General features: G+C 54.9%; 56 protein-coding genes and 3 non-coding genes across 59 annotated transcripts; 33 read left to right on the top strand and 26 right to left on the bottom strand.

Moving 5' to 3' along the window:
* Nucleotides 1-27: 27 nt before the first annotated feature.
* Nucleotides 28-1,068, top strand: COL26b_008223 (uncharacterized protein; the record flags this gene model as incomplete). The annotated part of the gene is made up of 3 exons (XM_053180987.1): nt 28-513; nt 534-755; nt 901-1,068. The coding sequence occupies 3 exons, from the start codon at nt 28-30 to the stop codon at nt 1,066-1,068; spliced, it is 876 nt and encodes a 291-aa protein (XP_053035123.1).
* Nucleotides 1,069-1,728: 660 nt separating this feature from the next.
* COL26b_008222 (uncharacterized protein) lies at nt 1,729-3,740 on the bottom strand (the record flags this gene model as incomplete). Its single annotated transcript, XM_053180986.1, has 5 exons — nt 1,729-1,943; nt 2,198-2,880; nt 3,048-3,408; nt 3,467-3,540; nt 3,598-3,740. The coding sequence occupies 5 exons, from the start codon at nt 3,738-3,740 to the stop codon at nt 1,729-1,731; spliced, it is 1,476 nt and encodes a 491-aa protein (XP_053035122.1).
* A 6,499-nt stretch (nt 3,741-10,239) lies between these two features.
* COL26b_008221 (uncharacterized protein) lies at nt 10,240-13,209 on the top strand (the record flags this gene model as incomplete). The annotated part of the gene is made up of 3 exons (XM_053180985.1): nt 10,240-11,931; nt 11,987-12,111; nt 12,162-13,209. 3 exons carry the CDS (start codon nt 10,240-10,242, stop codon nt 13,207-13,209), a joined length of 2,865 nt encoding a protein of 954 aa, XP_053035121.1.
* Nucleotides 13,210-16,914: 3,705 nt separating this feature from the next.
* COL26b_008220 (uncharacterized protein) lies at nt 16,915-18,129 on the top strand (the record flags this gene model as incomplete). The annotated part of the gene is made up of 2 exons (XM_053180984.1): nt 16,915-17,151; nt 17,206-18,129. The coding sequence occupies 2 exons, from the start codon at nt 16,915-16,917 to the stop codon at nt 18,127-18,129; spliced, it is 1,161 nt and encodes a 386-aa protein (XP_053035120.1).
* A 338-nt stretch (nt 18,130-18,467) lies between these two features.
* BEA3 (ABC transporter bea3) lies at nt 18,468-22,795 on the bottom strand (the record flags this gene model as incomplete). Its single annotated transcript, XM_053180983.1, has 7 exons — nt 18,468-18,494; nt 18,547-20,760; nt 20,821-21,541; nt 21,597-21,691; nt 21,742-22,123; nt 22,202-22,475; nt 22,531-22,795. The coding sequence occupies 7 exons, from the start codon at nt 22,793-22,795 to the stop codon at nt 18,468-18,470; spliced, it is 3,978 nt and encodes a 1,325-aa protein (XP_053035119.1).
* Nucleotides 22,796-25,075: 2,280 nt separating this feature from the next.
* HTS1 (Cytoplasmic and mitochondrial histidine tRNA synthetase) lies at nt 25,076-27,124 on the top strand (the record flags this gene model as incomplete). The annotated part of the gene is made up of 6 exons (XM_053180982.1): nt 25,076-25,127; nt 25,200-25,324; nt 25,446-25,603; nt 25,660-26,352; nt 26,417-26,471; nt 26,525-27,124. The coding sequence occupies 6 exons, from the start codon at nt 25,076-25,078 to the stop codon at nt 27,122-27,124; spliced, it is 1,683 nt and encodes a 560-aa protein (XP_053035118.1).
* Nucleotides 27,125-34,316: 7,192 nt separating this feature from the next.
* COL26b_008217 (uncharacterized protein) lies at nt 34,317-35,467 on the top strand (the record flags this gene model as incomplete). Its single annotated transcript, XM_053180981.1, has 2 exons — nt 34,317-34,517; nt 34,580-35,467. 2 exons carry the CDS (start codon nt 34,317-34,319, stop codon nt 35,465-35,467), a joined length of 1,089 nt encoding a protein of 362 aa, XP_053035117.1.
* A 1,081-nt stretch (nt 35,468-36,548) lies between these two features.
* Nucleotides 36,549-37,956, bottom strand: COL26b_008216 (uncharacterized protein; the record flags this gene model as incomplete). The annotated part of the gene is made up of 5 exons (XM_053180980.1): nt 36,549-36,932; nt 36,991-37,376; nt 37,430-37,586; nt 37,649-37,856; nt 37,913-37,956. 5 exons carry the CDS (start codon nt 37,954-37,956, stop codon nt 36,549-36,551), a joined length of 1,179 nt encoding a protein of 392 aa, XP_053035116.1.
* A 2,962-nt stretch (nt 37,957-40,918) lies between these two features.
* Nucleotides 40,919-41,539, top strand: COL26b_008215 (uncharacterized protein; the record flags this gene model as incomplete). Its single annotated transcript, XM_053180979.1, has 3 exons — nt 40,919-40,966; nt 41,059-41,209; nt 41,271-41,539. 3 exons carry the CDS (start codon nt 40,919-40,921, stop codon nt 41,537-41,539), a joined length of 468 nt encoding a protein of 155 aa, XP_053035115.1.
* Nucleotides 41,540-42,362: 823 nt separating this feature from the next.
* On the top strand, nt 42,363-44,627 carry COL26b_008214 (uncharacterized protein; the record flags this gene model as incomplete). Its single annotated transcript, XM_053180978.1, has 4 exons — nt 42,363-42,440; nt 42,507-42,702; nt 42,857-44,443; nt 44,506-44,627. 4 exons carry the CDS (start codon nt 42,363-42,365, stop codon nt 44,625-44,627), a joined length of 1,983 nt encoding a protein of 660 aa, XP_053035114.1.
* Nucleotides 44,628-46,489: 1,862 nt separating this feature from the next.
* Nucleotides 46,490-48,793, top strand: COL26b_008213 (uncharacterized protein; the record flags this gene model as incomplete). The annotated part of the gene is made up of 1 exon (XM_053180977.1): nt 46,490-48,793. One exon carries the CDS (start codon nt 46,490-46,492, stop codon nt 48,791-48,793), a length of 2,304 nt encoding a protein of 767 aa, XP_053035113.1.
* Nucleotides 48,794-49,298: 505 nt separating this feature from the next.
* On the bottom strand, nt 49,299-50,534 carry COL26b_008212 (uncharacterized protein; the record flags this gene model as incomplete). Its single annotated transcript, XM_053180976.1, has 4 exons — nt 49,299-49,427; nt 49,486-49,619; nt 49,676-50,268; nt 50,479-50,534. 4 exons carry the CDS (start codon nt 50,532-50,534, stop codon nt 49,299-49,301), a joined length of 912 nt encoding a protein of 303 aa, XP_053035112.1.
* A 671-nt stretch (nt 50,535-51,205) lies between these two features.
* On the top strand, nt 51,206-54,247 carry COL26b_008211 (uncharacterized protein; the record flags this gene model as incomplete). Its single annotated transcript, XM_053180975.1, has 4 exons — nt 51,206-51,254; nt 51,459-51,682; nt 51,740-54,055; nt 54,110-54,247. The coding sequence occupies 4 exons, from the start codon at nt 51,206-51,208 to the stop codon at nt 54,245-54,247; spliced, it is 2,727 nt and encodes a 908-aa protein (XP_053035111.1).
* Nucleotides 54,248-54,962: 715 nt separating this feature from the next.
* On the bottom strand, nt 54,963-55,044 carry COL26b_008210. Its single transcript has one exon. It is a non-coding gene; the product is annotated as a tRNA-Ser (tRNA).
* Nucleotides 55,045-55,433: 389 nt separating this feature from the next.
* Nucleotides 55,434-56,593, bottom strand: COL26b_008209 (uncharacterized protein; the record flags this gene model as incomplete). The annotated part of the gene is made up of 2 exons (XM_053180974.1): nt 55,434-56,437; nt 56,500-56,593. The coding sequence occupies 2 exons, from the start codon at nt 56,591-56,593 to the stop codon at nt 55,434-55,436; spliced, it is 1,098 nt and encodes a 365-aa protein (XP_053035110.1).
* A 1,902-nt stretch (nt 56,594-58,495) lies between these two features.
* COL26b_008208 (uncharacterized protein) lies at nt 58,496-60,355 on the top strand (the record flags this gene model as incomplete). Its single annotated transcript, XM_053180973.1, has 4 exons — nt 58,496-58,726; nt 58,786-58,819; nt 58,873-60,032; nt 60,101-60,355. The coding sequence occupies 4 exons, from the start codon at nt 58,496-58,498 to the stop codon at nt 60,353-60,355; spliced, it is 1,680 nt and encodes a 559-aa protein (XP_053035109.1).
* A 679-nt stretch (nt 60,356-61,034) lies between these two features.
* COL26b_008207 (uncharacterized protein) lies at nt 61,035-62,803 on the bottom strand (the record flags this gene model as incomplete). Its single annotated transcript, XM_053180972.1, has 3 exons — nt 61,035-61,959; nt 62,014-62,521; nt 62,632-62,803. 3 exons carry the CDS (start codon nt 62,801-62,803, stop codon nt 61,035-61,037), a joined length of 1,605 nt encoding a protein of 534 aa, XP_053035108.1.
* A 2,499-nt stretch (nt 62,804-65,302) lies between these two features.
* COL26b_008206 (uncharacterized protein) lies at nt 65,303-67,187 on the bottom strand (the record flags this gene model as incomplete). The annotated part of the gene is made up of 3 exons (XM_053180971.1): nt 65,303-65,731; nt 65,787-66,992; nt 67,041-67,187. 3 exons carry the CDS (start codon nt 67,185-67,187, stop codon nt 65,303-65,305), a joined length of 1,782 nt encoding a protein of 593 aa, XP_053035107.1.
* A 2,752-nt stretch (nt 67,188-69,939) lies between these two features.
* Nucleotides 69,940-71,508, top strand: COL26b_008205 (uncharacterized protein; the record flags this gene model as incomplete). Its single annotated transcript, XM_053180970.1, has 2 exons — nt 69,940-70,319; nt 70,374-71,508. The coding sequence occupies 2 exons, from the start codon at nt 69,940-69,942 to the stop codon at nt 71,506-71,508; spliced, it is 1,515 nt and encodes a 504-aa protein (XP_053035106.1).
* A 926-nt stretch (nt 71,509-72,434) lies between these two features.
* COL26b_008204 (uncharacterized protein) lies at nt 72,435-74,432 on the top strand (the record flags this gene model as incomplete). Its single annotated transcript, XM_053180969.1, has 3 exons — nt 72,435-72,917; nt 72,971-73,612; nt 73,668-74,432. The coding sequence occupies 3 exons, from the start codon at nt 72,435-72,437 to the stop codon at nt 74,430-74,432; spliced, it is 1,890 nt and encodes a 629-aa protein (XP_053035105.1).
* Nucleotides 74,433-74,863: 431 nt separating this feature from the next.
* Nucleotides 74,864-78,299, bottom strand: COL26b_008203 (uncharacterized protein; the record flags this gene model as incomplete). Its single annotated transcript, XM_053180968.1, has 3 exons — nt 74,864-76,313; nt 76,364-77,553; nt 77,604-78,299. The coding sequence occupies 3 exons, from the start codon at nt 78,297-78,299 to the stop codon at nt 74,864-74,866; spliced, it is 3,336 nt and encodes a 1,111-aa protein (XP_053035104.1).
* Nucleotides 78,300-79,793: 1,494 nt separating this feature from the next.
* COL26b_008202 (uncharacterized protein) lies at nt 79,794-81,724 on the bottom strand (the record flags this gene model as incomplete). Its single annotated transcript, XM_053180967.1, has 6 exons — nt 79,794-79,909; nt 79,964-80,903; nt 80,960-81,304; nt 81,370-81,390; nt 81,443-81,515; nt 81,699-81,724. The coding sequence occupies 6 exons, from the start codon at nt 81,722-81,724 to the stop codon at nt 79,794-79,796; spliced, it is 1,521 nt and encodes a 506-aa protein (XP_053035103.1).
* Nucleotides 81,725-85,488: 3,764 nt separating this feature from the next.
* On the top strand, nt 85,489-86,304 carry RPL35B (60S ribosomal protein L35B; the record flags this gene model as incomplete). The annotated part of the gene is made up of 5 exons (XM_053180966.1): nt 85,489-85,513; nt 85,703-85,712; nt 85,885-85,980; nt 86,040-86,140; nt 86,207-86,304. 5 exons carry the CDS (start codon nt 85,489-85,491, stop codon nt 86,302-86,304), a joined length of 330 nt encoding a protein of 109 aa, XP_053035102.1.
* Nucleotides 86,305-97,735: 11,431 nt separating this feature from the next.
* On the top strand, nt 97,736-99,271 carry COL26b_008200 (uncharacterized protein; the record flags this gene model as incomplete). Its single annotated transcript, XM_053180965.1, has 4 exons — nt 97,736-98,111; nt 98,175-98,255; nt 98,317-98,424; nt 98,601-99,271. 4 exons carry the CDS (start codon nt 97,736-97,738, stop codon nt 99,269-99,271), a joined length of 1,236 nt encoding a protein of 411 aa, XP_053035101.1.
* A 612-nt stretch (nt 99,272-99,883) lies between these two features.
* Nucleotides 99,884-100,282, bottom strand: VMA21 (vacuolar ATPase assembly integral membrane protein vma21; the record flags this gene model as incomplete). The annotated part of the gene is made up of 2 exons (XM_053180964.1): nt 99,884-100,017; nt 100,078-100,282. The coding sequence occupies 2 exons, from the start codon at nt 100,280-100,282 to the stop codon at nt 99,884-99,886; spliced, it is 339 nt and encodes a 112-aa protein (XP_053035100.1).
* A 709-nt stretch (nt 100,283-100,991) lies between these two features.
* On the top strand, nt 100,992-104,066 carry COL26b_008198 (uncharacterized protein; the record flags this gene model as incomplete). Its single annotated transcript, XM_053180963.1, has 1 exon — nt 100,992-104,066. The coding sequence occupies one exon, from the start codon at nt 100,992-100,994 to the stop codon at nt 104,064-104,066; it is 3,075 nt and encodes a 1,024-aa protein (XP_053035099.1).
* Nucleotides 104,067-104,997: 931 nt separating this feature from the next.
* Nucleotides 104,998-106,335, bottom strand: COL26b_008197 (uncharacterized protein; the record flags this gene model as incomplete). Its single annotated transcript, XM_053180962.1, has 4 exons — nt 104,998-105,069; nt 105,131-105,488; nt 105,564-105,994; nt 106,051-106,335. The coding sequence occupies 4 exons, from the start codon at nt 106,333-106,335 to the stop codon at nt 104,998-105,000; spliced, it is 1,146 nt and encodes a 381-aa protein (XP_053035098.1).
* Nucleotides 106,336-107,858: 1,523 nt separating this feature from the next.
* On the top strand, nt 107,859-108,457 carry COL26b_008196 (uncharacterized protein; the record flags this gene model as incomplete). Its single annotated transcript, XM_053180961.1, has 2 exons — nt 107,859-107,954; nt 108,038-108,457. 2 exons carry the CDS (start codon nt 107,859-107,861, stop codon nt 108,455-108,457), a joined length of 516 nt encoding a protein of 171 aa, XP_053035097.1.
* A 472-nt stretch (nt 108,458-108,929) lies between these two features.
* On the bottom strand, nt 108,930-109,586 carry COL26b_008195 (uncharacterized protein; the record flags this gene model as incomplete). The annotated part of the gene is made up of 2 exons (XM_053180960.1): nt 108,930-109,463; nt 109,533-109,586. The coding sequence occupies 2 exons, from the start codon at nt 109,584-109,586 to the stop codon at nt 108,930-108,932; spliced, it is 588 nt and encodes a 195-aa protein (XP_053035096.1).
* Nucleotides 109,587-112,236: 2,650 nt separating this feature from the next.
* Nucleotides 112,237-113,652, bottom strand: COL26b_008194 (uncharacterized protein; the record flags this gene model as incomplete). The annotated part of the gene is made up of 3 exons (XM_053180959.1): nt 112,237-112,861; nt 112,965-113,265; nt 113,451-113,652. 3 exons carry the CDS (start codon nt 113,650-113,652, stop codon nt 112,237-112,239), a joined length of 1,128 nt encoding a protein of 375 aa, XP_053035095.1.
* Nucleotides 113,653-118,978: 5,326 nt separating this feature from the next.
* CAP2 (F-actin-capping protein subunit beta) lies at nt 118,979-119,955 on the bottom strand (the record flags this gene model as incomplete). Its single annotated transcript, XM_053180958.1, has 3 exons — nt 118,979-119,370; nt 119,438-119,865; nt 119,924-119,955. The coding sequence occupies 3 exons, from the start codon at nt 119,953-119,955 to the stop codon at nt 118,979-118,981; spliced, it is 852 nt and encodes a 283-aa protein (XP_053035094.1).
* A 904-nt stretch (nt 119,956-120,859) lies between these two features.
* COL26b_008192 (uncharacterized protein) lies at nt 120,860-122,403 on the bottom strand (the record flags this gene model as incomplete). The annotated part of the gene is made up of 4 exons (XM_053180957.1): nt 120,860-121,504; nt 121,559-121,689; nt 121,743-122,054; nt 122,112-122,403. 4 exons carry the CDS (start codon nt 122,401-122,403, stop codon nt 120,860-120,862), a joined length of 1,380 nt encoding a protein of 459 aa, XP_053035093.1.
* Nucleotides 122,404-123,164: 761 nt separating this feature from the next.
* ATG22 (Autophagy- protein 22) lies at nt 123,165-125,424 on the bottom strand (the record flags this gene model as incomplete). The annotated part of the gene is made up of 3 exons (XM_053180956.1): nt 123,165-124,065; nt 124,159-124,936; nt 125,133-125,424. The coding sequence occupies 3 exons, from the start codon at nt 125,422-125,424 to the stop codon at nt 123,165-123,167; spliced, it is 1,971 nt and encodes a 656-aa protein (XP_053035092.1).
* A 3,071-nt stretch (nt 125,425-128,495) lies between these two features.
* Nucleotides 128,496-128,587, top strand: COL26b_008190. The gene has a single exon. It is a non-coding gene; the product is annotated as a tRNA-Ser (tRNA).
* Nucleotides 128,588-129,674: 1,087 nt separating this feature from the next.
* COL26b_008189 (uncharacterized protein) lies at nt 129,675-130,231 on the bottom strand (the record flags this gene model as incomplete). The annotated part of the gene is made up of 2 exons (XM_053180955.1): nt 129,675-129,928; nt 130,093-130,231. 2 exons carry the CDS (start codon nt 130,229-130,231, stop codon nt 129,675-129,677), a joined length of 393 nt encoding a protein of 130 aa, XP_053035091.1.
* Nucleotides 130,232-131,642: 1,411 nt separating this feature from the next.
* On the top strand, nt 131,643-133,339 carry COL26b_008188 (uncharacterized protein; the record flags this gene model as incomplete). Its single annotated transcript, XM_053180954.1, has 2 exons — nt 131,643-132,067; nt 132,130-133,339. The coding sequence occupies 2 exons, from the start codon at nt 131,643-131,645 to the stop codon at nt 133,337-133,339; spliced, it is 1,635 nt and encodes a 544-aa protein (XP_053035090.1).
* Nucleotides 133,340-140,711: 7,372 nt separating this feature from the next.
* COL26b_008187 (uncharacterized protein) lies at nt 140,712-143,198 on the top strand (the record flags this gene model as incomplete). The annotated part of the gene is made up of 3 exons (XM_053180953.1): nt 140,712-140,750; nt 140,865-141,014; nt 141,324-143,198. 3 exons carry the CDS (start codon nt 140,712-140,714, stop codon nt 143,196-143,198), a joined length of 2,064 nt encoding a protein of 687 aa, XP_053035089.1.
* A 606-nt stretch (nt 143,199-143,804) lies between these two features.
* Nucleotides 143,805-144,285, bottom strand: COL26b_008186 (uncharacterized protein; the record flags this gene model as incomplete). Its single annotated transcript, XM_053180952.1, has 4 exons — nt 143,805-143,848; nt 143,933-144,040; nt 144,136-144,195; nt 144,258-144,285. 4 exons carry the CDS (start codon nt 144,283-144,285, stop codon nt 143,805-143,807), a joined length of 240 nt encoding a protein of 79 aa, XP_053035088.1.
* A 678-nt stretch (nt 144,286-144,963) lies between these two features.
* On the top strand, nt 144,964-146,831 carry COL26b_008185 (uncharacterized protein; the record flags this gene model as incomplete). The annotated part of the gene is made up of 3 exons (XM_053180951.1): nt 144,964-144,976; nt 145,050-145,499; nt 145,555-146,831. The coding sequence occupies 3 exons, from the start codon at nt 144,964-144,966 to the stop codon at nt 146,829-146,831; spliced, it is 1,740 nt and encodes a 579-aa protein (XP_053035087.1).
* A 795-nt stretch (nt 146,832-147,626) lies between these two features.
* COL26b_008184 (uncharacterized protein) lies at nt 147,627-152,664 on the bottom strand (the record flags this gene model as incomplete). Its single annotated transcript, XM_053180950.1, has 2 exons — nt 147,627-147,821; nt 147,877-152,664. 2 exons carry the CDS (start codon nt 152,662-152,664, stop codon nt 147,627-147,629), a joined length of 4,983 nt encoding a protein of 1,660 aa, XP_053035086.1.
* Nucleotides 152,665-160,668: 8,004 nt separating this feature from the next.
* COL26b_008183 (uncharacterized protein) lies at nt 160,669-162,030 on the bottom strand (the record flags this gene model as incomplete). Its single annotated transcript, XM_053180949.1, has 6 exons — nt 160,669-160,890; nt 160,962-161,510; nt 161,572-161,659; nt 161,715-161,781; nt 161,840-161,862; nt 161,933-162,030. The coding sequence occupies 6 exons, from the start codon at nt 162,028-162,030 to the stop codon at nt 160,669-160,671; spliced, it is 1,047 nt and encodes a 348-aa protein (XP_053035085.1).
* Nucleotides 162,031-164,418: 2,388 nt separating this feature from the next.
* Nucleotides 164,419-166,408, top strand: COL26b_008182 (uncharacterized protein; the record flags this gene model as incomplete). The annotated part of the gene is made up of 4 exons (XM_053180948.1): nt 164,419-164,655; nt 164,773-165,443; nt 165,498-165,836; nt 165,898-166,408. The coding sequence occupies 4 exons, from the start codon at nt 164,419-164,421 to the stop codon at nt 166,406-166,408; spliced, it is 1,758 nt and encodes a 585-aa protein (XP_053035084.1).
* A 450-nt stretch (nt 166,409-166,858) lies between these two features.
* COL26b_008181 (uncharacterized protein) lies at nt 166,859-168,212 on the bottom strand (the record flags this gene model as incomplete). The annotated part of the gene is made up of 5 exons (XM_053180947.1): nt 166,859-167,163; nt 167,224-167,428; nt 167,537-167,773; nt 167,824-167,918; nt 167,996-168,212. 5 exons carry the CDS (start codon nt 168,210-168,212, stop codon nt 166,859-166,861), a joined length of 1,059 nt encoding a protein of 352 aa, XP_053035083.1.
* Nucleotides 168,213-169,443: 1,231 nt separating this feature from the next.
* COL26b_008180 (uncharacterized protein) lies at nt 169,444-171,238 on the top strand (the record flags this gene model as incomplete). Its single annotated transcript, XM_053180946.1, has 4 exons — nt 169,444-169,785; nt 169,845-170,022; nt 170,085-170,317; nt 170,378-171,238. 4 exons carry the CDS (start codon nt 169,444-169,446, stop codon nt 171,236-171,238), a joined length of 1,614 nt encoding a protein of 537 aa, XP_053035082.1.
* Nucleotides 171,239-172,302: 1,064 nt separating this feature from the next.
* On the top strand, nt 172,303-174,534 carry COL26b_008179 (uncharacterized protein; the record flags this gene model as incomplete). Its single annotated transcript, XM_053180945.1, has 3 exons — nt 172,303-173,198; nt 173,261-173,762; nt 173,824-174,534. The coding sequence occupies 3 exons, from the start codon at nt 172,303-172,305 to the stop codon at nt 174,532-174,534; spliced, it is 2,109 nt and encodes a 702-aa protein (XP_053035081.1).
* Nucleotides 174,535-175,139: 605 nt separating this feature from the next.
* Nucleotides 175,140-176,783, bottom strand: COL26b_008178 (uncharacterized protein; the record flags this gene model as incomplete). Its single annotated transcript, XM_053180944.1, has 2 exons — nt 175,140-176,161; nt 176,213-176,783. The coding sequence occupies 2 exons, from the start codon at nt 176,781-176,783 to the stop codon at nt 175,140-175,142; spliced, it is 1,593 nt and encodes a 530-aa protein (XP_053035080.1).
* An 800-nt stretch (nt 176,784-177,583) lies between these two features.
* COL26b_008177 (uncharacterized protein) lies at nt 177,584-178,983 on the top strand (the record flags this gene model as incomplete). The annotated part of the gene is made up of 3 exons (XM_053180943.1): nt 177,584-177,622; nt 177,684-177,743; nt 177,793-178,983. 3 exons carry the CDS (start codon nt 177,584-177,586, stop codon nt 178,981-178,983), a joined length of 1,290 nt encoding a protein of 429 aa, XP_053035079.1.
* A 554-nt stretch (nt 178,984-179,537) lies between these two features.
* On the top strand, nt 179,538-179,941 carry RPS28 (40S ribosomal protein S28; the record flags this gene model as incomplete). Its single annotated transcript, XM_053180942.1, has 3 exons — nt 179,538-179,598; nt 179,704-179,787; nt 179,880-179,941. The coding sequence occupies 3 exons, from the start codon at nt 179,538-179,540 to the stop codon at nt 179,939-179,941; spliced, it is 207 nt and encodes a 68-aa protein (XP_053035078.1).
* Nucleotides 179,942-180,288: 347 nt separating this feature from the next.
* On the top strand, nt 180,289-181,059 carry COL26b_008175 (uncharacterized protein; the record flags this gene model as incomplete). Its single annotated transcript, XM_053180941.1, has 3 exons — nt 180,289-180,439; nt 180,537-180,563; nt 180,755-181,059. 3 exons carry the CDS (start codon nt 180,289-180,291, stop codon nt 181,057-181,059), a joined length of 483 nt encoding a protein of 160 aa, XP_053035077.1.
* Nucleotides 181,060-185,427: 4,368 nt separating this feature from the next.
* COL26b_008174 (uncharacterized protein) lies at nt 185,428-187,365 on the top strand (the record flags this gene model as incomplete). Its single annotated transcript, XM_053180940.1, has 7 exons — nt 185,428-185,603; nt 185,662-185,787; nt 185,856-185,941; nt 185,992-186,249; nt 186,302-186,579; nt 186,650-187,108; nt 187,177-187,365. 7 exons carry the CDS (start codon nt 185,428-185,430, stop codon nt 187,363-187,365), a joined length of 1,572 nt encoding a protein of 523 aa, XP_053035076.1.
* A 4,783-nt stretch (nt 187,366-192,148) lies between these two features.
* Nucleotides 192,149-193,286, top strand: COL26b_008173 (uncharacterized protein; the record flags this gene model as incomplete). The annotated part of the gene is made up of 6 exons (XM_053180939.1): nt 192,149-192,163; nt 192,217-192,456; nt 192,516-192,551; nt 192,603-192,947; nt 192,997-193,097; nt 193,154-193,286. 6 exons carry the CDS (start codon nt 192,149-192,151, stop codon nt 193,284-193,286), a joined length of 870 nt encoding a protein of 289 aa, XP_053035075.1.
* A 562-nt stretch (nt 193,287-193,848) lies between these two features.
* COL26b_008172 lies at nt 193,849-193,936 on the top strand. The gene has a single exon. It is a non-coding gene; the product is annotated as a tRNA-Gly (tRNA).
* Nucleotides 193,937-194,857: 921 nt separating this feature from the next.
* On the top strand, nt 194,858-197,167 carry COL26b_008171 (uncharacterized protein; the record flags this gene model as incomplete). The annotated part of the gene is made up of 2 exons (XM_053180938.1): nt 194,858-195,600; nt 195,718-197,167. The coding sequence occupies 2 exons, from the start codon at nt 194,858-194,860 to the stop codon at nt 197,165-197,167; spliced, it is 2,193 nt and encodes a 730-aa protein (XP_053035074.1).
* Nucleotides 197,168-200,005: 2,838 nt separating this feature from the next.
* COL26b_008170 (uncharacterized protein) lies at nt 200,006-200,883 on the bottom strand (the record flags this gene model as incomplete). The annotated part of the gene is made up of 2 exons (XM_053180937.1): nt 200,006-200,269; nt 200,326-200,883. 2 exons carry the CDS (start codon nt 200,881-200,883, stop codon nt 200,006-200,008), a joined length of 822 nt encoding a protein of 273 aa, XP_053035073.1.
* Nucleotides 200,884-202,397: 1,514 nt separating this feature from the next.
* Nucleotides 202,398-204,256, top strand: COL26b_008169 (uncharacterized protein; the record flags this gene model as incomplete). Its single annotated transcript, XM_053180936.1, has 2 exons — nt 202,398-202,653; nt 202,719-204,256. The coding sequence occupies 2 exons, from the start codon at nt 202,398-202,400 to the stop codon at nt 204,254-204,256; spliced, it is 1,794 nt and encodes a 597-aa protein (XP_053035072.1).
* Nucleotides 204,257-204,544: 288 nt separating this feature from the next.
* On the bottom strand, nt 204,545-207,478 carry COL26b_008168 (uncharacterized protein; the record flags this gene model as incomplete). The annotated part of the gene is made up of 2 exons (XM_053180935.1): nt 204,545-207,404; nt 207,462-207,478. The coding sequence occupies 2 exons, from the start codon at nt 207,476-207,478 to the stop codon at nt 204,545-204,547; spliced, it is 2,877 nt and encodes a 958-aa protein (XP_053035071.1).
* A 329-nt stretch (nt 207,479-207,807) lies between these two features.
* On the top strand, nt 207,808-208,971 carry COL26b_008167 (uncharacterized protein; the record flags this gene model as incomplete). The annotated part of the gene is made up of 5 exons (XM_053180934.1): nt 207,808-207,869; nt 207,926-208,167; nt 208,218-208,640; nt 208,687-208,836; nt 208,889-208,971. The coding sequence occupies 5 exons, from the start codon at nt 207,808-207,810 to the stop codon at nt 208,969-208,971; spliced, it is 960 nt and encodes a 319-aa protein (XP_053035070.1).
* A 4,454-nt stretch (nt 208,972-213,425) lies between these two features.
* COL26b_008166 (uncharacterized protein) lies at nt 213,426-217,114 on the top strand (the record flags this gene model as incomplete). The annotated part of the gene is made up of 2 exons (XM_053180933.1): nt 213,426-216,828; nt 216,882-217,114. 2 exons carry the CDS (start codon nt 213,426-213,428, stop codon nt 217,112-217,114), a joined length of 3,636 nt encoding a protein of 1,211 aa, XP_053035069.1.
* Nucleotides 217,115-228,886: 11,772 nt separating this feature from the next.
* COL26b_008165 (uncharacterized protein) lies at nt 228,887-230,101 on the bottom strand (the record flags this gene model as incomplete). The annotated part of the gene is made up of 2 exons (XM_053180932.1): nt 228,887-229,014; nt 229,075-230,101. 2 exons carry the CDS (start codon nt 230,099-230,101, stop codon nt 228,887-228,889), a joined length of 1,155 nt encoding a protein of 384 aa, XP_053035068.1.
* Between the last annotated feature and the right edge of the window lie 1,463 nt (nt 230,102-231,564).

Raw genomic sequence — 231,564 nt, 5'->3', positions numbered from 1 at the left:
AACCCCCCCCCCCCCCCCCCGCAGAACATGGCCCCGATCCCCTCCGCCCTCATCACGGCCGGCAGCGCAGGCCTCGGCGCCGCAACAGCCCGGCTCTTCGCCCGGAACGGCTACAACGTCGTCGTGAACTACGCCAACAACGCCGAGCGCGCGGAGTCCCTCGTGCGGGACCTCCGCGCCTCCTCCCCGCTCGCCGCGGACCAGCAGCGCTTCGCGGCCATCAAGGCGGACCTCTCGCGCAAAGACGACCTGGCCGAGCTCGTCCGCGGCGCCGTCGCAGCGCTCGGCGGCCGCCTCGACGTGCTCTTCAGCAACGGCGGCTGGACCCGCATCAGGAACCTCCAGGACCTGGACGAGAACGTCGACGAGGAAGACTGGGACCGCTGCTTCAACATGAACGTCAAGTCGCACCTGTTCCTGATGCACGCCGCCCGCCCGCACCTCGACGAGGCCGAGGGCGCCTTCATCACCACGGCGTCTCTGGCCGGCGTCAAGGTCAGCGGGAGCTCAATGGTACGTTGATCACCTATCAGCGGTTTCCTCCCCTAAGTCCCCGCTGCTGGGCCGTCTTTCCCGCCCAAGGTGGTCACAGAGCGGAGCGGAGAATGGATGCGATGGGCAGGGCCACTGTTCTAAGACGTAAACAGGCCTACGCCGTGACGAAAGCAGCGCAAATTCACCTCGTCAAGGCCCTAGCAATGGCGGCGGGACCCAGGATAAGGGTCAACAGCGTCTCACCCGGCCTCCTCTTGACGGTAAGTCCATCATCAAAGACACCACCACCACCAACACCACATCCATCCATTAGACCCGCGTCCGCGTGCCTACCCCCACCCTCTGCCCATTTCCCGAAAGACACATCGGCTCACTTTTGGCGGTGCCGCGCCGGCGACATGACAGGACTGGGGCCTGCAGTTCTCCGAGGAGCAGCGGGAGGCGATGCGCGAGAAGACGAGGCTCAAGAGACTGCCCACCGTCGACGACGTCGCGGACCAGGTGCTGTGCTTCGCCAAGAGCAGGAGCGTCACCGGCGCCAATGTGGTTATCGACGGGGGCTTGAGCCTCTGAATGGGCGCAGGACTATGGGAGATGATGGGGAGGGGCAGGCAGATGGAACAGACGTTGTATCCGTAGGGTCTGGTCAGTGACTGGCTGGTTAGTGGTGACACGGACGCGGGATGGATCTCCAGGCAGCAGCAGCAACAAGCACTTGTTGGCCCCCTTACAGACGCAGTAGCAGGCAGGGTGAGCAAGTTAAGGCCAAGGGCAGGAAAAAAATCAAGCCAGAAACCATGAATACGGAATGATGGCCAGGTTCTAGTGCCAAGGGTCCAAGGTTGGACCGGGGCAGATGCGAGCAGTTCGCGCACTCAGACTCGCAGAGAAGCGCTCGGATTGGCCCCCACCCACCCTTACCTACTGATGCGGCCTAGGTATGTGGCCTGCGTAGTCTCGGGTAGGGGTCTTCCTCCCACATCCCGAACCCGAAAGCCACGAACGAAGGGGGTTATCAAAAGGGTAAAATAGCAAGGCGGCGAAGTTTAAAGAAGAGCTCAAAACCGCTGTGTTTCTTGAGAATATCCAGTCATCCAAGTGCCGAAACGCCGTTTCCCTCCCTTTTCCCTGCCATGCGTGGTTGTGTCGTATGCGTCGCGCGTGTGGTTACAAACAGTTGGTACAAACAACTACCTCCTCGACATCTTCATGCACACCACTTCTTCGAATCACTCACTCGCCGACCTCCCTGTCCTCGCTCCAATGGATATACGAGACGATCCGCCATTTCCACGACTCATGTCGTATTGCCTTCCCCCATACGAACATCGGCACCCACATGATCAGGACGGCAGTCGCGATTCCCGCCATCGCCCCGAACGCATTCACGTACCCGGCCTGCTCGATCCATGTGTTTGTGTAGAAGGAGAGCAGGAAGCCGAAAAGTGCTACGAAACAGACCGACAAGTCAGCTTTTACCGCACGAACATTGGACGAAACAGGACAAGCATGGGATGCCGGCACACTCACACTTAAACCCCATTACCGACAGCGTCACCTCCCCGGTTATAGGTCGGTACGCATCAATGACATACACAGTTGCGATGTTGGTGCCCTGGGAAATGGAAAACGTCACTAGGGAAGAGAGGGTGTCAGAAAACGGCAGAGCAACCAGGACATGCGGAGCCGGGAAAGAGCTTACAGAGTCCCAGGCCAAGGGTGGGACAGATCCAGTGCAGTTGGTTCGCGATTCCCACGCCGTACAGGATAAGGGCCAGAGGCGTCGATATCATGGAGATGACCATGGCAGGAAGCCGCATTTCCGGATCCCTGATGCCGCCATTGCGTAACGTGAACCAGTCGGCGACCTTGTCGCCAAGGTGCCCACCCGCTGGGATACCGGCCGCGGCCCCAATGATGCCGGCGATGAAACACAGCCCGATCTGCCAAGCATCGAAGCCGTAGGCGGTGTTGAAGGCAGAAGCGATATTCGAAGACACGGCGACGAGGAAACCAACAGTCACGGCTTGCACCAACGCCGCCCACAGCACAGGCGGGAGAATGATCAGACCCAGAGGCCGGAGAGACAGCTTCAGCAGGCTCTCTCGCGTCAAAGTTTTGTGGAAGATTTTCAGGGACGACGGGTAAGAGTTCTTTCTCGAGCTTGGGAGAGCGTTTTCTGCGTAGCGGGGAGCGAGTTCGCTCTCTGAGCCCACCGAACCAGGCTTGTTGGCGTCGATGGATGCCATTCGGTTCCAGTTGCTCGCCTCGTCTCGCTCGTAGGCCGTCTCGGGGAAGGTGAAGAACGCAAGCGCGAGAACGACGCCGATTAAGGCCGCAGAAACCTCGTAAATCACTCTCCAATCATGGTTGATGGTGATGAGACTGTCAAAAGCCACTCGTCAGACAAAGTCGAAAGCACTGCAGATCCTGAAGCGAACTTACCCTGAAATCACCAGTCCAAACCCAACTCCTGCGGAGAGGAAAGAGGTATACAAGCTTTGGGGTCGTTAGCCGGATACTGATCAACACCAGCCGGACTCTATACTTACGCCATGATGGTCCCTCTTTCGTGCAGAAAGAAGACATCGGCGATGGAAATTGGGGCAATGGTCTCTGCTGCACCAGCACCGAAACCCATCAAGATCCGCCCAGCGAGAAAGCCGGCGTACGAGTGTTCAAAGATGAGCCATATCGTGCAAACAAAGTAGATCGTGTAGCTGGCAACATAGACTGGGCGCCGGCCAAACTTGTTGGCCATGGGCACCCAGAAGAAGTTGCCAACCCCCTGAAGCAGTGCGGTTGTCGTGAAGAAGTACGCCGTCTGGGAGATGGAGTACGACAGAACCGCATTATCCGTGGCCGCAGCCGGATAGAACTCCAGCGCCGTCTCCAGAAGAGCTATCGACGGGCCTATCACGAAGTTGTCAGAGACGATGCCTCGTGTATATGGCTGCGTCTGCCGACTTACCCGCTGCAAGAAAATTGCACATCATCATGGCCACGCAGATCAACCCCGCCATGTAGTATTTGTACCATTGTGGCCTAGATGGGTCAGCCAAAGGCCCCTGGTTTTCACGATCCGAATACCCGGAAACCTACCAATTCAAAGGGTCATTTGGGTCTGTGGAAGGTTTGGGGATCAAGATGATCTCGTTCGTAGCCTCGTCCCTCAGACGGACATTTCCCAACGTCCTTACTGGTGCCTCCTCCGGAACTGCATGTCTTGCGACGTGATCATCCATTGCTGGGCTCTGCTGTGTGTGTGTCTGTGTGCGCCGCGAGTTGCAAAGCGGTTGGAGCCGCCCTCGTTGGAGGGTCCCCGAGGGAGGATATGGAGACCTGAGGGAGTTGCGACGCTCTTTGCAGACGGAAGAGTCGGGTAGTGTCTGAAGACTGCCCGCGGGAAGTCGGGGAGTAGTAAAGAAGTGGCTACTCCCCGGCTCAAGGGACGGCCGCGATCGATGAAACAATCGAAGCCTGAGCTATCTGCCGTGTCGATCGTTCAACGTTGTTGCATCAAAGGGAGGTCTAGACGGAGGCGCGTGGCTCTACTGGCACCCTGCGCAGACACACACAAACGGCATAGGTTTAAGCTTTGCCTTGTCGGTGGAATATTGATTGGGTTCTGTGGGGAAACAGGGTCCGGAAAATGGCCGCCAGACGCGGTGATTCGCAGAGTTGCCGTGAGGATTGGTGACGGGTGATGTGTGAGGAGAAGGACGGCAACGAGATGGTGTCGACGAAACCAGAGGGGATTCGAGGACGAGCAAAAGGGCCACCCAAGGCTACCTACCTTGAATGTTGATGCAATATCTCAATGTGACGTCGCAGCCCAATAGAATTGAAAATATTATCCAGTGACACCTGGGATGAGTAGTGAGAGGGCTACAAGGACTATGGATGGGATATCTCCAGGATGGATGGGGATAGGTGACGGGCCTAAGCAGGAGATTGGCAGGCTCAAACCCTGCTCACCGATGCAGCTCACTAGATGAGGGAAAGACTTGGCGAAGCATGGGAAAAGGGAAAGACAGGGATTTAGACGCAGCGGCCACTGTCTTATCCGCGACTAAGGGGTTTTCGAGTTTAGGGGGCAAGTTCCACCAACAAGCCTTTCGCCAAGACATTGGACATGGTTGAGCGAAACATGACCAGAAGAAAACCAATCGGTGGGTTCTGTAGGAAGCACTAGCGTGGGAACCAGAACGGATGTCCTGGAGCATGAGCAGCAGTAGTGGCAGCAGGTGAAAAAGGACAGATGACAGACGTCGTCTCGAACTCTCGCTCCGAGATGAGATGGGATGGAGGTGACGCTGTCTCTCCCTCAGGTTCTCGGGCTTTTGTTCTCTTTGAGGGAAAGGCGGCGGCGGCTTGCTAGCCGAGGATCGATGATTCAAGATGGGGACTCCCTCGTGTCTCCCCGAACAGGCCCCGCCGCCACGATTGCACGCGTAAGATATCGGACTTTGAACAGGTCCAAGCCTTGCTGCAAGAGCCTCAAAGAGAGGAGAACTCGGTGGTGCATGAACCACGCACAGGACACAAGGTGCCGTTTTCGGCCATGTCCTCCGGTCGACTTGTGGCCTGGCAGCAATGTGACAGAAAAGGCTGTACATAGGGAGCACCGCGTTGTGTGTGCGCAGCAGCAAAGTGTGGCTGGTGCTCGATATGGGGTAGGAAAAGCAAAAAATTTGGCAGCACTGCGCCTAGCCAGAGTAACCCCGGCATGTCTCGCCTAAGGAGACGCGCAACGCGCTCTCCACGCATGGTTGTGAGTTCTGAGGTTGAAGGGGTATGGCATGCATGTTGCCGTGGACACACACTAGCAGACTAGAGAAGGTCAATAGTCCACACAAACAGAGATGGGACGAATGCTGATCCTGATCATGGTTTCTCAACCAGCAGCGCCAGCGGAGAACGAGCATTGGAGGCCGCTTCCAGGGCCGCCGGGTGGTTCCTGACTGTTGGAGAAGGTGGAACGGATGACTGCAGCTTGGCTTTCGTCCCAAGTTGCAGTGCAGAAGAGTACGGAGTACTACAGCGGTAAGTACGTAGGTAGCACGGCCTACGTGCATTTGGCCATGCATGATGCCGCGGAGACCGCCGTCCCTGAGATATGCACCGCGTCGACGACATGCAGCGCCGTTATCTCGTCACCTGTGGGCCGAGGGCGAGACCTGAAGAAGACGCGCAGACGAGGCCATCCTCCCGCCCTGGCCGTTCATGCCATCCATTCAGAAGGATTCTGACATGTGTCGACATATTGGACGACAGACAAGGAACGGAATTCGAGGCCCGAGAGTGGCCCGGGGATGGTGATGAACTCTCTTGAGTGGTGTCGTTCTCAGTCGTGGCCCTCCGCGGAGCTGAGAGTAAGGAGTGTTTCAAGTGACGTTTCCCGGATCTCTGGTGCAGCGGGTAGAGAAGAAGCTTCATCATTCAAGGTTGATTGAGTGGGCATGCGAGGTTTCTGTTTCTAAATTTCGATGCTCGGTTATGGACGCCGGCGTCTCGAAACAAAGTAGACTCGTCATGGTGCTATATCGAATGGAGCGATTCTGAAGAGAGGACGCGTCTGCTCTTGTTCAGCTTGCCCCAGATGTGGCCGATGGCCCCGTCAGGTAAGGCAGAATTCAAGCTTCGTGCCACGGCTCCATGGCCGGTGGAAAGATTAGGGTTGCCGGGATGGGTTTGACGAAACTAAAACGGGGGGTGGCCGCTTTCGTCATCTGCGACCAGCCAAGCAGAGGCCGCAGAGCAGAGCAGAGCAGCAAATGCCGCCCGCCTGTCATCTGAAGTTCCCGACTTGAGGTTGTCTGATCTGGCGCGGCGGCGCGCCAATGGCAGCTGAGAGCCGAGGGAGGGACTTGGGTCGAGTTGTGAGGATTCCGCCGCGGTGCGGGTGTTGGTGGAGGAGACGACGTGGAATCAGAGATGCAGCAATCAGATAGATGCAGGGTGAAAGATGAAGGCGGGGCGCCAAGCTCACGCTACGTGAGAAGCTCACACTAAGGCAGGAAGAAAGGGTACTTGCGGCCAGTAGGGAGCGGAAGTACCACCGCGCTACTCCACGTGCGGGAAAGCACCTTGACGGCGGATACCGCGCCTCAAAGACGCGCTGCGTAAGTCTCCTAGAGAAGGGTTCCATCATCAGAGATTTAGTGGACGACGTCCCATCAATAGCGGCTTAGTACACTGAAAATGATGTACCTCTGTACCGCGGATGGTAGCTAATCACACCTCACATATGGGTCCCTCATCGGAGGGTCCCATCGCACCATTCCTCTTCGGGATTTCCGGCCAGGCCCTGGGATGGCACGGATATGAGAGCCTACGTAACGCTCTTTTCCCTTTTTCTCTGGGTCTGAGGGACTGAATGGATGCTGGCACTGGCTGGCCTTGTTCACATCCATTTCTGATAACGCTGCAACGCGTGTGTTTCTTTCCCCATCAAACACGTCTTCACGGGGGATACCTGGATACCTTGACACCTTGACACCTTGACACCTTCCAAATGGACGTCGCTTGCCTGATGTCCACCCTGACGTCCACCACGAGGCTCACCTGCTCACAATTCCCAATGCTTCTTGCTCGCCGTCCGACTCTCGAGCGCCTTGCGCGTGGGGATTTGCCGGGGAGGGCTGCGAGGGACCCTGGATCATCACTAGCCATGTTCCCCGTTGGCTTGCAGTAGCGTACTTTGTACGCTACACGCTTCCAGTCGCTGCACTGCGCTTGCTCACCTTCCAGGATCACCAGACTGTTTCTTCTCAGGTTCCTCCTCCGTCGCCGGCCGGCGGAGAGGACCTTTCCGCTACTCGATTCTGAACATCCACACTCAAATTTGTTTGTCTGGGTCAAGATGCCTTTCGCAAGTGTCGAGGACCCCGTCCCGCCCGCCAAAGTGCGGCGGTGAATCGGACACAAGGCAATTGGCGCCGTGGCTTGCCGTATTGGCGCGCGTCCACGAGGGGCCACGAGTCAAGCATGTCGACTCAATTGACTTTTGCCGCAGTGCTCAGTGATCACTACCTTAAGGAACCTTACACGTGTAGCCGAGCAAACATGCGGCAGGCAGGGTCCTTTGACGAGATGACAGCACTTTGCCTGAGACTTCCTGGCATTCCAGCAACAAGAGACGGACCATCGCATCGACCATGGACCTTGAGATGGGTTAGAGTTGACATCCGCTGCCGCCGGCTCCAAGACTGGCTCGACTTGGCTACAGCCGCTCAAACACCATTGGAGGGACCTTCAGGTTTCGTCCACGGGGCGGGCATCACTAAGCGGCCGGCCTCCACGCCTTCCATGGGACATGGCTGGTCTGCGGAGGTCTACGGATAGTGGTCAAGGTTGAAGAGTCAAGGGTGCCTGCCGCTTCGGGCGATTTGCAGATTATCCGATTTGCTCCAATATGGATGGATACTGAGGTGCATCCATCCGTCCTCCACATGGGCAGCGATTGACACTTCGGATTCCTGACCTGTCCGGACTCTTGTCGACATGGCGATCGAGCGTCGAGCCTTGAGCCTCGGGGGGGCCTGCCTCGGGTCCTGTCCTGAGCTGCCATCAAGCGAGCTGCGCTGCGCTGCGAGCTGCCGGGTCGTCTGATGGTGATGGTGATGATGACGAGGATTGTCGTCGGCCCTTTCAGCCTCACAAGTGCGTCAAGATCGACAGGTGGTGTGCTGAAGTTCAGGTCCAGGCACGCACACACGCTGTCCATATATGCTGGACCCTGCCTAGTGACCGACGGGCTGAAGTTCACTGGCATGGGGGGGACGAGGACAGACAGATTCATCGGATCGTGGCCGTGCGCGTGTGCGTGCAAATCAAGATGAAGATGAAGAAAGAAGACACAAGAAACAGCAGCCAGGCAGTCCAACGATGCGATGCGGAAAAGCCGCGACGTCGACGTCGTCTCAGTGCTCGGCCGTTGAAGGATCCTTGCGACGCCTCGCCGGGATCTGGGTCCCATTCTCCAGTCGCCCTGCATAACTCCAGACCTGGTCGTTCCACCAAATGCAACCAACGACCGAGTTTTGGGTTTCGAAGCTCTGGCAGCTTGAGCCTTACCCTTTTGAGGAGCAGCGCCGGGCAGAGGATGACGAGGCCACCCCCGATCGCTGTCCTGTGGTCTCTCTTGCGCCGTGCGCCGGGCGGCTTAGTAGCGCATGTAGGGGCGGCCCTCGCAGAAAGACGCTGTTTGTCCGTCATGGCAATATACTCACCACCGGCGGTCGACGTACTTTGATGTGGCGCTGAGAATAATACCCAGAGTATCGTGATTTGCCTGACGCGGCACCTCACCACCCTCTCTAGGTTTCCAGGTTGCTCTCTATTTTGTTTCTATGGCCTTTTTGCCTTTTCTGGTCCCGCTTCGAGCCGCAGCTGCTCTTCTCTCGTCTGGCAACTTGCCTTGCCTTGCCCTGTCCTGCCTTGTCTTCCTTACCTGGGACCTTGGACCCTCGCCATAGTGCCAGTGCCGCCGTCAAACCCACGTCTGCGTTGCTCATGCGCCTCGTTGAGTGTCCGCACTTGCATCTCCATCTTCACACCCCCAGGGCATTTTCCCAAGTCCCAATCTCAAAGTACGTACCCTGTTTTTTTTTAGAGAAAGGTTTCCCGCCTAATTGTTCCTTTCTTTCTTCCCAGTCCCTCCCCTACGCTCCCCATACCTTTAAGGTACGGTACCTACCTACCTTACATCTCTATCTGCCTTACATTACATTACCTTGCCTTACATACCTTACCTGTCTTTGACATACCTTAACTCTCAGTCTCCAGTTCCAGTTCCAGTCTGAGAGTCAGAGAGCCACGAGTCGAGTCCGGTCCAGTCCAGTCGAAGGTCGGTTACTTTTGCCTCTCACCTTTGCCTCGCTATATCTTTCCACGCCTTACCTAAAGGTACAACACCTCCCCTACCTCCCCCTACCTACCTACCTACCTGCCTACCTACCTTGCCTTACCTTGCCTTACCTTGCCCGGGCATACCTTTGCCTTTAAGGTCTCCGTCCAATACACATACAGCTCCTCCCCAGACCAGATCAGACTGGCAGCCACCAACCAGCCCAAGGACGTAGCTGAACTGACCTAAGCTAAAGAAGGGATCAAGCCCACCCATACCTTACCTTAAGGTGCCTCCGACTACCAACTATCTTACACACCTACCGCACACGCCCCGAACATCAGGTCCTCTTCTGGCCTTGCAGTTCTTGGCTGCAGCCCGCCCGATTCGCGCCGCTGCTGCTGTTGTGCACCTACCGGTACTGGGCTGTCTTTGCACTGCACTGCACTGCACAGCGCTACCCTTGGCTCTCTCTCATTTTCCTCCCATCTCCTCTCCCGACTTCCTCCCACATCGGATCTGGATCTGTCCATCCTAAGGCCAGGTCGCAGAACTTTTTCTCCTGCTCCCGCAATACTTTGCTTTTCCCCCTTTGTCATCTCGCTGCCGACTCTTCCGCCCGTACGGCAGCCACCCAACTCCCGTCCTCATCCCCCCCCCCCCCCCCCCCCGAACCGCGTATTTTTACCGCTCCCGCTCCGTCCGGCGCCGTTGGCCAACATTGCGGCCAATAGCCGGACCCGCTCCGACGTCACTACCTTAATATCTTCCTCTGCTGGACCACCACCACCACCACCACCACCACCACCACTACCACTGCTGGTGTACCCTCGAACTGCAGAGCCGACCTCCCGGTACCGACGAGCAACGAGTTTGCGTTGCTGATTCCCCGGATGAATTCCTCCAACAATCTACCGTTGGCCTCGGGGCCGTCACCGTCGGCTACCATTGTTGTCTCAGCTCCAACTTTCGCTCCGAATCCGAATGCTCCCTCGCAGTCTGTCTCGCCGTCCCCTGGACCGGCCGCCCAACAAAACCAGCAGCAGCCTCCGTATCCCACTTCCGCCCCGGCCAACCAGAGCCACGCCGCGACAGCCAGCCTTTATCAGTGTGCCCATTGCCAGCGACGGTATTCTCGCCCCGAGCATCTCGCCAGACACATCCAGACTCACACTCTCGGCAAGCGTTTCGCCTGTCAAATATGCGGCAAAGCATTCGCCCGCCAGGATCTTCTGAAGCGCCATGTCACTAACCACGAGAACGACAATGACCCCAACAAGAAGAGACGCCGGACCGACACCTCGCCTGGTGCTGGTCGCGTATCCCACGCCTGCCGCCCTTGCGCTACCGCTCGTGTCAAGTGCGAAGAGGTCAAGCCTTGCACCCGCTGTCGCAATCGCAACCTCAACTGCGAGTACTCCTCAACCGAAGCAGGCTCTGCAGCCGCCATGCACCTCCTCCACCTGTCCGGAAACCCCAACAACACCACAACCTCCACCCCTGGCTCGCTAGCCACGTCCCCGTCCCAGTCCGCATACGACAGCAGCCCCTCCGCCGCGTACCAGCAGCCTCCCCAGCACCATGCCGGTCTACCAATGAACATGAACGGCCAAATTGCCTCGGGGCAGCACATCAAGGCAGAAGGCGGTCAATTGCCGACCCCGGATAACGGCATGGAACCTATGCCGAACGCTATGCCCGTCAATTACGAGATCGGCGCACAAGGTGTCGATATGGCTATGCCCTTTTCCGATTTTCTGCAGAACGTCATATACGAGCCGGGCATGGAAGCGTCGAGAATGGCCGAAGCGCAAGGTCTCGCCGTCTTGGACTTTTGCGACAACTCGAATCTGGAGCTGAACGAGGTGGACTTCGGGCTTCTCGATCACTGGAACATGGATCACATGAACCCTGGCTCAAACCAGAGCTTTACGCCGCGCACCGATGACTCCGTCGACCTGGTTCAGATGCGACAGACACTCGTCAAGGTCTGGACCGACTCTCCGTGGCAATGGGCGCCCAACAACAAGGACTCTGGATATGTCGAGCATGGCAACTTTTCCGTACCATCGGGCGACACCACCAGCGCGGCCTTCCAGCAGAGCCGCAGCAAGCACCCGAGGATCGTCAAGGACAAGCTGGACCAATCTGGCCGGGATCAGATCTTGGCCATCGTTCTGCAGACTTGCAAGAACGACGCGATCATGACGCGAGTCGCGTCCTCGTTCCCGTCGCTCGAGGTCATGGACAGCCTGATTCACATCTACCTGGCTTCGCACTTTTGTCAAACGTCTCAATGGATTCACCACGGCTCATTTTCCATGAACGCACAATGGCCGGAGTGGCTTGCGGTCGCAGCTTCAGCTGGAGCTACTCTTACTCCCGTGCAAACCTTGCGCAAGTTTGGGTTCGCTCTCCAGGAGGCGGTCCGTGTCACCATCCCGGCAAGGTTCGAGGATGCCAACACCACGATCAAGAACCTGGGTCTGGTCCAGACGTTGATCTTGGGTCAGGACATTGGTCTCTGGAGTGGCAACCGACGCAAGATGGAGATCGCCGAGTGTCACCTCATGATCCCAATCACTGTAAGTAATGTGCTCGGCTTCTCCGTCCAGGATAGGGTTGCTAATGCGCCAACAGATGATGAGGTATCGGGGCAAGTTCCAACGAGCATCGTACCCCCTTGTCGAAGTCAATATGTCCGATGAAGGCGAGGTTTTGGAGAGGAAATGGAGGGCCTGGTGCGAGCGTGAGTCGTGGAAGAGGTAAGCATGCTCCTTTCCAACCCGGGATACCCTTGCGCTAACATATTTAGACTACTTTTCCACTGCTTTGTGCGAGACGCTCAGACCTCCATGACAACCCTCACCAACCCATCGATGTCGTACTCGGAGCTCACTCTTCCCCTCCCGGAGGCTAAGGAGATGTGGTTTGCGAAAACGGCAGCGGAATGGAAGATGCATTACTTGGAAAAAACTGCCGGGCAAAGCAAACGGCCCCCATCGATCGGCGACCTATTCCGGGATATCAACCTCCTGGCGACCAACCGCCAACGCCTTGATTTGCAATTTGCAATCTCTATTTACCTGCACGGCTATTGGGCACTCATTCTCGAGTACCTCCAGCTCTGTTCCGTCTTGCGTACCCGGACTTGGCTGAACAACACTGGGGGCCATTCGGAGGAGGTGCTGCGCTCGAGACATGCCGAGCTCTGCAAGGACCTGCAGGGCTTCCTGCATGTCAGCACGGACTGGCACGAGATGCTTTCAACGCAGGAGAGCTTGGTTCTGCACCTCCTGATGATGAATCTGCACTTGTCACTAAACGACTTGCAGCTGTTCTCTGGCAAGGAGGGCGAGGACCAGGCTCGTCGCGTTTTTGGCGACCTTCGCGAGTGGTCGCAAAGCGCCGAAGCTCGCCAGTCTCTGTGGCACGCTGGCCAGATCTTGCGCCAAGCCAAGATGTTCCCTCCAGGCCATCTGAAGGACTTTTACGCTGTAGCCGTACACCACGCGTCTCTGGCGATTTGGACGTACGGAGTTGTGACCAAGGCGGTGGGCAACAAGCCGACGCCACAGACCGGATACGAACAGGAGAACGTCTTCCTCGACGGCACTGAGTCGACCGTTGTACACCGCTTTATCGGCTTCAACCAAGGTCGTCCAGTAATTTTAGGACCCATGAGCAGAGCAGGCGCAACCGAGGCTTCGGTCGACGACCCCAAGGCCTGCATGGAAATCGCCCACGAGATCCTCCGGGCCAACTTCAGAGACTCGACGGACACACATCCGCCGATTGTTGAGAATCTTTGTCTTCTGATCAAGCAGCTAGGGCACGCTGCTTGGGCTGTTGGCATGTCATGACATCTTGCTTGTTTACGAATATCATAACTACCACTTATTGTCTTTTTTACCTTCTTCCTTTTTACATCAATTGGCGGAGTCTAGAGCGGGCGGGCGGATGGATGGATACCCATGTACCAAAAAGCAATCCTTTGGCGTATTTGGATAGGGTTATGTGCTTCGTGATGAGAAGCTCACCCATCGAGTTGCATCAGTCTCAATTGACGACTTCATGACCGAATACTCTACTCCTATTGGAGGGCCCCCCTTTTGACATGTGTGACGTTGTTTCAACCCTCTCAGCAACTTTCAGTTTCTTCTGAACATTATGCTTAGTGCTCAGACGGGCCCTTTCCCCCCCTACCAAAGACCAAAAAAAAACCCTCGCAATACTGCACCTGCAACCGCATGAGGCAGAAGTCAATCGGACCCTCCGAACTCGTCTGGTTGGCTTTGAAACTGCTCGGACTAGCCCCACGAAAGACCTGCATATGAAGTCCAAGGGCATCCCAACTATATGAATGGATTCAGACGGAAGACCCCGTTCACCGACGTTAGCGAAGGCAGACTGTCCAACTCTGTACCGCAGGGGCCTACGCGGACTGCTCCGCTTAGGGGGCTTGCCTGCTTGTTCGCTGCGTAAAGGCATTCGTATACTCAGTACAGAGAGTGTTGTAAGGCAGGCTTTAGACTCGCCGGGATAGCCGGTTACGCAACCACACGCTCCATTATGATGGGCAACTTGCTTGCACCGCCTCCCCTAACAACTCGCCCTATAGGGCTCTTAACGGTGTGGGTGGTATGTGTGTCTGTGTGTGTTGTACTAAGTAAAAAAAAAAACGCGCCTGCCAACACGTGTGCTCCTACGTAAAAGAAGGAGATCCCAGCTCGTTGCTGCCCATATGCCGCGAGTCATATTCCCCCCTCCCCGGGATCAGAGCTCTTATCGGATGTGTGCTATTAGTTAGGCGTTGTCGGGTTGATGAAACAGCGAGAGAGGTAGAGACACAGAGGCAGAGACACACACAGAGAGGAGAGAGACAGAGACTGAGGGGGGTTAACCCATCCATCGGATCGGATCGGGTCGGGAAGAATGGGGAAGAAGAATGGGGATTTCTCTCAACTCTCTCTGCGACTGTATGCTCATAGGGTGAGCAGAGGTTTTGCAATTGAGTTTTGAGTTTTTTTTGTTCTAAAACCCCCCCGGCGCGGCGCGGCAGGAGTTGCACTCAGACGAACCCCCAGCGGCCGCCGCGACGAGGAGAGGACCCGAAACCGAAGCAGTCAATGCCTGTAGCTGGTTTTAGTAGCTGGTTTTACACTACTACGCTGTGTTCTTGCTGTTGTTTTTAAACACCGCAATATGGTCTCCTTCGCTAGTCTAGCTATTTCTCCGGCTTGGCAAGAAAAGCGCGCTGAGAGGGCATCTCGAACCGAAGCTGGGTTTCAAATTGCATCATAGGCCGTCTTTAAGCTGTAAGCTCTATTCCCTACCCTCTCCTCCCCTCCCGTTTCGAGGAGAGGGCTGTGAGCTTAACGATAACGGAGGAAAAAAAAAAAAAAAAAAAAGGGGGGGTTGCAGCTCTGTCCCTACTCTCTAGGTGTGATGTCAGATGCCAATTCTTAATTGTATCTACCGCCGGTCCTTGCGCGCGCGCGATGCTCTATTGGTGGCCGCGGACATGATTAAGTCCGCATAGATTGTGTCCACTGCCAAGGTCACGGTAGACTTTCCTAACCATTTTTTTTTACTTCTCGGGGAAAACTTTCCAATCATGGCAGATTCAAAAAGAAAAAGAATCTACAGCCCGCAGTACAGATCTGGTGCCCGCAGATGACCGACTGCGATCTGTGGGAAAGAGGAATAGGGGGATCGGGTCGGGTATCGTCCTTCCGGCCTTGGAAGGTCGGAAATGTGCGCTGATCATCTTTGTTCATGCAGCATGTATGTGTTCGTCTTGTCCGGACCCCCTGAGACCCCTGACGCAAGGACGTGCAAAAAAAAAACCAAAAAAAATAAAATAAAAAAATCCATGGAGTTCTGGAAGATCGCCGTTCTTGTTCTTGGGTCGCGTGTCATGATTCGCGCCGGGATAATCTATGTGAGTTTTATTTTTCCGGATCATCCAAGGCGCCCCCAAACTTTGTGCTGTCAGTGAGTGGGAGCCGGGTGCTAAAAAATCTACAGAAGACTGGCTACTACGCCTGATTCAGAGCCAAGACCCTATGTCGTCTCGACTGAATCGGACCCATTGTCCAAATTTCGGGGCTGCACGTGTGCTTCGCCTCGCCCAGTTTCTTTCACATGATGGTATGGTCAGGGAACCAGGAAAGTGAAAGGGGCAGGATTTTAGCCGCCATCGCCAAGGGGACAGATCCTAACACCATGATATCAAAGGTGTCCACTGACAACGGTGCCGGCAGCCGTACACGGTACGCCCGCGCAGATGCATCGTGCCTTGGAACGCGGAGCATGCCCCGAGATTCGAAAAGATTGTAGTCGGAAGCTGTGCCGATGCTGTTACGACCAAGGAACGAAATTTGAGACTCCATGGCGTCGCTCGTGCCGGTGGGAGGATCCAGCAAAGTAATCACGGGCAGTCCGGACACACTTATATCAGTTGCTCAGGGTTAGGGTTGCCAAAGGTCAAGAGAGCCGTGACATCCGACGTACTCGGAGATGAATTTTCCGTGGTTTCCGGGAAAATCCGGCCGCTCTATCCACTGCATCGTGATCAGGCCTGCGTTGTGCCTGCGTGCTCAATTATTCCTGTCGGAGACGATAGTAGCAATGACGACGACGACGACGACGACGACGACGACGACGACGATAGAAACCAAAACCGATAGAAATGACGACAATAGAAGTAATAATAATAGAAGCGACGACGATAAAAACGACGACGACGACGGTAAGGTAGAAAACAGCCACAGGAAAAGTAGTCAACATAGCGTAGGGAAAAATAGGCGGTCTCATGTGCAGTCATCTCATCTTCTCTAGAACGCCTGCATTTGATCCGGCCAAATGTGACATCAACCAGCACGAGCTGCACGGGGAAGCTTTCACGTGGACGGATCAAACCGGACAAGCCCATCTCAAAATCACAAAGTGAAGCCATCGCGATCTGAGGCTGCAGCTTGGGGGCCGGATTCTTGAAAGTTTAAACAGACAAAAGTTCGTCCCAAAGGTAGGCAGTTCCTGCCGAACCCGTTCGTTACCTGTCACCCGGTATTTGTCCTGCGGTGTGCTCCACTTTTGACCGGGAGAGGCCGATCCACCAGTCGCCGCCACGTGGGGCATCTGATAGGGATATCGTGCCTGCCTGAAAGTGAAGGGACCCTCCAAGATGTCCAGCTTCTTCATTGGGCGGTCGCACCATCCAGAGGCCCGCTGATGCCGTCGTTGGACGCGAACCAACGCGGCTCCGAGGAGAACGTCATCCGCTGGTTTCGCAGCGTTCGCATTCACCTGGTCGGCAGCTCACACGTGAATGTGCTGCGTATACTGCCTTGTGCAGCGCGTGTGTAACGATTCACGACCCAAGGGAGGAAATTTGCGAGGGTCGCGATAAGGGTGCAAACTGCCTCCGAGCCTTCGACGTTCACGTCCCACTTTCCCCCGTCCCGGCCCGAGTCATCCGGAGCAGCTCGATCGTGAACATATCTCGCGTCTTCATCAACGAGAAGTAACTGCTGCCAGGAAGAAGGAGAGAAAACACGATCACGATGGACCGCATCCTCCTCAGCTCGCCCGTCGAGCCTCGCACGGTGGCCGTTGTCGCCATGACGGTCGTCGCAACCATCTCCCTCCTCTCCCTCGCCCGACTGGGCCTGTACGTGAAATGGAGCTCCTCGATTCCCAGCCCTCTCAAGACCAAGATCCCGGAGCTCACGAGCGAGGAGATCAAGAGACTTCACTATCGCCCTGACCACTTCCCGGGTGCCCGTGACGTTGAGACGCCGGTAAGTACCTCTCTGATATCTCCGCGAGGATAAGAAGACTAACGAACCCTTAAGTACGGCTGCATGCGTGTGTATGAATGGGGCTCAACCACCGGCCCCAAAGTCATTCTCATCCACGGCATCAGCACATCCTGCATGACCCTCGGCCTCATCGCCCACGCCCTCGTCGCCCGCGGCTGCCGCGTGATGCTCTTCGACCTCTTCGGCCGCGGCTTTTCCGACGGCGTCGGCGACCTCCCCCACGACACCCGCCTGTACACAACCCAGGTCCTCCTCGCCCTCGCCTCCTCCCCTCTGGCCTGGTCCGGCCAGAACTCCATCAGAGTCATCGGCTACTCCCTCGGCGGCGCCGTCGCCGCAGCCTTCGCGGCCGCCTTCCCCGACATGGTCGAGAGCCTCGTCCTACTCGCGCCGGCCGGCATCATCCGCGCGGCCAACTTCGGACACCTGGCGCGGCTCACGTTCCAGTCGGGCATCATCCCCGACCGGATCCTCGCCTCCATCACGGAGAGCAGGCTGAAGAAGCCCCTGGCCCCGAAGCGGTCCAACGTCGTGGAGGACGAGGACGACCCGGCGGAGAAGCTCGTCGACGTCGCCGCCGCCGAGGCGTCCTCTCCTGACGGCGGCGACCTCCCCGTCGAGCAGGTCGTGCGTCAGTACATCTCCTGGATGGTCGTGAATCACCGCGGCATGGTCCCCGCGTTCATGAGCTGCGTCAAGCACGGCATCCTGACGGACCTGCACGACACGTGGCGCGCCCTGGGGAGGAGGAAGAAGGGCACCACGGCCGTCTTGATCGGCCGGGCGGACGAGGTCATCTTCGCGGAGCATTACACCGAGGACGGGCTGCCGCTGCTGGGCGGCGAGGAGAATGTGCACTGGAAGGTCATCCCTGGCGGGCACGATTTTGTTATGACCAAGAAGGATTTGATCATGCGCGAGCTCGATGAGTTCTGGGGTATGAAGGTGCAGGCGTAGAATTAACGATACCCAACTAGAGGCATGGAGCACACGATAGACACGGGATGCAATTTTGTGGCGGCTGTTTGGCTGCGGATTCGTTGACGTTGCACTTCCTTCAAGCAGCGGCACTCGATAGGTATTATTCACGAATCGGAATTACTAACAGTAGTAGTGGCAGTCTGCTTCGTTGCAACTCTGCCGCATATTATTTGTTGATCTTGATCTAATGTGTGAGGTTTTTGAAAAGTGCAACGGGTGTCTACATGAGAAGCGAGGGGTATTCTGTCCTGACATCAAATACTCAAACACGCAAAAGCCCACCATCCATCCGCCGAGTGGACAATTTCGCAACTCTAGCGATCGAGCGCCTGGCTGTGACACTATGTATTTTGTCAGTACAAATCTTGAATGGTTCGAGAGTAATAAACTTACCATGTGCCAGTAAACACCCTTCTTCTTCAACAGCTCCGAATGGCTGCCTTTCTCCAGCAGTCTTCCCTCGCCAAGCACGAAGATGATGTCCGCGTTTTGAACAGTCGCCAGGCGATGTGCGACAACGACCATGGTACGTCCTTTTCCAGCCCGTTCAAACGCAGCTTGGACACTCTTTTCGCTCTCGGAGTCCAGAGAGCTGGTTGCTTCATCGAGAAGGAGGATGTTCGGGTTCCTGATCAGTGCGCGGGCAATGGCCACACGTTGCTTCTGGCCACCGGAGAGTGAAACACCCTTACTGCCAATGTTCGTGTTGTAACCCTCTGGGAGGGATACGATGAACTCGTGGATTGAAGCATCGCAGCAGACCTGGTGTAGACGCTCATCGGTGACGGAGTTCTCATCCACGCCTAGCAGGATGTTCTCTCTGATTGTTCCTTGGAAAAGTGTCGGCTCCTGGGCAACCAACGACAGGTTCTTGCGGTACTCGTAGACATTGATATCCTTGATGTCTTTGCCGTTGCACAGAATGGCGCCCTTTTCAACGTCGTAGAAGCGTTCCATGAGAGAGATGATACTCGTCTTGCCACATCCAGAGGCACCAACAAGCGCAGCAAACTGCCCCTTCTCAATAGTCAAGTTGAGTCCCTTGAAAACCGACACATTTCGCGTCGGGTACTTGAAGTGAACATTCTGCAACTCGATTCGGACGCCGCCTTCCGTATCCGGGATCTGCTCAGTCACTGGAATAATGTCCTTGTTCCTCGAGTCACGCATGTTGATGATGCGGTTGGATGCCCCAGTGACTTGCGCCGCGTTGGGTCCGAAGCTGAGACCTTGGCCGGCAGCTTCAGCTCCTTGGATCACAGCCATGAAGCAGACGAAGAAGTTCTGCGGGCTGTACTCGCCGGAGGCCAACAAGCGGCTGCCATACCAGAAGATGAGAGCTTGGCAAGCCATCGAAATCGAATCCGAGAAGCCGAAGACAGCACTGGTCCACCTCGCTTTTCGGAAAGCGTGGCTGACATGATCCTTGAGGAGCTTCTCGTAGCGAGTACATGTGACGCCCTCCAAAGTCAGGGCAGAAACAGTTCTGAATGCCCCAATGGATTCCGAGGCAAACTTGGAACTCTCCGCGAAAACAGCGGCATTCATCTTGTCGAACTCGATCTCGTACTTGAACCGAAAGTAGCCTCCCGTTAATCCAATCGGCATGGTAACGCATAGAGCCACCAGGGCCAGTTTCCAACCAAAAGCAAACGCAATGCTGATGGCTCCGACAATGTTCAAGATTGCCACGTACACCATCGCCATGTTGAGGCCCAAAAGCTCTTCGAGCTGCTTTGGATCTCCAGCGACTCGAGCTGTCAAGCTGCCGTGTGCGTTCTCCTCTTCGTCGTAGAAAGATGTCCGTTGGAACAGGATCGCCTCAAAATACTGCTGCCGATATGTGGCACAAATGAAATGAGCCAAATGGGTCGCGACGAAGCCCATGAAGAAGTACGACAGACCAACTCCGATCGCCAAAATAACCCACATGAGTGACCAAAAGTTGCTGTCGCTGCGAATCTTATCAGGGCCGTTATCCGGATTGAAGACGACGATGACTTTGGCGAAAAGCCATGCCTGCAACGGAGTGCCAGCTGCAGCACAACCCGCGAAAACCACAGTCAGAATACAGAGGAGCCAACGACTTCTCTGCTCATAGAGTAGTCTGCCAAAGCTCTGGAACAGGTTGCGGTTGACAACCTGCGTCTTCTGTCGTATGCTGTCTGCCTCGGATCGCGCAGCGCTCTTTTCGCGGTCGAGGATTGCTCCCAAGTCCTCTTCCTTGTTGTCTGAGTCGCTGTCTTCCGTTTGGTCACCGAGCGAAAGTTGCTGAGCGTGCACAAGACCATAGTATACGCCTTCGTCGTTTTCCAAAAGACTTTCGTGTGTGCCTTGTTCAACAACTTTTCCTTTCTTGAGGACTACGATCCGATCGGCCTGCTTAATGGTAGACAGACGGTGGGCAATCGTGATAGTTGTACGATTCTGGGATATCTTATTGAGGGCAGCTTGGACGATTCTCTCGCTTCGGACGTCGATGGCGCTGGTGGCTTCGTCCAGAATAACAATTTTCGGTTTTCTGACGATGCTTCGGGCAATGGCGATGCGCTGACGCTGGCCGCCGGACAATTTTGCGCCACTGTCGCCGACTTGGGTGTCGTATCCCTAGATTAAAGTCAGTATGTTGGGCCGTCGAAAGGAGTACAGATAAGAAGAAGCACTCACATCTGGCAGACGATCGATGAATTCGTCGGCAAAGGACTCCTGGCAAGCTTCCTTGACGAGTTCTCGCTTCTTTTCCTCGGTTTCGTGTTCCCACTGAGAGCCAATAAGTCCATAGGCGACGTTGTTGAAAATGGTGTCGTTGAACAGGAATGGTTCCTGCTGGACCAAGCCGATCTGCGAACGCCACCACTTGACATCAATATCGTCAAGAGCGTGTCCGGATGTCGAGATTGAACCGGCGAGCTCAACGTGTGGACCGGTCTCCTCCGGCTCGGGCTTGCTCTCTTCATCGTCCGACTCTTCCTTGCCCTTCTTCTTGTTCTTCTTCTTCTCGGCCTCCTTCTTCTTGTCTTTCTCGATCGTCTTGGCGATGACATATTGATCCTGCAACGTGTACCATCGCTCGATAAGGCCCACGATGGTGCTCTTGCCCGAGCCAGAAGGTCCAACGATAGCTGTGACCTTGCCGGACTCGATTGTCAGGTTTAGACTATCCAAAACCTTGACGTGGGGTCTGCTCGGGTACGCGAAGGTGACGTCTTCGAAGACAATGTTGTCGTTGGCCGATACATGAGGTTCTTTCAATTCTCCCGTGGTGGGGGCGGGAGCATCGATGACAGTGAGGAACTCGCATGCAGCTACCATTGCCTTGCCGATAGCAAGCAACGGGGTGCTGATTCGCTCGAGAGACATGACCACAAGCATGACGGACATGAGCACACTACATTGAAGGTTAGCACGAGGCGACTGGCCGTCTCCTGAGAACCTGCACTTACATGATGACTTCGCCTACTCCATCGACTCGACCGTCAACCCAAGAATGAGTGCCGTACCAGAACGCAAGGCCAAACGCGGAGAACAAAGCAAAGAACTAGAAAGAGTCAGCCTTCAATTCGACTTATACGCAGTAGATTGACGCACGATAAGGCCAAACTGGAGGGCCAGTAGAGGGGCTGTGAATTGACCCTTCCGTTTCGCCTGCTCGACAAAAACTGCGTAACGGGCAGCAATACGATCTTCCGCGCCGCACGCAGTGACCATTCGAATACTGGAAAACGCTTCACTAGCGACAGCAGATGCCTTGCCCTCTGCTTTGGTCATTTCAGAATGACCCTTGATGATGAAAGGCAGAAGGGCTCCCAGAACGACCAGAATGAACAAGATGCAAGAGGCGGTAACCAGTGTCAAAGCCCAGTTATAGGTAAATGCGATAACGATGGCGGCGGTGATGGTGCCGTTGAACTCGAGGAAGACTCCAAGCTTTTCGGAGATACCAATCTGAAGAGTGTTTGCAGTGGACGTGCTATGGAGGTTATGTTAGCTTGGCCCTCCGTTTTCCGGGTGCAGCACCCCGCTACCAAGAGGACTGGGGCTCACTAACATGGTGCTCGATGCCATGCCTGGTGGCATTGAATCAAGGACGTGAATTGTTTGGCCAAATAGTCGTTGCAGGTAGTGGAGGCGGATTGCAGACGACAACCGGATTCCTATCATTCGAAAGGCAAACTTGTTGGTATAGTTGAGAGCGAAACGGGCGAGGAAGAGAATGAATAAGTACAGCGCCTGGCGGTCTGCGGTCTTCCTGAAGTCGTTCCGTGCGGCCTCGTTTTCTGCTGAAAATGCATTGAAGTCGTTTACAAGCTGTCCAAAGATGACTGTGTGCTGCATTAGAGACCAGAAAGAAAGGATTATGGTGAAAGCACATCTTACTATTCATCAGAGGCAGCGTGATCCCGGCGGCGATGGAAGCCAAGCCGCCGACGATGTACGCCAAGATGTCCCATTTCGTGGCGTATGTAAAGACGCGGGCGTAGTCTTTGAAAGCAGGTTCTCTCTCAGGTCTAACCTTGGGTTCGGGCCTTGGTTCTGTATCGTTGCTTTTGGCAGATTGGTCGAAATCCTTCTTTTCGTCCACGACGGCCACGACGGGCGGAATACTGTCCGGCTGGGCGGTATCCTTATTGATAGCTTCCATGCTAGGCTAAATTCGTCGGGCAATTCAAATTGACATGTTCTTCGACGAAGAAGAAGTCGAATAGAAGGAGAGAACCAGGATCGGTATGCCTATGGTTGAAATGTGAAAGAAGGAAAGAATTCGCTGATTGGGTGAAAGCGAGCTATACGCGTAAAGCAATTGGCCGGTACCTAGGGTCAAAGAGCGTAAAGGGAGAAGGAGCCGAGAGCTGGGATGCGAGAATGGTCGAGGGGAGGAGGATTAAAAACAACAAGACGTCGTCGGTAGAAGATGACACCACAACTTCGCGGAACTCATGTTCGATTTTTGACGACCAGGCTTGGCTGCCACGAGTCCATTACATGTATTATTCGTTCCTTCTCATTCTCAGTCTCCCGCAGTAACTCGTAAAACTGCACGTCTCGTAAAACATCCCGAAGCGGTTAAGGCCAATCAGGATGCCTTGAAATGGCAACGCTGTAGGGATGCCGGCCGGGGGCCAACGGTAGTGGAGGGATCCTGGAAGTCAGCCGGACCCATATTTGACCCGTCCAGGAATGGCCCAAATGGACGGACGGGCGGTGCACGCGCCAACGACTGCCGCGCTAGGGGTTCGCCCGAGTTTAATTGGAGTCTCCTTCGTCCTCCGCAACGAAGGGACTTTGTCGCGTGGATGGAAGCGTTACATGCCTCCCACCAGTTTTGCATCATGGCATGGGCAGCGGAGCAGCGGACTTCACCAGATTCCAGATCTACGAAGAAGACGCCTTGCGGACTTTGCATCTACAAAACCAATCATGCGAAAAGTAGGTCTGGAGGTGGAGGCTGCAATCAGGCTTACGACCAAACCTCAGAACGGCGTCATTTCAGCCTGTGTTCAGCGCTTCCAACACACCACTTCCAGCGGCGATGTATCTCACTGCAACAATTCATGTCGCTAGTGCTCCAGGCAGGTGCAGGTTTACTTTGTTTATCTGGGATGAAGACAAGCCTCATGTCTCGCAGCTGCTTAGCGTCGTAAATCCACCTTAGCGTCGTAAAACATGTTGCTCGAAGTTTTACGGGCCGTGCGCACTCCATGCTTCATGGCCACCCAAGCCACCTCAGTTCCTCTTCCGAAATCAATGTAAGGACGCTGAAGTGGCCACATGTCATCGAATAACACCACGTACAATTGGTGCCTCAGTGACTCATCTCCGCCGCTGGCGGTGCTCGATCATCTTGAATCAGCTTGCACGTGGTTTGTGACGAATTTGACTGCTGCTGCCTGATCTGCCTGCTGGGCGTTCAGTGTTGGCATGAAATGTGTCTTACTGTTGCAGACTCTGACGACTGAACGACTCCGATTCCAGCCGCTCGGGAGGCGCTAATCTGACCCCGAACCCCATAGGTAGACACCGAGATGCGGCCCCGCTAAATCTGTCCGGTTCCCCATCTTACCGCGTGGTGTTCTTCCCATGTCGGGTTCGGACTGCTCAAGAACACCGACTGATCCCGACAAGAAACGGCCAAATGTGGGCACACCCGAATACTCGTACCGACACCACCCATTGTAGTAGTCCTAGAAGGACTCACTGTAGGACTAGAGAGTTCAGGGCTGAACCTTAACCACGACAACATGCGGCTGTAGCTTTCTTCAGTCGATGATCTATGAAATGAACATTATCGTACATCTCGTCTCTGTCGATGGAAAGCAAACCAAAAGGAGCAATTGTACCCGACAAGTTTAGAATCTCACTGCGACGAATGAGAGCAAGAGTTCCGCACCGTCCCAAACGTACCGCAGTACACTCTTTACCGCAGCACTTGATGAACAGTTCCTGTGGTTTGTTCAGACGAAGAATCACCCACCATGGCACCTGCCGAAGAATGTCCGATTGCTTGCAGCCTTATCAGATTGACAGGGATCTGCCATCACTTGCAGGACACATCATTGGGCAACCCACAAGTGGGCATATCCCAGTCCACTCACAGCCTTGCATGCATTTTTGACCTCACAAACCCCCCCAAAACTCGTCGCAAGTCATTCGGCCCCTCCAAAACTTGCGATTGAGTCACCAACACGATCCCTGGGCCGCTTTCCTTTTAAGACGGTTCCCCTTTTGCGCAACGCTCGAGAAAGCCAGGTGAATGAAGATCCAGCTGCAAATTTTCTCGAGGTCTGCCAGACCGGTCCGCCGACTGACTCTTCTTTCTAAAAACCCGTTTTCAACCCCTCTTTTGCCCGCGGGCCGCCCCATTCGTCGCGACTTTTCCTCCTCCGTACCCGTCTACCAAAACGAAGACCACCAATTGCCCGACATGGCGCCCAAATCCAAGTTTGAGCTCAAGACCCCGAAGGGCACCAAGGATTGTTAGTCGATACCGCTGTCGCCTTCGCGCCGCCAATCGTACGACCCGGACTAATATTTTGTGTTGATTCAAGGGTTCGGCAAGGACATGATCATTCGCGAGAAGATCTTCTCGCAATTGAAGGATGTCTTCCAAAAACACGGTGGAATGGAGCTTGATACCCCTGTTTTTGAGTTGAAGGAGATTCTTTCAGGCAAGGTACGACCCGACCTTCGCATACTCCCCTCCCCCCACCACGGAGGGTATATGCGAACCCCGCGATCCACTTCCTCCGAACACCCGGGGCCGATCTTGATACTAAACAATACTTCTCCTATAGTACGGTGAAGACTCGAAGCTCATCTACGACCTGGCCGACCAAGGTGGCGAGATTACCTCCCTGCGATACGATTTGACCGTCCCCTTCGCACGATGGCTCGCCATGAACAAGGACATCCAGAGCGTCAAGCGCTACCACATCTCGAAGGTCTACCGTCGGTACGAACTACCCAGGCTATGATCAATTCTGTTGGCAACAGGCTAACCCATAACAGTGATCAGCCCGCCATGAACAAGGGCCGCATGCGCGAATTCTACCAGTGCGATTTCGATATTGCTGGCACCTACGATTCGATGCTCCCCGACGCCGAGATTATTCGCATTGTCGTCGAAGTCTTTGAAGGCCTTGGTTGGAACGGAAACTACACCATCAAGCTCAACCACCGCAAGATCCTTGACGGTATTTTCGAGGTCTGCGGTGTTCCCGAGGACAAGATCAGGACGATATCTTCCGCCGTCGACAAGCTCGACAAGCTGCCTTGGGCGGACGTGCGCAAGGAGATGACTGAAGAGAAGGGTCTCGACGGAGAAGTCGCCGACAAGATTGGCGAGTGGGTTGTTCTCAAGGGCAAGCAGGATCTGCTCAGGAAACTGCAGCGCGACGATAAGCTGTCTGCGAATGCCTCTATGAAGGCCGGCATGTCCGACTTGGAGATGCTCTTCAACTACCTCGAGGCTTTCGGTGCTCTGGACAGAGTGTCATTCGATCTCTCTCTGGCTCGTGGTCTTGACTACTACACGGGTGTCATCTACGAGGTCGTCACAGAAGGGTCTGCGCCCGCCGCCACGCCTGGCGCGGACGACACAACAGTCAAGTCCAAGAAGAAAAGCAAGAGCAAGGATAAGGACGATGAAGATCGCTCAGATGATCCCAGCGTCGGTGTTGGCAGTGTTGCTGCCGGCGGTCGGTACGTTTTTCAAGGTTCTCCTTTGCATCTTGCATCTTGCAGCATGCAGCTAACGGCTCGACAGCTATGACAACCTCGTGGGCATGTTCTCCGGAAAGACCCAGATTCCGTGCGTCGGAGTAAGCACGTCTTGTTCTAGAAGCACACTGCATGATCACTGACATTGTTCTAGGTTTCCTTCGGCATTGAGAGAATCTTCAGCATTACCAAGGCCCGCATGCAGGCCGAAAGCGAGGCCCCCCAAAGCACCGTGGACGTCTTCGTCATGTCTCTGGGTTCCAAGGCCGGTCTGATTAAGGAGCGCCTCGAAGTCTGCTCCAAGTTGTGGGATGCTGGCATCAAGGCCGAGTTCCTTTACAAGGTTAAGCCCAAGTTGCCCAATCAGTTCAAGGCTGCTGAGGCCAACGCGACGCCGTTCGCTGTCATCCTTGGAGACGAGGAGGTTCAGAAGGGCGTTGTCAAGATCAAGGAGTTGGGTCTTCCTGAAGGCCACCCCCAGAAGGATGGCGAGCTCGTCGACATGGCGGCGCTCGTTCCCGAGGTGCAGAAGCGCCTGCAGAGGAAGCGCGAGTTGGACAACCTCGCCCGGGGAGCTGAAGGTCTGAGAGTTGTTGGAGGACTCAAGGGTGAGGCTGTCAAGAGCGCTTCGGCATCTGAGGTTGGCACTACTGTCGAGAAGCCGGCCGAAGCTGTCACAGAGGAAGCGAAGCCCGAGGAGGCGAAGCCCGCAGAGGCGGAATCAACGGAAGAGAAGCCGGCACGGAGCGCATGAATGATGGCATTATCAGCGAGTTAGCAAGTAAAATAAGATAGAAATCTCTTCGATGACTGGCATCGCCAGAACTCCCGTCTTCCGCTACACTACATGTCTTGTGCTTCCAAGGTCTACGTCGTGAATGAGCCAGTACTGGCCTTCCTATAAAAGGGTAACAACACAGGTGAGACCGACCAACCCTTCAATTAGCAGGAGTTATCTCTCGGGAAAGGAACTGCCAATGCCAACAAAACTCGTTCACTGGAAAATTTCCGATCTATCGACTGGAGCGTTAGTGCTGCAACAGCCGTGGCTCTGAACTTCTGTTATGCCAGAAATGCTGCCATGATGCACATCCCGTCACTCGTCCTGTCATCCTCAGCTGTTGCTTCTGATCTTGAACTACAATCCATCGCTTCCCATAACGGAGTTAACATAGGAGATGTTGCTGATTCTGGTGTTATTTTCGGGAGACCGTCTATCTTTCCTGCACTAGATTGACTACTTGTCCTGTAGCAATAGACTCTGCCTCGCCGTCTTCTTCGTCTTCTTCGTCTTCTTCGTCTATACTATTATTATATCCAATATTGTCGTCATCAATTAGAGTTGTACAGTTTACAGGAAATATAACCGCGCAGACATTGGAACATTAGGCGGTCTCATTCTGTCCCTCGAACAACTCCCGCCCAAACCAAGCAATAGCAGATACCAAATAGCCTCCGTCAACTAGGCCACCTTTGGGACGCACATCTCGTTGCTCACCCGGTCACTCATCAAGGTAGGATTTCAACACTAAGGGGCCCTATCTCTACGTACTCTCAACTAACAGAAAACATCGGCAGCCAACTTGAAGCTCGCTTGCATGCACGATACCGCTCTTCCACTCTAGCATGGCAGTCTGGCATGCCTCATACGCAACATGCTGGCCAGAATATTAGCGAAACCCATCTAGCGACGAAATACCCCACGGTAACATCGAACGGGGGTCCGGGACAAGTCGCCTTGCGAAACACGCACTCGCCCACCCACCGGCTCCGGACTTGGGAGCGTTACGCCATCATGGACAGTTCCACCCCGCGGCCCCGGTCCGGGGTGGGAACGCTGTTTCGACTTTACTATCTCGTTCCTTGCTGGTGTTGCAAGGGCACAGCGTCGAGGTCGCCGATAATCAACACGCACATGCACATCCAACCCAGGCGAAGGAGAACCCGCGAGGAGCCGTCTCTTATCAAGCTTTTCTATTTGGCCGCGACTAGCATTTAGCATCTTCAGGTGAATCGTCCAGAAAGATCCGCGAAGATCGCCCAGGTCCTGAAGAGGGACTTGCATCGATCAGGGAGCTGCTTCTATACCGCACTGGGGTCCAGCTTGCGAGGGAAAAAACGTCGATGCTCTCGGACAAGTTCACGTCAACGCGTCGGATGGCACGCATCTAAGACGGCACGGGGAAGGGGGGATAGTCCGACGGTTCAAGCCCGTCGCTGTCGGCACCCTGGTCTAATCACCGTCACATCATGTCAACAGTGGCGTTTGTAGTTTCTTTGACCACCACGTGGGGGGAGGGAAGGAGGGAACGGTAACAACGACGAGAGACAATGGTGCAAGCAAAAGCACGCCAGCCCCGAACCAACCAACACAAGTCCCCTATTTCCCTCTCACATCATCAAGCCCAAGCTGTCTAGCTCCGAACGTAACGACGGGATTGTCAGGCACACGAGGGGCGGGCACTGGGACGACGCTCTGGTCGTCGCACCAAGGAGCCGCTAGTCTCTCAAGTCCCCAATCCAATGGGGTCGCGACGCGACGAAGCCTCGGCTTGCTCAGGCTATCTGTTTTTTTTCTCACCTCTCGTCGCCCGTTGCGTCTGAGAGCTAGAGGAAGCAGGACTTGATGCGGGAGATTGGATGTACGCGTTTTTAGACAACTAGTTCGTTCACCCACAAAAAGCTGATCGCGCGTCGTGGTTGATGAAAAGGATCTGAGATTGGCAGGACGAGAAAAGAAACACGTCGAGGCCGAGGTGGTGGAGATTGAGATCACCAGAGATTAGGTTGTTGGTGCTGTGTGTGGGTGCATCGCGCAAGAAATGTCATCATGCTATCTCTTGCCTCTCGAAGTTATCGTCTCTGTCGCATTTTCGAGTCTCTCTTTTACCCCTCATCCAAACCCTGGCCCCAACACTGGTGATAAGCAAATCTGTGGAGAGCAACGAGGGCCCGTTGCAACGTCCCCGGCTTGAACCCGTGATCCCCGCGACAGGGTGTTGGAGCCAGGATTGGGAGGATAAGAGCAGGAACTATTGCTTGGGTTGGAAGGTATTTGCCAGCCTCGTTCAAGCGCATCACAAAAGCAGAAATGATCGATAGCAAAGCCTTGCAGTTGAAGAGTAGATCGACGACGCACGAATGGACTGATTGATGGGTGAAGGATGGGTGATGTGGTGTGGTTTCCGTGGGCTACTACTGCACGACGAACCGAGCCTAGGTGCATCAACAAGCGGTCTGAACTTTTCTTCTCTGGGGTTGTCTGCTGTTAGTTCTTTTTGTCCGTTGTCGTAACGTTGCTGGCGCTTCTTGCTGTCTTGCCCCAGACATTCTAGACGCATTTATTTCGTGTCCTGTCTGATAGTTCGACTTGCTGGCGTCTGCACATGATGCATCACGAATACGTATATGCCAGTCTCAGGCACTCGAGGCTGCCGTCTGATGTGCGAAGCTTTCGCTCATTGGAGCCAAGCTTCTCGAAGAACTCAGGTCTGGCGTTTTACCTTACGGTGAGGAAGCTTAGTGCGAAAGGAAAAGCAGGTACGCGGGGCACAGACCTCGGGAGTGCAGCTGGAGTGCAGCTGAGTGCGACTGTGATTTGAGTGATTGGAGGCTGTGAGGTGCATGCCGTCTGGAGTTTTCTTGCTGTCTGGAGATCTGTGCGGAAGAAGCTTACAGCTTGACGGCGTCGCCCTTTGGTGTGGGATGTTTCGTTTCAGTCCGTTTTCGATGATCCGGAGTCCGTGAGGTGAAGCGTGGGAAAGAACCGAACGCAGAGGCCGTCTTTTGGTCACCCTTCGGATAGGTTTGGCGGCTCTCAGACACACACCCCCTTCCTTGCCCGACTGGCGTTTTGTTTGTTTGTCTGAGGTGCGAAGCTACGAGCGTTGATTGTACGTGTTCCGGACGGCAGGCAGTGGGAGGGGTGATGGGTTGACAGGGGGTCCCGAGGCAGAGGCTCGAACACGACTGCGTGCTCTGCAGCATGTGGATGTATTTGTGTCTCTGGTTGCGCGAGGCGAGAGGCACAGCACGGTGGTTGGTTTGCGGTCCGGTGGGAGTCAACCAACGTCCGCTTGCTTGTTCCAAACGGGGCCTCGTGCGATTTTACCCGTTTGCTTGCTTTTTCTCGCCCAAGTCCCGGCACCAGAGACAGCGGATGAAGCAAGGTTGCGCTGTCACTTCTTTTTCTGTGCGTTGTGGAAATTCAGATCCGTGTGGCAGTTGTTCCATGGAATCTTCTCCGACGAAGCCTCGGCGTCGGCCCCCCAGCGCTGTTTTCCTCGGTGCTGTTTGCGAGTCTTTGCTTGAAGCTAGAGATGAGGGTTATCCGCTTGCCGATAAGTGAATAGTGATATTCATATCGAGGTTACCATGTGACTGGGCGTGGAGAAGATGGCATACGGGGCGGCGAGAGCTGTCAGGCAGTTTGTCTGCTGTGTGTTATATGTCTCAAGCGGAGACAATATGGTCACTGGGGCAGCGTTTTTCATGCAGAGCTGGGCACAGTGGGCAGCAGCAGGGCTTGTCAGCATGGTCTCGATGCTCATGGTCCAATGCCGTTCCGTACCAAAAGATTGCGCGCGAATCCGGTCCCCCGGTGTGATTGATTACTGACTGGGTGATGTGATGAGAGGGGAAGGTAAGGAAGGAGATCGCAGGCTAAGAGGCTGCTGTGTACGTACTGAGTATGGATATGCAGTAGCTACGCAGTAGGTTGCCAGATGCCAGGTCGAACGTCCCAAGTCGAAGGAACCGTCGGGCCTGCGGGCAAGGGTTCTCAGGTGTGGCCTGGGAGATGCAGGAACTTCAGGAAGGTAGACAAGCAGCTGTGATTGCCAATTGGTGCGAGTGGGCTGGGAAAGCTGTCATTCCGTGTCATGACCCTTGCGTGGTGGTGGGAAATGGGCAACGTTCTGCAAGGGCCAATTTTTGACCCATGGCCCTCCAGGGACAAAACACGATGCGGTGGCTGTGGGATGAGGAGAACGAGGCAGGCGAGCCTGGCGAGATTTCCAGAAGGCCCGGCAGCAGGGGGGTTTCTTCGAGGATTCGAGTCTCTGGAGGAGGCTGGCCCTTCTTGGGAAGTTGGGAGAGTGGGAGACGCGGTGTTGGAAAGTGAAGGTCGCCCGAGGAAGGGAACCGTCATGGAGATCCGATGCAGGGGGTGGAATTGGCCTGTCGTTCGGTAGGTAGCCGGGTGCTGGTTTCCGGACTGCACCTCACTTCCAGGTTCCATCCATTGCAAGTTGGGAAGTTGCGAGTTGTGTTGCGGACAGTGCAATCCGTGCGTGACAAGAGCAAGAGCTGCCAGTCCCGCTGCCGGTCCGTTGTCGACGGTCGTATCCGTGTGCCGGCCCGTCTTGTCTGTCAAACGGCCCAGGCCTTTTTCATCCTCACTTTTCTTCTCCTTCTTCTTGTCGTGCTGCTTCCACGGACAGTTGTTGGCTTCCAGACGTGTCTTCCGTTCCCTTTCCATCAAGCAAGGGTTTCGTGTCTAGGAACGGTTTTGCTTCATTCTGTTCCTTTCCCCCCACGGGCACAACCCACCACTTCCTGGTGTGCCGTGCGGCTGCGATTGCATCAGGATGCATCATCCCTCTTGCAAAATGACAAGAGATCAAGTTATCAACTGAAAATTGACGGCGCGCGAATCATCTCCGTCCGTCCCGTGCATCCACAACGGCACCGCAAATCGCGCCGCGTCTCTTCCCACTTCCCCTCCATTTCCCAAAAAACCTGACTCTCCATCCCTGCTTGGGTATCGTGTTCTCGGGTTGCAATAGTCCCAGCACCAAAGCACCGCCCCGCCCATCCGCGTTGGCTTGGACCCTCTCTGACCCGTCCGCTTTGCACTGTTCAGGACTAGGGCCGTTGCCGCGAACTCGACCACCACGGAGCCACTCGCCCACGAATTGCCCTCATTTTGGGGCCGCACGCACGACGAGAGCACCTTGGGAGTAAGGGCCTTCCTAGCACTTGCCTAGCCTTCCTAGGGGAACCATTCCTTGCTCTCCTAGTCTCGTTGCCAACATTGCCTCCTCTGCATAGTATGCTTACCAGCACGGCACTACGCGTACGTAGCCAGGTACGCCCAACAGCGAAGAGTACACGCAGACAACACGCACGCTGATGCTACCCTCATATGTAATGGATGTATTCATAGCAAGCAAGGTGGACGGCATGCGCATTCATGGTGGATAGCACCAACGACGACAAGCCCAGGGCCAAGGCTAACGCAAGGGTCGACAATCTGGCGCCGCCGTCCGGGTGCCAGGGGAACACACGCGAAATGGAGACGACATATGCAGGTCCTGGTCAATCACTCAATCAGAGCAGCATGCATCCAACACTGCACAATACGTGAGAGGAAGAAAATCTCCTTGCGCAAGGCCAATGGCCACGCCTGAAGCTTGTTCCCCTTTTCTCCCTAGTCCGTTGTCGATGCGCAAACATGCTACCGGGCCACTGGGCAAACTCGACCAAAGCTCGAGCTCATCTCAGGGCCGAGAATCATCCCCCCCCCTGACCTCTACTTGAATACCGCCCTCCCCCCAACGAGGTACCCTCCGGGCTTGTTCCTGAGAGCTTCTTTCGCCTGTTCCCCAACCTCGTGTGTCGTTTCTTCTTGTGTTTCTCGCATCGTCTCGGGCCCGTTGTTGTATCCGCTCCGCCATCGTAGCCGCAAACCCACGGTGCCATACACAACAGTCAACACTCTCACTCACACCCACGCTCACTACATCAAGGCTTAATCACACCCAGCCTGCCACGTCGCCGCCGCTTCCTTTCCTCGGTCTGTTCGGTGTGTCTTCCGTCGTCATAATACAGAGCATCCCCGTCCCGCCCGGGTCTCACCTCCTGCGTCCGCCTGTCTCGGTCCTCAGCCGCCACCACTCCACCGCGTAACCGGACAATCCCTACGTCCAGACAGCTCTCAGAGAGTCGATCAGCTTTGCCCTGCTTCTGTCTCTTCGCCATCCAGCCAGCCTCACACAGCCTCTCTCTCTCTCTCTCTCTCTCTCTCCATCTTCGAGTCCTCTGTCGTGCTACCGCAACCCCGGCTTTTGTTACCTAGTCACGTCATTGTTTTCCAAGTTCATCCTAATAAGCTACCAAACCACACTCAACACGCACCACCACCAAGCTGTCGTTCTCCCGCGAAAGACCCTGACGTTGGAAACACCTCCAAAACCCAGCCCGTCTAATAAACTCAGTACCACTCTCGAAGGACTCCTGACGCAAACCCCAGCGGGAGATCATTCTCGGTGCATAGACCAAGCATCCCGCACGCGACCTTTGGAAAAAGTTCAGACGACTTGAGACTGTTCCCGAGTCCCGGTACACCACCCGTTACGCATTTTGGGGGGCACTTACCCACTTACACCGAAAAGCGAGTCATCGTCCTTCGATAAGGCCTGGACTCTTCCATTTCAGCTACCTATTAACCGGTGGTCATCGCGCCGCTCGCGATTCCTCGCTATCAACTCTGGAGGACCCTTCCATCTCGGCTGTCTCGATAGTTTGACCCTTTTGGACGACAAGTGACACTAGCACTATCAACCTCGTCCAACAACACGGCTACCTGCCATTGGGTCATATCAACGTCGGTCCAACGCTATCGAACTTGGACGGCGACGAAAGTCTACGAGCCCGGTACTACAATTGGCCCAGTCTCACATCGGACGAAAAGGTGGCGAGCTGAGTTAAGCCTGTTCTCCTGAAAGTTCAGCAGCCGGCAGAGAGAAGGAAAAAAAACTCTTTTTCAGCAAACACACAGTCTAATTATATCGATCACGATGGGCGGTTTAATACCTTTGCTCCTCAAGCCCGTAGCTGCCGGCTCCCGAGGCAGTGTTATCTTCCCCGCGAACAACACCATCCTCAGCAGCACAACTCCGTCGACCGCCCCCACGCCACAGGCCACGGCAACAACACCAAACACGATGCTGAGCTCCGTTGGACCCTCGAAGTCGCGCATGTCAAGGCGGTCGCTGTCACAGGCGCCGGTGTCCCTCCCGGTCCTGCCGTACACATCTGCCGAGTGGAGCAAGGCCGTCTCCGACGTCAAGAGACAGTATCTCAACCGCAAGTACCGCCCGTGCTCGATGCGATGCTGTGAGATTCTCGACAACCTCAAGGACACCGTAAGTGACAAGCATTCGTCTGAACATGAGATGCCGATCAGTCACGCTAACTATGCCGCCAGGGCAACATTGAGCCTGCGTATCTCATCTACCTGCACTTCTACGCCGCCAGCTCCTTCGAGATGCTCTCCCGTCCCCTAGGCGGCACGTCGCCTTACAAGACGAGACTCCTTCAGCAGGCCCGCGAGCACTACACCAAGGCCTCCGACCTTTCCAGGGCCGCGGACGAGACCATGTCCCGCTCCTCCCGCCCATCCTCGGCAGCAACCTCCAGCATGCACTCCCCCTCCAGCTCCATCTCCTCCCGCGCCTCATCCCGCACGTGGACGAACTCGACCGCCTTCTCCTCGCCCACGCCCTCTGTCTGCTCCGTCGAGGACGCCGTCAACAAGCTCTCCCAGGCCACGACGCCCCCGCAAAAGAAGCGCGTCACCTTCCTCGACTTCCCCGAGGAGCCCATGATCCGCCCGGACTCGCCCACCCTCGGCTTCGACGACTTCCTCTCCGCGCCCATGGAGCCCGAGCCGCGCTACCTCCCCGTCCTCCCCGAGGAGCCGGAACCCGCCGACGAGCAGCAGCAGCAGCAGCCCGATGAGCAGTTCCCCAAGCCCCCGACGCCGGAGCCCCTGACCGAGGACTGCGACGCCTTCGACTTCCTGCGCGAGCGCTCCGTCCACCGCTACTGCGGCCTCCTCTCCAGCCTGCGCTCCCAGATCTCGATCCACATCGCCGGCGTCGAGGAGCAGCTCGCCGCCCCGCCGCCCCAGGACGCTGCTCCCCCCTCTTCATTGCCCGTCAGGGCCGCCACCCCTGAACTCAACGACGAGCTGCGCAGCCTGGACATCAAGGCCCGCATCGAGAAGCTGCGCCAGAACAACTGGCAACGCCGCCGCTTCGATGTCGGCCGCTACGAGGCGCTGCGCGAGAGCGCCCTCGCCGAGCTGGAGTAAACGCCCTTCCGCCTTTATTCATTCCACGTTATGCAATGTTTTCCATTTCTGTCCAAATGATACCACCACCATCCAATCTTTTTTCCAATTTCTATTGATTATTTTCTCCACTGTACCATAATTCTATTTTCGAGCGATGTATCATCCATCCAGGTCTCACCCTCACAAAAGCATCTAGGAAGGAGTCGGGTTTCCGGAGGGACGGCGGCTTACAAAAAAGGAAAACCAAAAATGGCCGGAGGAACAACATTCTTTTCTTCTCATCCATCTCTACCGGTGTTTTTTTTTTTTTTTTTTTTTTTTTTTTAACTCTGGCGTACGTTGCATTGTATAGGCAGGCAAGGATCCGGCGCTGTGGCTAGAATTGCTGCTTCCCTCTCAGCAGTTCCATGCTGTTTTCCCTATTTTCTGTTTTTATCTTCCAGATATCCTTGTACAAACACCATACCGACGACTTGTTACGATCAACCAACCACCATACTTACTAGGTAGTCACCAGAGTTGGGCCTGAAAATGGGCTCCTCTGTCTTCAAGCAGTAGCTAGCAATGCCAACTTGCACAGTTAATCTTGAATATCTCACTGTCCCCCTCGTAATCATGTGAAGTATCAATTCGATGACGAGCTACCCGAAACGTGAGAGTGTCGTCCAAAAGCTGGAGCTTGGACTCACGCTCAGACGCTGTCATCTAAAGAGCTGCATCGGATGCTTTATGCCACGGAATCTTCTGTGCAGTTACGGCGTAGAATCTTTGTATAATTCCGCTGGTAGAAAATCGCAATAAGTAGACTGCTATCAACCAAATGATGTCTCGCTGCTTTTCATGTCCTCCCTGCCTCCTCCAGCAAAGAACGGAAAATCAAAGACGACTCAGATCTGGACTCTGCCCGGCCTGAAATGAACGGTGCGCGCGTACAAAAATAGCGCAACAAGACGAAGCAAACAAGAGCCTCGAAGCCGCTGTCGAACCGCCGTCAGACGGCTCGCTGTCTCAACCCAACCCGTGGTATCATCTTGGGTGCTCTACAGACCCATCCTCCTTTGCCCCCAACCAAGGGAAGTGCAGGGGCGGCCGGTGCATCTTAACCCTGGAAACTGCGTCTCCTGTGCTCCTTCTCCGCCTCCTCCTTCACCTTGAGGGTATCCTGCTGCTGCTTCATCTCGCGGACCTTGGCCAAGACAACCTCACGGAAAATGGCAGTCTTGATTGTCCTGGACAAGTTGCGCTTGTCGCCGCCTTCTGTGTGGTGACCCTTGGCCTGATCAGCGGCGCTGACGGCGTCGACCGGGAAATCAGAGTCATCCTTGTCGTCTTCCTGAGTCTTGAGCAACTCAATCCTGTTCGCGAGCTTGACCATCTCGACACCACGACGAAGCCTGGCCTTGGCCATGTAAGCCTTGATCTCAGGCAGCAAGTTGTGGTCGGTGGCGTTCTCTCCGCTGAGCCAGGGGTGACGCAGAGCCTCCTATGTTTCCTGTCAGTTTCTTCCGCCTCTGGGCGAGAGGACTTCAGTTGCCACATACCTCACTGGACCAACGCTTCACTGGCTCGGGCTGCAGCAGATGCAGGATGAAATCCTTGGCATCATCACTCACGTCTTTCCAGTATCGCTCGTGGAAGACCACTTGGGCGTTGCTGCATTCGTCGATGAGGTCCTGGAGGTTCTCAGACCTGAACGGCGAGTAACCGCAGAGAAGGGTGTATGTGATGACACCCATAGACCACATATCGACGGGCTTGCCATGACCCTTCTTCAGCATGACTTCGGGGGCGGCGTAGCCGAAGGAGCCAGCCATTGTCGTGAGGACTTCGTCCTTGCGGTCGAGCATCTTAGCGATGCCGAAATCGGCAAGAACGAGATCGGACTCAATGTCTCTGGTCAGGTAAAGCAGGTTCTCAGGTTTCAAGTCTGTCTCTTATGTTAGCCCAGCGAATGTCGCATAGCGGAGGAGTAAAGCCGACCTCTGTGAACGACGTTGTTCTGGTGCAGATAGTTGACGGCCTCAAGGACCTGTTTGATGGTCTGCGACGCATCCTTTTCCGTGAACTTTCCCTGCTCGCAAATACGGTCGAAAAGCTCTCCGCCAGTAGCCAATTCGGTTACGATGTAGTACTTGTCCTGCAGGGTATTGTCAGAGTCGAGTGTCCAGTACTGACACAGCGAGGCGCGGGGCTGCTTACACGCGACTCGAACCAGTCGACAAACTTGACGATGTGGGGGTGCTTGAGACGCTGGAGCATGTCGAGCTCATCGTACACCATTCTCTCATTGCCCTTGACGTTCTTCTTCAAGATGATCTTGACGGCGCACTTGCCGGTGGGACCGTCTGCCTCACGGACGATACCGTAGGTACCGGCACCAAGGGTGCGGCCGAAGCGATATTTCGCCCTGTGAAGGACGTTAGGATGTGGGTATACGGAGGGAATCGATTGACGGAATCGCACTTCTTATCATAGCTTTCAGGCTGACCCTGAAGTCTACTGAGCATGTTCGAGACTGGTATGCATTCAAAGGTCAGAATCGCTGGTCATTTGGGCCACATGTCTGACGCAATCTGCGTGCGACAATCTGTGGGAGAGCAGGCTTGGAGGGGCGCTCAAGGCGATCAGATCGTCCTGTCGCAGCCTGCCTCAAGCGGGCATGGAATAGCAGGACTCACAACTCATCTTGGGCGAAGATTGCGGGCAGGAACTAGTGGGAACAGTGATCGGTCGGTCGGACGAGACGCGGGGACGATAGGAGTGCTTCGAAGATGGCAGAGTTGAGCGGCGAGGAGACGGGTTAAAACAGGCGCTTCTGGGAGAGACCCTCGAGGCTGACAGAAAGAAGGAGGAAAATCGAGTAACCGTCGGATCAGGCTCGAACCCTACGCTGGCCAGAGGAGTAGACGAGATGCTGGATGGAGAACTTGGCTGGAGGGAAGGGGGGCGAGGGTGCCGTTGCCTGGTATTGGTGGTGCTGGTAGCTCCTGGGCTGAGGGGTGAAGTGGGGTAGTAGCGCGGGAAGTAAAAAGCAGTGGAGGATGTGATGGAGTGAGCTTCACAGGCCAGAAAAAAACAGCGGTCCTTGGGGGTCCCTTTCACCCTAAGAAACCGGTAGATACTAGGGTACGGGTATGGCAGGTAGGCAATCCTCGTTGATAAGATAGATGCTTCTCTGCTGGGCAGCAAAGGCGTGGGATGATGGTTTCACTGGCTGAGTAGCCAAGCCCGCAGTAAGAACTGAGACATCTCCTTTTGAGTAGGCTCTGAGTCTGGAGGCAGCCATACGGCACTTCAATCACCACATCACACAGGTTCATCGCAAGTGAAGGAGCAATTAGCAGCCAGGGGTCACGGCAAGACGGATGGAGTGAGCCTTGTGGGCTGGTGAGAATTAGAAGGATGCTCAGCCGCACAAGATGAGGGGCAGGAGGAGGGAAGCACGGACTTGGCCGTGATGAGCGGATTGCCTACAGGCGACAGGAAACTTGGCCAGGCCAGGCCTGCCTGCACATTTGACGGGGTCCTTGTGGGCCTTCGTATGCTGAACGAGAGTGGCCGGGTCGCCTTGAGGAGTTCGGGAGAGAAAACCACCACAGAGGGACACTGGATGGTGGTGTATTGTGGCTGGGGAGGCCGCTCTTCGCCCAATGACATTTCACAGCCACAGCAGTGAAGGACCATCCGACGGAGGAGGTGCCGTATGGGTCGTAAGGCTGGAAGCTAGCCCCATCGAGGCAATAAGAGTAAGATGGACTTTTCAGCAATGACATCTTTGGATGAAGGCAAGCAAGAGTCACCATCGGGCTCCCTCCATGATGTGAATCACACATCCACCAGCTCTGGACTGTGAGCCAGAGCCTACAGTGTCGTCCAAACAACTCCAGCCAGCAAAGCCACACAGCGACCCAGGTATCGCGTCTGATCATGAGGCCGATTCTCCTCCCCGCAGGTTGGCCATATGTCTGTCGACTTCATCAAGAATGGAAGGCTGCCTAGGTGCTAGGCAAGCTCCCCGTTGCAATCTGCATCTCAATCTGTGTTTCGGCCCCCACACGCGGGAAGTGCTGGCCGCAAAGGCGCTATGCCTCCCATGCCGAGTCATACTTTACCGAAGGCTCTTTCGCAGCTTCGCAGAAGTGTGTTGGGTACTTCAGCGCAAAGTCACCCGCCCTTTGACTTTTCGTCGACGGAGGTGCAAGACAAAACACTTGCTCTGTGCGAAAGGGACGTCCCGCCAGTTTAACTTGACGATGCTGGTTGCTCGCCTCTTCGTCACATGTTTATTTGGCCCAGGTCCCCTGCTTGAGCATGTGCGTGACGTAATAAGACGAATGGACTGAGTCTGTTACAAACATGAGGTATCTCTATGATGGACTCTATCCGTCGTCTGCCAGAGCATGCGTGGGTAAATTGTCAGACGGACGGCGGGTCATGAAGCATGTTGCATAGGTGTGTATGTTGTTCAGACACCTCGTTCTCTTACGATGAGGGTTCAAAGAACAGAAACGGTCGCTACACGCGAGCGCTTCCGCTCAAATGAATGTTTCGACTCATGGGCACTCGACGCGGCGATCAGATGCACAGCTCCAGAGTTGGCCCGGTGGTTTGGAGATGTTTGGAACTGAATTGGTTTGGCCACTGACGGAGCAGCACTGTCAATGACTCCACCCGGAGCGTGGGTGTGCACCAGTGCTACCCAGCAATGAATGAAGTGTCCGGGGAGTGGGGTGCTGTCCGCGCATCGGTCGACATGCATGAACAGTGATGCAGCCGCCGACCTTCTCCGCTAGCTGGATGGATGTAGCAAACACAAGCAAATAACTTACCAAGGTAGCCAGCGAATTGACTCTGCCCGCAGCGTCAACAAACGACTCTCAGACCTCGAGGGCTGCTACAGGTAGCTTACTTACCTAGGCAGTCTTAGGTAAGTGCCGTCTCCATTTCCTTCTACTCTAAACGCGCCTGCCCTTCCATCCTTGCCGCACATGGCATGTACATCGGCTGGCGGAACTCGGCCGACCCCAAAGCCTCAGCACTTTGACGTTCTGTGTTAATCCCACTTCACTTCATCTTCTTCCTCTCGCTCGACTGGCTCTGTTGTCGAACTACTTCACACTTGCACTCCTCAAGACGGCTCCGAATCCAGGGCCAGACCTGACCAACCTGTCCCAGTTCGGGTCGGTGCAGCCCGCATTCCCGCACTCACTTTTTCGGAGGTGCTACCTAGGTCGTCTCTCTTTTTTGCTGTTCTCGGCGGGAAACACCGAAATCGTGGGGTCCAACTGGGCAGCCCCTCCAACAAGCCCTCCAGCGGCCAGCATCCAACCCGTGCCCGTCGCGCTGTCGACTGCCACTCTTCCGTCGCCTGGCGCCGTCACCTTTTCTCTCTCGGACACTGCTTTGATTCGCCTTCCTTCCTTCGCGACATTCTGGTCTGCCCTGGTTTCGTCGGCTTTGCGCTTCAAAATGGCCTCAAGCTTTGCATCCAAGCGACTGGCTAAAGAGCTTTCCAAGGTTGGTTTCCTATCGAAGCACCACGATCCAACCTTGGGCTTCTTTTCAGCTGCTTGCGCCGTGCGAATGAATTCGGCTGACATTTATTACAGCTCAATACCGGTCTACCGCCTGGCATCGACCTCATATCCGCCGACAACTTCGAGGAGTGGCACATGGATATTAGGGTCCTCGACGACAATCCACTGTATCTCAACGAGGTCTACAGACTCAAGTTTAAATTCTCCCAACAGTATCCTATTGGTATGCGCCCTTCGTGCGCCCTTGCCTTGTTTCAAGGTGGCCTAGCTGACCAACTCCTCAGAACCTCCGGAGGTCACGTTCGTGAAAACAACCGAGCGACCGATCCCAATGCATCCCCACATATATTCCAACGGCATTATCTGCCTGGACCTTCTCGGAAACCAGGGCTGGAGTCCCGTACAAAACGTAGAGAGTGTCTGCATGAGCATACAAAGCATGTTGACCGGAAACGAGAAGAATGAGCGACCCGCTGGTGATGACGAGTTCGTGCGGAGCAACCGCCTCCGACCAAGAGACATTGACTTCTACTACCATGACAACACCGTTTGATGAACGATGGCGTCTTGTGTAGTGGAGTCTTACGGCGTTTGGATTTGGCTTGGGATATCTGGGACGGCTGATTGACTGTTTGGGTCGGTCGTCTGCGCGAAGTAGAAGAAATATACCAGCGTGGTGTTTGGCCTTCTTCAATCTTCATGGAGCGCCATCAGAGCGGGAGAGGGCGAAAGAGGGCACTCGGAAATATTACTCGCAAAGACAGAGCGGGAGTAGCACATGGCGCCCGCGATGATATGTCGCGGTTTGGACAGCAGTAGGTTAGCCATTCAAGCGGAATGGGCCTCTACTGTGATTTACACATGAGATGGCGGGTTTTCCCCGTAGAGAATAAAGAAGCAATAGGAAAAGCCATACAGGATACAAGCAGGTCTCCTCTGCTTGCAGCTTGCTGCACCTTGTTCAAAATGCAACTGGGGATCTGTGATCGCCGTCGTTTTTGCATTTCCACTTGAGACGAGGCACCCGACCCCAAGGGCGGGCCTCAAAGGTACCTCAGGCCTTTACCTCGCTGTGGCTGCCCCGCTAGAACACTTCGATAAGCCCGCACTGAACGGGTGCATCTTGAGACCCGATAGCGCAACATGGGCAATCATGCGCCGCAGTTGCCTCCTGAAGCCCCGCTGACGCAACACGATGAGTTACGTGGATGCCCCGTGCTGCTCAGCCCACGTCCGATCTATCTAATCTCGTGCCGGTACAGCTCCAGAGCTCGCTACCCGCCTAGCTTCTTCTCCGGCAACACTTCACTCAGCGAGCAGCGGTCAGTCTGCAGCTGCCACCAACAACCAGCTCCCAAACGCATGGAGAGCTCAAAATGGCCCCTCGAGCTAGCTTCAATACGGATCAGATAAAGGACAAAGCTAGAAAGGACCTCCTTTACCTGCTCGAGGCTGTAAGTAAGGCATTTCAGAGCGCTTGATTGCATGCCGTCTCCGAGCTAACCCGCCGACGCAACCAGGTCCGTGGAAAGAAGAACCTCATCCTTGAGCGCAGCTTAGCCGGCCCCATCGGCACTATTGTGAAGGTCGCAACGCTTCAGGAGTACGGCGTCGACAAGTTCTTTTTCCTTGAGAACCAGAACGCCGACACCAGTCAGCGAAATGTCATCTTCATAGCTCGCGGCGAATGCGCCCGTCATGCGCAAACGATAGCAGGTTAGCGAATCCCACGCTCCGTTACCATACCATACACAGAAAGTCACTGTATCAAGCACGATATCTCTCGTCGTAACCGATCAAGGGTCGACCTTCACTTGCCAAACTCATGTCTCGGCTGGCAGTCGCTGCAGTTGTACTGACATCCTGACAGAGCAGATCCGACGGCTACAACGTGAAAGTCAGACTGGCCACGACTTTCACATTTTCTGGGTGCCCCGACGGACGCTCGTATCAGATAAACTTCTCGAAGAAGCCGGCGTCCTTGGAGATGTCAACATCTCGGAGCTCCCCCTCTACTTCTTCCCGCTGGAGAAAGACGTTCTCTCACTAGAACTAGACGACTCGTTCCGCGATCTCTACCTGTCGAAAGATGTCACCCCATCATTCCTCCTCGCCAAGGCTCTGATGGAAATCCAACAGAATCATGGCTTGTTCCCGCGTATAATTGGTAAAGGCGATAACGCGAAACGAGTAGCCGAGCTCCTCGCTCGCATGCGACAAGAAATCCTCGCCGGCGAAGACGCGAGCGAAGCGACGAGAGCCGGCCTCACACCGAGCACCTTGACCGAAAGCGTTATCATCATCGACCGCGAGGTTGACTTTGTTACTCCTCTCCTCACCCAACTGACATACGAGGGACTCATTGACGAAGTGTTCGGCATTCAAAACAACCAGGCCGAGGTCGATACTACCGTAGTTGGCGCCCCATCGCAGTCATCAACGGCCAGCGCTCAAGCGAGGAAACGTAAAATCCTGCTGGATTCCTCCGACAAGCTCTACGAACAGCTCCGGGACACCAACTTCGCAATTGTTGGAAGCCTGTTGAACAAGGTTGCTCGCCGACTGCAAAACCTGCAAAAGGACTACGAGGGACGAAACAGTCAAAAGTCTATTGCCGAGCTGAAAGACTTCGTCAGCAAACTGCCTGGCTACCAGGCCGAGCAACAGAGCTTGAGGATTCACACGGGCTTAGCAGAGGAAATTATCAAGTACACAAGAACAGACCAGTTCAAAGGCCTGCTGGAGGCCCAACAGAACCTAGCTGCTGGAGCGGATCCATCCACTCAGTTCGAGGCCATAGAAGAGCTGATCGCACGCGACACACCCTTGCCGGAGGTTTTGCGGCTGCTTTGCATCTATTCATGTATATCTGGCGGAATCAAGCCCAAGGAATTCGACCAGTTCCGGCGCCTGATTCTGGAAGGATACGGGTATCAGCACATCTTGACCCTAAACAACTTGGAGAAGCTCCAATTGTTCTTGTCACGCTCGTCGCCATTGGCAGAGATGATTCCAATGACTGGAGCGACAGGCAGCAACACAGGAACGAAGACCAACTACGCTTATCTTCGGAAGCTCCTGCGACTCATTGTTGACGAAGTCAAGGAAGACGACCCGAACGATATCGCTTATGTGTACAGCGGGTACGCACCGCTCTCGGTTCGACTCGTCCAATGCGTCCTGCAAAAGCAGTACCTGCTCCAAGTCACCCGAGGAAACGGCGCAAGCGGTGCAACAGGATCATCTGCTGCACAAGGCTGGCATGGGTTCGATGAAGCCGTGAAGCATGTGCGCGGGCAGACGTTTTATGAACTGCAAAAGGGCGAAGAAAAGGCCGTCAAGGCTCGCGCGCTCCTCTCCGGAGGAACCGAGAAGCAGACGGTATTTGTGGTGTTCGTTGGAGGCATCACCTTTACAGAGATCGCTGCTCTGCGGTTCATTGCGAAGCAGGAAGAAGGTATGTGCCATGCCGAGTCCACTCTCTAATTGAGTCGCAAACTAACTTGAGTGTGAACGCAGCACGAAGGAACATCGTCATCTGCACGACGTCGATCATTAGCGGAGACCGAATGATGGACGCGGCCATCGAGAAGGAATCGTTTGCTAGAGACAACGTCAAACCTGCCAGTCCGAGCCAGTGAGGCGGACCAGCTACACAGAGGCCCCCAGCCTTTGGGAGTTACAGTCTGAAGCGGGCAACGGCGCTTTATGGCAACACCTGACAGGTGGGAGGTAGCATTGCAAATTAATTAATGAGAAATTTCCATGTGAAGATATGTTGAAGAAGTTCATGAATTTAGACCGCTCCTACTCTTGATGTCATGCAATGACGGGCTCCCGCTTTGTGCATTCACAGGGGCGGGTGGCTCGTGAGGAGCGGGCAGCTGCGACCGAGTCAGGACGGTCACGTGGCTGCCATCGAAACATTGTGGGGCGAACCTCCCCGTCGCTGGCGCTTTACCTCAGTATTCGGGTGCGGGAACCGACACTCTCTCACGCTGCAACTCATGTATCTGACGAGTGCGCCCTCATGCATAAAGCCTTGTCTCCTTCAACAGTGTTGTCTAGAACAATAGATCAGTCCCATGCACCTCACGTGGGAGTCCTACGACTCGACATACCCAGTATCGGGACGAATCAATTCAACATCAGGGACAGTGCGGCCGGGGTGGTGGCGTCTCCGCAGTCAAGGTCGGTACCTCAGATATTGTCTCCTCTTATATCGGCTGCTGGCAGGTATGAGAACTCAAATCAGCTAACAATTTTCAATTAGAACGACTATCCAGGTGCACCTGAGAGACCGTATCATGGTGTCGACTTAGAACTAAACTGTCACATCAACCCCGAACGGGACCACAGGCCGAGCAAGCAATTTCTCATCGCTGACGACTCGCCTCCATTCATACATATCAACTCCTCATCCCCGAGTCCAGTTCGAGTCGACGATCGAAACATGAGAACAAGTTTGCGACCTCGTGTTAAGCAGGCATCTGGATTTGGAAAGGGATCATTGATGGCTTTCTCGAGCCAGGACTCACACATATCAGACTTGCCGCCTTCAAGGGCCAATGCTCCCTTAGATCGTATATCGGCAAAGAACCTTTCAGACTCAACTTCGTCTTCATCAAGCCGTCTATCTTCAGAGGCCGTGTCAGAAATTGCCCCAGAAATCGTAGTCTGGACGGAAGACATGGACCTCGATGACACGAGCCAAGACGAGGCAGAGCCCTCGCCTACGTTCGAGTCCAATCATGAGTAGGTGGATTTTTGTTCTCCTTCTTGACCGACATGCTTAGCGGTGCGTGGTCTGAGCCAAGCGTCGGGTCGCTGACGTACAGACAGGACACCAATGGAAGATGATGCCACGTCAGATACCCATCAATTACAACTACCCGAAGTCCCTCATGAGTCGTTCGAGTCGCCCACTGAGAATCTCTCTGATAGGCAATCGGAGCTATCGTCGGCGCCACCGTCCGTTTCTAGTAAGGCAACAACCCCAGTAGACCTCGACGGGCCTCCAGAACAATCTCTACCATCGACAGAGATTGAAACCCCTCCCGTTCGGGAAACTCCGCGACGGTCGTTCGATGTCAAACCAAGATCGTCTGTCCCATCAAACCTCTCAGCCTATGAATACGCGACCTTATGCATCGAGGCAGCCGAATCCTCACGGCTAAATCCTTACGCTCTGCATGAGGAGGAATATCAGATGCTGCGGCAACATATTAGTCACGTTCAAGTGACAACGTACCTCAACATCAGAAACGGCATTCTTCGACTATGGTACAGTAACCCACGGGTTGCAGTAACGAGGAATGAGGCAGTTGGATGCGCTAGCGCCCGATGGTTTAACGCGGCAAGCGTCTGTTACGACTGGCTTTTGCGACGAGGCTACATCAACTTCGGATGCGTTGAGTTCCCGGAGACGAAAAAAGACGATGAGCAAATGACTGACGCAGAATATCGCCCGAAGAGAAGGAGAATAGTCGTAATTGGAGCTGGCATGTCAGGCTTAGGGTGCGCAAGGCATCTGGATGGCCTCGTCCAACAGTATTCGGAACAATTTGGTGCCCTGGGAGAAGCACCTCCAGAAATCATCGTCCTCGAAGGTCGCGGCCGTATTGGTGGGAGAGTCTATTCGAGGGAATTCAAGTCGAAGCCGAAGACTCCGCTTCCTGATTTCGTTGACAAGAGACATACTGCTGAGATGGGCGGTATGATCATCACAGGATTCCATCGTGGCAATCCAATGAACATTCTTGTACGCGGCCAACTGAGCCTGCCTTACCGTGCCTTGCGATCAGCGACAACCATTTACGACTCGAACGGCAAGCCCGTAGACCATACGAGGGATACTCTAGTTGAGGAGCTGTACAATGACTGTCTAGACCGCGTGAGCGAGTTCAAATGGAAAACGCAACCCTCGAAACGCATCGAGGGCAATCGGGACGCGGTCAATGAGGGGCGGGATGCCAACAGTGATGGGCACAGGACAATCGCTCAAGCTGAGGAAGAAGCTGCGGCTCTCCCACACGCCCCTCCCGTGTCTCAGCAGAATGTGCCTGAGAGAGTCAACATGGTGCCCGTATCCTCTGATAAGCTGACTGGGCGCGTCCATACCCAGCCTGGAACACCGGGAATCCTCAAAGCAGGCGAGAAGGCAAAGGCCATGGGGTGGACTCTCAAGAACGGGTTATCAAATGAGGCCAACATCGATCTCGGCAATGCTACTCGCATGCCCGACGCGACGCTTGGCACAATATTTGACGAAGCTGTTGTTCAGTATCGCAACATCATTGATCTGACATCACAGGACCACCGCTTGCTTAATTGGCATGTCGCCAACCTCGAATACAGCAATGCTACGGACATGTACCATCTTAGTCTGGGTGGCTGGGACATTGATGCTGGTAATGAGTTTGAAGGCGATCATACGATGATCGTGGGTGGATATCAGAGCGTTCCCCGGGGCCTCCTGCATTGTCCTACGCCTCTGGACGTTCGTACTAGGTCGCCCGTTGACAAGATTGTCTACAGCCTTGAGGAGAATGGTCGTGCGAATGTTCACTGCGAAGATGGAGAAACCGTGGAGGCTGACTACGTTATCTCGACCATACCTCTGGGTGTCCTAAAGCAGGGCAACGTCACCTTTGAACCGCCTTTGCCAGAATGGAAGAGCGAAGCCATCAATCGCATTGGGTACGGCGTGTTAAACAAAGTGGTCCTGGTTTACGAAGAACCATTCTGGGATACCCAGAGACACATCTTTGGCGTTTTGCGAGATGCAACGAACCGTCACAGCGTCAATCAGCGCGACTACAACTCACAGCGTGGACGCATGTTCCAGTGGTTCAATGTAACCCAGACAACGGGCCTCCCCTGTCTTGTTGCGTTGATGGCGGGCGAGGCTGGCTTTGACACCCAATACAATAGCAATGACAACCTCATTGCTGAGGCGACGGGAGTTCTGCGGAGCATCTTTGGTGCCAAGGTGCCTCACCCCGTCGAAGCCATTGTCACAAGATGGTCAGCGGATAGGTTTGCCCGAGGAAGCTACTCCTCAGCAGGTCCGGATATGCAACCGGGAGATTACGACGCCATGGCTCGTCCCATGGGCAATTTATTCTTCGCTGGAGAGCACACGATAGGAACACATCCAGCCACCGTTCATGGAGCCTACCTATCCGGTCTGCGAGCCGCGTCCGAGGCCCTGGAGTCGATGCTTGGGCCAATTGACGTGCCAACGCCCTTAGTTCTTTCCAAGGAAAGCATCTCAAATAAACGAAAGGAGATGGACAGGCCCAAGGACCCCGAAGAAGCCCACAGAGAAGCCTACGAGCTCGCCACCTGGGAGTACATCAGGTCTCAGATTGGCGAACGGCCCGAGCAACCCCGCAAAGCAGCGGCGAACGCTTATGTGCTCTTTAGCAAGGCCATATTCGAAATTGCGCGGCAAAAGTGCGATGCCGAGCGATCCCACAAGAAGAAGGCTGCTCCGAATGAAGTGCGGACCATGACTTCCAAGATGTGGAAGGCTACTCCCCTTGAGGAGAGAAAGCCATTTGAGGATAAAGCCACTGAAATGAAGGCGGAATATGCAGACGCTGTCAAAGTATACGAGGAGAAGTCGGCGCAGTGGGAAAAGGATTACGTCGAGCACGAGAAGACATATCACGCGGAGCACCCTTTCCTACCCTTGCACCAGGCCAATGGAGATGAGTCCAACAGAGAGGGAAGCGCGAATAAGTATCGCCGAACCAAGCATGTCAGCTATGCCGAAAGTGACGGCAGCGATATGGAGTTCTGATTGCGGAGCTGGCGCATTGGCCTGTGTATTTCACTGCGAAAGCATGGGACAGGCTCAGGTGCTAGAGGCGAATTGCTCGGGCGGGCTACGGTGCTTTTTTGTTTTCGGTTTTCTGTTTTCTTGCGAAACGGGTGCATGGCAGTATGCATCCTAGGGTTCGTGGTTATCCGGCGTTGAGAGGGAAATCATGCATACCCAGTGTTTCTTCACTTTGGCCTACTCCGCATCGAGGGAGACGGGGTTATTCATACAATAGTAATTAGCCCTTGTAAATTATTCCCCCGTCGTACATAGCAATCAACTGCATCATGAGCACGATCGTGGAACGGGGCGTGAAGTGTTTTTGAAACAGCAGGTGAAAGAATTCCCATCCATGTTCTAGATCAGGATGTATTCGCGAGGATTTGTTACACTGACGAGGGCAATAGCCGCCCTAGGTAGCTTGATACAAAGGGAAGAGAGGTAGGAGTCATCTCTATCTGATGTTTTTTTCGCTTCCAACAGTTTACATGTCCGCGGAGGCAGTGGCACCAGTGATAATCTCGACCAGCTCTCCGGTAATGACGGCTTGACGGGTACGGTTGAAGAGAATCTGGTACTTGCTGATCATGTCACCAGCGTTCTTGGAGGCGTTCTGTGTGTAGTGTCAGTGAGCTGCAGGGATGCGATGAGGGGCTGGATATATGACGTACGTCCATGGCGTTGCGACGGGCAGAGATCTCGCAGGCGTGACCCTCAGCCAGAGCCCAGTAGATGGAGTTGGCAAGAGCGTACTCGCGGAGGTTGGGGATGAGCTCCTCGTCGACCTCAAAGGCGGAGAAGTTGGCTACGGGACGGTCAGGTTGCTATTACATCACGGTACTAAGTGGTCGGGAGGCATACGGGAAGAGAGGATGGCCTCCTCGGAAAATGCCTCAACAACGGTGGGCTCGTACGCCGTGGCGTTAAGGAACTTGTTGTAGAGGATCTTGATGGAGGAGTAGTCGCCCTCGAGCTGGACGACCTGGTCGGCGATGGCCTGGGCATCGGCGAAGGTGGGGACGTCCTTGCCGACGCCGGCGAAGCTGAGCTGGATGTCCTTGGAGTTGGTGCGCTGGAGCTGGGACTTGCACTTCTCGCCGAGGATGACGAGGTCGGCAGTGGCACCCTTCTCGAGGAACTCGCGGCGGATGTAGCGGGACAGACCGGAGTGAATACCACCACAGAGACCCTTGTCGGAGGAGCAGACGATGATGAGCTCCTTCTTGCCGTCACCCTCGAGGGGCTTGGTCTCGGCAGAGTCGAAGACCTGGTTCGAGGTCGATCCGTAGACACGGGAGTCGGTCATGGCCCTCTGAGCGCGGTTGAGCTTGGTGGAGGCGACGATCTTCATGGTCTTGGTAATCTTCTCGATGTTGCGGATGGACTTGAGGCGGCCTTCGATCTCACGCAGGGTCGCGAAGGTGGCAGCGGTGCTGGGCGCGCTGGCCGTGACTCTAGATGAGCGAAACCGCAATCAGCAATTAAACTTTCTCTCTCCATTTTATTCTTTCGCAATCGGGGTATCGGTCGCAAGAATTTCGTTTTCGATGCCGCGTGTCCTCCTCGATCGATGGTTGGTCGTCGTCGAAACCGAAAAAACCACAACCCCTTCGTTTCCCTTCCTCCGATTTTCCGAGCTCAACAAAGTGTGGATTCCGACTTACCGCGAGGGAGCCGCAGCCGCAGCTCGCAGAGCTGGTCTCGCCGCCCGGGAAAGCATTGTGAATGTTGGAGATTAAGGAGATCGAGGCTCTGCCGTTGTGGAGATCAATTGATCACGACCGCTTTCGAGACCAATTGATGTTGCTGGCGGTGCGTCGGGGATGCGAGATTGGTAGTTCGAGCAGTTTTCCTGTCCCGAGCATTCTTCGCACCCGGCTCTCTCCACTCCACGGTTGTTCGGTTGCCGGTTAAACTCTGGCGCCGCTCAGCCACATTGGATTGGATTGACTGAAAGTGGAGGTGTCCTGTCCCAGCCGGGTTCCATCTCCCAGCCACATCGTCGGTCTTTCCCTTTTTCCCATACCTTACTTAACTAGGTAGTCGTAAGCAACTAACCAGATCCTTCCTTTTACCGGGTTTTCCAAAACTCTCGCTGGAAGGTGCCGTAGAACCATTCCCACCCTCCAAGTCTCTCTCTTTCCCTCGATCCCTCGTGAAAAATTCGACCTCCCGCGCCTTCCTCAATTGACAGACGTGGGCCATCCCCTGCGTCTTATTTAGCTCGTGGCGGCCATTCATTCCATCCGTCTTTTGCCTCTACATCTACGCGATTCTCCCGCGCGGATCGGCTTCTACAACTTTTTCCGCTCCACAAGGCCCCGGTTTTGGACTTTGCGATTCAGATCTTACTTAACCGTCCATAAACGTCGCGAACCGAGAGCTTTAACTATGAGCAGCTCCGACGACGACATGCCTCTTGCGAGGTCCAAAGGACAAGGTAAGTGCGCTAAGTGATTTAGACTCGTCTTTTTGCGCTTTCGGACGCCTCACCCTTCGCGCCTTGCCGTCCTTTGACGTGTCACTTTTTTTTTTCACTCGTCGCCTGCCCAGCGCCAGCCTCAGCCTGACTCGTCGCGTCCCCCAACTCGGCTTCGGCAACTCGAGAAACCTTAGCCTTTTTTTCTAACTTCATCGTTCACAGTCTCCTCCGCCAAAATCTCAAAAGCCGTTGACAGAGACATGGATCGCACCGCATCCAAAGCTAGGGCTGCCCCGCCCGGTCTCTCCATTCGAAATGGTCCCGTCGACGACGAGATGGACGTCGATGGCCCTTCCACCAACGGATCGAAGCGAAAGTCACGGTCGTCATTGCCCAAGATCAACTACAAGGATGAATCCGAAGAAAGCGACGACGATGTTCCCATGGTAGGTTACACATGGCAGGCAACAGGTGGCGGAGTCCGAGGCTGACACCAGATTCAGGCCAAGCGACAAAAGACAAAGCAGAAGCCAGTGGACTCGGATTCCGACGATGAACCTCTCACGGCAAGAAGAGGCAAGAACCTGCCTCCTTCCTACAAGGAGACAGCCTTGCCAGACTCATCCGACGACGACCAGCCCCTAGGTGCCAAGCTTGCGAAGAAGAAGGCCGATATCGAGAAGGCAGCCGCGAAAGAGGCTCGCAACATTCGTGCCAACGAGTCCAAGACAAAGAAGGCAACCCCGAAGAAGGCCATCAAGGATGAGTCTGACGATGAGCCTCTCGCAAAGTCAGCCACGAAGAAGCGTCAATCGAACGGTGCTGCTAAGAAGACCAATGGCATCAAGGCCGAGTCCGATTCCGATGAGCCCATCGCAGCCAAGGGCAAGAAGGCCGCAGCTAAACCGGCGGCCAAGGGCAAGGCTGCTGCACCTGCGAAGGGCAAGGCGGCTGCAAAGGCCAAGCAGGAAAGTGAGGCACCCGAGGACGAGGAGGGAGAGGAGTACGAGTGGTGGAATGCGCCAAAGAAAGAGGATGACAGCCAGAAATGGACGACTCTTGAACACAACGGCGTTCTTTTCCCACCCGAATATCAGGCACTTCCCAAGAACGTCAAGCTGCACTATGACGGCAAGCCAGTCAACCTGCCCATCGAAGCCGAGGAGGTTGCCTGGTATTTCGGCTCTATGCTCTCATCGAAGCACAACGTTGAGAACCCGGTTTTCCAGAAGAACTTTTTCGAAGACTTCAAGCAGGTTCTGAAGGAGTCCGGTAAGCCTGCAACGGACAAGCAGGGCAACAAGGTCGACATCAAGGATTTCTCCAAGATGGATTTCAACGCGATGTTTCAGTACTCTGAGCAACAAAGTGCGGCTCGGAAAAACCGAACTGCTGCGGAGAAGAAGGCTGCGAAGGCCGAGAAGGACGAATTAGAAGAGCCTTTCATGTACTGCAAGTGGGATGGACGCAAGGAGAAGGTTGGAAACTTCCGTGTCGAACCCCCCAGTCTTTTCCGTGGCCGTGGAGAGCATCCGAAGACCGGAAAGTTCAAGAGGAGAGTGTATCCCGAGCAGGTCACCATCAATATTGGCAAGGATGCCAAGGTCCCGGAAGCTCCCAAGGGCCACAAGTGGAAGGCCGTCGTTCACGACAATAAGGCCACCTGGCTGGCAATGTGGCAGGAAAACATCAACGGCGCGTACAAGTACGTCATGCTTGGTGCTGCCAGCGCCATCAAGGGCCAGAGCGATATGAAGAAGTTCGAGAAGGCTCGTGAGCTGAAAAAGCACATCGACAGAATTCGCAGAGACTACACCAGAGACCTGAAGAGCGAGGTAATGGCTGACCGTCAGAGGGCTACGGCCGTTTATCTGATCGACAAGTTTGCTCTCAGAGCAGGTAACGAGAAGGACTCTGAAAATGAGGCCGAGACCGTCGGTTGCTGCTCTCTCAAGTACGAGCACATCACCCTGCGGGAGCCCAATACTGTGATTTTCGATTTCCTCGGAAAGGACAGTATTCGATTCTACGATGAGGTCACGGTCGAGAAGCAAGTCTTCAAGAACCTCAAGCTCTTCAAGAAGGCCCCCAAGGCTGACGGCGACGACATTTTCGACCGCCTGACGACAACTCAGCTCAACAACCACCTGAAGAACTACATGCCCGGTCTCACGGCGAAGGTCTTCCGTACCTACAACGCCTCCTTCACCATGTCAACTCTCTTGAAGAAGCTCAAGGTCGAGAACCTGACGATCCCCGAGAAGGTCAAGCTTTACAACGACTGCAACCGTGAGGTCGCCATTCTTTGCAACCACAAGCGCACTGTTGGTGCTGCTCATGAAGCTCAGATGGAGAAGCTTGGCGATCGCATCAAGGGTCTTCGTTACCAGCAATGGCGCACGAAGCTGATGATGCTGGATGTCGAGCCCAAGACTAAGAAGAAGAAGGGTGCTGACTTCTTTGCTCGACCCGAGGAGCTGGATGATGAGTGGGTTTTGGAGCACCAGAAGTTCCTGGTGGAAGAGCAGCGCACAAAGATCACCAAGAAATTCCAGAAGGACAACGAGAAGCGTGCTGCTGATGGCGAGAAGCCTTTCCCCGAGAAGGAGCTTAAGGAGCGCCTCAAGGCTGCCGACGAGCTTGCCGCCAAGTTCAAGAAGGAGAACAAGTCGAAGAAGGTTGAGGCTGAGGGCCGCAGTCCTACAGTCGAGAAGCTCGATGAGCAAGTTAAGAAGATCGATGAGAGGATCAAAGCCTTGGAGCTCCAAGCTGCCGACCGCGACGGCAACAAGGAGGTTGCTCTGAGCACCAGTAAGATCGTAAGTTGTTTGCACGACTTGGAAAGGAGGTCCAATCGCTAACATAATGCGCAGAACTACATCGACCCTCGTCTCACTGTGGTCTTCTCCAAGAAGTTCGATGTGCCCATTGAGAAGTTCTTCTCCAAGACGCTTCGTGAGAAGTTCAGCTGGGCCATCAAGTCTGTCGAAGACGAGGACTGGGAGTTCTGATCTTTCTGCCGCGACGCTCAAGTGGGAAATTTTCAACCACCCGAGGCAGAATCTTTTGTATTTGTTTGTACCAAAAGCATTTCATTTTAGCATTTCGACACCGGGCACCAGAGTCCACAAAAGTCCGAAACAGGGCAACAGACGCCACGGATTTCTTTAGGCGTTGGGCTTTCGGGGAGGCAGGAGAGCATATACCGGAGGGATGGCACAGTGATGCAACGCATGCATACAGCGAGAGACGACCGCAAGAGTTATACGGAGCCATTGCTCAAGACACGGTGGCTTGGAGACCGCCGTCCGCTCATTCTTGCTATAGAGCCAGATACACCCACAGCGAGCTAGATTACTCCAGTAGCTAATTAAACTTACCAATTCAATAATGCAGAGTTTCGCTTATGTGGTTGTCGTCTGCTCGGCCTGTATTCAGAAATTCAGCCCTTTATCGTCGAGAAGGTCCCGCCTCGTTTTCTCTTGTTGTTGCAGTCAATTGGTTATGAAACTACTCTTCAACTGAGGACGATAAAGACGACACCGACGGTAGTGACGATAGCAAAGTATGGCTACCCTCAAGGCCAATACGAGAGCACATGGCAACAGTATTACATTCCCAGCTTCAAGTAGTAGTGAGCGGATTCACATTTGTGAACAGGCCAAAAGTTCTGGCAAACCTATTCATGCCAAAAGGGATCCTGAGATGTAAAAATCAAAGGGTCAACGACGTTGGCCTGATTCGAACAGACGCTCCCGAAGGAACAAGATTTCTAGTCTTGCGCATTAGACCACTCTGCCACAACGCCGCTTGTGGCATTTGGGCCACTAATTGAGTATTGAGAAACTCACACCGTGCCCCACCATTTGGCACGCCCACCTGCGCTCACAGTTTCCATTGCAGGTCATGGTATTCACCCCTTCGAAGCAGTGGTGGTGGTCTTGTCGCCAATTGATTCATTGGTTGTGTATATTACACTGCGTCTATCATCATATGTACATCCAACCTTCTGTTGTATCTCGTTTCGTCCGTGACGACCCAATGCAAAAACGCCGTAGTATGCGACCTCCCAGGTTGGGCCTTTTGCGCCCGTATTCTAGATATTTATGTCTCCCAAGCCCTCGTGCGTAGGTATCCATTACAGTTCATTAAAAAAACAAATGTTCGACGCGCCTCCTGCGGGTGGTGTCATGAACTTCACCGCCCAATGAGAGCGACAACACCAAGAACAAACGACGCCAACACCATAAGCTGCGGCCGCACTGAGTTACCGGTATCGGGTACAATCTTGCCCTCCGAGGTCATGCGCCATCCGTCAGGAACCGAACCACCCGTAGGCCTCGCGCTCGCAACCCAAGGCCAACCGGTCTGCGTCAGCGTGGCGGACGCGTCGGCGCCGATGCCGCCAACGGGGACCGTCGGGGAGGAGCCCGTCTCGGCGGCGGCGCTGGCGGTGATTGTGAGGGTGCTCGCGCCGTTCAGGTTCCCATTGACCTGGCCGTCGACGGCCTGGATGGAGCCCCAGTTGCCCGAGGTGTCGGTGTACTTGTACTCCTTGCCGGTGGAGTAGTCCGTGATGGAGATGTCCTTGACGACCATGTGGAAAGGGCCCTTGGTGAAGTCCGTCGGGCCGCGCGCCCAGTCGATGGTGCCGGCGGCGTTGGCGGGGTCGCCGCCGGACCAGGCGCCGAACTTGACCTGCATGGGCGACTGGGGGTACTGGTTCGTGTCGGCCTCGGCCTCGGTGAGGGTGCGGACGACGGTGCCGTCGACAGTGAAGACGATGCGCTCCGAGGTCCAGTCGATGACGTACTTGATGAACTTTTCCTGGTTGTTGTCCGTCTTGTGAAACTGGCCGCGGTTGTAGGTCGTCACGTCGCCCTTGCCGAAGTAGTTGGACTGCACCTCGGTCGGGTCCGCGCCGAGCCACTCCAGGTCGATCTCGTCGAGGGTGTCGGACTGCAGGACGAGCGAGGAGACGATTCCCGCGCCGGTGGCGGCCTTGAGGGTGATTTCGACGCGGCCGAACATGATGTAGAAGAGGGACATGAGCTGGGGTGCTTGTCCGGAGGCGGCGACCGTGAAGGTAACGCCGTCGGAGCCGTAGGTCGGGTTTCCGGACGAGGCGAAAGAGTTGACGGCCCCTTGTGTGAAGTCGACGTGGATGGCCATGCCGAGGGCCGTATCAGCGGGACATGATGCTTGAGGGAAACGTTAGATTGGGTGACTTTGAGGCGTTTTCTTGTGGGACAACTTGACTTACTTGACTGGAGGGGGTTGCACGACGAATATGTCTGGGCTGATGTTGTCGCCAGCACCGCCGTTGCGGCTGCTGCTACTCTTCCTGAGAAGAGCATTGTGTAGAAATGTGTGAGGTGTCACAGAACCGCGTCTGTTCCCAGCGAGGAGAGAAGCTTCCTTGAGGCGAGAAGGAAACAAAGAAGCTCCCTCACTCTGTCACTTGAAGAGATTCTCTCGAGTTGAACCACCGACAGAATGGATGCCCAGCCAAGACGTTAGGAGGAATTGGCGACGTCACAGGGAAGGCGGGCCAGGATCCGTGTAAGCCCGTGACACGTCGGACTCGGTTGGTACGACGGTGAAGAGTACGGTATGAATGGACGGGCGGAAAAGCAAAAGGAGCAGCAGCACATGTACGTGTGCATGCCGCGATGGAACGGGCAGCGGTGAATGGGTTATATGGGCGACATGGTCTTCAACACCTGTCCAGCCACTGGCAGGTGCAGTAGCGTCATCAGGCCGTGCAAGGCTCTTTGCTTTTGCGCCCAACCCATGTCGACGTAGCATATGTGTGCCATGGCCGGTGGGGGTGGGATTGTCCGAGATTGAAGGACGCGAAGGGTGAAAAAATCAAGATCTTGGCTTGTTATTCACTCTGGCAGGACGTAGGCCGTTTGAATGGCCTTGTTCCTCGGGGCCCTTGGGGCGCGAGGATGGGTATTGTTTGCGCCCATGTTCGTTGTCTGGTTAACTCGGATTGGCTCCCCGGGAGAGAAAAGTTGCGACGAGGGGGTTGGGAGGGGCGGTGATTGGTTGGATGGGTGGCATAAATCGGGTGGCTGGTGAAGACGGGTGGCTGGGGCCGCGCAAAATCCTTGGCGCTGGACCCGTCGACTCGGTGCGATGGACCCTGCCCTGCCTGCCCTGTTCCAATAGACGGGGACCCGAAGGGATGCCATCGACTTCTGAGATCCTCTTTGCGTCTCGACTGGGTGGTGCCAGTGTCCGGGGTTCATGACGCGTGCGTACGTCGATGGAGATGTGTCTCGGACAGGAGCACACGCGGCTACTGGTGACAATTCGTCGACAGTGCCGGGAGCCGATGATAGGTATGGTTTTTTGTCAAGATGCTGGCAGGTTGGGTCCTGTGAACCTGACAGCAGCCGCAGGCCCCCTTTGAGATTTGTAAACCTGAGCCGGTACGACTTGCGACGAAGCCAAGTGAGTTTACGCAAATAGATAAGGCCATGACTGTTTTTGAGAATCTCTTCTGTAGCTTTGACCGCCGCCAGTTCAAGCGCAAACGTCAAAGCCGCTAGCGCCTCGTTAGTTGACGTTACTCCAGGTTTACAACCTCCGCTTACATAGTATATTCATCAGTCTTCGGATCTGGCTGTCCCTGCCATCAGCTTCAGGTGAGTGGGTGCCGACACAAGCGGTCCGGATGGAGCCCGGCAAACAAACCTTCAAGCAAGGCCCACCCGGAGCCGAACAGCCGGACATTGACCACCTTTGTCCCCCGACCTCCACCTCCGGCATCGCCCAATCCTTCCCGCAGAGTTAGTGGTCTCCTCGACCTCTCACGCGCCCAAATGTCCCCAATTAGCAACCCCCTCACAGGCGGGCGGCGGTCAGGGACCCCTAATTACCTAAAAATTACCGGCGAATAGTAGCACAATGCGGGGGCATGGGTAGCTGCGGGTAGCTGCGGGCTGCCCCACCAACTGTCATCACCCGCTCATTGCTGAGTGTCAGAAACGCCTTATGCTCCTTTATCTCGACAGCTACGGATAACACACGACCGTCACACCCTCTTCCTAATCGTGGCATTGATTCTCTTGAGACATGCCAACACATCTTGGAACTTACCAAACTTTCATAAACACAATTGCTCGAAATTGAAAATCACCATGTACTCCAGGGCCGCCCGCCGAGGCCTCAATGGCTCCCTTTCACGGGCCTCACGTCCCTTATCAGCCTCCCCGTCATCTCAACTTACAGACCTCCGGCTCCGGAGCATGGCCCCTGTTGCTGCCCCCGTGACACACGTCTCCTCCTCTCGACGGCCTTTCAACTCGAAATCTGGCGATAGGTCAGTCGCAGATGCAGTCCCGGTCGAGAGGCAAGCCCATTTTGAGAAGCGCCAGGAGCCTTCGCCCTTCGATGGCGTCCGGGAACGGAGGCGCAAGGCCGGCAAGCTGATAGCAGGCGTCGCCGCGGCTTCGGATAGTGACATGTTCAAGGCACCTGTATTGCAAACCTCCTGTCCCAATCTCACATTCAAGCGTAATACTGACCTTATTCGCAGGCGGTGGGCAAACCCAAAGCAAAGAGATGGGATAGTGAGCACTACCTCCCTTGCCCACAGTGAGCCCCTCACTCACAACCTCTCCAGGTCACCTCTCAGCAGAGTCTCTATCACGGCACCCCTGCTCCCTGAAGCAGGCGGCCCGCCACCTCAAGAAGCCGGGCCTCATCTCCCTCGGCGGCGGCCTGCCGTCGAGCGCCTACTTCCCCATCGCCGAGCTCTCCCTCCGCGTCCCCACGGCCCCGCACTTCTCCGAGGCGGAGACCATCTCCTCGGGCCAGGTCCTCACCGTCGGCAAGTACGACACCCGCGACCCGGAGAAGGACGCCGAGTACGACCTCTCCATCGCGCTCAACTACACCCAGTCCACCGGCTCCGCGCAGATGATGCGCTTCGTCACTGAGCACACCGAGCTCGTGTACAACCCGCCCTACGCCGACTGGCAGTGCTGCCAGACCGTCGGCAGCACCGGCGCCCTCGAGCAGACGCTGCGCATGTTCTGCGACAAGGACCGGAACGACAGCGTCCTGACCGAGGAGTACAGCTTCTCCACCGCCCTCGAGACCATCGCCCCGCTCGGCGTCAAGGCCGTCGGCGTGCCCATCGACGCGGAGGGCCTCCTCCCGGAGGCCATGGACGAGATCCTCACGAACTGGGACCCGGCCGCCCGCGACGGCCGCAGGAAACCGCACCTGCTCTACACCGTGCCTTCAGGCCAGAACCCCACCGGCGCGACGCAGTCCGCCGCCCGCCGCAAGGCCATCTACGCCGTCGCCCAGAAGCACGACATCTACATCATCGAGGACGAGCCGTACTACTTCCTCCAGATGCAGCCCTACACCGGCCCCGATGCCCCCGCGGCCCCGCCCCCGGCGTCCGTCGACGAGTTCCTCAAGACCCTCATCCCGTCCCTGCTGAGCATGGACACCGACGGCCGCGTGCTGCGCATGGATTCCTTCTCCAAGGTCCTCGTGCCCGGGTCGCGGCTCGGATGGGTGACGGCGTCGGCCCAGGTCATCGAGCGCTACATCCGCCACGCCGAGGTCGCGAACCAGGGCCCCGCGGGCCTCTCGCAGATTGCGGTCTGGAAGCTTCTCGACGATACCTGGGGCCACGAGGGATATCTGCAGTGGCTGATGAACCTGCGCATGGAGTACACCAAGCGCCGCGACTGGCTGCTCGCCGCGTGCGAGAAGCACCTGCCAAAGGACGTCGTCAGCTGGACGCCGCCTGCCGCCGGCATGTTTGTGAGTTACCTTTCCCCTGCCCCTGTGTGAAGATTCGCAGAGAACAAGAAGCTGACTCCGATCTGTAGTTGTGGCTTACGGTAGACCAATCCCGTCACCCCGACGTCTCCTCGCGCCCTCTCCTTGAGATCGAGGAGGAGATCTTCGACTCTTGCATCGACAAGGGTGTCCTCTGCGCCAGAGGCTCCTGGTTCCGCACCGAGCAGGACACGCCGTTGAAGGACCTCTTCTTCCGCGCCACGTTCGCCTCGGCCAGCGAGGAGGACATGGACAAGGCTATCCAGCGTCTGGGCGCCGCCATCCGGGAGAGTTTCCGTCTTTGAAGCGTTTTGTTTCCTTCTTTGAAGCGTTTTGTTTCCTCATTGCACTTTGCGGTTTGACTTAGGTTTGGATTTTCAAAGCATACGGCTGAGTAGATGAGCATTTGGGTTTTGCATAGGCACGGACGGGTTATGAACACTGTATCCAGCGGTGTGACGGTCGGCAGTAAAGTTGGTCGAGGATGGGTAGCATGAGACACGCAGATGGTAGCAGACTAAGAGAGAATGTCAACGAGAGGACCATTCCCTCGTCAAGCATATATACAACGACCGATTCTTCCGCTATTCCTCTGCGAAGTGCGCGCCGCCCCAAGGAAAATTCCCGCCGTACTAATGCCAAGGCATCCTAATCACAGTACGCTTCCCAACACCTATTCGAGTAAGGCTGCCTGATATGCAGTCAGCCCATGGGAAGTAGGCCAATCATTGTGCCTCCCATATCTCCCCGCTATACCAATCAGGCTACCCAAACGACACCATCCTGTTCGTTTGGTTGCCAAGCACGCTGACCCCTTGGCGCGAGGGTTCTGCTTCACGGCCATGATAAGGCTACGCTTATTTCAACCTCTCGCCCATCCTATCCTGGATCTGCCCATTTCTTATTACACCACGTAAAATAATAGATCGTGAGACCCGTCCTTCCAATAAGTCCTCCCGTGCTTCCGATTCATCTACCCACACCTTACTCGTTCTTGCCCTTGTAGAAAGCGACCTTGACTCCTTCGCCAGGCTGAAGCACAATCTCCGCCTTCAGTAGGGGCTTCCCGCCATCGATCTCGTCCATGAAGCTCTCCACACGCTCGAATCTCTGGAACAGCCTGCACAGGGTGTACCCCATCTCCGTCAACGCAAACTGCTGCCCGATGCAGATTCTCGGCCCGCCGTTGAAGGGAACGTATGTCCACGGCTTCGGCTGCCAGTGATACCACCGCTCAGGCGAGAACTCGTTCGGGTGCGCAAACTTCTCGGAGACTGGCGGGTACAGGTCCTCGCGTCGCTGCATCAGCAACGTCGAGTATCCGATCGGCGTGTCCTTGCACACGGCCAGCGGCAAGGTACCGTCCGGTCCGCCGCCGACAGGCAGCGTCGTGTCCTTGAGCGCCAGGCGCACGTTGAAGGGGACCACGGGATACAGACGCAGCGTCTCGTTCATGACGTTCTGCAGGTACTTCATGCTCTTCAGGTCGGCGTACGTCGGCTCGCGGTTGAGCCCGACCTGCTCAATGATCTCAGCCCGTAGCTTGCGTACGACCTCCGGGTGACGGCCCAGCTCGTAGATTGTCCACGACAACGTTGAGGCAGTGGTGTCGCGGCCGGCGAGCAAGACGGCGACGAGCTGGTCGCGAAGGACGGTGCGGTCGCGGGTGAAGCTGGCGAGTTCGTGGAGGAAGGTGTACCCCTGGTCGGATTTCGACTTGGAGGCGAGCTCCTCGGGGGAGAGGCGCAGCGCGCGCTCGATGAACTTGTTGACGAAGCCGTTGATCACCTTGAGACCCGCGCGGAAGGTGAAGAGGGGGACGAAAGGCTTGAGTTTGGCGGCGCGAGCGAGGATGTTCTGGACTCGCTGGACTTCGTTGAAGGCCTCAGCGAACTCTTGCTTGATGGTCCTGGACTGGTGTAAGTCTTTGGGCAGTCAATAAGCTAATAATGCAGGAACCTACGTGAGAGACTTGACATCCTCGCCCAACAGGAAGTCCGTTGCTACGTCGAGGGTGTAGCGGAAGAACAGTTCCGAAATGTCCATCACCTTTCCATCGGCATCCATGTTGACCACCTGGTCCTCGCCGTCGAGAGCCCCGCCGTTGGCGATGGTCTTGAACAGCGTCTGGATGTGCGCTTCGAAGCATTGCAAGTCGCTAACGCGGTCCTTTACGAACTGCGGGCGGATGAGCTGTCTACTGGCGTGCCACTGGTCGCCGTCGGTGGTGAAGATGCTGTCGCCCAAGAACTCGTGCCACTCCCGGTGGAACGGCTCGCCCTTGCCGTAGTCGGAGAACTGCGTCGCGAGAATGGCCTTGATGTTCTCCGGCTCGGCGGTGAAGACGATGCGCAAGCCCAGGATTCTCTTCTCACCAGTCCATCCCTTGACCTTGGAGAGCATGTCCAGCCAAAAGTCGACGTTTTTGTGCGACATGGCGCCGCGAACGGCCTTGAAAACGAAGTCGATGCCTGGGAAGTGTCAGTGTCATCGACCTTTTCTTGGCAGGCTGAATGCCATCCTCAACCTTGTATCTCGTTGCTGAACATCCCGAACGGGCGTAACAGAAAAGAGTACCTACCACCGGGGAGATGGGCATTGAGCGACTGTCCGCGCGTGCCGGGCGCCAGACGGCGGAGGCGTATGGACTCATCGAAGCGTTTGACGGCGACCCATAACCACCATGCTACAACGGCAAAGACGATGACGGATTTGACGGTGATGTACTCGAGCACTACCTCGACCAAGCCCATGATGACAGGCGGATAGTACCAAATCTCTAGGATGTATGGTTTGGCGGCGAACTAGGCTGATATCGAGAAACAGAGTCTCATCCACGGACGAAATGGGACCGTGTGGTGTCTCGGAAGGAATCAAGCAACGGCGTCTGTAAGCTGACTGTGAAGAATGGTACGGGAGAAGATGTGCTGCAGTCTGCTCAGCGCTGTGAAAGGCAACAAAAAGAGTCAGGCCGCCCGAGTGAATTGAGAATAAGAAAATTGGGTATATGATATCACGAGGGACGGGAACGGAATCGGGATGAATTTCCAGGCCGCACAGGAAGGGGGGATAGAGACAAAAGGGAAAACGTCTGATATATGGGCGCAAGCTAAGAGGATCAACGGCAGAGGGTAGGTGTGTATCGAATAAGCTAAAAAGCTGAAATGCAAGCAGCCCAGCAGGTCCAGAGACTTACCTTATTCGATCCCCGCTTGAGGCCTGGTCCCTGTTCCGCACTTGGAGTTCGGTTGCGTTATCCTCGGAACGCGGGTAGAGACGCTACCAAAGCAGGACAGGGCAGGGCACTTCTGCTAGGTAAATGAAGGGCAGATTATTGGTCTTTTGTGTTGTTGTAGACTTGAAGAATGGGCCCAGAAGAGGACCCAGAAGCAGCTATCCATCGCTCGGCGGGCAGCTAGAGCTACCTTGGAGCAATTGGAAATCGAATCATGGGGTGCCCACCCACCGTCGTTGTCCGTCCGCCGAAACACTTGCCCTTCTGCGTGTTAGCGGCCGTGTGAAGCCACATGGCAGGGTAGGTACCTGGGCCACCACTGCGTCTCTGCTTTTGTTCTCCCTCGCGTCTCGTCTTGCCCATGTGTTCTGCTCCCCTTTGCGCCGACGCTGTGCGCTGAATGTATCACGGGGTGGGTAGAATTGGTGGTGCGTCCGCTCTGCACGTACATTGCATCGCCTTGCCCTGTCTTGTGCTGATCTGCACGGCATACTTACATGCGAGGCGGTGTACTTTTCCCTGACGCTACCGTAGACCACGCGCGAGACAGCGGTGGCCGCTTAGTTACACAAGGGCTCTGTTTCGTCAGTGAAGATATCACACTGGGCAGTGTGTTCCCGACGTCCGTATCCCTGGGAATGGTCTCAGAGAGGCGGTACCGAGGACGACATTGCGGAGAGGGAAAGGACCCCGGGTAGACGTCAACGCCGTCGGGGACGGAGTTGGAGAGTGATTGGAGGACTGGAGAGCCGCGGGGAGCCGTTCTCCTAGGGCTTGACCTTGTTCGCAAAGGAACCCCTCCAATGTGATAACGCATGTCTTGTCGTGTTTGCTCGTCTGGGCGCCAGAATCAAGCGACGCCGGGCCAGCAAACGGGCAAAACGGCCAATGAAGCAGCAGCGAGAAACGCGAGGGGGTTGCAAGGTCTGCAAGGTACATGCCTTTGCCGAGGTGCAACGAGTTGTGTCGACGGGCATGTGGTGGGCTTTACGAACGAACCTTCCAAGCAGTTGCAGATGGGATGCTCTTTTGCAACAGAACGAGACAAGTAATTGGACGGAAGGCGAGCTGGAAACCAAAGATCCAATTCGAAGCTTCGGTTCTGGGGTGGCAGAGATGGACAGTGCGCGTACTGTCATTCACTACGTCTGGTCAATTCGTTAAAGGCATCTTCCCACCGACACTGGAGGCTTGGAGACTGAGGTGGCCCGAGAGAGACAGCGCCTAAGGCATCGCAATGACAAGACTCAGCACTCTTATTAGCGGTATCCACACAGTACGAATAATCTGCCACCTCCACGATCTGAATACCCAGAAAGGGAATTTTGCTGCCGCCCACCCTGGTTCCCCCGCAATTGAAGCTCTGCCCTCCCCCGCTAGCAGCTCCGCCCCTCCCGGCCGGGTTGACGCCTCCGACCCATCCGCACCTACGGCGATGCGTGCGCCGCACTGCAGCATATCACTGCCGGACCATGTCGAAACAACTCGTCGTCTAAAACTGTTCGGGATTGGAGTCAAGAGATTCAGTCCGCCATGTTCACAGCTTGAAGCTTCCTCATCACCGTGCATCGTTCTTCCTGTGGACCCTTTCTTCGGGGCATGTACCTTGCTGTCGATCCGCTCGCACGAGACCCTTCTTGCACAACTCATGAGTCCAGCGCATCCTCCGAATGCGTTTTGACGGCATCGTTCTTCCGCGCGGCAACGTCCCGCAGGACCTCCGGACGAACCTTTGATCCGACGAGCAACGGGCAACGGGCAACGGGAGACGGGAGACGGGAGACGGGGGCGGCGCGAGTCACACTGGAGGGACCGCCTCTACAACGTTCCGCATCGAATGCTGATTAAGACTGCCAATATCTATCCTCTAGCGCCAACTCTGTTCGGTCATGAAAATGTATTTTCATTGGCCAGCGAGGTCGTAACGCGGCCTGCACTCTAGGTTCATGTCAAGACTAGGGTCGTGACTGTTGTGCAACTCGTCCGTGGAGTCAGTAAGCATCAGGCTCCAGACCCCTCATGCAATGGTGTAGGCGCATTCCGTTGCGTTTCCTTGAGTGCAGAATGTCATCTGCACCGGTTCCGACCTGACCCCGCGAGCAACCATTCGCTCTCTGAACTCGGCCAGCCTCGGTGCCGCGTCGTACTGGCTTCTGTTCTGCCCCGAGGCATCCTGCCGGCCTGACCACAGAACCTCTCCAGCCGCGCTGGCCCTGGGCCATAGAATGCCGTCGATGCTGACGGAATCGATCGACTCGCTCCACGCTGCCACCTCACCACCGAGCACCAACTTGGCCTGCGCTTCCGTCAGGTTCGCTCTGGGATCGTGTGAGTAGGCAAGTCGCCATCCCTTTGCCGGCGTGCACCAGTCGTTGAATGGGTAGAACTGCTCGAAAGCTGCCCCGTTATCAAAGTTCATCCAGTGGCCTCGCCCGCAGTCAAGATACTGTCAAGGTCAGTCAACAGTCCTTCAGTTGGCACTAAGACGGAATGAAACTTACCCAGAGGTTGTAGTTGCTGTCAATCACCTTGTGGCCCTGGCTCGTGAGGTTCTTTACAGCATCATTTCCCAGCCATGATTGGATGACTACGTCGTCGCCCAGAGTGATGTTCCATTCGAGCGCCATCTCCTCCCAAACGAACGGAACGAGGCCGTGCTTGCGAATTCGGGCGTGGTTCTTGTCCATGAACTTCTGCAAGAGCGGCTGCAGGATCTCGGTCGAGTTGGACTTGACACCGTCGTCCAGCATTGAATCATTCTTGTTCAACTCATCGCCCCCGGTATGGAAGTAGGCTGAGTACGGGTTTACTCTCGGCAGGAGGTCGTCAAACAGCTTGTCCAGGAAATCATCCACACGGGAGTCGTTCATCTTGAAAGCGCCACAAGGCGGCTCCAAGCACCACCACTGGTACGGCTTCTCGTTGTAAGCCACGATGAGCTCCGGGTATGCGAAAGATACTGAGCCAATGTGTCCGGGCATGTCGATCTCGATGATGGGCTCGATTCCGCGGTGAACTGCGTACTCTTGAATCTTCGCCAGGTCCGCGGGGGTATATGAGAGACCCTTTTGGTAAGCACCTTTGGCGGACAGATCAGGCATCGCTGGGATGTCAAGTGGCCACGACTGTGAATCTGTGATGTGGATGTGAATGCGGTTGAGTTTGTTCCACGACATGGCGTCAATGACTCTCAAAACGTCCTCCACAGGATACCAGTTTCGAGCCACATCGATAAGAATTCCACGATGAGAGTAGACCGGTTCATCCTCGACGGAGATTGGCGCCAATGGAGTGTACCATGAAGTCCCGGAAGTGTGCTTGTAGAAAAGCTGCGAAAAGGTCTCGAGACCTCTAAGTACGCCGATCGAAGACTTGGCCTCGATGGTAGCCGCGCCGTCTTCCGTGATGTTGAGTGAGTACGACTCGTCGACCTCGCCGGCGAGAGGCTTGAATGCGCTCGCCTTGTCCTCGCCCGTTTGTGTGATCTTCAACGACGTAACCGCTTTCTTGTCCGCCGCATTGACATCGGGCTCGAATTGGCTATTCTTGGGGTGGAACTTCCATGGAACAAAGTTTTGCTGGAAAATTGCACCCATGGCCCGCGAAACGCCGCCTTGGACAATATCCTTGCTGTTGAAGGTCGAACCTGGGGCTGGGCTGTACCCGTAAGTGTAGGGAAGCTGCATGTTAAACAATTTCTCAGTATCCTGTGCTTTGTAATGGGAAGCAGAATTAGAACAAGGAAGCCAGCGTACAGATCCCCCATTGTATGTGATTTCCAGCGTTTGGCTGATGAACAGGGCATTCGAGCCGGTCGAGAGTTTCTTGGGTGCTGGCCAGACACTGGCGCTGACCTGGCTGAAGGCGAGAGATAGGGATACGAGGACGAGTGGGGGTAACATGATGGGCAGTGGGAATGAAAAGGGCGGGCAATGGTGGATATTAACGACAGAAAGAACCCCGGATAATCCGTTTATTGACCACCAGACTCTGGGTCAGAGCTGGTGTTTATAAAAACCCGTTGCACGAAGCAAAACTTGGCCCAGACCCTTTGGAGGTACGCTTCTTAGCCACCCACACAGCAGGCTGCGTCTCGTGCAACCTTGAGGTGCGGTGACCAAGAACCAGACGAAAAAGAAGATGGTCTGCGCCTCGTAGCTGGACAGAAATGCAGGCTGAGGCAAGACTGGTGGTTGGGAGCAAAACCAGACGAGCGGTAGCGTACTGTGATAGGCCGATTGGGGTTCACGTCGCAACGTTACGTCAAAGTTCAAGGTCGACTCCGGTCCGCTCGACAACCAGCGCTACTGCTGATGACGGAGGGGCTGAGAGCTTTTGTACGGGATCCTCGAGGATGGGGCCAGTCTGACGGGTGCTGAAAAAAGAAAATCGACAGTCCCTAGCAGGCAGACAAGAGGGTCTTATATCAGGCAAGGGCTGCAATCTGCAGGGCCGGGTAGGACGAATGGTACGATGCAATATGCTGATCTATCCCAGCGTCCGGCCGTGGTGATCCAGGACAGCCGGCTGGGGCGTGATTCGTTGTTTCCTCCGATGTACAAGGGGCATGCCTTCATCAGACTTCGAGGCACAGGGCGAACTGCAAAGTCATCGGCTGTGCGTGGACGCCAATGCCACGCCAGAGACTGACCGGTGGAGCAGAAAGCCGAAAAGTGCGAACTGCGGTCTGCGGGCTGGCGGTGGCCGGCGTTGGTTGATGTTCTGCAGGTGCGGAGACGTCAAAGAGCGTGTCTACTTAGTTGCATAGGTTAATCAAAAAGACACGATAAGTGATGAGCGACTAGAGGCAATGTGGTAGATGACAGAAAGTAGAGACGGCGGCCTGAGCTCTGGCGTTGGCGGCTTGGTACATGGAGCAGGACTATTGTGAGCAGCCATTGGGATCTTCATCCCATCTCGGAGGGGCGATGCAGGACGACAAGACAGGCAGAGAGGGGAAGAGCAAGGGAGCACCCACGCACCTCCCTCAGCAGTGAGGAGAAGAGAAGGCGGTGTTGGAAAATGGCGGCCAACCAAGAAACCAAGCAACCAAGAAACCAACGGGCAAAAGCGCAGCCAGCCGGCGTGGCGGCAGGGGGCGGGGAAACGGCACTACCGCTAGGGGGGCCAATCCAACTCTAATTGCCGGCCAATAAGTAGAAGGCCCGACGTGCAGGAGCTTCCTCCCGGCTCTGAAGAGAGGCAGAGGCAGAGGCAGATGCAGAGGCGGTCATGCATGAGGTGAGGTGAGGTGAGGTGAGGTAAGAGCGAAGAAGATGGCAGAGCAGCGCAGGGCAGACTCGCTTTCGCACCGCTCTCCGACAGTAGTTCTTCGGCACGGCGCTGAAGCTTCCCTCCTCGGAAGAAACACTGCAGGCAATGCAATGCAGGCACGCGAATCAGTTCGACGGCGAGGATAAAGTCCGACATTGGTGCTGGGCATTGTGGTCATTCGACACTTCGTAGCAACCATCCAAGAACACAAGATGGGCGGCCAAGCAAGAGGGTGACAGCCTGCATACAGGCATCGAGGATCTGCAACGTAAGACTCTTATCTCTCCTGATAGGTCAGCCTCAACAGTCTGCGCGAGTGTCGTCAGTGTATGCGCAAGATGGCCCTATCTATCTTGCCAGCCAGAGTTGGGACCTCAGCTGCAGCATGTCTCATCCAGTGCCTGCGCTGTAACATTTCATTGACAACGGTGAGGGTTGGCTTCTAGTTCGAGACGCTGGCCAACAATAGCTACAGTTGCTGAACAGGTGAGCTCGAAACTGACACCAGGTAAGACAAAAGACATCTAGACGCAGGTCGCAACTCGGGGCCTCAGGAAATAGCTAGAACGTGCCGACAAAGCATTTCGTGTTCGTAGGTTTTCGCCTGCAGGTCCCAAACACACCGCATATGGATTTGTCCACACCGTACAGTGGTCCCTAGCCCACGGAGAGAAAGGCCCTTCTTTGAGCCCTTAAAACCGCAACTTCCTTGAGTTCCCTGAGGCTGAAAACGGGTTTGTTGAAGCCTGGGAGAGCCGACTCTTTGCTTTGAAGAAGGATTTGTGGCTTTGTATGAGAGTCGAAGAACATGCGAGAATGTGGTTGAGCAAAGTGCCATTGCTTGGGAGACAGGCTGAGTGATTCATTCGCTGCTTACCTGAGGCACCTGAGGTAGGTACCTGCCTGTGCCTGCCTACCTCTGGAGCGAACCGTTGCGCTGATTAATGGGAAGTGGATCGCCACTTCACTCCCAGACCTCCGTCACCGCCAAAGGTCATTTATGAGTCACGTGCCTTGTTCTTCGGGTCTGTGCTCCTAACCAGTCAACCGCGAAAAACCTGGACTCTGACTTTGGAGCACCAGTTCACTACCTATCTCCAATCATCCATTCTTTTGTTGCGCCCAAAACCCTGCAACAACCTCAACACCTCTGCGGATTGCCGGCCTCTTATATACCCTTACCTCGGGCCTGAAGTTGCACTCGCGATCCCATCGTCCCTGCACCGAACTACCGCCTGGCGCTTCGTTGACGATTCCTACTGCTTGCCAACAACGCGTCTCTTGCCCTCTCTCGGTAGTCGCCCTTCAGATTCCCACATACCAAACCGCGACCGCATTCGAATCTCAACGCGACCCACGCCTCGTCGGCGATTTTCCAAAATGACGGTACAAGTCGTCCTCAACACCCCGCTGGCTGATGCGCTGAGCGCCGCCATTCAACCGAAGCTTGTCGAGGCTGGTTGGGCTTCCGACGACGCTGCGCTGGCCGAGTACATTATCCTCATGCTCGTCAACGGTCGCACGCAGGAGCAGATTGCTCACGAACTCGCGACCGATCTCCTTGGCCTCGATCCCGATGATCCCGCCTGCACCGATTTTGCGAGATGGCTATTTCAACAAGCAGAGTCACTTGACGCACAGCTGAATGGCAACCACACACAACAGGGTGGCGATGCCATGGCTGGCATGGGCGACCAGAATGTCGCGTCCGGCGAGATGGATACCGACATGGGTGCAGGCGATGCTAACGAATTTAACGCGTATGCCTCCCGTTCCCGTCAATATACCCGACTCCCGTCACTAACAGGATGCAGTCCTACTGGTCCCCGCTCAATGCGCAACGGCCCCAACGCCCGTGGAGGCGGACGCGAAAAGCGTATGCTTGGTCACATGTCAAAGGCCATGGACAGATCAACCGACTCAGTTCTCCACCGGACCCGCGGCAACGACAGAATCAACTCCCATGCTCGTGGCCCCCCTACGGGACCGCGAGGCGGCATGGGACGAGGTGGCCGGAACATGAACGGACGCGGGGTTAACATCCAGGCTGGTCTGAACGCGATGGCGGGAATGAACGGCCAGCAAGTACCACCTGGCATGAATGGCATGAACGGTGCCTGGGGAATGCCTCCTGGTATGCCCGGACAGCAGCCTACCCAGATGGATCTCATGGCGATGATGGAGCAACAAGCACAGATGATGAGCCAGCTTCAACAACAACTCATGAACCAATCTGGCGGCCGTGGCGGACGTCGTGATCGTGGCGGAAAGTCCCTGTTCGACCGGACCCAGAATCGCAACAACTTCAGGAACCGTCAAGGCAACGATAAGTCAGAGTCGGGAATGGCAGAGGGAGGGGCCGAGGGTGAGGATATGGAAATGGGACAATCGAAACGCGAGCCGCTCAACCCGGATGAGACGGTGTGCAAGTACAACCTTCACTGCACCAACAGGGAGTGCAAGTTCGCACACCAGTCTCCTGCGGCGCCACCTGGTACCACTGTCGACCTTAATGATGTCTGCACCTTTGGCGCTGCATGCAAGAACCGCAAGTGTGTCGGTCGCCATCCTTCACCCGCCACGAAACTTGCGCACCAGGGCGAGCAAGACTGCAAATTCTTCCCCAACTGCACAAACCCAAGGTGTCCTTTCAGGCATCCCGACATGCCTCTCTGCCGAAATGGCGCCGGCTGCACCACTGCGGGTTGCAAATTTACACATGTTAAGATCAAGTGTCGATTCAACCCTTGCAAGAACCCTCACTGCGTCTACACCCACGACGAAGGACAGCAAGGGGTCTTTAAGGACAAGGTCTGGACCGCGGAGGGCAACAGCCATGTCAGCGACCGTCAGTTCGTAGATGGCCAGGCTGAGACTGAGGTGATACTTCCCGAATCAGAGAACGCCGTCGGCCAAGAGCAAGGCAACGTTCAGGAGGTCATCAGTTAGAGGCTGTGTGAGGAGAGCCGATTCCGTGGTCCGGAACAGTGGGTAGGATGATTCGAAGCGGGTGGAAGGGAGAGGTCAGTCCCTCGAGACTGGCAAAGCGGGTATCTACAAAAAGAGGCCTTGGCTGGCCCGGAAAGGAGCAGCGACTTCTTGTATGATAATTGGACGATGATGTATGGCCAGAGCGGCAGGGCACAATCGGCAATCGGCGTTGCGGGTGCGATTATTCACATGTTCGTGTATAGAGATGGCTTTGGGCAAGCCGAATTACGTTCCAGCGGCCACCAAAATTGTGGTTGCTAGCAGCGTTGGGGCAAGTAATGCATTCGTTATGAGGCCTCACAGTCAGTCTTGAAATGCTTCGTGTTTTGTGTCCATGTCAACGGAGTTCTCTCCGATGTCCAGACCTCTTGTTCTTTCGGGTCTCGGGCGGGGCTTCATTCAGCCTTTGACGCGGACCACCTATTATGGCTGCGCATTTATGTAGCCACTTCATTTCCTTTGGGCTCGTTTATATCTTTGCTCTCGTCGTCCTTTTCGCCTCTCATGGTGATTTCCGCCGCCATATCTAACTATTGTGCCATTTTAAGCGCTAAGTGCCTAATACTTTGAACAGAGAAAATATAGTCTCGTAAACATAAGAAAGTTAGAGAGCGCCCTTCAATGAGATCGACAAAACCATAAAATATCCGATCAAGAAACTGACAGGATGCTAAAATCCATTCGTAAGGTGATGTTTGTGAAAGTGGCGGGTCCATGGAGCCCCTGGAGCTTCCCGGTCCCTAGCTCCGGAGCTGTGCGGTTAGCTGCAAGACCCCTGCCAAAATACTTTCTGTGTCGTGACGCCACTTTGTAACCAACAGCTTCCTCCCGCCAGCACTTTTTCTCTTTCCCTCTCTCATTTGTCCGAGCCATTGCCCCCCTCAATGGTCTCCAGAAGAGCCGATAATGCTTTCATGGCTCTATTAAGATCTTACCATTCTCAGCGCTTCTGCCGAGCGGCGCTCAGCGCCCGCAATGGCATCGCAAGGCCCCCGCGATTTTCGACGAGTGCTCTCCTCTCCGCTGCAAAGCCGGCCGACGCAAAGACGAAGGAGCAGAATAAGCCCGCATATGACGCCCGAAACGCTGTTCGCAACAGAATGGGTGTTCCGCAGGAAGTTGCCATCATCGGCTCTGGAATCACCGGCCTGACGACGGCACATTACCTCGCGAAATGGCTCCCGGAGACATCCCGCATCACCATCTACGACGCGGCGAACCGCACCGGCGGATGGATCAATACACAAACGCTCGACGTCAACGTAGACGGAAAAGGAGGCAAGGTGCGCTTCGAGCGTGGCCCGAGAACGCTGCGTGGCATGGGAAGGGACATATGGAAATTCGACGATCTCGTGTTCTGGGACCTCGTTTGTCACCCTTGCCCTGAGAAGTTGTCGCCAGCGCTGACCATGGCATGAAGCTCAGAGACCTAGAAATGGTTGAGTCATACCGTTCGAAGCTGCCGCTCAGTCGTTACATCTACTACGACGAACGACTGGTCAGCATGAGCCTGCAGGGCTACTGGAACGAGCCAATCTATAGCAGTGTCTTTAGCGGCGCCTTCCCAGGCTTTATCACCGCCATCAAACGACGTCTAAAGGCCCGCAAGGAACCACACCCTTCCGATATGTCTGTCGCCGAATTCGTTAAATTCGCCACGGGCAAGCCGCAGCTGGTGGACAACTTGGTATCAGCCATGATCCACGGCATATGGGGTGGCGACGCTGACAAGATCAGCATGCGCAGCTTCATGCCTGCCCAGTGGTGGAAGTTTTTCTACGAGCCCTCCAAAACCAGTTCGGACGAACATGCTCGAGAAAACCACAACCGCGTGTTGATGCCTCGCCAAGAGATGCATATTTTGCATACATTAGGTGCGGATGAACAGTTGAGATACTTCGTCGATTACACAAAGAAAGACGCTTTTGTGTATTTCAAGGACGGCTTGAGCAGCTTGCCAGATACGATCGAGAAAAAGCTTAGGTCCAGGAGCAACGTCACTTTCAAGTTGGGCGAGCCGGTCGTTGACCTTCGGTATAATGAAAGGCGTGACAAGGCTGCAGTAAGTGCCTCATCATCCCGACGAACTCCCGCAACAAACCCTCTGACACAGCCAGATCCTTACCAAGAAGTCTGGGGACTTTGCCTTTTACGACAAGGTCATTTCCACGACGACAAGCAACACCCTCTACAACATGACTTCCGGCGCGCTGCCCTCCCTTAAAGACTCGCCAAACGTCTCCATCATGGCCGTGAACCTGTGGTACCCCCAGCCAAGGCTGAACAAAAAACACCGCGGCGTTGGATACCTGGTCCCCCGCTCCGAGGAAAACAACCCCGAAGGCGTCCTCGGCGTCTTCTTCGACTCGGACGTTCTCGATGCGGCCCCGGCCCCAGGCGAACCCGAAGGCACCAAGCTCTTCGTCCTCCTGGGCGGCCACTACTGGAACGACAAGGCCCCTCCGACGACGGAAGAGGGCATCGAGATGGCCAAGTCCGTCCTCGAACGCCAGCTCGGCATCCCCGCCTCCACGCCCTGCTTCGCCATGGCGCACTTCGCAAAGGACTGCATCCCGCAGCACCACGTCGGTCACTGGCAGCGCATGGACCGCGCGAGCAGCGAGATCGAGTATGCCTTCAACCGCCGCGTCGCCGTCGCCGGCGGCTCGTACGGCCCCATCGGCGTTATGGGCGGCATGCGCGCCGGCTATGATTTGGCGTCGCACATTGCGCGTGTGTCCCTGGACCACGTGGGCGAGACGGGCCTGGGAGCGTACCAGGAACGCAAGCCTGAATTCTTCCTCTTCCACCGGGAGATGCTGCACAGGATCGGTCGCAATATTGCACGCGAAGCTTCGTGGTTTTACAGACAGTTTGGATAGAACCCCTCTATGCGCATACATAATCTAGACAGCAGTATTTTGGACTTTAAACAAGGCACTCCCGTCCTTGGGCGTGGCGTTCGACCTGTCCGTAGCTACGGACGTCAGGAGCATCACACCTGGTTGTAAATTATCTTGATAGATTTGGATCAATGGTGGCATGTGTACGTCAAAGTCAATAAGTTTACAAATTTTATTGGAGGTATCGATGCGACCGTCTATTTCGGTCGAGTCCGGCCGGCGTGCTACTCTTGAGGGCACGATAAGCCGCTGAATGCCATCACCTTCGCTATCCACGTTGCGTATACCCCGGGCCCCTTGGTATCACGATATGAATGGATGATGACTCTTGAAGAAAAGGAAGTAAAAAAAGAAGAAAAGGTATTTGAGACAGCAACCATGACACAGCAAACCCGTGCTGGCGTCCCATCTTAGTCGAGTACCAACGGCGCTTGCTTACTACCTGAGGTCCTGTTGCTCCCCTGACTGACGCTTGTAGGCTGCGTGCCGAATGATTGGTTTGCCGAAAAGGTCTGCCTGAATTGTGTCGCGGCGCCGTCCGATGATGGTGGCCCGTTGCCGCCCGTCGCGGCGTGGGTGCGGACTGCGTCGTCGAGTTTTGTAAGCAGATCCATGATGCTTGGCCCAGGCCTGGATGCCGCCGCGGTGGTGAGTCCCCTCCAGCCATCTCCGTGGGACTCCCAGATGCCCTTGAGAAGTTTGTTAAACTCCTCGTCGGGGCCGAAAGACTCGCCTCCCGTCACCCGCTGGACGTGGAACCACGACTCGTGGCGTCTTATCTTGCTTCTTACGTCAACGGAGAGCACCCGCGACTGCCCTGAAGGGCTTGTTAGTGTGTAGCGAATGGCAACCCAGTCAACGGCTCTTGGGAACACCTCGACGCGCCCTTGATTTGTAGATTCGAGAGCCTCCCACTTGGACTCGATGCTCTCAACCGTTTTCAGCACCGGTAACATTAACGGCATGTAGATAATGAGGGCTTTAAGCCCAGCCTGGGTGTTGACCATCGTTGTGAACAAGTCCAGCATTCGCAAATGCGGATTGCCCCTTTCTAAAGATATCCGGATATCGCTCCGGGCTAGGTCAAGAGTTGCCCGCCAACGGCGAGGCTTTGCTGTCGCGTCGCTCTCTCCCGGCATTGCGACATCGCCGTATGTGAAGATGACTTGGCGAAGACTCATTCTCTCGCATTTGAGAGAACCTCTTGCCTTGCTAATGGCTTCGAGGAAGCCAACGAGCCTGTCTATGGATTTGACGTGGCTTGTAAGAATGTCGAGGATAGGGTGTCCGACCGTCTGTCGAATGCGGAAGATAAATTCGCCCTTTCGAGGGCTGAAAGAAACGTCCCGATCAATCCGCCCCTTAAGCAGCGTGAACTTAGACCTGTCCTTCACCCTGATTATCGCGTCCACTACGGTGTTGATCTTGCAGTTGTCAATCACATCCACCGGTGAGGCACCCTTGTCATCTTTCCCGAGAGCCGCAGGAACCTGAGGTTGAAGCCCCTTGAACTTGATCTCGACATGGTTCTGGGCCCATGAGGGAGCGTATTTGTCTGATTCATCCGATGCGTCGTTGGCGCCGGAATGCCCACCGAGATGGCTGTGGCGTAGAATTTGTGACAGCTTGAGAAGAATTGATGGCATACGGACTTGTTGAGGCAAAGAATAGTTGGTCGATTCCCTCATCACATACTTGATCCTATTAGTATGCAAGTTTTGCAAATCGGTGACATGGCTAATCGTGCCAGTAACGAAGGTGGTCAGGTTGCTCCAGAATGAGTCGTCCAAGTCGGGTTGTCCATGGTTTAGTCGCAGTCGACAAGAAAACTTGATCGGGCGTGCTGGCGTGTTGCGGTCGCTATTCGAGTTAGCGTTTCACACTTCAAGTACGCGGCGGATCAGACTTACGTTTGTATCAACCACCACTCATCACCAGCAAGGCTCAAAGAGGCCATGACGTGCCAGTCCTCATCCAAACTTTGACGCTGCAAGAAGACGGTCTGGAATGCCTCCCTAGTCCGAATAAGTTGCTTGATATCTTCGTTTGAGAGTGGACTCTTGCAGGTCTTCCATCCAACGCTTCGCCCCCGGCGGTTGAACTCCTCCATAACGTAACCCCACCTGATGCTTTCGAGACAGACCACACCATCTTCTGCTGGATCCTTTTGGCCGTAGTTAAGCCGTGTCTCACCACTGAGTGTGTATTTGGTGTGAGGTTGAATTGCCGCGAAGCCAGTTACTGGTTCTACGACCAAGATAACATTTTCTCGTGGGCTCAGTTGCATGCTCAAGAACGATTCCACCGGCTCCTTCTTCGAGACCTTCAATGTCATCGATGATTCCCGGTTCGCGAAACGAGGGTATGACAGCAACTTGGAGTGAATCGATGAGAGAATATGCTCCACGTGCCTGGCGACCGCCGTCTTGAGCAGATCTTCTGCACAGAGGGTGTCGACATCAAACGGTAATAGAACGTCTTTGACCTCTTTGTTGTCCCGGTACCACCGCGCAACTAATCGACTCGACTGTTTCGGATCTAATTGGCCGTTTGTTTTCTTCGCACTGTTGACGGCTACCATGACCCAGCTCTTGGGCCCGTTTGGTCCGTATCTTGTGGTCCAGTACTGCAGGGCCAAAGCTCGGTTCAGGGGTTCCACCATTAAGGTTCCTGTCCACGTGCTTCGGCTCAGTTCGAGTGCCTGTCGCTTGAGCTCATTGATCTTGTGCGTGAGGACGAATTCGTGCAGGAACCTGTAGCAGCCTTCCAAACCGTCCTTGCCAAGGATTTCGTTGACTTGGCCTTCCAGGAATGATACCAGCCCATCAGACAGCTTTTTCGCAGACGGAGAGAATGCGAACCGAAAGTCGATGAACCAGAATTGCTTGGTGAAGTCCTCATCGGCAATGGTCAAATCTACCTCAAATTCGCCTTTAACCTTGAAAGTCACTCTGCCGGAGTGTATGCTGTAGGTCTTGAACTGATGCGGAATCTTGTCATAGTCATCCAGATTCAGGCGTAAAGAAAGCATGGTGTTCAGATCATCAATCCACTTCAACTGCTCCTCTGGTGTGAGAGGCGGCGGAGGTATGTACCCAGGCTACAAGTTGATGTCAGTGGGAGTACTCGCGTTTATAGTGGAAAGCTTACCTCTGGGACCCACGATGCCTCGCCAGTAGTGAGGACTTGCAAAGCGGTCTTCAAATCAGGATTCGGTAGTCTCGCGCCGTTGAGCCCTCTCTTGAGATCTATGAGCAGGTCTTGTGCATAGTCGTACAGCATCCTCTTAGAATCGATATGCGCCTTGATATCAATGAGCTTGCTGACAGCCTCTGCGTTCCTGCTCCAGTCCGTTATGACGAGAGCCTTGACCCATTTAGCGTGCGCATCTTGCGCAAACTTAAGCATCAACATCTTCTTTCGTTTGTTTCCTTCCGACATGTCGTCCGGTGCTTCATTGCCTTGGGGTGTGTTTCCGTTGACCGCCGGCGGTGCCCATTTTACGGCCGCCATCTCCATAATAACTTTCTGCAGGTCTTCGTGGGTTCGTTGCGCGAGTCGAGAAACAATCATGGACAGCGGTATGTACCCCTGGGTGATGTGCACGATCTCTTCGGGAAGGTCGTTCATTCTCGATTTTGGCTGCAAAGTTAGACCGGTGTTCATCTGCGATTGCTGCTTGCCTGAGTCGGCTGGCACCCCGTTCGCCAAATTGCTAGAGGCCTCGACGGGCGCCTTGCCCTTGTTCGGCGAGGGCTGACCGTCCATCGGTGTACCGTTGATGCCGTTCATTTTCAGATTCCTATCGTGGTTCGAATGTGTTCCATTCTGCCCTCCATTCTCCATGTTGACAACACCAGGCATCGGGGGAAGGCCTTTCCCTACGTCGCTGGCTGCCTCACGACCGTCCCCCTGAGAGTGGGATGCAGGACGCTTCGTGAACAACGTAGAATAACTTTGGTTCCGGTGGGCAGGTCGCCGCGAACAAGCGACCAAGTGACGTGAAAGACTGATCCCTCTCCACGGTGATTGTGAGATGGGACTCAATCATCGGCGCCAGATGCGCAAACAAGCAGCGTGGCGCAATCGCATCAACGAAGGGCACAGGTTCGGTAACCACGACGCGCTTCGAGAGGGAGTTCGATAGGAGACGGAAAGATCAATTCCGTAGAGGCAGGGGTGGTGTCGTGGAAACGCGATGAGGCAGCGTGATCTGGGGGGAAAGTCCCGGCAGCAATCGACGATCGGAGAGTCGCGGTTTCGGCGTCGCAGTGATGCTCGTGCGGAAGGCTGCGATCAATTCATGGGTCGGATTTCGATGTGTGCGGATATCGCAAAGCCGTGGTTGTCGGGTGCGCCGAGGAAACCGGCACTTGGTGATCGGCCGGCGGACAAATGGTGAGGGTGGTGCTGCGATGGAAGGAGAGTGCAACCAGCCAGAACAGCAAGGCAGGAGGTCTAGGTGCAGCCGAGCCTTGCTCTTTTTTCTCAGGCAACACCGACCTGGCCTGGCCAACCAGCCGACCTACGGTCCTTTCCTTTGCCTTACCTTATGTAACGTAGGACCTGACTCAGCAGTCTCCATTCGGGTACGTACCAGCTGTCTCTTTAATCTAGTGGTACCCTACAAGAGCGAGCTTCCTAGTCTCAGTCTTCGACTTTGTTTCCCAGCATGCCACAGGCCACGACCTCATGCGGCCAGCCGTCGCCATGAGCGAAGCGTCAAGAGACGACATGACCGATGCCTTCGACTAGATTCTGTACAATGGGTCGGAGGATACGTGGACTGGCGACGCCGGATGCATATGCTGCAGAAACCGGCTAAGTTCGTCGAGCTGCCCCAAATAATGACGTTTCTGTTAGCGTTTGGAACCCCCAATGACTCGCTGGTCTTCCAAACTGGAGCTTCCTTCTCACTGCCCGAGGTGTCAAGTCAAGAATCACACTGTTATTCGGCGCATTCCTCCCTCATATGGGCTGCAACTCAGCGAACGTCAGCGGTTAAACGTGGGAAACGTAAATCTCATTGATTTTCTATCCTTCCTAACACGGCCAAGCAAAGCGAAGAAATTCCATCTTCCAACCAGTGCCCACCCTTAGGGTGTTCCCTCTGGCTTCCCTTGTTTATGTCTTCTTGGTGAATCTATGCCCTCCCTTCGATGGATATAATACGTTGCGCTCGCGTCTAAGGCGGCGCTGGGGATATCGCGGATGCAGTGGCCGAGGCGTGCGTTCTTTTGGAATTGGTGGTAAGATAGGGGTTGCTCAGCTGCTCAAAGACATCATTTAGAATCAATTCTTCTTCTATGTAAATAGCTACGCTAATGCGCGCGACATGACTTACAACTTGTTGGGAGCCTGAGCCGAGGTAGTGGGCCACTGGTAGCCAGCCGCATCACTGAACTTGTAGCCGTAAGAAGAGGTGAAGTCATCCAGCACAGCAGGGCCGCGGGAACCTGCAAGCATATTAGCAACAAAGCCAGGATGTGATTAACAGCACAAAGACTCACCATAGGGGTACTCCATGGGGATGATCTCCTTGTTGTCGTCAAGGTAGTGCAGAAGAGGAGTGAAGATTCTCCAGCTGGCGTCAAGCTCGTCGTCACGGACGAAGTTGGAGTGGTCGCCCTTGAGGCAGTCCAGGATGAGAGACTCGTAGGCCTCGGGGATCTTCAGGTCGGAGAAACGGCGGCGGTAGGTAAGGTCGAGCTCGGTGACGACAGTCTGCATGCTCAGGCCGGGCAGCTTGGAGTTCATCTTGACGTAGACACTCTCGTTGGGCTGAATGCGCATGACAAGCTCGTTTCTGGGAATGTCCTTAAAGATACCAGAGGTGACGTCCTTGAATTGGATGCGGATCTCGGTCTTCTGCTCGTTGAGGGCCTTTCCGGCCTTCATGATGAAGGGGACACCATCCCAGCGCTCGTTCTTGATGTAGGCAACCATGGCGCAGAAGGTCGGGCATCTAGAGTCCTTGGGGACAGTGTCGTCCTCCTTGTACGAGGGCTTGCTGCCGTCCAGGGACTTTCCGTACTGGCCAATGATGACATTCTTGGGCTCAATCGCGGGCATGGCACGGAGGACGCGGACCTTCTCGTCACGGATGTCCTCAGAGGCGAAAGAAATGGGGCGCTCCATGGCGAGCAGGGTCAGGACCTGGAGCAAGTGGTTCTGCATGACATCGCGGATGATGCCAAACTCGTCAAAGTAACCGCCACGGCCCTCGGTACCGAAGGGCTCCTTGAAGGAGATCTGGACGTTGTCGATGTTCTGTCTGTTCCAGGTAGAGCCAAAGAAAGAGTTACCGAAGCGGAGAATGAGAATGTTCTTGACCATCTCCTTGCCGAGGTAGTGGTCAATGCGGAAGAGCTCATCCTCCTTCCAGTCGGGCTCCAGCGACTTCTGAAGCTCGCGAGAGCTGGCAAGGTCCTTACCGAAGGGCTTCTCGATCTGTTGTGCGCTCGTGTCAGTGAATCTGAGCCCATTGGGGACATCAATCAACATACAACGACGCGGGCAATGCCCTTGGTAGGGTAGCAGCACTTCTTCAAGTGCTGAGAGACAATGGTGAAGACACTGGGGGGCAGAGCCATGTAAAACAGACGGTGGGTCTCGGGCTTGCCAGCCTCGAGCTCCTCAAGGTGTGCGTTCAGGTTCAGGAAAGAGTCATCCCGGTCGTACTGGCCGGAAACATAGGTGCAGAGGCTGCAGAAGTCGTTGAGTTGCTGCTCAATCTCCTTTGTGGGGGTCTTCATGTAGGATCTGATGCGGCGGATGTACTCCTCGTGGTCCATCTTTGTGCGCGCATATCCGACGATCTTGATGTCCTTGGGAAGGAACTGGTTTCGGTACTATTTACGCCAGTCAGTTCGCCGAGCTCGCAGCATCGCAACGCGCGGGTCCGAGAAGCTCATACCAGACCGAACAGAGCAGGGTACTACAGAAATGGTCAGCTAATTTTCACGTCACAAGGAGCTGTGGCTGCGTACGGTCTTCTTCTTCGCCAGATCTCCGGAAGCACCGAGAACAACAATGACGGTGTTCTCCTTCAGCTCCATGGAACTGTGAGCGCCCACGAGTTAGCAAATAGTCCGAGGTCCGAAAAATCCATGCTGCACCAATTGCGATCATCCGCTCAACGTTGGCGGTGGTATCGAATCCCGCTCGCGATGCCGAGTTCGAGTCCGGAGTCGCCAGAGCGAGAGAGAGCGCAGCTTGGTGGGGTTGGAAGGCGGGGTGACATACGCTGCGGCGGAGCTAAGGTCGGCCATGGTGACGATGTCGGCGGTGAAGCGGCGCGACTGTGTGAAGATTGTGAGAGAGGAGGATAGGAAAGAAGGGTAAGAACAGGTCTCTACAGACGGAAACCAAAGTTAGCAAGCAAAAAGCCAGAAGAGGGAGTTGGGAAGGTTTTGGAAAGAGATACAGAGCGGGATCCGGGACGGATGGATTGGGGTATTTAGTAATGACGAAGCACAGATGAAGGTAGGGGTGCGCCGTGAGAGGTATGGGTACGGGCGTGGATGGGGGAGGAAGGAGGTGTCCAGGGTTGGAGGAAGGTATACCTACAGACAAGACGCGCAGAAAGCTAAAAGATACTTGGCTCGAGGGCAGGTCGAGGTACCGCTTTTAGTGCTCTCAGGCGGGGGCTATCAGCACAAAGCGAGGGCAAGGGGGAGCTTACTCACAACCGAAGGGTGTGTTTTGCTGCTCTTCTAGCGCGTCATGTACTGTACTTGTGTACTTGCTGTAAGTCCCGCACCGCCGCGCTCGCCTTTAGGCACCTCGGGGCGAATCAGTCAGTGGGTAAGCTTCCCTTGATAGGTAAGTGGGTAGGTGGGAGAAAGCAGGTCGACGATGGTAGCACAGGCTGCTATTTTGCTTTTCTATTTATTTTCCTTGTGCTGCTCTCCTGTATCCGGACACTTCATTCACTGGGCCGGGAGGCTCACATCTGGGCGCACGGTGACGGAGCCTACATACCGAACCGTGGGCTCTCTGGGGAGTTTTTCCAGTGAATTTCGGCCATTGTTTGCGAGGCCACGCCCATCGTTGCAGTCTCCGGGCCTTTTCACCTAGACTTGGACCTGACACTGGAACTTGGACAGGGTTGATGTCAATGGAGGGGAAAAAAGGAGGGGCAGTCTTCGGTGTTGTCGATAAAATGTTGAGCGCTGCCGGAGATTCTAACTGTCTGTCGGTCTTAAGCCCGCCGCCCATCAGCACCAGATCCAGAGCAGCCCTCAATATCCGTCCCGTCCTGTGCTGTCCTCCAAGTCAAGTCAGAGCTTCCTGGCACAGCTCCAGCTCGCACAGAGTCAGTCAATCCGCATTGATTCGTCCGGCGCTGACGGCATGGGCCTCGGTAGTGGGCAATTGGGTTGGACAAGACAAAGCAACCCTTCGTCACTAACTTGTAATCAGCCTGGTCCGCCGTAAGACCTACACTCCCCGCCGGATCAGATGGAAGCCATGCGGAAGTCGACTGTGCGAATCTCACACATGGCGGTGCGGATGTCTTAGACGGACTGCATCGTCACTTGGGGTAAATGGGAGGGAACTCTCACGCAAACGTCGATCAACTCCCACTGCTGCCGCTCACTCGTCCCAAATCCCAACTTACCCATCCGCAGGAGAAAAGCCAAGTCATATACTCAAGATGCATGTAGGTATGTACTGTACTTCTGCACCTGCTCATGGCAGGATAGACCCCGGCCTGGGAACGACACCTAAGCAAGATCAGGTACCTTGACTGAAGAGAAGCTAAGGTGCCTTCATCTGCAAGCTGCAGCAGAATTGTTGGACTAACCTGGCTGTCAGAGCGCGCGTCGGAGCTCCAATGAGAAAAAAAAACATCAGAGGAAGGGGGGAAACAAAAAATAGAGCTGGAGCCCTGTCGAACATCAGCCCAAGACAAGACACAGGCTCCAAACTGCACACGCAGCCTGCCAGAGACGTGCGGATTCGCGCCCCTGGGACCACGGTCCATGGTCCACGGCAAGCAAACGTGCTTTCCCATATGACCTCAAAGGCCCTCACATTTTCAGGCGGGCGGGTAGCAAGGGCCCAAAAAGGGTCCAACGCCAAAACGCCAACATCAGCAACTCTTCCTTGGCCTGGGCTCCATGCTCCAGTCTCCGGCTCCAGCTGCTGCGGCGGTACTCCCAGACTCTCGTCTCCATCTTTCCAAACGCCGGACACCACCGAGCCTCCCGATCGGACTTTGGCTTTGGGAGATGTGATCGGCCTGGGGCCTTGGACCTTCGCTGCTGCGAACTCGCGATGAGAAGCGAGGCAAGCCGTGGGAGCCGTGGGTCTTGGTCTTGGTCTTCAGCCAGCCTGTGTGAAACGGTGCTCCGTAGCAACAGACAGCTTGTCACCCTGACTCCGACCTGGACTGTCGGGCCCAGTTCCATTGGAGTCATATCTGTCGGGTCTGCAGGGCGGATATGCGCCGTCCCCTGTTGCCCTGTGTTGAGGAACATTTCCTTCCCTTCTCTGCTCTGCACGTTTCTCCCCCCATCAACTCCGTTGTTGTCACCGCGGGGGGCGTTTTGGCAAGGCTCCATGGGATACAAAAAGATCCATCTCATGCCGGTCCGGCCAATGCAACTGTGGCATGAACCTCTGCTGCAGTCTGCTGGAAATCGGCAGAGTTTGTGACCAGAAATTGCCGCAATGCCCACCCGTCGAGGCGTTCCAATCGGTGCAGTCATTGCAGCGAGCGGCAAGCCCAACGGCCATTTGTTCCTACGGCCGCCAACTAAGAGGCAGTACTTCACAACTCCGGAGTCGCTCTTCAAGGGTCCCCACGGATCGGTCCTTCTTCACCCAGGCTCTCAACCCACGCTCCGATGCTTACAAAAGACGTCCGACCATGGACCTTTTTTATTTTATTTTTTGACGAGCTTGACGAAGGGTGGGAAAAGGCCATGAGACATTTCCCAGCCCATCTCCCCTCGCAACACCCCTCCATCCTCTGCGTCTTGTCGCTTCTTCCAAACAACCCGTTCCTGTTCAGGAAATCCCGCGAGATTTTAGGTCTTTGGTGTCACTTGGGACGCCGGACCGCCAACACAGCCGGCCCTGCAACTGTCTCACAACTCCGCGGGTTGGGTTCGGCGTCCAAGCTCTCTCGGCCACCCTGAAAGATTCTGGAACTCCGGTTCAGCCGCATAAGTGTTTCCGAGTTTGCGGTTCTCTGCTGTAAGACGCGTAGGTAATCTTGATCTTGCTTCAAAGACTCTTGCAACTCTATCACCAGAAAGTTGCAGTTGTTGGTTTGCCAGTGGATGCCATAGGTGAGGCTCAGCGGTCGGCGGCATATCCGCAGGCGAGGTCTCTTGGTAATGATGCAGATATTTGTCATTGACGGACTTTCTCTCTGTCGGCCAAGGTGCTTTATCCGTCAGGGGTGCAAAACTTCGGGCGAATAAAGGTGCGAGTGGTGACGGTGTGGGCTTGCTGGCGGCAGACGTGCGCCCACGCGAGGACCAGGTCAGGTCCGGTCGGCAACGCCTCTGACCCCGAAGCGACCGAGACCCTCAAGTCCACGATGGTCGCCGTGTTCGGTGTGGTGGGCGCGGAATCGCGGAACGCGAACAGTGAAAGCACGGCACCTGCATCGGAGGACAGGAACACTAATCCACAATTCTCAGGTAAGCAGGCGCGGGCACGGGCGCAACTCTCAGCTGTGGAAAACGCTCCCTGCCCAGCCACATGCGGCGCACCCCAGATGGGCCCCCCACCTGCGATAGTGCTGATAAGATGTGGCTTGCCTCGTCCGCGTCCTGGCCGCCAGTGGATCCTTCCTGGAGTAGGGCTCGCTAAATAGATACGTACCAATCAGAGCCTGGCTGCATGCTCCCTCGAAATTTTCAAAATTATTCGTGTGTGAGCCCACCTGACCGAAACCACCAAACACCATCCGACCATCGACGACGGAGTATTAGTCTTTTCGCCCAAAGACAATCCTCAGCCTTTTCCTTTCTCGAGTCCCTTTTGGTTGGAGCGAGGAAATACTAACACCGTCAAAATGCCTTCGGAAGCCGGTCACAGATGTGAGTTGAATGCCCTCGCCCCTCGTCCCGCACGCTGCTTCCGCGATTTCGATATCGAGCGAACTCGCGATCTGCCTGGGTGACATCGCGACGATGTCGGCCTGGTAGTATCACAGCGCTCGAACGGAGCCGCACTGCCTTTGCGCGTGTTGTTTCTACATGAACCAGTGCTGACTAGAAACTTTGCAGTATACGTCAAGTAAGTTGAATCCCAATCGAAATCCCACATCGCCGACGATACCGACTTCGCAACCATGGACAATGCGACGAGCCGCCAAGCATCTCGAGAGACACCACTCCCACGCGAACCGAAATCATGCTGCGAAGACTTGCAATCTCATGTGAACAGTCGACTAACGATGCCTTCTCAGGGGACGTCACCTCAGCTACCAGCGTAGCAGACACGTCACCCACCCCAAGACGAGTCTGATCAAGATTGAGGGTGTTGACGACACCAACGCCGCCAAGTACGTTCGCCTGCGCCTGCAGTACGCCGCCTCGCAATCAGTCGCTAACGAGGACACAGCTTCTACCTCGGCAAGAAGGTCGCCTACGTCTACAAGGCCTCCAAGGAGATCCGTGGCACCAAGATCCGCGTCATCTGGGGCAAGGTCACCCGCCCTCACGGTAAATACAGATCTGCCCTCGAATCCCCCCTCACAATCGAGCCTCCGGTCTAACACAAGCAAACAGGCAACTCCGGTGTCGTCCGCGCCAAGTTCACCAACCCCCTCCCCACCCGCTCTTTCGGCGCCTCTGTCCGCGTCATGCTTTACCCCTCGTCGATTTAAACGGCCCCCATCGGATGGAGTTGGTAGTGAGGATGGATTCTGAATTGGTTGCATCGGTCCAGGCAAGGACAAGAGCATAGCACCTTGCTTGCTAAAAAAGGCATCAAATCAAACTCGTCAAACCACCAAAATGAGGCGAAACGCACAACCCGCGGGTCCAAAACCCCCCTCGCCCACCCCCCTTTTTTTCGAGACACATGGGGATGATTCTGCGTGACTTGAAAAGCCGGTCAAGGAGAGTCGTGTTTTATTCTTTCGCGGGAAACGATGACGAGTAGCTTCATGTCAGGGGGCTCGAGGACGGGAAAAGAACACAAAAAAATCAAACATACTTGATTTTTGCTTGGCCGGCTACACATACGCGATACGATGAACGGTAGATCGGGCGGCATTAATGTCAGGGTGTTTAAAAAGACATGGCTCAGCGACGGTATTCAATGGTTTTTGAACAATCTCCATTCGACGTTCCCCGGAGTGAGGAGCACGCAGCTCTCCGAAAAACGATAGTCCCATGCTGCGTGCGGATATCCAGCGTTGCCTCTCTCCCGTCCTTTCCCAGGCCGTGCTCCGGAAATGCCGCCCGTTTCTCGTATGTCACTGTGATGTGAGGATCAGCGTGAGATGTGCTCTATGAGAATCGAGAATCTGCAACTGGAATTTTGATGTGCTTAAATGATCTTAGGGCCTTGCCATGTGGGTTTATATCATGTGTGGTAAATCCGGGGAAGTCTGCCCTTTCCTCAAGGGTGCAACCAACATCACTGCTTCCTTCGCACAAGTAAAACGGACAAGTCCATGCTCGCGAGGCCCCACGTATATCAGCCATCCCACGAGACCTCACATCTCCCTCTTCGGCCCATGGGCTCTTTCAACCTTCAGTCCTTCGCAGTGTCTTCCACTCAAGCATATGATAGACGCGCATGAGGAGCGCCCGAGGAGGGCTGGTGACGTCAGGGTTGTGCTTGTGAAGCGGAGCCCGGGGGCCGGCCCCCTTTCCGGAACGGGATCCCGTCTTGCTCCGCCTCGCTCCGTTGAAGATCATCCAGGTCGGCTTTATCGACCGGGTTTAGAATCTAACCATGCCCTGTTTTGTCTCTGAGATCTCGGATCGCTGCAGATGGCAGGTGACCCAAGTATCTATTTGACATACGAAGGCAGACCAACACCACAGGCATCAGGACGGAGGCGAGGAACCTTCGTTGGTCTGAAGGCTTTACCACGAAGTCGGCGCGGCAGGTTCCAGGCTCGGCAGTTAGTTCATCAAACGCTTCTATTCTAGCACTCTTGAAAGTTTGGCGCGACGGTTCTGATGATAGGCGGCGAATTCCCTGTCGACACCACGGTGTTGGCGCGCAGCTCATACCCATGTAAACTACGAGGAACCATACTCACATGTTCTCAAACTCTCCCCATTCTCCGATGGAAATAAACCGTTTCTGGACCATATCCTTGACCTTGTCTTTTTGGTCGTCCCAGTGTGGCTTGAAGTAATTGCTCAAATTCAAGTCCCTGTGATTCGCAACCTGACGACAGCTCACTGGATTGCGTCTCCTACCAGAATATACCCGATAGCGTACCCAAATCTACGTTATCCTAAACCACTTTTGACATGATCTCATCGACCTTCAGTCACACGCTGGCGAAACGCCAACCATTGCGGGCTCATGTCACCTTGCAAGGTTTTCCATAAAATCGGCGCAAAGACGAGACTACTTCGTATTCATAAGAAGTCTAGAGTGACATAGGAGAAACAATGTCATGGTCGGTGTCTTCCTCCAAGGCGTAAGATGACATGAGCCTAAGCTGGACACTGAATTATGCCATCTCTTTCCAGTACCGTAGACTATATTTTGGTGCTGATGTTTTGAACGACGTCTTGGGAACTGCTCGTTTCCAGTCAGAAGAGCATTTTGAGGAAATCAGCATATTGACCTGTCCTTCTTGGCTATACCCTGCTCTTGTAGGCAAAAGCGAACATTTCCTGCCGCGTTCAACTTGGTGTCCCACGAAAAGACGCATGTTTGTTTGTTACCCGATATACGGGATCACCAAGGTGCGATGCATCCGGTTCATACCACTTAGGTCCAGCACGATGAGCTACATCCCTTGAATGTCTATTTCAAAGGTTATATTGTGCCTTTGAAACGAATGTTGAAAAGTTTCTGTTGCTATGTCGGTGTCGCTGTGCCTGGGTAGAAGTCCCTCCGCCGCCAGGAGCTTAACGTGAGAGCCCCATGCGCGAGATACTGTCTATTTCTCGCGCCTTCTGATGTATTGCATCGCCGCAGACGAGGCCTGATAGTGCCGTCTAAGTGGCGTGATAGGTCATTCAAAGGATAGCAGTAAACGTCAGGAATGGTGACAAAATCTGATGAACTCGAAATTTCTAGTGCCGACTCCAACGTCCAACCTAGAACTTGTGGTCTGCTAGCTACTGATCAGTCTGAATCGGTGACTTTCAGTTGACAGCATTCACCAAGTTGGCCACTGAGACGGTCTCTTCCACGCTGCGCTGTTAGTATAAATTTACTTGGTACGACACCTCCAGACGGACAGTCCACCTTTATGTGTGGCGTTATGATGTTCCTTTTGCTACTTTCCATGAGGGCAGTTATGTCAGGCGTTTTATCAAGGGCCAAGAGGGCGGATATGGAGACGTAATCTGATATGAATTTACCGTGTGTGCAAATCCCACTTCAATCGAAGTCTTCCATCATCGCAAACCAACCCTGGCCTAATGATATCACACTTCCTCAGTTCCTGGGTGAAGTAACCGTTTTAACTACATTACCACGAGGTACTTTGTGCAGGAACCGCCTGGTCTTTTACCTATCTGCGCGACTACGTTTCCTGTACGTACTCAACTGATAGAATTGAGGTTGATGTTAGCATACACATCGGTAATGCAGACGACGACGACGACGACGGTATCAAAGAAGAGTACATATCAGCCCACAGGAAAAGCAGTCGTCCCAGCATAGGAGATATACCTGGTCTCTTTGTTCAGACTCTTCCTCCTCACCTCGTCGCGGGGCTCATATTAACCATGTGGAACGGACGTCAAGTACCGGCCTGGATGAGCGCTCTGCAGCTGGTGTACGTTTTCTTGTGACTCCAAGTCCTGAGCCAGTCCTGGCCCATGATTCAACAAATAAACGTGGCATCGTTGCAACCTCTTAGTCTGAGACGGCCGTTCTGAAAACCACTTCCTAGTCACCGATCAAAGAGAGTCTTCGTATGATATTCGAACAACGTCGGATTCTGAATGTCTGCAATAACCATGTTCTGGCGGCCACGCCTTCACTTTCCCCTATTTGCTCCCGTGCCTGCCCAGCAAAGGAGACATTCAGTTGCCGGCTTCTCGTAAACATTGTAGATACTACCCAAACGAACGACCTCCCAATCGGAATTCACGGAGAGGAACAACACAAGCATATTCCAGAGCATGAAGTCCAACAACGACAATAGCCAGGGTCAAGCAGCCGAGGCTGCCGAAGCATACGCCGCAGTACGATTGTCTCGGATAAAAACCACTTCTGGAGAGATCGACATCTGAAGAACGAAAAGGGTCCTGTTCCTCGGCATGTCGAATTGGCCCAACGGAAGCAAAGGGCGGGATCAGAAGTGGTCATTACAAGTTTGAGCAGACCGGAGCTACAGTCAGGCTCCCCATCCTCGTGTGGTTGCCCGGCCTGTCTCTGAAATGTTGAAGCCGGCCTGCCCTTAGTGAGCATGCGCTTTCATAATGTGACGCAACGATTGGAAGAACACAGAGACTATTTGCATGTCAGAACGACATAGATGTTATCACTCGGTGACGTGCCCGACGTTGAACCGGGAGTGTCACTGCAGGTTGAGGCAATGAAACGCAAGTCAATATATCTCTATGCCACATGGCTATAGACAAAGACTCCATGCATGCGGTTCGACGTTTTAAAGTTGGACAAAACAGCAAGTAGACATTGCTCGACAATGGAATTGTCAAATCAACACCATTGATTCCACCATCCGATGGACACACATCACTCCAATAGCTCACTGTCCGCCATACCACCTTGTTTATGGAGCACATGGACGAAAGAACTTCAAGTTGCGGAACACATCCGAGGCAGATTGTAAGCACCAGCAACAAAAACCATAAGATCATCACAAAACCGGCGAACAGACACATCAAAGATGGGTCGAATACATCTCGATCCCGGGCCTCTGAAGCTTCACTCGCGATATACTTCTCGGAGGAGTTCGCTTTCGGCTGCAACTCCGAACAATCTGCAACAACCTACATCATCCTTCCCCAGGAACATACCACTACTTTACTCAGTAGAGCGAGAAGACAAAGTCGTCCGACGAACAGCCACAATGATGGTCAAAACTCAGTCTCTAGTCAGGACAAGTTACAGACAGCACCATCAGACCAACTCAATTCATCACCCAAGCGAGAGTCCACGTGAGTTCAGCAAGGCGGAAGTAAGGCGAGCGCAAAACGACCGAGGAACAAAAACAACAGGAGAAAAAAAAACCATCAAAAACATATGCCCCTGGTACACCCCCGAAAGCCGTTAGTTGAACGCGTCGCGTTCTACAACACACGTCAACGAAAAAAAAAAAAAGTCCGACAAGAGGGCAGCGGGAATGGAATTATTCTGAAGGGTTCTGGTGTCAGAGCCCTCGGGGTCAGCGGTCTGAGGACGGACCCGGCTGGTAAGGTTTTCCTGGCCAGAAGCGCCCCAACTGACAAAGTGCTGGGTTTCAGGAAGGCCTCGAGAAGCAGCAGAAAGGGCAGGGGAAGGAAAAAAGATAGGATAAAAAAGGTCCGGCGGGATGTCCTTGGCTGGGAAAGGTCGGACGGGATGCCAAGGTTTTGGTTTCTGGCTCCGTCTGTGGGTGCCCCCGGTCTGCTCCTGTCCTCCTGTTGCCCCCACCAAACGCGCGACGCAGCCACTAGGTTTTCTCTGGGCTGGGACGGAGGTCAACTACCGCCCGCCACTGGCGCCTGGAGGTATGATCGAGATCGGTCTTTTGCCGGCTGTGCGTGTGGAGGAGGAGCAAAAATCAGGCGAACAGGATGGGGAGTTGCCAAAGTCAATTCGTGCTCGGTGGTGCAATCGCTGAAGTATCAGCTTGTTAGTACCGCCGGAAGCGCAATGGAAGACCAGCCGTGGAAATGGACGTGGCAGGACACACAAGTATGAAGTTGCGGTTGGGAATTCCTAGCACACGGCGACGGATGGGCGACGGTGCGAGTTGCAGATGGGACAGCAACCAATCGGTGAAGAAGCCCGGGGCTAACCTGCAAATAGCGAAGGCGTTGCCAACCACGATGCCCGTGGTGCTCGAAACAGGTTGAGGTGCATCTTCAGGGATGTGGAGGGCAACGGAAGCAGACCCGTCCCGATCTTCTGTGATGGGGTGCAAAAAAGGCCGAACTTGCATCCTCCAAGACCGACGGAATCTTGATAAAGGCTAGCAGAGCTTGCGCGGTGCCTGGCCATTGGTCCCGCGGATGGCGGGAGGGGCAGCTCGCTCGAAGTCCGTCGTCCAGCCTACTGATAGATTGTGCGTCTTTAGAGATGGACGTACTCGTTGTGAGGTCTCTCAGCGATTGCGTGAGCATCTCGTACAGCTCCCAACGTCCTAGTAGCCGGAAGCACCGGCCGTGCCAGCAAGGTAACATGCCATTGGCTCCCTTTTGATGGGCTTGGCACACCCTCACTGCAAACTGATGGAAGACTACCCACCTCAGTGTGGTGGTGCACCTCAGCTTCGTTTGGGCTGGTTGCCTGGCGGAAGCAAGACTGACGTCGAAGAGACAACCTCGAATATCTGAGCTCGGCTGATTTGGACGTTGGAGAATGTTATCGAGGCATCATCAGCGTATTTCGATGGTTGGCAGGCCCCGTTCTATTTTGGTTTCCAGGTTGTCAGGAAAACCTTAGTGGGTTGGGGGTTGGTTGGTGGCAGGGCTGATCAATGGAAACATGGAGAGAGGATTGACGAGAAGCTCGGGCCTCCAACACCCTGCTGATGGAGTACTTGCGTTGCAACCCAAGTTACCTTACAGAAAGACAATGTACATCGCCACTGAAGCTACTCCGTAGAATGAGTGTTCACGTTCTTTTCCTTGCTGGTTGTGAAAGGCTGGTGAGAGACCAAACGTGAAGAGGAGGGAACTGAGAGACGGGAGTGTCACGTCCACAGACGAGATGGCGTTTTGGAGTCCTGCCTTGACTGGCCGCAAGTGCACGACATGACTTGTGTACAGACGGAAGAGGGCCCAGAGAATACTCATGGAAAGTGCAGAGAAAAACTTAACATCTGATCTAGACGGCGTCGACCCGGGATCCTTGGCTAGATACTGAGGACCACAGAGCAGATGCAACTGATGTTACGGGCTGGACTTCAGTGTTGTGGAACTGAGGGCACGGATTTGAGAGCGCTGGCTAGACGGGCGCGCGGAACACCATGTGGAGAATCTTTGGCTGTACCGGAGTCTCGCAAGTATCTGCTGTACGCGCGCATCTTCTCAAGTAGGCTTTCGATCCGCGTCATGACTGCAGCTCCAATTGAGGCGCAGCCCGACGAGGCAATATGGAACCTGCGGGTGTTGACGACAACTGAACTCACGCTTCATGCGGCGGTCTGGCGGCAGCCAAGTTGAAAATTCGGGCGCGCAGGTGCAGGTGGGACTTGCCAAATCGCCGCGCTGTTGTGGCCCAGCCTTCGTATGACTGCTGAACACGAAGCCCACGTCCACGATCTACAAGGGTGGTAGTCGGTATTACCCAAGACTCATTGCCCAGCCTGGTCTAGGGACAGACAACATGAGGAGGAGGAGGAAGAGGCGGTGGGACGGGCATTATCCTCGCAAGCCCGAGGCGTCTGATCCAAGTGTTTGCGCGTGTCTCGGGCTAAGGGTCCATTTGGCGCGATGCCGTTCGTTCCTGATGGCATATTGAAGACGGCTATCAGACGAAAGATGTTGTCTGAATGTGTTTGGGGCGACGTGCCCAAACATGCCAAAGCATGAGTCGCAGATGGAGTCGTCGACGAATATGCAGAACCGCTGCTGTCGCTGGAGGTCGGGGAAGGTTGTCGTTCTGTTGACTGCCTGCTTGGATGATGCAAAAGCAGTCAAGTTTCAGGCCGAGGTGTTGTACAGTTGTCCCGACGCACATCTCTCATGCGGCTACATCCCACGTACATGGCTGACCAGTCTGCGTGGTCTTTTGGAGAGGGAACCAGGTCGCGAGGTACATGGCTGACACGGGTATCGAAGTAAGATCGAAGTAAAGCCAGAGATCAAGGCGCGGCGGAATGGAAGAGACGACGCCCGATCAGCCGGTACTCTAGACACGGCGGCCAAGTACGCTGTGGCATGTAGCGAATACCCTGAGCTGAGGTTATCTCGCCGTGTCTCGTTTCGCCGTGGCCGATGTCTTGCCCAAACCTCACGTCGTGTGGTGGGCAACAGTGGCAGTGGTGGCTGATCGGTTCTTGTCGTCGGCGGGACTAACGCTAAGGTTTCTAGGCGGATGGAACCTCGACCTCGTAAACTGCTGGATTGGTGGGTGGGATGGTCGATGAGGGGCGAAACGCGTAATGGACTGGACGGCTGAGGAATGTAGTTTCCTCCGCCAACAGCTCAAGCTTGGGCTTTTGCGAGTTCCCCTCCCCCTCTTTCCAGCGACTTTGAGCGTGTTTGACGGGCATACGCGCACACTCAGAGCCGGCCTCATCGTAGCGCAGGGTAAGTACTTTTGGCTTTTCAGGTACCAGGCACGTTTCCCCAATGGTGTGAACGTCTGTCTGCGTGAGGTGGGAGCCTGTAAGCAAGGCAAGGTTGTGGGAGGGAGGCTTGTTCGAAGGTGTGGTTGTTGGGACGGAATGCAAGGCCAGGCCCTTCACTTGCTTTCCCTTGCTTTCCCTTGCTCCGGATGCCTTTAGCTTCCTGCTGGGCCGGCTGTGCAAGTCGGACTGGCGAGCTTCCAGAAATGCCGATGCCCATTGTACATCGTGGATGGGACTTGAGAACATTCGAGTACAGAGCGTCTTCTGATCACGGAGAAGGGGATGAGGGACTTGTGCCCGGTGTGCCGGTGACCTGGCAATCCCCAAGTTCCGTCGGGTTCCGTGACCTGTCATTCGATGGAAGGCCCGGTAATTGAGGCCAGGGTGAGACGAGACTGGTTGGCCAGCTCCATCCAACCTTGGAGTAGATACCTCGGGCGTCGTACGTTGTTGTTAGTTTTAGTCGTGTCAGTATCCTCCCTTGGGTGCTGATGATGGACGGGAAGGGTTGGTTGTCGTGGTCGTGGTTGTGTATTAGCAAGGCAAGGCCAATCAACCACGGAGAGGAAGGACCTCAGATCCCCGAATCTCCAAGGGAAGCCAATACCTACCTACCGTAAGTTGCTCGGAAGTATCCCAGGTGGCAGCTGTACTTCGTGCATGCCTATGCCTGCCATGACAGGCCATGCCTTAACTGCTTCTGGTGATGCAGTTGTCACCGTCACCACACACACCATCTTCTCTCGCTGTCTGCTCAGCCCTCGACCAGTCGCATATAGTTCGATGTCGCCGGCTGTTCGTTGACTGGTCAGTTTTTCGCAGGCTCGTATAGATACCCAAGGCCTCCTGCCACGTTTTGATGTATCTTTGGGACTCTTTTTATGCTTTCGGCTCTGCTTTACCAGTCGAGGTCTCACATCTCTGCACATACACGCCATTCATTGCAGCCGGTCAGTCACACACTCACACCTTGCCCTCACTTACACCCACCCGCCCTTAGCCATCAGAGCAGCACTCGGAGCAGAGCACGCGGGGCACCTCTGGCAGTGTGCGTCAAAACCACCACAACTCGCTGTTGTGCCGACTGTCAATTTCCCTTCCTCGCCCTCGTGTGCTTCTGCAGTCTGTTGCTTTTCGTAGCCGCAGTTGCCCGTCTCGTTTCTCTTATCGCCCCTTCATTCGGCCATCGTGACGTGGTCTCGGACACTATTGACGCCGTTGAATTTCCAGAGCGCACCATCATAGAAAACCAATTTAACCAGCAAAGCGTCGCCAGGGCCTGGACCCAGCGAGCCAGAAAGCCAACAACCGATCATCATCGACGGTCGGGATAATAACGTACGTGGAAGGCGACAGGAGAATCGACAGCAGCTAGGGAGAAGAGTTGAATTGGAAATAAGGTGCGCACAGAGGAGGGAATTTCTTTTTGGCTCATCCCCCGTCATCATCTGCAAGCAAGCTGCGGACGGCGGCAGCACCAGGCCGTGCCACAGTGCCGTGCGCTGCAGCGACAGCGATTCCGACGGCGACGTGGGATGAAAGAGAAATTTGATTCAGCTGGTACATATTGATCCAATGCAAGTCTGGGCTGGTTGCTAACGCTGGGGCTCCTGGGCAGAAGTCCGAATTACCTACCGACTGCAGCAAGGAGCAGCCATCCGATCCATATTATTCTGATTCCGCAATTCCACATCAGACACCACCCACTCGCTCACTCAACCCAAGACCGGTATCAAGACGCCCTACCCTACGCCAAGCGCCGAAAGGGAAGAGGGAGACCACCTGGACATTTGAGTGTGAGGCAAAAGGAAGATTCGGGTTGTCAAATTATCAGGTCTGAGCGACGGCACGAGAGGCTCTGAAACACGCGACGATTACAGCGGCTTGACGTCAGCCATTGTGGCCATCGACAAACCGATTACAGCAGGGGGCGTTTCTGGACATTGAGCCACTCACTCGCCCATTGATTTGCCCATTGCTTTAGCCCGGTGGTCTGCATTGGCATTGTCATTGCCCATCCGCTGGAGCATCGGTTTTCTGGGTCCGCCGCCCACAAATACCTTCCTTCCACCACGCACGCCCACCCCAAGCAACCACGCCTGAGAACGCGCGACGTCGCATTCGATCACCGATCACCCCCGGCCATCAAACAGGCTACCCAGTTTACTTGCCCATCATTACGAAACCGACAAACAGCACTGCCGGCCTTCTTCAACGGATCGTCGAAAATAGACTGCAGTGCAGACCGACCTTGACTTAAATCCAGCTAAGGTCCTGCACAATCATCGGTGAACGGCAGAGAAAAAAAAGAAAGACAGCGACTGCTGCTACCAGTGACTGCATCGGCGAATTGCTGCACTGAATCGACGCGGGCAGAAAAAAAAAAAAAACACCAGACGGAGCAGAAACCGGCAAATCGCATCACCAAGACATTCGCGGACAATCAGGAGGCGCCTACCGTCCGAGTAGACCCAGTGAACAGGGCCCAGTTCAGTGTGCGAGCGAGCGCCCCCAGCCTCTCACCCCAAATCTCCATCGAAAGGGAAAAAAAAAAGAGGCGGCGCTTAGCCGTTTGCGGACCACGTCCTTCCCTGCAACATCCCCCAAAGGCGGCGCACCCCAGCGCAGCAGGAGCAGCATCCCGGCGTCGCTCGCCCGAAGTTGCCCCCATCAGAATCCATCAGACTCTCAGACTCCCGCCTTTCTGTTGCAGCTTGCAGCATCCCGTCGCCAAACATCAGCCAGTAAATTCCCTACAGGCACAGGTACAGATAGGTACGTATCTCTCACCTAACCCTGCCCACCAGCCTCAATCCTCACCCTCCCCGTCGCCGTCACCGTTTTCCCACCTCACCGCGCCCACCCACGCGTGTGGGTGTCATCGCACTACCCCGTTGCAGGTCGGTATTGGAGCTTTGCTGGTGGTAGTGCCGGTGGTGGTGGTTGCCCGGCCGTTCGTTCCTGCTCGGCACACCAGTACAGGCTGCTGCTGCTTCTGCTTCTGCTTCTGCTTCTGCTTCTGCTTCTGCTTCCCGCGACTAAGAAGGGCCTGTACCTTGCCAACTTTACCTTTGCCAGCTCGCCTTCCCCCAGCCACATACGAGACACTATCTTCCCTGCTTTTCTGCCTCCTTGCGACACCTCTCCGAAGGAAAAAAAAAAAAAGGGAGGACACACATCTGCACAAATCCTCACCACGCTTCTTTCCTGCTTCCTGCTCTCGTTCTCCCATCACAATCACATCTCCATCAGTGGAACAGTGGAAACAGCCCGGTTCTACGGGTACACTACCTGCTGCTAGTCCTGCATCCCCTCCCCCCCCCCCCCCCCCCCCCCCCCTCCTCCCCCGGCAGCTTGCCGGAAACACCACACGCACCCCTTCTGCCCCTTCTATCGGTCCACATTGCACTGCTCCATATCACGCCTCCCCCTGGGAACACTACCTAGGCTGCTTCGCTAGCGAGCTCCTGGGAACCGCCCGCCCACTCTTCCCCTTGCTGACCCGCGATAAGGCACGCAATAGCTCCATCAAACGTCCTTGCTCGCCGAGACCCAGGCCCGCTGCCCACTGCCACTGCGCCCACCGCCCGTCACCGAGCGAGACAGATCAATTAAAACTAGTACCCTCCCCCGGCCGCCCATCATGGCAGAGCATCATCCACTTCCCGCCCTGCCTCCTCAGCAGCAGCAGCATCACCAGCCGAACCAGCAGCAGTACTACTCCCAAGAGCCCGACGAGTATCAAGCACCGTCTCAGTTCCCCCCCTACCAACAGCAGTACGACCAGCCTCAGCGCCCGCAGCCGCCCCCGATTCCCCAGTCCCAGAGCCACTCTTCTCAGAATCAGCAGAGGCGCTCCCGATCAAGGCCCAGGACTTTCAGCTTCCAGTCCAACAAATCCCACAAGAGCTCTGGAAGCAGCCACAAGATCGACTTTCACGAAACACCCGAAGAGAAGGAAGCAAAGAGATTACATACCAAGGCAGATCCTACCGTCGCTATGAGCGAGGCCGAGCCTTGTAAGTCGCCTCGACATGCGTTGGTCGTTGGTCAAGGCGCATACACTAACACACTATGAACAGCTGCCGTCCAGGCTATGGAACAGACTTCTCTCGCCCCTCTTCGCGCAATACAACACAAGGATGGTCTCGGCAATCCCATTGGTACGTTATAGCGAAACCTGCAAAATGTCGGTGGTGAGTGTGGGCTGATTCTTTAATGCAGCCGAGCCTGACCGGTCCAACCCTACCCGCAGCCGCTGGGAGCGACCGCTAGACACCATTCGCAGCTTCGAGGCCGCGATTGATGGAGGTTACCGTGACAGGGACCGTCGTAAGTCTTATATTCGTTCAGGCATGTCTACTTCATCCCCCTGGAGACCCGTTGCGTCTAACACTTTTCGCGTAGACACAGAGTCGATCGCGACATGGAACCGCCGAAGCAGCTACTATGCTAGTAAGTCTTGCAATCAACTAACGGAGTAGGCGACATCGCTAACCCCCAACCAGCCAGTGGACCTCGCTACCCCCAGGACAGCTACTATGGCAGTCGCCCTGCTTCATACCGACCCGAGAGCAGCCAATTTGGCATGGGCAACAACCGACAGAGCTACTACGATAATTACCAGCATGGAGGAGGCTATCACAACGGAAACGATATGCCTTATCGCCAGAGAGTACCGCGAACGCAAACAGAACCGCACATGAGTGGCTATGGGAGAGGCGACCAGAATATTTACCCCCTGCCCAACAAGGACCGCTCATACGAAACGGTAACGTCTGCGGCTGGAAGTGGAAGCTCGGGCGAGCACGCGGGATACCACACAGATCCGACCAGCAGCGACAACAGTTCTGTCGAGCGTGTTCCGCCCCCTAAGAAAGCGCCCGCGAACGACTACGGAATCGGCTTCAGCCAGCCAATGACATCCGAGCCACCCTCTTTCAACTTCGAGAACGGCGGACCGAGCAACCAGCAGCATCAGCAGCATCAGCAGCAACAACCGATCAACATCAAGACTGGTCCACGAGTGTCCGGAAACTCGAATGTGCTGCGAAGGCCGGTGGCAGCCCCGCAGCAAATGCAGCAACCGCCGAAACAGCAACAGCAGCAGCAGCAGCAACGGCCCGAGCCTGCCAAGAGGAAGAGCTGGTTTTCCCGCAGGTTCAGCAAGTCATCTTGAGGGGCGCAAGGCATGAGATATGAGACGGTTTCAGTTTTTTTTTGTCGATACCCCCATTTTTTCTACCTACGAGGCGGGAGGCGGCATGGCACCTCGGCCGGAGATCAGCGTAGCATACTTGGGGCTGGCCCGGTGACGGCGAATTGCCATTTCGCTTCGAGGCGGTCCTCGTGATCATGGATGGGCTGGGTTGCCCGCGGACAGGTTGAACAACCAGGTGACATCTGGTTCTATTCAAAAAGACGGTTTAATGTTGTTGGATGACGGTACATGCATACGATTCGTACGATATTGAGATTATGAAAAACCATCTCAGAAACAGATGGTCGGGTCACGGCACAGTCCCCAGCGGCTATAAACAGCCTACGGTTACGCAGCTGGAGACTTGAGGCCGGTAATCGCTTCTTACTTGTCCTAATGGGACGGAACGGCTTGCTTGCAGATCCGCAGAAGTAGGAAGGAACCGCAAAATAGATTTGCAATTACTCGCTTGAGAAACAAACCGTATCTCGGAACATGTGCCTGGCGTAGGCGTGGTGCATCTCGGCATGAAGAGTTGCATTCCATGTGGTCATTTATAAAGTGAGACAACAGCCCATGCAAACGCGGCCTCTAGCGATCCTTTTTCGCCTCCTTCCAGTCGCCAAGCTGATCACTCTGGTCTTCCTTCATAGCAACGATGACATACGTGATCAGGACGACGTTGGCTACGACGGCGGCGAGACCTCCAGCGAAAGTCGAGTTGCCTGGGTTTGTTTGTCAGCATTTCCGAATCTCGTCGACTCGATCCATGGATTAGAACCCACCCTTGAAGAGAAAATCGACCGTCGCGAAATAAGTTCCGATGGGCATCACAATCATTGCGAGCGTGAATCCGAGAAGCTTCATGATGACATCCGTCGGCACGGCCGGGGTGATGTTGGACTTCTCGCCGGCGGCAGGGCTGGCGCCAACACGATCATCCTTCTCTAGGATGGTCTTTTCTGAAGCCACGATGCGTCGGGTAGCCATTGTGTTGTCGGAATGCCGCAGCTTGGGGCTGACTGAGTGAACAGCAGATGTGTCCCAATTATTGCACTGATATAACGGTCAGCGTGGTGATCGCAGGAAAAAAAATGAAGAGTATGACTCACACTGAAGGTGCTGGACAGAGACGATGAGTATGATGGACAGTCTCGTTATTGCTGGACGTTGGAGCTGTCGTCAATCGCAAGTCCCACCTCTTCAAGGAAGGTATGTTAGCTCACCAGATTGAGGCGTGAAGTCAAAAGACAGCAGGTACCGTTGGAGTTGACACTGTGCCGCACGGCTTTTTAATTGATGACGCGAGCCACGTGCTTACGCGCTACGGTCTCTTCTGACCGCGTCTCTCCGGTCTGCCGTGTCAACGGACGGGGGGGATCTGCCCCAGAAAAATCCCACCTAGGCCCTGCGTCGAGCCGCCATCTCCTCAAATCTCGACCGCTCCTACCAAAAAACGCCAGCAATCCCAAATTGCCAGGCCCGTCGCTCTTTCCTCGCGATCTTTGCCGGCTCAGCTCCAACAGTTTCGCCCACTTTGCGATTATAGAGTCGGTTTTCACATCCAGGAAGCGCCTGTTGAGATCTCTTTATTATTTCCCACGACACCAGCCCCCCGCTTTGTTGATCGGCCATTGTTCTCTTCTTCAACAAACCAATCTCTGTTTTCCTCTGCTGGCCACAGCAGTTTACGCCAGCCATGCCCATTCCTTGGGATCTCAGCTCTTCGCCTCCGGCGGCGGAAGAGTCTACATACAAGCGCTCAGCGCCATCTTCTAAGGCTCAACACCACAGTAGCGATGCCGACGAGCTCGCGGAGACGATTCCCTGCTCCCCTTTTCAGACACAAGCGACACAGATCATCAAGCGCAATTCACAAGCCACGCAACCGACACAACCGTTAGCACTGCAGGACCCGTTCTCGTCTCCCTCGTCGCGATCGGTGATTGAGGTTCCTGCCTCCTCGCCCTTCCAATCGAAGCCTCCGAAGCCGGCCGTAGTATCGAGCTACTTCAATCGCCTCGTGCCTGCTGGGGCCCGCTTTCAGTCTCCGGCGACAGCAAAGACCCTCAAGAGACCCGCCGAGGAGCCCGTCGTGGTTGATGATTCTTCAGACGAGGAGAGCGATAGCAAGCGCAGGGGAGATATCAGCCGGACTTCCTTCAACAAGCACGTTTCGTCTTTTCAATATGTTCCGGTCGATGAGCTCCAGGATAAGATCGAGCAGGTTGCCAACGTCGTGGGCCGTACCCTACCGACATACTGCTTTAAGGAGGCATTGGGTGCTTGTAACAACAGCGTTTCTGATGCCATTGAGTATCTGCTTGATGGCAAGCATCTCAAGAGCAAGCACAACAGCTTTGTGAGCTCTACGAAGCCGAATGTCCCAACCAAGTCCCGACTCCTCGGGCGTCACACGCCGAATCTGCCTACTCCATCACGGAGCACCACCCCTTCGCCACCGAAGCAGAAGCGACGTCGATTGATGCAAGGTCGCCGGCCTGGCAGATCTCCTGTCTCGTCCCAACAGACCCCGCAGCGGCCGCGAGACGATAATGACGGCGTGGATGAGCTTGCGGAAGACAGGGTTGACGAGCCGATTGTCATTCCCGACGATGGAGATGACGACGATTTCGACAATGAGGACGACATGAACGATGCGGTCAAGGGTAGCTTGGAGGATAAGGCTCTTCAAGTTATCAACACCAGCACGATGGAGGACTTGTCCGCCATGACGAACATTAAGCAAGACGAGCTCAAGATCATTGAAAGCAAGAGACCTTTCGACAGCATCGGCGAGGTCCAAGCCGTCACCCTCTCCAAGAAAGCAGGGGCCCGGGGTCGCAAGTCGCCCAAGGTTGCTGTCGGAGAGACTCTGGTGGATGCCATCATGGAATTCACACAGAGCGTCAACGCCATTGATGAGGTGGTTGCCGAGTGCGACAAGAAGGCCAGCCGGGTGAAGCAGGAGATGAGCTCGTGGGACCTTGATTTCAAAGGACAGAAGCGCAGCACTCAAACTAGTGGCGATCTGCCTCCGACGCCGTCGAGCTTTCGGGGACAGAAATTTTCGGACCCTCCGATTCCTTCCCAACCAAAGTACATGGACGGACACTGCACTATGCGACCTTTCCAGTTGTTTGGACTCAATTGGATGTCGCTTTTGCACAAGAACGGCTATGGATGTATTCTGGCTGACGAAATGGGCCTTGGGAAGACGTGCCAGGTCATCTCTTTGATATGTCATCTCGTCGAGGACTTCGAAAAGAACGGCAAAGGAGAGAGACCGTGGCCCAATTTGGTTGTTGTGCCGCCTTCCACCTTCTCCAACTGGAAAGTTGAGTTTGAACGCTTCGCACCGGACCTCTCGGTACTCTCCTACCAGGGCTCTCAGGCTCAACGGAGAGAGGCTGCGGACGAGATGCTTGAAGATCCTGAAGCGTACCACGTTGTCTTGACAACATACACGCAAGTCGGGTCAGAGGAGGACCTGGAGGCTATGCGCGAGCTCGCCCCGGCTACCGCCATCTTTGACGAAGGCCACAAGATGAAGAACCCCAAGACCAAGATCTACAGGGATTTGATCAGGATCAAGGCTGGGTGGCGAATGCTGCTTACCGGCACGCCCGTCCAGAACAACTTGATGGAGATGCTGTCGCTGCTGAACTTCATCGACCCAGAACAGTTCAAGAGCCGCATGGATCAGCTGCAGTATATGTTCAGCCAGAAGGTGACCATCCGCGATGTCAACAATGGCGCCTTCCTCTATGGTGAACGTGTGAGCCGCGCGCGCACGATTCTTGAACCTTTCATCCTGCAACGACGCAAGCAACAAGTCCTTTCCGACATGCCGGCAAAGATTTGCAATGTCGCATACTGCGATTTGGCGCCATCGCAAAAGGAGTTGTACGAGGAGTACGAACGCCTTTTCAAGTCGGGGCCAGTCAAGAAGATAAATGTCGGGCGTCAGAGCGATCAGAACAACAGCTGGATGCAGCTTCGTAAAGCTGCCATTCATCCCCAGCTTTTCCGCCGCTACTTTGATGACAAGAAGGTCGAGAAGATGGCGAATATCTTGATGAAGAAAGTACCGCAATCGGAACTGCAGCAACCCCGGATTGATCATCTGATTGGGGAGTTGCAGAACTGCTCTGACTTTGAGTTGCATCTATGGTGCCGCGACTACGATTGCATCAGCCATCTTGACGTTCCCGAAGGTTCATGGATGGAGAGTGGCAAGGTCACCAAGATGCTGGAGCTTATACACCAGTACCGGGAAAACGGCGACCGCGTGCTCGTGTTCAGCAAGTTCGCCAAGGTTATCGAGATCTTGCGGGAGGTGCTCGCTACGGACGGCATCCGGCATTGTGTTCTCTATGGCCAGACGGAGGTGGCTGAACGCCAGAGCTTGATCGACGAGTTCAACAACGACACCGACATCACCGCCTTCTTGCTCACCACCGGCGCAGGCGGCACGGGCATCAACCTGACGTCGGCAAACAAGATTATCATTTTTGACCAGTCAGACAACCCGCAAGACGACATTCAGGCGGAGAACCGGGCTCATCGTCTGGGCCAGACCCGTGACGTCGAAGTCATTCGCCTCCTAACCTCTCGCACCATAGAGGAGCTCATTTACAAGGCTTGCCAGAAGAAGATCGAGCTAGCCGAGAAGGTGACGGGTGCCGTGGACGAGGTCGCCGGCAAGGCGGCAGAGGAGAATCTGGAGAAGGAGGTACGCAAGATGATGACAGAGCAGCTCACTCCGTCATGATTGGTATGATTTCTTACGCGTGGCGTTGCTGGTGAGCCTCAGAGCTTTCTGCACCCACGAATGCCTATGATCAGCCTGTCTATCAAGGACGTGTTTTGACTTTTTGGCGGCGCGATACCACAACATTGAGAGCAAGGAACACTATCTTGTATTAATTCATGAAGAGCGACTACACGAGCATGCGTGCTAGTATTTAAAGGGGACGACGGCATGGTACGGCGGGAGTACTGTGGGAACAAGACAAAAGGAAAGGGTCATCAGCTTTCTTGCATTCTCCGTTGGAAACGGGTCTAGAAGTGCCGCAGAAAGTGGCTGCATATAGAGAACCATCAGACTTAGATGAGGTATCAAACGAGAAGACAAGCCTCAGAGGCATGGTTAGTGATCCTATCACCACATACCTCGCTGGTGTGACTTGCTATTACAGAACTTTGAACAATTGTGTAGTGAGAGGAGACGTGTCTCCCATCCACATCGATTGAGACATCTGCACAACTATGTTTTCTGTGCACTTGATGCTCCTAGTTTTGAGGCTTTCTTTGCTCGAGGACGACTATAGATTATAGTGTTATAGACGACAATGGTGGACAAAGGCGACGATAGCGAGCACACAAGACAGTGTAGTTGCTCTAGCATAATAAAAGTAGGTGGCACCTGTCTATTCATGCCAATTAATGTCTGAAAACAGAGGTATCGTCGTCATGTGTTCAACTCTGGAGGCTTGTTACAACCACCACATTCACGAGAACCCTCAAGGGTCGATAATACGACGACATTTCATTAGGTTTCGATTCGGCGAAGGAAACAAACTCATGGTACAGGTTGTCGAAACGAGCAAACACCGCAAACCCACACCGCACCTCTTCTCTCATCACCCCAATATGCAGCCAGGGGCCGGTCGTGTTTCTGAATGTCCTCTTTCTAATCCCGTCTATTTAAGCTTCTCCTCGGGAGGCGCCGCGCCTCCGGTCGTCGGAAGACCCATGAAGATCTTGAAGTAGTCCTTTACCACATTGGTCAGTCGCTGGCATCACAAGTTATAAGTTGGACGAAAGGAAACTCACGTAAATCATCCACTGGAGACCGGTCAGGGTACCAATCATGACAATACGGACGGGCAGGCCGTTCCAGAGGCCGCCGAAGCCAATGTCCTTGTAGATGCGTCCCATGGCGGCGCCAAAGGCCTCGCCCTGCTGGCGGTTCGCGTTGAGCTTGCTGACCATGACGTCGGCCGGGTGCGAGACGATGGCGCAGAGGATTCCGGCGAGGTAGCCGCCGACGAAGGAGACGCCCGTCTGGGCGGCCTTGCTGTAGTCCTTCTTCTCGCCGGGCAGGCGGGCGTAGATCATCTCGACGATGGTCTCGAACGAGGCGAACTTCATCATGGTGTAGGGGATCTGGCGACCCCACAGAGGGTAGAGACTGCATTTGGCCCCCGTACGTTAGTTTCCCAACGTTCTTTTACACATAAGTTAAACATATGTTGGTATGGCTTACCCCTTGTACAGACCACCCCAGCCCTCCTTCGCAGTCACCTTGCTGATGCCGTCGAGGGTGCCCTTGTACGGCGAGGGGATGCCGCCCTGCATGCGGACCTTGACAGCCTCAAAGGGGCAGAGGGCGATGTCGGCGAGGAACTCGGCGGAGGCGGAGGCGGCCAGGTAGACACCGGTCTTGTACTTTGCGGCGTTCTCGGCGCCCACGAGCTCCGAGTATTCGTGCTTGAAGACCTCGTAGAAGCCGTACTTGAACGCCCCCTGCGCCGAGTAGCCCCAGAAGGTCGGGCCCCAGCCGGTCATGATGCCGCGGAAGCCCTCCTTGCGGAAGATCATGCCCCATGCCTGGAAGTTGCCCTTGTACAGCTTGGAGTCGATCTGGCGGCGGACCTTGACGAGGTCCAGCGGCGTCACGGCCGTGTGGGTGAGGCCCTGTAAGACTCTTTAGCTTCCGGGTGTTGCTGCTATGGTGGGTCGATTTCACTTACACAAGCCAGCAGCCCGCCCACCGTGCAGGCAGCATAATACTTGGCAGAGTACAGCTCAATGTGGCCCGCCTTGGCCTGGGCCTTTGCGCTGGCCTTTTCAAACTCGGCCGTCGCCTCGGCGCTCAGCTTCTGGGCCTTGCCCTTGACGTCGTCGACAGTGGAGAATGCGCCGTACAGCTCCGGACGAGCCTGGTAGCGGGTGGGCCTCGCCTTCGGGGCCGAGCCCGGGACTGGGGAGGCGAAGCAGCCCTTGAGGGTATCTTGTCTGGGGTAGAGAAACGACATGGCTGTGCGGATTGGGCTTGTATAATCTGTCGCAAGGTCAGCTTCTGGGTTGTCGCGGAGGTTGTTTAGCTATGCGGTCAACTCTCAAGGCAGCGGGCGGGGGCAATTGACTTGATAGGGGATGGCTAGAGTGATGAAAGTAGCATTCAGAAGGGATGACGAAATGAGGAAAGGATGACGATACCACCAGCAGCTCCAGGGAAAAGTGTCAATGAGCGCAGCTTGAATAAAGCGGAATCGGGGAACAAGAACAGCGCCGACCACCGCAATGCTAATGCTCTAATCAAAGTAGGCAGTATAAGCTTGCCCGAGCTGCGATGCTCTCGAGACCGAAGCTGAACGACGATGAAGCTTCGTTCATCCCAGACAAGAGAAAGACGTCGTCCGCGTCCCAAAGAGACAAGCACCAAAGTCACGCGACACGCGACCGCTTGCGGCGACGAGGAGGGAATGCATCGCAAAAGTCAAAAAAGCTACCACTTACACCGATGAAGCCCTCAATAGCTCTGGAATGGAGGGGCGCTATGGCGATAAAGAATGGAAGGAAGGAGAACCGAATGCTCCGAACGAAACACGCATGGGAAGGATGAGGTAAGGCGAGATGAATCCAGAGAAGAGCAGGTTTATTAGATAACTCGATCGGTTGGTCGCACACACACACACATTACCCGGGGAAGGACATGAAGGGGCAGGATTGGTCGGGTTGAGCCGGCCAAGCCATCTACATGTCGTCGGTACATGGCCTCCTCTCGCTGGGGAAAGCTCTTGCAAGCTTGTACACGTCTTGCTAGTTTAGCTTGGGTGAGTACCCCAAGGCCTGGTGAGCTGCCAGTCGATCAACGCTGAATTGCTCGGGAGTAGCAGTGACATCACAGCGGGAGAGCTCGGGGGCCCGATAAGGAGCTTGCCTTATCGGTACCCGTCTCAAAGCCCGCTTATTGCCGATAAGGCCGGATATTGCGGGTGAGTACAATCGCGAAGGGCGCGAGATGGAGACACCTGAATCTGCGGTCAATTTCTTCGTGGTCAACTGCTCTTCAGATTCTGCAGCTGAAACCGACTTGCCTGCCCGAACCCATGGTGCTCGCCCGCTGTCATTTCCTCAAAGCGGGCAATTGAATTCTGAAGCTCACCACCCCCGGGCTTGCTGCAACACCCTTCTCCATCCCATCATGTCACTGATACTGGGAATCCACAGGCCGTCACCCCGCTGTGGAACCCCCACCTCGGTGAACCAGGCCAGCCTCCGGGCGGTCAGAGACTCAGCGAAACCTTAACAGTGAGCGCGCATGGCGCAGGGGGGTCCGAAAAAGCAAGCAAAAAAGTCTTACCCCACTGTTCGTAACCGCCGCCGACCGACGTAGTGCTTGAGCTGAAGACACTACACACCTCATCCCTCCGAAATCTTTCAGCCCTGTCGACACCGCCCCTCCAGAACCCCGCGATTGTTTGACAGCCTTACGACAAGCCCGCGACATCTTGGCCTCGTTGAAGAAACCCTCGGTAGTTGAAAATTCACAATCATGGCCGCCCTGGCTTCCAACCCCGCGGCCGCCGCGCCGACGAGCGAATCTTCCTCTTCCCCCTACGTCTCAAAATGGTCCTCCCGCTACCGCGGTGTACGTTTCCTCCCCTCCCCTTCTAAACCCACGATGACTCCGTTTCCGAAACCTCCAGTACTGACACGCGCGGGCCCAACTAGGCAACGGTAGAAGACCTCGACCCCCCGGCCGCCCTCTCCCTGACCCCCAACGACCCCATCTCCGGCGCCCTCCTCGCCGCCTTCGAGCGCGACTACACCCACCTGACCGTCGTCGACGCCCACCGCGCCCTCGTCGGCTACCTCGCCATCCCTCACCTGCAGGCCCTCCTCGACGCCGGCAAGGTCACCCCCGCCGATCCGCTGTCCAAGGCCATGGTCCGCTTCCAGCGCAAGGGCCGCAAGTACCGCGTCATCACGATGCAGACACCCCTCGAGGAGCTCGAGGCCTTCTTCGAGGGCGACGGTGTGGAGGGTCGCAAGAGCCACTTTGCGGTCATCACGGATGAGAAGAGGCGGTTCGTGCTGGGTGTTGCGACGGTGCAGGATCTGGAGGAGTTTGTCAAGAGGAGGCCGGCTTAAAGGGGGACGTCTGGTGTTCTGATGAAGAGAGAGCGTCAGAGAGAGAGCAAGACGAAATGGGCTACATCGCAAACGGTGTGTTGGCAGGCCTCAGTGTCAGGCTACGATGGTTATGGTAGACGGCTGGCTGCATCGACTCGGGAGTTGGCGGTTCGGCATGAACCGGGGAAAGCATTGGGACCACAGCTGGGAGGCAGGCAGACGATTCAACACAGTTCTGTCGTCGCGACGTTGTTTTACACATATATACGATTCAATCACATGCTAAGATCAAAGAAATGTTCAATGACGGGCGTAGTCGTTGTTGTATTCATGCTCTCAGGTTTTCTCGTAGGGGTTTCCGTACCCAACGTCTCTGCTGCGTGATCAATATTACCTCTGGCGTGTATTGTCTTCCGATCCCGTCTTGCTATCCATGCGCTCAAATAAGTACCAGGATATCCAACGCCCCATTATCCGTATTGCGCGGCACCTAAGGAAGCCAATCGTACACGAGACGGATCTCAACTCTCTTGCCGCCCTTCTGAACGAGGACGTTGCGCGCATAGCGACGCTGGCCGTCGATGGTCTGGAATCCCCAGATCTGAGTGGCGGTCCAGCCGTTGTCGATGCTCTCCACAAGGCTGTAGATGTGGCTCTTGCCGTCAGGGCCGGTGGCCTCGGCCTCACCCTCGAGCCAAGGACCCTTCTTGAGAAATTCGTCCTCAACCTCCTCTGCAGACATCCACTTGCTCTGGCCGCGCACTGAGCCGAACATCCAGTCAGAGTGCTCGCGCCACTCCATGTCAAGGCAACGGTTCTCCGTGGTGCCCTTGAGGCCGGCGGTAGCGAACTGGTCAATGTCGATGTGGGTGACGGGCTCGGTGCCGCTGCCGGGGGGAGAGGGGGGAGCCGAGTACTGCTTCACGTGGAGGGTGACGGTAGCCATGCCAACGGCCTTGCGGACCATCCAGCTGATGCCCTGGAGGGCGAGGGCGGGCTCGGGAGAGTCAGAGAGGGTCTTGTTCTGTTTGCGCGGCGGGTGGTTAGCTGGGCGTCGCAGATACTAAGATTGTAGAGGCGCCGGGCGACGTACCATGACCCACTTGCCGGAGAGGTCGGCGATGGTCTTGTCCGCGGGGGCCGCCATAGTGTATGCTTGCTGCGCGTGAAGCTGCGGTGAGGTGTGTGGTAGATGATTGTTGGTGATGTTGTAGTGGGGTGAAGACAAGCTGCGGTGAGCTGTCTGAAGTGGTATGGAGTGGGTTTTGTAGAGAGCTACAAACGGATTTCAGACGGTCTTCGGTGGTAGATATAAGGTCCGCCAAGGTGAATTGACGTCGTGGCCAAGCATTCACCCAAAAGAGTCGAGAGAGGCCAGGCGCAAACCTAAGGTAGGCATAAAACAACATGGAATTTATCTTAAGTCGGGACGGAAAGCGCCACCGGGCTTTATACGCAATGGAGGACAGCCAGGTACCGACGCCATTCGGCAGGCACCTCCTTCCCGACGTTCATTGGATTCAGGTACAGGCGGTTCATGACTGGCACTCAAGGGGACGAATGGCAAGCGGGGCGGGGCACCGCTCCGGAGGGGATGGGGTCCTTGCTTGGCTGTCTCTCTCGCTGGGTGGGCGCGCTCGTGAGCCGACGACCCCTCCACATTCACATGAAGCTTTTCTTCGCAGACAGCCTGCCTCGCCCAGCAAAAGTTGCAACAGCAACACTGGATTGGCCCGAGGTTCGTTTCGCACTCGCACCGCGCCTCGACGCCCACCCCTGGGAACGTTCCATTGCGTTTTTCCATGATCCATGCCCGCGCCCCCAAATTCAGTCCCAAGACCCTCTGTGCAGTGAGATCATGACCGAAAGAATCCGTCTAACTGGCCAATACCTCACGGGCTATCCAATACACGTGTGCGTTTATAGCGTCAGACCGTTCTCTGGTGGGCTCTGGTTTCCTCTCCGATTCGCAACTTGACTCGACAACATAGTTACAAATTGTCTTCATTATACCGGCGGGCTTGGTTTATGACCTGTCCAGATCTGCGCAAACAAAATAAACCCCATGATCACAGATTACAACCCCCAAGTTCGAATTCGGTCGCCCAGCCCGTTGCAAGTTGCGGGGGAACGTCGCAACCCGAAGTCCCCGACAACCATCTAAACCCCCCAAGCGGACGACGCTCGGCCGTGCGCCCATCACAACCTGGACCAACGTTTCCCAAACAGGCAGCCGAGACATGCAGACGATTGGGGAACAGACGTCAAGTTCCGAGGCTGAGGCGGCCGTGCGGACATGCGAAGACCACCAACGGTCGTCTCTTTTCGCTTCTGATGCAGCCAGCAGTCAGACAGAAATCAGAGGACAGGCTACCCGTCAATCTAAAGCAAGGCACGCACGTCGCATCGCATCACTCTTCACCTAAGCTTCTCACTTCTCACTGCACATCTGTAGAGACGCATATGCGCGCACACCCTCATCCTGCCCATCTTCCAATGACAGACGACCTACCACGAACCTCGCCCCCTCTCCCCGTCCCGTCTCCCTTACTCTGGCCAGCCAGCGGGAGCTCGGCAAGCCCATCAGCAGAGTTTCCCATCAATCTCGCACGCTGTACGACGGAAAGGTGCAGCGCAGAACACAGACAGATGCAGCAGCTTGGCTTCAATGGGACGGGGCGAGCTGGATGCTTTTTTCAGCTGCGCCTCGGCACATCCCACTCGAGCCTTACCTCGACTACTACTTCCATTCGCCCATAGGGTATATCGCACTAAATAAGCCCGTAGAGACCATCTGGAACTCATTCGTAGCCGCAGTTCGCAAGTGCTACGTCTCTGCTCCCCCATCGCCCCTCGCTCATCTGCACAACGTCGAACCGTCCCCTCGCCTCCGCGGTCAGCTTCGTACAACGAAAGAGAGCCTCTTCCCACGGCCCAATGCATCGGTCTAGTTACACAGCAGACATTGACAGCTCGTACAGCTCCAGCCGGCCTCGTTCGTGTCGCGTAGTAGGCCCAACCGAGTCGAGCTAGCGAGCTGTCTTGGGTTCGTCACGGGTGACGAATTAGATCGTACCTCGAAAAAGACGTCACAAAGCAAAACCCGCCTTCCAAAAAAGAGGTGTCAAAGGAAACCCATCAAGACTCGACCGAACCGATCCAGTCCGCCTCCGATCGCCCGCCTTCCCGTCTCCTTCCCCCATGTATGTGCCTGACTCCGGCGTCCAAAAAGCCGAGGGACGAGCTTCGAGAAGCACAAAGCTTCTTTATTGCAGCGGGGCCAAGCTCCAACTCCAAATAGGTAGGTAGCTGCCAAGGCAGGAGCATCCCAGCTCGAGTAGTCACAGAGGAAGCTGTCTGCAACGCACCAAGGGAAGGCCCTATGGTGAGCTCCAGATGTTTCAAGACGACCCCGGCAGGCATCCCCTGTCTCTGCCCAATCTGGAGCTTCCGCAGCCCAATTATTCTCATACACACTCACACTCTCACTACAGACAGCACCACTTTGGGGTCTCTTGGATTTTTTGGCCTAACTTTATTGAAGATTACGACCCTCAGAAATATGCCAATGTACATGGCCGGAGCAGCAGAAGAGGAATAAAAGGAAAAGGATATCTTGGTGTTACAATGCCCCGGCTCCCCGCCACTGGCTCCGGGATGCTTCTCGCAAACAAAGGAGCTCAAACAAACGATCCAACTGATATCATGACGCTCCGGCGCGCCGCGGCCCTAAATCTTCGAACCCGGTCGCAAGGTTTAACTCACCCGCACGCTTTTTATGCTTCTAGATCGTTCCGTTACGGCCACCAGTTCATCTTTTTGTAGCTCTCAATCACCTCCTCGATCAGCTCCTTGGTAAGTTTCGGCTTCTCGTACTTGAAACCAACGACGTTTTCCAGGCGGCTGCCGTCCATGCTTAGATCCGTGTCCTTGAGAAGCTCCTTCTCCATAAATGGCGTTAGGGGTCCCGGTCGTGCAATGCCCGCCTTCTCGAGCAGCTCGGCCCACGGGCCCATGAGATCGTCGTTGATGTCGTCGACAACGTTGTCCATGTTGAGGCGTGCAAAGGTGCTGATCAGCTGCCCCTGGAATCCCGTCTGAATCTTGAAGACGTCGCCAATGATCTCGGCCATGACACCCTGCGTGGTCACACCCTTGTCGACAACGTTGAATGTAGGCACCTTGCCCATAGACTTGTCGTCCCATTTGCTCTTTCCGGCGTCGTACCACGTGGTGATGTCCCAGAGCGCTCGCACAGCGTCCGAAATGTGCACCGTGTTTTGACGGAGGCCCTTGTCCCACAGCCACTTCATTTCGTCCTCAAGGTACTGGTAGACACGAGCCATACACAGTGCTGTAGCGACCCATTGCGAGGCATAGGGACCGTAGACGTGTGCTAACCGAACGATAATCAGGTTCAGACTACAAAAAAGGGGTTGAGTCAGCTTCACGAGACATGGAGACGTATGCCGAGATGGCAAATAATAGCTTCCAAGAGGGGCTGGCAAGGCGGCGTTGAACATACCCTTCCATCTTTGCCAGTTCCTCCTCAGCCTGGAGCTTGTAGACAGCAATCTTGCTCCAGGGCTTGATCTTGTCGCCCTCCTTGCTCGGTGAGGAGTCGGCCTTGTAGACCATGCCGGTGCTGAGCTCAACGAAGGCCTTCACCTTGCGCTTGGCGGCCTCCTTGCCGAGGGCAACAGACAGGCCAAGGGATCGCAACTTGTAAACCTCATCCTCTTGAGAATATCTCGTCTCACCGCCGCAATTGAAGACGTAGTCCCACTGTTTGCCGTCGGGCCGGTCGAATATCTTTGCTAGGGCTTCTGCACGAGGGTAAGGAAAAAAGCAAAAAGTTAGCCAAGAAGCGGGATTACAGTGGGTTCTCTGGGGGCGGCAGCAGATGGAAGGTGTCGGCGAGAGGCGAGAGGAAGACAGTACAAGACAGTCGTAGCATAGAAAGGAGGTGGTCTCTGGGGTTCGGTTCGTGGGATTTGTACGGGTGACTTACGTTCTCTGCTTGCATCTGCCTGCATGAACTTGCTGCCGGCGCAGGCGTCTTGGAACTCCGGGGCGAGCCATGCCAGTTGGGGCAGGGCCTTGTCGACGACGCGGACGTCTGATGCGAGATTGTTCTCGTGGATGTAGAGGGCCAGGAAGCGGCCAATGTAGCCCAGCCCCCCGATGATCAGGACTGAGGGTTTCTCGGCCATGTTGAGGAGGGGATGCTTTGGCGAGAGGGGGGAATTCGAGGGTGCGTTATTGCGAGAGTGTGTCGTCCAGGAGGAAAGGATGTGTCAAGCGCAAGTTCAACCGGTTGGGCAGAGGGGTTCGAGGTAGCGATTGTGGTGGTGCGGTGCACTGGGCACAGAGCGGTAGACCTAACGGGCAGCGGCGGCGGCGGCGGCGGCGGCGGCGGTCGCGGTAGTGGTGGGTTGGGTAGTGAGAGTGGGTGGTGGACGGCGGGGTTGACGTCTGTCCAAGTCCCAAGTTCAGGTCAGGTCGAGTTAGGGGTGATGTGCCCTGGCCCCTGGGAGCAAATGCAGCACCAGGATTGCGCGAGTTTAGTGTAGACTACGGTCCAGTACAGTGCAGTAGCAGAGCGGGATGGACGCGGGCGAAGCTCGGCAGGGGGGGAGGGAACTAGCCGGGACGGAGAGGACGGGTCGAGATGGAGGAGGGGGAGGGCAACGGTGCCTTTAAGTTCGAAATGCTGTGCCGTGCAACGAGAGGTGTTGAAGGGGAGGGGGGAGGCCGGAAGGGAGAGGAATAAGAAAGATATGCTTGTTGTGGTGGGTGTATGTAATCTATATACGTATGTATGTATTGTGTGTTGTGTGTTTGGTTTGGATTGTGTGCGTGTACGTGGTGCGTGTGTGTGAGTGGTGTCTTCTAGTGCAAAAGGTTGATGTTTGGTTGGTTCCGTCTGATGATATTAGAAACGACTTAAGTCGAGGTAACGTGCGCACGCAGAAAAGGCGAATAAAAAATTGCTACTTGAGACGACAGGTTGGTTCACCGCACAATTGGCTGGCTCTCACACTCTTCCCCTTTTTCGCCCACTCGTAGGTTAGTATCAGGAAAAGGAGGACCAAATTTTTAAGCGGAAATATGCAGTACGGAGCATCTCGCAGGAGAGAGAAAAAAAACCGAGGAGAAAAAAAAAAAAAAAAAAAGGACGAAACAGAACGGCCCTCGAGCAAGCGTCTCCTCCAATATGGTGCTGTCATTCAAAACGGGGGGGCCAGATGGATAATGGAGAACGGGGACCGTGGGATGGCTGCAAAGCGGGACGAGAGGGAACGGAGGAGACAAAATAATCTCAGGAACAAGCACTAATACCACAACCTGTGACTTTGCGGGACGGGATTGTCAGCCACGGCCATGCAACAGCAATGCGCCAGAAGATGGCCGGGTGGAGCTTTATGCACCTCCTTCTTTCTCTTTGACATTGGGATATTGCACACTCGAACTGCCTGCCTCCCATTCTCTTCCAATGTCTCGAATGGGGGGCTAAAACTGTGAGTGAGCTGCGCAATAAGACTGTTTGTTTGTCTGTCTGGCTTCAGGTACAGTACGAGTCGAGCGAGGTCGTGTCGACTCTGTTTACACTTTACATAGCTGCACCTATGTTCCCTACCTCAGCTCGGGATAGCTCTCCCACAACCTCCCCTCTACACTAACCAAGACCCCAAAAGTAACCTCTCCAGGAAATGAGAGACGCAGGGGAATGACGGTCACATTTTGCGCTTCCACACCGCCGGTACCAATGACGATGAAGGTTTTCAACCGGACACGCCAATTTGCCTCCTCGCCTCTTTGCCCTCTGGTCTCACCTATCCGTACCGCCGTAGCGGAACTCTTTTCACGGAGACTCGACTCCAAAACTCGTGGCCGCCAGGACAGGGAAGGAGCAACCTGAGAGCAGGAGGGGAGGAGCAAGCTGCGGCTGCGGTGGTCCCTACTCCCCCCCAATGAGAAAGGGCACCAAAACAGGTCGTACCTCCTGCTAATAAATTTACAGGGCTCGTGCTCCTTCGAAACCCCACATCGCTGCAGCAGCATCTCTCCCCCGGCCCACTCCTTGGCGTCCAGCCCACGCAAACTCACCAAGGCATTTCCCTTCCTCGACCAGCATCCACCGCCAACTGATCACGGGGCCGGCCACGCTGATCGACGAACAGCCGTGAATCAACGGATGGAACGTGTGCGTCAGGCGCCCAGAGCGCTGACTACCCGACCATGGCCTACCTTCGCCGTACACTACGAATATCCGAAGAGTACACTGCAACACCTTGGGAAGGGGAGTTGGGGCCAAGGGCCAAGGCCCATGGATGACGGATCGCAAACCCCGTCCGTCTCTTGCCCTTGTCGTTACTTTTCTCCGGCTATTGGCTTTCCATCGAATCCCACAGTGACACAGACAACAGAGACATTGATGCCATTTTCGACAAACGAATGCAAGGTACGCACACGTCTGCCTCTCATACCCTTACTCGGACTCCGTACCTTACCTAGCACTCTCAACTGGCAGAGCGAGCCACTCCCTACCCAGGCCAGTTCCAACAATGTCTCTCCCCAGTTCCGGAACACCTCTCATGCCGAACCAGGTCTCTCTCAACACATGCCTGGTTGATTGATTGCCTTCGCGTCCGGTGTCACCCACAGACTCCAACGTGGGCGACAAAAAGAGAAAGGCCGACAAAGAAAGGCCCCCATCATGGCCGGCTCACCATACCCTTATTCCCGGTCTTGCATTCGCACTTCCCGGCCGGCATCTCCGTCCTGGCTCCTCAATACCGCTGTGTCACCCGGCCCGGACAGGGAGACGGCAACCAGTTCTCAAGGCCGTGTCACTTCAAATCTTGTCTCACAACCAGCCTCGATTTCGGGTGACACACCCATCATGTCGGGATCAGACCACGAAATGAACTATGCATCCTAAACACCACGGCCGTCGACGGGAGCACGAGCTTTCTCTCCTGTCGTTGCCCTCTCATCCCAAGCCGCCGGCTAGCGCCAGCGGCGCGAGATGTCCATCCCATGGATCCCGCCCTGTTCCCGCTCAGGGGCCTCCCATGATGAGCTTCTCAGATGCGCGCCTTCTTGTAGGCCAGGACGCCGCCTTTCAACCTAAAAAGGGGGCCGACACACGCGCGCCGGCACGCTCCCACTGGCGGGTTCGGCCTCGGCCTCGGGCTTGCCCTTTTGACTTTCTATTCTCCCTGCATCCTGCATGCGGGGTCCTGGAGAGACGATCGGCTGCGCGTTCTAGAAGTCTTCCGGGATCTGTTCTGCAACGAATCTCGTATGCTTTCTTTTGCCGACTCGGCGACGTGTGCAGTCCATCCCGGTAGTCTTTTTATCTATTGCGACGGACCCTGGGTGATTTTAAAAAAGAGATCGGCGGTTGAGACACAGACAGTGCGCTCACCCCAACTATCAGCCCTCTCGTTTTCACCAAAAATAAAACAGAAACAGAGCCAAAGCCAGCGCCTACACGTTGAAGCTAACACGCATTCGGCCCAAGATCCAGAGCCGACTGACTATTGATCGAGCAAAATTTCCGATGTCAATCACAACCAAAGACCCACTCAGCCAAACAGATCTGCTCTTCAACTCGCTGCAGCAACCCTCGACTTAATCAACTCTGCGCGGACAGCGGGCCGAATGCCTCGCATGTCCCCGCCTACAATGAACACTTGCCAGCACTCCAACGCCTCAACCGCCAGAGTAGGTAGCATCAAGGTTTGTTGGGCATCAGCTGTTGACTGCAACACAACTGCGACATATTAATCAATATACCCTCCAAGTCGGCTAGTACTACGAGGCCTAGCATTGAACTACTTCTTGAGCTTCAGAACAACAAACAGCCGACAGAGGATGATACCTGTTGGTCAGACTTTCCAACAGATCTACAGTTGACTCGGTCATGGCATAAGGTTACCCACATAGTCACCATTCACTATGTTCCATCGTTTGGTCAACCTTTTCGTTGTAATTCTCGCTTTTGGACATACCAATCCCCGTCTTGGACTCGGCAATCTCGCAATGGCCGCTGTTCTCATCCCAGCCGCGCCTTGAGGATGTGTGCGCGGAATGAATACTGGATATACCCGAAGCAGGGGGGTTGGCTCAACCTTACGTATGGCACTTCTGACTTGCGTTGATGATGTGCAGCGGCTCACTAGCCAAGTCTTGCTCCATAAAGAACGAGTAATGGGCAGTTCGGTTGTGCTACGATGAGGCTACCGGGCTATTACAATTCCGTTCTTCCCCTAGAAATCCGCGGTAATCTTGGCTGTTTTCAGACCAAACAATTTAGGTTAATGACTGCTGCTTCTATAAGTATGCAAGTGCCGCCGCGATGACGTGTTCACACACACGCGCGTGCGAAAACGAGGCTGTCGTCTGAGTTGAAACTTGCGGCGCGCCCAAGTTCAAAAAGTAAACAACCGGTATCCCCCAATTTGGGACAATGCGGTTGCGAGGTTTATCTTGAGTCTCTTGCAAGATCAAACCTCTTCGGAAGATTGTCAGTTGAATGAATGAGATGGAAACCAGAAAAGGTCTTAGCGCATAGTCAGTTCTCTACTAGGTATTGCGACAACTTCGTCTGTAGGGATATTGTTCTTATCGAGTACGCAAGTTCCACTTCCAACTTTCAACGACTCAATTCCGCAGGTCGGCCAGGGCGAGCTTGACTCGGCAACCTGCCCCCTCCCTCTGCAAAGCACAGGGAAAAAGTACCTGTTAGCGAGATGAAGTTGGAACATACATCATTGAGAGAGGAGAGGAACCTCTCGCCTTCCAGATCGGGAAGGTGACGCTACGGGAAGAGCCTCACGGAGAACTGGAGGCCAATCGCTTTGGATCCAGAAAGGACCTCCTCCACCGCGATGGAAAAAGGCCTCCACCGCGATTTTTTTTAATCTAGCTGGTGGGCATCACACCGCTCTCACCGGGGCTGGGGCCTGGGCCTGGGCCTGGGCCTGGAATAGATGAGAGACCGCGATTCAACGAGTTGCACGACATGTCATTTCCACCTGGCTTTACCTCTTTGAGTTGTCCAAGTTGGGTTTTGGTGCTTTTTTGACCCAGACTGTGAAAGACGAGAAGGGGAAACAAGTTGCAAGACAAGAAACAAGCTTCCCAGGAACACGGGACGACATCCCAAATTGAAAAGTTACACGGAGTGCTTCTCAGCCACTCGTCAGCTTTGATATTGCCCCTGGCCCAGACGCGCATCCCTCTCTGGTCCTGCGAGGCAATGACGCTCCCTACTCCAAAGAGGACATGGGCCAAGACAAGGCGGGCAAGCCCTCATCTATCTGGGACCCCACGATCCCGACGCCTCGATGCACGAAGAGATCTGATCTAAGACAAGGGGGGGAGCAGGCGGCTTGAAACAGTACGACCCGATCTCTCGATAATCACCATGTCCAGCCGTAACACCATAATCTTTTTTTTTATCATTCCTCTCTGATAACTTCCGAAACAACGCACACAGCGCAACAATGCTTGCATCTAAGAATCAGATCACCTCTGCATGCTGCCAATGATCTCCCTCTGCGCCGCGCGGTCCCTCGCCCCCTCGCTAAGGCTGCCGATGCTCCGCAGGTCGCCGACGACGTCCTTGGCCTTGCCAAAGTAGACCTCCTGCAGCAGGTTGCGCATCTTGAGTTCCATATCCTCAACCAGGCGGCCGACGTTGGCAATGTGGCTTTCGTCGCCATCAACCGGCAGCTCCTGCTCCACCTGTCTCGTCATGTTGCCGCTCAGGTCCATGTCGCCCAGAGAGGCTGCCGAAGTCGACAGGGAGAGGATCACGGTCGAGGTAAGCTTGTACTGTGTGGTGCGGCCACGTTCGATGGCCTCGAAGACGTGGATCGAGTCCCAGACACCCTCGGCACTGCCACCAGGTGTCGCGGCTGTTGCAATGTCAGCGCTTTTTCACGTAGTGTCTTCATGGCCGGGCCCAGCAGGGCAGAGACGTACACTTCTTGAGCAGAACAACGCCGGCAAATCCATCGTCCAGGTTCCAGAAGTAGACACTGCTCACACCGCCCTCGTAGTAGAGATCCCGGTAGACGTCAAACGCCTCGTTGGCCTTGATCTCCATCTTGCGGACACGCTCGCTAGGGATAGCACCCTCGCCAGCACCCTCGCTGCCACCTGCACCGACACCACCGACGCCGCTCTCATCCAGAGGCGGGTCGAATTGGTTGCTCCATGGCGAGCGGTAGCTGTCGCCGTCACGGTTGTAGTCGCAAAGGAGGTAGTCGCGGCCCGTCTGCTTGCACCGCTTGACGGTCAGGGGCTGATCGACGGATGAGAGTAGGTCCTCGGTCAGATCTGGGGCGAGGGAGATGATGGCATTGAGGTGGTCGGTCGTGTGTTTCGGGTTCAGACGGCGGAGGAGGTCGCTGGAGGCGGGCTCGGGTTAGTGACATTGGAGACGATGGGTTGGGGGCCGGTGCTTACAGCGCCGAGTCGAAAGGGTCGACGGCGGCCATTGTGGCGCTGTGTGTGTATATATGTCTGGATCGGCGAGGCGAGAGTTTTCAGAAGCTTCGGCGGTGATGGGATGCGTTGTCGATGGATTGGATGTTCGAGGGGTGGGAGTGTTAGCGGAACGGACCCGGCGGGGTAGGGCGGTCATCAGCAGCCCCTGGGGAAGAACCCCACCACTCAATGTGAGCTCTCAAAGCACCGACCAGTTCCTTAGGGTAGTGGTGAGGTACGGAGCTACCATCAAGCGGCACGTCATGGCAGGACCAACACAGCTTGCCAGAGCAACCCGTACCGCAAAGCATGCATGTTGTTCGTGGCACCTCGCATCGTGAATTTTACAATATTTAAAGCGTCCTTTGTATTCATTCGTCCCCAAACAAAAAGCGCTCGTCGATATTCGACTTAGGAAAGAAACATAGACCAAACCATGTAAGCTCTAGGAAACTGCTCGTAGACTCTGTCTCCAGACTGCCATTCTGCTGGCCTTGCGCTCCTTTTCGTCCCCTTTTTTTGGACTCAACCTCCTCACTAGATCTACTACCTAACATGTTCTTTCCAACCTCACTATTGCGAAAAATCCGTATTCGCCAACGCCTCGCGAAGATAAATAGAGGCCCAACCACACCAAAGTAACCTGTCTCGCACCAGTCGCTCTCTTTCCCGCGCCCCCCTATGCGTGGCTCCCTTCAAACCAGCCTTTCTCATTACTTGAAAGGCTGTCCTGGTCATGTTCGAATCGTAACAGCTAAGAGTACTGCAGGGCCCATTGGAGAATGCCGGTTACGCAGTGCTTGCTGGAATAAATATAGCGAGAAGTAAAGTTGGGAACCCCACAGTCGCGTCCAAAAAGAAAATGTTGCCCTCGGTCAGGGCTCAAGAGTTGCCGGGCCGTTCGTAGCCACTTGTTCAGCTGATTTCAACGCTGCAAACGACGCAGAGCAATGGCTCCGTCCACACCTTGTCGCCTTCGGTGACGTTCTCGCGAAGGTCCCTGATCTCAATCTTCGGGGGGTTCATGTCCATCAAAATCTTCGCCTCAAAGAGCCCTTCGTAGGCCTTCGTGTCTGATGCCGCAATTCTCTTCTTCCCGGATCTAGCCTTTCGGGACGCCAAAGGGGCTTCGAGCGCAGAAGGCGTGGCGGGAGTCGTGGGGTGTTGCGAGACACGCTCGTCCTGAATGGCAGGGGTACCCTCGGTGACTGACTGGCCGTTCGGCTCTTCGGGAGCGTCGCTAGGCTTTGCATCGATTGTTTGCTTGACTTCGGCACCGCTTTCCGTGGGGCTCAGGGGAATGTTGACGCCATCGTCCATCTTCTTCTCCTCCTTCACTTCTTTCTCGATGTCGCTCTCCGCAACGGAAGCAGTTCCTTCGGTCGGGGGCTTTGCGGCGAAGTGGGGCTTGTCCCTGCCCAGTCGTTCGTACGTTCGCGTCAGGGCATCCTCCCGAAGGCAATGCTCGTGCAGCCACTTGCCGCACTCCTTGTTGGAGCATCCGATCAGGGTCTTGTCCGGGTTCGCAGGTTGTCGGCATTTGCAGGTACGTTCAACGGACTGCGCAAAGTTAGTTTTGCTGTGATCAGCGCAACGATGCGATCATATACCTACAGAAAGTTGTTGGGTTCGACAGTCAAAGGCCTGGCGCCAGTAAAGGGCCTCCTGTATTTCGTCATCGTTTTCCTCTATCCATTGCTTGACATTCGCAGGGAGCGTCACGCTGACAACGTTGATGATGTCCACTACTTCAAATCAGCACCCACACCACGGCTTCATCCCAATGCATGCGACTTACTGTGATTGGAGGCAATCAACTCGTTGTGACCATGGTACGGCTGGCGACCACCGGTATACTTCTTTCCCTCCATGGTTCCTTCAGGAAGCTCCTCCGGCCAGTACATCCAGTAAATTCGTGCATAGACGTGGTGCTCGTCGCTGGCGCGAATCTCCAAAATACGTGCCACCCAGTCATCCTCGGACTTTGATCTCTTGAAAGCCTTTTCGGCATCGCCGTCAGCAGATCCATCTACCGCAGCCTTCTGGCGCTGGACAGTTTGGTCGTTTGCGACGTAGATGAAACCCTCGCTGAAGTACTTTGTCCCGTTGACTGCGCCCGTCAGTGTGAGCGCACGACCATCACAGGGAGCGAACAGTGGAAACTTACGAACAAAGCTGTTGTACCTGGTCATTTCCAACCACTTCTTCTGAGGAACAACGTTGTACTCCAGGTCCAGAACGTCATTAGCGCTCTTGCCATTGAAGTCGCCGGACGGGGAGAAGGGAGAGAGTTGCTTCGAGCTCTTCTTGGCGTCATCCTCGTCTGGCTCCTGCTTCCTTCTCTTTTTGGATTTCTTTTGTGCCTTGGTGTCGGGTTCGGCGTAGGTGATGCTGAAGGGGCACTCGGCCTTGTTTTCCTCGACCTCGGCGCGAGGACGTTTGCGCGCGGAGGACGACATGGTGCAGGTCCGAGGTCGCAAACCGGACTTGGGTTCGGGTATCGCGCAGAGATGATGAGCGGCGTCGGATAGCGTGGTTCGAAGATATTTGAAACGATTGAAACGGTGATAGATGGTCGATGAGTTGTCGCGACGGAAGGAAAGGAGGACGGGGTGGCTGGAAGAAAATGGGTCGCCTGTTGACCGGGGTAGATGAGGCCGAGTGGCAAGCGCGCCGTCCCGGTCGAGCTTGCGAAGACACTATGACAAGTGTACGATGGCTCTGGCAGGCCTGGAGATGATACAGGCCAGGTATCAACGACCAATGATGGCCACGATGCGCAAAGTTGGAAAAATCGCAGGTCGAGGACAGGAGCTGGCGATCCGGGTCGAGGAACGGCGCGTCGAGTAGGTAATCACAGCCACCTGAGATTTTCTGAAGGCGCATCACGTGATCTCTTCGGAGTTAGCAGCACTGCCTCGCGTAAGCACATACAATTGCAACATGGCATCCGCCATTGACAATTCTCCGCTGAATGCGCCGGCAAAAGTCAATGCACCTTCTGGTATTATTTCTCTTACACTTGATTCGCTGTGAGGGCGCAAACAATACAGCGCCGCCAACGACAAGGCGACACCATCAAAGGTCATGAAACGCTGTGTTGAATCATATCTACCCTAGGCGTATGCACTTTTCTGAACCGCAAGCCAGAAACCGAATGAAGGATAACAAACATGGCTGGCAGCCATCATAACGCCGTGCTATGCAATGCGCCCGTATGCTACCGTCTGGTCCGATCATGCTCATCTTCCTCTTCATCATCGTATGCGCTGAGAATGGGCCGGTCCTCGCTCTCAGTCTCACTTTCAACTCCTCTGTGCTGGCTCTCAAACCCCTCGATCGTCTCCGCAAGCCTTTCGCCCTCACGCTTGCCTCTCTCCACGTTGACGCTCCAGATGAGGGGCGCCGGAATTGCTACCAGAGCCGCCAAAAACCAGAACGCTGGTCGGATGTCTCCTGATCCATCAATGATGGCTCCCACGATCGCCGGCCCAAACACACTCGAGCCCTTGTCCGTGATGGCGTATAAAGCATAGAAAGCCGCTTCGGAACCGGGAGGAATAAGCTCGCCGTAGACTGATCTGCAAAAGCTCGACACGCCTGCTAGCACAAGCCCATACACCGCGGCCAAGGGATACATCTCCCAAGGCTGTTGCAGTCCGCCCACGCCCCAGTTCCGCACAAACGGAATGTAGCCGAGAAGTCCGTAAATCGGAATGAGCTCGAAGAGGCCGATGCAGACCAAAATCGTCTGGTGGGGCTTGAGATTGAGCTTGCGCGAGATGAAGGCCCAACTAAATGCTCCGATGACCCCGAACGTAGTGGATATAACATTGATCATCCCCAATGCCCAAGGCTTCATGTGAAGCTGGGTCTTGGCGAAGAGAATCGCTGTGGATGACGTCGTTGCCACGGCATCTGAGAGGAAGAACCAGGCAACGATGAACAGCATGATGTCCCTGAGGCGTCGAGCAAGCTGAACTGTCCTGAAGAGAGAGCTCCAGGCGTTCTTGGTGTAGCTCAACCAAGCACGAGCGCCCTTACCCGAGCCGGAGTCGATGGGCATTGGTGGGCCCGGTCTCGGGCGCAGCCACATGGCGGCCGGAATAGTAAATATTGTCCTGTTCGTTGAAAGTCAGCTCCGGTTATACACAACATATGATCAGGGCCAACAATGCGGACGATAAAGACAACAGAGACGAGATGTTACATACCACCAGGCACCAACAACAAAAAGCACAACCCTTTGCGACCATGTCGAGTTCTGCATCGCAATCAGAATGACAATAGCGACGCATTGCACAAACAATCCGGCAATGTAACCGGTTCCGATGCCCTTGGAAGATATCTGGGTTGAAAGGTGAAGCTCCACCGAGGTGATTTCCTCATGAGTAGCTTTCCTTACTAGAGGATGACCATGATGAGCATTCTCTCCAAGCAATGCGGTGGTGGAGTCTTCTACATCGCCAACAGCCGAATCTTCATCGATGGGAGTGCCATTCAAAGGCTGCGACTCCATGTCCGAGTTACCGAGATCTGGTGTGTGCACCGTCGCGGACGCCAAAACCTCGGGATGGTATCGCACGAGAAGAGGGAGGAATGAGTTCAGAAGTACGAATGATGCGCCAAAAGATGCGTTTGAAATGATGGCCAGCAACGCGCCGAGTATGTATATGCTCTTGTTGACGAAGATGTATGCCATAACTGAGAAGCTACCGACCCACGCGAAGGTGAGCAAGAGCTTCTTCCTCGAGTCGCCATGGTCGGCAGCGCTGCTGATACTCACGACCAGGAGAGCCTGGATCAAGACGCTGATTGAGAAGGTGTACATGGCGAAGCTCGCGGTGTTGATTTCCATCCCGAGCACATAGACGATACATTGTCCATCGGCCTTGTTCTTGGAATCGCTCGTGCCACAAGGGGTCGTTCGGTCCGACAATAGGACGCCATTTTCGCGAGCGAGTGTCTCGAGGAGAATCGGGATGAATGAGCCTGTGAATCAGGTCTTGTCAGCACCAGCAACGTCAGAGTCAGGTGTTGGAGGGGCGCATTGATGTAGACATGTTTCCGTGTCTTCCGTCGGGGAAGCGACAGTGTTATTACGAGCTGGTTGAACATACCGATGGCTGAGAAATGTCAGTTCGTGAACATGGTCAGATGCAAGGCGGGGAGGATAGCTATTGCTTACCACAAATAACATAGGTTTCGGCAGCAAAGGCGTAGGCGTACCAGCCGTTTAGCTCCTTCTGGCTGGTGGGACGGGTATCTTCACCCTGATATCGGCCTTGGCCATGGAAGAAGCCATCACTGCTGCTTCCAGGACTCATCCTGTCGTAGTCTGAGTCGCTGTCGGAACGTTCGTCGTCAGCCTCAAAGTCGGAGGTGAAGGAGCGAAAGGAGCGTTTGGACAAGGTCGAGAGGCGCGACCATAACCTTGGTGCAGGCGGCGGGCGAGCGTGTTCCTCATGCCTGGGAGCCATGGGTGACAAGCAATCAAGCAGCACAGCACAGCACTGACACGGGCGGCTAGGCTTAACTTTACTGGATGGAGCAGCTGACTTGGCGGGCTGTCTCACTCCGGTCGCAGCACGCAACCTCCAGGGCTGAACTTCCGTCCGAGTTTAGGCTGCAGAGGCAACCAGGAACAGCCAAATCTCCAGGTTCCCGCGCCAGGTACCTTGCCAAGGTGGGCAGACAGCGGAATGCACGGCGAGCAATGCGGATAGATTGGGGGTTGGGGTTGGCGAATGCAGGTTGGACTAGGTACCTAGCACTGGGGGCGTCGCAACAGTGCTAGGCACCACCACTTTGAGCTTGACCGATGGACTGCTGTCCTGCTGAGAGGTGTCGAGGGGGGCGCCTTCGCTGCTGTGGGCGGACCACTCGGCGTATTTCCAGTAGCTGCACGGCACCTCACCGGCCAAGTTCTGACTGGAGGCTGCCGTCGGGGGAAGCGAGTGCTGCTGAAGATGTTCCAATAGAAGTCGAGGACGGGCGGCAGGTCGGATGTTGTCGTTGTCTTTGCCTTCAGTGGGGTGTCTCGCAAAGGAAGCCTGCCGAAAAGGGCATGTGGACTGGACTGGTTTCGAGGAAAACCGGAGATGGGAGGGTGTTGGCTTTAGGAATCGTGCAACGAAGCTGACAGGTGACTGTTAGGTGACAGACCGAAGGTGCGGGTGACGACGACGCAATGAATTCCTTGCGGACAGCAACATGAGGCCACCGCGACTGCGACAATGGTTATCTGGATCGAATCCTGGAAGAAGGAGGGAAAAAGACAGAAGCAAGAAAAGAGAAGGTCGGAGGAAAAGTAGGTCAAGGAGTCGTCGGGCAGGTTGAAGAGACCCGACTGTGGGCCGGCGCGGTTGGTTATATGGCGGCCAAAGGAAGGAACCACACCGCGTGAGGCAAAGGCCAGCTCCAAGGTGACAACGTCAATGTCAATCCATGGTCTTCCCCGGAGTGGACGACCAGACTTCTCCATGCCTTCTCCGACTTTCCAGGCCTGCCGTACGAATACGCTTGCGTTGTTGCAAGTTATTAGCCCAAGCCAACTAGGTGCTGCAGTAAGCTTGAGCCAAGGCCACCACCTCTTTCTTTCCACCTCCACAACCTTCTCTACCTTACCTTACTTGTACTGTCCGTCCCATTCATCGCCTTTCCACCTTCCTTCCATCACGCCGTCCTTCCCCGAACCTAGCTGCCCCCTGGTCGCATTGAAAACGCCTTTGCCCAATCTCCTAGACATGCGACCGCAGATATTGTTGTGCTTTCCAATGCATCATCGCCGATGAATGGTGTCCTTCATGTTTCTAGCGCCGCTGCCACGCTTCAAGCATGCGGCGCTATGAGGCAATGAGCTCCAGTCATCGTCAGAAGGTACGCGGTGCCGACAGCCATCGTGAGACGAACCGGGGGCCTCATTCGTCCGATATTCCAAGCTCAGCGTGCGTCGATGGATATGCGTTGCACTCGATTTTGGATTGGGCATTGGCCGCCGCTCGCCTGCATCTACCTGCACCATACTTTCCCATCCATCTCAACCCTGGTTTAGCACTTTGCCATTGACACCACCCTCACCGCAAGAGGGCGAACTGATGAACATTGGCCACACTTTTATCTCCCCTCGTACAGCGTTTTCTCTCATCCCGCAAATCTTTCGTTGTATCTACGCATCAGATAGTAGCTTACCCGCTGTGAAGGCATCGAAAACCCTCTCATGATGAACAAGAAGCCCTGCACAATTAGAAAAACCTGCTCTGGCATGACCAAGGAGCGGCGAAATCGCAACTGATCAAGTAGTCGTCTCTTGGCAAAGAGCCGCTGCCGCCTTGGGAGGGGCTAGCTTCGCTGCTGATTGAGATGGACCTCTACCTACAGTTATCTGACTCAGTATGACTTTGCTGTTGTTCTAACATTCTCTGATGTTGGTATGCCCACAGCACCATATTTCACTACATCGAAAACTATGCGATCTGAACTCTGCCTTGCATCCTGCCCTCTAGGCTCTGGCAACACTGCGGCAAAGTTTCGTGACGATCCGAACCGTACTGGGGCTTGCGGGGGTGGACATTCTGCAAGTGCCTTCGCGATCTGCGCGCCCTCTTGACTTCGCTGCCCACCACACTTCAACTCCCGTTGGACCCTGAAGGACGATCACCGGCTTGCGAGCTGGTTGGCGTTAAGACTACTTAGCGCAAATCGCGCGCAAACCAAGAAAACTATTTTGTAATCCCTCGCAGCTTGAACATGGTTTTGCCTGTCACACTACAGTCAGATCCGAAATACTGCTTATTTGTGCCATGACCTTTTCGTACAATTCCATGTCCGCCCAAAGCCAAAGATGGGACCACTTTCCGGACTTCACCGCCTCAACTTTTAAAGTTACCCGGGGAAGGGTCTGTCGTCGCCAGGACCCAGAAATACCCTGGTGCCTCTCCGCAATGAGATGAAACGGGCCGACGTTGGGTCTGAACTCTGAAGCTTCCATTTCTCTGTTCAATAATGTTGTCGCAGAGACAAAGCCGACATAACGAGCGCTGGCCATGTGCCAAAACAACAGTTTCCGGTCTGTTGGATCGACTAAACTCTAGTTCGCTCGTGAAGTTGCAAGCTTGACAGTTTCAACGACGCCGACAAAGTCCGATTCTCTCGCTCTGAGACTTTCATGTTCTGCTAAGCATGACCGGATTACATCATCAATCGGCTCTGCGGACCTGCGACAGGATCGGTGTGCACGGACCATATCGTCGGCGCCGATGTTCCCCACATCCCGGATATCATCGGAACTCTCAGTGCAGCATTTGCAGGATACACGCAGGAAATCCAAAAGTTGAACGAATTGTGAACATTGCAACGCATGGATGTTTTTAAACGAATCTGAAAGCTCTCTTCTAAATTGAATTAACACGTTTGAGATGCGGCTTGTTACGGCAACATACGTGGGGACCTCAAAGCGCGCCGCCGCCACACACGAATACGAAGGATGGCACAACACCACATTCCACCCACCCCTAGGGTATTATTTCACAATAAGATCAATCAAACACGTGGCGAAGTGTCCGAGTGGTTAAGGAGTTTGACTCGAATAAATGTTGGAATCAAATGGCTTCGGCCGCGCAAGTTCGAATCTTGTCTTCGTCGATGTCTTTATTTTTGCCCTTTTTTTCGCATTATGCGTCTGTCATGTTGTGCGGTGTTGACTTAACCGAGAGCACATACAAAGCACAGATAGAGTTCGTTCATCTGATGCTGCTTCTGTCCGTATCTTCTTTCGTTCAAAGCATATCCCTGCAGAGCGTCAAGTCGGATATACACCAGATACCGCAACTCTCCGTTCACAGTTGTGTTTTGAATTGAGACCGCCTGATTCCTCTATTGGCGCAGCTACATTCCCTGTGCACAAAACGACTTATGGATTTCTACATTGCTTGAATTGAACTTTTGTGGCTGATCTCGGTGACCTTGTGAGACGAGGCTAATACAGCTGCTGGTATCTTGACGTGTTTTTCTCTTCTCGAACACCCAATACAAACAAGTTGTATTTGGATAGTGTTTTTTTATCCGGGTCAAAAGAGAGCAAGAAAGACTGGGTAAACCAGAAGAGGCCCTGTGTTTCCCCTGTGCTAGAGCGACTATCTGTTGAGGATATTCACTATATATTACTGTCGTCGTCTTCATCGTCGCCGTCGTTGTTATTATCTTCGTCTTCGTCATCGTCATCGCCTATATGACTTTTATCATTCCTCGCATGTTTGTCCCTACTGTCGTACTCGATTCATGAAGAAAGGGGGGATGTTTGCGATATTAAGGAGATGTGCTGATTAGATCTAGAGGACAAATTGTACGCGCTTTCTTGGTCACTGTTTCAGTTGCTGATGTTGAACTTGATTTTCGCAACAGAAATTGCGACATTGACCCGGATTTTGCTGATTGACTCATTACAAAAGCCCGCAATTGAGAAATTTGATGCCACGGTAAATTGAGCCAGCAGCAGGATATCATTCAAAGTTCTCAAGAGGAAGCATATCTATGAAAATGGGGATATCGTGAAGGGTAGGTATGTTAACAACTTCCAACCAAAAGCCACCCATACGCACAGCACACAACAACAGTCTGGTGCCAATCCAGGCATCCCGCCACCACATTAAACATCCACATCATTCTGTCAGCCATGCATTCTTTTCGCATCATTTTCAATCTGCACCCGCTCACGCCATGCCAGAAAATTTTACTTCTTGTGGAAAGGAGCAAGGATCTTGGCCTTGAGCTTGTCGGCGACGCTGACGCCAGCAGTGCCGTCGGCGCGGGCCTGGGCGGCGGCCTTCTTCTCGTGGTCGATCGACTTGTGCGCGTTGCCAGCGCCGCCGCGGCCGCCGTGGTAGTCCTGGTTCTCGGTCGAGGGGCGGTAGGCCTCCTCGGGGACGAGGTCCTTGTCGGAGCGTGGGGCGGGCGCAGAGCCTGCGTCGCCAATGTTGCCGGCACCTGTGATTTGCATACAGTCAGTCGATGAGCGGCGTTTCTCAAGAGGGCGACTTTGCGACGCAATTACAAAGGCGGTGGGGTGAGGGTCGGCTTCGTGAGCTCATCGCGCCGATGCCGCAGGGGGCTGGGGGTGACGCTGATAAGAAAACGGATGTCTTATGTACCTCCTCTGCCTGCGCTGTAGGCTCCGTGGCCCTGGGAACCCTCAGGACCGGTCCTCACGACTTCGCCATCGACGTACTGGGTGTCGTCGGGGTTGATGTTTCCAGCTCCGCCGCGTCCGTGGGATACTTCGGCCGTCATTGTGAATGGGTTTGTTGTAGAGCGATAAATGTGGTGTGATAGTTGTCTTTCGGGGGTACTTGGTCTTGGCAGGTGAGTCTGCGATGCTTGGGATGAAGAAATCTTGTCTAAAAAAGAAAGTTGGAGCGACGGCTCGATATTTTATTCTGCAGGATCACAAGCTTTGGACCAGGGGACAGGAGGAAAACAGGTACGTCAGTAATATTATATATAGATAAGGCATCGGTTCCTGGCAGCTCGTCGTCACATCATAAGATAGAGACAGACTGAGAGAAAGAGTACAAAGTACCTACATCGGATCACCTACTACTATCAGTGACTCCAGACCCCCAAGCTAAGGTTATCTCGAGGCGGCGCACGCCTGCAGTCGACTGCGGGATGTCTTAGCGTCTTGGCCCCTGGCACTTTGCGAGTGGGAGGCACCGTTTCCATGTTTCTGTCCCTTCTTCATCCTTTCCATCGGGCACATCAGCCTTCAGCCATGCATGGCACGCACGCACACTCACTGGCCGCGTCCCGCGGCGGGACAGTACTTGCACATGTGCTGAGCACCACACAGACACCGACCAACGGTTCAGATGGCAGCTCAGCGAATGACAGTCGGCCCCTGCCCTGATAAACCCTGGTTTACGTACCTGAATTTCGTGAGAGCTCCGGAGACCATCCCGCATCGAACGTGTCTTGCCCAGCCCTTCGGTATTGTGTAAAGCACAGACGCAAGCTAGTACCTTCGCGAAGGATGCTGCTGCTGCCACCTTATCTCGACGCCAGCAAGCAAGCGGTGATTCGAACTCTATGGAAAGCTCTACCCTCGAACTCATCATGAGCCCGTTCGCACTTCCCATCCTTGGCGAACTTTACGCTCGGGAAAGAGGTCTGATGATCAACCTTGAAGGAAAGCAGGGATACCGCCTGTTTTCTCCAGAGCAATGTCGTCATATGAGGCATCCCACAATTCGACTTTCGCATCCTATGTCTCCAACAACACTATGTGCGATGTCTTTCCAACTTTCACACGTTAATAGAACTCAGCACCAGCTTGACTTCCCCGTGTGGTCGGTCTCATTCGGCCAACTCACCCGCTCGCTGGGTTGTCCAGCAATGGCGAACCAGCTACAGCATTAAGAGGCGTCGAGCAACAGGCGTCGAGTGAGCACCGAGAGTGACGTTCCACTCAAGCTATCCCGTCAGCCAAGACCAACGAATGGGATCACATAGCCCGTATTTCTGATGGTCGCCCCGGCGCGCGCATGTCAGCTTGGGACATGCAACCTTCCATTGGCCACGATACAGCAGGCAGAATGAGGGGTGAAAGGAGAGATCGCCGTATATCAACGCCGGAACGACCGCATCGCCAAGTCGACCCCATCTCGGAAACCTGCCAAACTACACCTTCTTGTCTCTCATCAGCATGGAGATCTTAGGCACAGTCACTTCGGTATTTGAACTCTGCAGGATCACGAAGGACTTGCTTGAGACGTTCGCCAATGCGGGGCAGGATGTCACCCAGCTCAAGTACGAGCGCAACTTGACCGAGCTGCTCTGCGTAACTTTACAGGCGCTCATTGACAAGGATCCGAATATGCAGCATCGTGCGAATGGCAATAAAGCTTTGCTGATGAAGAGTTTCAGGGATACTATGGAGGGCATCAAATCGACGCTGAAACTCTTGGAGAAGAAGCTCAGAAAACTCAGCGTCAACGCAGACGACAACATTATCGCAAAAACGCGGCTTGGAATTTATTGGGTGCTCAATGAAGGAAATTTTAAGGACCTACTTGAGAGCCTCAGGAATCAGAGATTAATGATGAACTCTTTTGTCGGCTTGTACAATGCGTGAGTGCTTTCGAGAGACGAGTTTGAGTCTGCAACGTGCCACTCATCTAACATCACATTAGGGGCCAGACACTGGACGTGAAATCGATGTTGGGGAATATTCCACCGTCAACTCCGATGAGATCCGGAGAGATCGATCCAGGTTACGCGGAGGATCTGCTGAAAGCCGTCAAAGGCGGCCAGCTCGACAGTGTTGAAAGCGTGTTGGCCCGAAATGGCGACATCAACGTGGCCTTGGAAGGCGGAGACCGCGCAGTTCATATTGCCGCTCGCAAGGGCTCCTTGCCTATTCTCGAAAGACTTCTCACCCTCAGCGCTGATGTTCACGTTTCGAACAACGTCCGCGATACTCCCCTACATGCGGCTCTGAAAGCTGGACGGATAGAAACAGCCATGGCATTGCTGTTACGGGGCGCTAGTTGGAAGAGCCTGAACAACGATGGGTTCAGCCCGTTGCACCTCGCGGTCTTACACTCAACAAGCCCCGTCGTTCACTACTTACTGGACAGAGGAGCTGACACGGGCCTGCTGGACCTTAAAAGCCGAACACCTCTCAAACTAGCCTGGCACCCTCTGGGCAAGGATGGCAAGAAGGGCACGGTTGACATAGATATCATGCGGGCCTTGGTAGGTCACGGCGCCAGCCCGACGCCGACGGACGAGAGAGGAAGAACGCTGGTTCACCTTGCCGTCAAGGAGAAGCGACCGGACTTTGTAAGGCTGCTCGCTTCCAAGTCTGCTGATATGAACGCCAAGACCAACGACAAGAGTACGCCACTGCACGTCAGCATAACCTCGGACGATCTGCCCATGACCCGTCTATTGCTCGATCTCGGGGCAAACCCCAACGAGAAGACGGTACATGGCGGTTCACCCCTCATGTTTGCCGCTCGAGGAGGCTCGTTGCCAATGATGCGCCTGCTACTCGATCGCGGCGCCCAGAAATTCTACAAAACGCCCCAAGAGACCAACGCCTTCCTATGGGCCTGCTATGGCGGGCATATCACATGCGCCAGCTTCTTGCTCGGTTGTGGGTATGGGCCGTCCAAAAGGGCAGCCGCGGACTTCACAGCACTCCACTACGCAGCTGCAAGGGGCCACATGGAAATGGTGAGGTGGTTGTTAGAGCTGGGGGTCAACAAGAGTATCACATCAAAAAACGTAAGGGTCCCGTTCAAGGCCAGCGGGACGGCAGCAGAGGTTGCCAGAGCACACGGGCATAGCAAGGTTGCCGAGGTCATCGAGACCTTCGTGGACGAGCAGACGTACTAGTCGTTTCATCAACAAGCCTGCTAGTGTAAACAGGCAGGTTATCTCGAAGGATCAATATAGCAGATGCAGCTTGTCTGATACCAGCTTTTATTGGCTAATTACTCTCTACGGTCGAGCAAACATCTGCTTTGAATTGTCATTGGTACGAAAGTCGTGCCATGATGTAAATGGCGATCATTCATAAATATGGATGGCCGCAGATCTCATAACTGTGTGAAGTGAGCGTCGGCATCACCACAGATGCCTCATAAGACGTACTGACAAAAGCTTCGGTTGACCTGAATATACGTGTCCATAGATAGGTTCAACCTTTGTATGTCGACTTTTGACAACCAACTAATCGTCTACTCTTTAGTCTTGAGTGCTTTCGAATGCGGGTTTCCGAGTAAAGACGCGGGCCTATCGGATAATTGTGAAGTTGTAGGTTTCGCAAAACTGCGACGGGGAAGGTCAGAATACTACCTTACCGCAGACATTAGAACAGGGTCAACGCCAGTAGTCCCAACGAGCATGGTCTTCATACTGGATTACCCTAACATGAGAGGGAAAGAGGAAGAGTATCTGTATATACATATGCTGAGAACTTGCCGTTATTCGGAATAACAAAAACAGACAAGAAAAAATAAAACAATGGGCGGCTACTGGAGATATGTAGAGCCACCTAAGAACTCGAATCCTCGAGCTGTGCCGAAACCAGACACACAATCCGCCGCTATGCTATCTTGCGACGGTGGTCGCACCCATTGTTGCGGAATCTGGAAGGTGAGGTTGACTATGAGGGAAGGAGCACTTACTCCAGCGGGCCTGTGTCGCGACTTTGACGTTATAGTACCGCAGTTGCTCCTTCCACGAGACGTCACAACTGATTTGCGCCAGTATGCAGCAAAATTTAGGCATATAGCTAGCAAAATGCTGAAATTACGGATTCTCACTTATCTATATTTCCCTCTATGTGAAGAGTATCCTTGCCCTTAGGGCCCTCATCGTACGAAATTCTCATAGTAATCCCCGTCACTATCTATGATAAGTCTTGCTGCCTCTGTCCCGGTCCTGCTGCTTCTCAAATACCTCTTCTCACCTGGACCCACGATGAATACTGTTCTATGATTGATTGTGATATGATTAGACGGTCTCTATCGTTACAGTTGTGGCCGTCGTCTTCGTCGTTTTCCTCTTCCTCGGGCAGCCCGGCTGTCTTGAGCACCTCCCTCACTGCTGTTAACAATATCTCCTGCATCACAACCAATAATCATCCAAAGCAAGTACGTGGTTGTACTCATCGCATTGCCAGAACTTCGTCTTTAGGTCACCATTCTCAGCTTAGTTGCGCTTGAACTACGTCTCTAAGTCAATGGGGCTGTAGGTTTACAATTCAAAAAACCTGGCTCGTCTCATATTTGAAGCAACACAGGCAAACACGCCCGGACAGCCTGCCACATCGCAAGCATCAAGAGGCTCGTAGGGAGTTGAAAGTCGGTCAGTCAGACAACTTGGTTGCTGGCTGTGGGGGAGTCTTTCATGGGATCCACTAGACTTTGACAACTCCATCTGAGCCATCAACAACCCCGAGAAACTCCCGGTGACATATGCAGCGACATGAATCGCTTGCTGAGCCTAGAGCACACTAGCAACGCATTTACCGGGCTGTATCTTTCTTGGAAAACTGCCAGTTGACCGCTCACTGGTTTATGAGCGATTGTTTCTTACCCCGAATCGTACCTGTACTATTTCTGGCCCATTCGAACCGGCAAAGTTAAGATTCGAGGCCAAGTGCGTTCCATGTTGCTCAGTTATGGAGGGGAAACCGCAAACAAAACTCGGTCGATTCAGTAAAACAAAAAACCACCTGCCGATATATCAAATTCAAAAACATCGCACGATGCACTGGAATGCATTAGCTTCGATGGCGGACATTCAACTACTGCGGGTTGCTGCAGAGTAGTAGTAATGGGTGTGCAATTGTAGAGCGGTTCCGACTGCCGGTGACGCCGGAGCGGCATCCCTCCACCCTCCACCACAGATCCGTCCGAACTAAGGTGGGCAGCGTCCCCGGTGCTGGAAGGACGGAAACCGGCCAATACCTCTGCCCCCCCGAGAGGATGCACCCTCCAGAACCCGGTGCCTGCTCCCTTCGCGACGGTAAAGTGTAGGGCTGTCTGAGTTCACTCGGCAATCCCAAGGACGTTTGTAAGACGGAGGGGGCAGTCGGCCTGGAGGCATTTCGTCATGGCGCAGTGTCTCAAGAGCGGCAGTGGAGAAGACTGCACCGAAGGGTGCATGGCATGACGTTCGTTTCTTCCAGAAGTTTGTAGGAATCGGGCCGGCAAGGGAGGCGCGTGGAGGGCGCCAACCTACCAGTAGGCGTGGGCGTGCTGCAGGTTGTGTGTTGAAGGAGTGCGGGTGATCCAGGCGGTGCGCCCACTGTCGGTCGCTGGATTGGGGCACACTGGTCGAGCGGGTATGGAGGTTTGGCTTGGAGCCAAGGTGCGGCATGAGCGAGGCACACTGAGAATAGCCCGAACGGCGGAGGAAGGTGGCTGTTTGTCTCTCGGTCCTCGTTTCCCGAAGGCTGTCTATTCTTATTGACTCCTGCGGTAAAATCTGCCTTGTTTGTCCGCCGCCAACGGTAAGAATGACGCGGGGCATTGGTCAAAAAATTGCTTGGCCATGGATGATACTTGTCTGGCCGCGGAGTTGTTGAGGAGCTGACGGTCTGCCACAGAGTTACTGGGTACAAGCCATGATGAAATCCGTTTCGATCGGACATGGATGCGACCAAGAGGCACCGAGAAGAGCACCAATGATTGGTAGGGATGAAATGGGCTCGCAACGTGAGAGCGCTCGCGAGCGGATATCCCCCGCATGGATGCTAGCCGGCAACAATAGCGTTCCCCAGGCCTGGTGGGAGGGACATGCCAGGACATGGGGAGGCGAGCATCAACAGATCGACGGCGTCTCTCTCCACTGTTGGAGGGTTATGAAAAGCAGTCAGCGTGTCGAAAGATGGGAAAAGACGGGAGGGATGCCTTAAGATGGGCCGAATAAGTGCGGGAGGTGAATTCAACGAATGGGCTCGGGACCAGCAGCGTGGATGAGGGTCACAGCGGCGTTGCGTTTGGGCAGTTGGAGACGAAATCGAACCAGTAGCGTTGAGCAGTTTGTCTCTTCGTGCCAACCTCGATGCAACATGTCGTTGGCGGTGGCCGCACCGCACCAAGGGATCCAACCGGGCGGAGAGCCAGTGGACGGCTGGGGGTCGTGTGGTCTGGCCTGATCTGACAGTTTGACCACCCCGGGATGGGGGTTTGGTTTTGGAATAACTGAAGCTCATTGGTGTGAGCCGGCCGTCGGTTGTTGCAGTGAATCTGCTCTCTTCAGGTAAGGCGGGTTTGGTTGCGTTACGTTGCGTCGACTTTGCAACTCGCAACCCTGAAATACTGCACATTGAGAGGGGTCTCCGTCTGTGAGAACGAGAAGCCACTGCGTGCCATTCCATGCCATGCCATGCCCTGTTGCCAGGCGCACGGCCTGCGGCGGCAACCCACACGAAGGGTAACGGGCAAAGTGAAGGATAGGAGCCCGACCGAAAGAACGGTGGAATCGGGGTTAGCTGGCCAAGCACACAGTGGCCGCTTTTTGTGTCGAGCGGCAGTCGCAGAGTGCCCGTCCTGGACGATGTCTGTCTCATCGATCGTCGTTCACATCGGGGCCTGCAACACCAACGACTCAGGGCGTTCGCTTTTTTGTCCGGGGTGTGGAGAGAAGTGCGGAGTGGACGTCGGCAGCTAGAGTGTTAGGCTTGACCTGTCGGTTGGTGATAGTGTGCATGCTACGGGTTGTGAAAGCCACCGGGTGTTTTTTCCCACCAAATAGAAGAGCGAGGGGAACGCCATCGTGCCCGATTGAGTAGTCGGGCGTGTGCAAGGCGGGCGGGCTGGCTCCAACAGAGAGGGCTAGCTGACACCTTACTCTACGCTCTGCGTGTCTGCGTAGCAGATTCAGCGGGTACGAAGTGAAAAGCCAACATCGGAAGGCGAGAGATAAAGTCGAAGCAGCATGGCAGTCGGATTGACCAACAACGATGGCCGTATTAGCGCGGTTATCCTTGATAGACGGTGTTTTGGGGTTTGGATGGTGAGTTCAGCAGAGTTCCAAGTATGACCCCACGACCCAGAGACAGGCCGGGATGGCGTCCCTCTAGTTGATCCAGGGCCGTTTGGTTTTCGATAATTCTCTTTGTAGTAGGCTTGCCGACCGTTTCTGGCCCCCACGTAGCGTAGGAGGTGCTTCGTGCTTCGGCGGGTTGCTGTGCCGTACGCAGCAAAGGACTGCTGGTCCTAGGAGAGGTCATAGCGAAGAGTGAAGGGTGGACAGTCGTCCGTACTCAGGCCTTAGGGGTCATGGCCGTGACCTGCCCGTTGACATAAAAAGTCAAAGAAAAGACAGTGATAGACGCAGATCAGCCAGCGTCAATGGATGGAAGTAGGTTGAATGGGGTTAATAAGAGCAAGCTTCCTTCCGGCTAAGTAGCAGAGGGTATGTAGGTGTCGGGCTCCCATGAGCCACGGCATGGATGGAAGTGAGTGCGAGGGTGTGGAGGGGGATTTGACAAGCTTAGGCGAGGCGAGGCGAGGCGAGACAGACTCAGAGGCAACACAAGAGACATCCATGGACGATGGGCTGTAGCTGTGTTGCCCAGCCAGTCAGAGGTAACGCTTGAACGGTCCGTCGTGTCGGAGACGGAGGCGGCGAATGGTAGCCGACCCCAAAGACGGGGCCGCTGTATTTCCTGCGGTTGTGGTCGGTCGCAGAGACGGACATCTGGAGTAGTTTCTCGGTATCAATTGCAGGCGCGGATGAGAGAGGTCCCTCGTCTCACAGTTGGGGCCACTTGCGTAGACCGGAGATAGGCAGCGTAGGACCTGTCCTAACAGCGCGGGATACGTACTGCGTGCTGGTGGATGGATTGCAGAGACCAAAGACGATGCTGCTGGCGCTCGCTGCCAGGGTTTCGACGAGCCGACAGGGACTGATGCACACCTGGTCGGTGGTGACTGCGTTGAGTGGGTAAAAATGCGGAGGAAGAAAGAAGGTGGCAGGGTGCTCGCATGTCAGGCTGGTAAGTGCTCCGTGCCTGGGTGTTGGTAAGCAGGAAGGTGGGCGAGAACCACACCAGCGGTACATCTGGAGCTATCAGCAGCAGGTTGTCTTTCGTCCCTCGACGCTCGGTGTGAGTTTCCACTCGGACTTGAGGTGTGCACAAGACGGGAGCTAGATGGCGCTGGTTGGTGATGGAACATAGATGGAAGCTTGTCTCTCGGTCTCTTCAGCCGCTGGCTGGCCAGGCCGCGTAGGCGTGGGCTTGAGGATGATGCGTCGCTGGCGCGGGCGGTGTCGTGCAGAACATTGTTCCAACAGGGCGTGATCACCGTCGGTCAGGCCACGAGGAGATAACATGGCGGGCGACCCGTTGGGACTCTTGTCCGTAGGTAGCCTGTCTTAGCTGGGCGGAAGAAGAGGTCGCAGTTCCCGGAGGACGGGTACAGTTGAGTCACCTGGGGCTGAAGTCAGTCAGAAACAACGTCGTCTGACACTCCAACAATGGTATAGATACCTTTCCTTTGATGCGGTGCTGTTCTCCAACGAAGTCGCTATCGGTTAAATGTTAGTGTAGTCGGTCCCTTGCTGTCGCCCTCGGCTGGCTGGCCAATGAGTATTCGTACCCAAGGTGATGATGTGCTGGTCCCTCCCTCCCCTCTCCCCCGAGCTGCTGCCAGGCACCCCAGTGTCCTGGGCTTTGCAGCTGGCCTGGCTGGTACGGCGTGCTGTTCCGACCGGCGAACGCTCGGGTTAGGAACAGAAGGTAATTCTGATCAATGTTTGTATTCGTAGGTATGCTGTATGTACGTATGCGCCTTGGCGGCACGCATGCCTTGCCATGTCAAGATGGCCAGCACTCACCGTAGTACGTCGACGAGAAGTAAGCTTTCGATACCACCAGCCACCAGCTCTGCGGAGAGATCTGTATTCGTAGGTAGGTAGTGTATCCAACCTCCTGCCCCTCTTCCTGCTTGCTCTCATGACGACGGCCGGGACAAGTACTCGTATGCTGTTTCTGTACCTAGTTAGTAGGCCATCCGTAGAAGGGGAGCAGGTACTCACCTGGAAAAGCACACGCCGTAAAAAGGACTCTCCATGCCGCCCCCCTGGTCAGAAACCCCATGTCTGGCCTGTCTGACCTGTCTAGCCCTGCACTCGCGGACGAACTAGCCTCCTTCTGTGCGTTGCAACCCTTCGATTCCTTCCACCGGCCTCCACCTTCCCTCCACTGACACCGTCGATTGTGGACTGCCTGGTGGGGCACCTTCCTCTGTGCCTCGCCCTCCCCCCCGTCCCTTCTTCCCCCCACCACCACCACCACTATCACCACCACCTGCGTGTGCCTGCCTTACCTAAGGCACCTTCCATCAGCGGGTGACCTTCTAGCCCATCCTTAGGTTCCCACCCGCACCAGTTCGCAGCCGCTGTCTGCCAGCCTCTCCACCGTGTGTCGCCGTCGCTGTCGGTTTCCTGCCGCTTCTGCTGGGGAGGCTGTCGCTGATTGCCCGTCCCGCGGCACCGTCCAGTGCTGCCCGTTCCTACCTGGTACCTACCTTTACCTACGCACCTCTGCGCCGCACCCAAGGCACCTCGCCTTCCAACACACTGTCACACCCTCTCTATTACTGCCTGTCCAATCTTGTCCCGATCCTGTCCTGTCGGGTCAGTAGGTAGGTACAGGAGGTACCTTAGTGTCCCCAACCCACAACCTCGCCTCCGTCCTCCTTGCTCTTGCGGACCAGACCAGGTACCACCAACCCCAGGTCCCCAAGTCCAAATCCCTCTCACACCCAGTCTACCTAACTACTTCTGCGTACGCCGTTATTGCTGCTTTCTCCATCTCCCGCATTGCCAATCTCTCTCTTCCTTCCTCACGATTTCCCTACTTGCTGCCAACACGGCTTGGTCTATCTTTCTTTGTCCAGGCAGATGCTTCCACCACCGTTGGCATCCAATCTCCCCTGACGTCTCTTCTTCCTCTCTTGTCCCTCCACAGACCACCAACTCTTCGGCCGAATCCCCGAGCGACCATTACTACTCTGCGCCACAGTCGCGCGCACTGCTCGAATCCGCCCGATTCCTCCAATATACCTCTCCCCGCAGTTCACTCATAGCCATATCATTCAACCCGAGCCCAATTGTCTATCGCATGTTTGACTTCGTTTCCTCTGCCCGGCCCCCGTGAGCTTGTCTCGCGCGAACAATCCACCGACAAACACCCCGTATCTCGCTCGCCGCCCTCTCTAACCAGCCTCCGACAAAAGTCGCCAACATGGCGGGCTTCTTCAACAAACTGAAGAATGCGGGAAATGTGCGTACCAAATCTCTTGGAATTCAGCCCGCGCCCTTTCCGCCGCCGCGTCCCGTTCTCACATGCTGGCCTTTGCGCGACTTCGCCGTTGCTGACAGAGTGCCTGCTTTCTAGACAACCACAAGCCCAGCGACCAAAGATGCGCCCAGCAAAAAAGCCGGCAAGGAGGAGCCAGCTCCCGAGCTTACCCCCTTGGAAAAGATGCTACAGAATGCTGGTCCATTGAGGGAAGATGGCACCGACAAGTTCTTCGGTCTCGAGAATGTAAGTCCTCCAAACCCCACCGGTGTCTGCACCGGCTTTTCCGAGACGACGAATGCTGATCAATCGTGTAGTTTGGCAATACCTGGTATGCCACCTTGTCGCTTCTCCTGGCCCTTTCGCTGACCTTTGTATAGCTACTGTAACTCAATTGTACAAGCGCTCTTCTACTCCGAATCCTTTCGAGACCATGTCGTCAAGTATCCGCCCTTGTCGCCTACCGATACCCCCAACGGAACACGACCGAAGGTCAACGTAACCATCCGTCCGCCAGTCGCGAAAGAACCCCCAAATACCCCAGGTACGAAGCAGAAAGGCTTGAGTGCCTCGGAGTCGATGAAGCGCAGACAAGCTATAACTGCAGGAATGCCCCCTCCAGGCGCTCCTGGCACACGTCCCGAAGACAAGCCCGACTCGCCCGAATACAAGAAGAAGCAGGCAATGATCAAGGGCCCGATTCTGGAGTTGGCCCAGGAAAACCCCTCAGCATACGGGATGGAGGAATGCACCTTCACCGGGCTCAAAGACATCTTCCAGGCCCTGATTGAGAGCAATACCAGAACGGGTGTGCTCAGCCCGCAGCGATTCCTCGAAATTTTCAAGAGAGACAATGAAATGTTTCGAAATTCCATGCATCAGGACGCTCACGAGTTCTACGGTCTGGTCTTGAACGACGTCATATCCAACGTCGAGACCAACGCCAGGCGGATCCAGGAGCGAGAGGCTGAAAATAGGGACGGCTTGGTTCAGTCAGTGGAGAATGCTCTTGGTGCCACGAGCCTCATCAATCGCCCTGTCAACGGCATGGGCTCTCCTGGAACCGGATGGGTTCACGACATTTTCGAGGGAGTCTTGACGTCGGAAACAAAGTGTCTGACTTGTGAGACGGCCTCACAACGAGACGAGACATTTCTGGACCTGTCCATCGATTTGGATGAGCATTCATCAGTAACGTCATGTTTACGCAAGTTTTCTGCCGAGGAAATGCTCTGCGAGCGCAATAAGTTTCACTGCGATCATTGCGGCGGTCTTCAGGAGGCTGAAAAGCGAATGAAGATTAAGCGTTTGCCCAAGGTCTTGGCGTTGCATCTAAAGCGCTTCAAGTATACCGAGGATTACAGCCGGCTGCAGAAGCTTTTCCACCGAGTCGTGTATCCCTACCACCTACGCATGTTCAACACCACCGATGACGCCGAGGACCCGGATCGAATGTACGAACTGTACGCTGTTGTAGTTCACATCGGAGGTAATGCCTATCACGGCCACTATGTTTCAGTCATCAAGACCAAGGATCGTGGTTGGGTTCTTTTTGACGACGAGATGGTGGAACCGGTCGACAAGCACTTCGTTCGCAACTTCTTTGGCGATAAGCCCGGCATGGCTTGCGCGTATGTTCTCTTCTACCAAGAGACCACCTTCGAAAAGGTGCAGGCGGAGATGGAGGCTGAGGGTGCGGAGGAGGTCAAGATCGCGAACGAAACCGCAAACGTCGCACAGGAAAACGGCCAGGTCAACGGTACGAACGGCACTCCGAACGGCACTGCACCCCTTTCCAAGCAGTTTACACAACCCGTAAGCCCGATTGAAGAGCGTGATCCGATGCCCGGGGTTTCTCACGCTCAGACTGCGCCCGGTAAAGTGGATGCACCAGAGGTTCCGCCAGTACCGCCCACACCCGCTGCTCCTGCGATACCTGTTGGCATCACCAGATCTAACACGGCAGCCAAGAACGAAAAATCAAAGGATGAAAAGAAGCGGGAGAAGAAGGAGCAAGAGGCTGCCGAGAAGGCCCGGAAGCAGGCTGAAAAGGACAAGGCGAAAGAGGAAGAGAGGCAACGAAGGGAAAGTCACGCCCGGCGGAGAGAAGCTTATCAAAAGGAACAGGACGAGCTGCGCCAGGTTCTGGAATTAAGCAAGAAAACTGCGGAAGAACAAGAACCGAAGAAGAAGGAACCCTCTGGCACGACGAGCTTCCTCAACAGGTCTAGCCGGGCAAGCAAGTCGATGACTCGAAAGAGCTTCGGGTTTCTCAGCAAGGACAAGGATAAGCCTGAATCACCGAGGCCGACAGAGAACGGTCATAATGGCACCGATGGCGCAGCAAACCACGCAGACAAGCCCAAGGAGTTGAGAGAGCGGTTCAGTTTCAATCTAGGCAGGAAGAAGAGCGGAAACCTGCTGTCATGAGGCGGCGCATTAAATATCGTTTGACGACTTACTCAGCTGAAGGTTTCAGTTTCTCATTAGTACATATCACAAAAAAGGAGTCGGTAGGGAGCTGTTGTGTACGATGGACAGACACAGTACATCGCTTCCTGCCCTGGTGTAGGTTGCGACCAGCCCCACGAACGGCTCCAACGGAGGAAACTCTGGGCGCGAGCAGATACCCGAGCATGGTGCGGTTAGCTTGGATAATATTCTTTTTCACATAATGAGGGCGACTAGGTTCAAGGCCACAGTTGATGGAGTCATGAGCGTTGCTTTTGACGAACCACGCCGAACTGTATGATAGCGCAAGACGGTATCAAAGATTCAAGATCCAGAGCTGCAATTCTCTGAAGAGGCAGTCTCCGAGGAATAAAGGTTGCAAAGCATTTGCCCTTCTCAATATCATGACACTGTATTGCCGCGCCGTGTTGTTTTTAATTTCCTGGGCAGTGATGCCCCTTCGATGACCAAAACCACCCGCTGCCAACCCCCAACGCCAGTTCGTTACGATGATGCCATGCTGTGAAAGGTCCAAGCCGTTTGATATACACAAAGAATAAGCAGATCCGCCGGGTCTTCATCCGTCTATCCGAGGATGAGCTCGTAGAAAATGATGAGGGTGTTGATCGCTATTAACGGTACTGTAAAGCGGGGGACGTCAGCATCTCGCCTCCCGAAGCTCCCAAGTAGCCTGGCGGGTATGTTATACGTACTTCTCATAAGCGTCCGCACGCTGGCAATCAGGTTGATGATCTTGGCCTTAACACTCGCATCGGTGCTCTGACCGAAAGCTGGGTCGTAGGAGGACGGGGACAGGTTGACTGTTTCGGGAGGTCATTAGCTGAACCGTTCGTCTTGCGCATCCGCTTGTACTTCAATGAGGGTAGACGGAGGGGGGAATTGAGGACGGCCGTACTGCGCGCGAGGAAGCGGTCTTCGGAGAGGACGGCGATGGCGTTGATGAGGAGGACAGCGACTGGAGGGGGTTATTGTGGTTAGCGCAAGCTTTCTGAGATGGGGAGGGATGTGTGCGCATACTGTAGAGAAAGTTTCCTAGGATGTACATCTTGACGGCGGTTGCAGGCGCAAGCCAACTTGTTGTGGAAAAGAAGGCTTTTGGGAAGAGGATTGGTTTCGTTGCGATCGTGGGGTAAGGGGGTAGTTTCCAGCAAGACGAAGCTTGGGAAGTTGGAGCCAGGTGGTGATGGTGGTTGCGCGCTGCGCTTCGCTGTCCAGACCTGGAGCTTACCTTGGGTCCAGTGCGTGATGGAGGTGGACTTGATCCGTTCCGATGATCCCTGTCTGCGCTGCCCGCTGCCAGTAAGGTACCTAATTCAGGTACCGCCTTGGGGGGGAGGAAAGCTGTCCACAGCTGCTGTGTGTGCCCATCGCTCCAATTGCTTGCATTGCATGAATGTCTTTGGGCCGTGCACGGACACTCAGAGCTGTGGTGGGTAGGTGCAAGACGACAGCTTACACTTTCACTCTGAGAACTTGACCTGTCCCGCCTGAATGAGAGCTCCAAGTTCGCGAGAATTATCATCAGGAAACTTGGAAGGCATTGAGATGAAAAGGAGCACAGGGCAAATCGTTTCACAACTTGGACTTTTTGCATCTCCTGACGATCCTCCTTTCCTCAGTACAGATATGAAATAAACCACATTTCACAATCCTTCTCTTCTCATTCCTTCCCTTCTCAGTACCTCCCGCCCTAAAAGTACACGCACCCCTTGACGCGCTCACAATGAAGCTCCCAGGTATCTACAGCTCCTTCACGCATCCTCCCTCTTGTTCAAACTTTGGAAACAACCAAGACTGACACGGCTATAGACATTGTCCTTCTGGGACTCATCCCTTCTCTAATCACCATCCACCTACTCCTCTCCCCAGACACAAAAGTAGAGGAATCATTCAACATCCAAGCGACCCACGATGTTCTCGTCTACGGCACACCAACCAGCGACATCGCTTCCCGCTTCCGCGCCTCCTACGACCACTTTGACTTTCCCGGCGCCGTTCCTCGCACCTTCGTAGGCCCCGTCCTCCTCGCAGGCATCGGTGGTCCCATCGTGTCCCTATTCGGCTTCGCGCACGCCCAGCTCGTCGTCCGCTTGCTGCTGGGTCTCGCGAATGCTGCTGCGCTCATCCTCTTCGCTCGCAGCCTGGGCAAGGGGCTGGGCGTAGATGTGCAGCGATGGTGGATTTTGTTGCTTGCTAGCCAGTTTCACGTCATTTTCTACGCGTCAAGAACGTTGCCCAACATGTTTGCCTTCGCGCTGAGTGAGTACTCCTGCGTTCATTATGGTTGCTGTAGTAGAACTAACATCACGAAAAGCAACTCTCGCCTCTGCAAACCTTCTCCCCCATCCTAACCCCCGGATCTCATCCCCCCGCCAGCGCGTTGCTGTCTCCCTCCTCGTCTTCGCCGCCGCAATCTTCCGCTCCGAAGTCGCCCTTTTGCTCGCCACTACGGGCCTCTACCTCCTGCTGACGTCGCAAACCACGATCCCACGCCTGATCCGTCCCTTCGCAGTGAGCTTTACCGTCGCCCTCGTTGTCTCGGTGCCCCTGGACTCGTACTTCTGGCAGAAGCCCCTCTGGCCCGAGCTCTGGGGCTTCTACTACAATGCCGTCCTCGGCTCTTCTTCCGACTGGGGCGTCTCGCCTTGGCACTTCTACTTTACATCCGCTCTCCCTCGCCTGCTCGTCAACCCCCTGACTTTCATTCTTCTCATCCCCGTAGCTCTAACCCAGCCAGGGACATCCAACGTAGCCCGCGGCCTCGTCATCCCCTCCCTCCTCTTCGTTGCAATCTACTCCATCCAGCCTCACAAGGAAGCCCGCTTCATCTTCTACGCCGTCCCGCCCCTGACGGCGGCGGCCGCCCTCGGCGCAAACTACATCTTCGCCCGTCGCACCAAATCTCTCGTCTTCGCCCTCGCCTCCTCGGCCCTCTGTCTCAGCATCCTCGCCGCGTTCGCCGCCTCGACGGGCATGCTGCTCATCTCCTCCCTCAACTACCCCGGCGGCGACGCCCTCCGCCAGCTCCACGCCCTCGTCGGCTCCGGCCCCTCGCCGGGCAAGAGCCCCGCCAGCTCCTCCGTGACGGCCGTACACACCGACGTGCTGAGCTGCATGACGGGCGTCACCCTCTTTGGGCAGAACCCGGCCGGGCTGCCCAAGAACCCCCACTCGCGCGCTCTGGAGAACAGCCTCAACAGCGACGCGACGACGGCCGCCGCGGTGCCGGTGATGACCTTTGACAAGACGGAAGACAAGTCCGTCCTCGCGGACCCCGCGTTCTGGTCGCGGTTCGACTACGTGCTTGCCGAGGACCCTGCGTCCGTCAAGGGGGGCCAGTGGGAGACCGTCGGCGTCGTGCAGGGGTACGCTGGGATCGAGATCCTGAAGCCTGGTGCCGTCGTGGCCGGGGAGCAGGACACCGAAGAAGGAGAGAAGGTCCTCGGCAGAGGTTTGTGGGTTAAGAGGATTCGTGACAAGGTCAGGTCGTTGACTGGTGGCTGGTGGGCTGGGCCGCGGATGGAGCCTAGAATCCGCATCTTGAAGAGAGTCAAGGACGCGGGTTCCGGGGCGAGGATTGTGTCCCAATAAACGTTGATTTCACGAGCGTCGTCGCATTTGTATTACATTTACTAGACCAAGGGCTTCGCTTCCCTCAGAGAGAATGAGGGAGCGAGCCCAATCACAACGAATCACCAGAAGTGGAACATGAACGTTTGATGAATGCCATGCTCTAAGCTCGGCTTCTTGTGAAAGGGGGAGAAGGAAAAGAGTAAACACTATCCTACCACACGGCTGTTCGTAACCAGCCTTTAAACCCCGCGTATCCAATGCCCCGAGGAACTCTACAAGTATCCTGTTCCCGTCTGCTTCCAATGCGAACCAATACAACACACGTACATGTGCACACTTTTTTATCGTTTTCAATCGAAACCGCCGTGTTCGTTGCAACCCAGCCTGCCCCCCAACCCCCTACCACGCGCCTACGCACGCAAAACACACACAAGGACGAACAGAGCGAGCCTAGCGTCAGACACACCAGTCCCTGTGCTCTCTCTCTCACACACTCTCTCTCATCCAGCCTTACTCCCGAAGACCAAAATTGTTATCTCCGAGTTGAACCCTCCTGAACCAGTAAAACCCAATAGGTGTGCAACCCCAAGCCTAGGAACCAGGCACCAATCCGCTTCTCGCTGGCTGTTTCAGTGTCGTGATCGCATCTTACAGATATGGAATAAGTATATCAGAGCGCCGTATGCCTCCCTTTTGAAAGAATCGGGTATCCAGGTGATAGGTTGATGTGGACGGAATCCGTCGTACGCCGTAGGTATATTATATAAGTTATGCCGCCGCATGAGAATCATGAATCACGAAGGCTCACTGCGCTTACTCTTGCTCCGTGTCGCTACCGTGGTCTGAGTCGCTCAATTCGCCGTAGAGGGCCTTGTATCTCGCTAGCTCGGCCATCTGCTTGGCGACCTGATCGAGAATATCGCTAATGGGCGCCCGCATATCCTCTAGCTGTTCCAGAGGGGCACAGCCAATAGCAATGTGACGAAGTGACAGTGAAGTGACGCAAGTCTAGAAAGGATTATTAGCGACAAATCACACAGATTCTTCTCGCAACAGGACTCACCTCTATCCTGCTCACTTGGTGCTCCATGAAGTTGAGCAGGAATCGCTCCGTCACCTCACCTCCCCGGTGCTTCATCCTCTCCAAAAGCTCCGTCTCGGGAGGTTGCAAGCCACGGCCAGACACGTTCTCCAGCGAGCTGCACAGCATCTCCAGTCTCAAGCTGACGCGCCACAGAGCCCAAATGGACTCAGTGTCGAACGCCAACTCGCTGCCAGCCTGCAAGATAGCGGGCTTATCAACCTCGACGCGAGTCTCTTGTTGCTGGTGGTGATCGATGCGTCCCGCAAGAGCGTGTGGGTAGAGCGAGTACACCACTTCCGGGTTTTCAAGACCCTTCAACTTCTTCTCTCCCATCTCCTTCACCTCGAAACCCTGGGAGCTGAGAGACCGTAAGTCCTTGCGTATCGTAGTAGCAAAGCCCTGGTCATCATCAAACGTGTCTTCAGAACCTGTCGAGGCATTCCTGTCCGTGTCTTGGTAGCTCTCTAGACAACGTTGGATCTCCGAAATGAAGTCGGACGAAACAGTGATTTGGCCTCCATCAGCAACCGACGAGATACGGGACGCTTTGTTCACCATGGGTCCGAAGTAGTCCATACGCCTGGTGACGGGGTCCATCTCGCTGACGGCCTCGCCGTAGTGAATACCCATGCGAACGGAAAGACCCTTGAAGATCAAGGCGTTGTCTTTGTCATAGAGTGCTTGACAAGAGACGGAGTTGAGGACCTCGGAAGGCCAGTTGACATCCAACAGCGACATCTGGACCGCAAAACACCACAATAGTGCCGAAGTGGCCGTCGGGAATGACACCATGAAGGCATCTCCTTCAGTCTTGACCTCGTAACCGCCAATTCTTCGCAATTGCCTGCGCATTACCTCGTTGTGCAGCTTGATGGCGGATCTCATCGCAGCTGGGTACATCTCCCACAATGTGGTAGAGTTCTTGATATCGGTAAATGCGATAGACACGTTGCCAGTAGGCGCTGGAATCTCGGCTTCGAGTCGCTGCAATGTTGAGTCCAGCACGTCGCCCTTGTTCCTCTTGCCACGACGCGGAAGCTGCTGTAGATCGTTGGGAACACCTGAGGGATACAGAGACATGCTCTGCCCACGATGAAGTCTGGATCGTTCGACTCTCCTCTTCAAGTCAGACACGCTCATCATCATGACCATGATCTTGTTGGTGGCGCCATAGGCGATTGCGAGATCACGAAGCTTCTGCGATGCCCGCATAAGATCGCCGCGTTCTTGCCTAGCAAAGTCGACGACCAACGCGGGGTCCAAGTACTCCCAAAACTCTCTGGTGGCGATCAAGATGATGTCGTCTTGCTCTCGAATGGTAATGCTGCTGACGTAGGGGGCTGCCTGAACGGATGGCATGAGCTCGACGTAGCCAAAAGCTCGAGAGACTTCCAGCAAGTCGTTTAGTCTGCCATTACGAGATACCCAACCGCCAGCTTCGCGGATACGTTGACGCTCGGTAGGTTCCGCGGGATCGTGTTTTTTGGTGAGAATCTTATGGGAGCCGTCCGTCTGGATAAGCATGGCCTGGGCGTCGCCGACGTTCGCTACGAAGAGCTCTGTGTTCTGAAGGTACACCACGGTCGCAACGCCGCCAGAGTTAAGGTCCTCCTTACTGAGCACAACCGGCTGCGCAGAGCCCCTATGCACCTTCTGAGAGCGCTCCTCGTTGTGCTGTATCGCAACGGTGACAAGGTCTTTGTTCAGTGACAGGAAAGCACGTCTGAGAGCATCAACAGGGGTCTCGTTAAGACGTGTCTTGAGGCCCTTCAACTCCATGCTGAAGATGTGACCAAAGTTCTCGTGAAGGTACTTGGCAATCTTGGAACCGCCGCTGGAGAGGGCTTGGCCGTCAAAGAGACCCAGTAGCGTCTCAGTCTCTGATGAATTGAAGCGAGGCACGACGAGATCAATCGTCGAGAGATGCTCATTCTTGCCCAGGGTGTCGGCCATACCGTACGGCAAGTGTCCAGCAAGAGATCCGGACGTTCGCACACGGCGGTCTTCGCTTTGATCGGGAATCGTGGGTTGTGTGAGCGTGACATCCATGAGACCCAGAACTCTCAAATTGAGCAAGCGGCTGAAGTCAGCGAGTGAATCGTCGCGGTTGGAGGCGGTGGAGGGAGGATTGGCCGCCTTGATCTCCAGGCGCTTGTTCCCTGACAAGTTGAGGTACCTCAGATTGGGGTTCAGGTTCCAGTTCCAATCGTAGGGAACGTTGGAAATGTTGTACTTCAAGGAATTGCTGCCACAATCCAACACCGCCAGCTTCTTAGCTCTGGAAATGTCGGCTGGCAGATTGGTGAACTTGTTTCCGTTGATGTGCAATACCTGCAGAAGACTGGCATCCTCGAGGTCGTCGGCCGGTAAGGTTGTCAACTCGTTACCAGACAGATAAAGCTCCACCATTTGCGGCCAGCTCTTGATTGATCGTTGTGGCATATCATTAATATAATTCCACGACAAGTTGAGCACGCGCAATTCGTTGAGCATGGTGATCTGGTCGAAAACCTCGTCATCAAGCTTGTTCTCTGCCAGGTAAAGGTTTCGCAAAGAACCGGCGAAAGTTGTGTAGAGCCTTGATGTCAAAGTCGAGTCTTTCCTCACAGATGGCGGCGTCATCGTCTGAACCGTGCCTTGAGACGTCGATCTAGATACCACCGATGTTTTTCTGCCGCCTTTGCCGTAGACTGACACGACCGAACTTTTCCTATCTGCACCGCCGGGCACTGGAGAAGGTCCGACGCTAAGCAAGGTTGATGAGGAGTTCCCGCTCGGCCTCCTAGAATCTGGAACCTCCTCAATAGGTAGCTGAGGGAGACTGTTCATAGGATTGGGTTTATTCATAGCAGCAGGGGTTTGGGCTTCCTCGCCTGCGGCTCGAGGTGCTCGTGAGGCAGGCTTGGGGAAGTTCTCCAGGATGTTGGAAGACGCATTCAACGTCTCGAGCTTATTCGCCCACCAAAGCTCCATTGGCAACTTGCGAATGTTGTTTCTTCTTACGTCCAGTACCCGGAGTTCAGTGAGACATCCAATCGAGGTTGGCAGTTCAGCCACGTTGTTGTTGGCGATGCTGAAATGCTCCAGTCGGCTGAGGTTTCCGATGTGTGCAGGCAAGGACACAAAATAGTTCTTGTCCAAGACGAGACGCTCCAGATTCAACATCATGTTGAAGGTTTCGTCGATGCTTGCCAGCTGACAATGGGAAAGGTTGAGCATCTTCAAAGTCAAGACCGGTTCGATAATCTCGAACTTAGTAATGGGGTTCGAGTTGAGTTTGAGGCTTCTGATCCTCTCGAACGAGCCGATGAACTGAGAAATATTGTTGTGATCCGCGGAAAGAATCTCGAGCTTGGGCAGTGCGGCGATAACGTCGATACTAGTAATAGCGTTGTACTTGATGTCCAGTTCTCGAAGGCTGGGTAGTTGACGGAAGGAATCGGGTAAAGAGTTCGATAGTCTGTTGTTGGTAATGACAAACTTTTCCAGGTTTCGGAGCTTGCCAATCTCATTGGGCAGGCTGCTAATTGTGTTGAAGCTGAGGTCCAGCTCCACCATGCTTTCCACCTCACAAAGAAAGAGGGGAAACTTTTCCAGAAAGTTGGAAGATATGTTGAGGTTTCGCAGCGACCTGTAGGCGCCAAAGTATTGGGGAAGAGCCTTGAGACGATTGTTGGCCAAGTTCAACTTGAGAATGCCATGTAGCCCATGCAGCTCCGCATGATCCAACTGCTCGAGCCGGTTGTTCGAGACGTCCAGATATGTCAGTCTGGCAGCCTTTCCAAGACTCGGGGGTAGTCTGCGGGCTTCATTGTTGTTGAACTTGATGTCTCTCAAGTTTTGACATGACTGGATAAAGTCTCTAGGAAGGTCTAATGACAGATTGCGAGATAGGTTCAGTGAAATGATCTCTGAAGCCTTAGAGTAGAGCGAGATAGGGATTGTGATGAGGTTGCGTCCGGATAAGTCAACGTGATTGAACTTTTGTATGCGTCCGAGGCCGAGGTCGTTGGTAACCGAGTGGAAGTCGCTCTCTCTCGACGATAAGAACATGAAGCGGCAAAGGTAGCTGTTGTCTTCACGGCCCACATCCTCAATCCTGTCTCGTTCTTCATAACCGATTTGCTGCAACAGCCTCTTCTGCATCAAAAGCGGTCGCTCAGGTGCAGCGAGGACACGAATTTGGTCGTGCTTCTTCAGGATGATGTGGTAATTCTCCAGGCCGTCCGTGGCATACGTTTTCTTAATAAGCATAGAAACGACATCGGTGACACTGGCATCCAAAGCCATGGAGAGGGTCGCGAAGGTGCCGTCGGATCTGAAAATTCGGATGCAGTAGGGTGTCATCTTTTCTTCGGGGCGAGGCGGACTGCCGATGTCGTCGAGATCCGGGGGTTGGTAAGTCGTGTCCTCTGTATTACGACGGACAGCCCAACTGTCCGGTGCATTCCAGGAGCCATTGGGCCCTCCTGGGAAGGCGTCATTCTTCTGCGGCACCGGAGGAGCCACGTCGACTTTGTCGGGGATATTCGTGACAAAGGTAGTATCCATGGGCGTCAGCATTGGAGGCTTGGTTAGGATGCCTTCCATGTCGCTCAGGTTCGTATCGAGGAAGAAGCCGGTGCCCTGGCCTGCTTGCCTATCCGTCGGGCCGATCTGCTCTTCCACTTCATTTGATCGTTGTTGACGTCCTTTGCTCTTCGAAAATGGGAATCTGTTGTTGAACGTCTGCTGGTTGCGCTGGTTGTTGTACGCGGCCGCGGCCATCCTTGGGTCCTGATCGGGGCCAGGCTCAGTACCTGCGTAGGCGAGCGGAAAGGTTGAAGGTGCCTCTGGTCGGGCGAAATCAGTTCGTGATGGTTTCGCGGCCAAGGACCTGGTCGACCCGGGTAGTTCACGCAGCCTAGACGTGGCATCTTCCTTATCCTTGTTCCTCCCCCGCAATCGATTTAAAATATTTCTCTTCGAATGATGGGTTTGCTGGCCGCCGGGCGATGTCGAGCCGTCGACGGAAGGATTGTGCTTCGAACTGAAGTAGCCGCCGCTCGGTGTCGGGCTTTGGGCGCGGGTTCGATTGGAAGGGTACATGACGGTAGCCGCGGAACCGCCTCTTTCGCGGGGATTCTGCACCTGCAAGCTCGCTTGAGAATCTTCCCTGCTTACAGTTGGCCGGAGCGCCCTGCCATCATCAATGCTTCTGTTATGGCGGTGATGGTGGCCAGGCAGATGCACGATTGAATGGCCGGAGCGACTTGATGAGGAGGTCTTTGGTGGATTTTGCGGGTTGTTGGGATTTTCGTTGTTCATGTAACGTTCGCGGTCGGGGCCGCTCAAAATGTCTCTGACTGGGGCCTCGCCGTACCTGGCAATATCCTTGAAGCAAGTTTAGCAGGCTTGACTCGACGGAGGACAGGCTGTATGCACTGGCACTGCACGAAGGGGCATAAAAGATAAGATAAGACTATGGTTTGATGCGGCGCAATACCCGCATGCGTGATAGTGGCGCCCAGGGTACGGAAATGCGGATGAGTGCGAGGCAAGCTCGGGAAGGATGATTGCAATGGGTTTACAACGCATTGGAGGGGATGCCAACGACAACAAAAAAAATCCAAAGAAAAAAAAAATCGGTTTAAACAAAAACAAAACAACAGCAGGAGGATGCGGATGCGTGGATTTTACTCACATCGGCTTCTTGGTAGAGGAAAGGTACAACCTCTGGAGCGGGCACAGGGGTCCTCGGCCTTGAAGAGGAAGGCGAACCTTCTCGGTCTCGTTGGTGGTCGGTCGCGTTGGAGTAGTTGCGATCTCTGGTAGGGCGGCTGTGGCTATAGGAACGCGAGCGGTCCTTTCCCGAGCTTGAATGCAAGCTGCTTTCCGACCCATCTCGACCTGGAAACTCCTCCCCAAAGAAGCCCTGTAATTTTTGTAATCCACCTCTTCGAATACTCGTCTTGGAGCCTTGACTGCTCAGTGTCGTGATGCTAGCTAACGAGGGCCGGCGTTCGTCTCCGAAGTAGGCAGCGTCAGGCGAGTCCTGACTTCCGGACGACTGAGGTGCTATTCGGTTCGTGGGCGGACGAAAGCCTGGCGACAACTGAGAGGCAATGGATAGATTGTCGCTGGAATCATTGTAGAAGGTGGTGTTGAGCTGGCTTTGGGGGGTGGATGCGGTGGCACCGCCGTTGGAGGGCGACATCCAGGGAGCGACTTGTGAGGTTGACGAGGGATTGGCCGTTGGAGGCTGCTGCTGGATGGAGGGAAGACGGCCACCGGAGGTCTCTAGCACGGCCAGGTCTCGGCGGTAGTTGGCGAAGTCGCTCACGCGGTGGTGATCTCGGAATGAGGAGACATTGGATGTTGTTGAAGCTGGCGACAATGCTCCGCGCGGCGCAGATGCGTGGGTTGGAGAGGATTGGGCTGGGCTCAAGTCACTGATGAAGGATCTAGACGGGGGGGGTGGAACGCAGGGACCAGTCAGCAATGGGCGCATTCGTCAGGGCGTCAGGGCAGAAACATTCAAAAGAAGGAACATGGAGGGGAGAGGAAGGAAAGCGAGTGAGATTATCTCGGGTCGAGCTGGACTGGGCTGGACTGGAGGGATCGAAAACAGCAGAAAGCTCCACCGACGAAGCGACGACGACAAAGCTTGCCGGGGGCCAGGGCGGAGGCGACTTCGATGGAGGGGGGGCAGTACGATGAGTGAGGGAGGACGTGAAGGGAGGGGAGGGGGTGCCAGAGGGAATTCAGGGTCGCTAGCAGGCCTGTTGGAGGGGACGAGGGAAGACCTGGGAGGGGTGTGATGGGTGATGGGAGGGGGGAGCTGTACGAGAGAGCTGAAGTGCTGCTGTAGCAGTTTTGCTGGCTGCACCGGCCGAGTTCAGTTCAGTTCAGTTGCAGCAAAAGGGCAGAAAAAGAAGCCCAAGCTACACCAAAAGTGTCTCGCCCAGGACTGGGTTTCGGGACGACGGCCGCGGCGCGCGTAAGAAAGCTGTGGTGGGACACCACACACTCGCTCCAGCAGTTGCACTGTTGCAGCAGACAAGCAGCAACAGGCGCCATGAATGGGGCAGGGGCCGGCCAGCCAAGGACAAGCGACGAAGAGTACAACAACAGACAGCGACCAGGCCAGGACTGGAGGCTGCCCTGTATGGCGTAGGTGGATATTTGGTTTTGGAGGGGCGCCGTGGAAGAGGAGCCCCAAACCCAGAGCAAGGTTGACGGCGATGGACTCTGACTGGGGACTAGGAACGAACTCGGGTTGTGGACTGTGTGGGCTCTGGGACTGTGGATAAGGTAGACCTGCCTTGCCTGAGTGGGCTGGGGCTGCCGCTGCCGCTGCCGCTGCCGGGCCGGCTGGACGACTGACTGGGCTGGCCTGACTGACTTGTGGGAAGAGGCATGTCTGGAATGGTATGGATGATGGACTGATTGATTGACGGAATGACTAGGAGGGGAACCGGGGCGGGGGCAGAGAGTAGTAGGGCATGAACATGACAACGATAGTACAGTACAGTACGGAACATGACACTCACTTCTGTGCGATGGATCCATTGTCGTCCGTCTTCAGTCGCATAGGCGCCTTGCGCGATGTCGATGTCGATGCCGCCGACGATGAAGACGGCCGTTGGGGTTTGACAGTGGCCGACGATCGGGTGCTGTCGGTGCTGGTGCTCGTAAGCGAGCTGAAGCGGGAGCCGGCCTCATTCCTCGTCATTGTCGCCAGGCCGTCGCATGAGGGCGCAGAGCCATGTCATTCCCGACAACGGCGGGGGGAAGGCAGATGGCAGTCGCGCAGTAACGGAGAGCGGACGCAAACAACCAGGACGGGCGGGTAAGGACGGGAAACGAGGTTGGTACGGATAGGGCAGACTAAGTGGGCGGGGTCGTGATAATTCGCGATAGTATGGAGATGCGAGGCGAAGCGAGACGAGGTGGATGGAGAAACAACTCGGGCGGCGGGCTGTGGACAGGGACCGGCGTCGGGGGGCGAGCGAGCGAGAGAGAGATAGAAACAGAGAAGGGCGCAGAACAGACTGGCGGGAGCAGAATGACCGGCGGGCAGAGAAAGACAAAATGTCGATTCGATTATGTCATTATTGAAGGCGGCAGCATCAGCGGCAGCAAGTCGATGGCGACGGGTGATGTGAATGTTGTCGATGTGCTTGTCGCAGCGAATGGAATGGAAACGGGGTCTCGTAGTCGCAAAGCCGCAACAAAACAAGTGATGGATGTTATTCGATGTCGCATACGGTTTGAGGAGATGCGGGAAAGAATGGAGCTGGCGCGAGCATGGATGGGGGACAAGCCCACAGAAATGTAGGGCCGGAGGAGGTCCGTCGCGTACGACGAAAGAGGCTGCTGCTGGGTGAGGTAAGGTCGGGCAGCTAGGTAATGAGGAGGAGCAGAAGGTATGTGCGTGCGTGCGTGCGTGTGTGTGTGTGTGTGTGTGTGTGAGAGAGAGAGAGAGAGAGAGAGAGAGAGAGAGAGAGAGAGTGAGATGAGTAAGTGAGTGAGAGGGATTGTGTGTTCCAGTACAAGCTAATTAGAGTGTGTGCAGCATGGGAAGGCAAAGTGCAGGTGGTAGCTAATTAGCTGTTGGTTCACTTCAAGATGCGAGCGCTAAGCTGCGACTAATACTACAACACCAACGGATACATACGAACACAATGCCTTGCAGACGATGGTGTTGTGGTGCAGCTGGTGATGCGCATGTACCTTGTCCGGTCTTGCCTATTGGCTTACCTAGGTACCCGACTTGTGAAGACTTTGCATTTCAAGCACACCTAAGGACAAACACCTCTACGCAATAGTTATGATGAGCACATCCCCGTCTTCGAATAGTTGTATTCAAACCCATTCCTTTGCGTCGTGTAGCCGTGGAGACATGACTAGGACAAGATTGAGGTAGCATCCAGTTGGAACGAGATGACTTTCTCGTCAATAATCTCTCAGGTATGCCGTGGCCCGGTGTCACTCCATTTGTCCTGGTCGGTTTTTTTTTTTGTCTTTTTTATGTCTTAATCCTGGGGAGAGACCCGCCGGAGGCATACCTAGCGCTGCCCTGGAGGTGCGGTCTTTTTTTAGTGGTCAAGCGGTTACCAGGTACCTAAGGTAGGTAGGGATGATCGTAGGTCGTTGGCTCGGGTAAGGCACACGGGCGCAAGGCAGGTAAAGAAAGGTAAGGTGAGGTAGGTGGTCGTGAGGGGGAATGTTGAATGTGAGGCTCGCCCTGCTCCTGCCGCCCGGTTTCGAGGGAGCAGATGTCCGTCCCAGAATGGATTAGTCGCGTACCACTTCACGATTTAGCGTCTGGCCTTCCCTAAGGTACCTTGGGTAAGTGGGGTAGGAGCTTGGACGTGGACACTGTGACATGGAGTGTGGTGGGACGCACCCAGATTCCACGGGCCAAGCTGTGGGAAAGCGCCTTAGGTAAGGCAACAATGTGGGAGACTCTTGCTCACATCCATTCATTGCTGCATCCGGCGGCCTTGGCAGTTGTTGGTATTTCGGAACCTGCCAGAGCGGCATGTTTTCTGTGCTGCATCTGCGACAGACCTGGTATCGCCCTACCGTCCGTTCGCAGCAACACCTACTTACTTACTTAGTACTGCCTTGCCTGCCTAGGTACCTTACCTTACGCAGTACGCATACCGACCAACGCAACATCAGCTCGCCAGCCCAGCCAGCACGCAAGAGCTGCGCTTGCCAGCATACGGCACACCACATGCCGCCAGCCTAAAACAGCACTTGCATCCGCCGGCGCCTCCCCGACGCAGCTACGACAGAACCCAAGAAGGCTTTGGTCGGAATGGAATTTTAATTCCTCATCTCTCTCTAGCCGCAGCGTCTCTCTGTTCCTGTCTCTGTCTCTCCTCAGATGAAGACCCAAGACGCACTATCAAATCGAATATTGCAGACTCGTGTGTCCGCTGCAACACCGCACCTAAGATTATTTCCAGAAGAAGGAAAAAAATAAGGTACTTTTGACAAGAACCTTGGCCCATGGATCTCACCTGTACCGGCCATCGTTGTACAAGTCATGCCTTGCCTTGCGACGGACGCGCCAGAAGGCAGACACATGTACACGACAAGAAACATACGGCCAGTCAATGCCTATGCGCAGCGCGGGATCCGTACGGAGCAGCATACTCAGCATGCGTCCCCGTCGCCTTCAACGTCCCCGGCTGACCTAACAACAATACTATGGAGCACCCGCGCGCATTCGATTCCGTCTGACCAGTCTCACTTTGCCCTTGGCACCGCGAACCAGGAACGTACTTGTTACCGCTCAGTCTCGTCGCTGCTGTCGCGACTACGGCCATGTACCTTACTCAGTGTTGCTCGTCGGGGCACTATGCACTTGGCGGTTCCATCTCTCTAACTTCTTTCTAACTTCTCTTCCATACCCTCCCCCAGCTATTTTCCGACTCATTCCTTTCTCTTCTCTGCATGTCTTGGCTGCGTAGCTTCATGACACGAAGCTCTTACAGAAGCCTGAAAGGGTGGGAAAAACCCCAAGACGCCCTGTCTGCCCGTACGGGCTAGGCACAAATCCTGTCTGGTTTGCGAGATCGATGTCTCAGTTCAATATCTCGTCGACCTTTACTTTGATCGGACATCGACTCGAAGTGGATGCTCATTGGCTTTCGGCTTGAGGCCGGTGTTGGTTCTCTACCTAACCTCACCCGACAGGCAACAGGGTCGTTCATTTCCTTCGACCTCCGCTACACACCAGCAGAATCGGTCACATACGCAGTACTATGCAGTACCTCAAGGAAGGTAACAAACACACCTTGCAGCCACAGCAAGACACACACACATACATACTCGGCCTAATCGCAACCATCCACACCATACACATGTCAGCCATGCAGGCAGTCGTGGGGCGCTGCATAGGGCAGACATCGCAGCTCAGCTCAGATGCTCGTCTCATCCCGTCCTGCATCCTCAGTTGCGAGAGTTTCCCTGCATTGAACAAATGCCCCTCTCCCTGCTCGGCCACATGTCCCCCCCTACTCTACCGGCCTAATACCTGCTGCGCGCATCAACTTTGCCCATCAATTAAGGCTGTATTCCCAACCGTCGTTCACGACACTAAGCAGCAAGGCGGGCCAAGCTCAAACCTTCACGTCCCCGACACCACAACCCGGCGTCATTCCCCTCAGAGGTGGCCTGATATTGACATCTTATTTGGCAGCTCGATCTCTGCGCGAAGCTGTCGCGATAGCTATCTCAAACCATCAGCCTCAAATCACCTTAGTTTTCTGCCGTTTCTCCGTACAACGCAACACCTCGCATCTCGCTCACGACCTCTGCTGCTCATGCTGCCACATCCATCTTCGCATTATCTTGACCCCAATCCTTCCAGAGAACCCCATCTCCTTCCTCCGCCCATCCTGGTCGCGCACTCTGTGACGCCACACGTCTTGCTTGTTTGGTATGTAGCAGTCCCTCATACCAAACAACCACCAGACGGCGATCAATGCGCCTGCGGCGAAGACCTCGTCTCGTCGCTTGGGTGAGCCATGCCATGCAGCCTTCCCAAGCCCGCCCATCCATGCAAGCACTACAGCGTACCGTTCCTACGTTACCACACACACCAACTACCCGTACCCCATACTCTGTCTCTGAGGAATGGCCCGCGTCCAACCACCCCATTCGCTTCTTGGCCTCTGAGACGGACGGGACCCCAGGTTTGCTACCAACAGAAAGCACACGCTGTCTCTGCGGGACATGTTCACTCGCGGGTGTATTCATGTGAGTCAACGGGTTCGCTCCCGAGGTATCATCGCGGCTGTGCGCTCTCCTGATTGCGGCAAACATGATTAAAGCGATCATGGACAGCGATAAGCGCTCCTCCTCGTCCGAGGGCCTCTTTGACTAAGGTAGACAGATGGATGTCAACAGGCTGCATGGACGTTGTCGACACGTGGTAAATCATGGACTCCCCCCGCCATGGAGCGTTCGCTGACAGACCTTAAAGGTAAAAACGGCCGACTTCTTGTGGGTTGTTACTTGTCATCCCCGGAATATGCCTCAAAAGACACCTGACGATTCGCGATGTGCAACTAAGACAAGAAGATCGACAACCTTCTTGAGTCTAGACCACAACCAAACCACTGGCATTGTTGACTCCCGAACGGCGCCGTGACTCCGCGGGACACCATTCCCAGCGCCCTTCGTCAAGTTTCATCTACACATAGGAGCACCGGCCCAGGAACGCGTTGCACTATCCCTACATGGTCCCTGGAGATCTACAAAGTACGTTCACAAGCGAGTCAAGATGGCTGCACAAGGGTTTGCGCCAGTCGGATTCTCTCTGAAGCATCCAATACCGTATTCGTCCTGAATCTGGTCTGGACAACTTCGCCTTCGGAGTACACTCCCGTCCGTCTCATACGCAACCTCGACGTGCGAGCACCATCCTTCAGCAGGGCACGAGCAATGGCGCAGACGGCACATCGTTTGGCCGCGTCAAACCGGGGTGGCCGCATCCATTTTGACTCGGGGCCTGTCGTCACGGCTTCCAGAAGCCAGTTCCTCTGAAATGTCTACCAACCAGAGCAGCTTGAAACGGCGGTCAGCGAGTAATCGAGCGAGTCTCATCCAACAATACGGGGTCCTCAACACGGATATGCATGGATCTGTTGGAAAGCCCGTTGTATCCCTATGCCTGACCTGTTGTTCCTTTCTTCCCAAAAATGCCGTGCCATGTACTACGCCACCCAAATAGATCTACAGAACCAGCGCTCGCCGCAAACACGCCATAATCTAATCTTGTCTGGCCGGGTCGAGCTTGACCTCGCCCACGACGGCATCAACCTCCGCCATGATCTCCGGTGTCAGTTTCTCCAGAACCTTCAGAGCACCCACGTTCTCGACAATCTGCTCGGGTCTTGAAGCGCCCGTAATCACAGAAGTAACGTTCGGGTTCTTCAAGCACCACGCAAGGGCCAGTTGCGACTGCGTGGCACCAAGCTTCTCCGCAACACCCTGGACGCGCACCGTCAGTATGCCATCCCAAAATCACGGGGTGGCCGGTGGGGACTTGCCTTGAGCTTGACGACGTTCTGAATCAGGGACTTCCACTCGTCGTTGCCATACCACTCCTTGTTGGCCCAATTGACAAACTTGTCGCCCTTGCCTTCGGCAAACCGGCTGCCCGCCGGCGGCGCGTCCAGACTCTCGTTGTACTTGCCGCTTAGCAAGCCCATCTTGATGGGGCTGAAGGTGGTCAAGCCGAGGCCGAAGCGCTGGTACAGGCGCTGGAACTCGTACTCGACCTTGCGGCGCTCGAGGATGTTGTACTGAGGCTGCTCGACGACAGGAGGAATCATCTTGAGGTCCTTGGCAATGCCACAAGCCTCGGCGATCTCGTCGGCGCTCCACTCAGAGGTGCCCCAGTACATGGCCCAGCCCTTGTCGATGACATGGTTGAAGGCGCGGACCGTCTCTTCCATGGGCGTCAAACGGTCGGGTCGGTGGGCGTATACGATGTCGACATACTCGAGATCGAGGCGCTTCAGAGAGGCTCGGAGACCCTCGATGATGTGCTTGCGAGAGAGACCGTGGTTGTTGATGAGCACCTCGCCGTTGGCGCCGCCCCAGTTGAGCTACAAAGGCCTAATTAGCCGTTGTGATCGTGTTGAGTAAAATTCCCAACGTCCAACTCACCTTGGTGCTCACAACAATATCGTTACGGTTCCAGTCGAACTTCTTGATGGCCTGGCCCATGATAATCTCGGAGTTTCCGCCAGCGTAGCTGCAACCATCGGATCAGTCTACAGACTGCGCTCTCTCGGCCGCGCGGAGCTTACCTCTCGGCCGTATCGAAGAAGTTGACGCCGAGGTCGTAAGCCTGCTTCATGCACGCAAACGTCTTCTCTGATGACCGTTAGTGACAACCCCTCAAGAACCTCCGCGCCGTGTGCCACTCGCGTACCGTTCTCAACGTGGCCGCCGAACCTGCGCGCATCATCTCGGTCAGCCTGGATCGCTCAAGTGCTATCAACCAGAGGCTGCGCGGTTTACGTACGTCAGCCAGCCTCCCAAGCCAAGCACCGAGACATGAAGGCCAGAGTTGCCCAGGCGGCGGTACTGCATGCCTGTCTTTCTCGGTTCTTCCCAAGCCATTGTGTCTGTGGACCTCGATTCCGCGGTTTGAAAGGGGGGTATCTCAGAAAAGCTATTCGTCGACTCCGTCACAGCCGTGCAATTTTGTGTCTTTGTGAAGGGGAAAAGCGATGCAGAAGTTTTGTTTACAATGCTCTCTCGTCTTGGTCAATTTTTCGCACATGAAAGCTCCAAATCGTGCCCCGCGCCGCGGAGTTACTCTCGGGGAGCTGTCGCTGACCCCTCCCCCCGCCAAACCCCACCTCGTCATACGGCGAGACCTCACGGAATTGACCAATGGACGCCCTCGTCGCTCATGCTGCGCTCGCCGGTGCAGTTGCAGGGGCCGTGGGGACCCTTCGTGCGGAGCACATGCAAGTTTCCACACACACACACACACACATACACGCACACAAGGGAGCTCCCCTCCCCTTGTAGCTGTGTTCTCTGGAGATTCAATTGTTTACCGGTGCATCGTTGGCGATGGATGGAAAAGTTGCGTGGGATGCCCAAGTCCTCCAATGATTGCCATACCGGAGGCGCAGAAACAGGCGTGTCTGTTTGCATAGTTTACAGAGTTCCCGCCACGCATTTTGCTTACATCTGCGTCAACGGCTGATTCAGACATTTCTTGTCGATCAGGACGATCCAATGCATCATCGTGTCTGAGAAACGTGCCGAAGACGGCTGTCCGTCGTTGTGACCCGCACTCAGCCTCTCGCAGCGCCATCTCTCCCAACATCAAGCCTTTCTACCGAAGGCGGCGGCGACGGCGTTGACGATGGATTCCGCCGGCCGCCATGTCCGGCCTTTAGTCGGCACCGATAGACACCCTCGTGTGTGGTTTTCCTTCCGGCGCCGGAGAAGACCTCCATACCTTCAACCGTGATCGACCTCCGTCCCTCGCCCGCGCCCGTGACTGCAGAGGTAGCTTAGTCTCTTGCATCTGGGCCTTCCGTGTTGCCAGTAGCTGTGAAGGCGAGGGCAGCAAACGAGGGTAGCCTGGAAGTGAAGGACCTCCTCGATCAGAGACCTCTGTCTAAGAGGACATCCGATAGTGGAACATCACCGAGGCTTCTCCATGTGAGCAATAGTTTGGTGACCACATGAAAGTTGATGACCTCTGGAACCCGGAGATAGACGAGATGAGACCCTTCATGGCTCCTCGTGGCAGTTTCGTGCGACATCAACATTCTCATGACCAGATTTCCGGAGCTGAGTCCGGAGGCTCATCGGAGGATGCATCACCGACACATGACGATGCGGAGATACTCTCGGAAAAAGGATAACGGGTAAGCTGCAGTGGACCTATACTAATGGGCGGGTAGTGTGTGGTGGACACGGCGGAGACAGTCCACTAATGTGCTGAAAGTTACACGGGCATTTCGGTGCCTCTGGCGTGCTGTCCGTCAACCTGCAACACACAACAACGTAATGGTGTCAATGCAGGACATCTCGAAGGTTTACACGTGGTAAGAGGCACGGCCGGGTCGGTTGGTGCCAGAAATAGCAGCGGTGGCCTTCATGAATCGTGGACGGATTCAATGGCGAGAGCGAGACGGGCGATTGGGGAATTGCAAAGAGCACAATGACGGAGGCGAGTGAGAGACGACATGCAGAAGACACAGCAGAAGACGCAGCAGACGGAAATGCCATGCTCAGCTTTGCCCCACCAAGCTCTGTCTCTTACTATGCAGCACTCTCGCTCTCACTCTCACCAAGTTATTACCCCGCATGACGACTTACAAGAAGCACTACCATGGCGGGGCACTCGCACTCGGGGTCTGATCGGAGTCGGTCCGCTCCCCCATCGGTAGAATTCCTCGCGTGAAATGGCGGCTGTCGCCCGCAGCTAAACAGGTACCATCAAACCACTCCCCACGACGATCCAACTTTCCTTCCAAGGAAACTCCAAGAGCTGGAACACCACCTGGAGCCACCGGCAGAGCTTGCAGCTGATTTCCCACTTCCCTGCACGGCGCCGATCTCTTCTCTCTCAGTCTCTCAGCAGCCAGCTGTCGACTCAAGAAAGACAGCGTGTTTGCGTCGTGTCCCGCCTCGTGTCCGCATGAGTGTTGTGCCCTGACGGTGTACAAACCATCTTCCTTCTCTCAAAAGTTTGCGCCCCCATTGGCTGCTAGTTCTGCTTCCATTCGCAGAAATTCTCGCCTCGACACGTTGCTTTGAAGCTTTACAAACAGACGAATCTTCCAATCAGCTAGATCCGTAGACCGTTGGGTTTTCTTTTCAAACACGGCATTTTTTGGTACTATACGAAAAGCTTGCTTCTCGTCTCTCTCACTCTCCGGCCCTGGGGGTTGTTACTCGACTCCTCGCGACTCTCGCCCGAACGAATCTACGAGTCAACCGAACTTACACGGAACCCGCGTCACAAACCAATCAGTCGCAATGGCTCCTCACGAAGTTGAGGTCTCTGGCGTCGGCGCCGGCGGCCAGCCCAACAAGTACCGCAGATGGTGGAAAGAGCAGTCCGTCTACCAGGTGTACCCAGCATCGTTCAACGACTCCAAGGGCACTGGTGTGGGTGACTTGAGAGGCATCATCTCAAAGGTCGACTACTTCAAGAATTTGGGTGTTGACATTGTGTGGCTCTGCCCCATCTTTGAGAGCCCGCAGATTGACATGGTCAGTATGAACCCCCTCATCTCGTTCTCGCAGTCTTGAGTAATGCAAATGCATCCTCGAGTGGCTGTTTGAATTCAACGGGTGCTTGCGAGCGGCGTTCAGACTAACAACGGGCAGGGCTATGACATTAGCAACTATCGCGAAATCCACGCCCCCTACGGCACCGTTGCCGACGTCGACGAGCTCAAGGATGCCTTGCACGCCCGTGGCATGAAGCTTGTCCTCGACCTCGTCGTCAACCACACCAGTGACCAGCACGAATGGTTCAAGCAGTCCCGCTCCTCCAAGACGAACCCTTACCGCGACTGGTACATCTGGCGCCCGGCAAAGTACGACGCCAACGGCAACCGCCAGCCGCCCAACAACTGGAAGTCGCACTTCCAAGGCAGTGCGTGGGAGTGGGACGAGACCACGAGAGAGTACTACCTGCGCCTTTTCGCGCGGGAGCAGCCCGACCTCAACTGGGAGAACCCCAAGGTCCGCGATGCGGTGCACGCCATCATGCGCTTCTGGCTGGACAAGGGCGCCGACGGGTTCCGCTTGGATGTCATCAACTTCGTCAGCAAGCCGCAGGACTTCCCGGACTCTGACCAGGAGGTGCTCCCCGGATCGGAGCTGTACTCTGCCGGGCCCAGGTTGCACGAGTATCTGAAGGAGCTGGGTGCCATTCTGAAGGAATACGATGCATTCAGCGTTGGTGAGATGCCTTGCGTCAGGGATCTGAAGGAGGTCATCAAGAGCGTCAACGCGGACCGGGAGGAGCTAAGCATGATTTTCCACTTTGAGTTGTGAGTAATGCTGTGGTTCTTCTCCTCTATGGAGCTGGTGTTAACGTGTGGCAGTATGGACATCGACCATGGTCCGCAGGGTAAGTTCTCTCCCAAGGAGTGGAAGCTTGCGGAGTTCAAGACCCTGGTCGACAAGTGGCAGCGGTTCATGTACAACAACAATGGCTGGAACGCCCTTTACCTCGAGAACCACGACCAGCCTCGATCCGTCAGTCGTTTCGCGAGCGACGCGCCCGAGCATCGCGAGAACAGCGCCAAGATGATCTCCCTGCTTCAAGGCCTCCAAGCCGGAACGCCGTTCGTTTACCAGGGACAGGAGATCGGCATGGTCAATGTACCCCAGAACTTCTTCATGAAGGAGTCCAAGGATATTGACTGCCTGAATCACTGGAAGTGAGTGTTGCGATGCCCCTTATTCGTCTGATTATCCAGCGGCAAGGCTAACAGACCACAGCTTGCACAAGGACGTTGACGACGAGAAGACTCTCGAGGCCTACAAGGTCGAGTACCAGAAGAAGTCCCGCGACAACGCGAGAACACCAATGCAGTGGGACACGAGCGCCAACGCCGGCTTCACGACCGCGGAGGCCACGCCGTGGATGGCCGTCCACCCCAACCACAAGGAAATCAACGCCGCCTCGCAAACGTCGAACCCCGACTCCGTCTACCACACGTGGCGCCACGTGCTGGAGACTCGCAAGAAGTTCAAGGACATCTTTGTCTACGGCGACTTCAACCTTGTCGACGAGGCCCACGAGCAGGTCTTTGCGTACGCTCGCAAGGCCGACGACGGGTCAACCGCCCTGGTGGCCTGCAACTTTTCGCCAAAGTCTATCGAGTGGACTGGTCTCCCGAGAGATGTTAAGGAAGTCTTGGTCACATATAAGGGCAAGACCAAGGACGATTTTGGCAACGGAAAGGTTACGCTTGGCCCTTACGAGGGAGTAGCTGTGCTGCTGGCTTGAGCATGATACATGCCTGAAAGAAAATATAGTAGAATAGAAATATCATCAGCCATTTGAACCGTCATAAGATTGGAAGACGTTTTTCTCCATTGATTGGATTCTAAGGACTACTCGTTGGTTTTTCTTGATGCATGAATGGTGAGGGGAGAACTACAAGGAGCAAGTAGAATAGCAAATTGATACAAACTGAATCAGTGGAATAGAAACATTATTGCCAAGGGTCACTGTGACGACCTTGCTAGAGGCTACAGCTCCAACAGCCTCAGACACGTCTCCATGAACGGGACTATAATCAAATCCAAAAATCATTGAAAGGCTTTCCAAGCAATGTCACGAGTCTGAAGCGAGCAATGATCATAGCAAGTAGTATCAATTCAACTCGGGACCTATCGGCCCCATACATAAAACGCTAACGCCAATCATGATTCCCCTGTCGTGTTCATCATTTTTCTACAAACCCAAAGCCTCCCTTCTTCCGGTGCTGTTCAGGTCAAGATAAGGAGCCTCTCCCAGCGACGCCACACGGTCGCCCGCCCTGGCCTCGACGTAGTCGTACGTGGCGCAGTGCCACATGCTCCTGTTGTCCCAGATGGCGAGGTCGTTCTTGCGCCACTTGAAGCGGACCTGGGCGTCGTGGTTCTGGGTGACGAGGTTGAAGAGGTAGTTGAGGAGGACGTCGGACTCGTCCTTTGTGACGCCGTTGATGCGCTTGGTGAAGCCCTTGTTCACGTAGACGGACTTCCATCCGGTGACGGCTGCCCGCGTTTTGTCAGCAAAGTCTCGACTATAGTCGACGGAAGATGGTTACGACTTACGGTTGGTCCGGATGACGGGGTGGATGGACTTGAGGTCGCCGCCCTTGTTCAGTGGCGAGCCTCGGATGCCCTCACGGAGTGGGTTGCCGAGCCTTCTGGCCTCGTCGTGGAAAAAGGTGGCGTCGTGGGTGGCAGTCAGCCCTTCCAGGAACTTCTGCATGGCAGGGGAGAGTCTGTCGTAGATCTCATATCCAGAAGCCCACAGCTGCAGACGGTTTGTCAGCTACAAGGTATCTCTCTCTCTCTCTCTTGCATGCAAGGGGTCCAGCGGGGACAAGGGGTAGGGAAGGATGCATGTGTTTTCCCAACTTACAGTGTCACCGCCCGTCGTGGGCAGGGTGTGGATCTTGAGCATGGCGTAGTCCGAGGGGACTTGCTCGAAAGAGATGTCGGTGTGCCAGCCGGCGCTGGCGAATCGGCTGACATCGCTCAATTGGTGAGTGAGACCGCCGCCTTTCTTCTGCTTCTCGCTGCTGATGACGCTAATCTGGTCACCGAGCTCGCTACCCTCCTCCGTCAGGGGGTGGATGTGAAGGCCTGATGATTCGGGCTGTTCTGCCGAGTTAGTCTTGCCCCATTCGACATGAGATGGCGACTTACACATCCAGCAAGCTCTGTCAGGCGGAGGCAAAACTCCTTCATCTGAGTTGGGGTCACATCCTGGTCTCTGAGGAAGACGACGCCGCGTTGGGAGACTGGAAAATGATGCACACTTGTTAGACAATTTACGTGGACGGAAGACACACAGCTGGACTGCAAGATTCTTTCTTACTCGTCACGGCCAGGTCCTTGATGACCTGGTCATCGGCCTTGAGGAGATCAACCACCTGGAGGCCCTCGTACTCCCGGCCAATGACAGGGGTGATGTCGGCATTCTTGTAGTTATCAAGGGTCCCGGAGTAGACCAGAGGCTTGCTCAAGCGAGGGCGGGCCTGGGCGTTGCCGCCAACAATGTTGGCCTCGGTGTCGTTGGAGATGGCAGAAGGCATGTTGTTGGTGGTACAGGATGAGACTCAATATGTGAGATCAACTCTGAAGTAGCAGTATACGAGGCTACCTCCGCTTAGAGTCGGCAGATGATGATTGTAGGTAAGGTAGATGTTGATGAGTCGTGGATCTATCCAAGCGAGATCTGATAAGCAAAGAGCCGAGAATTGCCAGATATATATGTGTTTGACAAAGTGTAGGGCCGAAGCAGCCGTGAGATTTTCTTCAAGTATCACAGTGAGGATGTATAATGTCTCAGAGCGAAACCGGGGGGCCACTGCAGCAGTTGCCAGTCAGGTCAGTCATCGATGAGGAGAGGGAGAGAGAGAGGATCGATCGTCAGACGTTTTCTCCAACAGGATGGCCTCTCGTTGCACGGCGGCTCCCGGCTGGGTGGGCGATGGCGCAATCGCAAAGCTTCCTAATTTGGCGAAGGCTGTCTGGTGCAGCCAATCATGGGAGCGGGGTTCTTGTTCGGAGCCAAACGCCCCAGTTTTCCGTCCTGGAGAATCTCTCGGAGAAAGCAATGGAGTTGTCTTCGTACTCTCTGCCGGGGCTCCTTGCCCATTCCATCACAAGCTTGCTGCATTGCCTCCCCCCTCCTTGATGAATGATTCCCCCCCAGCCCGTTCAGCAGCCCCGAGTCCCAGGTTTTTGTCGGTCGATTGTCCAGCTGACCTGCGATCAAAACGCTGCGGTTTCGAACGAAGCTGAATTACATGATACTGTTGACGGGCCAAGACAATGAGGGGTCCCCTAGCGCGCGGAAAAAAAACCTGGAGAATCTGGGGAAAGTTGGAGACACGGCTAAGCCATCCGGAACGGAGCCGGGTCCTGTCAAAAAGGCACTCCGAGATCCAGAAAAAAACACTAGAAAAAGTTGTCAACACCATCTTCTCCTGCCCCCGGTCCGGCCACATGGTTCACCTCCACTAGTTTGTGGATATCATCGAAGACGCAAGACCGAGCTTCGATGTCGTGAGCCGTGATCTGCTAGCCTCAAACAGAGCCTCCAGAACGACTATTAAGTTGAAGCATCAGAACATGCCATTTGCCCTTCCCGGGACCCTCTTTCTCCATCGTCGTCGCTTGCTCTCATTCCACAAAGCGGCCCGAACTCCTGGGAAGTTGAACGGTCCGCCCGCGTCTTTTCTGAACCGGTTCCCTCCCTGCGAGCGAACCTGACCCGGACCTCACTCACTACACCCGCCCAGCCAAGACCCGTCAGTCAACATGGCCGACGTCGAGGCTACTCACGCCAACAAGACGGGCAGCGACAGCGGCAAGGACGCCGTCTCGGTCTACCAGGACTCTGACGTGCCCGCGGTCGGCCGCGAGAACCTTTCTGATCTCGTCCCGCCTCACGAGTCCTACGAGGGACGCCACCGATGGGACCCGACAGCGACTTGGACGGCAGCCGAGGAGAGGGCTGTTGTTCGCAAGACGGACCTTAAGCTCTTGACCTGGCTCTGCGTCATGTTTTTCGGCCTCCAGCTGGACCGTGGAAACCTGTCCAACGCGCTGGCCGATGATTTCCTCAAGGACATGAAGCTCAGCAGTGACGACTACAACAACGTGAGACTCGACGTGATGCTTAGCGAGGCTGTACAACTTGCTAACTCGCCAATCTTCAGGGAACCACGATTCAGCTCCTCGCATTCCTGTGCGCCGAGTTTCCCGTTCAATTCCTCACCAAGCGTTACGGCTTCAAGTATGTGTTGCCGACCATGATGATGATGTGGGGAACCGTCTCATGGGCCCAGGCCTGGATGACGAACCGCGCTGGCTTCTACGTTACGAGAGCCCTCATTGGTATGCTCGAATATGTTGCAAACCCCCCTTTTCTCGTCTTTTTCAACTAACACAAGTCCAAGGTGCCTGCGAAGGAGGTTTTATTCCCGGAACTATCCTCTTTGCGACATACTTTTACACCTCCAAGGAGCTCTCGGTGCGCCTGGCCGTGTTTTGGTCCACTCTCAACGTTGCGCGAGTCATCTCGGCTCTCCTCGCGGCTGGCATCCTCAAGATGCGCGGTATTGGGGGCCACCCGGGCTGGTTCTGGTTGTTCATGTTGGAAGGTCTCCTGACTTGCGTGCTGGCGACTGTCGTAAGTTGAACACCCCTCTTTTGTTGGCGATGGACCGACGGCTAACCGGGGTTTGCTCAGTCTTTCCTCTGGCTCCCCCAGTCCCCCACAAACACGACAACGGTCATGTGGAGAAAACCCTGGTACACTGAGAGAGAGGAGGTCATCATGACCAACCGCATCCTCCGCGACGACCCCGCAAAGGGCCTCACTGCCCTCAAGGAGCCGGCGACGTTCAAGGACATCAAGAACGCCTGGCTGGATCCTTCCATGTGGGGTCTCTACTTCATCGGTCTCGTCGCCTACATCCCAGCCACCCCAGTGCAGGCGTATCTCACGCTTACGCTCCGCCGCATCGGCTTCACGACCTTCAACGCGAATATGCTCACGGTCCCGTCGGCTGTCCTGCAGATCTTCACCATGCTCGGCCTTGCATTCAGCAGCGACTACTTCAAGGAGCGGGCATTCCACTGCATTTTTGGCGAGGCGTGGATCATGCCTCTCCTCATTGGCCTGCTCACCTTGCCCGATGGTGGCCGTGACTGGGAGCGCTTCTCGATGGTCACGCTCATCTCTGGCTACCCCTACTTCCACCCGATCGTGTCGTCCTGGATCTCCGAAAACACATTTGACGTGAAGAAGCGCGCCATCTCAGCCGCAACTTACAACGTCATTGTCCAGATCGGCTCGCTCATTGGCTCGCAAATCTACCGCGCGTACGACGCCCCCTACTACAAGCGCGGCAACACCGTCTGCGTGTCCATTTGCGCTCTGAGTCTTGTGGTGTTCCTGGTACACAGGCAAGTCCTGATCACCTTGAACAAGCGTAAGGAGCGGGTGTGGAGCACCATGTCGAACGAGGAGCGGCTGGCGTACCAGAACGACGCGGAGGCGCGCGAGAAGGACGGAAACAAGCGATTGGATTTCAGATTTGTCTACTAAGATCTGTGCAATTACTACCCCATGCGAAAGAGCGTGAAGTTGTTTTTCGGCGGAATACGGATACCCAAGTTGAATAATTAGAAGGTGGATAATCAAGCAGTAATTGAAGATGACAGGGGCTTAGAGCTTGGCGGTTTGCATTGACAACTACCCTCGTCAGTGATATTTCCCTTTAAATGAACCAACGTGGCCTACGCATGTTAAAGAGACAACAATAATTGGCTGAGCTGGATCACATGTCAACGACTGTGTGTTTTGTTATGGTGATTTTGTATGTAAGGCAATTAGCCAAGACTCTGCAGCGTTGTAAGGTCCTTCGGAGTGTGTTCCTAAAGTGAGGGTCTACAAATCGAAATGCAGAGACGCTGATTGATCGAATCAGTCCAGGGCAGTTGCGGTACGGTTCCCGCAGTGTCCAGACCAAACCGCTGGAAAAAAGGGCCGTTCGGTCGGCGGTCAACAGGCCGCAATTTGCGGGGAAATACAAAGCCAAGAGCGCTAAGGATCCCTAACGAATCCCCTCTGGTCCCAGCTGCAGGGAGCCTTCCCCACCATTACCACGCCGGGCTTAGTGCATCGAGCACACCATCGCCGAGGCCCCGCAGGCGGCATCTCAAACAGCTCCAAGAGTCCAAACAGCACCTCTGTCTGCTCAGAGTCCCCAATTTTCCTTTCCCTCCTCCGAATCCAGAGCCCGCCTGCCCTTCTCTTGCTGTCAAACTCACTGCTTGACAACAAGGGTTTCCGTACCATTCTGCTCGAGTTCATCCCACAAAAGTCGACTGGCGCAGAGACAGACTTGGGCAGACCGGAGCATAGCCGAAGTTTTCTTGTCTTTCTTTTTTGAATATTTCTATTATCAACACCTGCCTGCCTGCTTTGTGATACCATCCTCCACCTCTTACATCACTAAGACCAAGAGAGGAAACAAACCACATACAACGGGTGACACACAATCACACGCGTTGTGGGGAGGCGTCGGAAACACTAAAGTCTGGGTTGGCTGGCAGTCTGCCATGCCACGGCACGAGTAGCCCTTTACGCTTCTCTTCCGTCTTCGCGACATGTCTACCGGGCGCAAGATTGGCAAGAGAGCTTGTGACGCGTGCAAGATCCGCAAGATCAAGTGCACCGAGGTCCCGCCCTGCCACGGCTGCGTCGCCATCGGAACCGCCTGCACCTTCAACAAGGTCCCTGCAACCCGGGGCCCCCGGAACCTGAGAGCGAAGACAATCCGGCAGATTGCTCAGGCCCAACAACAAGAGAGTTCCGGTCCCGGTCCCGGCCCTGCCCCGGCCTCCGCCGGCGATGGGACTGACAGCACCTCGCCTACCGGCGCGCCGCCAACGGGCACCTCGCCGTCAAGGTCCCCGTCTTCGTCCGAGGACTCGTCTGACGGAGGAGGCTCCACTGGAAGCCAAAGAGTTGTCCGGCAAGAGGATGCTGTTGCTGCTGCTGTCCAAACCCCGAGGACCCCGATCCCGTCACTGGTACTGAGATTATGTGTTTACCGCCTGCGACTTTTCCCAGTATGGCCCATCATCGCCGTCGAGGAGATAATGGCCTCGCTCCACCGTGATGCCGATGATTTGGAGTCATACGTCTTGGCCAACGCCGTTGGGGCTGCAACGATATCACAGCTCAAGCTGTCCACGACAGACAACAACGATCCCGCGACGGCGGGGTCCATGGAGGCGGAATGCCAGCGCTCGCGGATGGCGCTGCAGGAACGGCAGGGCGGCCCACCCATGAACCTGAATTGGTTGAGGACGTCCTTCTTTCTTCATGTATATCACGAAAACCAGCAGCCGGGTGGGGCCAAGTCCCTCCTTTACCTGCGGGAGGCCATCACTCTAGCCCAGATCATGGGGCTGCACAAGGAGTCGTCGTACATGAGTCTGCCTCTCTCAGAGCAGCAGATGAGGCGGAGGATATTGTGGTTGCTGTTCGTCACGGAAAGGTATCGCCGTTCCCTGAGTGGTTGAAAAAACGTGAGCTTGGTGCGTCTAACACACTTTTCAGGGGCGTAGCAATGCTTCACAAGCTGCCGGTCGTGCTCAAGTCCAACATACGCTTCCCCTCCCTGGATGGGTCTGGCGTGGGAGAGGACGAGGGACACATCCTGCCGGCTTTCAAGAAGCTCGCCAACCTGTTCTGGATATTTGACCAGAGCGGCGCCTTTGACATTCTTCAAAACTCGGACGAGGAAGATGCCATCTGGTCCATGGCGGATGGCTTGCAGACGGCCAGCAGAGCCTGCTTGGATGTTGTCCAAAGGAAGCTCCAAGAAATACCCCTGGATGCCGACGCTAGCAGCGATGTTCAGCGCGCCGATATCGTCGTCACGCGCCAGTGGATGCAAGCGGTGTTGTGGAAGGTTACCATGAACCATGGTCGAGCTTGGCCGTCCTCTTCGAACCAGAACGTGACCTCCCTCTCGCACCCCATCCAGATCGCAAAGGAGTTCCTTCAACTCATATCACAGCTGCCAAGCACGGCCATCGAGGCCCATGGCCCTGGAATAGTAGGATTATAACATGCCGCTGCTGGCCCGCATCAGTGTCTTTGCTGACTTTTTGGAATAGGAGTTCAAGATTTATGAGATCGCCAGCGCAGTGACCGATGCCGTCGCAAACAACTTTCGGCTTCCGCGGGCTTCGACCGACGGCCCAAGAGACATTCTTTTACAACTGCAAAGGGTGCTGGCCTCCTGCCGAGGAGGCAACAAGGCCCTGCTGGAGATGCTCTGCGCTCGCATCGCCGAGGTCCAAGACGGTCCCCTGATGATCATGAACAGGAACCCGTCGCCCAGAGTCCAGGAAGTGGATGACGATCAATGGCGAGAGGAGCGCAGCGCAGGATCCAACGGTTCGCCGTCCATGTTCACCCCGATCGACGGCGTCTCAGACGCCGCCGCCGCTTCAGCCTACGCCCAAGCCCAGGCGCAAGCAAGCTTCATGGCCATGCTCGACAAAGACAACTCGATCCAGGGGCTGGGCAACGGCACGGCACCCGACCCAATGTCGCCCCAGCGGCAGAACATCGACCGGGCCAACATGTGGGATCAGTCTGCCCAGCTGGGCCCCGGCGCGCACGATCTCATTGGCCAGTTGCAGAACTTTGATGGCTCTTTCAACACGGTCGAGTCGAACGGCACCCTAGACATGCTCTTTGCAAACGGAGCGTTATGGGACAATGTCGCGAGTGATGACTGGATGACGTCGGTGCAGAATAACACTGGCGTGTTCGCCAGTCCAACGCAAGCCTCGACAAATTTCAAGAGGCCATACGAGTAGTGTATTCGCGGTGTCGATAGCTACATGACGAGCCTGACCTAGCCGCTCATGTGCTTTTACGCTATACGCGATGCACAGTGGTAGGGCGGGAAAAGTCAGGACACACTACTATTAGTGCTACTTTACTAGAAGCGAGCATGCCTCCGGGGTCGGGCCAGATTTGAACCTGCAGCGTCACGCCAAGAGGCCAGGAGATGCTTCCGAAGAAACAAGTTCCATCAGCTCTCACATGACATACACCAGTAAGTATCATTCACGGCGCCAGTCACTGTCTCTTGCTTTCTTTGTTGACTCTTTCTCCAGTAGTCATGCCATACACACCTGCCAGCGAAAGGGGTCATGACAGACGTCGCTGAGACGAGTATTTCAAGATCAATATTATTCCATATACCCACTATGTAACTTACGAAGAATTGAACACTATTTCCCATGTCAAATGCGACTGGGAGTCTCATGAAGCTGCTTTCAATTTCCATGATATTTGTACTTATACGTGCTGTGCTATCCGCGAGTCCCTCGCTGTGAAAATGCCATTCGCAGGACAAGTCTGTCTGTCTCTGAAGCGTAAAATCGTACCTATGCAGCCTTTTAACCCATGCCAATTCTCAATACGTATCCCTTTCATCGTCGCTAACTTGGTCGACCGTGTCCTCGACATCCTCATTTATCATGTCGCCAATATCCTTGCTGTCCTCGAGTATCTTTCTTGCTTCCGTGGGCTCCACATGCATATCCTCACATATTAATTTGACGGCCAACTCAGGGACCAAGACTGCTTCCACATAACTAGAATATCCGCGTGAAGATATAAGTCGGTCATCGATGGCCCGCTCTCTGAGAATGGATGAGAAACGTGCAATGATGTCTTCCGACAACGCTCGAAGGCCACGTGGGCCGTAGTATCCGGGTGTCAAGCTGCCTTCGGCTTTCAACAGCGTGCGGTTCTTGCCTTCTTTGACCGTGTCAATCAAACGGTCCCCATAGTGAGACCGCCCCCCCTTAATGATTTCCTCCAGGAAGTCGTAGTGGTCTGAGAGGCGGCAGCCGAGCTCCACCCAATCAATATCCGGGTAGCCGCGTGTTTTCCAGGCATCTTCGGCCGACTTCTTTTTGTGTTGCCGGCAGAACTGAAGCTGCCTGTGGATACGCAGGCGGGTGCCGTTTGAAAAGGCATCCAGAAAGTCCTTGTCGACAGGATCACCGCACATGGGGCAGCGTGTCACTGTCTCTAAAGGCTGTGAATAAGATGGGCTCTCATCCTCATCGTCATCAAGATCAGAGTCTGGCAGTTCTGCGAACGGATCTTTGAGCATCTTCGGAGCAGTCTCGAGACTTGGTACCAAGTCACGCAGGCGTGCCGGTGCTGTGCCAGAACTCAGCAGCGGGTCAGGCAATGAAGCAGGAGGATCCTTGAACTCGGCCTTGATCTTACGCTGAGGCAAGCTGATGGGGCTCAGGGACGAATGCGCCACGAACTTTTTCCGAGGACTGCCAGGCGGCGACGAAAGAAACGATGCCCCGGGATTAACGAGGCTTTTCGGTGATTTCTTGACGTCGAACTTCTCAAACGGATCATCGTCATATGACTTGAATGAGGGCATCTTTACCTCCGGCGCTGGTTGGCAAGCTAGGACGAGGGTCAGCAGTAAGAAAAGGTCATGGGGGCGCATGGACGAACCTTTCTTGGCCTCCTCCTTCTCCCTCTCCCTCTCCTTCCTCTTCTCTTCAATTCTCGCCTTCTCCTTGTCTTTCTTTCCGTATCCCTTGCGTTGGCTTGAAGTTTGACTGAGTTTAAGAAGCTTGGCAGTATCTTTACCGTTGTCAACTCTCCCAGTCCGGCCTCTCTTAGACTCCGGACCTGGAGAGGCGGTATCTGGAGAACTTCTCTTGCTGCCTCGCGGTTGAGAATTGGAGCCTTGAGAGCCACCAAAGGACTTCGGCCCTGAGCAGGTCTCTTGAGAGGCGCGGAAGTTTCTTTCTTGCTCTCGCCCAGCTTTTGAAGTCCCGAAGTATGTCTGTCTTACATCGGTTTTCTCTTTACGAGCAGCGTAGTCTGCGTCTGAATCAGGATCGTCCGTGGGCTTCGAGACAACCTTGGGAGATTTCCCCTTTGAACTTGATCTCTCTTCCTGAGTATCTCCCGGGGCCTCGTCCTGGCTTTTTGATGGCATATCCGGCTCACTGACCTCATCTGAGTCATCTTGCGGCAGTTCGCAGACTTGGGCTTCCGTCATTTCGGCAGCCGGCATGACGGGTTTGGTAGATTTGACATTTTTGCGAGTTTGGCCGCCGACAATTTTCAGCAAAGGGGCCGTCTGAGAGCTTCTAGCCAAGCCGGTCCGCCTCTCAAGCTGGTGGCCCTGAAGCCGGGACATTTCCAGCGGAACGTCCCCGGACTCAAGATAGCGTAGGAGTCCAAAATGATTGCTCGTGGTCAGCCCCAGAGCGAGCTTTTGGGAAGCTAAGACGGGTAAGAACGGCAAGATGGCGGCTTCTTCCCGTCCGAAATTGGCCGTCGGCTTCGGGCGGGTGCTGGCCAGGAAAATTGGGGAGGCAGATGTCCCAGACGCCTGTAGCCGGAATATGAGCTGAGAGTCAGTTGTCACGTCAATTGATTGCCTGACCGGGGTGTGATCTGAGTCCAGCGTCGTGAAGTTCAAAGAGACGTTGAATGACGGCCGAGGACCCAAAAAAAGAGGGTTGCCTTTTGGGGTCAAGTGTTGCTCCCTCATGAAAAAGCTGAAGTCGCGTCCTTGACGCGTGCCTGCCGGGGCGCCGATGTACCCCACCTGCCACTTTCACTTTACGCCTCCGTGCATTACGGGGAGTTTTAGTGGAATTCCCCTGCGGCTCAGCGGTGCAGCTTCCCCTTCTCGTGCAGGGGTGCTCTGGCGCTTTCAACGACTTCATCTGCGTCGTGCATCATAGCTGTCAACAAACGCCAGAGCTGCCTGATCGACTCTTCGACCAGACTTGGCCGACGCGCCCCAACCTGCGATCGCGATCTTGACTTTTAACCCTCACTAGGGCCCAATCTCCAACTTTCGACATGGCGCTGAACCGCAAGTACGCAGCATTGCCAGATCTGGTCAGAGCACCTGAAGACACACACGGCAGGACGAAAGGCGGTCTATACTAACACCACCCAGGACTCGGCACCAGATGTTTACGAGACCCCAGACTTGACAGACGACACTTCCACGGTTCCTGTGCGTCCGGCCGTTCTCCCAAGATGACGTGTGACTGATGTGGTGGTAGACAACAACGGTGCAATCGCATTCCGACAACGAATTCGACGACGATCTTGACGACGATATAAACGGCATTTCCCGGTCACGACTCCGCATAGACCAAGCGAGGTCTCGTTTCCTGCCTGCCGGCGTCGACGCAACCGGTGTTGACTTCTCAGACCGAGTCGATGGCAAGCGCAAGTCCTACAAGGCCTCGACCAGGCGCCAGCGCTTTCTGCAAGACGGCACCGAGGAAATTGGCGATCTCAGCGACGAAGATGACGCGGATAATCTAGAGAGAAAGATTGCGCGCCTGCAACGCGAGGTTGAAGAGGCTAGGGAGGAGTACGGCAAACGAAAGGAGGCCGCTGCCCAAGCCGGCGGGGCTGACCATGAGGAGAAGCTTGGCTCTCTCAGCAAGGTTCTCGACGAGATTTCCAAGACCATTGAGCCTCACAACAAGAGCACAGGTGTTGCGCAACCTGCGCCGCAAGCGCCCAAGGAATTGCAAGCGGGATCGCAGGATGCATTGGTAGCGGGAAGTGCAGCAACCTACACCGTCACCTATGCTCCCACATACGAACAGAGTCACGCTCTCGCCAAAGCCGCGGACTTTGATCGCCGTCTTGTCCTGTTGGAGAAGGCTATTGGAGTTGGTTCTTCGGCCCTGCCAGAGGTCGACATCAACGGCTTGCCCAGGGCAATTCTGCCAACTCTTGATGGCCTGCAGAAGCAGATTACTACTTTGTCACAAGCGTCAACGTCCAATCTGGACACAATCAGCCGTCGCGTGCGTACTCTCATTCAGGAGGCACAGGAACTAGAGAAAGCCCGCCAAGGGGCTAAGTCTGCACAAGAGACGCTGGGTAATGGTGGTACGCCTAGTGAAGAGGCGCAGGCACCGGAGCAGGTGGCCAAGATCAACGCACTTTATGGGACCCTGCCAACGATTGAGAGCCTGGCTCCTCTGCTGCCGCCGCTATTGGATCGTCTTAGATCCCTCCGGGCTATTCACTCCGACGCTGCGACGGCAAGCGAGATGCTTGAACGAATTGAGAGACAGCAGACCGATATGGCTACCGATCTCAAGCAGTGGAAGGAAGGATTGGAAAAGGTCGAGGAGGCTATGAAAGAAGGCAGCACTTCCATGGCGGGCAACATGAAGGTTATGGAGGCCTGGGTCAAGGACTTGGAGGGGCGCGTTGCGAAGTTGCAATGACAGGCCCAGCGCCGTCAGAAGATACCCCTGCTTTAATCCATATTTAGTCGAGCTGCGCATGTTAGAAAGCCATCTTGGAGAAGCAATGAAGAGATGAATCGGGGATGATATGATGAAACTGCATTCGATAAGCCTCATCGTAAGTTTCTTTTGTGTTTCTCGTGTGCTGAAAAGGCTCTGATAGAAGACGAACCTCGACATCCTACTGCATGTATGTCACTTGGGGGTATGCCAGTCTCCATGTTCCCAATGTAGCAACCCCTGCAGAATCGACCGAAGCGGAAGGCGGTGTGGCTCAAGACCGTTCCCCGCCAACCAATCAGCACCGGCCAACGCTCTGGCACTGTCCACAAGCGAAAGGGCTGGAAAACCCTCCAGACCACGAAAAAAGTTCGCAGCCATCTTCAGTACACGCTCAATCCATTCAGCACCCGCGATCCGCCCAGTCACCACCGAACCTGCGCAACCACACAAAGTACGTCCGCCAACGCCAACGACACCGCCGAAACGCTCTCGAATATCGCGACTGACGTAAAATTTTTCTTGCAGTCAAAATGGATTCTACCAAGCAGCCCGTCAAGCTCGTCAAGGTCACCCGTGTCCTTGGCCGCACCGGTACGCCCAGCTCCCGAATCGATGCGCTCCCCCGTCCGAATTCGAACTTCGCGATGCGCCGATGAAGAGACAAATTATGGCATTTTTTTTTCTGACAGATATCAGGTTCCCGTGGTGGTGTCACCCAGGTCCGCGTCGAGTTCATGGACGACCAGACCCGTTCCATCATCCGCAACGTCAAGGGACCCGGTAAGAGGAAACTGCCCCCGCATCGACCGCCGAGAAGCGAACAGCGTGCGAGAAAGGAGAGAGGAACCTGTTGCTAACGTTTGGGCGTCTAGTCCGCGAGGACGACATTCTCTGCTTGCTCGAGTCTGAGCGTGAGGCCCGCAGACTGAGATAGAAAGGCGGCGACGATCGGCGGCGGCGCGTGAATGGACATTACGAGGAACGGATCTTGGTTCTGAGGATGGGACAGGAACATTGCAAGGGCTTCGTCACCCGAGCTCGGGCTCACGGCTTTCGTGTTTAGAGGAGTCAAAAACGGATTCTGCATTATGAATACAGCAAGGTTCTCCCACCAGCCGCGAGGCGCTCTGCTCGGTCGACCGTGTGTGCCTACCTATGATGCGGCGCAATGCAAACGCGCGAGGGGTCGGTGAAACTTGAGTCACTGTTTGGGATACCTGGGGACAAGGGTCGCCTTCTGTGCCGACATGGCATTCTAGCAGAGTTATGAGTACACTGATAATGACACGAACAGCGCAACAGCCGCGTACCGCAAAAATCCCGAAGCACTTCTCAAAACGTGCAATTATACTTGCTCTCATCTTCTACGGTCTGCCCCGCCAAACGGAATCTGTCGCCGACCGCAGTGCGGCTCCGGTCACGTGGGACGGGGGTACGATTTTTTCTGCAGGTGCCCCACTTCAGCTTCCTCTCAGCTATTTCTTCTTTCCTTCTCCCTCCATTCTCAACATCTTCTCTTCCTTCCTCAGCCCGCGACACGGGTTCATCGCTGATCGGTAAGTCGACTTTTTCTTGCAACTGTCGTCACATTGGAATGATGTAACAAAATTAGCATGTATTACCTGAACTCCATTGATGTTCTACCATTATCACCAAGATCTCTGATACCAATCATTTCCTCAACCTTTTTGTTCTCTCAAGCAAATGGGCCAAGGCTAACCTGAAAAAAGACCCTAGATATCCCCAGACATCAGTGACACCATGAGCGCGGCGACAAAGCCACCCAAGGACCACTTCAATGTGTTGTTCTTCGCCAGCGCCGGCTCCTTCACGTCCAAGCAGTCTGAGGCATTCCCCGCTCCGCTACCGCTGAAGAAGCTTTTCGACATGCTCGAAGAGAGATACAATGGGATCAAGGATAAGGTTTTGGAGTCGTGTTTGGTCACAGTGAACCTAGAGTACGTCGACCTCCCCGGACCAGAAGATGGGGATGGGCCAGACATCCAGGCTGGAGATGAAGTAGCCATTATCCCACCCGTCAGTTCCGGCTGACAAATATGCGCGGTGGTTGAATGAACTGTAGAATGGCGCTCGGCGACGATTTGAATCCAGTTCATCCATGGTTCAATTCTCCCAAGTTGCTACGGGTACAGACAGCACCACATAGGGTGGTGCTCACCCTCAAGGGCCTGGATTTGACCTCGTACTGTGATCTTGCCCAAGTAAAGGGTCCTGCTCTCCGATATTGTCTCGCCGCGTTACGATATGCCTCCAGTCGTACTGCCAAGCCCTCCACCACCCGGGTTCCTTTACGCTCCGACGCCTCGTCCAGCGAATCGTGACGAACAGGAGTGTTACCAACAATACCACGACCAGCGTGGACACTATCGAGATGATGGACGTTAGGCTGGTGATGGTCGAGACCTGGCAACCAAGTGGTCTTGTCCGAAGCTCCCATCGCTCCGCCCAATGTGGGCAAACGTCCTCATTCCATGCGGGCGCAAGCAATGGAATTGCATAAGGATTCGGGACACATGCAGATGTCTAGCCGGTGTTCATGATAAGCGATCGTCCTTGGAGAGCTGTAATAAGACGGAGGAAACCAACCATTGGGCACCAACTGCAGCGGTCCTCCGCAAGGCAGCCCTTGCAGTCCTGGCGTTGCCAACACCGGAAGAAATGCTCATCTGTGGTTTCTTTGGCCGTGAAGTTCTGCCTGGCCAGCATGATCTCCAAGTCAGTGGGCCTACGAGCACTAAGCCTGCGGTCGCTCATTTCTGCTGTCGTACCAAAATATCACGAATAATGCAGCAATAAACTGAGGCCCCGGGATACAGCTGGGGAAGTGAGTTTGGTGAACATGCGACCGCGAGTGCTGCGTCGGATGAGCTGGGGTTCGTGCGGGGAAACAACTGGCGAATTGGAGTCCGTGCGTCGACCAACCGAACTCCAAACCACCAAACTCTTGTCAGTCTGCCTTCAGACAAACCTCTGTTTGCAGTGGCCCATCAACTTTGATGGGAAGTCAAGTGACATGCTTCGGAATCCGGAACAGCCGCATCCTTCACACATGCAGAAGGCGCCAGGAACATCCTTTGCATGATGCTTCAACGGCGGCAAGGCGGCCAGACACATTCCGATGATCGTCACAATTGTCAGCCATCACCACGCCCAGTCAAAGTCGCACCGGCACGGCAGCGGCGCATCCCAAGACATGCAGGTACGGCCATTGGCTCGCGTTCCAGAAGTGGTTCCATTCCTGGAACTGTTGCCCACCAAGAAACACCGTGTGCGGGAGGCAATATAAGCAATTGGTCCCAAGATCACGGATTCGGCGATCTGCCAGCACACTCTCGGCCCTTCGCGGAATCCTCTGAAGCGGCGACATGCCGGCAATATATGGATAAATTACCCCTGGTCGGAGGAAGCAGCCGCAACTCAACGACGTCTCGAGATTTGCGCGTTTCACAGAAATGGCATATGCAATGCGCGCAGCAGATCGGTCCTTCCGCTGGTCTCTGAGAGGCCGGACGGGCCTGGGAGCCGTCGTTCGTTGCTGATTGCTATTTGGGTCTGATGTTCTGACATCCTGTCAGCAATGGAAGCTGGTTGACCCAAGACGAAGAATGCCGCTACCCGAGATGTCGAAGACGGCCCCGGATCCGTCCGTCTGGGGCATCATTCTCGGGCCAACCCCGTGTCGGCGGACCAGAGGAACCCTGGGCCGCAATAATCGGGCCTTATGGAAGCCAGTGTTTGTCACACGGAGCATGAACTCGACATCTAACCATGGCCAGAATCTGGTAGTCAGCTGTGTTGGTTCGCACTCCCAAGACGGCCCTGCAATTCGATATTTTGACACTGCGCGATCTCCGATACAGGGAAATCCACTACCGGGTTGTCAATTTAGCCTAAATCAGGCTAAATGGCAAAATACGCCAAATGTCATGGGTGGCGCAGGTGAGAGTCGTGGTACCCTGGATGTGAACACCCATGTGCGGCGGCGGCGCATGGTTTTCTCCAACTTCACGCACGCCTCCAACCTCTCTGTGCCTAACCTCAACCCGGCACAATAACCACCGTCTTCACGGAGCTCCACGAAATGCAATCCCCACGTCTGTTATTGTGGATTCGATACCATTCGAACAGCAGATTCGAGCCGGTGGGCAGGCGAGCTGCTGGACGAGTGTCGTACGGTTGTCGACGGCACTGGCCAGTCTGGCACTGGAAGTCTCCACCAACGATGTACCCATGCGCCGACTGACGACCACGTGAACGCTTTCTTCGAAACACGATACCTATTGACGCACATTGAACCCAGTGGAGAGTATGTTGAAGGCTTTCGTATCAGGCTTTGCTACGACTTTGCGCAAGTCACAGCACGGGATGGTATGCAGAGTCGGGCTGGTCCGCGACTTCATGGATCGACTGACAATCTCAGTGGTGACGAGCGTGCTGTGGCCACCACTCCACACATCCACGCATCCACACGCCTAATCCACCCATTTTCGACCATGGGGATTTGGGGAATGCGGGTCAAACTCAGTAAGCCCTGCAAGAGGCCGGCGAGGGTCGGCCGAGGGAGTTACGAGGCCTGGTAACCGAGTCTTTGTCGCCACGGTTGCTCAGCTCACTCTCTGGTGCTTACCACAGCATACTACAATCTGCGATGTGACACGGACGGAGTACTGGGCCTTTATACGATGCGAACTCGATCGCGTGCCGTCTTCAAGCCTTCGGCACGAAATCGTTGCCCGGCACTCTGCAGACATTATTACTCTGTGTACGCGTTCCAAAAGGCATCAGGCTATTAGTACGGGGGAATACTTTACCGAGGGAACTTTCCTTGAGCAGGGGTCTCCTCGACACAAAGTAGCATCAGCGGTACGGACATGTTTTCACTTTCGGCCTACCAACGTTCAGCACGCCGCTAAAGTATGGTACACGAGATGAGCACTAAACTGCTGTAGAATTGCCAATGATTATGCACTCGCTCACCTGGACATCACACCTCTACTCACACGGGCGAAAAGAACGTCTTCGGAGCAAGCTGTCAGGGAAGACGCAAAGGATCGAGGACCTGGACTCTGTCGAATGTGTATTTTATCACATCTCCCAGAGAAGGCAGCAGCAACGGTGAAAAGACGGAATGGGAAAACACATCCAACATGAGTCACGGGGAGCGATGCCAGGTTTCTTCTCGAGTCGCCATTGTCGGTCGATGCACAAACGGTCTAGTGGCCTACCGTCCTTCGGCGTTATGTTCCCCGCAGCGGTCAACCAGTTGCTAGTCAACCCCAAACTCGCCTAATTTTGCGATTCCTATCCTTCCCGTCTTTTACCTCCCGCTTTACAAGGCGCTTACCGGGGTATCTCTGAAGTACGGAGCCGGCGACACAGTCTTCGAAGTCTTTCGTCCGGATATTCACCCGTTAATGTCAATGGTACAAGACTACCGAATGAGGCGGCATATTTTCGGACGGCTACAAATCCAATGACCGTCCAGCCTAAGAGCAAACCGTCTGCTCTAGGGAACAACGAAGAAGCCAACGGGCGAGACCGTCGCAACCTCCACCGGGACGACACTTCCCTGCCGCCTCCACTTCGAATGGTCTTCTCCACGGGACCCCAGGGGGAACGTTCAGCAAGTGGAACGCGCACACCTTTTTTCCATCTAGTCTTGTCCTTGTCTAGTGGACGCCAGTGTCCACTCCAACACGCCCGGCAAAATACAATTGCAAAACTTTGGGGGCAGTGGTGTCCGATTCGCATTCACCCGTTCGGACGGCCCCAAGTTTTTGGAGGTGTTCCTCCAGCACGGGAACAATGTCTTGACTAGCATCTTGCGCAATGCGGAGGGTCTCACTTGACAAGGAAGCTTTGCCTTGAAACGTCCTCTCATCGACTTTTGCCGGATGAAAGTGGCAATCCCCTGCCGCTGCTCACATCGTTCTCCCACCCCCGGTTAACATGGGCTAGTACGTTGGCTGCAGGCTGCTCGTGCTCGAGGAGATTCTCGAGTAGCTTGATCATGACAGCTGATTGGGGTCGGTCGAGGTCCGACTAGGCCTTCGAGCAAAGGATCCCGACCAAGTGGTTCCCGCCTGACGCCCCAATGAAGGCCATCTAGAGACCTGGGACCCTGTTGCGGACCGACACTCCGTAAGAAGAACTCGCACTGTAGCAGTCAGGCTTTCTTCACCTCCCTATGTTCGTCTTATGATCCCCGGATCCATATATTAGACCTGGAGACCCCGCGTCGTAGATCGTCTCGCCTCCGTTCGCTGTCCCTCTCCAGTCATCCCCAGGCCCAATACAACGGAGACTGCTCTGGCTCTTGTTCTCCGCGCCGGCAGAAACGCGCAACAAACACACAAACACCACACACCTTCAACTCGACGCCTTTGAGCCATTGTCACAATGGGGTTCTTCAAGGGTCTCACGCAAAAAAAGCCCAAGAGCGAGGCCGTCGTTCAGGCTCAGGAAGAGGCACCCGACTTTGAGAAGGTCAACTGGATGAAAGACCCTGGTCTGCGCAAGCTGTACTTCTACGCCTTCGTGCTCTGCGTTGCCTCAGCCACCACCGGTTACGATGGGTGCGTCTCGTCGACACCCACGTCCTCAAAGCGACTTGCTAACGCTTTTTCAATGCAGAATGTTCTTCAACTCCGTCCAGAACTTCGACTCATGGCAGGAGTTCTTTAGCCACCCCAAGGGTGGTGAGCTTGGTCTTCTTGCTGCTCTTTACCAAATCGGCAGTTTGGCCTCCATGCCCGCAGTGTAAGCTCTTCGGCGCACCGTCTCGATTTACATACTGACCGAGAGAAAAGTCCCATTATCGCAGACAGATTCGGCCGCAAGATTCCCATTGTGATTGGATGCATCATTATGGTTGCTGGAGCTGCTCTCCAGGGCGCTTGCCAGAACATGGGCAGTGAGTATACACGAAAGCCGCGCCACGACACAGTAGCTGACATTTCCAAGTGTTCATGGGTGGTCGTGCCCTTCTTGGTTTCGGTAACTCGTTCGCCCAGATCGCGTCGCCCATGTTGCTCGCCGAACTTTGCCATCCCCAACATCGCGCCAGACTCACGACTGTCTACAACTGTCTGTGGAACGTCGGAGCTCTGATCGTCGCCTGGCTGTCCTTCGGTACCGAGTTCCTCGGCAATGAATGGTCGTGGCGCATTCCTGCTCTTGGCCAGGCTGTTCCCTCCGTCGTCCAGCTCATCTTCATTCTCTGTAGGTCGAGCCAAGTGACCGATAGTCTCATCCGTAGCTAACGAGAATAAAGGGGTACCCGAGTCTCCCAGATTCCTCATTTCCAGGGACCGCCACGACGAGGCCCTGCAGATCCTCGGCAAGTACCACGCCAACGGTAACACCGAACACCCCACGGTCCAGTTCGAGTTCCGCGAGATTCGCGACACCATCAAGCGCGAAATGGCCGCCAAGGAGAGCAGCAGCTACCTCGACTTCCTGCGCACCGCCGGCAACAAGTACCGTCTCATGGTTTTGATCTCTCTCGGTCTGTTCTCGCAATGGTCTGGCAATGCCATTATTTCCAACTACGTAAGTTCCGTGACGACACAAGTCCTGGTTTCTCGTTGCCGAACCTTTGTGACTAACTCCTATCTCCCAGACCTCTATCCTCTACGGTAACGCTGGTATCGAGAGCGCCACGGCTAAGCTCGGTCTCTCCGCTGGCCAGACCGGTCTCTCCCTGATTGTCTCCATTACCTTGGCCCTGCAGGTCGACAAGTTCGGTCGCCGTCCCATCTTCCTCGCCTCGACCGGCGGCATGTTCATGACCTTCGTCTTCTGGACTCTCTGCTCCGGTCTGTACGAGGAGCACGGCTCCCCAGGCTCCAACTACGCCATGATCTTCTTCATCTGGCTCTTCGGCTTCTTCTACGCCTTCGCCTGGTCCGGTCTCCTCATCGGCTACTCCATCGAGATCCTGCCCTACAAGCTGCGTGCCAAGGGTCTCATGCTCGTCAACCTCGTCGTCCAGGCTGCCCTCACCCTCAACAACTACGCTAACCCCGTTGCTTTTGACCACTTTGAGGGCCACACCTGGAAGTTGTACCTCATCTACACTGTGAGTCGCCGCCCTGCGACGTGCAATCTCCCGAAGAGAAGAAACTGGACTAACACCATTCCCCACAGTGCTGGATCTTCCTCGAGCTCACCTTCGTCTACCTCTTCTACGTCGAGACTAAGGGCCCTACCCTCGAGGAACTCGTCAAGGTCATCGACGGCCCCGACGCCGAGGTCGCGGACCTCGACCTTGCCCAGGTCGAGCAGGAGGTCAAGATCGGCCACGAGGCCGAGGAGTTTGAGCACAAGCGCGGTTAGAAGATGTGCGAAGTCTTGTTTGGGCCCAGACCCACCATTTCGAAGCATCATGTTTAGATGGAAGAGCATATATGAGCATGCAGATACCCCCCCTACGATAAATGTTCAGAGTCATGCGATACACACATATAATTACGATATAATAAGTACAGAGAAAGAATTCTCGTCTAAATAAACTTATGTGGACACTGTTTCTCCTGGTATCTGTCTCTTCTTAGAGAATCAGCTCACTATGCAGCCAAAACGGAACAAAAAGTCAGAACAAGCATCTCTGGGCGTAGTTATGCCGCGTCGCCAAGGCGCTGAAAACGCAGGTCATCTCAGCCTCATTCCTAGGCGCCAACCCTGCGGTTTGGACTTGCGTATACTCTTCAATTAGTCATGATGCTCCAAGTCGGTCATCCAAGATCGCATCATGCTACTGTTGTAGCAATGAAGTCAAAACAGAACGTCGTTCCAACCGAAGTCACTGACGATATTTTGCACCCTAGTGCACCATGTTCTGTGCTTTGAGTGAACCTGCGGAAAACATCCCTTTCTTTATCAATGCTGCTATGGGATACAGACAACATCACTCGCGAAACACAAAAGACTCCATGTGAGACGACAGCTGGATTTTAGGACTGACAGCTCAGAAGCTACAGGTATTATGTCTCTTAATCAGTCCAAGTAAGGCTTCCCCTGGCATAGCACTTGGCGCTATCAATACTTTCTTGACTTCAGCTCACTGAGCTCTTGCCTCTCTGGCAGCTTTCGACTGCCGAATTTGTGCCTGGAGCTTCCTCGATTCCGTCCTCCTGATTCGAGAACGCTCGTGTTTGGGGTCTTCCTCGTCCTCCTCGGCAAGTGTCTCGAATGCTCTCAGGTCAGCCAAGAACCGTCGGATGCGGACGCCTGTCTTCTGTCTGATCCACGCGTCCACCTCCTCGTCGCAAGCCGCGGATATCGCAATGTTGAGGCCTCGCAAGACATCTCGGTCATCGATATCTCGGTCATCACGCTCCGTGGAGAGTGAGGAGTAAGTGCTTATGGAGCTTTCTGTGTTCTTTTTGGGCAGTTTCTTGGCTGTAGGGGCATTTTCCTTATCGCCGGGGTGGGAGAAAAGTTCTTTAACTGTCTTTGTCAGGTCGATAGCTTCGGGCTGCTTTTTCTCCGTTAATACAGGTTGGCTGTTCCCTGCAGTCTGGGTTTCCTTGGTGTCCCTTTCCTCCATTTCTCGAGATGCCTGTTCTATCGCCTCTTCAAGTGATGAGGGATTACTTAGGGTCAGCTTCCACGTTGAAGGGAGGTCAAGCTTTGGCGACAAGGTTCCCAGGCTGGTGGTTGCGGATCGCTCTTTGGGCTGCTGCGCTGTGAGTTTTGGAGGTTCTTGCAAACTCTTGAACATTCTTCCAGAATGAAAAATCCCCGGGTGCTCGACTTCAACTTGCTGTTTCTGTCGGGCTGCCTTTTCTTTGGCCTTTCTCTCTGGCTGGTTGACAGAGATCCTCGTCGGCTCCTGATTCGACATCTGAGCTTTTGTTGTCTCTTTCGGCGTCTTACTTGGAACTTCCTCTGTCAAGTGTGTGTTCTCATCTGACACAGACTCAACAATTGGTTTCATTGGTCTTCTAGTACTTGACGGCTCTTGCGTGGATGATTTTGTTTTGACAAGTATTGCATCTGTAGCTTGGAGAAACACATCCCGCTGTCCTGGTTTGCGAAAACCCTTGGTAGTTGCCGAGTCGGCCGTTGATTCTTGATGCCTGACTGAAGGTTTGATACGACCCGGAGCTCTAGGAGGAATTGGCGGCACATTTTCCTGCTCGGGAGCTTGGTTTTCAGGGCGCTTGGTAGTTGGGCTCGTGGCTTCCAGCTCATCTTCGGGGTGAGGTTTGCGCGCTGGTCGATAAGTGGAAGGGCGTTGCGCGGTGTCTCCATGCCATGTCTTGACACGAGGATCTCGGAAATCTGTTCCTTCTGTGCATTTGTTAGCCAGTGTGCGGTGTTCTGTAAGACGTGTTTACTCACTTGGAGACTTGATCCAGATGACTTCATCCTTTTGCGGGTATACTGGGTGCCATTTGTCTAAGATTTTGTTCGGGGTATCGATGGTCGTCGGAGTTTGAGCAGGCGGCACTCTGTTAGCCGGGATCTCGGTTGATTCTTCTCGTCCCGTGAAGCACGTCAAATTGCAGCAGCCAGGCTTTTTCTCTGGCACCTCATCAATGTAGGCAAGTTCCCATGCTTCTGGTTGCGTAAAAGCAACCTGCGTTCCCAAGCTGCTGTCATACGAAGAGTCCCAAGATGGACTTCTCTGGCCATTAAACTGAAGATGGCCTGGGTTATCCCGAGACTGCGACTCCTTAGACCGAGTTTCTGCAGAGTGTTTTGGCTGTTCACCCGGTACGGTCTCAATGCCTTTGTCCTTTGCCGGACTCGCAGATGGCTCTCGCTTCGGTCGTTGCTGATCGGAAGTCACGGCTAGACCGGCAGCCAGAAACTGGTCTTGATACGGCAACAGCGCGTTGACGGTATGTAATGACACAACAGACTCTGGTGTCGGCGTGTTAACTGGAAGATTCCCAGCAGCCTCTCTGCGCTGGGCGTAGATCTCCAATTGTTTGGTGAATCGGTCTACGGCTCGACGGTTACTTGAAGTCCGCGAAGGTGGTTGACGAGGGCCCGATGACTGGATAGAGGATCTCTTGGATGGAGATGCGAGTAGTGAAACTTGACTCTGCTGCGAAAGGCTTCTGCGGATAGCGTTCCGAAGCTGTGGGTCAGCGACTCCAAAACGCTTCGCATTCGAGGCGGCCGGTTGGCGATGACTCTCGCTTGTAGTCTCCTGGACTGCCGACAAGGTTATTTCTCGCTGTTTCAGTGAGCTACCAACCGGAACGGGACGCCCAGCTCGGGTCCGAGAGGGCCTGTGCCGGCCAGGTGACCCTGAGGGACCTGCAATTGGTCGTGTGTGAGAAATGCGTGGTTTACGTGGCCGGTAGGGCTCGGCCATGTTGACTGGACGGCGAGCCATACTGCTCTCACGCTTGGGGGGACTTGGAATTGCGTGGATAGGCATTTCCATCTCGATATAGTGCAAAGGGGGCGTTTGTTGTATAGATTCTCTGTTGTGTCGCCGGGGACTGGGAGTTAACGGCCGGAGAGCGTCAGACACAATGCTTCTTCGGATTCTTGCGACTTCCCTTTCGACAGCTGCAACGGAACCTCCGGGGGAGCGATCGGGTCTTCTGACAGGCACTATGGTGGTTGTGCGACGGCCAGAAATGCGTCCAGATGGCAGTCGAACTCTACTTGTCCTTTTGGAGCGCAGAAGCATGCGTTGTTGGCGGCGAAGGCTCTTGACAGACGGGCTTATGGGCTTGCGAAAGACGTCTTCTGCTGCTCGATGGGCAAGACTTGGATCGGGTTCGGGAAAGGGCGGGGAGCAGGATGAGAGGCAATTGCAGTCTCGAAGGACTCTTTCGCACTTAAGCATTGTCCATGCTTGATGGACTTGGGATATCAGAATTGTTTTTCAAGAAGAATTGTTGGTGGTATCATGCGTTCTAGGTAACAAAACGAGTCGTAGGAGAGACATGTAGTGGTACAGTGTGGGACAGACGACGTCTCTTGCGCCCAACCTTGCGTCTTGGGACTGAGTGAGGCCTTCCTCTTATCGCGCGGGAGGGCAGCGCTTTTTTGCCAGAAGGATGCATGCCGACTGAGCAGCTTCCTCACCTCATGACATCTTTAATGCTCGGTGATGAGTAAGTTTCGAGTTGGCGCCGTCCCTTCCTCAGCAAATGTTCAACGACAGAGAAGTCGCGCTTGTCTACCGTGAGGAACTTGTCAAATTCGTTCCTGGCGATTGGGTTAGAAGGATTCTCTGAGTTCAAAAGCAAGAGTCGCGGGGCTTGCCTGGCCAAAGATCTAAAGTGAGGTTGCGAAATCTATGAGTAATGTTTTAGCTCTCACATGCTAACTTGCCAGAGAAATAGAAGTCTCACCTCGGGCTTCTTGCGGACCTCTCGTAGACACTGTCTATAGAGGGCCAGAACCTCCCTCTGGAGACCGGAAAGGCCCCTTTTCGCAGCTGCCATGGCGATCTAGCTCTGCACCGAAACAACGGAAGTTGCGCTGCTTCTACTTCATCAACGGCACCCGGAAAGAGAGCTCGAATCAAATCGTTGACGTCAGTTACAGGAATGGATCCGTTTCTTAGCTTGGGCCAATAACATGGTGCTCAATTGGAGGGTTTCTGATGACTCAGCGATCTCGAGCTCCCCCGAACTTGTGGGGACCTATCCAAAAGAGGTGCTCAGGTCCCGGGGCGTCATCGCGCGATGCCGAAACAACAGCCGAGAGAGCTCAGTCCTCTTCGTGGGGAATGCAACGACCCGAATGCCGAGTCTGGAAGTACTAGTCGAAAGAATGCATTCCCCCGTGATAATCTCCTACAATACTTGAATGACAAAATGAAAGCATAGGAAATAATATGGCAGATGAAGAGAACCCCAAGAAACAATTCGCAAAAGCTGATGCAGAAGCTGAGGTGGTGATGGGGGAGCTCTGTCGCGCGAGCGGCACCGGTCTTTAGCGGTTCGACCGTGCCCGCTGGGTGTTGAAGTGTGGGGTCAGCGGCTGGGAATCGGAGACTTCCCGGTGTTGCTACGGCGTCTTCGTGAATGAGGCATCTTCATTCCTACACCTACATCAATTGCTGCTCGTAAATCGTAGAATATTGCAATATCATCTAGTCTACCCATCAATTGCGACCAGCTATTTTAACTTGATATCGACAATGGCTTCATTTTCTGTGAGTACACTCTATCACAACTCAACAGTGTGTATCCACTGACACACGCCTAGAGGCTCGTTCGCTTCCTGGCCCGCGATGGCAAGACTTACTACGGCGATGCGATTTTGCCCAGAGGCGTTTCGGACATCGCAAAGGCTAGACAAGCTCGCATCATCACTGGCGACATCTTTGGCAGACACGATGTGACGGATAACGTCGCCGACATTCGCTTGTTGCTGTCTCCTTTGGCCCCTGAGCACGTCAAGACGGTGCGGTGTCTCGGTCTCAACTATGCTAACCACGCCAAGGAGGTGAGCACGCATCCATCATTTATATGGAACCATTTTCAGCATCAACTAATATCTCATAGTCAAACATGGCCATTCCTAAATTTCCTGTTCTCTTTGTAAGTTGCTACTTATTCAAGTATGCTAGAACGGCATGCTGATTTGGCCAGTACAAACCCGTGACTTCGTTGGCCGGTCCGACCGACCCCATCCCCGTGCATCCTATTGCCCAGACTGGCAGCACTCTTGACTATGAGTGTGAGCTGGTCATCGTTATTGGCAAGACTGCCTCTGACGTATCAGAGGATGAGGCGCTCAACTACGTACTGGGCTACTCCGTCGGTAACGACGTGTCGCATCGTGACTGGCAGATTCAGCGTGGCGGTGGCCAGTGGTCTCTGGGTAAGGGCTTTGATGGCTGGGCGCCCTTCGGTCCTGGTATCGTCACCAACAAGATCGCTGGAGACCCCCAGAATCTTAAGATCTTCACCAAGGTCAACGGCGAGACCGTGCAGGTAAGCGGCACAGTCACCAGGTAAATGGCTCAGGCTGACGAGTAGGCAGAACAACAACACTATGGATATGATCTTTGGTATCAAGAAGACAATCTCTTTCCTGAGCCAGGGCACTACCCTGCTGCCGGGTGATATCATTTTCACCGGAACGTAAGTGGAAGAACCTATGACTCTGTCGCGTTGTTGGTACTGACGAAAATACCAAGGCCTGAGGGTGTTGGAATGGGACGCAAGCCTCAATTGTGGCTCAAGGACGGAGACGTTGTCGAGGTTGGCCTTGAAAACGTGGGCTCCTGCGTCAACAAGATCGAGTTTAGCAAGGTGAAGTCTAAGATCTAGATTACAATGTATACATGGGCTCATGAGCAGTGTATGAGACAAAGTAATATTGAACCGGGTTTGGTTGGTCGTGTTGGACGCACCGCGCGCTTGTCGTCCACTCTGGTTGGAATGAGTTGAAGTGAGGCCGTAGCCTGCGACCCAACTGTCGGCACGCCCGAATTCGGGCCATTATGTGCTTAAGATTGACCCATTTTTTCCAACAGCCCGGCGTCAAAGTCACGTTGGCCGAAAATGCGGCCCATCCAGTACCAGACAGTCGGGAAAGGCACTCATCTACATGCCCATAATTCAAGGTCTTTAAACCGTAGCTGCAGAACTCCAATATTGATTTCAAACGGCCATACAGCCTTCCCGGTAAGTTGCTCATAACCAGAGGAGGAGGAGGGAGACGACGGCAGAAAAGACGACAATACTCAAGATAACAACAGTCAAAGCAACGACGTATATCAACAAACCTATAAGTGACCTGCTTGGGTGGACGAGGTGGACTAGTAGTGATGGGGTCCACTCTACGGCTAAGGGTCATGATTTGTCTTAGCGCTGCCCTTCGCATCAACCGGCATTCTTAGTGTAGCGGTTATCATCCCAGCCTTCCATTCGAGAAATCGTGTCAGCTGGGGACCGGGGTTCGACTCCCCGAGGATGCAATTGTTTTGCCTTTTTGGAGTATTTACTGACTCTTTGGATCTTATAATTCTTTTTCCGATTAGTTTCGATGGTGTTTTGGGTGCGTTGTTGGTTGAAGTGGCCTTGGTGAATGAGCGTGCAATGTGGCGCTGCAGCTTCAGTCACTCCGTCAGCTCACGGTTGGCACAACCCTGAGGCCCAAACAGCATCAGTATTTGAACTTACATATGCGCCGTAAACATCCACATGGGCTGTATCTGTATAATCCAAAGCCTTCCTTTCATTGTCAAATAGAAGACCTGTGAGACGCTGTTTTAGCCTAGGACTGTGACATCTGCCGAGAGCGCTCCATTCGGTGACCAAGCCAGCAACAAGCGAGGCACAGCCGGCGCTAACGCCCGAACACCGCCCCCAAACATTGCCCATTGCCCGACCTCCAACAGCGTTCCACAAGCGGGCTGCTGTTCTCATCCTTCCCCCCACCACCAACATGCTCAGCTCGCGCCCATCGTGATGCAGTCTGCCTCGGCGATTGGTGCGAGCATATCAGTAGTTTACCCCTCGTTGCACACCAACACTAATGCTGTTTTTGGGCCGAGCCATGTTCTATGGACCGAATTCCTATCGCCCGCTACCAGCCGGGGCTGATTCCGCCCTGGACAAGATGTAGACTGCCTTGTCATTGTCATGAGGCTCCTTCGGGAGAGCCGCTGTCGGCTTGCCTGGTGGACGGGTCTCGTGATTGCCCATTCGCTGGTGCCGAGCAGAGAGTTCTGCGTTTACTCACTTTGTGGCTTGCTTTATATATGGCGATGCCTGATTGTGCCCACGCGGGATGCCGTCTATGGACACCGTTGTGGACTGACTTTTGCTCATTTTGAATTTGATCGCCATATTTAAAAAAAAATTATAGGATTCGCATCCTGTCTCGAAACTTTCCCATGTCCACCGCCACAGAAACCGTTGTCGAGATGGATGCGGCTACGTCTATGCCTGCCCGGCTCGAGAGGTACGCCGGGTTTTACGGCGACCCGTTTCTAACTCTTCAAGACTACGAGGTCAAGAGAAAGCCAGTCAATGCAGCGAAAGGGAAAGAAAAGGCACTGCCTCCTGTTCCTGCTACGAACACTGAATCCGAACTGGCAACCATCGATTCATACGATGAAGTGGATGACGTCGATTTGGAAAAGTGCAAACCCCCAGCCGCCCTCAAAACAGCCCCAAATATCACCGACGGAATCCTGCTTGAAGTCTTACAGACCTCCATAGAAAATGTCGAAGCCAGAATTGTCGAAAATAACCGGAGGCGACAGCTAGAAGAGACAAGCAGGCTCGAAGAGGAAGAGGCGGCTAAGGAAGATAAGAGAAAAGAGCCATACCTTCCCATCATTATGGTACCAGACGAACCCGAGCCTTCAAAGGAAGAGGTCGACGAAAGTGACAGACAACTCAAGCTGCTCCCCGATCTCCCCGGGAATGGCGAGGGCAGCTCAGGTGGCGGGTTGATTGTCTTCCCAATCAAGCCCAAGAAGAGGAGCCGGTTCACCCTCACAAGGATGCTACAAAAGATTACTGAAAAGGAGGCACCGCTTTCGACAAGGAACCCATTCAAGTTTGCAGGAAACTCGAGCAGTAATAGCCTCGGGTCTTCTGACGAGAACAAGACCAAAAAAAGCCCTGTCGTGTAAGTCAAGTCTATAGCTCCCCTATCAGCCCTGGGACTAACAACAGCCACCAGCGAGTGCGTTTCATGTCTAGATGACTTCGACCCCAAAGATGTAATAAAAGTTACCTGCCACAGCTACTGCCGTGACTGTTTCGAGCGCCTTATCGCAGCCGCTATACAGAACGAGCAACAGTGGCCTCCCAAATGCTGCCTCAACGAGATCCCCTTCCGGACGGTCCACCGCTACGTCTCCAAAGACCTGGGGAAAACATACAAGGACCGCTCCGCCGAGTGGAAGATACCCGTCAGCGACCGCATATACTGCAACCAGCCCGAGTGCAGCCTCTGGATCAAGCCGGACCACGTCAACAACGGCCTTCGTATCGCTAGGTGCTCCAACGGCCACTGGACCTGCACCATCTGCCGCGGTCCGCAGCACGAGAACTCGGACTGCCCACAGGATCGCGACATGGCGCTGACGAATGCATTGGCCGAGGAGGAGGGTTGGCAGCACTGCGCCAAGTGCCAGGCCCTTGTCGAGCATCGTGAGGCGTGCCAGCACATGACCTGCCGCTGTGGGCATCAGTTCTGCTATGTTTGCGGCGTCAAGTGGAGGGGCTGCGCATGCACCATGGACCAGTTGAACGAGGTCAAGGCTGGCGCGGCGACGAGGAGGGCGCGGAGGATAGAACGCGAGGCCGAGGCCGACGCCGAGCTTCGCGATGCTCTGCGACAAATTGAGGAGTTTGAGCGGGAGGAGGCGTTGAAGGCGGAACTGCTAAGGCAGGAGATGGAAAGACGCGAGGAGGAACGCAGGCAGCGTGAGCTCGAGGAGAGGGTGCGTTTGGAGAGCCTACGCAGGCATGAAATCGAGACCAAGTATCAGGAGCTGCGAGAGATGCTCGACGGGCTACACGATGTTCAGGAGGTGATGGTGAGGTACCAGCATGACAAGGAGCTACAGATATCTGCCCACGAGGCGTCTACAGCTACGGATGAGCTCGTGGAGAAGCAGCAAGCGGAACTCGCCACTCTCGCTGAAGTCGCCACGCAAAAGCTTGCTGTTAAAGAACAGGCTCTTGCCAGCGAGTACAGCTGCCGCGTGCTAGAGGAGAAGATGACGGAGGAGATCTACCTGCGGGACTTGGAGAACTTTTACGCAGGTCAGCTGTCGAGCGAAGAGCGCATCAAGGAACTGATGCATGACTTGTGCAAGAAGATGGATAAAGGATGGCGGGCTTGGACCAAGTGGCGCAACGACGAATTCGATCGGTATCAACTCAAGGTCGAAGAGGAGCGGACCATGCGTGAGGAGGTCATGTATAGTATCAAGCAGAGGCATGAGGAAAGTCTGGCGGAGAGCAAGAAGCAGAACGTCAGGAGGCAGGCTGCCGAGTCGCGCTGGGTGACGCTCGTGTTCGCAGAGAGGACGCGGGTGCTGGGCGACATGGAGGCTGCGGAGTTGGAGGCCGGGTCGCGCTGGGTTGAGGAGTTGGAGGCCGGTGAGTTGGGGGATGGAGCTGAAAGCTGGTACACCGAGGAGGAAGAGGCTTTGGAGGAGAACCCAGTCGGTATTGCTAGTTGACTCTTGCAAGACGGCCCCGCCTTGGTGGTGTTGGTCGTCATGCTTGTCTTCATCTTTGATCTACCAAAATCTCCAGCTGTATAGCTGCCATAATAAGCACATAGGAAGTATCATCGCCTCCTTGACGCTCTTGCTCCGTTTCTCCTCTTCTCAGTAAAATACCCAAGTACTTGTATAGTAGTCGTGTCAATCCTGACGTATCAGCATTGCGCCTGATTTGGTAATAAGAAACTCTTCCAACGTCGTAGCCGAACTGAAGCCAGATCCGTATCCGTTCCCGTTGTTGCCCGCAGGCACGGGGCAATCCGCCACGAGAGAGACAGTATTCTGATCATGTCAGTCAGTTCTTGTTCGCTGCTGACTCGAGCCAAACATGCAACAAACTCACCATTCCGAGAACCCCCGCGTCCAGTCGTTCAAACATGCTAGTCAGCCGGTCAGAGCTCTTCGTAAAAACATAACCAGCAAGCCCGACAGGCGTGTCATTTGCCTTCTTCACAACCTCGTCCTCAGTGTCGAATATGTAAAGCCCGAGGATCGGTGCAAAAATCTCCTCACGACACATGAGCATCGAATCCGTCATGTTTCCCAAAATGGTCGGTGACATGAAGTATCCATCCCCGGGCTCTCTCCTTCCAGTGCCCAGAAGCACGAAAGCCCCCTTTTCCTCAGCGTCCTTGCACAACGCTTCTGCCTTGTACAGACCACGGATCGTCGTCAGTGGTCCCAAGGTCGTCTCCCGCTCCATCCCATGACCTATTTTCAACTTCTCCGCCTCTTGAACCACCAGTTCCGAAAAGGAATCATAGACGCGCCTCTGGACATAACATCGGTTCGGCGCAATGCATGCCTGTCCTGCATGCCGCCACTTCAGTGCCACCAGTTCCTTGGCGGTATTCTCCAAGTCTGCGTCATCGAAAACGATAAAGGGACAGTTTCCACCCAGATCGAGCGACAGACGCTTCAAATTTCGAGTGCATGTCGTGGCAACTCGCTTACCGATACGCGCGCTGCCTGTGAAACTAACTGCTTTGACCAGAGGGTGCATACATAGCGCTTCGGCGACATCTGGTGTGTTTCCCAAGCTGGTCGTTATCACGTTGAGAGCGCCGGCAGGAAATCCCGCTCGGTTTGCTAGGCATGCTATCGCGAGCGCGGTGAGAGGCGTCTCAGATGAAGGCTTGATAATGACAGTACATCCCGCCGCGAGCGCGGCTGCGGACTTGCGGAGGGCAAGCGCAAGAGGGAAGCTCCAAGGCACGAGTGCGAGAACGACACCAACAGGTTGCTTGAGAACCGCAGGCCGTCTCATTCTGAAACCGCTTGATGTCGGGGTACCGCCAATTGTAGCCGGCGTAGAAGGGGTGCAAGGGGTTCGAGGGGATATAGGCGAAGTCGGAAAGGTTGGAAGAACAGCTTGCGGAAAGCGGTCGGCCTCACCGGCAAACCACCTGACCAAGCCTGCGCCGTAGTCAACTTCGGCCAATGCCTCCGCCAGCGGCTTCCCTGTTTCGTGGACGAGAATCGTGGCGAGATCGAGGCGGGCGGCGATGATGAGATGATGCCAAGCCGTCAGAAGACGAGCTCGTTCGTGGTTCGAAGTATCGGCTGAGAACCCTTGGAACCCGGAGAAGGCGGATCTGACGGTTGGGCCGACATCGTCCTTGGTGCAGTCGGGACATGTAGCCCATACGCGACCTGTCCCCGGGTCTATAATCGCGAAGCGCTTCTTGCTCCGGGACTCGATCCACTCGTTGTGAACATGGCAGTCACGATTGAGAAGACCTCTATCGGTGAGATTGAACGGGAGGGGAAGCGACGGAGACGGCGGAGGCAGGCCGTTGACAAGGACACTGTGTCTTATATCGTTTGGGTTGTTGCTTTTCGTGGTCGAGGCGGAGGATGTGCTGCTGGATGTCGTGATGGTGCTGGTGACGGGGGATGTTACCGCGCTAAGCATGGTCGGCGAGAAGGAAACCTTGCGTCGGTGAACGTAGTCCTCCCGACCGGGCTGGATAATTGATAGCCTCCGCATCGGACCGGTCCCCTTTTGCGCGACAGGGAAGGCGGGGAAACCTGTGCTATGGTGAGCAAAAGAGGCGGAGGAATTGGAAATTGCAACACCACGAGGAAGGGCGGCAGCAATATGACGACCTGATGAAGGCCGCGTAGTGCGTGGAAGAGAAAATCTCCCCTCTCCTCACCCCGTTTCATCGATGCCCGATTACTATGCGGGAACCTTCGGGGAGAAAATCCGAGGTCGAATGAGAACAAGGAGCTGAGAGCTCACATGTTTTAAGCTCTGCCCCTAGGGCGTCATCTGAAGCTTGATGTGTTGGTGGTGCAAAAAGTCACTTTGGCATTGCCCCTGACATGTAGGCCCAAGCTCCCAGATCATCCTTCTTCCCTCTCTCCTTTACGTCTTCATCCGCCTTCCGACACCGTAACGGGCCGCCCCGGTCTTTGCAGTCCAAGGCACTGGTCTCCGTGACAGGTACAGACTTTATCAGGATGTTGATCATCCGGGCGGCCGGTGCGGAGAACGCCGGGTTTCATCCGAGCACGGCGAACTGGAGGCTGCCAAAGTTCTGCACGTTCAATGCTCAGAAAGGAAACCGTTCGTGTGTAAAGGTTGAATCGGATGACGGAGGTGCCCCGGGACATCCCCGTCCGAAGAGAAGATGTTGGCAGTCATGGCTAGAACGTTTGGATTCTGAGAAGTAGGTGAACGAAACCGAAAAGCAAGGTTGTATTTTCATCAAAACCTTCCAGATATGTGCCATCGCCGTGATCTTCTCTAACAATCCTAAAACAACCGAACACACGCACCTAGTGCATTTAGTAGTAGGACGACGTGCTCGCACTTCTGTAATCTGGTCTTGACTCAGGAAAAGCCCCTGGGGGACCTGCGTGACCTTTTGCCTCATCGTCCGAGCTCAAAGCATCTCCATAGTCGTCTTTCCTCTCTGGCGGTGCGCGCATGGCGTCCAGGATACTTGGGTCCAGCGTTGGAGGCTGATATGGCTTGAGGGCATGAATCTCTCGGCCAGACGGCATCTGAGCCAGCAAGGGCCCGACCGGCGGAATGATCTGGACGTTCATCTAAAAACAGCATATTAGAACATCTTGAACAAGCGACGAAAATGAGGACAACTGACCGTATCGTTAAGCTTCTGCCACTTGACCTCAAGGAACTCAACCACTCTCGTTTCCTCGACCTTACCGCCGTCCGCCCCCCAGGCTGTTTCCTTCTCCACTTTCCGCTCCTCGCGCTTCTCGGTCCACTCCTTCTTGAAGCGACTGAAGCCGGATCCTTTAGCTGAGTACTTGGACTCGATACCGAGCTCCTGCAGGCCGGCCTGTAGCCAAGCGATGGCCTTCCCAACCTCGCCGCCGATCTCAGCATCAATACCAAAGAACCGACATGCTTTAGCACGGCAAGTCCGCCGAAGATCTTCGAGATATCGCAGGAGACCCTCGTTGATCTTGCTGGATCCTCGGCCTGCGGCTTGGCAAAGTGAGGATGCCTGGGCAGCGTGCTCTGCGGCAGCAAGGCACAGGCGGGCGAAGAGGTGGGCGCGGACCTTGGGAATATCGGGAGCTTTGTACATCCACTCGCGGTCATTCTTGTTGCGGTCCTGAGAAACAATGGCTGGGTAAGGGTCGTCTTTCAAGACTGCGAGGAGTGTTGCTTCGGCGAGCGCGAGCGAGGACATTGCGCGGAGGGTTGACGGCGAAACATCGCTGCAAGGTGGTGCCGTTTGCACTCTCTCTGCCCTGATGGCCAGCCAGTCGTATATCGATGCGGCATCCAGGAGATACTTAGTTGCCGTTTGGATTGCAGCTGTTCGCTGCTGGGCATCCAAGGTGGCCTGTGTCGTCACAAATAGCGGGTGAAGGGCAGCCCGAGCAACCAAGGTGTATGCGTTGGCCAAGCTTGACAAGGTGAAAGCAATCTCATAGTCCACAGACTGAACCTTTACCCTGGAGCGTTCTCTCCCGGGGACTGCATTTTCCGAGAGCGTCGGACGCCATTCGATCGTCGGTGGTGAGGTAGCCCTGAGGCTGATGCTTTCTCCAAACTGAGCGTTCGGGTTGAGGCCGGCATCGACGGCTAATATGTACGGAACGTAGCCATTGAGGGCCCCGATAACAGTGGATATGTGGGATGACTGCGAAGGAGGTGAGAGACGCTTGTGTTTCTTCAGAGCATCTCTCACGACCCCGCGATACGTACTAGCGCTGAGGGGCAATGAGGGATGGGTATCGCTGGTGAAGCTCGAGGAGAATGAGAAAGCCGACGTGGTAGGGAGAACAAAAGGAAAAGGCATAATTGAAGAGTCGGCGTTGATTCGGCAAGAGGTAGAGGGAAGGAGGTCAGATTCGATGAGAGGGGCGCGATTCGCCGTTGATCATTGAGCTACCTGAAGTTACAAGCATTGAAGTTGCCAGTCAGTGCCTGAGACCTGACTGCACTGCCTGTGACGTTGGCCGTCCCGGATCAGCCAATTGGGGCTAGTCGTGTCAACCCCAGACAAAGTCACGTGGCCGACAGCCATCAACAGGGGAAAGCAGCCATCAACTTTAGGTTCCTCGCTCGCCCCTGGTGAAGCAAACTGTACCACCGACAGCTAATCCGACAACAATTGATTGAATCTTCGAGGCTGTCTTCGACTATGAATGCCGGTGGGATGAACAAGACTGAAACTTTAAGGACTTGCGCAATGGCAGTGTTGCCTCAACTGCCCAAGGAAGAAAGCTTCGAAGAATTCAGGTGTCTGGACCTTCCACCGAAAATGGGGAAAAAGATAATTCCGCCTTGAAAAGCATCAGTTAGTTGTGGGGTCTACATCCTAGGAACCAGACGAATGAGAGCCCCAGCAACTGAGTTAGATTCTAAACAAGAGGCTTCTTTTGGGTCTAAGAACGCGGCAGGTGGCAGATGATAAAGGTGCTGGGTAGGTACCGGGCTGGCTCTGTGCTTTCCTTAGCGGCCGGGATGTGGGGACCTTTCAGCTTGGTGCAGCTCCACACAATGGCCAGCACCACACACCACACCACACTGCAGTGAGCTGTCGTTAACGCGACGTGGACCCTTGAATTTCAACTCGGGACTGTCACCTGGAGTTCAACAGCCAAGTCAACAGCTCCCGGCGAACTCTACCACCACCCACGGCAGCTGATGCCGCACCACACGAATCCACTAGACATTTCAGACTGAGCTGCAATCATGAGCAGTCCATCGCCCCATAAGCCTCGGCGCAGGGCGGGAAAGAAGGGTACTGGAATCAGCGGAGGAAGCAGCTTGAGTCCTGCGGTCGACAACCAGCTCTCTAAGAAGGAAGCTCTGGTCAAGGTCCCCGTCTTCCCATTGGCCTCATTCCTGTGGCCTGCTCGAGGCTCCGTGTCACAATGGGAGGTCCTGCCCTTGATTCTCATGGTCGTTGGCCTTTTCAGATGGGCCGCTGGCCTCTGGGGATACTCTGGTAAGTGCGCCCTGATCGGTCCCCTCGACTTTCGCGGCAACTGCTGACAACTCTGCTTCTCACAGGCTTCCAGAAGCCGCCCATGTTCGGAGACTACGAAGCGCAAAGACACTGGATGGAGATCACGACGCAAATTCCCGTTTCGCAGTGGTACTTCCATGACCTCCAATGGTGGGGTCTCGACTACCCGCCCCTGACGGCATACCACGGCTGGCTCTGCGGCAAAGTTGGCGCCCTCATCGATCCCTCCTGGTTCGAGCTGTACAACTCGCGTGGATCGGACGACCCGACGCTCAAGATCTTCATGCGCGCCACCGTCATCGTCTCCGAATATCTCATCTACATCCCCGCCGCTGTCATCTTCGTCCGTCGCTTCTCCAGACACAGTGGCGTGCCTACGTGGACTGCATGGATGGCCCTAGTCGCAATCTTGTTGCAGCCAGGCACCATACTCATTGACCATGTTCACTTTCAATACAACACCGTCATGCTCGGCTTCGTCCTCGCAAGCATGTCGAGTATGCTGGCTGGCCGTTATCTCTGGTCAGCAGTCTTCTTTGTCGCGGCGCTCGGCTTCAAGCAGATGGCTCTCTACTACGCTTTCTCCGTCTTCTCTTTCCTTCTGGGAAGCTGTGTCTTCCCTCTGAAGCCGGGTCGCTTCATCGGCATTGCGCTGGTGACTGTTGCGGCCTTTGCCATTCTGATTGCGCCTCTGGTCCTGGGCACACTCTACGATGCGCGCCGAGGTATTGATGCGCGACCCGACTACGACGGACCGCCTCCTACCCTTCCTTTGTTCCCCTGGCTGACCGACATTCTGGACACGAACGCCGTCTACTACCCGGTTGTCGAGCAGCTTGTGCAGATGGTCCACCGCATTTTCCCTTTTGCGCGCGGCCTCTTTGAAGACAAGGTCGCCAACTTCTGGTGCGCTCTCAACGTTGTCGTCAAGCTCCGAAAGTACCCCTCCGAGCTTCTTCAGCGCGGTGCTCTTCTAGTGACCACCGCATCCATCATCCCGCCGAACCTGGTCCTCTTCTTTCGCCCGCGCAAGTCGCTTTTGCCTCTTGCTTTTGCGACAACGGCGTGGGGCTTCTTCCTCTTCAGCTTCCAGGTTCACGAGAAGAGCGTTCTGCTTCCCCTGATGCCCATGACCCTCCTCTTGGCCGGCAAGCAGGGACTCTCGCGCGATGTGAGGGCGTGGGTTGGATTCGCCAACATCCTGGGCGTTTGGACAATGTTCCCCCTCCTTAAGCGGGTGGACCTCAGCGTCCCTTATGCAGTCCTTACTTTGCTTTGGGCCTTCCTCCTCGGACTGCCTCCAACATCGTTGAGCGCCTACTTCCAGGAGGACCACTCCGCCTTGCGAAAATGGGCCACTTTCCTTCTGCACGGTGGTTTCTATATTGCCATGGCTGCTTGGCATGTGGTGGAAGCCACAGTCCCGCCGCCTATCGACAAACCCGACCTTTGGGTTGTTGCAAATGTCGGCTTGGGTGCGGTGGGCTTCGGCATCTGCTATCTTTGGTGTTTGGGTCAGTTGGTAGCGCAGAGCGACATTTTGACAAGGGGTAACACAAAATCCAAGGCGAAGAGCCAGTAGATGGGGCGGTTAGCTAGCAATGGCTGTGTACATATTGGAGATTCTACGTCAAGAGTCTGTGTATCGATACGGGCGAAGGTTACAAAGCCGCAAGCATCAAAAGAAGGTTCAGCGAATAACATATGAAGACACTTTTTTAACAAGACCGGTGCAATGCTGCCCACCACCTGGCGATGCAAATATCTAAGGGGAGCCGATAGAAAACAGGGAATCTCATGATTATATCAACACCATCCAACCTCTCGCCGCTTTTTGTTTTGAGCTCCAGTTTATACCCTTTGCTACTGATTACGAAACCTGCACAAACGCCCTCTTCTTGATGGACCGGCTTTCGTCGCCATCGTCCCAGTTCTCGTCGACGTAGTCCTTGACGCTCTTCTCCTGGATCTGCATGCCGACAACCTTGAGCGCGGCAATGTTGAAACCCATCTCATCCTTTTGGCGCTTCAGCGCGGCGCGCAGGTTGGCGCGGATGCCGTCGAGCATCGTGCGCATGGTGCGGCTGGCCACGATCTGGCGGTGGTGCGTCTTGAGCATGAAGAAGAGGATGCGGCACGTCAGGGGGATGTTCATGGAGCGCTGGGCAAAAACGTTGAGGAAGGTGAAGAGCATCGGCACGGTCGAGAAGGGGAGGACGAGCAGCGCATCATGGAGGGCAGATGCCTTGATGCGGTTCAGCACGCTCATGACGTATGCCTCGGCGGTGATGTTGCCGAGGGCGATGAAGATGGGGTTGCGCTGCGGGGGAGGGGCGTGCGGGTTCGTCTTCTTGGCGTCCTCGTACTCCTTGAGCAGGTTCAAGTCCGCGATACCGATCTCGAGGGCCTCGGCGATGCGCTCACCGGCCATGAGGGTCTCGACGGTCTGCTTGGTGGCGGCACCGACTTCGCCGTCTTGGTCCTCGGCGTCTGGGTCGCGCTCGAGGGAGGTGGTGAGCGTCTTTTCGTAGAGCTCTTCAATCTCCTTCTCGCGCTCTTCCTCGAGGAAAATTTGCTCGTCCGTCTCGTCCCAGACGCGGATGGACTTGTCGTGACCGGCGGTGACGAGGAACTGGCCACTGTGGCCTACGGCCATGGCCCAGACCTCGCCGTGATGGCCGTCTAGGCGCTGGATCTGCTCGAACTTGTCGCCGTCCCAGTACTTGATGCAGCGGTCCTTGCTGCTGCTGAAGAAGTGGTGGCCATTGCCGTCCGAGTTGTGCGGCACGAAGGCAACCTGCAGGATACTGTCTTGGTGACCGAAGAGGGCCTTGTGACAGTCACCAAAGTCAAGACCCCATATCCTGATGTTCTTGTCGGCGGAGCTGGTGACAATGAGCTTGCTGTCGTAGGAGATATCCATGCTGAGGACCGGGAGCTTGTGGCCATAAAGGTTGAGGTAGAGCTTCAAGCTATCGGTGAAGAACACCTTTACAGTGTTGTCGAGAAGGGAGACGGCAATGTACTTTCCGTCGGGGGAGTAGCGCACGCAGAGGATGTCGTCCGCAACTTTAAGTGTCCTCGATTGTACGAGCTTCAGTTTTGGTACGGTACGTGTGGTGCCCAGGACTTCTTCTTGAATGATTCGGAAGTCCCAGAACTTGGCAGACTTGTCGGCGCTACCAGACACTACAGATTTACCATCCGGATGCACTTGTAATGACCAGATAGCTCCCTCGTGTGCGGTGACGCTGTCCAACAGGCTTGCGGAAGCGACGTCAAAGAGCTCAAGTTCTCCAGTCTTGGTGCCAACAACCACGACCTTGTCACCGGGCAAGAATGCGCAGCACAAAGCATAGCCGCACTCAAATGTTCGAATACAAGTCTGAGTCTTGATGTTCCAGATTTTCAGACCACCGTTGGCAGCCGTCGCCAGCATTTTGTCGTCGGAACTCAGCGATACCGCGCGGATATCTGTCCTATGTCCCGGGAGATCGACCGCCAGAGATCTCGTGTAGTCAGGCAGCTCGTCCTTCTTCGATTTGGAGGCGTCTTTTGTTGGTATGCTGTAGTACTCGAGCTGGTTGTTGGTAGTACCAGCCAGCAGGTTGATCTCCTTGCTGCCGCTGGTGACGGCCCAGTCCACCGACCGCACCTTGCCGCCCGTCCGGACTATTACATACTGGACGAAGAAGTCGCTGGCTTCGGCGCTCGACAGGTCGTCCGCCTGGTCATCGTTCTCGGCATCTTCCTCGGTCTTTCCCTCCTTCGCAGCCTTCTCACGTCTCCTCTTCTTCTTTCTCGCCAACGACTTCTTGACCTCTGCCTCCGACCTTATGCGCCAAACTTCAACAGCCTTTTCTGTGCCATGAACGGCAAAGTAATCCCGACGCGGGTGGAAGACGATTTCGATGGCCTTGTCCTTGTGTTGACGGAACAGCGTTCCCCTTTCGTGCAAGAATTTCGCAGATTGCGGCGCGTCGACCTGCCCCTTTAGAGAAGCAAGGCCTGCTGTGTCCAAGAACCACACCTTCAGCTCTCCGTCGTTTCCAGCCGTGATGCATCCGCTGTAGTCGGGGGAAAGGCCCAGAGCCCAGCACTCCCCATTCGTTTGCGCAATATGGGTTTCGATGCAGTGTCGCGAAGACAGGTCCCAAAGCTTGATCAGCGAGTCCTTGCCGGTCGTGAGGAGGTAGCCCTCGGCTGACGGGTCGCTGTCTAGCACCATAGCCTGGGTGTTGTCCTCATCTTCGACCTGCGCTTCCGGCTCGACAAACTGCAGCCCTGTAATCTGGTCCTTGTGTCCCCTGAGCTTGAACTGGCCAACCTCAGCCACGAGATCCCATATGATCAAGTCGGTATCCTTGGAACCGGAGGCTAGTCGCACACCCGACTTGTCGAATGCCAGCGTCGTGATCGCAGACTTGTGACCATTGAAGTTGACAATCACTGTCGCGATTTTGCTATCCCACAGCCGAATGCTGCCATCTTCGTATCCGACGGCGAAAACGTCCTTGTCGACTTTGCTTTGGGCGATCGCAGTGACCGGTACGGTGTTCCTATCGTCCCTCCATCGGCTTACGAGCTCTCCCTTCTTGATGTCCCAGCACAGAACCTCCTCATTCGCGGCTACAACTGCCTGGCCGGCGCCAGCTCGACCTTGGGCGTTCCAGACGAGGTTCGAGGTGTTGGATGCGACAATGCCGAAAGACTTGCTGTGCTCATACTTTCTGTGATGATAGACCTGTCAGTCAATATTCCACCGAAGAAGTTTGCGATTGACCTACAGGTATGACTTCACCATTTTTGCGGATTTTTGGCGCCACCAGGCTCTTCAAAGGCTTTTGCGATAGAGGCACGTTCCTCGAACATCGAAATTCTTAAAATTTGGAGTCTTCAAGTGTTATCGCGATGCGATAAGGATGTGGGGCAGCCGACTCTTTTACGAAACAATACTTGATATAACGATATGCTGCCTGCATAACGGGCATTACGTACGGACCTTCTCCTGGAGCATCACAGCCACCTTAGCTCCGACTGTGCTCGAACGTCACACCCCACTTGAGGTATCATCAGCTTCCCAACGACACAACCACAACTTGGGAGACAAGCTGGCAATTGGACGTCGACAAGATGCTTCTCCTAGATTACCAAAACGTTCTCATCCAGTCGGTGTTGACTGAGAGGTTCTCTGGGTACGAGAGCGTGGCTTCACGAGCTTCACCGCAATAGCTGCTAACCTCCAAGGCAGTGCCCCTCCCGCTCACATCGACCAGACTGTCTCCGACTTCGACGGCGTCATCTACCACATTTCCACTCCCGAGACGAAGACAAAGATTCAGCTTTCTATCCAAATAAGATGCTACAAGGACCTGGTGAAGTACGGCGCCGAGCAGGTGCTGCAGAGGGAATATGGCCAATACGTCGTTCCGCCCGAGCCCGGCTACGATTTCTCGGTCTTGATTGATCTTGAGAGTCTGCCGGAAGAGAAGGGTCAGTAAAACCGATGTGGAAGACGTTTAGTTGGCTGATTGAAAGTGCAGAGGAGCGAGATGCGTTGATCATGAAGATGGCCTTGCTCAAGCGCAACGCTATGGCCGCGCCGTTCGAGGCCGCCTACGAGGAGCACTACAAGTTGAAGGAGGAGGCATCCAAGTACACATCTGAGGAGGCTCCCCAAGGCGTTCGGGAGGGCGGTGAAGTTATGGCTATCCACTACCGCGAGGAGGAGGCCATTTACGTGAAGGCCAGCCACGACCGTGTTACCGTTATCTTCAGCACGATATTCCGTGAGGAGACCGATCGCGTCTTCGGCAAGATCTTCATCCAGGAGTTCGTCGACGCCAGACGGAGAGCCATCCAGAACGCTCCTCAAGTACTCTTCAGGAACGACCCTCCCCTGGAGCTGCAGGGAGTTCCTGGGGTCAGGGATACCGGCACCGGCGAGATTGGATATGTTACCTTTGGTAAGTGGCATCGGTAGGGAGGAGCCTCTCATGCTAACAGATTTAGTTCTTTTCCCTCGTCACCTCACTCCTCAGAGAATGCCCGACGTCATTTCTCACATCCAGACTTTCCGCGACTACTTCCACTACCACATCAAGGCGTCCAAGGCCTACATCCACTCGCGTATGCGCAAGAGGACAGCAGACTTCCTCCAAGGTGAGTCGTTACCAAAAGATCCTCAATCAATTCTGAAGCTAATTCTGTACAGTTCTGCGCCGTGCACGCCCAGACAGCGAAGAGAAGGAGCGGAAGACGGCGAGCGGCCGTACTTTCAAGGTGCAGGGAGCGTAAAAACTTGGGAAATTTACCTCAACACCCGTGCCATAATTTCAGCTGAAGACTCGTTTCTGAGCCTACCTGCGAAGACGCGTCAGATTTGTAGAGGCGCAGACTCAATGCAAGCGATGCAAGATGGAATTATTCAAAAAAAAAAAAAAAAAAAAAATACTGCGTCGAGTCAAGGGAAGCAGCCTGTGGATGTGCAGTGCGAGCAAAGATATAAAGATTCATGACCATGAGTTCGCGAAGAGTGATACGTGAATAGACGAGTTCTGCCTTGGCGGTAGGGTTCTCATACAGCTCTGATAGGGTGACCAATCAGATTGGTGGAAAATCATCACCGATTTGGACCAAGGTATGGTTATGAGACGGGATATGGAGAAAGCTTTCGTCGATGATGCAGAACGGAGCCGAACGGCTGGGAACAATGGCAGTCTAAGGGCGCGGCTCTCGTAGATGCCGGATCGACGTTCCCACTCAGGCACTAGGCGCCGATACCTACCGATGGGGAGCTCCCGCGCGGCGGCGGCCTAGACACACAATTGCTGTGCATTGTGTGCGGCCGAAACACCGGTGGCCATGTGAGTCGGTTTGAGTCAAAAAGATGAGCCGACCGAGTGCGAGCCAGTGCCAAGGGTGCGAGTCAAGGTAGGGTTCTCGTCTGAAGTACCGCATGCCATCGCAGGTGGGAAAACTATGCACGACATTTGGATGAAAAAGAATTGGCGGTTAACCCGCCGGAACAATACATGAATGTTCATCGCTCGTCCCGAGTCTTCTCAATCGAACACCCCAGGTCCCAGGGACAAATTTGGGTTGTTTCGTTTATGCGTCCAGCAGCGTGCTCTCACCCAGTGTTACTTGCTGTGCAGAAGCCATGGCGCCGCCTGGAAACGCAAGGTAGGTCGTAATTCTGAGCGAAGAGGGTCCATTAAGTGGAGGGATACGCGGAGTGATGGCACTGATCTGAATAGCAACTTGCAATGAGAATGGGTCGGCAAGTTGTCTCCTAACCGTCGGTATCTATCCAAACTTGAAATGTTTGCTGTGCACCTTTGTCGCCTTGGGCTTCTTAGAAAATTGAAGCACATTGACAAGCATGCGTTTGAGGAAAACCAATGTGGCAATCGACAGGCTCGTAGAGACGCGGCGAACCCGGATCCGCAGGGCCACCGTTGCCGTGATGTGGGTTTCTCCACGATCCCATTCTTCGCGAGGTGGACAGGCAAACCGCGTTGCCTGGCTCGCGTCGCATCATGCTCCCGTATCCGTATCAACCTCTCGAGGCATATCGTGGTCATGAGAAGTTGGCCCAGCGAAAGACTGGCTACAAGTGAACAGGGTCGTTCGCATTTACGGCGAAGTCCACGATGCCTCAACTTTGCAAAAGACACTGAATATGAACCAAGCAATGCATCGTGGATAAATCACTATGCACGGCGATAGACGGCAGTAGCTGGGATACCCCCCACCAAAATTGGCTGTGAGACCGAATGGGTTTGAAGACGGGGCGCCGTCAGCCCCTCTTCACCTCGGACGACAGAGGGAACTGGAGCAGGCAGGAGGCTTGATCCATGCCGGAGACCTCCAACACCCTTGCCCGGTTCTCATGGCGATTAAAGCGCGGCATTCACGGTGGCCGCCAAGCAATCAAATAGCCTCTTGTAAAAAAAAAAACTGACGAGTGACGAGCACCAGCGCTTTGCCCGAGGGTCCGGATCATCACACTGACGGAAGTGTCGTCGCTCCAAATAAGGGCGGCCCCTTAAACCTTCACAGGGTGTCCCATGCGACGTGAACTTGGATAAAAGTGAACCGAATGGGAGAGACGCCAGCAGGTCGTGTCTGCACAGTCACAGGCATCGCACATCGTCCGAATACCATGTGCAGTTAATGCAAGGGACGGCGGGCGGTGGGCAGATTTTGGGACGGTTGCACTGGAATGATTGGGCGAGGGAAGCTCGTACAGGAGTGATTTGGGACCTGACGCTACGGCGAATCTGGATGAGATGAGCCAGTCAGGACTCAGCGCGAGCCATTCCCTCGTCGAACACTGGCTGTGGGACCTGACAGTCTGCCACCAGCCAGTCACAGCGCCCCGTCTCCTGGATTTATGAACGGCTATCCGTCAAGATCTCCACCATCCGCCCGTCATCTGCTCTGCCCGCTCTGCATTAGCAGCGAGCTTGCTGCAGGACGAACGTGCACTAAGATACGACGGGTCTGGCCTGGACCACGCCGCCGTCAATCAGCCCCAGATTCAGAATAGGGAGGCTGGAAGGAGAGAACGCCAGCTAACGGCCAAACGTCTCCCAAGTCCAAAGTATTCTTATGCTTCCAACATTGGCATTCTGTTCCTGCCTCTGTTTCCCTGTTCCACGAGGTGATCTGCGTGTCGTAATACCCGATTTACACGGGATGAGGAAACAGTGAACCTATTCAGTAAACGCTTCAATTTTTATTCATTCCAGCTTCTCGTCACTCTTTTCACTGCCCGATACTACCTACCTACGGCACCTGGGATACACGACGCCAGCCCCCCGGCACATCGAAATAGTCACCCCTGCCGACTGCAGCGCTCGAGGTGGAAGGTGAAAGTGGTTCCAGTGCCTCGCCCAGAATCAGACGGGAGACGGGGGTCCAGAGCCAGCCAGCCGGCCCAGCAGAGCAGAGGATAGACCGTGACTGAGGGACTTTCTCTTCCGTGTCTGCTCCTCTTTCTTTTCCTTCGACGACGACGACGACGACGGCTGCGACGCACATCTCGACCCCATTCCCCGAGCTTCCCGCCGCGGAACGTCTCTGTCGCTCATTCCAATCGTTAATACCACGGGTAGGTCGATTTTTCGCTTGGCTTGGCTGACCCCTGACCGGGCCGCGAACCATCGGCGATCAGGACGTTGTCTGACATTGTCGTTCAATCACAGTCGCCCATACGTACACACGGCTATCGTGGCTCGCTCTTTCCCTTTACTTCAATTCTAGTAGACGCCTTATTCAACCGCTTCGTCAATCCGTCGATCTTCAACATTCGGCCCCAGTACCTCCCGAATCCACGAAAAAGCAATAAACCAACCGGCATCCGCAACTTTAGTCTGGAGAAGGGAAACGAAGAAAGTGGTCAAAATCATCCAGAAAGATCAAACGACGATTAGTGCTTTGTATCAGGGAACATCCGGCACTTGCGATTCCAAAATCTGAGATTGTGGACAGCGCTGGTCGTCCTTCTCAGCAGCAGTCATTGGTCGACAATTGGCCAGAGGTATCACTTTCGGGGAAGCCCTTACCTTGGCTCCTGTGGCGTCACTGGCTTCTAGAGATCGCCGCCTTTTTCCCTCCTGATTCCTTACCAAACTTGCACAGACACGTCGTGTCACTCCAGACGGCAGCACGGCAGCGAGACAACGCGACGGCACACGACAGTCGCGACTGCAGCCATCCAGGCCAACGGGGTCGTACACTCATTTTGAAGCCCAGGACAAGCTCTCTTCTACTTCGCCTCACATCACCGTTGCCAATACTTTACCACGCGCGAACTTTACGCCCTTTGCACCTTCCGGGATCCACACCGAGACAACGGACTCAGACCCTCACTCTCACTCGTTGCTACTACCAGTCACTCTTTTCTTTTTTCCTCGTTCCCTATTCGCTACAGTTTCTTTTTCCTCCAACCCCAAACCCAAAATTCGAGAGAGAAAACGGTTCATACTGTCTCTCATCAAATTCAGGCTCATTTCACGTCCAGCTTAAGCGATTGCCAGCAGCTGCAGCATCTGCATCCGAGCACCTCCACCCCAAAAAACTGTCAGTGCTTTGATAGGAGGTAGGTGCAACCCAGCTTGACCACCAATTTCCCTAGCGCAGGTGCAGGTGGGCCCATGCCTTCCATTCCAACTCCATCTTGCCTGGCGCTCAGCCTCTCTCCTCTCTCCACCACTGCCAACAAACAACAAACACTTCGCAGACAAAGGGCAAAGGGGAAGAGGAGCGCTCGTCACCACCTTGTCGTTGCCCTCAAATGGCAGCAAACAAGATCTAACAGTATTTTTTTGTACGACAGAACCAGGCGACAGAGTATCTTCTTTTTTTCCCCGCTCTTCGAACCCGACACCTCACGCTCGTTTTTTATCTCCATTATTCGTCAAATCCTCACCTTCCGACTCGACGACTTTCCGTTTAATTTCGCTCCCCGATTTTTGACGCGCCTCAGCGAACCGACCCGACCGATCGAAAAATCGAAGAGATTCATTCATGCGATGGCCAGGGCCTAAAAAGTAGACTTCATCTGCAAATGCGACGCGAAAGACGATTCAATTCGACGGCATCAAAAATCCCCGACCCGAAACTTTCAATATCGAATATTCGCAAAATCCAAACACCACAACAGAGCAGCAGCCACGATGCGTTTACCTCTTGACAGGCGTCCTTCGGCGCGCCGCCGTCGCCACAGCCCGCATCTTCTGGCAATGGCTGCTCTTGCCCCATCTTTGGCAACTGCGATTCAATTCACATCAGTCCCCGAAGCCAACCTGGACCTTTCGCAACTCGGCAGAATAGGTGTGGCTGGCGACTTTAGTGGCATCTCCCTCTATCAGTTTGAGGAGCAAAATGAGAAGCCTTACAACACTAACGGCAGCGAGTCGCTGCTTGCACAGCTGCCCAATGGCGCTTTCGCTTCGATTGTTTCCTCGGATGCTTCGATTCACGACATGTGCACATTCACGCTCGAAAACGGAGAGATGCAAGGAGTGGTAATTGGCGGTAATTTCACGAGCCTGAATGGTACACAGTCGCAGGGTGTCGCCATGTTCAACCCCAACACGACTGAGATCACACCTTTGGCTGGTCTTTCAGGTCAGGTTAACGCCCTTCTCTGCGACCAGGCCACCAACACAGTCTATGTTGGAGGTAACTTCCGCGCTGCTAACTCAACAAACGCTATCGCATGGGTCGGCACCGATGGATGGACAAACCTGCCCTTTGCCGGCTTCAACGGTCCCGTCACCTCTATTACCAAGGCATCCAATGGTCATGTTGTCTTTGGAGGCAGCTTCACTGGCTTGGGAAACACCAGCACTCCCAGCACTCCCGATGGCCAAATCATCAATATCTCCACTGCCAACATCACCACAGCTGAGAGCTCCACCACCACCGGATTCAGCGATCCTCGCAACATCATCTGCAAGACGAGTGGTGCCGACGGCTCTGGCAACACTTGGCTTCTCAAAGATGGCGCGCAGGGTTTCTGGCAGGCCACCTTCGGCTTTGGTTTCCAGCCCACCAAGCTCAGACTCTGGAATACCCATCAGGACGGTCGCGGGACCAAAACTTTCCGCTTCACTGCCTTCCCCCTCGGAGGCATTCTTAACATGACCTACCTTGATCCTGCTAGTGGCAAGAACGTCTCTTGCACGAGTGAGTGCCCTCTCACCGACGACAAGAATGTCACCTACACCGACTTCCACTTCGTCAACGTGGTTGGCATGAACCAATTCAGGATCGACATCTCTGCCTTCTACGGCGCTGGCGGTGGCTTGAACGGCATCCAGCTCTTTGAGGATGACATCAACTCGTATGCCATCAACGACTTCAACGCCCCGTCCTGCTCTGACAGCGACACTAAGTCTACGGCCACCACTTCCGGACCGTGGTCGATCTCGCCGTCGCAGCAGAGCAGCTCTCAGTACCTGACCGCTAAGCTTTCTGGCACAATTTCAGCCAGTTCTGCCTCAGTCACTTTCCTCCCGGATCTGAAGGAGTCAGGCAATTACTCGGTCAACTTGTACACCCCGGGCTGCATCCAGGATGGAACTTGCCAGACCCGAGGCCAAGTCAACATCACTGGCATCATGTCGTCTACCGGCTCAAACAAGTTCACGACTTCCCTCTACCAGACCAACAACTTTGACAAGTACGACCAAATCTACTTCGGACCCATTGACGCAAGCACTGCGGATGGGTTCAGACCCAGCATCACCTTAACCCCCTTGGCTGGCCAGTCGCTCGAAGAGATGACCATTGTTGCTCAGAGGGTTGGCTTCACTTTGATCAACTCCACTGGAGGCCTGAATGGCTTGTTTGACTTTGACCCCAAGTCGGCCACCGTCAACACCGATTTTAAGAGCTCCCAGATCAACCAGCTTGGTTCCTCATTTGCTGCAGGATCTGCGGTTACCAGCCTGGCAACCTCCGGTGACTTGGTTATCGTTGGCGGCAACTTCACGTCCAAGGATGCGCGCAATGTCATTGGTATCAACACTGCCAGCGAGGCGACCATGGCACTTGACGGTGGCCTCAACGGAGAGGTCATGTCCATGAAGTTGAACGGCACTCAGCTCTACGTCGGTGGACAGTTCTCCAACACCCAAGACAATGCGGTCACCGGCCTCAACAATGTCGGCGTCTACGACACCTCAGCCAACACCTGGACTGCCCTCGGTGCTGGCGTTAATGGCAAGGTCTACCATGTCGTCCCGATGCTTGTCAACATTACGAGTGAGGACCAGCCTGAGTCGGTCGTCACGTTCACTGGCGATTTCACTGAGATCAATGCATTCGGAGATGACAAGGCCATCACAGTCTCTGGCTTCGCCGTCTGGGTTCCTTCTCAAAAGAACTGGCTGCAGAACCTCAGTGGCCCCGTCCCGGCCTTCAGCGGTATCTTGACCACGGGTATCCTCGATCTTCCTGGTGGAGGATCTATCTACGCGGGATCAATGACCTCTGCTACCATCGCTGCCAACGGAGCTGTTTCTCTGTCCGAGAAGTTTGGTCAGTTCCCCATCAAGATCCAGTCTTCTGCCACGAGCACCAGCTCTGTAAGCAAGCGCGACTCGGTTTCCAGTGGCAACATTACTGGCGTGGTCACTGGTGCCTTCTACACCGACAATGGTCGTAACATTACCATTCTTGGAGGACATTTCACTGCCGAAGGCGCCAATGGCTCCACTGTCAACAACCTTGTTCTCATCGATGGTTCCAACTCTAATACCATCAGTGGCCTCGGCTCTCAGATCCAGGATAACTCGACCTTCATTGCCCTGGCCGTCACTGGTGACATGCTGTTTGCTGGCGGAGACGTTCATGGCACCGTCAACAATGCTGCCGTCCGCGGCATCATCTCCGTCAACCTCCAAACGGCTTCCTTCAACAGCACGCAGCCCCCTGGCATCAGTGGAGGAAACGGTACGGTGACTGATATCAAGGTCCGCCCTGACTCTGGCGACGTCTACGTCGCTGGCTCCTTCGAGTCGGCCGGAGCTCTTGGCTGCCCGGGTGTTTGCTACTACGACACCTCCCTTGCGGGATGGAACCGCCCCGGAGTTAACCTTCAGGGCACCGGTCACGCCCTCATCTGGACAAGCAAGTCTCAGCTCGTCGCTGGTGGTAACTTCACCCTCAACGGCACGTCTTCCACGATGCTCGCCATGTACAGCCCCGACCGTCAAGCATGGTCTGGTTACCCCGGAGAAGACCAACTCCCTGGTCCCGTCGAGGCTTTGACTGCTGGATCCAGCGACCGCAGCCAGCTTTGGGTATCTGGAACCGCGTCGAACGGTTCCATCTACCTGATGAAGTACGACGGCTCTACCTGGCACGCCGCCGGAGTAACCCTCGACCCCGGTACCGTCGTCAACAGCCTCCAGGTCTTCTCCCTGACCGAGAACCACGATAGCACCAGCATTCTGGACTCAAACCAAGTGCTGATGATCACGGGATCCATTGGCGTTCCTGGATACGGTACGGCGTCGGCGGTGACTTTCAACGGTACAGCGTTCAAGCCATTCGCCCTCACCATCCACAACGGAAACACTGCTGGATCGATTGCAAGGATCTTCACCGAGAACGAGGACTTCTTCACCGACAAAGGTAAGCTAATTCTCTATGACACTGACTCTGAAACAATGCTGACTATGTCGTAGCTGGCCACCTAGCTCTAGGCTTCGTCGTCCTCATCGGACTCGGTATCTCCCTTGCTCTCATCTTCCTCATGGTCATTGCTGGAATGGCGCTCGACCGTCTGCGTAAGAAGCGGGAGGGTTACACGCCTGCACCTACGTCGATGTACGATCGGGGCGGCGGCATGCGCAAGATCCCACCCCACGAGCTTCTCGAGTCGCTTGGCAAAGGCCGTCCAGGCGCACCGCACGTATAGCATGTGTGAGAAGCGTTCCGGTTTCGGGGTTTCACCAGGGTTTCCTTTCCGGCGTTTGGACTGGCATGGCGTGGGAAAAGGATATCATCGCGATTCGACATCTTTCATCGAGGGATGAAGACGGCTTCGGCTTCACACCCTCATCCGACGACACACAACAACACTTCAGTGACTGCTGTCTCGAGCAGTCTCAACCGATCGGCTGGGCCCGTCCCGTGCACGATCTGTAAGTGAGCCTTGTGGATCGCCTCGTTTTCTCGTTGCATTCGATTCTTCACGACCTGACGACCTTTGTTTAATGTCTACATGTTTATTATACCACTATGCGCGCCAAGTCGCTTTCTTTTCTCGGACACACTCGAATTATGTTCTTCGCGGAACATGTACAATGCAGTCGATGCAGCTTTGATATCAAGGCCGGCATGCGTACTATACAAAAACAATCACTTGGACGCGACAACCGTCTTCTATTTTCTTTTGGTACTTATGGTCTCGGATATCGAGGCATGGGAAAAAAACGGAGTTCCCGAGGACGGAAGAGGGAATGGAATTCTTCAGCTAGAGGGCTGCCTTTGGGATTAGAAAGGAATGGGGGATTGGAAGTCTTGTTTTCGAAGTCTCCCGACCTGAGCTGCATTCGACTCGGCTCGGAAGAGGCTCGCGATAGGTAGCATCAGCCTTTCGACGACACGCTCGTCCACGTAGCTTAATATCCTGAATCCAAAGGAAAAGTTGTCCAAACATGATGGCTGTGTCTCATTCTCGTGCACACCACCACCACCACTATCCCGTTCTCGCTCCGTGTCTGTGCAACACGATCAAGTAGCCGTTTCCCTCCCTGCCCCTGACAAATGTCTTAGACCCCGTCCAGGTTCGCCTTATGTCTCGCCTTGCGCGCGGCGCCTTGTGCGACGTTGAGATTTTGTCGTCATGCACCATCATCGTGGTGGCTGCTTGCGTGGGTTCTTGTCGCATGAGTGAGCTGGCGCGATCCTCGATGATGATCATCATCACCCGTCTCTTGTTTTTCCCCTCTCACAACTCACTCCTCCTGGTATTCCCGTTTCAACGCCCCCCCTCCTGCCTATCTCTGTCTCTGGCTCTTTCTCGACCGCCGCCTTGTTTGCGGTCGACAGAGAGTCGGGGCCCATGGTACCGCGTGGCCCCGAGTGTGTGATGGTGGCATTCGACCGGAAGCAGGACAGCGCAAGGCTTCGAGAGCCGAGACCGACACACACAGAGACGGACCGAGATCTATCTCGCGTGGGCACTCCGATCTCCCGACCTCGAGATCGCGGCTAGCAATGGCAGCGAGTACGCTTGCACTGAACCGGCGACTGGACCAAAAAAAAAAAAAAAAAAAAAAAAAAAAAGACGTTTGCTCTCTCTCACGCCATGTTTAACACCGAGAACGGCTGTTGTGGTTCTCGAGACATCGGATCTCGCTTCGGATCGTCTTCGAAGCAAGCCTCATTCACCCATGATTTGAAATCGTCGTGTGGGATGGCATTGCGAGACAGGCATGTCACTGGGTTGGACCTTGACCGGCGATGGTAGTGGTGGTGACAAGCCCACTGAAGGGAAGACCGAATGTCACTTTAGGGTTTGAGTTTTCCTGAGGGCGTTGAGATCTTGGTGAGGCGTTCTTGCACATTGAGACATTGCTAGCTGGATACGGTCCAATGCCACAATGATGGTGGGTGTACGGTCTGGTTTGTGATTGTGTTGTTGTTTCTGGCCGCTCGCAGGGCGGTTGTTGGGTCGGAGCCTCCGCTTGTCTACATCATCGTGAGGTGGTGATACGAAGGCAGCGGATGAGGGCAACTACATGGTGTTTCTAGAGCGCGAGAAGTCAGGCCATGTTGCCCGAATCACGGCAAGCAATGCGTAGCGAAACCGTCGCCATCGAGCCTCCAAAGAACAAGGAGCCTGTGGCCAGAGCAGTGTCACTTGCCAAATCACAAACAACGGCATAATCATGTCTACCAAAGCCAAGCATCCTACGATGCGCCTCTCGAACGACGGACCCGAGCACCTCGCGTCCGAGGCTGTTCGGCCCTTTCGCCAGCAGCCGTGGGCCTGAATCTCTTCACTGCACGCAGCTGCAGCCCATTGGCTATTGATTGGAAACGCTGTTGGATCTCGTGTCGCTGCTCAGGGCCTTCATTTGCATGGTGTAGCAGACACCCGCGGGCCGAACATGTGACGTTTGTTTACGGGCCTTCCTGATTGGGTGTCCCTCCGTTTGTCGAGGCTATATTGATCTCATCTCGGCCAAGGGTTCCGAGGCCCCTCCACTGCCCCCGGCTGGAGCCAGGACAAACTGCTTCAAGTTGAGTCTACATTCCTGTGCTACTTGGGTTCATCAGGTTTGAGGTGGTGGTGATGATGATGATGATGATGATGATGCCAGCTAACTTGGCTGAGGGATCCCCTCTTGTCGTGCAGCCAATAGGTGGCTTGGTGGTGGTGAACAAGGTTGGCTAGCCATCTTTCTTGAAAATGTCGCACGGGACGTGGTGGCGATTCACGAACAGAGGCGAGAGAGGTGAGGATAGCGTGTGGGCGACGACGTGGTTCGTCAGGGTCCGGTACGAAAACACTCTCTGACAGGGCCAACGGCAAAGAACCTTGATGGCTTGTCCCCGTCCGTTTGCGCAATGCCGGCTACGGGCCCGTTGTCTGATTTGAGCGGTGAAGGGGCCGGCGCCGCGGGGACTGACAAGGACCGGGGGCGGGAGGAGGTCGTTCGCTCTGTTGGCGCACGATAGGGCTCGGCGATTGGGCACGATGGTTGGTGTGTTCTGAATAGCTGCCTGTCAGCCCTTGAAGGGCTTGACGACGAATGTGGGTGCAGAATGGCTGTCCGATGGGTAGCAGTCCGGCAGTTTTGTGGTGGCGAGTGAGGGGTCGCGACGATGGCTTTCAGGGTCTTTTCGGTGATGGTATCTGTAGGTGCCCTGGTCTATGTGCCACTGAGACGGACTTTGTGGTTGATGGTTGCGGCGCAGATGCGGATGCAACAGCTGCAAGCCAGGGCAGGGCAGGGCGGGTGGGTGTGGTGGTGCAGTACGGCGTATCGCAGCAAGTGTTAGGGATGGCATGCGCAGGATTGGGCCGTCGAGAGAAACCAGGGCCGAAGCTGTGGTGGTGGACGGAGGGTGAGGCCTTTCAGGAACAAGGATCGAGAGAGAGAGTGTGTGTGCGCGTGTTGCTGCTGTGTGCTGGGATGCTGTGTTATCTGATGCGAATGAGTGGTGGTGGAGGATGCCAATACCCAGCTGTCGGCCGGGGGCACATCAGCCAGTGATGGGTAAGGTGCAGAGGTCCAGTTCAGCGGGCCACAGGTGCCCTGGGCGGTCACAGCGGCAGCAGCGACAGCGGTTTGTTTGCGAGTGTGTGCCCGCAAGCCGCCCTCGGACGCCGGGGAGCGTTGCGTTTGACTCGGGGGTCGCGACTTGCAAGAGAACGGAGGAGTCAAGTGTCGAGACTTTGACAGGTGCGGATTGGACAACGAGGATGCAACATGAGGGAGGGAATCTCCTCCTCAGAGACTGACTGGTTCAATGAAAGGGGGTGTGTGCGCATCTCGTGGTCGTGTTTGAGTAGCATCTGTCAAAAACGCAAAACTCTTGGAGGGGTAGACGTAAACGAGGGAGAATGATAGTGAGGGTGCAACGACGAAGGAGAGGAGGCAGTGCAGGACGGCTGGCGTCCGTTCCGTGAGAGTGTGTGAGTGTGTGAGTAGCCAGTGTGTGTGAGTGCGTGTGGTGATGTCGGGCCTCCTGACGATGATGGTATTTCCCGGCGGGTGAAGATGGGCATCTACCAGAATGCCATGTTTTGGTTTGGTCAGGTATGGAAAGCAAGCAGGAGAGGGTGTGCAGTGTGCTACTGCATCTCCTTCTCATCACTGACTGAGAAAAGTAAGGTCTACCTTAGCGGGGGTAAGGTTCCTTCACTAATTGACTAGGTAGGTAAGGTAGGGGAGGGAAGGGAGGAAGGGACGCGCTAGTGTCGGTACCGCGATAGGGCCAAAGAAGGTACGAATAGCATCGGTTCCATACCTTGCCATCAGGTGGAAGGAAAGGCAAGCACGAGAGGTAAGGTAGGGACAGGTCGACATCGGCACGGCTAACACGCCGCAAACCGCACGCCCCTTTCTGCAGGGCAATTGTTGCCGTGTTGCGGGTGCAAGGTGCGGGTGTGCGGGTGCGGGTGTGCGGGTGCGGGTGGTCAGGAACATGAACATGCCTCACCCCTATTCTCCCGCACGTAAGGTATCTGCTTTTACTTTGGAGAGCAGTCCCGGATACACTGCAATTTTCATCTCAAGAGACGGGGCGACATTCGACAGAAAGACACGGGTACGCTTCCGCAAGAGACACTCGGCTCACTGCCCAACCCCTGCGGGGAGGGATGGGTGCAGCATGCAGCTGCTGCTTGTAGGGGGCGGAACTTGGAAGATGCCGGACGAGAAATGGGAGCTGAAGGCGCTGAAGTTCAGCAAAAGGCGGGTTTGGAAAAGTTAAAGCAGATGGCATCTGTGTCGAGCGGGCCTGCGGCAGATCTTGTGTTTCGAGAAAGGTGGAGACGGGAGTGGAGGAGAGATGCGAAAATAGAAACCGAAAAATGTCTTTTTTTTTTTTCTCCCTCCTCCGAGTTTGATGAGATGAAATGCGTGCGCAGGGAACATGAAACTTCGGCAAAAGGAAAGAGGATGCCTGCGCCGTATCGTATCGCATACCAGGTAGGTGACTATTTACTTGGTAACTTCTCACTTTCTGCCTCCCCCATGGCCTGCGGTTTTTCGGTGGAGAGTATCCGCCATGAGAGATGGTCCTTTAGGGGACTTTGAACAAGGTTTGGCACCTCGTGCATCGCATCACATTGAAGCATCGCAGCCGAGTAGTGTAGTTGTAGGGTGTCTGTTCATACCTAGGCATGCCTTCACTTTAACCACATCAGGCTGTTGCATTCCTCTTTGGCTGTTGCACAACCGGCGGCCTTGCCCAAAAGCTAATGGTGTGTCTGTATCTGCAGAGTATCGCGTCCAAGTAGCGGGTACAAGAGCCTTTGGACGAATCAGCGTCTAGCTATCTTAGGTACCTTAGGTAGGTGCAGGACCTAGGTTACAGGGCAACACCTTCCTCCAATGCACCACCACCACCACTACCACTGTCAACACCAACACCAACACCACCAACAACCGCGCCGCTAGGTACAAAAACCTGGCGTAGCACCAGGTCCTAGGACGGTCATGGCACAATGACGTTTGCGGTCGCCGATTGAGACTGGGAATACCGCTGGATCTTTATCCCCGCTTTGCTCCACACCTGCAGCCACCGACGTCACCGCAGCCGGGATGCTAATTCTAACGACGAACCACGACACCCACTCGCAAAGTGCTGCCTCCATTGTGCTCCTCACTCCCGTCCGCGATTCTGCCCGTGGTTGCTTTGCGCGCACATTACCGGCGCGGGCGTGCCTGCCGATTGGGGAGAGAGGACCCCGTTGCGTTGTTTACTTACTGCGTGCCTACCTGTAACTTACTTGCTAGTTGCCATGTTGACTTTCTGCAACGATTCGTCGTGCCTTCCACTGCTGTCTTTTTCTGCCCATTACTGACCTCACCTGCTTCTGCGAAATTAGCGGTGTGTTTAGTAAGTAAAGTGACGATGACTTGCATCAACAACGACGAGTTGGCGATGTCTTCATGCACTGCGTTACGGAGCATCTGAGGACATGCCACCCCATCCCATTCCCGTCTCCGTCCCCATCCCATCCTTCCCCATTTCCAATCTCAACCCCAACTCGTGTCATCATCAACTCACCCCCTCCTCGTTGAAGCCATTCCCGGGCTCACAACCTGTCCTGTGTGGTGGCGAAAAAGATACTTGAACATACTTGAACCACCGCCGGGCCAATGGCCACATGCACCATCGAGACAACAATGGCATCACATCAGTCACTAATCATGCAAAGTGCCTTGGGCTCAAACCAGCCACTTCGCCTTGTTTGCGCTTCTCGGTCTGGGGGTGGGCGTTCGCTGCCTGGGAGCCTGGGAACAGCAGAAAGACCCTGAAGATCCCATCTGTCGAGGCGTGCGGCCTTGCCCCAATCCAACGCTGGGGCTGCGTGCAGCTAGCCGTGCCTAGGTTAGGTGCCTTGGATACATACCTAGTACACTAGCGCCGCCGCTTGCCTGCTGGCTGTTCGCGATCCTCCGTGTCATTCCCCGGCCGTCAGATGGTCCGCCGCGGGCGCCGCTGCGCTTCGCTTCGCTACGGTGCGGTGCGGTGCGGTACGATACCGTACCGCTCTGCAGACAGAGACACAGACCGATTACACGCACACACATCACCTGCTCACCCCCATTGCTCTGTCGGTCTCTCTCACTGCCCGTCCGCGGTAACATACGCGATACACATACAGAGTACACACGCAAACTGGACGCACTAAACCGCCTGCCCGCCCACACCACCACCAACTCAATAGCCGCCTCCAATGAAGACGCTTCCCTCGGGTCACCGTACACAACATGAAGAAAAAGCAAAGCCCGGACGCCCCAGCAATGACGTTGTTTGCAGCAGGGGCGCTTACAGGCTTTTTGTGTCTTTTTTGGCCTTTGGGAACCTCGTTAGGACTCGACCTCGGAGTCCCTGCTGCCGCCATCACGATCCTGTCATGTCAGGCTGAGGGGAAGGAAGTGGTAGGAATGCAGGAATGCATCTACCTAGTGCGCTTCATCAGTCGCCGACTGGGGAAAGCTCGCCTTGCCTCCGCCGCCTCGCCTGTTGCCCGTGACTTGACTTGCGGCTGACCAGCTATGATTGCCAATCAAGGTTGGGATGGCATATGAAGCAGTCCAAAGAGAGAGTTGCCACCGCTGCTCAACTCTGCTGCCGTCGAATCGGGTGCGTCGCGGTCTGCCTAGTCGTTGAGCTCTGGTCGACGTCCGTCGTCTTTGCTACCGTGGTATCAAATGGTGCAGAGGTGCGGTGCTGTGCTCTGCATCTCGCAGCCATCTGGCTCGTGATTGATGCAACATGGCCATGCTCTCCGAGGATCGAAACCGCGGACCCGATTGTCTCTCGGTTGTGGGGATATTGCACATTGGCAGCTTGTCGTGACAAGGAAACCCTTCAACCTCGCAGACCGACCGTCCAAACCGAATCAAACGTCGGCTGAATGGGACCACCATGGGCAAATGCGTGCGTAGTCTTGCTCCATAACGGCCAACCTCCCATGACGGAGGACATCGTCGTGGCCTCAGGCAATCCTGGAGGTTGCTGAGGTCTCGGGGTCCACCGTTCAGACTTCAGCTGCGCTAGGGTCTTTTGGGCTTGGTGTCCTTCCTGGGTCTTGGATCCTGACTTCCTTGCGAGCAGGTACGGTACGTACCGAGGGAAGGAAAAGCGAAAAAGCTCGCCCGCCCCGCCGAGGCGGTGTCATCCAATCATTCCGCTCCAGCCCACCACCAAAGCTTGATCGAAGCTTGACTTCACTCTGCGTCACGAAGCAGGAAATGATCAGAGGTTCTTGATCAACGCAGCGCACAGCTGTTGCCCGCTTCTTGGCTTCCTCGACGCGTGCTACTGTGGAGAGTCCAGCATCTTGCTGAAACACGCGCATCCACTTTTCCCTTCATCTCTGGTTGCGCCCAAGTTGGATCCTCGAACGGCCTTCCTTTCCGTCCCGCTCAGGGCTGGGGCAATGACACGGCGCAGTCGGATGCTGCGAGCGAACGAAGACAAACCTGTGACTTTGACGGCTTCCATCTCCAATATCGATGGCTCGCAAGCTGGGAACCTGGGTCTTTGGAACGGTATCGGCTCGGAAACACGCGCTCGACATTCTCCATCAGAACAAGGGGCCACGCAGCCCGATGCTTTTCCTCCGTACCACGACTCCCTCCGTTGTGATTCATACTACCGTACACGATAATGACATGCCCACTAACATTACAAGGCAACAAGATAACCAATTCACTCTAGCTCGCGCGTGCCAAGTGGTCATTCTTGACCTCAGCTGTAGTGGCAGTGGCCCAGCTGTCGTCTGCCTCATCTTATGCCTTGGCCCAAGGTGGCCGCCCGCCAGTCAGCATCAGGTCCGCCGTCTCCATATGCCACGGTTCCAACATCGTCATCCCCAGCATATCCATCTCCAGCAAATCCAATCCGGCGGAGCCTCGCTTGGCTGGCTTGCTGCTGGTTCCCTTCCCAGCATCCCAGTCCCCCGATTTCTTAGTCCCAAGTCTCCAAAGTCCAAACCCCCAATTGCATTCTTTGAATCCTTCGTCCCATCCCATCCTATCCTCCCTCAAGGGCAATCGGCTCTGCTCCCACTAACGTTCAGTCCTCCAGATGCCCCACCAGCTGTCAAGTCTCTCCTTGAACCCGCATTTTCAATCAATCATGTCGGCCATGCAAGAGCTTTGAGATCGTCCCCGTCCCTTTCCCTTCTCTGTCTACTTGGGCTCTAACCTAACCCCTTCTTCTGACCTTACCTTAAGTCTCCATTCCCGAAGCTCGCCATCTACATTAGCTCCAACGGACGGGCATACGATACGAATTAGCGTCGGCCTCGCGGCAGAATGGCAGATTGTCTTTCCAAGTGGTTCCTCGGCTTGTCCACACCCCGTCGTCCACCGCACTAAGCTGCTAGTCCCTTTCGTTTCGTCCAAGGACGCCATCGCCATCACTTGGCCTTTGGTCTTAGTGCCCCATCTCAGTGCTGCTATAAAAAAGGACCAAAATGCTACGTAACGTCTCTCGTCCTCCGTCCCCTCATCACCCCGTCTCCGTTAGCCTCTTCCGTAGCCTGCCCCGATTCTCCGCCCCGAAACGCCTCCATCATGGCAAAAAGAAGAGACATGGCGGCGAGTCAAACCCCCTCCCCCTCTCTGCCCCCCCTCCTTGTCTGTAGTAGTGCCAGTTCCGCCTTTCCGTGTTGCCCGCCGCCGCAAAACTTCGACTCAGTTGCCGCAACGGCGCCTGGTCCCAAAACAAAACCCGCCGCTAAAGCAAAGCGCCCCGGAGCCACAAGTTGGACACTTTGGACCGGCGCGTGGACCGACCAGCACAACGTCGTGCCTTGGAGCCTCCACTTTCACACGACACTTTCGCCTTCGCTTCACAATCGTCTTTCAGCGTCTCCAATTCCCCTCAACCCCCCACTCTTCTATCCCATGTTCTTCAATGTCCAAACTGCGAAATCCAAGACCGTTACCACCACGCTCTTTTTTTAAGTCCAAAACTGGGTATCGGCCGTCCGTGTGTAAGTACCTCGCCAGACGGGCACAGATGCGCGTTTGTGCCTAGCTTCAGCATGCGCATGTGTGTGTGCCATTCGTCCCCGCGTACCGAACGCAACCGCCGCGCCGATCTCTCTCTGACCACGCGGCAAAGCTCCTCCTCCCCCCATCTCTTGACGTGGAACACTACGTGCGCTCTGCTTTCTCTCATCTCTCACACGCACACGCAACGCATTTCACATGCAGTGACATACCAACAACAACAGACGCAAGATGTGTTCCTTGACACACCCAACCAAACCGGACGATCACCCCCTTTCCCACATGAGATCGGCGCGGCGTCTTTCCCCCCTTTCCCCCCCATCCCCCTGTTTTAATCTGAGCCACTCGTTCATGGAGTTCGTTGCCATTCCCAGGTTCTCGTCAGAAAAGAAAGAAAAAAAAGGGAGAGAGTTTAAACTTATCCCTCCCATTGGGTGTGATATGCTTGCAATGCCTCGTTTCGGGTTTTCAGCTGCAACTCGCGGTACTAGCCGTTCAAGCCGGTAGGTCAGGCAACGGACGCCTGTGGTTCGTTACCAAAAGACCAGCCTCATCTCACATATCAACAAATCATCAACACTCCAACACATCATTGCCGAAAAGGACAAGCAACGGGGTGGCGAGTCGGTGAGAGCCGAACACACCTTTCCATATGGCCTTAATTCCCAAATGCGGGGGGAATGGGATGGGATTGGGATGCATGGCTGCGCGCGTGCCCTCGTGCGTTTTGTGATGGGATTTTCCCATATCTCGATGGGCTGCTGCTTGCTTGCTGCCGCTTGCTGCTGCTGCTGCCGCCCCCATGCCATGTGGTCATCAATCCCATCTATCTGATGCTTCCATGCCCGGGCTGCCGCTAATCGATCGAACCCTTCCCTTCCCGTCTTGTGCTAGGACGTCCAACAACAAAATCCTCCTTCTCTTAAAAAGGCCCCCCCTCCCCTCTACTTCCCCTCCCCTCCCCTCCCCTCCCATTTACATCTGGGAACAAAGGAGTGGTCTGATGTTTTTTCGACGCATGCCGATCTCCAATATCCGTGCTGTCGAAACGGCTGCAGATTTCCGTCATCGTGGGGTGTGTGAGAACCAAGCTGAACGCGGCGATGCTCTGCATGTCAGAGCATACCAAGGCGCAAGCGAGATGGAGCAGAGTAGTTGTTTCAATGTGTTTTGTTTTGTTGTTCGCACTACTATTATATTATACTATGTCGCGACAATATGTACCGCTTATTCCATGTTCAGTAAGTTCCCACCAGCCGAGCATCCAGATCCGCCTCCACCACCCCACCCACGTGCCGCCGCCTAATCTTGCTTGCTCTCCCAAAAAAGATTGACCCAACCACGCCCATTCTCACAAAAACTCCGTGAGCCCAGTAGTTATAGTCGTAGCAAGTAGCAAGACAGCACAATGCCAAACAAATAACCCAAACGATGCGACTAAGATGCTCGAAGCATTTAGCTTGATGGGTATAATCATCGTGTGAAACTAATAGTACAGGTCGCCCTTTCCCAGAATCTCTGTCTTTCAAGAGATGGTTTCTCTGCGGAAACAGGGGCGAGTTTTGAGAGACACGTAGGCCCCTTTTGAGTTCGTCATCTAAACTGCAACCCTTGGTAAGCAACATGATGCCCGGGCGCGGAAAACATGATGAGCGCGCAACAGGATCAACTGAGCGAAAAGGAAAAAACAATGATGAAATATCCCAGAAATCCGTAGAACGCCGAAGGGTGAGGGTATCGCCGGGTCCTCCATGACCACTGGGAGATCTTCTCCCTCTTTGGCACAACTCTGACATCCAAAGAAAGCACAAAAACGTGGTTGGTCCAGCCACCAACCTGTCCCGTTCCCGGGAGGAGCGAGTGTAGTGTTGCGTGGTGTGGGGTTGAGCGATCGACAGTGAAGTGAATCTCGCCCTTGTCCACCCATATCCTCCTCTTTCCCATCCCCTTTTCTCATTTCGCGCCGGCCAAAACGAGGGTACGCCGATTCCGCCGCCACGCTTGATGAGTCCGCTGACCCAAATCGATGTCGAAGGATTCGATAATAAAATAAACAAAATTTGGTGGATAAAGTCCAGCATATCGTGAGACGCCTTTTGTGACGCTGAACCAAAGTGACAACCCCGCCCGCCAGTTCCTTTGCCGCCGCCCGACTTTTTGTCTTTGTCTCTTTCGCTCGCAGATAGGTGGATATTAAAACGAGGGTAGAGAAAGGTATCATGTAAAACCAGAAAAAATAGGACAATGCGAACCGTCTAAAAAATCCCAATTGTGGTGCCACTCAGTGAGGTGCAGGATATATGAGTGGTGCCGAGAGTGGATATGGGATGATGATCATGACTCGAACCGGAAAAATTCGTGATCTCGTACTAGCCCTGCACGCGGCAGACTGTCTCGATGTTTCGGATGCCTCGATGCAAATTCGGTGTGCCGCCAAGAGCAAACCAAATGCTCAAGCCTCCGATAAACGTGATTTAGTCGGAGTTGTGATCCTCGGATCCAGCCTCTGACCGGGCATCGCCCTTGTGCACCTTCTTGTGCCTTCGGAGATTTGATACAACGGAGAAGTGGCGGCCGCATCCCTCAACCTCACAAGCGAAAGCTGAGTTCGAGTCAGTATGAGAGCACAATTGGGCTACTTTTGAATGAGAAAGAGACATACGCTTCTCGCCAGTGTGGCTGTACATGTGAGTCTGGAGAGACGAGGGCCTGGTGAATCGCTTGTCGCAGACCTTGCACTTGTGCTTCTTCTGCGTGCTGGATGAAACCTTGGAGCTGAACTGTCCCATCATGGACTGGGGAGCCGGAGGGATCTGAGGCGCCATGAGACCGTGGGGGCGAGGCAACGTCCTGGAGGTGACAGACTCGATGTCCGAGCCGGCGGTAGAGTAGTCAGAAACGGAATCGGCACCGTAGTAGTTGCCAAATCCGGACGCGGAGGAAACGGAAGAGCTGGTAGAGTGAGTCGAGGGGAAGCCGTAAGCATCGCCAGAGCCCCTGTCACTGCGAGCGCCGTAGATGTTGCGCGGGGTCTCTTGGCTCATGGCGAGCATGCCATGGCTGGCGTCGAGTGCATCGGCGAAGCTCCTGCGGTCATCGTGATGTTGGATTCCTCTGTTGCTAAAGTCAATCATTGAGTTGCGTTGTGGCCGGGCCAGGACGTTTGGGTCCGAGACGTCGACCAAGGAAGTTGAGGGTACTGACGAGTGAGAGAATCTTCTGGAGTGCTCGGGTTCCGGGGCGAGGGCGAAGGTAGAGCGCATGGGAGCGGGAGCGTATCCCATTGTCTCGTAAGGCGTGGGCGAGGCGGTGTAAGAGCCGTTGACGGGGGAGGCGGCCGTCGCGTAAGAGGCATCACCGTAGGCAGGAGCCGAGGTGGCGGCCATGCGGTTGATACTGAGGATATCTTGAGGGAGCGTGAGTAAGTCCGTCCTAGGCAGAGGGTCTGCCATGGGGAGACTACCTGCTGATGCTGCCGTCACTGGGATCTGGCCATAAGAACCCAAAGATGAGGCATTGCTGCTCGTGCTAGTGCGGGCAGTATGTGACCTGTCCAGACTCAAACCCGAACCGAGACCATGACCGTTGCCGACCGCATACAAGCCGTTGGGTGCTTGAGGGGAGGACGAGGTGTTGGCCCAGGGGTTTGAGAACTGGGGAGAGGTGGAGGAAGTAGCGTAGGAAGACATGTGGTCGAATGTGTTTAAAGGTCCGAATCGTTGTTGGGAGTCTAGTGTCATAGTCATGATCGGAGTGTGTGGTGGTGAGAGTGGTGGTGGTTGATGTGAGAGATGGGATGACGAGGTGTCCGTCAACAAAGGTTCGGTGGGATAGCGTTTGCTGATCAGATGCGAGTGTCCGACTATTGAAGAAAAGAGCCAAGTCGTGACACGGATCAGATAGAACTGGATGATCCCGTGGGAGATAGGAAGTTGAGGTTGGGGGATCAGCGAGGTTTAAGTGTGTGCCTGTGGACTACTGACACACTTGTATTTGAACCAGTTGAGAGCTGAGACCAATCGTTTGGGCCGACCAGGCAAGAGTCGTATGAAGCTTGTTGCACAGTGGTCAGCGGGACATGGGAGGAAGTGTGGAGACGCTTTCTCTGCAGACAGCTGTGACGACTCCGACTCAGAGTGATCGACAGCGCCAATATCCCGTGGGAAAGAGGCCGAGGCGGACAGGGTTGGGGGCGATTAGGTAGGGTAGCAGGCTGGTTCAGATTGGGACCGGGGGGCAGGCTGAGGAGGAGGAGGCTAGGACTAGGGATTGGTGCTGGGGACCGGGACTGGGACTTGGATTGAGGGTCGAGCAGACCAGGTGGTGGTGGTGGATGGAGAAAGAGGATGTGGATGTGGATGAGCGACAGCGGAGCGGATGCGCGGTAGTGTGTAGCGTAGTGTAGATTGGAAGAAAGCAGAGAGAAGAGATGGTGGCTCCAATTTTTGACAAGACGACCAGGAGAAAGGAGACCTGGAGTACGCCAGGGACAGTCGGAATGGGAGAAAGATCTGCGGTGTCGAGGACAGTTTGGTGAAAAGTCTCGAGGTCAATTGGGGAGCCGTGACAGGGACCCCAGGTGTCCAGCAGTGCGGTGTAATGCGAGGACGGACGGCTGTGAGGTCAGCCGGGAAGAGACGCCTGTAAGGTCTTTTTTTTTCTGCTCTGCGCCTGTGCTGTCCCCTCACACAAAGTTCGAATGGTGGGGGTGAATTTGTTGTTGTTGTTGTTGTTGGATGCGGCCGTGAGTGTGCTGCAGTGTGTGCCTCTGGCCTCTGGGCTTGAGGATTATTGCTTCTTTTTGCGGGTTGTGTGTGTGGTAGTGGTGCTCTCCCGCTTTGGATAGAGAGACTTTGGAACTTGGCTATGGGACGATGAAGCGAGGCGAGCAAGGCGAAGCATCAACGAGAAGGCGGAGCGCGTCTAAGGACGATTGTGTATTTGCTTGGTGCGGTTTGAGGTTGGTTGATGGAGCTGATGATCTCTGATGATGAGCGTTCAGAAAATTGGGTCAAAATTGTAGATGGGCCCAAAAATGATGGGAGGCGAGGGAACAACGCTTTTACATCTGGTGGTGCCGGGTCGGGAAGGAGAGACACAGAGATGAAGCTATGATGTCGGATTACTTGGTGTTAGGTACGTTGTGTGGAGC

Source organism: Colletotrichum chrysophilum (assembly GCF_026319265.1).
Source record: "Colletotrichum chrysophilum strain AFK26 chromosome Unknown scaffold_70, whole genome shotgun sequence".
NCBI classification, from domain to species: Eukaryota; Fungi; Ascomycota; class Sordariomycetes; order Glomerellales; family Glomerellaceae; genus Colletotrichum; species Colletotrichum chrysophilum.
The sequence above is the reverse complement of the archived record's forward strand: the minus strand, read 5'-3'. Positions and strand labels throughout refer to the sequence as shown.